Genomic DNA, 288,358 nt, shown 5'->3' on the forward strand with positions numbered 1-288,358 from the left:
GGACACGCTCCGCGCCCGCCCCGGGTGCGAGGACGGGGCGAGCGGCTCGGCGGCCCGCTGCCCGCCCCGCTGCCCCACAGGTGGCGGCGTGCGGCGAGGGCCCCGGCGGCTACCCCGGCGGGCCGACCTTCCCGCGGCCGCACGGCCCGCCCGCCCCGCCACTGGCGCTCGGCGCAGCCAATGGCGCGGCCGCTGTCAGCCTCGGCCCGCCCGCTGCCGGCGGGGGAGGGCTGTGGGCCGGGGCGGGGGTGAGGAGAGTTGAATGATTGAACTTTCTTGTGTAGTTTCTGCGGCGAGGAGGTGCCTGCCCCCAGCGCAGCCCGGCACCAGCCCGCCGAGCAGGAGGGTACCCCGGCGCCTGCCGCCCCCCGCAGCGCCCGGCCGCCCCTCTGCCCTCCTCTCCCGCAGAGCGATGGTGCGGAGGGCGCCCGGCGCGTCCCTCGCCCTGCTCCTCTGGGTAACGGCCGCCTGCGGCAGCCCCGCCGGGCCGGGGGCCGCCGCCCGCAGGCAGGACGAGGCTTTCTCCACTGCCAGATGCACCTCCAGGTGCCTGAGCCTCCAGATCACCCGCATCTCCGCCTTCTTCAAGCATTTCCAGGTAGGGGCATGGCGCCGCGCAGGGGCGCCCCGCCGCCGGCCCGTTGCCGCCGCGCGGCCCGCCAGGCGGCTGGGTGTCCCTCGGCACCGGCGCGGCCGCCGCGGGGAGCGGGCCGGGAGGGGCGGCCGGGGCCGCAGCGCCTCTCGGCAAACTTGGGGTCCGTTTCCCCGAGGGACGGCGGGCTCGCCGCGAGTTCCGCCGCCCGCGCCTGGAGGCGACGGACAGGTGGGCACAGCCCCGCGGCGGCGCCGAGACCCGCCGGTGCGTGTGGGTGCCGGCCGGGCGCCCTGCGGGGCTGGTCGCCGGGAGGAGGTGGCGGATCGCGGGGCTCCCGGCGCGCCGCGTCCCGCCGAACGCCTGTCAGCCGCTCGCTGCCCGGCGGGGCGAGGCGGGGGCACCGCTCTGCCCCGGCTCCTCGCAGGTGCTTGGCGTGCCCGGCCTCTGCCTCCGGCGCGGCGGGACGGCCCCGGCCGCTGCCTCCGGTGATGTCCGCGGCCGCGGGGCGGGCGGAGCGGTCGCGGCGCGGTGCTACCGGGCCGGGGGTGCGCTTGTCCGTCCGAGCGGCGGGCGGTGCTGGGGCGATCCGGCGGGGCCCCGCCTGCCTGCGGGCCGGGCGAGGCGTTCGTTGCGCCCCGCCGCCCGCGGGTGGTTCGCTTCTCCAGCCTGGTGGGAAAGTTTGAGCGGATTTTTTTAAGAGCGACGGTCGGGACCGTGTAATACTTGCTTCCGACCTCCTGGAAGGTGAAGGTGGGGGTGACGCTTTTCTGAAGCAGAGGGGCACATCTCTGGCTAACGGGAGTGGGAAAATGGGGAGGAAATGGGGGGACATCTGCGGCGTATAACATGAAATAAAGGAGAGTGAGCCCCGAAAGCGAGAGCGCTGGAAGCGGCGCGGGAGGGGGTGGAACAGCAGCGGGTGTCTGCCCGTCCTTTCCCGTCTTCCAGTTAGAGACGCACCTTTCCCTTCTCCCATCCCCACCTGTTCTACATTGTGCGAGCCTTAAACCGAGTCGACTCCTTCCGAACGATGGAAACCTTCCTGAACCGCCAGCCCTTCTCCCTCCCAGGCCCCCTTCTGGAGGGGCGGGAGGCGGCCACCTCAACCCTCGGGGACGGCACGGCTCTGCGGCGCGCAGGGTACCTGCGGGGACCGCGCCGCCTGCTCGCCCGGTGCTTTGCTGCCGGTTCGGAGCTGGAGCCGCTCGGGCCGGCGTTTCGGGTACAGCAGCGTTCAGGGCTAAGGCGTTGCCGCAAAAGGCGGGTTTGAGAGATATTTGAGGATAACCCGATTTAAAAAAAAAAAAAAGAGGAAAAAAAAAGGGATCGGTGTGTGGAAGGAAAGCTGTACGTGTTCGTTTCAGCGGCGGCAGGAAGGTGTAGGGTGCCCATAACCGAATTTGTGCTACGGGGCCGGGGGACGCGCCCCGAGGGTGAGGGTGCCCTGCCCGCCCCGGCGCTGCCCGGGGCCCGCGGCGGCGGAGTGCTGGCTGTCAGCGGGGCCTGCGCTTCGCGGGGTGGCTTGGAAGGGGGGTCCCCGTTAAAATAGTTGATTATCTTGGAGAGGGATTACTGTTTTTGATTGCGTTGTCAGGCGGTTGTAATTTACTTGTTTTACAGTTTCAGTGGCTAAAGAGGCAGTTTAGATCAAGCCAATTCCTAGTGAAAGGCTTTTTTTGTGTTTTCTTGGCAAGATTTCTTTTCCCGACCTAAAACTGCTGACAGAATGCACATTGCCAAACAATAGTGATTACATTTTAATTAGCCAGGGTGAAATAAGCGGCAAATTACTCGGTTAGGACTTGATAACTGGCAGTTTTTTTTGTAATCAGTTGAGAATCTCGGAGTTTTAACCCCAACCTACTGAAGCACAAGGTAATTTATCTAAATTACCAGGGATTAAACTCCTGCTAGACATGAAACGACTGTAATGTTTTGAAGATAAAGTGCTGTCGTTTATAAAAGTTAAGCTTTCCATTGTCTTTTAATGAGGGAAAGGAGGAGAGTTTGAGAGTACAGCAAGCCTCCAGTGTTCTCGCAGGAGACTGATAACACAGAGCCGACTGTAGGACATGCAGGTCTGGGTCATATTATGGCCCATGAAGGCATATTGTAGCCCATGAAGGTTAAAGAATACGATGCTACTGTCATCCCCCTCTCTTCTCCCTCCATCTACCCCCCGCCCCCCCCCCCCCCCCCCCCCATCTCAACTGGTAGCAGTTTCTGGAGTTCTTTTCATTTCAGAGATGTCCACTTATCTTGTAATCTGATTCAGCCTTTGAAGCGAACTAAATACTAGCTCATCCCACCCTAGCAGGGAGGAACTCTAGTGTCTCCTCAATAGGACAGGAATTGAAAGAAGACTGACCCACTCATTTCCCAGATGTGCCTTAGGTACAGCTTTAGTGGTGGGGGTCAGGAATACAACAGCTGGATGCTTCATGGGAGGTGGCCTCCACGATGCTTCAGAGAGACTTCATTTCATATAGCGCATGGTACTAAAACCACATCGCTAACAACCTTTTGGAGGGAATGAGTTGGTGTGAACAAGACATCGAGATTACTTGTATATCTGCTGGCTGCCTTGGTTGAATGCCAACTGATATTTTTCAAATTTCTAAAAGCTTACAAGAGACATACATTTTCCCCCACAGAGAATTTTCACCCATTTTTCTTTACTGGCCCTATTTGTGGAAGGGTCAAGAGAGTTTTTTGTTATATAAAAAAATAAATCTATTTGTTAATTTACATTTAGGAAGCAGTTCTAAGCCTATTGTAAAGGTGCATTCTCAGTAGGAAATTATTTGAACTGATGCACAGGTCAAAGATGCACAGGTCAAATAATTCAATCCCCCCCATGTTACCTATTGATGGGGGCTAGAAGAAGAGTTAGTCACCTAAATCAAAAGTCTGTGATCTTCAGAATTCCTGTTGAAGAGGCACAGATGCCTGCTTTTTGCTATAAAATTCCCATGGCCTGGTTTTTTGGTTTTTTTTTTTTTTTTCCAGTTTTGGGAGTAGTGAGGAGTTCTAGGTAGAGGTTACACCAGAAGACATTTGGGATCAATGTAAGTTATTGCATCACATGAATCTTACAGCTCAGTGAAACTTGCACATTTTATATTTATCTGTGGCCTATCTACAGGCTGGGAAATCGCATACAGAACATGCTGGCACAAAGTACTTTAATAAAAAAAGCAAACAAACAAAAAAATGTAAGCAGAGTGGTTCATAGTGGTTTCTTCTTTTATATAACAGCATATTAATTACATAGTCATCCACAGTAGAGAATCATGTTTTAATCTATGAATGGAGTACAATGTGCAGCGTGAGCTTTAGCTTACTTTGGACTTTTGCAGATGAGAGAAAACATTTTTTTTCCCAACTGTGTAACTTGGGGCACTGGAGAGCAGTGAATGAAGCATTCATTGCCCTGTGACCATAAAGAGTAGGGCAAAGAGAACATGTCTCTCTAGCCTCATATTTAGGGTGTTGAGACTGGGGGTTTACAATGTCTGTTGTGTAACATGTATGAGGCAGTAACTGGAGCATTCACTGGAACCCGTCTGTGCTCCTGGGTGACTGCATTGATGAGTAGAGTAGAATTGTTACTGCTGTGCTTTGTTTCTGGCCAAATTCTCTGTAAATCACCTGAACAGGGGAGGATGGTGAGAGTGTTCGTCCAGTAGTGAAGAACATGACAGTCAACTGGCCTGCCTGCAGTGGAGAAGATGTAGATTTGAACCTGACAGTCCTGTATCATAATCAGTGTTGTACCCATTGAGCTGTTGTCTGAAAGAGAATGCTTGTTGTGTTAGTAAGTGGCCCTCATCAGATGGGAAGGACTGTTCCTTGTCTAGTATGGAATAAAAGGAGGGGGTGAGGTGCCTGGCTCCACAGGACTGTGAATCCTGTGTGGAGGAAAGCACGGTGTTTTAGACACTAAGCCTGTAAAGAAGAGTGATGTCGTTGGATACGTTCTTCCATTCTTTCCCTCAATGTTTCCTTATTAAGGCAGTTCCTTTCCCCGTGTTTTAGCTGCTATACAGGAAGGGAAAGTTAGGAATTCTAACGTGATGTATCCAAAGCTTATTTGTGAATCTAGTTTTGTAGTAACCTATTACAGTAGGTAAAACCTTCATGAAGATAAGGTCACAGTTACTGCACAAGTTCTTGTATGCCTGAAAATTTATGGATATAAATAGGGACCTCGTATAGCTAGCTGGAAAAGAGGCTTGAATACTCAGATTAGTTTAGCTAGGGCTTTTCTGTATAACCACCCCGTTCTAGTGGAGTGAGACTAAATTCCTTGCATTGCTCTCTATGGGCATACCCTTTCCCATCTGCGGTATTAGTTGAGGATGAACTTCTTCCATTTTGGGGGAGCAGGCATGGCAGTGACCTTTAGTGTTCTGTTTTCGAGGTGAGTGAAGGTTTGGATTTTAACCTCTACTGCCAGCCGTCTGAGCCGTGTGTAAAGCACATAGGCATAAAAATGTTGTGGGTAGCAAGCAGTGTTTACTCAGTCCTGTGAACTCATGGATCTTTTGTCTTAGTTGCCATCTGTTACAGACCTCTCAAGTGTCTTCCTGCTTAATATGTTAAACTTGACAAGTTAGCTAAGGTAGAGGACGTGTCAATCTTATTCGCTGGGTTAAAAAGCTGAGAGGGTAGTAGAACATTCCACAGGATGGCAGACTGGTGGCAGCAAGAGTTTGGGAGTAGCTGCCAGTCAAACTGACTGGCTGTATTTGTGGTATGGAGTCACAGGAACAGAGGCAGGCCACAGCCACAAGCTCACAGAGCCACAGACTAGTTGAGGCTGGACAGCACCTTTTGGCAACCTGTTGTAGTGTTCAGCCACCCTCAGGCTAAAAGGAAACACTTTCTTAGGTTCCTGTGTTTCAGGTCTTACCCATTGCCTCTTGTCCTGTTACTGGGCACCACTGAGAAAAGTCTGGCTCCCAAGTATTTACAAGCATTGATGAGAACCCCTTGAGCCTTTTCTATTCCAGGCTATACAATCCTAGTTCTCTCAGCCTATTCTCATGTGAAATCCCTTTGCTGGATTCGCTCCACTAAGTCCTTGTCTCTCTGTGTCATGGGGAGCCCAACGCTGGACCTAGCACTCCAAATGTGGAGGAGTGACTAGAACAGAATAGAGGAGTAGTATATTTTAGAAGTGTAGTGCCTGCTAAGTGTCGGTGCTCACTTCTAAATTAATTTTTGCTATTTGTATTTTTTTACGTTTGTAAGAAATACAAATACATTGCACATTTATATATATTTGGAAGACATTTATATATGACTATATATGATGGTTAGTGCATTCAAAACAAAATGCTAATGCTAAATCAAATCAGATTTTCCCCCTATATTTTTAGATATCAGTATCTCTCACCGAAGTTTTAATTTTTTTCTTGTTTGTTTGTCTTCAGTAGTAAATTAAATTTTAGCAAATCCATTTCTTTATTCTTAAGAGGGAAGTCCAGGTGTGTTGGGATGTATACGTGTAGTGTGATCCAGAATTGTGATTGCTGCTTGAATAGGTGTATGAGAGATTGCTTAAACTCATTAAGATAGGTACCATTTAAAAATGTGCCAGCAACAGTGCGGGTGATTTGGTCATATAGGAGTTCTGTATTCATATTCTAACTTATTTGAATAGTGGATGAGTTACAGTTAAGTTTTTGATACAGCACAGACATCCCTCAAGTGGTAAGCCAGTTTGGTGATATATGAAGGGAAATTATTGAGATATTTGCCCTTGTAAGTGTGATTTAAGATAAATCTAAAGGAATGTACTAAGAATTAGTACTTAGGAATTAGTACTAAGCGAGATCAGCTAAGGCAATTGTTTTTCAAGGGATGGAAAAATACTGTTTTAAGCTAATAGATCTATATGTTGTATGATGGTTAATAGCTGAAAGAGGGAACAATAAGGCTTTCAAAGTTTGTTATATTGAATGCCTGATAACTATATGGTGGTAGGAGAATATTTTCACTGTTACAGATGGACAGTTGCCTGTCAGGACAACTTGAATTTCTGATAAAAACTAGGAATTCTTTTAAATAAATAATAAAAGGCTCTTAGATTTTATATCGGCAAACAAATAGTGTGCAAGTGATTACCTCTAGATACCAAATACCTGATTTTACGTACAAGTCAGGCAGCTAGTTGTCTAAATGCCAGCACATCTGCCTTCAGATTGCTTGTAACTCTGAAGTGACTGCACCTGCAAAAATCTACAATTGATTCCAGATGGGAAAGCAGTAGGCCAGGCTGAAAGCCTACGGTGCATCTGCCTCTGTGCTCTGCTGTAGAGAAGATGGAGATCATAAAGAAAGCTTTTATTGCAACTGTCTTGAATAATTCTGAAACTTTAAGTTACTTCTCATAAAATCTTTTGAAAATACATGTACTTTGTAATGAGATGTAGTAGATATGTAGGGTGTTATTCCCAGAATGTTTCAGTTCCATGGATAGGCTGCCCCGGCACTGGGTTTGCTCAGATCTTTTGGGACATGTTCATAATCTTTTCTACATCTTACTACTTAGGAAATGCGTGCCATCTGCTTGTGTTACCATTTTGGTACTCCTCTCCTTTCCAAAAATAGTCCGTGCGTTAAATAATTCTGACTTTCGTGTGTCTCATAAAGCACACTGCTGTTAATTTCTTTCCATAGACAAGTTTGCACATTTGTTATTATTTATGATTTTCTCAAAACTTGTTTAAATTCCCAATCATTCTTCTTTCATTGTTCATGTGGCGTACGATCTGGGTAATTAATCTGACATTTGGTGTGCTGTTATTGAGATTTGCTGTTGTGAGCAAGAGGTGCACAGACCTTCTAACCTGATCTTATGTAAAAACTTTGAAGACAAAAGGTTTGTTTTGAATTGTGATGGTTCTGTTTAGTGAAAACACCTGCATTATTTACTATATTGTGGAACTGAGCCACAGTTAGTCTTTGCAGTTGTATCCTTGTCTGGTATGAACCTCCCTGATTTCAGTGGGAGTTATGTTCACTTTCTTATAAACAAACCCAAATCTCTTTGGCATCAGTGAAGGCTTGCACAGCTGATACGAGTACAGAGGTTACAGAGCCTGGTCATTGCTTTCTAGTGGTTTTGATTACGCGAATTTGGGACCTTAACCTTGACCATTCCTTTCCCAAATTAGAATGTTTGGCAGTACCTCAAATGTAAATTTGTAAATACAGATCAAATTAACTGTATGAAAATAAAAGTGAATGGTGAGAAATTGTATTGAAGAAGAGTTGCCAAGATACTTCTCTCATGTTTTGCTTGTGGATGCTTAAATATTAGAAAAAAATTTCTTTGTTATCTTGTGCTTGTTCATAAATTTAAAATTGCTGTCAATTTGCTAAATGTGCCTGATATCAAATGCAATAAAACTAATAGAAATGTTACTAATATACTTTGAGACAGACATTTTATGTACAGAAAATATTGGCAACACATACTTCTAATGTCACAGGCATGTGTTGGGGAGAGGGAGGACAAGTTACTTTTGAAAAGCATTAGAAAACTTTTGAAAGAAAAACCACTGGGTGTTCTCAGATGTAAATCTTTTTTTCCATTCAAACATATATCCACTTACTACAGAGTGAAAGGTTATAAACTAGGTAGTGTTCATATTAAAAATGTTAAAACATTATTCATTGTCTGCATATGGATTATCTCTGTGATTAACTAGTGCTCTGAACTGTATTTAAATGTGTTTGGTTTAGTAAGTGGCCTATAAGGAAAAAACCCACCCCAGTACATTTCTGAGACAGCTTGAAAACCAGACTGATTTCCCAGATGCCGAACACTTGTAATTTTGCAAAGGGCAAACTTCTTAAGACTTGAGTGCTGATTTTATGTGTGTCTACAAATGAAGATTATTATTCACAAGCTGGTCTACATCTCCATTGACTATTCTGTTTGAATTTTTGCTTTCTGTGATTATCTGGATTTCAGCACATATCCAGCTTCTGTAAATGGAAGAAGAAAGTGCTGTTATTTAGCATCCATATTTTTAAAGATCAAAAATATCATTAATGATAGAGTATCAAGAATATGATACAGAAGAAAGGCACATTCGTGTTGATGTTAAGTAGTCAGTGCCTAGCAAATTTAAACCTTGCACCCAAAAAGCACTTGCCTGGGAGTTTACACCAAGAATCTTCATTTTTTGACCCTTCCCACAACTGAGCCTTATAAGGCCTTATATTTCAAAAACCTTTGAAGTCCATGAAAAGCCTTCTTTTGATTTCAGCTGGATCAGGTCCATGTATGAACACTAGGTCCATGCAGCCTTTGTCAACAAAGAAGAGTGCTGTGAACTTGGTATCCCAACTCCAGTTGTATCTCTTTTATAGTCTTTTAATGGCCAAGGGATCACAGGACATGAAGGTGGAGAACTGGGGGTGTTGAAAGGTAAGAGGACCCTTTAAACTTGGAAGTAGAGTACTGTTCCTTTCATCTGTGTGTAAAAAGAACCACACGTTCATTTCCATCCACTGAAAAGAGTATCAGATATATCCAGGTTTGGGGAACAACCCCAGCCCAAAGTTTTTATCAAATTTCCCTTGACTTCTGTGGACCATATTTTCACCATTGTGTCTTTAGACTGTTAAAGAGGTATGACATCAAAGTTATTTAAAAATATAGTGCAGGAAAATACATACATCTTTCACCAGAAAAAAACACCAACCCTTTATGGACACTGCATGTTTTGTTTTTTCTTGGTCTGTATGTTCATTATGTTCCTTTAAAATAAAAGTGAATTGACTCAGATTTGCAAAGGCATGACTCCCCAGGTAAGCAGCTGAGATTCCTGAGGAAGACGTGCCTCCAGAAAGTGCAGGAGAAGCAAAAGAGGAGATGGAGAGTCTCAGAAGGGAGAAAGCTGGAGATAGGTGAACTCCAGCAGAGGCACACAATGCTGGGAAGAGAAATTAACAAGGAGTAGAGGGGTTCCCAGGTTTTACTGTAACACAATTAATTGAAACAAAGGCTGGAAACAGAGAACAGATACAACTGGTATAGGATGAGTTGTTTGTAAATATTTTTTATTTCTGTGCTTTCTCAGCTGCATGGAGTTTTACTTGGTTTAAAAAGTTTTTTTTTTTTTTCTGTTTTGTAGTTCAGTAAAAATGTGGTTTGAAAATCCTTTTGTCTTCATTGGAAAGTCCAGTTACAGGTAAAACTTCCAAGAAAATTCAGCACAAAATTCTAGCTGATTTGTGGTCCTGTCATTTATACCAGTGTTGGTGAATAAACATTAAGTTTGTTCTAGACCAAGGGTGGTCGAGGGGTCCAGGTAATGATGCTGACCTATGGCTGACTTCTTTTCAGCTAGTTTTCATTCATTTCTTTACTAAAAGTAACTTGGGATTCTGGATGCAGTTTATGGGCTGAGTGTGTCCTTGTTGTGGCAGCTTGTTCTTCACTTCTGTCTTTCCTAAAGACTTTGTCTGCTTTGATGGACTGTGAGAAAAGAGGAAAAGGCTACTTTGGTTTTCTGAATTCTGCGCTCCAAACATTATGAATTTACTCTCTGAAGAGTTTTCAACCAGAAATATGTTCTGTTGATGGCAGCCTGCTCTCTTGAGTCAGTACTGTGATTGACTTACATGTATTCTGAATTAAATAATAATCCCAATTCTTCAGGAAAGGCTTTGAACCTTCTTATGCATGTGTTCTGTGTGTTTTCAGAAGTGCTGGATGTAATGTAGTGCACATATATAGTAGAGATTAGTCATGTGATGAGAGAAGAGTCGTACGTGTGTTTTATTCCCATACAGTAGTGAAAGTGAAGTGGTCTCTCCAGGCAGTATGTATGCTGGGCACCATCTACTACAAGGAACTTGTCTTTCAAGTTGGAAGTTTGATGAAGTGTTGCCGCTGTAATTTCTCAAGTGGTCACAACTCAAACTACAAACCTAGCCGAGGTAGCAAAGACTTTGTCTGTCTTCTGCCTGTGAGGATTGCAATCCAGCTGCCATGGATCCTGTAATAAGATAATATGAGGGAAATAATAAGATTGCTTCAGAACAAATGTCTTCCGTCTGGAAAGCCAGAAATTGGCAATGGTGAAGACTGGGTGAGAATAATGTAGTCATTTAATCCAGTGGAAACACAGTTCAACCTTCCTTGCCGTTCTTACAAGATTTTACGAGCATAGTTCTGGTTTTCTTTTTTATGGATTACACTTTAGGGGAGTTATCTTCCTATTAACTTAAAAAAACCCCATAACACAAGTAATTGCTGTTCGTGTACATGAACATGGTTTCTCATCTCATGATTTAGGCCATAGATCAGAGGCTATACATCATTTATAGTTAATTGATAAAGCTTTCTAACTGTTAATGATTTCTTTGCACTACTGGAATGCTCTAGTCAGACCTCAGGGCATTTTTGGACTTAGACACAATAAATTCATTTCTTAAACTTACTTGCCAGAAGGCTTTGGGTTTTGTTGGAATTTAGCATATGGATGAACAGATATGTGACACAGCAAATAGTTGAATGCTGGGAAGGGGTGATAACAAAAATATTAATAATGTGTTCTAATGTATGAGAGTTTGTCAGGTTTTTTTTCAGAATCGGTGTTTCTACATAGAAACTAATTCAACAGGGTGTTTTTGTGTTGTGGGTTTTTTTTTTCCCCCTTCCAATTACGTGATGTTAATAGCTTCATTGAAAACAATGAAATTGTATTACTGTGTAACAACAGCTAGACAGTAATGAATTGCGTCATTACCTGCCCCCATTTTTCTTAGTCACAAGAAGCGTATAATATGTTGACATTTGATTTGTATCTAGCAATTTTGGGAAGGGAACTGGAACTAGAAGACCTTGAGGCTTTCTTCTGTTTTGAGATTTCTTTCTATGCCACTGTGTACTGAGAGATCATGACTTAGCCAAGCGTTGGTCAATCTGGATCTGCGGTAGATGGAAGGAACGTTTGTGTTTAGACAAACTGACGCAGAGTTAAAAATCGTCCAATTAACGAGGTGTGTGTCATTGTTCATATAGTACTAAGTAGCAGCTATGGAACATGCTTCTCAGAATAAATAAGGAAGGAAGATGTAGATTTTTGCAGCTAGCAGCTTCTTGTTGGATTTTTGAGATAAAAAGCTGAATAAACAGTGTGAAGGTCACTAAGTTTTTGGTAAATTTAATGCATTTTCTGTCCAGTGTATCTTCATTGACCAAGTGGAGTAGGAATGCATGTTGCACATGCAGCAAATTAGCTCATCTTGTAAGAGACTTAGTTTAATCATAGAACTGCACGCATACACATTTGAGCACTGGACAGCACTAAAGCTGTAATTATGGTGGTGACAAATGTGCAACAGCAAATAATAATTATTTCAAGCCTCCCTCCAGTGTTCAAAACCTTCCCTTTCTTAAGTAGAAAAAAAGAGCAACAATGTGGACTAACCTTGCAAGTTAAAACCTAACCTCAGCCATTTTCCACTTTGTAGAAAGGAATGAACATTTAGGCAGTCAGTATATTCTTTAGGAAACTCTTGTTTTGGGAGTAGATGGTGTGACCCACAGGTAGTTTTAAACACTAAAAAGCTTTACACGATAATGTAATGTAAACGCATGTTGTTTCCTTTAGTTGGAGATCTTTCAGCCTTCTGACCAATACTTAACCATTTTTTCCATTTATATGATTAATCATTTAATACAGGATTTTCCTGGAGTGCTCGTTGCTGGCCTGAGTCTTACATCTCTACAGTTGATAGCAATGTATCCAGCGTTCTCAATGGAAATAAACTTAGGGCAGTGTGAATGTACTGGGAACATCTGTTCAGAATTTACAGATTAAAAAAAAAAATCCCAGTATTCTGTCTAAAGACAATTAACTTGGATTTGTTAAATACTCTATTACTGCATCTTAACATCATCCTTTACAATTCAGAGCAGTAGTACATGATACAGGCCATTAGGACAAAGTAAAAGTGGATTGCCAGTTACTTGCCTGGTGCAAAGCACCTTGATTTTAAATTAAGATATTTTTAGAAGGGATTCTTTTAGATGGAAAGGGAAGGTAGAAGCAATTTTTGATGTAACCAGAGCTGAGTGCTACTAAAGACAGTAAATAAATATAGTTTTTTAAAAATGGGATATTGCCTAGTTACTGATTGTTACTCTGTGTATCCAGGTGTCCTCAGGGATTCCAAAGCATCCCTGTAAGTTTCATCAACAGGCATGGCTCTTAATAATAGGTGCAGATGTCAAATTTTCATGCCCCTAAGATGCTTACTCATACCTAGGAGAACCGTCTGGTATAGATCGAGCCTCAGTCAAGTTGTTTTCATCCATGACCTTCCCACTGAGAAAGCAAATCAGAGCTCCTCAGTCCAATGAAAAAGAAACCCCCGTGAATATTATCAACATATTTTTAGTACCATGACCTGCTTCACTGTCTTTTTAAATTGCTTTACAGAGGTGAGAAGGCTGGTAAAATGGAAGGAAACATTATAATTGGGATAGAATTCCTGGAGCATGCCACCAGTATCTGAGACTTTCCAAAGGCGGAACAACTGAAATACCTGTCAGTTGTGCAAAAATAGATGATTTAGGAAAGAGAAACAAAATTTTAATATAAAAAACTTGCTGATGTTACAAAATGTTGACAGCTGGTATTAACATCAGTTGTCCACATTTATGGGTTTAAGGATACATATTATATTTTTCTTTTGTGGCTGGTAATTTAGATCCAAGATACAAAATAAAATGCTAGGCTTCAGAACTGGTGTGATCCTTGCAGTGGAATTCTATGAAAAATCCATATCCAATTGTTTACTGCAGGCTTTTAAAATACTGTAGCTTGGGTAGGGACTTAGGCTGAGCTTTGACATGTCTCATGTTACAAGCCTCTCAATAACTTCAACACAAATTAACCTGTCTTATTTTTAACTCTTTCACCTGATGCCAGAAAGGTCTGAAACATGACGGACCTGTCGGGAAATGATTGCTCTGTGTAACAGGTATATATAACAGATGTGTTAATGACAAATGCTTCAGTTCTGCCTTGAAGAGAGGTTTATTTTCTTTTTATGGCATGTCTTCATTAGCTAGTTATCAGACTGTATTCTAGAGAGCTGGCACATGAAAGGCTTTTATGTTTGTGGAGAGTTTTATGACTATGTGATGAGGTGACGTAAATCTTCCACTGAAGATTGTTACTGTAGAAAGATTCAGTTAATAGACCTATAGCTCAAACTATATAAGTAGTTTTAGTATGTTACATCTTTCTCAAATAATAGGATTTCATGTTGGTTTCCTCTCCCTCTCAGCTGTCCTTTCACAGTCTTGGGTTGATTGAAGGGTGGTCTAGGAGACTGAACTGCAGCAATTGTCCCATGTGATATATGTTTCTTGTGGCATACAATTCTTAACAAACTTGAAAAAGCTCCAAAGAAAACTGGAAGAAATGGGTTGTATCTATTGTAACCTTCATTAAAAGGCTGGCTCTTCTCTCAGAAATATACTGTCAGTGCTGCAGGGCTGAAGGATCCCAGCTAGGATCATGTCAGCAGGCATGTTAAATTTCAAGTGGAAAGGAAAAAAAACCTCACCCACCTTTCTATATGCTTCTTCACTTGATGCCCGTTTTTCATCCATTGTCAACACAATGTCATTGCAATCTTTGCTGTTCTGGGAGCTGTTGCCATTCCTTAAAATAGGATAGGAATAAAAATGTGGTCTGCACACATATATGAACAGGGTTTGCAGGTCTGGGAGCTGGGGAAGGAGATCAGCACTGAGCTGGTCAGAAGGGGATCGTGACTTACCTGACATATCTGACCAATATGCAACTGGCATCTGCTAGTCTTTTTTGGGTTAATATGGCAGTCCTGTGTGTTGGCTGTCTGCAGAAGTGAGAGCTGCGTTGGGAAGGGACAGGCCCAGGGCCAAACTGATAAGAGCAATGGAGAGAAGAGTGTTAATGTTAACTTGCACAATGTGATTTGTTGTTGGATTGTGCTTTAGAGATGAGACGATAAAGTTGTGGGCTAACTAAACTCTGCCCGTTACATCTTGTCTGTCTTTCTGCATTGTCTGCAGTGAAGGCAGATGTATGGAAAAACTGTAGCAATGAAAATACATCTGGGAAATAGGACTTCTTCCTAAAATTCTGCACTATTTAGTGAAAGCTTTTTTTTTTTTTTGTGTGGCTGACATGTTTCTTTGAACTGGTGCTTTCTGAGTGTATGTAAACAATATTGTGTTGTTTTTTTTCTTCAGGCTGAAGAAAGGCAGTTCGATTTTTGAGTTCAAAGGTAATTTTAGTTTGGACAGATTTTTAATTCCTGAATGACCCCAGAACCCTTTTGCAAATGCTTTTAGGAAGTCCCAGTTCTGGTGAGGTGCACTTCATTGACTGAGCCAGGTTCTCTATGGAAAAAGGGAAAAAATCACCAAAGGCTGTTTTAAGTTGCTGGAGTTCCAAGGAGTTAGTTTTGACAGTTGTTACTTTTGAGAGCTTTGCTATGCGTTTCAATAATTCTTCTAAAATAGGATTTTTGTACAGGAAACTTTACTTATAAATATGAATTGATCTGTGGAACTACCAAGGTGTAATTATAGTCAAATTTGACTCTGTGTTTAATCTGTAGGATCATAATTTGTGCTGTTTTTTGCTGCTTACACTTTCTACATGCTTTTACAATATTAAAAGAACTTGGGATAGTGAAATGGAGTATTTATACTGACAGTGATTTTTAATAAGCTTGTTGCCTTTCAGAGATCAAAGAGGAGAAATTTTATAGTGAAATATCAAGGCAGTTGGAATAAGATAGGACATATATGTTGCAAATATTTTCTGTGGAGAAAGGTACTGCCTGGAATTTATTTATTAGTTTGCTTGTTTTTCTTTTAAAGGGAAACGAGACTGTATGTATCCTTCAGCTTGTGGCGATTATGGCTGCTACTACTGCTTGAAACCTTTAGTATCTCGTAAACTAATAATGCATGCCAAAGAGAAAGGAAATCCATTCCTGAAATTTATCATGTAAATTTCATGCAATTATATCGGAAATAATTAGTATGCTAAGTACTAGAGTGTGAGCATGAAGTTTGATGGTGCCTGATACTGAGTCGTAACATGGGTACTGAAGAGCTGTTGAGTTTTAAGGGCAAATGTGTATACATACTCCTGCCAAAGATGCAAGTGTAGTATATAATGATGTCCCTCCCATACATACCAAAACAGAACAGGAGAAAGTACAGTAAAACATCACAAGGCCTGTACGTATTGTAATGCATTTAGGAGTTTTGTGATCAGAAATGACTCCATGACAGTGCAACCTGCATGGAGTATCCTGTGTTCATATAGTTTATAGTTATAATGGACATTTTAGTTGATCTAAAAATGTGTGGTTGTTTGTTTATGGGGTTTGTTTTGTGGTTTTTTTGTGTGTTCCCCCCCCCCCCCCCCCCCCCCTCCCCTTCTCAATGCTTAGTTCTTAAGTACATGAGACACCAGAACTCTTTAAGTATTTAGCAAGTCCAGAAAGGAATGCTGCCCTGGATGTCCCTGTAACACTGTGGCTTCTAAAGAAAATCTAGTCTAGGAGAAAGCACTGAAATACTACTCCTCTGTGTTTGTGGGAGATGTTAGAAGTGTCTGAGGTGTGTCTACACATCAGTGTTTTAACATGGATCAGAGTTTGTTTTTGAAGTGAGTCTCCTGAGCGTTATGATAATCTTTTGTTTCAGATTATGGACCAGTCTGAGAGTTCATGCGGTGGATTTCTTCTGGTTGAACATAACTGGAAGAGATGATCCAGGGGGACCTAATGGGCATTTAGTGACTAAAGGGCATTGTGTCCATTAGACCAGGATAGTACTAGTTGAAGGGAGAGGGGAAGTCGGCATATATATAGTGCAGACATCAAGTCCATCAACACCTGTTGTTTTGCTCAACATATGTGTTCCTGTGGTTCACATGACTTCCTAGTGTTGAGACACCCTGAGGTGTTTGTAGCTGGTTCTGGAATGAAGCTGATAGGCAGTTCAGGGTGAGTATGGGCAAATGCATCCTCTGGTAAATGTACCATATCACATGCTGCTGGGAATCGCAAAACTAACCGATAATTTTATAATTATACAGAATAGTAATGCAGACTATAATTTCCAGTTATAAAGTCAAAGCAGCATTAAAAGCAGCATGCATGCATTTCTGAAACCTGGAATATTACTGTTTTTCTGTAAATCAGTCATATTTTTTCAAGTACACTAAAGTAGGTCATGTATGTCTACATTTATATTGTATTTTGCATAAGTAAACATTACATTTTTAGAATGTATTTTTATTCTTTTTGATGGTAATTTCCTAGTGGACTACCTTTCTGTCACATCCTTGAGTCAACATATACTTCTGTTGTTTCATTATTTCATTTATAGCAAATCTATGACTTGACAAAAAAGACACATTTGCATTTTGGAAGGGTGAGGGTTTTGAAATGGGCTCTACAAACAAATAGTTGACAAGCTGTCTTTTGCTTCTCATATTAGTGCTATTAAATTAGTTTCTCTTCATTTCAACCATGTTACTTAATCCCAAGACATATGTGCAGGATTTGGCCCTAAGTATACACCTGAGCATGAGATTCCGTATTTAATTTTAATCTCTTCAGGTTTGTGTCAATGTATTTAATTCCTCCTTTTGCTTAGTGACATGAAGTTTATTTCATCTGGATTCTTTCACAGATTGATAGAAATGTCTGGTAAGTAGAATAAGACCTCAGTTGAGATCAGTCTTAGATGTGGTAAGAGTGAAGTCTGTGAAACCACAAGAAGGCAGTCATAACTCACAAGTGCAGTGGAGATCCTGTAGCTCATTTGTTTTTACAGCTTGTGTTTATCTAGTATTTTTTCCAATGCATTTGGGAAGACACTGCTGTAAAATGAGAAAAGGTGTTTCATACTTAAGATGCAAATTTAATCCAAGCAATGCATAGTTTGCATTTTGAAAACTACTGATCTCTTGCTGTTTCATTGGTAATGACCTTTGGATTTTGATGGCTGTCTTTCTAGGAACCTGCTAATGATGACAGCCAGAGAACAAATAACTGTTGTCTCATGATTTAGGTGGTGGTTTCTGATTTTGCTTAATTTCTTTTGTAATTACTCTGATCTTTTTTTTTCTGTGTTTGCATTTTGGTGCATGTAAAGTTGTGGCTTTAAATATTTCAATGTAAAGTCTAGTGAAAACAATCTGCAATAGAAACAAAGGTTGAAGACGGCTTTGCGTGAAGTGTTGAGAAATACCAGTTCAAGGCTTAGGTCAGTACGGTTCTATTTGTATCCATTCATCTGCAGGAGGACCCACCATAACATTTCGACAGGAGTCAGCACACTACAGGTGATGTGTAATGTAAATCTAAAAGAAAACCTGATTAAGACTTTCTGAAAATTGTGATATCCATTTTCTGGTGTTAAATCCAGATGTTTAAAATGAGACTGCAGTGTTCATCAAGCTGTTACCCGTGATAATTTAATTTTGGTTTATATTTACAAAATACAGTTACACCACCAGAATGAATTGTTAGGCTGATCAGTTTCGTAACTATTTCTTATGTTCAGTCATTTAACTCTTTAACTCAATTACTTTGGCTCAACCAAGTAACCAACATTTGCTTTTCCACCATTTAAATATCTGTGGTATAAAAATGGCCTCTGCTAAGGGAGATGTACATTTGATTCAGCTGTGAGGGATCATGTGGCTTGTTAGAGTAACAGAACTCTATGTGTATGTTCCAGTATATGTTCTTGCCTTTGGTTTCCTTTTCAGAATACTGTTGGTAAGTTAATTCATTTTTTTAAATTAAAAGAGTTATATGTACTTGTAAGATGCCAGAGGAAATACATAAAAACTTACACAGTTAACCTTAATGCTGTATTTCTACATACATGTAACACATTAATCATAAAGTTTTGCAAGTATTTGATGGTAATATAGTAAACAATGTGACTAATCTGTTAAGTACTGTTTGTTCTCTTACCTTTTCTCACATTAGAATCCTATGTAGTATTTTCTTTTGTTTGTTTTGGTAGGTTTTATATGTTTTGTTTCTTTACCTGATTTGGGTAATCTTTATTTGATTTTGTTGTTGAAATTTTACTTTGTGCATTTGTTAACTACAGCAAAGTCTAAGGACATTTCTTATAAGTCAGGATAAAATGAAGGAGTTATTATAGACCCCAAAGCACAGTCTCCTGCTGGCTGCTCCTAGGGGATGGGGAGCCAGGGGCTGAGGGTGACATCATTGCAGGTTGTGGACTCTCTGAGGGGAGCGGCCCCAAAGGGCCTACACAGAGTGGGCAGAGCTGAGTGCTGGTAATAGGGTCATCAACAGCCTTGGGCACGGCAAGTGATGAGCCAGGGTCATGGTCAGCCAGGGGCAATGGTGACATGAGTGAGTTCATGGTGCACGAGGTGAAGAACTGCCTGAAGGGCAGGGCTGCAAGGGTTCTAGTGAATGGGGCTACATCTGGCTGGTGACCACTCACCAGCAGTGTTCCTCAGGGTTTAATTCTTGGGCCTTTTCTGTTCAGTGTATTTATCGACAATCTGGATGCAGGAGTTGAGTGCATCATTAGCAGGTCAAATGCACCATTAGCAGGTTTGCTGATGATATCAAACTGGGAGGTGCTGCTGACCCTCCTGAGGGACAAGAGGCCTTGCAGAGGTTCTAGATAGATTAGAGCATTGGGAAATGATTAGTGGGATGAAATTTAACAAGACCAAAAGCAAGATTCTGCACCTAGGAAGGAGTAACACCAGACACAAGTATTAATTGGGAGAAGAGTAGCTGGAGAGCTGCCCTACGGAAAGGGATCTGGAGGTGCTGGTCGACAGCAGGATCAATAGGAGTCAGCAGTGGCCCCGGTAGCCAAGAGGGCAACCTGCATCCTGGGGGGCATCAAACACAGTATAACCAGCTACTCAAAAGAAGTGAGTATCCTGTATCAGCGTTGGTGTGGCTTCACCTTGAACATGATGTGCAGTTCTGGGGCCTGCAATTTAAGAAGGATGTGAATGTCCTTGAATGCGTCCAGAGGAGGACAACACAGCTGGTGGAAGGGCTGGGAGGAATGTCCTATGAGGAGCGGCTGAGGACTTTGGGCTTGTCCAGTTTGGAGAGAAGGAGGATGAAGAGTGACCTCGTTGCTCTCTACAGCTTCCTGAGGAGGGGAAGTGGAGAGGGAGGTGCTGAGCTCTTCTCCCTGGGATCCAGTGACAGGACATGTGGGAATGGTTCATAGCTGAGCTGGGGAGGTTTAGACTGGACATCAGGAAGCATTTCTTTACCGAGGGGGTGGTCAAATGTAGAGGGATTTTTAAAGGACCAAGGACATATGTTACCATTGTCTGGGTTGGACAACCCAGGCCTGTTAGTTGAAGCTGCAGAGCAACTTTAAATTGTCCTTGAAACAAGCAGTGTGAGAAAGAAGACAAGCTATGCACAAACAAGAAGCCAGGTGCAGAGCAAGTCCCGGGAACTGCGAAATCAACACACTCTCATCAGCACACTCTGATCAGGCGCCTGCAGCATGCTCACCAGTCAGCGACATGGACACCTGCGTGACCAGAAACATTTATCCAATCATCTGTGTGTAAAGTCGTGTGAGCGGTTGGGTTAAGTTATAAATATAACCTGTTTGTTTAATAAAGTGAGCATGGCATGTAGCCATATTGGTGTGATCCACTCTGAACATTGCATGCTGTTGCTGTCCTTCCATCTCAAAAAGATATAGTAGAAGTAGGAAAATTGGAGAAGAGTAGCAAGAAAGACCAAAAATACTGAGTGACCCTTTAGTTGCTCATCCAGTCCTTACATTTTTGCTTCAGTAACCATTTTTTTGCCACTCTTGGTTACATGACATTGGACTATCTGGAATTTAGTTTGGTTCTCGATGACTGCTATAAAATACTTAGGTATGAACTTTTAGGTTGTGCGATAAAATCTCGTCTGCACACCCGTGAAGAGCTCAGAGAGGCGGTGGCAAGTGGGGGGTGCCAAATCACACCCCGCCGGCTGCTCCCAGGCCCACCACAGGAGCCATCGGGGGCCCATCCCCACAAGGCCAGGGGAGCAGGGTCCCGAAGGCAGACGGGGCCCAGGTTAAGGGCTTGGGGAGGGGCAGCCTGTTGCAGGAGCTTCGGCCCCACTGTCCAGCCGTGGGACCCATCCAGTTGAATCAAAGCCAGATCGCCTTCTAGACCGAGAGGAGACACTGCCTGGGGTATGGGACACATGGGGTGCAGGGGAAGAGCATTTTGGGACTGCACAGGATTGATTATCCCCTCAGCCCTTTACTTCCCCATAAAAAGGGCTGGATGTATGTAAATAGGTGACATGCTTGTCTGGCCATGCCTTGCTCCTGACCAGCACAGTCTGTCCTATCTTACTAAATTACACTTCTAACTCCTTTTCCTGGCTGAAGGGTGTCTGTTCTATGTGTGTGTATGGGGGCTTGAGTGCTGGCAACAAGTCAGACCCTGGGGTGGAGGCCTGTGTGTCCATGGTACCAGTGGCTGGAGCAAGCAAAGATCTGGGTGCCTGTGGCTGGATTGGGACCTTGGGCTGAAGGGTCTGTGTGCTGAGAGCTGGTGGCTGGAGGCACCGGAGCAAGTGAAACCAAATGCCAGCCCTTGGATGGGACTGTGGGTCACAGGGGCCAGTGTATCTGTGGTGCTAGTGGCTGGACTGAGTGTGCACAAGTGTGTGAGCGCTACTGAAGAGCCAGCTGGACAGGTCTGTGGGTAGGTGACGTGTCCTGAGAGCTGGGTGTGAGTGTGTGCCTCCAGGGGCAGGAGGACAACAGTTTGGCTACTGCAGGATCAGGGGAATCTTGACCAGCTCTGGCTGTGTCACAGTGTGTCTCTGAGAGCAAGACTACTGGGGGCCAAAGTAACCCCCAAAACCACAGGAGTTGGCTACTGGAGTCCCAGTATGCTCTGTCAGTGTGTGTGAGGTGGGCCGTACCAGCACCTGGAGTGGGGTCTGTGTTCCTGGGGGCTTGTATCCAGGCGCCAGTAATTGGGAAGACTCGGAATCCAGGGGAACCTACTGGGCAGACTTCCATTTTTCTGCAGTATGTGACATTGTTTTATATTAACTGGAACTTCCTAGTAGTAATTAGGTCAGATGGTTTAATACAGCTTAGAGGTGCTGAAAGCATAACTAACCAAAGTCTAATCATTTTCTATCAGGATGGGATGAAGTATCCCATTTGAATGTTTGTAATGGAAACTGCTGCTGTACATGCAAACACCATTCTTGTTATCTAAGTATCAGAAGCTCAGTAACATTCAATTTATGATTTGTTGATGCTTGTTTTATTTAATTTCATTCCTTATTAGAACCTTTACAAAGCAAAAGAAATCCCTTACTAAGGAATTAATTATTTCCTTAAGACATAATTTACAATGAAATAAGAAGCTTTATAGAAGGAGCAAAATATACGCATTGCAGTTTTTTGTATATCCTTCCTGTCTTCCCTAGATGGAAGCCAAGGAACCAGAGTATTTCTGGGTTTCTGTTGTATTTTATGGTTGGTTTCATCTTGTGTTGATCCTTTTCTATCCATGGCTTCTCCAGTGGATGGTCTTCAGACTTGCTATATATCGGACAAGCATGTAGAAGTGAAGATGCTAAGAATATGTTTGCATAAATTGCTATTGAAGGAGCAGTCTTGTTTCCCAAAGGTGGAGCTTCTCATTGGCCTTTATGATGTTGCTCGTTTAATTTCTAATGCAGTATATCTACTGTTCATATTTACAGAGTGGTTCAGTTTCACTGGTCAGCTTTTAGTCTTCACTCTAGCTTGTTGCTAAGAGTCATTTCAAAGTGCATATGGGCTTAAATTTGCTCTAGCTTGGTGAAGGAAAGACTTTGGTGGCAAGTGTTCAAGCTGTTATATAAAGGGGTATCCTCTCTTCATTCCTTTGCTGTATTTTGAAAGTCAAATGAGTTCTGGTTATTTATATGCAAAAGGATAACTAAATATCAGAGCCCAGTAGAGGTGGGACTGTGGTTCCCCTGATCATACATCTCCTACAAGTTTGTGTTTAATCTCAAGAGAAAGGCTTTGAGAAATACATTTTTCTTTGGCATTTCCTATCTGCTGAGTTTGGTATTTCTCCCCACTAAGTGTGCAGACTTTTCTGAAATTAATTCCTAGGTGCATACTTCGGTATTCGGGAACTGGAAAGCCTAGCTTGAATTTGTTGATTCCATTCAGCACCTTAATTCCACACTTTACAGTTGGGCCTGGGGGTGCATAGCCCCCAGGATATGGATAAATCTGTGTATTAATTTGTGTCTTAGTGAGCATGCAGCCCAGAAGTGTATGTCAGGCACGGTATAAATTATATTTTACCATTACATATAATTTCATGCTGTTGAGATTGTTGAAAGGTTAAGGAAAATGTTGGGAACCTGTCTCTTTAAAGTCATCATTGCAGCAGCTGTTGATTTTTTTACTCAAGTGCTTTGTTTCACATCAGTTGGTATGTTATTTGAAGGGCTTATTTCTATGCTTTTTTGTCATTTTTAAAGAATCAGTGAAGTCATCAGGAGAGGCTACTTTTGAGAGAGAGCGGTTTCACTCAAATGTGAATTGAAGATTGGGCAGGGGAGAAACAACTTCCAAACCTGGTAATAGGTATACAGCTACTCTCATAGCACATTAAGCAGCTAGTTCATTTTGCACAGCTGATCTCTGCCATTTCAAAAGATGGGCTCTATCTCCAAACTTAACTATATGGACAGAGATGCAAATGGAGGAGATTATTTTTTTGCTTGTTTTGTTTTATTGTTTGTTTGTTTTTGCTATTACTCCAGTGAAAAGCCAGTTTTTACCTGCTTGTGAAGGTTATTAATTTTTTTTCCCTGGGGCACACTGTAGGTGAAGATTGATTCTTCATTGCCTCTCTGCATGCATTTTTTCCTTACAGGAGATGCTGCACAACTTTTCTTATTGCAAGGTGTAATGGGGCACAGAACACAGATGTTTCTGTCTTAACTCTTTAGACCCAAGGATATTTGTGTGTTTTACCAGAGGAAAGCAAGTGTTCGGATATACTTGCTGAAGGGAAGTCTAGTAAGACTGATCAGAGATGCCAGTTTATCACTTTCATTGAAAATACTTGTGGCTTGTATTTTCATGAAAAATTTGAATGTTAAATCTTGTAATGCTTGTCTGATGATTTTGTTTTTTTTTTTACAGCCCCCCTCCCATCTTTGCTTTTGTAAACTCTTGCCTTGTACACGTCAAACAGTCCTGGTCTTTGAAAGTCTGATTCTGTTAGTCTGCTGGAAAGGAAACTGTAGGCAGAAAGTGTGTGAAGCTCAGGTGGTGGCCTGAGTTCCTGTTGTCTCCATCTATGATGTGTTGCTGGAGACCGTTTTAGTTTCATATGCCTGACATCTTTCATGTGATGTGTCAGTGCTGAGAAGATAGACTATTTGGAGTTTGCCCCATTGAGGACAGTTTCTTCTCCTCTTCAATATACAGATTAAGATACTTTAAGGTTGCCCTGAAGGTGCAGTGGTGGAAGGCTTATAGATGGATGGAAACAGTGGTATTTAACTCTTCCTCAAGGGTATTTCTGCACAGCACGTTAAGCCACCAATACAGACTAAGTCAGAATTGTCATTGACGTAGATCAGGTTAGGACTGGGTTTGAAGAAAAACAGATGTGAAGGAATTGGAAGACGTAATCTGGGAGCATGTAAAAAGCAACAGATTAAACACAGATTTCTGATAGTTTGGAATTACGGTTTCAGCCAGGTATACTAGATTAAAAGCAGAAAAAAATCACAGCTCTACATTTGTGTAACTTAGATTAACCATTTGCTAAAATGCAGAGTGGTGGAGAGCATTTGATTTAGCATTCCTGCTTCCTCTGATACCCTGTTGTTCGGAGGAAGCCTGTAGATCTTGTTCTTTCATCTTTTAACAACAAAAGATTATTCACATCATGTTAGTTTGTACAAATCTGAAGTTGCTGAACAGTACTTTTTATGTTTTGCTGAACATACTTTTTAATTCAAGTGGTAATGGTTTTCAGTAGAAAAATGAAAACAGTTGTAGATACTGAACTTACAAAGTAGGGGAGCCACACATCTGGACATTTATGGCATTAATGTCTCAACTAACAGGTATAATTCAAAAGCAGGAGTGCTTTCTCTAGTTCAGTGGAAAGCAGCAGCATAAGTGAAACAAAGTGGCAAGCTGCTGCTAATCTGTTATTGCAATCAGCTACCTCTGTCACATTTTATATGAAGAAGAAAGAGGGGATAAATTGAAAATAACACATAAAATATTGTTTTAACATTACTGCTGGCTAGGTCTGTAAATGGAACTAATAAATCCTCATACAGCATTGAGGGTAATACTAAAGTATTGCCAATAGCACATGTTATTTACAGCTGTTCCGAAGTTTTATTTTTCCTATTTACATCTTTCTCTTTTTGAAGGGGTTAGACCTGACATGGTGCTCATAGTAAGCTATTCTTATGCTAGAAAATCCGAGTTTTAGATAAATTCTACAGTAATGGCAGATAAAAATCGTAATATAAAATGAAATAACGATTAATTGTAATATGCTGGGAAGATAAGACAAGTTTTCATAAAATATTGAAATTAGTGTGAACTAAAATTTTTTAAAAATTGCTCCTAAGTAAGCTTGCAAGTGGAAAGGAATGGATATATTTTTAGATTTAACATCCCCAGAGCTCCTTAGGCAATATAGGAATAGAAAGTTTTAGCATTACATCTCATATGAAAAGAAATTGTATATATTAAAGTTTCTGAAGTTCAAATTAAAAGATGAGGTAAAGGCATAGGTATAATTTGCATTAGTTTGTTTCTTAAAGTACAAAACATTCAAATTCAATGCTTTAGTTTCAGTTCCTGAACTTCCAAATACGTCTGGTCCAAGTCTGTGTAACTCACCTTTTCATTGTATCAGATTCAGAATGCTTAATGCTCAAAATGAAGGCAGCAGGGATTTATCTTGTGTGGCTAAAACACCCAAGTTCGTAGACTAATTACCTTTTCCTCCGCGGTTTTGTCTTTCCTGCTAAAAGAAGCTTAAGAAAAACTTGGAAGGTGATTCTAAATTGTCCTTGGAAGTGACTTGCCATTGGCATTTTTACAGAACCATTTTAGTGAGCTGTGCTCGTCTCTTAAGTACCAAAAAGGACATGTCCTCAGATAACTAATCTAACCAAAAATTTGTTTCTCCTAATCTTGGAGTAGATCTGTGGTGGTAGTGTTTCGGTTTTTTTTTTTTTTTTTTTTTTTTTTTTCATTCAGCTCATCCATCAGTGCATAGAAGAGTGCACTTAGTTATTGATATTGCTAGAATAATTTTTGTTTATGTTAAAAGCAGATTTATGTTCCTTACGGTATGAATGCTGTAGTTTCCACAGACTATTTGATGGGAACAAGAGTCAAAATCCGTACTGATTGTGTCTTTTTACTTGCTGGGCTTTCTGATCCTTTTGGTGTACAGCATCTTAAAGAAAAGGGATTCTGGTTCCTTTGGCTATATTTTTGTGTTAGGACCAAGTCCTGTGACATCTGGAAAGATTTTTGGAGCAATATTCGGAGAGCATACTTTGGCTACTTCAAAGACTTGCTTGAAAGAGTCCCGTGGGCTAAGGCCTTGGAGGGAAGGAGGGCCCAAGAAAGCTGGTTAATATTCAGGGATCACCACCTCCAAGCTCAAGAGGAGTCCATGCCAAGGAATAGGAAGTCAGGCAAAAATGCCGGGAGGCCTGCATGGATGAACAAATTGCTTCTAGCAATAGTCAGACCCAGAAAGAAAGCATACGCTGGGTGGAAGCAGGGACCAGTAAACTGGGAGGAGCACAGAAACGCTGTCTGAGCATCCAGGGATGAAGCTAGGACAGCTGAAGTCCAAATGGAATTGAATCTGGCCAGGGACATGAGGGACAAAAAGAGGGGCTTCTATAAGTACAAGGGAGGCAAAAAGAAGACAAGGGAAAATGTGGGCCCGTTGCTTACCGAGACAGGGCACCTGTTTACATCAGACATGGAGAAGGCTGAGGTACTGAATGCCGCCTTTGCTCAGCCGTTATTAGCGTGACTAGCTGTCAGGAATGCCGGGTCGCAGAGAGCAGCGGGAAGGGTTGGAGGAGGGCAGATGTCCCCTTGTTGGAAGAGGATGAGGTCAGGGAATACGTAAGCAAACTAGACATGAGTAAGTCCATGGGCGCTGATGAGATGCACCCCCAAGTGCTGAGGGAGCTGGTCGGTGTCATTGGGACGCTGCTCTGATCTTTGATCGACAATGGCTATTGGGAGACGTGCCCAAAGACTAGAGGGAGCCAAATGTCACTGGAATCTTCAGGAAGGGAAAGAAGGAGGACCCAGGGAACTACAGACCGGTCAGCCTTGCCTCCATCCCTGGGAAGGTGATGGAGCAGCTGATCCAGAAATCAATTTTGAGGTGCATTAAGGACTAGAAAATCATCAGGAGTAGTCAGCATGGCTACACGAAGGGGAAGTCTTGCTTGACCAACTTAGTAACCTTGTGTGATGAAGTGACTGGCCTTGTAGAGGAGGCGAGAGCTGTGGATGTTGTCTGTCCGGACTCCAGTGAGCCTTTGCGCGCTGGCTCCTGTAAGATCCTTACGGACAATCTGTTGATGAACGGGGCAGGATGAGGAGACAGTGAGGTGGACTGAAAAGTGTCTGAATGGCCAGGCCCTGAGGGTGGTGATTAGCAGTGCAAAGTCAAGTTGGAAGCCAGTGACTAATGGTTTATTCCAGAGGTCAATAGTGTGTCCAGTCCTGTTTAACATCTTCCTTAATGGCCTGGTTGATGAGGCAGGGTGTACCCTCATCAAGTTTGCTGCTGACACAAAACAGGGAGGAGAGGCTGATATGCCAGCGGGTCTTGCTGCCGTCCAGAGGGATCTTGACAGGCTGGAGAAATGGGCTGCCAGGAACCTCACGAAGTTCAGCAAGGGGAAGTGCAAAGTCTGCACCTGGGTAGGAACAACCTCATGCAGAAGTATACGCTGGGGGCACCCATCTGGAAAGCAGCTTGTCAGAAAAGGTCCTGGGTGTCTTGGTGGACTTGGAGTTAAACATGAGCCAGCAAGGTGCCCCTGCAGCAAAGAAGGTTGGTTAATGGTGCCTGGGTCTGCATTAGTCAAAGTGTTGCCAGCAGGTTGAGGGAGGTCATCTTTCCCCTGTCCTCAGCATTGGTGGGACCCCAGCTGGATACTGTGTCCAGTTCTGTGGCTCCTCAGTACACAAGAGACAGGAACACATTGGAGAGAGTCCAGTGAAGGGCCAATAAAGTGTTGAAGGTACTGGAGCATGTCTCCTGTGAGGAAGGGCTGAGAGAGCTGAGCCTGTTCAGCCTTCAGAAGAGAAGGCTGAGGGGTGGTCTCATTAATGTACATAAATACGCAAAGGGAGGTTGCAGAGGAGCCAGGCTCTTCTCAGTGGTGCCCAGTGACAGGACCAGAGGCAGTGGGCACAAACTGGAACTCAGTAGATTTCCTTTTGAGCAAAAAAAAAAAAAAAACTTTTTTTTTTTTTTTCCCTTTGAGGGTGAGTGATCACTGACCAGTGATCACTGGTTGCCCAGTGAGGTTTTGGAGTCTCCATCATTGGAGATAATCAGAGGCTGTCTGGATCTGGTCCTGAGCAACTGGCTGTGGGTGTCCCTGCTTGCATAGGGGATTTGGAGCAGATATCTCCAGAGGTCCCTTCCAGTCTCAGTCGTTCTGTGTGTGACTTGAACAATCTTTGGAGTCATAGAATCACAGAATCTCTGAATGGTTGAGTTGAAAGGGACCTTTACCAGTTATCTAGTCTACTCCCCCTGCCCTGTAAAGGGACATCTTTCATGAGATCAGGTTGCTTAAAGCCCTTGACCAACCTGAGTATGAATGCTTCCAATTATGGGGCATCCAGCACTTTTCTGGGTAACACGTTCCAGTATCTCACCACCCTTATTGTAAACTCTTATGTCAAATCTGTGTCTAGCCTCTCAGTTTAAAACTGTTGCCCCTTCTTCTGTCAGTAGAGGCCTTGTTAAAAAGTCTCTCTCCATATTTCTTTTAAGCCCCCTTTTTTAGATTGAAAGATTGTGACAAGGCTACCGCAGAGCCTTCTCTTCTCCCAGCTGAATAGCCCCAACTCTCCACTTCTCTTCATATGAGAGGTATTTTAGCCCCCTGATAATTTTTGTGGCCCTCTCTTGGACTCACTCCCAACAGGTCCAGGTCTTTCTTGTGCTGAGGACCCCAGAGCTGGATGCCGTACTCTAGGTGGGGTATCACTAGAACAGAGTAGAGGGAGATGATCCCTTCCCTTGTCCTACTGGCCGTGTCCTGGGAGCTTGTGTGAAGATGTGACTACATACTTGTATGTAGTTTTCATACAAATGTGATCTCCTCAAACATTCCCTAAGAGATATCCAGCTTCAAGGCATGGGCTTTGTAGTTGTTGTAGCAAGTCACTGTATTCAAGCTTCTAAGCTTTGCTGGGATCAGAACAGAGTATGGCTGCTTTGATAAGCTGGTCTAAGTTGGCTTGGTTGCAATGCATGCTGATGTATATATTTCTGCTTCAGAACTGTAGTTCTTGTACATCCAGAGAATAATTTTGGCTTTATCTGTGTGATTTTTCTATATATAAAAAGTTATGTATTGTCATGGTTTAACCTTAGCTGGCAAGTAAGCACCACAAGAGCCAGTTGTTCACTCGCCCTGCATCAGGATGGGGAAAGAATTGGAAGAGTAAAAGTATGGGTCAAGATAAAGATGATTTAACAGCTAAAGCAAAAGCTGGCATGCAAGCAAAGCAAAGCAAGGAATTCATTCACCACTTCCCATGGGCAGGCAGGTGTTCAGCCATGCCCAGGAAAGCCTGTTGTGATGGTTACTCGGGAAGACAAATGCTGTAACTCTGAACGTCCACACTTCCTTCTTCTTCCCCCAGCTTTACATGCTGAGCATGTCATAGGGTATGGAATATCCCTTTGGTCATTTGGGGTCAGCTGTCCCTGCTGTGCCCCCTCCCAACTTCTTGTGCACCCCCAGCCTGCTCGCTGGTGGGGTGAGGAGCAGAAAAGGCCTTGACTCTGTAAGCCCAGCTCAGCAATAACAAGACAACTCTATTATGAACACTGTTTCCAGCACAAATCCAAACCATAGCCCCACAGTAACTACTATGAAGAAAATTAGCTCTATCCCAGCCCAAACCAGCACATGTATATATATTATTCCATTATTTGCATCTCCCCTTATTTAAAAAAAAAAAAAAAAAAAAAGTGAAAAAAGTACAGTACTGCTAGTTCTTTGCATTCTGGTGCTCTTCCTTGGAGACTGGTTGCCAAATCTATAGTCAATGCCAAAGGGGAAGGTATAGTACAATCGCATTTATTCATTCCTGTGGCAATATATTGCCTAGTTCTTCTGAAAGGATGTCCTTTTACTCCCTTATAGACTCACCATTATAGTTGGATTCTGAACAACAAATTTACCAGAATCTTCATCTGTTCTGTTTCCAGAGTATGAGCTTATAGGTTATGGAAGAAATACATACATGTGCTTAAGTACATGAACGTGCACTCTTGCAGAGTTTCTGTCACATTTCTTGTGTTCAGTCTACAGTCACTCAGGTCTTCCTGATGCTGTTTTTATCTTCCATTACAGAGAAAGTGAATCAGTATTTTGTTTCATCTCAGTCCTGCAAGTCATGCACTTCTTTTCCTGGGCTGGTTTTTTTTTTCCAAAATTGACCTTTCAGAAGCGTCTCTAGTAGAATAGGAGATTGACGTTTGCCCCTGTGCTGGTTTCATATTTATCTATCTGGTCTCATCATGTTCTCTTTTCCTTTAGTTTAAATTATTATTTTGCATGGGATACTGTATTGGCTGTTTCACTGCAGTCAAGATAAATGAGAGCTATAGTGTTTCCTGATCTGGGAAATGCACTTTATTATTAAATTGTAAAATAAAACTGACATGGTTGACTTTTGGTAAACTCATGTTGCATTTAATTAAATTTTCCATTTATTTCAGAGACGTTCATTATCTTTCCTTGACAATTTATTTTAAGTATTGTGCAGTATTTAAATGTGACTAATGGGCTTTCCATTCATGAATCACTACCAATCCCTATGAACTTCTTAAATACAAGCATTACCTTTTGTTTGCTTCCTAGCCCATCTAGATAGTAAGGGTTTACAAAGATGGGCTAAAAGGTGACTTCAGTCAGTTTTCTACCAGCCTTGCCTGAAGAAATGCTTTTCTAACTTTTCTCTGGTCACTTTACACTTGTCTGAGCTTTTTACACAAGGGTGTTGGAATAAGGATTGGTATTAGTGTTGTGACACAACATCATTCTCTAAGCAGAACTGAGTGGTCTATTCTGTTTAAACCTCTTAGAGTGATCATGTCTAGTCTTGAAGAAATACTTATTTTCATGTATTTGTCTTTCAGAACAATGGATCACTTGCTTGGTGCCAGAATCATAAACAGTGTTCAAAGGTACGTCCTTTTTTCCCCCTTCTCATTTAAGTTACCTAATTGCTTTCAGACTCTTGTCTGTAGATTAAGTGCTTTTCATCTCAGCCTGTTTTCGGAAGCATCTGTTTCTATTTTATTTAGAAACCTCAATCTGTAAGAAAATATCCAAAATTCAACCAGAGTGATTTACTCTTTCAGGACAAAGGCATCATGTTTGAGGATACATATCAAGCTTAGTTAAACCGATATAATTTTGTGGTTATTAACAAACTTTTCACTGGCTAAAATCTGGTGTATCATTTCGTTCTTTCAGTATTTTTGGTCATAAGAGAGTAAAACTGTCAATCACTTCAAAATCTTCCTCCAATAGCACTGAGGTATGTCAACATTCAACATTTCAATCAGTTTGGTTATTTAATTTTTAGCCTGACAGTGAATTTCTGTGAAAAAATACTTGATACAAATCCTAGTGGCTTTACTGATGCCCTGTCCTATCCTAGCAGTTTAATCCTGAAAAACTAGAGGGTAGGTGGGCTAATTGTCAACTGATTCTCCTGTGCAAGAGTCTTTCTGTGGTGCCTGGGTAGAATCAACAATGATTTGGCAGCTTTGGTGGGTCAAAGTAGAATTACTGATGCTGACTGTTTGTAAACATCATGAAAGATGCATCCACTGGAAATTTACCTGAAAATGCTGAAGGTAGTATTTTTGTCTAATCTTCCTGGAAATGTATTTCTACAATAAATTTAGCTTTTTAACTTTGATACTTATGTTTTATTCTGTGAAGGTTGTACTGTAAATGGGATTAAATCCAAGTAGCATTGCTCTGTATTGTTTTAATAATGTAATCTATGTAAATGCTGGTGCTAACCCTTGATTTTAACACATGACAATTTCTTACCTACATTTAAAAAGTGAGATATTACTGATGTACTGATTTAGCTTCTGTTGAAATTAATGGGATTGGAAATGGACCAATTTGTTCTTGACTGTTCCATTGTAGGAAAATAAAACAAAGTTGATCGCTTTTGTCAGTAGTAAAACCAAGGTTTAACAACATCAGTATAAGAAGAGAGTGGAACATTTCCTGTTAGGTGTGCCACACTGGGAAGGGTTGCACTTCTGCAATGAAATCTTGTAATTCTTAAAAAAACCCAAACAGGTGCAGAGAATGTGTGTCATCATAACGGAATTGTCTTTTAAGGAAAGCGTGGGAGTCTTGTACCGCAGTGATCCTCATGTAATTTTCTTTTTCATTCACTTATGAAAGCTGCCATGGTATGTAATCTGAAGGGTTTTCCAGTGGTTTGTATCTGCCTAACAAAGAAGGAATCATACAAGAAAGGTTGTCCAGCTTTTAAAGCAGAGCATGCCCAAGTTCACAGAATCCACATAAGATGTATATAAGGTATTGTGAATTTAAGGTTCACCTCAAGATTTTATGTCTCTTTAAATCAGTGTAGGAATGCTACAAATTAATATTATATTGGAATACAAAATGCAACAACTGTTTAAGTTTTACATAACATATACTTTACAGTCATACTATCTTATATTTTCATTCTTTCTTAGGAAGGTAATACATTTTCCTTATGAAAGTAGCTGTGTTATGTTTAGAAAAAGAAATAAATATAAACTTCGTCAAATTGTTAGCAGAGCTGAACATTAGCAGAATGTTTTTGTTTCAGGCAAACTTTGGTGTTCTGTGTTTTCCAATGCAAAGTCAAACAATTGTGTTACCTAACTGCAACTTCCAAAGCAGTGCAGGGGATTGAGCTAACCTTTTAAAAATGCAGATCCCTTTCATTGCTTCTGAGCACCTCAGTGGAGGAGGTTTATATGAGTGTGACTCTGCTAAATATCTCAGATGAAATTTTTTCTGAAGGGTTCTCTCACCTTTATTTTGTGGTTGTAGTGTTTAGTGACACAGCTCTTTGAGGTGATTTGTGGTAAAGTTCAGATGACAGCAAACATCCAGCTACTTTGTTAGCGGAGGGGACTTGGAAGCACAGAAGCATCTCTTGTTTGCAGAAGTACTTGCATCTGATACACAGTGGAGAAATTTTATTTGCAAGTTGGAACAATATATGAGTTCAGGAGAAAAGCAGAAAACATCCACCAATTTTCACAACTGTATTTTTTTCTTATGCATATTAACCCACTGACTATATGCATATAGTGACTCACACAGGTGAAGGGTCTGTTTCACTCTTGTTTATTTTGACCAATAAATCTCCTTTATGTAATCCACTTAGAATCATAGAATAGGTTGGGTTGTAAGGGACCTTTGAAGGTCATCTAGTCCAGCCCCCTTGCAATAAGCAGGGACATATTCAGCCAGATCAGGTTGCTCAGAGCCCTGTTGAACCCAGCCTGAAACATTTCCAGGGATGGGGCATCTTGCCACCTCTCTGGGTAACCTGTTCCAGTGTTTCATTGCCCTCATCATAAAGAATGTCTTCGTTATATGTGGTCTTAATCTACCGTCTTTTGGTTTAAAACCACTACCCCTTGGCCTGTTGCAACAGGCCCTGCTAAAAAGATTCTCCCCATCTTTCTTATAAGTCCCCTTTAAGTACTGAAAGGCTGCTATAAGGTATCCCTGGAGTCTTCTCTTCTCCAGGCTGAAAAATGCCAATTCTTATCCTTTCCTCATAGGAGAGGTGTTCCATTCCAATGATCATTTTTGTGGCCTCCTCTTGACTTGCTACAATAGGTCTATGTCTCTCTTGTGCCGAGTGCTCCAGAGTGTGGTCTCACCAGAGCAGAGTAGAGGGGCAGAATTGTTTCCCTTGGCCTGCTGGCCATAGTGCTTTGGGTACTTTCTGGGCTGCAGACGCACATTGTCAGCTCATGTCCAGCTCTTAATCCAGCAGTATTGCCAAGTCGTTTTTGGCAGGGCTGCTCAGCAACTTCATCCTCCATCTGTATTGATGCTGGGGGTTACCCTGACCTAGGTGCAGGATCTTGCACACATGGGCCCACTTCTCGTTGCTTCCCTAAGTCCCTCTGGATGGCGTCCCTTCTCTCAGCTGTGTCAGCTGCACTACTCAGCTTCGTATTACCTTCAAAGGGCCTTTTGAGGGTGCACTTGATCCCACTGTCTGTGCCATCGATAAAGATATTAAACAGTACTGGTTCCAGTATGAACCTCTGAGGAACACCACTTGTCACTGATCTCCATCTGGACATTGAACCATTGGCCACTATGCTCTGGATGCAAACATCCAACCAATTCCACATCCACTGAACAGTCCATCCAGCAAGTCCATATCTCTCTAATTTAGAGAGGAGGATATTGTGGGGGACTGTATCAAAGGCTTTACAGAAGTCCAGATAGACCATATCCTTAGCTCTTCCCTTGTCCACTGGTGTGATCACTCCATCATAGAAGGCCACTAGGTTGGTCAGGCAAGACTTGCCCTTGCTGAAACCATGCTGGCTGTCTCACATCACATCCTTGTCCTCCATGTGCCTTAGCATAGCTTCTAGGAGGATCTGTTCCGTGATCTTCCCAGAGACAGAGGTGAGGCTGACAGGTTGGTAGTTCCCAGAGTCTTCCTTTCTACCCTTTTAAAAAAATGGGTGCAATGTTTCCCTTTTTCCAGTCACCAGGGTCCTCACCTGACTGCCATGACTTTTCAGATATCATGGAGAGTTCCTTGGAAACTACATCTGCCAATTCCCTCGTGATTCTGGGATGTATCTTGTTAGGTCCCATAGGCTTATGCTTGTTCAGCTTCCTCAGGTGGTCACATACCTGATGTTCTCTTACAGTGGGATGGATGTTGCTCCCCCAGTCCCTGCCCTGAGGTCCATCCACTTGAGATGTGCGGGAAGAGAGGCTGTCAGTGAAGACTGAGGCAAAAAAAGGTTGAGTACCTCAGCCTTATCCTCGTCTGTTGTTACCAGTCTTGTTCATCAGGAGGGTTATGCTTTCTTTGACCTTCCTTTTCTGGCTGACATACCTATAGACATGCTTCTTATTATTCTTTGTGTCCCTTGCCAAGTTCAGCTCCAGCTGTGCCTTAGCCTTCCTGACATCATCCCTACTTAACTGGGCAGCATCCCCATACTTTTCCCAGGATACCTGTCCCTGTTTCCACTGCCGGTGTATTTCCTTCTTGCTCTTTCGTTTTACCAGCAGATCTCTGCTCAGCCATGCCTGTCTCTTGCCTTCCTTTCTTGATTTTACACCTGGGGGTCGAGAGCTCTTGCACTCTATGGAAAATGTCCTTGAAGATCTGCCAGCTCTGTTCTGCTCCCTTGTCCCTGAGGGCAGTTTCCCAGGGGAGTCCTATTGCTTGAACAGCTGAAACTTTGCTTTCCTAAAATTCAGGGTCCTGACTTTACTCTTCACCTGACCTATATCCCTCAGGACTGTGAACTCCACAAGTGCATGATCGCTGCAGCTAGGCTGCCTCCAATCTTGACATCACTGATTAACTCACTCGAACTAAAGCATTACAGTAATCACTGAGTTTGTTGAACAACCTCCCACTAACAGCTGTGTGTGGGTTAAGGTACTACTTGATGTGTGAAGCACTGTCAGAATCTGGCCCAATAAAACAGTCTGCAAGGATGACTTAAGTACTTCCAGGATAACAATGTCACAATGGAGGTTTGATCTCTTTGATCAATGGCAATAAAGTGGTTTATGTTGTATTTTGAATTCCCTCACTGACTTCACCTTTGCTATTGGATTTAGCTTTCAAATCTTTACATAGTTTTTGTTTAAATCCTTGTCTCTCCTTAACTTACCCTCTGAAAATCTTTATGTAGTATTTTTCCACTTTCTCTCCAGTATTGTCACTATTCTGTATGCCCATCTACCTGTTTCTTAGAAGTCTACCAAATAATCAGTGAATTGTTTAGGTTGGAAGGAACCTCGTGAGATCTGCTAGTGCAATGCCTCTACTCAAGCAGGGCCAGCTAGAGCAAGTTATCCAAACTCACGTCCATTTGGGTTTTGAGTATCTCCACAAATGAAGACCACAGTCTCTCTGGGCAACCTATTCTAGTGTTTGACCACCCACACAGGAAAAAAAGGTTTTTGTGTTTCCTGGTTTTTAATTAATGCCCATCACCTCTTGCCTGGTCTGTGGGCATGATTAAGAAGAGCCTGGCTCCCTCTGCTTTTCATCAGTTATTTATAAACATGGGTAAGATCCCCCTGAACCTTCTTTTCTCCAGACTGAACAGTCCCAGCTCTCTGAGCTTCTCTGTATATAGCAGATGCTCCAGTCCCTTAATGGTATTCATAGCCCTATGTTTTCTTCTTTTCTACTTATGCTTTCCAAGCCCAAAATGACTCCTGTCTACTGTCATTCACAAAGCTCCTGTCCTGTCCTTGAAATCCCACTGCCTTCTGTCATCTCATTAACAGCAAGTCTTGCTAAACTGTATGTAAATGCATAGTGTTTGCTGTTCCTGCTCCATTTTGCCAGTTTGCTTTTAGCGTGAGCTCCATAGTGCCGAGGTTGTTCTCAAGTATTTGGAAGTGCTGAGCACATGACAGGTGCTTCCCTGTAAAAACAACACTAAGAGCCGAATGCCAGTGAGAGTAACATGAAATGACAAAGTGCCCTACATTGATGCTGGTTTAGTGAAAAATGTATTATAGCCCTAAGGGGGGGCAAAATGACTGGGAAAGGCATTTCAAGAGAGTTTCTGAAGTAGAGATATTTTTTATTTTTTTTTAACTGCTTCTTAACAGAAGTGGGGTTTTTTTGTAAGCAACTGAAAGTCAAAAGACCAGCAGGCATAATGCAGAGCTATATGTGCAGTGGCATTTACAAGGATTGGAGATAAATGGGGATCATCATAACGCACTGTGAATTGCAATACAACTTTCTTGTTCCCACCAGCCAAGGCAGTGGTCCCAGATCGATTGATTCTACAGAAAGGCTGTTTTTTGAGTTTTCAGAACTGAGAGGAAAATGTGAAAATAAAGATAAATAAGTTTATACAAATGCTGCAGCCAAATAAACAGACTGTTTCAAACACGGGGCTCTAATTTCTGTTTAGAATAATATGCACTCCTGAATTCAGTCTGTGAGCAATTGTTTCAGGTTTCCAGCTGAGCTCTTTCCAAAGATAATGCAGGTGGAAAGATGAGTTAATGGTTTAAACAATTAGAGATTTGATGCACTCTTCCATCTGTCAAAGCCCACTGAAATGAAAGCTCACAGTTTTAATTTGTGCCTCCAGCATCTAACTCAGTCTGAAATGGTGTCAGTGATTTGCCCTGCGCACAGTACTGTCATTCTTATGGTAAGCATTCTGTGCACACATGCTGGGAGACTTTTATCAAACATATTAGTGTGCATTTGAGAGATCATTAGCCTGTGTAGCTGGAACATTCCAGGTTTCTTAGCCTGGAAACTCGCATCTCTGCTGGAAAGTATGTTGAACCGCTGTTATTTACACAAGAAAGCTACAGCAGGATGGGGATAGCTTTGTAAAATTCAAGAGGAATGGTGGTTCTTGGTACTGTCAACCTATCGTGATTTAAGTACCACCCATGAGAGGATGAGATAGTGGGTGTAAAAAAAATGCTCTTCCTTGATCTGCTAGAGAGAGTGTTTTTCTTTCATCTAGTAAAAGATAAGGTAAAACCATTTAATAGAATCAGAGTTCATAAGAATTGGTCAGGTTATTGGTGTGCTAAATAGACAAAATAATCGTGAGCATATAAGAAGTAAGAAGGCAGATGCAATACTTACGGAATATTTGATGTTTTTTTATATTCATCTATAAAAAGGTAAAGGGGGCTGAGAGAACCACAGTGGTTAGAAAATTAAAGCTGAACTAGTCAAGAAATAGGTTGACTGAAGTTTCTGGATATTTGTGTTTGGGGAAATAGAAGAAAGAGCTTTGTGATTCAGTGTTTGTTTATACAGAAGCATTAGTGTATAAATGTGCTGTGATGACAGGAATCCCTTTGTTCTCTAAGGGCCTTGAGAACTGACAAATACAGAGTTACAGTCCAAACAGTGTTTACAGTATTTTGTAATCCTCTGATGTAGTGCTCCATATTTGTGGATATCAAGCTTTATTTTTCGGGTATCAAATAAATAGTTGTATTGGAACATGGAACACTGAAAAAAGTGGAAATGAAGAAGGTTCACATTCTTCACAGCTTCCATGTTGGATCACATCAGTCATCCTTCCAGACTAATACTGTGTTACCAGCTAGGTTCTCCATAGGTAAGTAAACCTATAGGTCTGGGCTAACCTGCTGGTAGAAGAAGCTTACTTAAGCCCTATTACTTATTTTTGTGTGGTACTGTGAAACGTAAGGGTATTTGCTTTTCAAGACACGAGTTTTTGTTTCTCAGCTCTTACTGTTTATTGTTTTGTTCACCTTAAATGTTTTTGTCTTGAAAAACAGACTTCAGACCTTGATGGAAGGTGCTTTGCTGGGCCTTCATTTTGAATGGCCCTGCTGATAACCTTCTGTCTCTAGAATGAATGGTTAGAATCAAGTTATTATTATTTTTCTTCTGGTAAAGGATTTATCACCACTGCTAGAGCCCTTATGATCGGTAGGGAGGAAAGGATCATATTGGTTGTCTGTCCCTGTACCCCAGGTTGCCGTTGATACAGATTTCTGCTGAGTTAGTTTCTCATTGATCTTCATTGTGGGTTTTTAGAAAAGGTTGGCTCTTTGGGAGCTTGTTTTTCTTGCCAGCTGTATTTGGTCTACTTTGTTAACAGAGTTAAGCAGGTCTGATCATTATGCTGTGTGAAATTTGAACTACCGAATACTGAGCAAACTGAGCCAATGCTGAGCATAACTAGCCAAAGATTAAGTAACTCTATTTCATAGTGAAAGGACACAAAATTGTCATTAATGACTGAACTGTGCCAATGGTTCATGGGGATAAAAGCATAGCAGTCTCAATTCTGGTCTCAGAAATACAAATGCTGGATTTAGACCTTAAGTCTGCATACTCTACACTATGTACAGACATACACTACAGCTGAAGGAGAAGTGTGTGCATGGGCGCATGCATGTGCGCACACACACACACACATACCCAAGAGATATTTATTGAAGCTGGCATACTGAAGCACTAAATGCTTCTTTAACTTAGCTTTATCCGCTTCAGTGAATACTGTTCAGAATCCAGGGATATTCAGACTGCAGAACCCTTTATTTAGAGGTATTTGAGCACAAAAATAATCCCTTCCTAGAAACTTTTGAAATGGCAGTGGAGCTATGCAGCCTAATGAACTATAAATTTTTGTCATCTAGAAAGCAGTTTATTAAGTAACATCTAGCAGAAGGCAAATCACTGGAACAACACTGGTCAGACAGTAAAGACAGACAGTACCACTAAGACTAAGGAAAATTAGCAGTAAATCTGCTTGAAAACAAGCGACAGATTTATCCTTCTAAATCTTTAGTTTTCCCAGGTCTGTCACACCACTCAGTTTACTCAAAGCTTGTACATATTTTTTTCTCATCTTTCAGTAACTTCGCACTCTACATGCAGAGGGAAATATATAACATGGAAGTGTATTTGAGATTTTGATTTCCCAAATACAGTCTTAGTTCCCTGAGCTCAGCTGCATGAATTAGTGTTTTGAAATTTTAATAGCTGTCATAAGTCAGAGAATCTATACAAAATCTATAACTTTGCAGTTGAGATCAGAATCTTGATTTTATCTTATTAAATTACATTTCATTAACCTAATTAATTCTAGGTGCAAAGGAGGCTGTAATAGTCTGTTTAAATGTATGGTCCTCTTCTCCTTTTGGGGGAGACAACTGCAGAGTTAGATCAAATACAGCTCTACTTAAGTGACAAAGACAAAATGTACTTGCATTGACCTTTAATGTAGTAATAAAATATATTCAAGCCACTGTAAAGGCACAGAGCCTGAAAACTACGTATATCTGTATCTTAGCCTTGACTTTAAAAGGAGTTTTGCTTGACTAGACCCAGGGCATTAGTCAAAATCCACTGAAGTAAGGAATACTAACTTTAAACAAGCTTTATATCCATCCATAAGGCAAGATTGGGCTTTTTCAGGTGACCTACCTTGGAGTTTTTTCGTTACCATAGTATTAAAAGGGATATAAAAATGTGCTTGGGTAGCTGAGGTTACTGGGATGAGAGGAAGGCAACTGTCTTTGAGGCATGCAGACAAGGATGTAGGCACCTTTTTCTCCACGCACTCACTCATTGAGCTGTAAGGAAAGCATTGAGCTGGAACTGGGACCTGTGATCATTTTCCACTATTGAGTGCCTGCAAAGAATTGGGAAACTATCAGAGCACAGAAGCATGGTCTGTCCTAAAACAGAAATTGTAGGTTTTGTTTTGTAACAAAGTGTGACGTTTGATCAGGCATTGAAGAGTTAATTCCATTTTGGCACTGTCTGTATATTGGAATAACTATACACAACAGACAAAAATATTTCTGAAAGGGTGCGGTGTTAAAGAGCTGGTTTTGCGTCATCATGGATTTTAAGCAGATCTCATTGAATTTCTGTAGAAAATTCTGCATAAAGTCAGTTTGGGGTATAATCTCAGGTTAACAGGTGAAGGCAACTGGTTTTGACAGTTCTTTGTAATAATCACACCTACTATACAGATTACAAACATGCATTCTGATTTTTAGTTAAATCAAGTGGTTTTAGCTATTGCAATGGCCTGAAGAATTTAAACACAGAGTCAGCATAGAACTACACAGATGCAAATCCCCAAAAGTGAGATAGTGACAGGAAAATACTCAGGCCTGTTTTCCAATACTCAGGCCTGTTTTCCAATACTGTATCATTTCTGAAGTCACTTACCCGCAATTGGGTCTAAAGGCTGCTTGCTGTATTCCAATTTAAAATTGGTTTGCTGCTTCATTTTATGCAAGTGAATAGTTATTTGGAGTGTAAAGTGAAGGGGAAAATCATAGCCATATTTCTTGAACGTTGACATACATGCTAAACATGTATAGGAAATGTGAAGAGGTAAGGTATTTCGGTTTCGTGTTCAACCTAAGGAGTTGCCCATGCAGGAATACCAACAGGATCCACTACACTAAAATGAAAGAAAGCAAAGGATAACTATTCAGCATTATACTATTTGATGCTAGTGCAAGTATGCATAAAAGGATTTCCTTTTTCAGGAAGGTGTTTTCAGCTTATGTATTTAGAAATGAAAGGATTGCAATAATTAATTCTGGAAAGGAATTTTTCCTTTGGAGCGTGAACCAGGAGACGGACTTATGAACAAGAATCTTTAACCCAGAATATCTAATGTTGTGCTTCTTATAAGATGTGAAACCTCTGGATTCCAGCAAATGTCAGAGTTCACAGCCTCTGAATTTGGATAAAGAAAACAGGTGCCTATATTTTTTCTCACAGAGGTGATATTGTTGTATTGAAAATATGTTAAATCTAAATATCCACAAATCCAAATATCCACAATAAATCAGGGCATGAATGTAAAAATAAAATTCAGTTATGGGACTTCAGATTTGAACTGCACCCTCTGAAGTTAGTAGAAATTTTCCGGAGTGAGGAATGCAGAATCAGTTTTTAAAGCAGTTTCATATTAGGAATTAAATAACCCAATTTTATGATTTATGTAATATGTTTAGCTTTATTGTTACTGAATTTTGAACTCCTTTGAGAGGGAAGTAGACTTACTTTTGTTTTACAGAAATATGAACACTTTGTTGGCCCCAATAAACAACAAAGATACTGGTTAAACAGTAGTTGCCACTTTGTCATTGTTATCAACTTATGTCCACTTGAACCAGGCATTAGCGTCATGTGGATTCTGATGTGTTGCTTTTCCTAATGTCTGGAATTCTTTCGGTTTGGTCTGAGAATACAATACAGAGCCCGGAACGGATTCCTGGCCTGGTTCGTGCAGCTGTTGTTAGGAGGACAACTAGCTGTGCTTGCTTCTGAGTGGCAGGAGTGCTCATGGGAGGTACGGTCAGACCCAGAAGACAGAGATCAGTCTGGCTACAGTTATTAATTTTTGTTTGGATCTGGACCATATTGTTGAGTGGTATCTGAGGGTATCATTATCCACTCAGCAGGTGGAAGGTAAAGCTCCTAAAGGGCTACAAGCAAGGGATGGAACTGGAGGTTTTTGGGTGAGATTTTTGGAAGGTTAAGAGCTGTAGCTGTAAAAAAGCTCCAAGACAATGAGAACTAACACATAACTATTTAAATCAATGACAACACTACCAAACCTGACTTTGTCACCTTGGAAGACCATTGGCTCAGCAAAAAAACCAGCTGGTGTTTCAGACCATCTTTCTGCTGGAGATCTATTCTGTCCCTATGTTACTTGGGGTTCTGTTTTCCTACCTCTTTATCATTGAAGGTACCTGCGTGACAGAAGTATTGTGTTTCTTTATAGTTCAGCTGTTCCTGCTGCACAATTTCTTCATCCAAAGTCGTCATTCACTTTGCGTCATCTTACACAACTCCTACGATAATCGTAACCTAATTTTTTTTGTGGGGTCATGATACAGAAAATAATCACCTTTTAATTGCTCGTTTTCTTCAAAAGATGAATTAAATCTTTCAGTTTCATAACTGAATATTTTAAAATTAATCTGTAGTTACATAATACATTTGAATAACAAATTAATGTTTAAAAAGTGATGTGGTCAGTAGATTTCTTGCCTTATTTTTTCTTTTTAATTTCTACCCTTTTTGTTAAATAAACTGGAACCAGGAGAACTAAAATAACATAGCTTTATTGTTTGGAAATAGATTTTTTTGTTAAAGGATAATGGTGGTGCTTAAAATCACAATAGTACTTCATTCAAAGTAGTATCTGGCTGTAGAAGAAATCATCAGATTTTCATGTTTTCTGTGTTTAATAAGGGTTTGTCAGTACTGCAGAAAGAAGAATTTAATTCCTTAAATGGCAAGTAAGTAGGTCATCATCATCTTCAGGGAAAGGCTTATTTGTCCTCATTTTTCCTGGGTCCAGCATTATGCAAATTCATTTTATAATGCACTTGAAAGTAGTTATTGTAAGGAAGTGTGTGTATCTATATGCAGTTCTTTAAAGATGTTGTCAACAGGAAAATAGATTTTCAAACACTATTCATATACATGAATTTTTTTAATCACTGAAATGGGAAGATTGAATTAATTAGAAACGCAGCTCTTCTTCCTCCTCCTTACTGGTTCAGTGGTAGAAAGATGGTCAAATGTAATACTGATATAAAAGTGTAAAGTGGTGAAGTGTATGATGCACTTAATGGCTATTTAAACTACTTTTGGCAGATCGTATAAAAATGTTAAATGCATTGGTGCTATTCTGTAAAAGAGTAAGTGGACAGTATGGTGGTGAAGGGGCAGTGAAGAGGCAGCGTAGTGGTGTAGGCAGATCACATACCCACATGCCAACAAATTGCAGGGATCATTCTTGCCCCACCAGCAGGATCATTCTAGTGGAGGCTTGTTGCACCACTGCCATCTGCCTACAAAGTCTTCCCCTTGTCAGTAAATGATCTGTGGATTTACTTCTCTACCTTAGTGTATTAATAAAATGTTTTGTTTGCCATGGATTAAAAAAAGACAGCAGAGTTTATATCATAATAATTTGAAGTGTTTTTCCCTCAAGTTGTCACGATTTTCTGGGTAGATCAGTGCAATTCAAACAGCTGCATGTGTTTTGTGTTTGCACAGAAACTCACTTGATTGATCTGTTAGTTTGGAGTGACATTTTAAGTGCATTACAGTTTGGTTTTTGCTTTTTTTCCTGTGGAAAGTTGTACTTTTTATTCTAGTTTTATTTAATAGTGAATTTAGGTAAAAGCTCTTGAGTATGGTTTATGGTGCTGTCCTGGAAGGGTAGGCATTTTTTCTTTATTGCTAACATTTGTTGGGTGATGGCAGGTTATCAAACAGTACAGAGCTGTTTAACACCTTGGAAGAAGACAATAAAGGAACTTGTGGCACTTACTTAACAAGAAGCACTGTGCTTTGGGAAGTCTGTCAGTGAGAAGACAGGCCTTTAAAGATGTCAGGCCTATTTTGACCTTTCCACCCCTTGTTTCTATTCTACTGTTTCAGCTTTGCAAATTACTCCACATTTGGTACTTGAATTGAAAATAGACATCATGTAAACTGGAAAGAATATGAATAGCATTCAAAAAAATGATTACACTTTCTGTTCATGGCTTTGGAGTATTTTTAAAGGAAAGAAAAATATTTTCTTATTTAAATAAATTATATATGTAGTTATTTTAGGGTGGTCTGTCAAAGTGGTAAATGTTGCATCAAACCTAAGTACTACTGATGTATGGTACTGTATGCCTACAGTAATATGAGCTTCTCTGTAATGATGTATGACATTCACTTTGCAAGCTCCATGCTGTATTTTATTCAGCATTTGGACAGCATGATATTCTGACCTTGTCTGATTGGTGATCTCATGTATTGTGAATGTTGCAAGAACTGTAAACAAAGCCTGGAAGAATTGTCAAGCTGCCAAGTTGTATTGTTCTGTATCTTTTCAAGACAAAACCACAGAAATTTATCTGTCTTGACACCTTTGTGTCTTGTATTAAGAAAGCCTTAACTAACTTCTCTTTAGTTCTGTGGTCTACCATCTAAAAATGCCACATCTTATAAAGAGAACAGGTGGAAAGGCTTTTAAGGAGAGGCCTCGGGGGAGATGGACTAAGTTAGGAAAAAATAACAGCAGCTAAATTGTCTAGTGCATTCCAAGATTGACAAGAGTGCATCATAAGAAGAGTGTATGAAACAAATAATGCTTCTGCATTATAATTTATAAATAACTATGAATTGAGCTAATGTGTAAATACATTGTACAAATATGTTGAGTAGGAGAATACTTTTTTTGCATGAATCCCACAGCAAACAGCAGGAATTCTGAAATTGTTTTGTTTTATTGTGTTTTCTTTTCACCTTCCTCGCTCACTCCCTCAAGAAACCTATAAAAGAGAAGTGTTCCACTCTGTTCAAACCATATGTTTTTTTTGCATCTAACTCCTGTAGGGTCTCTGGAAAATCTGAACTTAAATCTGAACCTAAATCTGTATGTAGTTTAATTTCAATTGAATACTGAGGTTGTTTTATTTGGATTATTTAATTTTTAGGTGTGAAAGATAAACACTGGGATATAGAATCACATCCTGATAATGTGGTTGTACTTTAATGATATTGCTTAAACTTGGTTTTCTAACTACTTTTGCTTTTAATGGGAAGTTGCTATTGACAATGTACATCTTCTGTAGGTATTTATAAACAATGAGAACTTCAAAAGTGAAGGAAGTGGTATAACAAAGTGGCTGTCTGAATAGAAAGTGTGATTATAGCATACATTTACTAGGATTTGTGTGTAAAGTCTTTATTTATAACAAAGTTAATCATCTTCTAGTCGAACAGTTAAATACTGAGGACATCTCTTTTTGAGTTGTCTTGTGCTTCAGCCAATTGATAGAAGATAAGCTTCTGTACGCATCCCTCCCAGCACTTTCAAAGCGCAGTGGAGCTTATTATAAATGAATGACTCATACATAGGGTGGAACAAATGCACCATTGGTAGCCTACAGAGATAATAACACTGACCTCCGGTCATTTTACAACAGAACTCTCTCGTGTAGGTCGACTTCCCACTGCTTTAAACCCAACCTAAATAGACTATTCATGGGGAACTGGATTGACAGATTAGAGATTTATATGCACAAATATAGGCCTTAGCAGCATGGTCTCTGCACTTCAGGACACGAGAAGTTGTTTAAATATCTGACCATTAAAAGCAGAGGGACATTTTTCTTTAAAGAAGTAGGTTTGTAAACTTCTTTGGACTTACTGAAATATGTAGGGTAGTCATAGAAGTCCAACCTTGCAGTCTGTGTTTATGCAGGACTTCCAATAATATGACATTGTTTCTAAATAAGGGTTATGGTAGCACGTCCACTTTCTAGGTGATATTGGGGTGGGTGAAAAGAAGACAAGATTTTAGGTTCTAAGTGTATACTTCAGAATGTATTTTTTGCTTTCTCCCCTTTAATATATATACACATAAAATGAGAAAGCAGGAATGATTTTCTAAAAGTACAAAGTTTAACATTTGTCAAATGCTATCCATTTTAGGAGGATCTTGAGATACTAAATTTAAGCTTTAGAATATGAAAGTGATAATGTACACTGGTTCAAATTTTTACACCACAAGGAATGATCTAAATATGTCAAATATCTTTATCTTCCAACTATAAATCTTAATGCTCATATAATGCAATTTGTTAGTAGAACTCATCCACCCAGTGTGTATTAGAAATTTAATTTGTGCCTTTCTGCAGAAAGAATTACGTTCTTCTGCCTGATTTTAACAAAAGGTTATATTGAAAGGAATGATTTCAAAGCAGATGACAAATTACTGAACAGACATTTTTATTGCACAATAGCATTCCCCACAGAAGAAAGAAAAAAAAAGGGAGGAGACACCCCCCCCCCCCCCCGCCTCCTTCCCTCAATAACATTAATTTAAGGAAAAGCAGGTGAAGAGATAACCTTCTGTTGTTTTCTTCCTTTGCTGTTCTTTTTATTTCTTTTAAAGAATCAAAATCTTAACAGGTTCTTTCCTATTTCCTGTGCCCTTTAGTACAGAACACTATGACATATAGTCGGATCTCTCAAAAAAGGTTGTTTTTTAAAATTATTATTCCAGTTATATTCTACTTGCAGAATACATGGCAAATACATCAGTGATACTGATTTACAGAGTGAAATAGTAAAAATGTTTTGGAAATTTTTATGAAAGAAAATTGTAAAGCACTGAATAGGAATTTCAGTCCAAATGTATAAATACCAGCCTGACCCCCTTAGTCAAATTTATGTGCGATACAAGATTTATTTTTTTTACTAGATCTTATAACATAAGCTACTGTGATATATTTTCAAGGTGTTAATTACCTGAATCTGTTCTGATACTGTAGTTTTTGACTGTTACCGAAAGCACTGAAACTATTTCTTGATTTTTACCTGTTCCTATGCTCTGAACCTGTTCATTATCCTTTGCGAAAAACAATTAATCTGCTTCAGTGAGATTAAAGACTATTTATTTTCAAAGATATAGAGATACATATTTTCTCAATGACATGCAATCATCTGACTTGGGAGGCTTTTTTTGAGACCTGAATCCAGAGATCTCTACTTGGTCACACTCCCACTGGACAAATCCAGCACAGCAATTTCCTGGGGCTTTCCTTTCTTTGTACCCAGGCAAAATTTCAGTGAAAGTCAAGACACTGCAGTGATACAAAGTCTTCTTTCAGCAGTAACTCCCTTCAAGTTGAAGATTTTGCAAGTGGGCTCCAAATTTGCAGTGATTTTCCACTTGGAAGTTGCAGGAGACGGCTGTGAAAAACACACACATACTCATTCTTTGTGACTGGTTAATGATGGAGGCTTTTACTCAGCCACCTTGGGTAGGGAAATGTCTGGTTTTATACAGAATTCATATTTCAAGTCCAGTTGTATTTTCCTATATTGGAGCTTTTAAAAAATAACATAAAGTAGCAGCTGGTGTCTGGGAGAGATAGAAGATTTTTCATTATTATTTCTGCTGCATTATCTATGTAAACCAGCATCTAACTGTGCTGAAATGCACAATTCTCAAATGTGCTTATTTCTCTTTTTAAATTCCACTTAAACTGTTTTTAAACTGCTGTGTGCTTGGAGAGCTTTTTGATTCTTCAAATATGTGGATTGGGTTTAACCTTTGTCATGACTTTTGCTAGCATTTACAAGAATGTAGCTTTGATTGTTAGACAGAGTTGCCATGAAAAGGCAGAAAAAAAGAACACACATTTGGCATCTTCGGCTTCCAGAAGTCCCACACATCATGTCACCTCATCTTTCAGCTTTCATCCTGAACCATTGTTTTCCTGGGAAAACTTATCTTCCTTCCCTTGGGTCCAGAGTCCATTCAGCTAAGTAGACGCATCCTTCCCTCTGTAAGGGAAGAATTGGGGAAGATTTTTTTTGTTTGAAAACTGTACCTTTTAGTTGGATCTAAGTGCAAGTTTAAAATTTTGTATCTGTACCTGTTCTTGTTTTTGCTGCTTCACAAAATGTTGCTTTTACTCTAGCAGGGAACATAGGCTACACCACACTGAGAAAATTGTGGCCTGATACATGCTGAAATGTGTTTGGGACTGCTGCCTTTCTTCGAGCTACTGAAATGGTGAAGATGAGGTGTTGTGAGCTTTTCGGTTGCTGGCTTCTTTAGCGTTACACAGTATTTTAAAACTTTTTTTTTTTTTTCTGTTTGAAAACCACTTTGAGAGAGTCATCCTGATTTTCATTTTTGGTTTAGAGTATATATTTTTATAAATGTCCAGTCAAGCTTATGTTCAAAATGGCCGTGTTTGCTTTTGAATGTAACCAGTCTTCCGCAATAATGACAGCCATCGGGATACTTTGAGAGGCAATTATTTTTAGGCATTTAAAAAGAGACTGTGCAGTGAGAGGTTCCAGTGGAAAGCTAGAAATCTGTTAAAGGAGATTTGTGGTCATCCATCATAAATTTCTCCACTTGGGCCCTGATTTAGAGACACTTGTATATGCTTTCTCTATTATGTTTTTCACGTAAAATCTTGTGCCCAAGGAAGTCGGTGTAATTTTCTCTGAAAGTGTCAGTGTGGTAAGGAACAGCACTGAAGTTCGCTAAATTTGGAGTACCATCATCACAGATAGTGCAGTTATGAAGCTAAACAGTAGTGCTCTACTTATGATAGTTCATATGACTTCAGGATTTGCTTTTCCTCGTTGGTGCAGAAATATTTACAGGTGGTTACAGCCTGACCTCCTAGAACCTATAGAGTGCTATTTACAGGAATGTCTAGATAAAATGTCTATGCATCTACTGTAAACTGTGTCTTACTGTGGGATTATGTCGGTTTAAAATACTAGGACAATACTAAAATTCATGTCACTTTTATAGAATAGATTCAATCTCTGTTAGTGACTGATATGTCTAGTTAGGCTGAACTTACAACAAAAAAATACTAAAACCTTAGTATTTCTTTAGTTGTCTTTTTGTCCTGTAGCTAGTTCATGTCTGAAAGTGCATCCTCAAGTAGTGCCCTGTGCCCAAGCATACCCATGCTGGAGCATACTCACATCTTGCACTTGGCCTACCCTTAAAATGGAGCAGCTGTGTAGCTTGTTATGGCATTATCATTTAATTTATCTCTACTGTTTGCTTCTGTTTGGAAGTTTATGGTGAAACGTATTCTGTGAAGGCTGAGCATATTGGTGAATGCAGTTACCTTTATTATTTATATTGTGGTGTAGTCATTTGTTGAATAGTTTTTATTTGTATGGGAAGCTTAATCAGGCCACAAAATTATTTCTGATAGAGCTTTTGTGCATCTAGTTATATAGGATCCTAATGCAACCAGAGCATGGGCCTACTGCTGTAGTACAAAAGAATTTATAACAACAGCAGCCTTTCTCTCTATGTAGATATTGAGCAACTTGCTTTAGTAGACTCTGCTTTGAGCAGGGGGGATTGGACTAAATGATTTCCAGAGGTCACTTCCAACTTCAGCTATTCTGTGATACAGCTATAGGTAATGAAGTAATATACCAAGAAAAAACTAGACCCTCTGATTGTTTGTAGTATGTGCTTCTTTGGACAGTGTGTTTCTTATGAGCCAAACCAGGTGTTTTAAGATGCAAAATTGAAAAGGGGAGATGGGGAACATGAAACACAAAAGGAAGAGTTGGCAGATACTGTCTTCATTATCCAACATAAAATTGTGTATTTCCTTTGAAATGCAGATTTTGTTTAAAAGAGAAAAAAGAAGAGAAGCAGCATTTAATTCATATTCAGGTTGATGTGATTTTTTTTAAAGGAACAGATAAAATGCCTTGGTGGAGGGATATGTACTAATTTTAGGCTTGCAGAGGCTGTCTTTTGAGCTGCAAGAAAGTATCATTGCTTAATTTTTAGCAATCATTAGAGGAGTATTGCAGCTAGGACTGATGGTTCTTTGGTCACTTTATAATTGCAGCAGACTTTATTCACAAGGGGGACACTGCTTGTACTTCCTGTGTGATTTACAGTTATAAGAGGAATACAGAAAAAAATATGCATTATTCTAAACTGAGTTGTGATAATGACCATATTGTCATTAAATAGAATTATGCCAGGGCTTAATCTGGGACATTAGCTAACTGCCTAAGTAGTTTCCTTGGGTTTTTCATTTACATTCACACTTACTGCTGGTGAGCGTGAGAAATCAGACTTCTGCAAGTCAGTGGATGAGAACTAAATTAACTCCTTTTTCTCCTTTCCTTTGGAGCTTGTAATTTACCTTCAACATCTGTTCTTACTGCTCCTCAAGTTCAGTTGGTTGGGCTTTCTCACTGTGAGCATTCGTTTAACGATCATGCAGAACTCAGGTTAGTGCGGTGCTAACTAGATAAATTCTAGACTAGCGTATCTTTCCTTCAAGCTGGGCTGCAGACTCTGGTGTGTGTACCACACTTGTTTAGGTTTTATACTCTGACTGAAGGGGTTATTGCCCCCAGGTGTTTATCGCTTCTTCCCTCTCCTCAGTATCCCTGTGATATTGTTTCTCCATTCTGTTACTCAAGCAATCACATCCTAACCTGCTTCAGTCAAAACAAGTTAGTTTGGACAAGTTTACATGTTTTGCTAACCAGCCTTATTTTCAGTGGAAAAAGTCAAAAGACCCACCTGCCTGAGGAGATCTCAGGGTGCAGTATTCTGTGCTGCAAAGGAAGCACACAGAACACAGAGGTGCAATACGGGTATCATCATGGCAAAATCTGAACAAGTACTTAATGCTTGGGGGGTATCCATGCTGTCATCCAGGGACAGAAAGTGATTTTAAATAATGAATCGCTTATAGGTGACTGTAACTCAGGTAGGAGCAAGATTCTTTTGGTTTAGCTGGGGTTGAGAGACACATGTTCTTATTGCTGATATACTTCAATTAGTCTTGGTAAATTCTGTGCTCTCTCTCTTCTCTAACTTCCCCATCTGAAAAATGGAATGGTATTTACCTGTCATGGACTTTGCTGGAAATAGTTTTTCAGGGTTAATAAAGTACATAGATACCACTAGGTCTGCTGTTGTAATGAAAAATAATTCTGTTCCATAAGTTTAGCATTACGTACACAGGCTTATCTAAAAATTGAAATTTTTCTCGTGAAGAAAGCTGTTTGACATTAAAATATTATTTGTCTCCTACATCTGTCTTTGTAGAAAGAAGTGTTTCAGTGAATATAGGAAACATTTGTTGTCCAGTGTCTTTGCTAGGAGTCTGCACCAACTCAAATCTGTTACAATGTTACGTAAATCAAGAATGAGAGAAAGAGAAGAAAGAAATACGAGTACATGAGATATAACAGAATAGCAACCAAGGACAGCGCTGGTGGAAGGGAGGCTTGCTTTCTTGTGAAATGTTAGTCCTAGTCTTATATTAAATTTATTTGTAAAACTAAGAAGAAGGTAGGGAAGTTATTTTTAGGATACACATGCAGGCATTTTGGGTGCCTGGTCACTAGTGTCTGCTTGGATAATGCCACTGAAGTCTATAATTTTTCATGACATCTGATCTCAGTACAACAAAGAAAGAGTAGTGAATAACACAATGATGAAAAGGACTCATTATATTATCCTCTGAGGAAATCATGAACCCTTCTCACAGATTCTTCTAGTTATAACTATGTGTTGATTACGTTTCTTTGTGCTAAGCAGGAAGAGGATTATGCTGTATTAGTATAAATGGCTTTGCTGAAGTGGAAGCTTTACTGAGATATTTACAGAATAATCAATGTCATAATGTAATATATATTCCCTTTGTGTAGACTTATTTGGATTAATTTTGATCTTTTTAATTTCTTTTGGATGATAACTGACACAATGATAAACTGATAGGTGTGAAATAATTCTGTCATAGTTTGGCTCCTGATTTCCAGCCCCACAGATAGTTAGAGTTTGATTCTTCTTACACATCAGAAACTACTCCAGTAGATTGTTTTCAGTTAGTGTTCTCTAAATATAATAATGGTTGATGAAATATTTTAACTTTCTTAACATGTACTGGTCTGTCATGAACACTTACTGTGTTGACTGTAGTAAACTCCTACATGGATACCAATACAGAGTAGGCTTTAGCAGTGTATTGGTGTAACGTCTTGTGATAACAGTTGGTGTAATAAAGCAAGAAAATGATAAGGAAATAGGTGGGCTATGTAGTATTTTCCCTAATTCTTGCAGCTCTGTTTAATTCCTTGCTATCCTACTAGGCAGTTTGGTCTTTCCAGAAATGTTCAGAAGTTATTACACGGGGTTAAGCACAAGATCTATTTTATATAATGTATTAATTTTTGAAGTCAGACTGAAAGTTTCTTATTTAAGTAGTGTAGGCAGAGCTGATATATAATGTAGTAAAATGTATTTGCAATATTATAGGGGACTTCAGAATGAAATTATATCTATTGTCTATCCCTAATCAGAAATGCCTGTTTTGTTATATACCTGTATTGTTATATACGTTTCTTGTTATATACATTTGAAAATCTAAATCTGCATGTAACCATTACTTTGGTACTTTAATATAGTCAGGTTCATGCTGATGAGTATTCAGAGCTAGTGTTAGCATAGCCCAGGTGGGTTAATGTACAGCATCTTAACATTTGTCTCAAAGACAGAAAGAAAGAAAAAGGGAGAGATTAATTCTAGTTTCCTCTTCTGAATCAACAGAATTAATAAAATTTAATGCTGGTAAATATTAAGGGTGGTTGTAAAGTAAGATAGATGAGTACTGAATGTGTGTCCTTTTTTTGGAGTCTTTTCCAAGGGACAGGTAACCAGTATGAGGGAGGTAGAGCAACCAAAACCCTCACCAGCTCTCAGTTTGCTGCTGCAAAACCAGCACCATTTGTGACATGACCATCAAAGCAGCATAGCCACAAAAAGAACGTCTCAAAAAGCTTCAGAAATACCAAGCTAATGCATTTATTCATCACACCAGTATTTCTCAATGTTTACATGCAGAATCAAAACAAAAAAGTCAAAAGTCATTTCTCATCCCCTTCTCTACCCACTTACTCTCTCCATTTCATTGGCTAAAGCTGTCACATGCTGCTGTGTAAATCATCTCAGTCTTTTTAGTGATGGTGGTGGAAGTTTGATGGCAGAGATGTGAACTGTTATGAAGGTGTAATATTGATTTCCTGTACTGTGACCCAGAATATGATAGATAATAATCTGGTTCATAGGAGATCAAATGCTTTACCTTCTCTTATTCTGTGAAACTAAAACTTTGAAAATGCTTTATGTTGCTCTTTTTCTTTTTTTTTTTTCCCCCAGCTTCAGTAAAAAAACAGGCTTTCATTGTCTTATGTAAATCATATGTAAGAGACAAAAGAGTGATGGGGTGAGTCTGAAACAGATTTAATTTTCTGTTCTGATTGAATAATTTCATACTGAAGCATCTAGTATGTCAGCTGAGTGTGGGAAACAATCACAACTAACTTTTTTTTGTATATGTGGGGTGTGGAGATGGAGGAAGCATTTGGATAAACCCATAAAGATCATACTTCTAATTTTATTGGAAAGAAATATAGGTCTGGCTGGACATTCCTTAAGCTATCAATCATTCTAATGTGTCTTACAAATACAGTGAGGGAAACAATGCCATCAGAGGCCATCTGTAAGCAGCTCTTTTGCTTTTGGGTTTGGTGTAGAAGGGTGGTTGCATAATGAAATAATCTACAAAGTTGTTTGCCAAGTCTTTGATCTGTGGATCTTGCTTTTTCCTAGATGGCTTGTCTCCTAAAATCATGAAAATATGCAAAACATACTGCATGGCTCATAAAATAAGAAGTGAAATTGGTTATGAATATTGTTTCAATCTCAGATAATTTTTGCTACAGTTGACTTCAAAATTCCTTTACATGATTTCCCATGGTTTTTCACTCAACAGTCTGAATTATCACAGCACTGGTGGTCTAACTAGCAAAAATATGCAAGATGACAAACGAACATGAAGTAAAAGACAGATGCAACTGGTGTGCCCCCTGATGCACAAAAAAAGCTATAGCTGTGATGAACTATAGTTGCATCTTTAAGGTTGCAGGGAGAAGTTCTTACTGTGTCCTAAATCGCCATCAGAAGAATATGTAACATTAATTTGTTCTCATGGCTGAGATAATGCTTGCATCTGTTTCAATGTGATCAGGAACTTATGTGGAACACTTCCACTCTTTAGGGCAAATACTTTACCTGGGAACCATACAGAAAGCAGTCTTCCTCCAGTCTTTTGGAGTCTTATTCCCCATGTGGAATCAGTGCTCTTCTCTAAGAATACAGAGCATCTTTGTAAACACACGTAAGCATGACTGTGTCTAGGCATACGTTTTCCTTGCTGCAGCATGGTTCTGTTGTCTTGAAATGTTAGATTGTCTGCACTACGTAAGTCTTATTAGCAAGTTCTTCCAACTGTCAGATACAGTTGCAGAAGTCGATAGGTGTGCCGGTGTGTCAGACGAGGACATCAAGCCAGAGGGGTAGGCTTGAAGGGAAGGGGGACGGAGAGAGGACTTAGGAGGAAGGCCAAAACAGTGAGCATCTCTTTTGTCACAGTAGACTTGACGGGTCTATTATTTTGTTTCTCTTGGTTCTTCCTCTTCAGTGCAAATAAAGGCAAGACATATATTGCCCAAATCATGAACAGACCTTATAGGGGAAATCACATTTTAAATTATTTGAGAACTATTTCAGAAGTTTCTTACGCACTTGTAAAAGTGTCGTGCAGTGCAGAAATACTAATACTACACATTACTTCCATCATATCATGTCTACGTATTTCAGACTTCCAAAGACAACCAAATATGGGAAAATATAAACTGTTGTGTACGTGCTTTTCTGTTTTTCTAACAGGAAAGTACTGTTCAGTTTTTTTTAAATCTCACGACTTGTTATGTACCATAAATCCTCATAAATGTAATTACGTGTAATTTGTGCACACTCAGTACTAGATGTGGCACACAAATATGTAATTAATCAATGAATCAGTCTGACTCTTTCTGCATCTGTTACTGGAGTAAACATATTGCAGCAGCTATACATATAAGCCACACATATGTATAGACAAACATTTTGTAGAGGAGGCTAGTGTGTTTCAAATTTACATAAGAGATTATTTTTCTCAGCATTTTTGCGTGTTTATTAAACCATTACATCTTTTGGGGTTGAAGAACTGTTGTAAATATAGATTAAGATTTCATCAGATATTAGCAATAAACCTAGTCTAAATTGAATGTCTGGGAATAATTCCAATTTTTATCAAACCATACACCTATTTAATAATGTTTCACTGAAAAATAACAGGAAACAAGAAAATGTAAACTCATAAGTTAAGTTTTCAACAGGTCTTGGAATTTTCAAGTGCCAAACATGTTTTGCATGCTCAGAATCTATTGACCAAGATCCTTCTTGAATTACAAATTATTTTCAGCTTGAAAGCCTGTTGTTAGGGAAATGCAGGCTGTGAATGCTAATTTGGATCTGCTTTAGCAATTAAGAGCTGTAGTTTGAGCTGGACACGTTTTCTTTGAACAATTCTTTATTATAAATGTGTAAATGCAACACCTATAAGCTATGCTAATGAAGTTACTATCGAGTTTAACAGACAACGTTAGTAATTAGACACTATTTTTGAAACTGATTAAAAGCTGTGGAAAAGTAGTACAGTTGCAAATTTGTGTAGGAATTAATGCCTTCTATTTTGTAGAAAAACTTCAGGAGACAAGTTTTGCTGTAAAATCCTGTGCAATAATTTGGTTGCTCTTTCAAAATCATAGACATCTACTAGGAGAGATTAATAAAATCACCACCTTATAGATATGTTTACAGTAAAATGTAAACATTTGCATACAATATTTATTACTGTAACATTGCTGAAGTTCAGTAAACCAGGTTTTAAATGGTTTATGTTTTGACATTGCACTGAAAATGTGCTCAACCATAGAAACAATGATCTGTGATTTTTCTATTGATAAAATGAAAAATAAGTTACACTGGAAGGAAATGGTAGGACAGAATTACAACCTTACGTCAAAAGGCAAGTTGCTTACCATGTTGAGTAAACAGAAAAAGATGCATGAGCAACGTAAAACTTTTAGTTTAGAAGTTAATGGTGGAAAAATCCCTGAATAAATATTTACAAAAAATACAATCATTCCAACTATAGAGATAGTAAACAAGTGGGGGGAAAAAAGACCTTTTGTTATTAGCATTCTCAGTTTTCAACTATATTATTATAATGTACATGATATGATCACAAGTTATCTTTCAAGACTCAGTTAAAGCAATTACGGGCTCATTGAAAGCCTTGCTGAATTAAATGCTTTCAGCATTGATTTCAGCTGACTTTGATTTGAAGCTGTATTGGCTACTTGTGATTATTGTTTTCAGTGTTAAAAATCTTATGATAGAATTTTCAGAATGCAATCCCTTTCCCTTCCTCTGACTATATTTCATTATTATTAATTTGATTAAGATATTAATATCTTAACTTCTTCCGTTTTAAGCTTTCCAGGGTTTGAACAGAAAGATTTGTTCATTTATATTTTTACTATCTATGTAAATATCAGTTTCAGGAAAGGTAAGAAATATTTATCTCTTTCCTCTAGCCTGGATTCTTCAAGTTGTTGAGAAGCATTTTAGAAGCCCCTGTTCATTGTTAAGAAGAATTTCTCCAGAATGTGCACTGCAAAAATGTGCATGAACCCAGGACTCTTGTGAAGATCCAGAGCAAAGAACGTGTAGTTGTGATAGAAGGTGACATATTCTAGAGTGGGAAAAGGCAAGGACAGTTCACAGCTCTGCTGAGGTCTGTGAACACTTGCTGCAGGCAGCTGGGAGCCCAGATCTGAAACCTGGTAAATTCTTCAACTCCCATAACCTGTTGCTTTGACAGGGGGAATGTGAGGTTAGGGAAATAAAACCGACAAAACTTTACTCTTCTTAACACCTGTGCCAGTTTCAGTGAAGTAAGAAGGTCAGAATATATGATTGCAAATAGCATCATCCAGCCTAAAAGTGTATAATCTTTTTGCCGGAATTAGTAGCAAATTATCTCTTATCGGATGCTTAGGTGGCTCAAATTTATGTCTCTGTATGTGAGACCTTGAACAGAAATAGGGCAAATGAGGCTTTATTATTTCAAAGTGCAGTACTCCTTTCTTTGAGGATCATGACAACAGTTTACATCTTCTAAATGCAGAAGTAGAAGAAAAAAATTATCACTTCATTTTTTTAATTTATTGGTCACTTTAAAATCCCTTTTTTTTCAGTTTAGTGAAAGGATGAGGCGAAAGTGTCTTTTCAAAACAGAATACATTTGGGGGTGGGCTGGCCGTAAAGCTGTTCTATATATCAGTTGATATGGCAAGGGGCTGTCTTCCCTTCCCCCAGCTGCTCGTTCCATCCCACTACCTGCACTCAACTGTGCAGTGAGCAAGGTCAGCTCACATGTCTGGCCAAAACCTTGGGGTGGAGGAGGTGAGCAAAGGGAGAGTTCTCAGCATTGCTAGTCTACGAGTGTGTTCATTTTTTTCAGTTGAAGTGCAAAAAAGCAAACGCAGCTTTGGGCAGACTAGAGCGGGAGGGCAGAGCCGGGACATCTGCCTGTAGTTGATTTGGCTTATGCTGTTCTTGGAGCCTCACCTGCTCATCTCTGCAAAGCGCTTGCTCACCCTCGTTATAAAAGGCAATGGGACTTGGGTCTCCTCTCACTTGCATTACTTAACCTAATAGCTCTGCAGGAGGATGCTATTTCTCCACTACATCTTGACTAATACTTTTGTATGCCTTTCCCTTAACCTTCACTGATTGCTTTGTAAAGAGCCATCTCTAATTTCCAAACTGGGTCCAATGAGTTGGAAAACACAGTTGTTCAGTTTTCGTATTGTTTGATCTGTGCTTGGTTTGAATGGCTCTACAAGAACCAATGCACTCAAAGGTAAAGCCCGCTACAGGTCTTGTATTGTGTATAATCTGCATAAAGTTGAATAAAGCTTTTGTAACGCACTAGCATAACTCAGGGACGGGGTGGTGGTGGTGGAACAAAACAAAAAGCACCCTGAAAAGCTTAAGTATGTACAGACCCTCAAGAATATTTATGCGTAGGGAGTGGATTGTGAGTATTTTGGACTGATGAAGTGTTTCTTGTGTAAATTTGGAAAGTAGATGCTATTGTTTAGTCTGCTTCTGCTTTCTTATGTTTTGATCTCACTGTTTCAAACATCAAATATCCCTATCTTCTATACTGTATATTGTGTTATAGTAGTCAAAGTGATCGTTTTACAGCTACATTTCTACTTTTTTTGAAGCAAATCTGACTGTAAGATGACATGCCATTTAGAAAAACCTGTAAAATACTTTGATGGAGGAAATAGCTTCTGGAGACTCATATAGCAAATGCTGTGATTGATTATCCTTCCTGGGGGTAACTGGAGCAGTTTGGATTATTAATGTGGCAAATAACAAACTTCAGAGTATTCTTTCTTTCTTCTGAGATATTACATGGAGGTTTGCAATGTATGTGAAATTCAGTCCTACTTTTGAAATGGGAAACGGCAAAATGTGCCAATACAGTCCATGAAGCAAGTAAAAGAAAGCTTTTAAATGAAAGCTTTAGCTTATGGTATTTGCAGGGCAAGTCACTTATTTGAGAATGGTCAGTGGCAATAAATTAGTTTAAAATGTATTACAGATGGGGCTGGCATGTTATTTCTCTTTCACTGCTTGGGCTGGATTTGTGTCCAAAGAGATATGTGGTGACATCTGTCAAGAACTGTGTTATAATGATTTTTGGGTAGAAGTATTCTTCTATTTTAAATATTTCAATTGTCTTAACACCATACCTTTGTTATGCTGTTGTCAGATACAGGAGAGGAGAAAATTATAAAAATATGTCAGCAGCTAGTTTGGCAGTATAGATTGGAATAGTAGAACTTTTTGATACTCCTTTGTCAAAATACTTACAGGGATGCGATTATAATGGCATAAAAGGGCTTTTACAGGCACAGAATATTTCAGCTTAACTGTGATGGGCTGTGTCTTTAAGAACACGTTTTATGGTACTGTGTCATGTAAATTAGAGTGATTTTGTACGTATCATGTATATTAGTAACCAAAGTAAAGCCTGGGATATGCTCAGAAAGGGTAGATTTTCTTACATGGATGCAGTCCATCTTTGCCTACAGTGATGTACCTTTTCTGAAAAGGCTCTTATAGCTATAGTACCTTGATACAGTCATCTCTGTTAGTCACTTTCAGGCCTGGAAAGGATTTCGGTAGTTAACACTGAACAAGCAAAGAATGCATGGAAAGACTAAGGCAGAAGTAAATCAACTGTAATGGCCATTATTTAGAAGAATATAATTTTCAAGCTACTTTTTAATGCCTGAAGGAAAATTGTATTGATAGAAGAAAAGAACTAAAAAAAAAAATTAAAAAGCTAAGGAACTAAAAATCTGAAATTTGTTTCTTAAAAATGCAGGTACAGATTAATCTAACAGGTTAAAATTAAAAAGAAAAAGATGTATTTGGACAATGAGCTGTGACAGCTGTTGTTGCTGTTTCCTTTTTTAAGAATATGAATGGAAAGATTGTTTGTGTAAGTGGCTTGGCCTAAAAGTTGTTCCAGAATTTGTGCCAAATACGTAAATTATTCTTAAGATACTTTGGGCCAAATTCTGTCTCCTTGGTTGTCTGGGTGGCTTCTGTTGTTTTTAATGAACATTGCATATGTTAATTCCCACACAAGCACAAAATTGCCCCCCTGATACTGAGTCACTGAGGTTAAACCATAAAACAGGTCATTTCTGTATGAATGTGTAAGCAAGTTTTAGGATACTTAAGGAATACGTTTGTCTGATGGATGTGAACTTTTATGGCCATTCCATTAGGTAATTAGGAGACAGTTATTATATTTCTTCATAGTCAGACATTATTGAGATGTTTTTAATAGTCAAATCCTGAAATATTCTTCATTCTGTTCTGTGTAAAAATACCAGTAATCCAAAAATTTTGCACTGTTCCTGAAAAAGGGTGGGTTTTGTGATTTGATTTGTAACAATTGTCATTTACAATAAAGACTATATCTCTATTTTATGTTACAAATAATTCTGTAAACAGTTTCAGTGTACTAGCAGTTTGCCGCTGGGCAGTGGCAATTTTACATGGTGGTAGGAAAATCTAATCTAATGGTCTTGTGGAGGTTAGGGAAAAGGCAATTGTTTTGTTATTATATGGCATCAATTGATGCATTTGTTCAGACAAATATAGGATAGTTACCCTAAGGTGCTTACATACTAATCTCTAGACACTTGCCCAAAGAAATACTGTGGAAAATATAAAATGGCTAAGACAGTTTGTTTGAATAAGCAAAAAATAGTGCCTTGGTGGCTTTGTACATAGACCTAAACATATTTGAAATGTTGCAGCAATTGAAAATTATATAAATTCAAATTGGGTTGAGGGAGTAAAAATGAATAAGATCATGTAACAAATGTGACTAGCAGGGAAACAAAAGAGATTATATCTTGTCTTGTTCAGAAATTTCTTTATGAGTTCTTTTCTATCTATTTTTATAACTGTGTGTTCTTACACTTAAGAAATAGAACATAGCCACAAGACTATAAATGTCTGCCTGAAAGAGTTATTACGGAAGTATTCTATTTCCAGGAATTGGAATATTACAGTTATTGGATAGGAAGTGGTTACTCAATACGATAATCCCACCATGCTAAACAAATTAAAAATACTTTGGCTAACTGTGGGACTTGAGATTTGGACACCTGAATTTTGGATTCTCTACAGTTTATATGTAATGGAGGTATCCAGGCTCCCTTTGTTGTCAGTAGGGATCAAGTTATTACGGTCAGTAACCTCCAGAGAGCCACTTATCTCACTCTGTAGGAGATACCTGTATTTGGTCCACCGAGTGGTTCTCCCCATGCCATTGACTGTATTGACTAGATCTCCATCAGCATGGGAAGTTGAGTCCCTGTCTCCCATGTAGACATGCAGCTTGTATGTCTGAGGCTGAATCCCACGGAAGGGCTGTATTATTTGTTTACACGTGAGCACTTCGTTCCGTTTGAGCTTCTCTAGAGTCCAGGAGGCATCCGTGTAGGCCTGCCAGGTGTGACAGATACCTAAGAAGAAGACGTTTGTCTTTCAGGAGCAACAGCTGGATGCTAGTTGCCATACTGTGCATTTTATTGGATATAGGTACCTGTGAATGGGCAACTGTCTTAAGTACTTTCTTTCCTGACGCTTAGTTTCAAAAGGAGTTTTTAACTCTTTAAAGAAAATCCCTAAAGCATTTCAAAGAGGTAGCTATATAAAAAACAGAAAACTTGGAAATATCTTGACTGAATGAAAAGCTGCAGTATTTGATTACACATTAATACACTCTCAAGGATGTGCTGTGGTCCTTACAGATGGCTTCACACAGAAAGCTTTGCAGGACTATTGTTTCCTCAAACCCCCCCTTTTCTACTTCCCTTATGTGGTGTCATTGTTTTCCTTCTTCCTTTTGCATGGAGTCCTCCAACCTGCCATCTTACCACTACCACCCAACCTAACCCTGTTTGTATTGAGATGGGTGGTAAACTATGACGTCCAGTTAGAGCTGCTGCAACTCCAGAGCGCTCAAGGAAGATTTTTTTCAGGATTGTCAACTTTTGCAGTTTACAATGACAGTAACTGTAGAGTAGCTCACAGGTACATGCTCTCTGGACAAAATCCAACATTCTGGTACTCTTATCTAGACATGCATTACCATGAGATTTAGGATGCCTGTGAGCAATCACAGGGAGTCAGTTCCTGAGATGGGTGGGCACCTGCAATCTGTGCTGATTTAATCCAGAATTCTGACTTTGGGTTGCGACCCTTTGGCTCCACTTCATTAACTAGAGTGCATTTCCTTGCATATATTTGCATAAAAAAGTCAAGATATCCATTTCATCTGTCAGCATACACAGTACTATGCAAAGAGCTGCTTTTCAGATAGTTATTCTTTGGGGACTTAATACCAACATGCTTCCAGAACCTTACTTTCTGATTCTTCTGAGAGTTTGCTCAAGAGTCCCATTAAGATGAATGGAAACTAGATTGAAGCATTACATGTACCAGATTTCTACTTTATAATTTTTGCTGTGCTACAGCATCACCTTTATCACAATTATATTGCATTTCATAGAATCATGGAATCATTTAGGTTGGAAAGGACCCTTAAGACAGACCATCAAGTCCAACTGTTAATGATCATTTCATCATCTTAACATCTGCAAACTATGATAAGTCACTTTAGGATGACTAGGAGTATATTACAGTCAGTCTGTCCTTTTATGTATTGCAGTCCATGACTGGAAGGATCAGTATGTTTTAGTAACGTTAGAAGTCAGTGGATTATTAATTAAAATACTCAGCTTCCAAGCTAAAGTTAAAAAAAGAAAAAGAAAAAAAAGGTACATTTTCAGCCAATTCTTTTAGGAATAATACCTGCCAGCTGAATTTCATATTTAAGAAGAATTTTGCTTACCCAATTAACATTCTAAGTTTATACAGTGAAATAATGCAGTGATGCCTGCTTGAGCTGCAGTCATGGACTATAACATTCATGAATGCTGAAAGCAGATGCCTTCCTGCGGTGCAGTCTGTGACAGTCGGGACAGCCAAGTTGCCTTCCCTTCTGACCTGGAAGTAGAAATGGCTAGTGGTCTGCCCCGCACTATTGCCAGGGAAAATGGATCCAGCTTGATTTTTCCAGCACAAGGCTGAGGTTTGATTTAACAGGTTTTTAAGTTCTATGATAGTTTAATCAGAACAATTTATTTTTAAACTCAGCTGTCAGTTTGTCCCACTTGCTTCTCAACACCATAGTGGTCCTTTATTACTCAGCCTTGGAGGGAAAATGAGATATTAGTTGTTTTTTAGACTGTGGTTTTATGACTCGCTTAAGCTGTTTTAAGTACAGGCTCCCAATTAAAGAGGTGTTTACAGACTCCTCTCTCCATCCCTTTTGTGCATGTCCCTGACCCAGAGAGCTAGTTTTTATGAGGCTACTGAACAAGCTGAATGGAGACATTTACTTGGCTAAGAACTAGTCAATTTTTCATCTAGGTTGCCTGTTTCAGCACATTTGCATCCAAAGGAGGGCTAGTTCCAGTTCAGGACCGCTCCTCTTTTGGTTTATGGATTTGGTGTTAGGGATTTAGATTCACTTAAGCCCATCCTGTAACCATAACCTAAAAAATTATAACAATTGGAGATAGTTATCAAGAAATTTAACATGTAAGTGTAGTCCTTCTTGCTCCTGTGTAGCGTGCATTGAAAAATAATAGGAGGGAAGGCATTTATTTAATAACCTTTGAAAGAATTCCTTTGAAACAAGATAGCTATTTTAGGTTACTTTGAATTTTCTAAGGTGTTCAGACACTTTATTATTTAAATCACAATCTTTTTCTTTTTTTTTAATTCCCAGATAATACATGCAACTATCTTACTTTTCAAGTATTACCCAGCAGTGTTTATTCTATGAATTGTCATGTAAACTGATAGAATTTCACTCATTTTGGTGTTTCAGTAGACTATGTTAAGATACATGAAGAGATTTTGAAAAGGAATCACATTATCTCTTTTTACAAAAGATTCAATGGATACAATAGGGTTTCGAAACATGGGATAGAAAAACATTCTTTGTGTAGCGGGAATATATTTGGAAAAAGCTAGGTTAAGTGTAGAACACTTGAGAGAGTTTCCTGTTAAGTTTTGGCTTTTTGTTCCTTTTGTACTTGGAATTAATGGAATATTAACTTCTATTTTTATAGAACAAAGCAATATTCCTATTACATATGATCCTGGTACTTTTTAGAAACACCCTATTTCTTGTTTGTTATTGCTGATCATCTTCACTGGGGTTTTTTGGCAAATTTGTTTACTCTGAAATTAATAAAAAAGTGAATTTATTTTATTTACATCTGTTTCTTTTCCTTCTTCTCACATAAACAAATTTGTATCATCAGTCTAGTTTAGGTCAATAGATCTTCCATTAAAACAAGTGTAATTCTGAGTACACTGAAAACTTCTAGACGTACTATTAGTAGATTGGTCTGTCAATGAGGTGGACAACAAGAGATATGTAAAAAAATTTAGGCCAAGCAATAGAATGTGAATTGCTTGCTTCAGAGTAGGGGATGAATATTTTTTATCAAGACAACCTCCTTTTCATTTTTCTGTTCTTTTTCTTCCCCATTTGCCACAACTGTGTGAAGAGGCATGCACAGATGCCTGCTGCCAGAGTGTGATGCTTAACCTGACCGTCAAACAAGCCTCACAAAGGAAGGCTTTTCAGGTCCCCCAGTGAAACAACCACTGCATTTTATTATGGCGTGAAATTAGAAGTGAAAAGCCCTATGGCTCTTGCTGTTTAGTAATGCGGAATATGTCGTTTCTGATGGTGATTCTAGTGCTGGGAGGGAAATAGAAAGCCAGGGAAGAGAAACAAAGTAACGATTTAGACAAAGAGGGCCCCCCTTTTTTCATCGTCTCTGATTGTTAGGTGGTCTATAAAACCATAGTACTGTGGTGGAGACAAGGAAAAAGAACATTTAGTTGCGGCTCTTTCATTCAGAAATGTATGTGTGAATTTGCAGGGTGATGTATAAGGAGAGTCATCTGTTATCAGAAGAGTTCACTAGTTTAACTCATAAAACAGCAACAAAAACTTGACTTTGCTTGGAGAGAGCAGTGCTGCTCTGACAGACACTTTAACGTGCATAGCAAGATGGTGTTTATAACAAGACTGTGTGTGGTTATCTGAAGCTGCCTTGTAACAGATTGGAAGGGGAAAGTGCCAGCTTGAAGAGGCTTTCCCCTGTCTGAGATTAAAAGAATCGTATTTTCTCATATATAAGATGTCGAAATATTTATGCTCACTTTTACTTTAAAAGTATTATGTAATCACTAAAGCAAATAGTCAACTGTTAGGAAATGAAAAAATGGAGAGACATGAGAGGCATTTTAGAATGTAAGATGGGCATCTTTTTGTAGAATCATATAATCATTTAGGTTGGAAAAGACCTTTAACATCATCAAGTCCAACCATAAAGTTATCCATCAGCTGATCACTATCACTTCTGCTGGAAATAAATCATGGAAGCCCATCCATGGTTCTAATATCTGGAAGGGAAGAGCTGTTAACATTTTGCAGACCCATATTGTTAGCAGTAAATAGTACTGATATTTTTACTAGTTTACCTTTTTTGGACCCTATATGCATGGAAGGGATGGCAGACAGCAGTGACCTAGAAACAGTAGAGATGTATAAGTGGAAAGTTTCTCCTATGTTGCTTACTCTCTAGGTTATAGATGCGATCTTGAAGAAGCTTTAAAAGCAGAAAGAAAGGGTTGGCATGGCTGATCCATGATAGATGGGTGGAACAGATGCAAACATGACAAGTCAGTTTGTTGGTAAACTGCACTGTGGGACTGCAGCCTAAAGAAAGTAAGTTCAGACAGAGAAGCAGAACTGCTACTGTTTTTTAATTCAGGTGTTTCATTTTGTTATTCATTAATATGGTAGCTACACTACCAAAGAATTCAATACGTAAGCAGTAGCTCAGAAAGAAGCAAGAAGGCATTAAGCAATTAAAGCTATTATCACTATCGGAGAGAAGTCTATTAGAGAACAGCTTCTTAACTTTTTTAGACTGTATCACTCTTCACCACAGTATATGTCTTGTGTGCACACTAGTGCTCCAGGCTTGACTTGCTGCTTCATAGCATTTTGCCAATGCTATGCCTTGTATCTTGACAGGTGAAACCTCAGAATGTGGAGATTTAGAATAAGAGCTAGGAAGAGCTTTGAAAAAAGAGAACTCATTGGCATTTGATGCAGCACATAAAAGCAAAGTAACAGAAGAATAGGAAAATGATCTTTGAGGCAGCAGTTTGAATAGGGATAATTGGAACAACAATTTTAAGGCCACAGTAGGTTGGTAGAGGAAACAAAGATGTGAAGAAAGGAGAGCAAGAAAAAGAATATTGCCTCTGTAGCAAAGCAGTGGTGGAGTAGCTACTCACTGAGACATAAACAAAATACTTGTACCCATTATAAGCATTTCAAAAGAACTTCAGGAGGATCAGAAAGCACTGCTAGGGCATGCCCTTTCAAGGTGAGAGGTTCACGTTTAAGGCTTGAAGAACTTGCTGCTTATACAAGATGAAACAGCTTCGACAGGAGAGAGAAAGCTCCATCAAATACTTCATGTTTAGGGGATTAATCTTGAATTCATGAGGTTTAAGTTCAATTCCGTGTTTCAAAATCAGGCAAAATAAGAACTCAAAGTTGTTTTTTGGTTACTGTGTTAAGCTCTAGGCTATGAAGCAGGGAAAGGGAAGAAAGTACATGTTCCAGTTTTATCTGCTGGTACAAAACCCTGTAAACAAACTTTGAAAAGAACTGGTCAGGAATGAACTAATGTTTGGGAGCCAATTTTCTGTTGACATCGATGGCCATGATTTTGATTTGGTAACAAAGAATAGAAACATGAAAAGCGTCCTAGGATTGTTCTTCTGTCCTTTCAAACAAACACTTCTGCTGGCAAAGTTTGACATGCCAGACAACTAAGCCATACAGATAGATATCAAGCTGTCAGTGTTGAAAGTTATTTTCACTCTAAAAGGATTAGAGTTGAAACTGCTGCATTTGTGCTACAGTATGATGATATGACTTCTCGTCTTTTTTTTTTTTTTTTTATAATAATAATTTACTTTCCAAATATTTTATGTCAAAGCAGTTCCTTCGTTTTCAGCACCTTCAGTGGTTCTCACTTTCAGTACGTGTACAATTTTTCTGGTACCTTTCACTTTCTGTTTATTTCTGGGAATTCAGAGCAAAGGTTATGCAGACTTCCAGAAAATTTGTCCTGAAGTTCTTGGCAAGGGTCTTGGTCTTTCAGGTGCTCTAATGCAAGGTTTTGGAGCATATGGAGATTTGAAATGATGGATTTTCAGAGATTAATGCAGTCAGAAAAGCTTTTTTTTTGGCTAGTTTTTTGAAACAAAGCCTCCATTTTAGGAACAAAGCCTGTAATGCTCCTCTGTATACGCAAAGATCTGGACGGACTTAACTGATGTACTGTGACTAGCCCTTTCCCTATCTCTGTTCCAGGAAATATTGATACTGAACCTAAGTCATAAGGTTTCCTTTATTTGCTTAGGGTATTGAATGCATTCAGTAGCTCACATTGCTAACACTTAAAATTGTATTGGCATCCCTGATGTTGTGTACTGAAATGAACCGGACAATTAAGAAAAGGAAATTATTCTATGAAACTCATGTTTTCGTTAGATATCCAACAATTGCACTTCTGAAAATTTCCTTTACCTTAAGTCCTGATTTGATACTAACAAGTTTGCATAACTGTGGAGAGCAGTAATACCTATCCATGTGTGTGCTTTTGGTCCCTCTGCACCCAAGTGAAATAAATACACATCAAATGCAGGTATTTGCTATAGCAGTTCAAACTATGCTACTCTTCAGCCAGTAAAATTTCTCAGAAATGTTCCATTTTGCTCTGAAATAACCATTTGAATGATGATACCATTCTCCAAAGTGCTGGTAACAGAGGACAATTGCACTTTTAACTGTTGTAGTTTGCTTCAGTAACTGGATGTCTAAGCCTTGTAAGAGGCTGAGTAAACAGCTGAAATGGAGGGTTTGTCCACTTTTCTGCTGAAGTAGCAAAATAGAGCTTCAAAGAAACTTGTCAGTATGCAGTCCTTCTCTTAGTTATCTGGATATTATTTTGAATAATAATATTTTGGTTTTTTCTATGTCCTTCAAAAATTTATAATTGGAAGATGCTGTAGCTGTGTTCTGTGTGGTTTGGTGAAGAGAAAGTTTTAATGGTCTGTTATGAGACACTGACAGTCCTATCTGCAGAAGCAATTTACATTTATTGAGAGCATACTGCTTGGGTGTGAAACCAGGAGTAAAATCTTTTAATGCTGTTTTTGAAATGTAATTTTTAAAAGTATTTCGGTATTTACACCGTTTTGAGGTGAATAAGGGCTGTTCATATCTTTTAAAACTTAGGTTCAAGCTGCCAGATATGGAAGGTCTCACCTTTTAAGTTTGTGTTTAGCATATATTTGGAAGATGTAATTCAACATCTTTTTCTTGAAATATAAAAACAATGAGAAAAATCGAAAGAATCCAATTCCTGGAAAATCATCTAAAGCAAGTGATGTGTCAAAAGTTCCATATTTCATCTGCAGATAGTTTAGATCATCCTACTTAGATAAGAATTATTTTTAAAAAAATATGTTATATATGTAATGATTGTTTTGGATCTCTGTAATACAGCTTTTGTTAGTCTTTTTATAAGGGATATACCAAATTCTGCCAGGAAATACGGCTCTCATTCCTGTTGACTACGACCACTGCTGGATGGCTTATATTCCCCCTTACTTTCTGATGTTAGAACTCAACACAAAGTGCGATTTTCTCATAACTTATCCCTTAGTACTTGAATGCCAAATTGCTCTGGGTGAGGTCATGAGTGAATTAACCAGAAAAGCCTGTCAGGGTGTTAGCCTCAGATTAATCTCAACCCCTGCAGATGCACCTTTGTGTGATGTGATATAATATAATGTGATGGTGGCCGTGTGATTGCTGTTCCCTGTCCCTTTCTGTCCTCACTCCTGTAGAGACACCATATCCTTAGTTTTGGTGCCATCCCCAGGTATTTTGTTTTTACTTTTTTCTTAGCAGTTGACTTCTGAAAAATACAAAGTAGTCATCTGTCCTAAAGCATAAGGATAAACTATCTGAATGTTGATTACAAATGATTTTTCTTTTTCTTTGTAGATACATATATATATACTTTTAATTATAAGAATAAATTGGTACTTGCAGACGATAACAAATTCCACATTAGTAACCTCTTCCTTGTCATGTACTCCATCACAGTACCTGTCAGGATATCATCAGTATAGAACCACAAAAAAATACATTTGAAGAAAGACTAAAAAGTGCTCATTAAAGGATTTTGGAGACCCCAAGCACAACGTTATTTATTAACCATTTAAAATCTAAGACCTGGCTTTCATTCAAAACCAGCTCTACAATTAGCAATACTTTCAGACAATATCAGCTGGGTTCCCAGTGTACACGATAATGTCACAGAATAACCCCAACTGTAACTAATTTAATTAAGACTTGATCCTCGAACACAAAATCACTCCTTTTCACCAAATCATGATGCTCACTGACCTACAGGAGAGAAAACAGGCAACACAGACAGGGAACCTTTCTCTGTCATTTAACCTATTTGTTACAAGGGAAATATATTATAGTGTAATTCTCATGAGAATCTCTTTAACATGAACAAAGGAGTAATTCCAGGTAGCCACACAAAGCTGCTATTTTACATAAAAGAATATGTTTCACAGTTGTTCCTGTTAAACTGTCTAAGTTTTAAAGATACTTAAACCTCTCCCGGTCTACATTAAATGTAACAGTTTTAGGAGCTAAAATGTTACACCAGATTTCTAGAAAGCTGATGATTGGTGCTGTGATGGTTCAGCCTGCTAATGCGGGAGGAGAGGCAGAAGAGGCAGAGAAGCAAGAAACTGTCTCGGCTTAAGAGGGATCTCACAAAATGCTCAGAGGCTTCTTGAACAACATGTATGCTGCAAGCTAATATGACAGCTACTGATTCTGCAGTTGAATACTCCTCTCTGGCTCTTGGATTTTTTTGGCCTGAGGAACGGAGTGATTCATTAGTGCATCTCTACCTCTAATGGTTTGTTTTATACAAGATAGATGTGAACAGTGGGTGCCTGTCCTGATAGGGTGTATGAACATCTGAAGATGCTCATACCTGAAGTGCTCTAGTGCATCATCTTAGGCACTTGATCACTAGGAAGTGTGCCCAGAAGCTTGAGTGCAGTACCGTGATATGATGAACCATTCACATGGAGGGTTACTCAACATGAAGCCTCTGAATCAATCGAAGTATCGAGCATGGTTTCTGGAGAACATAAAAAATGATTCAATGTGGAAATGAGAACAGGTGTTTTTTGCATCATCATTCTGGATTCACTTACCTACCTCTGATTCCTCGCTCTAAGTGCCTGAAATTCTCACTGCATGTAGTTCTATTTATGTGAGCTTTTAATTTTGTAACATACATTATGAAACAGTCACACCTAGTGCATTCTGGGTGGGTAGACAGCTCATACCTTAGTGCTGGTCAAAGATTTAAACTGGAGATTAAAAAAAAAATAAAAATCAAAGGGATCTTTACAAGAGTGTGTCCAATTTAATAACCAACATTTCTTTCATTTTAATATGCAGAAATCAAGTCACCTGCCTTGGCTCTATAGAAGGAATGTGTATGTATATATACCTATGTATATATATGTATGTATAAATACACTTCTGTAAAACAATTTGACAAAAATCAAAGTGGGCATCCAGAGTCCCTCAGACTGATTAATTGGTCTTATCTCAGGATTCTTTTGTTGTTTCACTGCAAATTGTTAGAGTTGGGATTCTTACCTTCTTTTATGCATAATTAATGTTCTGCTGTTCTGCTAAATTATTTCTTTATGGCTTTTAGAATTACACCATGTCCTCCTAAGTGCAAAAATACCAGATCAGACTGATGAGTCAAGTTGGAGAATCTAATTTGGTCTTTGATTCAAACAGTAATGTAAATACTGATATTTCTTTTTGGCATTAATAACTGAGATGTACCTTCTAGGAAGAGAATGTTCGAGGATTGTTTTTGATATGTATGGATCTTTTGGGAAAATGTAATCCAGAACTAATCGTAGATGAGTTTTTAATTGATATGCCATCTTTTAAAACATTATAAATCTTACTGATGCATCTCCTCAGTTTTATCATAAGAAATAGTTTCAGTAAAAACATCCTGCATCTCATGACTCTTATAGTGAAGAAGAAAAGTAGTTGTTCAAACTGTTTGAAAGATATTATGTTCTATGATGTGATATTGCTAATGGCTAATACTGTTCTACCAAGCTAGCATGCTATTAATTTATTTGGACTAGGTAAATATTCAACTGTGCATTTACTTTTCTGAAAGTAAAAAACCGCATTCTTCAGACAACTCACAGTCCAAGTTACAGAAAGTAACCATTTCTATTCCTATTGGTAAACAGCAGATACAGATATAAAAAAAAATATCTCAAAATCGGTTACTTCTTTCTTGCTGCCTGTTTATGTTTTGCGTTGTGTTTACTGTCACTGATCTACAGGTTGAAAATCACTTTTCTCCTGGTTCCTTTGGGTGCAGTCATATATTTAAGTGTACCCTTCACAAAATTATTCTCTCTGAGAGTGATGAACACTATATTCCTCTTTGACTTTGGTTAGATTCTGGACCACAAGAAAGTTCTTTGCTCAGTGCCTGATAGTGCATGCATTTTTCAGGTGCTTCTCTTAGTGACATAGCAAGGTCTTAGGAGACTACTCTGAAATGTGTCTTGTTCCTTTCTTTTCCCCAACCATCTAAGTTACATTTAATTAAATACTTTAGGGCAGCAATACACTTAAATATATGTTGTAAACATAAACCGTTGATTTCTGACCTTGCTGTTGTGAGCAACTGTGATCATGAATGATAATGAAAAGAATAATTACATTTTAGCTACAACACTTTGATTCCATTCTTTTTACGAAAGTTTGCATGTGACCACTTTGGTGAAGGAAGAAGCCTTATTAGAAAAAAATACTGCGGGTAGACTCTTCTCTGAAATAAATATTTGTTTGCACTTAAATAGATACAAATGTGTCATATTCAGCTACTTAATTGAGTAAATGTACAGTATTTGAATAAGTATTTATTTCAATACCTGAATTAATGTTTTGCAATCCATTAGACTTTCAAAATTGCTGGGTCGGTTTAACTCCCTCCTATTCAGGGCAAAGGCAATATGTCCTAAGCAAAAGTGTTGGTAGACTATTTTGAAAATCCCTTTACTAACCAATGTAAATGACATGCATCATACACTAATCTCATAGTTGCTTCATTTATAGTTTAAATATTAGATCGGAAAAGACTTCTCTAACAGGAGCCTTGTTCCTAATCTTTAAAAAATGAAATAAACAAATATAACCCATAATATTTTAAAGCAATAGTGGTTTTTCTTCCTTGAATGAAACAGTTCTTTGCCCTTGTTCCTAATTTTATACAATCTGAATATTAACACATCTATAGTAGTATCTGATATTTATACCTCCGTGTGTGATGTACCCACACACACACATTTTGAAGGATGACAAATGCTGGGGTGCTTTCTATTAGCACTCGTTTTGGCTTTTGATGGAGCTGTTTAGTACTGAGTAATAACTCTGCAGCAGTCTGGATCAAGAAAGCAAGCCTACAACTTTTGGATTTAACCACAGGAGATGATAAAACAAGTGCTTTAGGAGGATCAGTTTAGAAGGCCAGTGGGATTAACAGTCATCATCTTCTGAAGAGTGCCACAGGCCTGTAATGACTAGTTAAATGCTGTGTTTCTTATCTCTTCATGCCCCAGCAAAAGAACAGCCTTTATGGTGATGCTGGGGCAGCAGTCAGTGATGGCTCCAAGGTACTGGTGACATCTACCAAAAGGACTGCCAGGATGCTTCCCATGCTGCTGCCCTCCTGCCTGCTGGTGATCTGCCATGTACATACCTAAACTTAGCTTCTGAGAGGGGGTGGTAATGTCTGCAAGGTATCTTTTATTACATAAAGTAGAGCCAAAACCAGCTGCTGCTTAGCCTAGATTCCTCCTCACCCTGAATAGAGGATTTCAGTATCCTTCTAACAGGCACACACATTTACACTAATCCAGAAAACCTGGATGTGTTTACCTGCTGAGTGGGTTTAGTTTTCTCATGGGTGTTTTAGGTATTTCCTTGAAACCCTTCTTATTGATGAGAAATGCTGTGGGCTTTCCTTTCAGATGTTAAGACTAAGCTAAACACTAGTGAAATAATTCCTGTTGGTCTGGGGGAGCTTTGGGTCAGGCCTTTGCTGAGTTGCATTGAAATTATTATAAATTTATTCTCAGAATTTTAAATTTTAAGATGTATGCTTTTTTTCTTAATATTCTTTGACTGCTTGGATTAAGGAAACTGATATTATTGCCACTAGTCCTGATACACATTTTCTTGATTTTAATTTTTATTATGCATGGAATGATGCCTGTCAGAAAACCTTCAGCCCCTGTCAATGTAAGGCCTGATTCTGCTTTTTCGTTGAGAGAATTTTCAGTTTGGTGCTTGCCTTGGCTAGGTGGTCTAACAATGGGAGAGATCCATAGTGGAGGTAGAAATGTTTTATTACAGTACTGTGCAGGGCACTGCAAAATGTGTGTTCTTCAGTATACGCATCTTGAGGCACATTCCTAGCAAAGCATGCCAAAGATGAAAAAAGAACTACAACGCTTTGCAGATATAAGATACAGCTCAGAGTGACACATGTAAATGGGATGAAAAAGTTTAACAGAACCAGGCAGGCTGAAGTTTATGAGTACAGAGTTTATTAGAAAGCTGAGATGTCTGGAAAAAGGCAAATTTATGTACACAATAGCCCTTCTTCAGAGCTAGTATGTATGCAACATATTGGATCTGGAACACATTTCCCTCTCCATATAAAAAACACCACGATAGACTTCATAGGGAAAAACAGCTATCTCTCTACCTGAGATAATTGCCGTTCAGAGGATAAAGCTCACCAAGCAGTGGTAGGGATCTCAAGATCTCAGCAGATTTACAGTTTAAATCAAGGACTCAAAAGGTGAGACCTCGATCCAAGCTTCCAGCTTTTCCAGCTTCCCACTTGAGGGGAACCTCATAACAGAGTGACTAAGAGGATAAATGCACAAACCTCAGTGTTTGTGAGGTGCTTTCAATCTTTATTAGTGCAAGCTTAAGAACTACCTTTGTAGAAAGATGTCCCAAACTCTTCTAGTGCAAAGTTATTGGCAATATTTCTGCCTGCTAGCAGTTTTTCTCCAACCTGCAGAATGGTACAGCTGCACTAAAGCTAGGCAGTCAGCTCCTGCCAGCAGCCCATGGTGCTAGGCTAAGCCAAATGGTCTGAGGACTCCTCATACAGCAGGAGTAGGATTTGTTTGTTTATGTATGGGTAAGAGCATGTGCTCTAATCAGAGCCTATGAAGCTTATGATGGAGGCCTTATGGCTTTCTATATCGTCTGTTTTCTTTGGAGTCTTCTGAGAGCAGTCAGATTGCAGGATGCTGCTGATCCCTGGTTTATTTTGTCCATCTTTCCTTTGAAGTGTCTGAGTTGAGATGCCCATCATCTTTGCCTGCTCTGATGGCAGGAGGTGCTGGGGCTCAACTGAAAGTAGCCTGGGCTGTCCCGAGTCCTTGTTGAGACAGAGCAGCAGCCAGACAAGTGCTGGAGCATACTTACATTGCAGGTAAAGAGAACCTGGTACAAACACCTTGAACAAACCTTCTGAAGCATACGGTGTCATGGTATTTCCTTTCAGGAATACCAGCTGTTTTGCTTTAGAGCCTGCAAGGAAGGTGGTCTAGTCTGCATGAACTTGGTGCTAGTTGTCATCTCAGGATTGTGGATATGCTGGTTTAAATATGTGTGGCTGAGCAGCAGTAAAGCAAGAATTCAGAGAAGGCAAGGATATGGAAATCCTGATAGCCTTGGGGATCACTGACCAAGTCCCAGTGTGGTCAGAATGTTGCCCATTTTGTCTTTAAACCATCTATTCCTATATAATTTGGGGCTAAATCCATCAGAGAGAAGAGCTGTAAAATTGGTATGACAGTGGAACTGGGCTCAAATGTGCAGTAACTCTACCACAGGAGGAACACCACTCTGGAATTAATTAAACTTACTGACTTCAGTGACATTTTATAATGTATCCCTCTAATTACTCTGTGTACAGCACATTGTGAGTTTTGAAGAGCTAGAAATGGAGTCTAAAATACATATAGAGAAAATGTTTGTGTGGTATTTTTCATTCCTGAAATGTGTAACCTCTGTGACTAACTGTTTTATTATATTTTTTGGGCTTCGTTGCTAGTAAGAAAAATGCTTAACTTTTAAAACATTTTTTTTTTTTTAGTACATTAATGATACAGGTAGACAGCTGAGATACAGCCTATATGTATTCATGTTTGGTTTTGAATAGCGTAAGTGTATATGGATCTGATCTAATACTATGTATAAGAGAAACAAATTATATAAATACAAAATTGCATGTCAGAGGCCTTTCTTTTTGGTGCAATAAGTATCTTTGCATTATTACCAGAAAGAGGAGATGTTACAAACTCCCAATAACGCCAGACCATGTGTCTAACAAAGGAAGAGAAAAGGTTTCTGGATGTGAATCTGAATTCATGTTTCAGCTGCAGTGAATGCTCTTGACAGTGTGATTTTTCTTTATGCTATGCTGTGAAGCTTGACTCTGGTTTGCAGGGTTTGAATCTCAACTCTCCATATAACCATTGCTGTAGAGGTTGAAGGTGAAGAAATTATAATATGGTACTTGAAATAAAGTAAATTTGCGCACAGACCAGTGAACATTGTCTATTTATACAGGAATAGTGGTTAAATCTCTGCTGAGTTTACTCTATAGCTTGATGAAATAGTTTCTCGCTTGGGAAGGCAATGTGCCCGTCCAATCTTTAGGCTGGTGAGCAAGGAGAAGATTTAACTTTCTGTAGTTTAGAGTAGTGCTTTTGACAGTGTCTCTGTGATCCAGGTGACATGGTGTTAAATGGTATTAGGGCCTGGATTCAATGAGGTAGAAAATAGGATGGCGTATAAACAAGTGAGGCAATTGCCTTGTACAGTAAGAAATACTGAAAGTATTTCTTGTAATCTAACCGTGGCTTGGCATGACCTTACTGTGACACGATGACTCAATGACACAATCTTATCCCTAGGAGAAGTGGATTTCTAAAGCTTATTATTAACTTCCTATGGGCCAAACAAACAACTGGAGAAGAAATGGGGTCATTTGTGGTTGTTTCTTTCTTTCTTTCTCTTCCTGACACTTCTCTGCCTCCTGATTCTTCCTAGTGCCTGGAGCCCTGCAAAGAGTCCTGGGACCTGAAGAAAAACCATTGCCAAAGCTTCTGTGAGGTATGTCAGCCCAAGGGCGCTCTTTCTCACTTTGTTCTAGCTGTCTCTTTTGTTTAAATTACTGGCTTAAAGGAAACAGCTAACAAATGGGTTTTTTACAGCAGTTGCCTTCATTTGAATTGATACACATATAATAATGTAGCCATTTTAAGTCTGAGTTTGTTTTTTTTTTAAAAAAAAAACACACCGTATTTCTTTTCCCCTGAAGAAATGAATTATCTCAATTTGAAGTTTTTAGACTTGTTCCAGCCACACTTGCATAGCTTCTCTCAGAAGGTGCTCTTAAGTCCCTCATGTAAGATACTATTTCTACCACATGCCCTTCTGTCTTTTCTGGACATGTGTAAGAAAGAGTATCTTTGCTTAAAAGATGAGATGTCATTGTGTGAAAATCCTTGTGCAAGGTAGCTAGAAAAGATGGCTTTCCTGTATGTGAAAGTCAATCTGATTTCTAAAAGAGTATCTTACTAGAAGTAACTGGATTGTGTACTCCTAATTCAGAAGACTACTATAAAAATACATAATTATTCAGGAAGAAGTATTTGGAAAACTTTGTGTCATGTTTCAGAGTAACTTTGTGAATAAGAAAACCTGGATCTGTTAAACTAGTACAAAAAAGGAGATTGTTTTATTTGATTTAAAACGTGGCTCTGCTGAGTTGGCAGAAGTCAGCTATTACAGTTCTTCAGTGTTTTTAAGTACGAAATGGAAATACCATCTCAATAGAAAGTTGCTTTATTATAACTAAATCAATATAAAGTTGTAACCTGATTCAAGTCTATGAAAATGTACGTTTATGAAGATTTTCAGCTTTTCCTATAAGAAATAGAAATGACCTTAATTTATATAATGGTTTCACTGATATACTGATGTAACTGCACTCTCATCACTGTTGGAACTCTTTCTCGTACAAGAGCATGTCTGATATTTAAATGATTTTAAGCATCATGAAGATGATTAGAAGTAGCTGTAATTTCAACTAAAGAAAAAACGTATATCCAACTGTGTGTAAATAGGGATTACTGGATTACTGATCTATGTAGTTACATCAGAAAACAAAGTAAAAATTTTGCATGAAAACCAGTCCTCGTAAGAGTTCTTTAACCTGGATTAATTGCTGCTTCCTCATATACAAAACTCTGCAGCAGTGTAATAAAGCAGTTATAGTGGATCTAATTTATGTCATTATTATATATCACTTCTCACTTAGGCTGTATGTTTCCAGATATGGCTGAAAATATGTATAAAATTGGTTTAAAAGGAAAACATTTGTAGAACACTGTTCTATTGTAGTTAAAAACAGTGAGCATCCCTCTTTGATTAGTGTTTTGTGGTTGAAGCTAATTTTAGAACTTCAAAGGCCCATAATGAAGAGCAGCACATTTAGCAGCTAACTGAAAAATGAGCTGTGAAATAGGGTGAGGAGGAGAAGCCTTGAGGACGTATTATGCCTCAGGGAGCTATAAAGTTTTTAATTAAGTAGCTGCAAATTTGTGATGTTTTAGGATTTGAAATTAGCTTCACCCACACAAAAGCACAGAACCACTTTCCTTTCTCTCAGACTCTTGTATGCTCCATAGACGACATTTGATTGAATTGAAGGAGGCTGTTCTCCTTTGAGAGTGTTTTCAATCTTTTTGTATTTTGTAAAAAATCTGGAAGCAACAATTTAGCTTTGTGTTTCTCGAGGTCCCTGTTTGGTATATTACTTCTTATCTACTGAGTAAGTGTACTCATGTTAATGGATCCTTATGTGTAAAGAAGAAAAGGAGACAGTTTACTTTTTTTCCATAAATTCAGTTTCCTGCTGGTTTAGCTTAACTGGCTAACCATGTAATCAGGTGCATTCCAATGAGGGGAACAGCAGGACTGTGTGTCCAAGGATCACCGGGGTCAGTAGCAAATGTAAGGACTGTTCATTTTGGCAGCTGTTAGGCTGGTTAAGCTGAAACACCTAAATGCGTCCTTCAAAGCCTGATTCAAAAATTCTGGACTGTTCTGTAGAACAAGATGGGAGATGTAACATAGTGGCACATTCTTGGACCACAGTGACTTTGGAGAATAAACTGACACAATCTGTGAAACACCTACGCCTCCATGATAGTGAAATCTTTCTCATTTTGCCGGAAGTATGAAAACAATAAAAATAAGAACAAGATTCAAAAACATTTGAATATGGAAGGAAGTTGCAGAAGTTACATGAATAGTTGGATGGACGGTGGATTATAATTCCTGTGTATGCTCAGGAATCTGTAAATCAGATCTGTCAGGATGGAAGGGGTTTGGTTGCTCTGAGATAGAAAGGCAGGCTATAGGTACCCCAGTTACATGGGTTGCTCATCCCCAGTTCCAGCAATCACTTTGAAGGGAATCACTTTATCTGTTTTTGCACCAGACTAAATGAAGTACCAGATAAAAGAGTACATGAAATCCCCATGTCACACACAATGCTTTCCCTAGGGTGCTAGATGCTATTTGTAATACAATTTTAAGTGAACCTTGCAAACCTCTGAGTAGTACACATGCTGTAAAAAAATGTCTCTGTGTTGCAGCAACCTCTTGTATATCTCAGAGTTGATTTCTCAGAGAAGTAGAATTTACTTTGATCTATAATCAATGTATGTAGGCCTTACTTTAATTTGTATTTTGTGATCATTTTATCAAAAATTTAGTTCCAGTTGCATGAAGAGTTACACAATTACTAATATGCTGGCAAGGACATAAAGGTGCTGCAAAATCTTCTCTTAGCCAACTCAGTTCAAACAGTATAATGAAACAAGATTTCACTTATTTATCTAGTGTGGCATTACATCAGATATTGTGGGTAAATTGTTATGAAGTACAAAGGGAGGAATTTGGGGTAGTAGAACAAAAAGACTGTCTGACCGCTGCTTTTCCTTTGTTTTCTGAACGCTTTTAATCTGTCATTGAGCAACTTTGTAACCAGCCAATGTGAGGAAAACAAGGGAAAGCTGGCACATATAAACAACTTTATTCCATTAAAAATGGTGGTCTTACTTGAGGGAATTCATCATTCTGTACTTGGAATGCTTTTTTAGAAGTGGCTTGAATATATAAATCTTCAGGGATAGTCTTGCAAAAGCTGAAAATCTGAATTTTTGTATAGGAGGTCTTGGAAAATGTACAACTTTTTTTTTTTTTTTTTTCTTGTTGAAAAATTTACACAGTTCTTTTGCTTTCCCTTTAGCCTCTTTTTCCCAAGAAGAATTACGAATGCCTAACTAGCTGTGAATTCCTTAAGTACATCCTGTCTGTGAAGCAAGGGGACTGCCCAGCACCTGAGAAGGCCAGTGGTTTTGCAGCTGCCTGTGTTGAAAGCTGTGAAGCTGATAGTGAATGTTCTGGAGTGAAGAAATGCTGTTCCAATGGATGTGGTCATACGTGCCAAGTTCCAAAAAATCTGTACAAAGGTAGAGATTATTAATATGTACTCATACTAGCCTAATAACTTCGGGCCATAATAAAGTCTCCTAGAAAACCAGGACTGTCATTTCATAGGGGTTTGTATGGATGTGAAAAAAAAGGAGAGGTGCCTGTAGAAATGTGGCTGGACACTGAAAAGGTGGAAAGCCAGAGAAAAATATTGCTGTTGAATTTTTTTCCCCTTGTGAAGCCCATGTTTAGAAATATGTGGAATGTAAACATGTGGCTATTATGAATCATCTTAAGCAGAACAAACTTGCCAACTTAGGTGAAATCTCACTTAATTTGATGCAGATGAGAGAGAATGCAGCAGAAAAATATTTAATGGTAAATAGTTCAATGTCTATTAATCAGAAATAACATTTATGTTTGTAAGCCAGGCAGGTAGGACTACCAAATAGGAAGTGTGAATAATCTGGTAAAAGAACAAATCAATGCAATATATTTGGCATTGGTGTTCTTAACGACCTAAAAACCTCTAGAGAAAGATTATAATAACCACATATATGTTAAATCATTATTTAAAACTAAGGCAATATTATTCAAAATTTTATAATTTATTTGAGTCCTGATATTCTGTGAAAAAAGGTTTTCCTTCTCATCCCTCAGCAAGAAAATACAGACTAAGAAATGATTTGCTTAGACAAACTCCAGTTTTTAATATGTTGCAATTAAAAAAGCTTTATAATTGGAAATATTCTGAAAATGTGCTCCTAATGCAGAAAAATGAGCATTTATGAAAGGCATTTTCTTGTTCCACAGAGCTGGAATGTTTTGATAGAAATCCATTCTCCTTACTTCAGTGATAAAAAATAAATATTAATCAGTTATTCTGATAGCGTGGGCTTTCTGTGTGGTCTCTAATCAGCATAACTCAGAACTGAGCTCCAGGCTTAGGTCTGATTCCAGACTTACTTCCATCTGTAGATGGAAAAATGGTAAAATATATGGAGATCGTGATTTTATCTTTAAGTTTGTTGTTTTCACTGAAATGTTGGTACATATTTTTGAATCTCCCTAGTGATGAGATGTATGCCAGAAATATTGTGCTGTGACTTCTGAATCCTGTCTTTCAGTGTACAGGGTGGGCTGTCAGGAAGCACTGTCTTATTTATTTACATCAATGGAGAAATTCTGATCTAGAAGTCATATAGGTTGAGTAAGAATAAAACCGATGAAGATAGTGTTCAAGATATTTTGAACAGCAGGCAATACTGTGATCCAAAAATCCAGTGCAGAAGGGAGATTCTCATGCTTCCAAGATACTTCAGAGGATCCCCTTAAAAACTATAAGGAATTAATGCACTCTTATAAACAGCACCTTTCAAAATGAAAATTATTAAAATGGATCACTTAGTTATTTCTTTTGTCTTCTTGAGACAAATGACCGGAGTGATAAAGTGGCATTTGGATTGTATATGTAATGGTTTACATGGTCAGCTTCCATACCAGAACTGCAAAGCATTCCGGTAAATGTAACTGCTGAAAAAGGTAAAAACAAAACAAGCAAGCAAACAAACAAACAAAGGAAACAAGATGACATGCTTTTGGAGAGGACACAGGATATGACACGTTGTACAACTGAACACTGGAAAGTCTACTACTGTTCAGCATGGTTATACAGGAACAGAGCTAACCTTCTCTAACATCTTATCACCTATCTGCAGGACGTGCTTGCTTGTAAGAGCATTTGTCTTGCAGAGGAAGGGTAAGCCCAATACTATACTGCCTTCTCAGCTGATGAATTCAGCTAATTAGGCTCTTCAACCTGTCTTTCTGCAACAAAGGACAAAGAGAAGCGGAGCAGGCTTGCTATTCATTTCCTCCAGGGGTAAATGACCTTCCTGTCACTAAGGAAAGGCAAACTCTGCAAGCCTGACTAAGATCTAGTGAATAAGTTTAGTACTTATTCTTATAATTTTGACAGCACTCACAGCTAGAAAATGAACTCAGATCTAAGAATCTAAGAGTCTGCAGAAGTTACTATAGTTTTACTGTTGATCAAGCTCTGGACATAAGTTACAACAGCAGGTATAATATAAATACTCATCTGATTTGCTGGATTTACAAACTGGATTTCCTCTCTAGTACTGACTGCTAAAGCCCAGTCATAAAAGAATATTAATATAAGTACGCTGCCACGAAAGTCTTGTATTGCAAGTGTTGTTGGATTAACATAACAAGTCCAGTTATTCATTATCATAATTGTTAATTGGCTTGCATTCACTGTAATCTTCAAACTGTCCATTATCATTGTATTTTTTCATCTCTGTTGGGCGTATTACTAATCAGTTCCATAATCTTTCCATTTTTATTTCCCTTTACTGGAGATATCAGATGTTTACTCCTACTCTTTTGTCACCTACCTTATCATCTCCTTTACATTGTCTCAACTAGTGAAGGACTTCAGAAAGTGTCCCTTCTCCATGGCCTACCTAATTATTTTTTTTCTATACGGACATAATAATGTTACAAGTAATAGTAAGTGCCTAATGTAGATTTAATACTTTAGAGATAGAAATGGGAGCAGTATCTCTACTTTGAAATAAAACAGTTTGAAAACGCAGAAGAAAAAGGAAGGAAGAGAAAGGGAAATGCGTGGTCAAGTTCACTTTGTCTGATGTGCGCATGTGCACACCTAAGTAAGGACAAGGACATGTATATTTTTCTACAGTCAGCTGGTAACACATGAAAAAATGACCTATCACCTTTTTTCCTGTTCAGAAGTTAGTGGTCTGTCAGATGTGATGATACACCTACTTGTGTGAACTTTCCAGGACCTCTTTCTAACAAGGATTCAGAACTCATGCTGGCTCTACCAGCCTAACTAGTTTTGTCTGAAACGTGTAAGGGAGCAATCCATGCAGCAGACCAAACTGCAGATCTGGGCACAGTAAATTATGAAGAGATGATTATGACATTTAAAGTGTACGATAGTATTGAAAATATCATAATAGGATAGTGGGAGCCTGATGGTCACCCACAGTTTAAAGGCTCATCTCATGCTTAGAGAAAAACAGTTTTCTATTAAATAGTGTACAGTTTTGCACATCTCTGAGTCTTTGAACAACTGTGTTTACAATTGTACTGATGCCATGAATATACCCTTTACTGTCAGAAATCGTTCCATGGAAGTTTTTTGAATTCCTAGAGAATCAACATTTAAGATCAGATTCTTATGGTGGTTCAATGTGCAATTTGTGTTTTCACGGCATGGAGATGCATGTACTGTTTGAAAGATACCTTTAGAAACATTTTTCCTGGGCTGGGGTATTGATAACATGCAGCAATCAGTGATTTGAATTCTTCAGTTAAGCACCACAGACTTCAGAGGACTAATTTGTTCCAGCATGATGAAAGGGCTGACCATTTACATAATAAAAAGCACATTGAAGAGTAATTGAATCTACACATCTGGATATTAAATTGATGGTGCTGGTTCTATAAAAGTATTTTAAAATGCACTTGTGCTGTGCTCTCGCTGTTTGTGCTGCTGTGCTCCATCTGCACACAATTACGTAACACTGGAGAGGCCGAGATACTTGCAATCAAGTGAATCCAACTGCCCCTAATACGAAGCAGATGGAAGTTTTCTTAACATGCAAATTGTAGGATTATTGTACGTCTTAATTAAAGAAGGATTTTCAAATGTGGAAATCTGAACTGACATGTTCTGTGATGTTTGTTATATTAGACTAAGACTGCAGGCTGCTGAAGGGTATCTAGAGTTTAAACTGCTGTGATAACCAGATTTAAATACTGGATTTTCCACAGGTTGATTTTAGGTTTGTTCAAGGGCTACAAGTTAGTTTTTATTTACCTGTAGCTAATTGGATAATCAGATTTAGGAGAAGACCTCTTAAAATCGAAAAGCGGTTTGTTCACCTAAGGAAATTTTGATACTCTGTTATCTGTGGCAGACTGAGTAGGAAACAACTTACCAAACCAACACATTATGCTGGACTCATGTGGACAGTCACTGAAATGACAAAATAACTAGAGTGCATATGATAACTTGCTAAGAAGGTTTATATATCAGCATAGAAATCTTGTGACATATCCTGAAGCGGCAAGATGCAGTGCACTCAAATATTTGATTTCCTAAAGTCTGTCTAGAGAAATGTATCTAACACTTGATTTGTCAATTTAATCAAAAGGTGCCAAATTTGAAGAGCTGTTTTTTTCCTTTAAGCTACTGCAGATGATTTCAAAACAGTGATATTACCAGCAGTAGGAACAACAGAAATAACTGTCCTTCAGTATCATTGTATAACGAGAAATTACTGTAAAATTTTAGAAAGATGTCTTTGTTTCTGAAATGTAACGGTTGGACAGTATATGTTAGATATACCTATTCCAAGATGCCTTGAAAATACCTTTCCTATTTCTTTAGGGAAGAGTGTAGCATGACACATCATAAAATACAGCTGCATGTGAATCAATAAGATCATGTTGCCAAGGAGAAGGCAAACAGCTTTCTTAAGTGTATCAATTTAATGTAAGATGTGTGAAATAATCCTGCTTCTCTAGTCTACACTGTAAGAGTTTAGACACAGTCTCTGTCCAGTTTTAGGCTTGATTCTGAAGAAGGGCTGTGGGTCAATAGAGTTTCTAGACACAAGTGCAAGAATGATCAGAGGTCTAGAAACACTGATTTAAAAGAAAAGAAGAATGATCTTTGGTTACTAGAGTGGAGAAGAAAACATTCAGAGGTATGATGACAGTCTTGTGGTACATGAAAGGCTCCTCCATAGATGAAAAAGAATCTGTTCTCCATGATCCGTGAACATCGTGGACAGTTATCGAGTACAAGATGCGGTGGAGGAGACTAAACAGGGTTGTGAGAAAGCTTTCTAATGGTAAGGATGGAGAAGTGGTGTAATGGATCACTATGTGGTGTAGAAGTTCTGTCATTCTGTCATAAATTAGGTGAAAAACTGAACTAGTATGACTGATTCCGCTTGGGATCAAAGGTGTCTTTCTCCAAGTTATCAAAGCATATTTGGAAGGTGTTTTCTGTGAGATCAGTTTTAGCTTAAAACTTACATATCATTTAGTTTTTAAGTGAAATAAATAATTCTGAAGATTTTTTTAAAAATAACTTTGCCGTTAACAGAGATAGGTCAGTTATGAGCACTTCTGAAACTCCTATGCTCACCAGCCTATCCATTCCCCTCTTTTTTCCTTTTGTCTCATCTAGTTGTTTCGGGGGGGGGGGGTGTTTAAATTATTTTTTAATACAGCTTCATCTACATATGGTTTAATTGCATCTTGCAAATTACTCATATATTTTGTCTGCACTTTCCTATTCAGGTGTTCCACTGAAACCCCGGAAAGAATTAAAATTCATAGAACTTCAGTCAGGAGACCTGGAGGTGAAGTGGTCTTCAAAATTCAATATTTCCATTGAGCCTGTGATCTATGTTGTTCAGAGGAGGTGGAATCAAGGAATCCATCCAAGTGAGGATGATGCTACTAACTGGCAAACTGTGGCACAGGTCAGTTCTTTGTGAAGCAATATGGATCCCTAGCTTCCAGACCATGAGCTAAATAAAGGTCCTCTTCAGATCAGAGTTAGATCACTTACAGGTGGGGGAGGCTTATGAAGAGGGAGCCCTTTGTAGGGTTTCTCTCCAGGTCGCAACAGAGCTGCAAACAGAACCCAGATCTCCAGGGCTTTGCTTACTGCTCAGTGAAGTGTTTGCTAGATTTACTGAGGTGAAATGAACTTGTATTTTCACTTCCAGTTTTTCAGTTATAGAAACATCAAATGCTTTTGGTATGTATTGACAATGATTTCATAAAAAAATGCATGAATATATCAGTAAAAAGGTAAATAATGGTTTTCTTGTCCCCAAAAGAAAAACTACTCAGAGGTTTATGTTTTCAAAATGAGTTTATTTTGTGGGTTTGCTCATTGTAGATAAAAATTGATAGAACTGAAGGCTTGATTTCCATGAGGCCAGTAAAGTGGCAATTACTTGTAAGCACGTACTTACGATCTATTCAGATGTGAATTCCAAAGTCTCTGAAAGCCACAAATCTCTTGAAAAATGCAGAATTAGATACCAAAATCCGTTAAAGGAAGCACGTAAGAGACATAGCTCTTTTGAGGTCAGTGGGACTCAGTGCGCAGTTCCAGTGCATGGCTTGGGTCTTATAGGAAAGATAAGAAATTACATTTGTGAAACAGCTATTTAATTTTTGAAATAAAACACAGAGTGAAAAAAGACTAAAAGCTGTCTTCTTGTAAAGTTTTTTTTTTTTCTCATGTGACCCTCCCAAGGCGGAAAAGCCTATGATGTCATGCTCTTATCACTCACTGCAATCCAGACTGAAAATGTAAGATTCATGAGCAAATGTTTCTTAATGAGAAGCAGCCAACAGAGCATAAATTTTCACTTAGTTCCTTCCCAGTTTCAATCTGTTTTTTAACATGCTGACAGTCCACCTGGATGGCAGAATTCCAATCATTTATCTTAACTGCTTCACCCTCATCCCTGCTGACAAGAAAAGTAAAATGCTGATTTTGAAAAGATCTGCAAAATGTCGTTATGGCTAGGGAAAAAAGGAAAGAGAGAATAAATAGAACCATCCACAAAATAAAGGGGTTTAAATTCTGTGACAATCTGTATTCATTCTCAATTCAGATTGTGTAGGAAATCTATCTTAAAATAATGTCAAGCTTGTGAAACTGAGCACTCAAGTAGAAGTGCAGCTCTTAACCTCAATGTGGTGCTACAGGGGGCTGTCAATATGTTAGAGTCTTGCTCAGAAAAAGTCGCAGGCAGCAGAGCCTGGCATGAAACCCTACTTGTGCAAGCCCAAGGGAACATGCACACCTCCAAACCTGGTAAAATTACAGCGACTTACTTATTATCTTTCAGCAGAGGTACAGGTCTTCAGTCTGCATTCTCTGTATTCAGCAAACAACCTCCAGCCTTTGCTACCAGGGAAATACCATGTAGCAAAAACGAGCCAGATCTGAATTACTTCTCTTTGTTTTCGTACCATGTATATGTGCTAGACTGTAGAAGCCCAACTCTTTTGGCTGGTGGATCCAGACTGCAGAGGTAGCACGCTGCTGTGGTTTTTCTCATCCCAGAAAGAGACACGCACGTTTCGGGAAGCATGCACTATATGTACTTCACTATACGAACCTGTGCCTTCTTGCAGTGGATAGGAGTGTTTCGGAAATGTGTTCCTGTGCAAGAGTAATAAGAACCTTGACAGCTGCCTTTCCTGGGGGTCTGTTACATGTGGGCAGAAGGGGCTGAGTTAATCACTGTGGCAGGAGAAGCCTTCTCCAACTGACACCTTTCTGAGAACTTCGCTGTCCCTTCTGCATCACAAGAGATGGGTGTTTGGTTGTGTGATGGGACCCTACTGGGGACATCAGTTTGGAACAAGCTTCAGGATGCCTGACTGGCTTCGTGAACTGTGTATACCTTATGGGACATACGGGCTGGGCACCCTTGAGGGGTGCTAGTAATCAGAATTTCTGTCTCTGTTGAGTAATGGACCTTCATGGTGTTGGTAGTTTTAGACATCCCACCAGGCAGTCAAATTAGTTAAGTGTGGCTGCATGCAAATAGAATTTATTCTGCAATATCAGCAGCAAGGATGGATATCCAGTTTGACTAAAGTGACTGTGTGCACAGCCGCTGGGATTTTCTTGTCTGTATAATGGAGATTTTTTCTTGTATGATTCCAAAACATTGGGGTATGGGACCTTAATTATAGGCAAAGGCTGCAAAGAGCTCAGCCATTCAGCTGAGAACTCCTGGGGCGTTTCAGCCCAGGGATGAAGCTGGCTTTTTCATTACTCTGCAACTTAAGCTAAAGAGCGTGCAGAAAACAGCTGAGGAAAGGCTGAGGGTGAAGACGTGAATTTCACTGTGCCTATGCTCGTATGTAGTGTAATCATGCAAAGTTATTGTTTGCATCTTCTTAGAAGAAATTTCATAATATTTTACGAGAGTTCCTCATCCGATATTCTATTTTTATTATCCGTCCAAGAAGAAATGGGGTTATAATTTTCAATAACTTTAAGGTGTTTACTTTTCAAAAAAAATGTTTTCTGTTTCCTTTAAATGAGCTCATTTTCAAGTATTTTCTCATGTCTCACGTAAATTTTTACTTGGTATTGAAAAAATAATTTTGAAAACGTTTGTTTCCTTTGGATTGTGTGTGTCATCAGGTCTTTCTTGATGTTTCCTTTTTAAGGAGGAAAGCTCAATCTATTGAGAATTAAATAACTAAGTTATTTATTTACCTCTCTAAGTATATAAAGAAAGCAAACACTTTGAAAACTATTGTAGTTATTTTTCACTTCAGGAAGAAGGGATTTTGTTAACTTTAGTTGTTTACTGCACATTTTTGGGAAAACTTGACATAATTAACTATTTGACTAATTTCCATTGGTTAATATAAAAACTATGGGAACTAAGATACTAATTAGTCTAGTTAGCCATGATGTACCGTGTCCTAAGCAGTTACGCCAAGTTTCTTACACTACTGTTTTGTAAGGTGTAACCAGCTGAGCAGGACCTGCTGCACTATCCCATGAGAATACTGTGTATCTTGTGAAAAAAACCTTATCATTCTCTTTGGTATTAATGCTTTCTAAAAATCATAGTATTACTGTTTACATTGGAAATTTAGATATTTAATCTTGTTAAGCTAATTAATGAAGTTAATTTAAAGCTGCCAGATCAGTTATTTTCAGACAGGACACATCTGTATTCTCTGAATGGATGTCAAGTATGTGTGTGTGTGTTTGCGCACATGTGCATGTATGTTTATACACACACGCATAAATATGTATGTATGCATATGGGCAGACAACAGTGAAGTTTACTTATTAGTTTATTCCTTTCTTAAAAAAAAATAAGGGGCAGAAAGAAGGAAGGGACTAGTTTGACTGTGACAGACCATTGCTTCACCTTGGAATTGTCTAAATTGTGTGGACAAAAGTTTGTGAGACACCTAAAGGTCTGGTTCTGAGGATGACAAGAAGTTTCTCAGCCTGTGGCAAATGACAAATCCCTGCTGGAGCTAAACACCAATCCTATACACTAAAGGTTTCTTTCTTATCCCCCAGGAAGGGCTTGCTTTGTTAAGCATTCTTAGAAGGTGACGAGCTTGTGTGGGATCGCATTCACATGAAATATGGGAGGTCTGCTGTCCTTTGGTTGAGCAGTGGATGCAGCACTGTCAGGTTTCTTCGGTATCAGAGGAAGCATAAACTGAGCTCTTCTAATATCCTGGATGGTATCCCTTCACTGTCTGAACTGTAAATTCTTTTATCACTGTGTGTTCTTTCAAAAGAAGGTATAAAGCTATGAACTCAACAGAGTGATGCTGTCCTCTCCTGTTTCCACTGATTAGTGTAATCCTTGGACGGGGGGGAAGCCGTCTGTACCATTTTTTGCTACAAAGACCTTCATTTTTTACATATATACAAAGGTATAGATATATGAGACAGAAAAAAACCCAACACCTTGGAGTGGCAACACAAGAATCAAATCTTGAGTGGCCTAACTGCTATGCTGCTGGATCGTATATTCTCTTATCTTCTCTTTCCACATCCTAACTAATGCCACCTTTCCCTTACAAGAAGTTGTAACTTTCAGCCTTCCTGTCTCTGAGGAACAATTTTGCCTGTGAATGTAGGACATGGTCTAATTCAAACTAGCATGCAGTAACCAAGATGCTAGGGAGTATTTGCTCCCAGCCTCTCAGATGGGATTGAAGATAGGTCATCCGCACTCTGGGTAAGTACTTTAATCATTAGTCAGTTGTATGAGAAACAGGGGGATATTTCTGTAGGTACATTGAAGACAATAGCAGATAATCACTTTTTGAAAGACAGGATGAGGGAACTACTTTTACTTTCAACAGAGGGCTCAGGGCTTAAACAGTTAAGGGCTGCTGGGAGAGGAGTAGAACTATCAGTGCATCCTAAATGGGGCAGCTCTGGGCAAATCTCATCCTAATTCTCCCCAGAAAACCCAACCACCTTCTTCTTTCTGTCCATTGGAGATGGCCTGTTGTCCCTTGGACCTGAAATGCACCCCTGAGGAGTGTCAGGTTGTTCTCTGTATTCTCCAGGTTATGTCATTGCGATTATGTACTGCTTTTATATAAAGTTGTATCCTAATGTAATTAATGGGGACTTTCCCTTATCTTCATTGAACTTTGGATGGTGCTGAAGGTTGACCAGTGATTTTATCTGAGGACTCATTTTATTCCAGCTGAAACACCTATTACGTTTGGAGGTTAGCTTCAAAACATTGTTCTTTTAAGTAAACGGGTAATACATAGACAAAATAAACAGTAATTATGATCCTGTAATGATTTGAGAGGTGATCTTTTTGATTTGCCTTTTATTTATGATTGTTAAAAAATACACTAGAATTCTAAGAAATCAATAAAAATGTGGTTTAATTTTTCTCATAATCAGGCAGAATTTTAGGTGTGTGATGAAATTCAACCATTAGTTACTTAATACCGCTCAGCATACCATTTAGTGGGCTTGCATTAATATATAAAACAGATATTGAAAGGACTGTACTTATTACGATCTTAGCTCCAAATATAAGTAGTGAGAACTAACTAAACTAAAGCAATTAAACAAAAAATTCCATTTACCATTGAGGTAGTATAAGATATCTCAGTAGTATTTAACTCTATTGAAATGAATTAAATCTGTGTAAAGGTTGCTTAGAGGTGCCAAAGTAGTTCGTAAATGCAGGAGTTACAGATACACCTCCTGCATGCCATTGAGTTTAAGAGGAGGTTTGCCAACAAAATGAATGATGAAAGTAATAGGCCCAAGGCATGTTCCTAAATTAAAATAATGTTGGTGATATGGATTGTCAGATTATTTGATCTTACAGTAGATTGCCATGGAAGACTGACACAACTGAAATCCTTTCTTTTAATCAGTCCTAGCAGAATAGCTGAGCTGATGCAAATGTCATACAAGATTCCTTAGCTGAGGAATTTGGGGTCAAGTCTATTCAGATTATTCTTTCCTTGTAACTAAATTAATCAAATCTGTTTTTGAAAACACACAGTGTTGCAACTAATTAATTACCATTAGATACTGGTCCTGACCTTGATTTCGGTTGCAGAAGTAGCCTGTAATTAATTATTTCTGTTAATCTAGCAACAGGTTATATTCCTCTAGTTCACTGTCTTGTCCTGTCTGTAAATTCTTGAATATGTGGGTCTGCATGCTGGAGAAAAGTAGCACATTTGAGTGCTCTATAAAATGAAAATTATTATAGAAGTTGGTTCAGATAGGTGTTTTGTTCCCTAGGGGAACCCCTTTACTGGATGAGATAATTCACTCTACAGGTAACATAAAAGCTAAAAAACAGGAAAGAAGAAGATGAGGTGGGTAATGAAAGTGTTGGGACTGTTACCCCTGGTTAAGCTAAAAAGACAAATATAGTGGTCTGAATGGAGAAGGACTCTTAGTAGCAGCGATATGTGAGGGGCTCAAAGTCTGCAACACCAGTCCGAGAGCAGTTACTAGTGCAGTTTAGAAAGGCTGTCTTTACATGCACACACAAACGAGATACCTTTCCCTAAATTTTACTTGTCACCAGATGAAGAGATTAAGTGCAGGATAACACCTACAAATTTTGTCAGGGCTCTAAAAATACCATTGCTGAAGAGCTGAAGCAACATCCTCAATTTCTGGCTATCTGAGTTAGGTTGGCAGCAGCTACTTTCTTACACAAATCAGAAAGGGAGCAAAAAGCAGGAATTATGCTGTACCTTTTTTAGGAACTACTTGGCATCACTGCAAGTTACACTGAATCCTATACGGGGAAGGTAGGGGTTTGAAGCTATAGAAAACGGAGCTTGTAAAAATAAACTGATGTCACTACATTTTTAATGAGCTTGCATGTTTGGTCAGCAATGATTGTATAGTATATTTAGACATATTCAGGACATTTGGTTTAGGTCCATGTGTTATTTTGATTAAAGAATTAAATTAAAATGCAATAAACATGACATATTAAAATAAATTGAAAACTAGATAATTGAGAGGTAATTGAAAAAGTAAAATGCACAAGTAGATGAGTTTCTGATGAGTTTACAAAAATGTTACATCTTCAGTACTTGGCAGTGATTCAGTGGTTACTGGGAGACTGGGTTCAGTTCTGGTGTTTATACCTTAGGAAAAATAAAAAACAGCAGAGAAGACAGCTCTTTAAAAGTTTAAAGGGGGAAAAAAAACCATAGAGGAAAGCAGGGCTCAGAATAAGATCACATAAAGCACCTCCTACTGAAGGTTCAGAGTGCATCCATGCTTATTCATGCTTAACTGCAAATTTCAGCAGTTAAGGCACTCTCCACAGAAGTTGGAAGTTGAACTCATGACACTGGCAGTCTCAGTGGGTGTTGTTGGAGAAAAGGTCATCTCCTATGACCTGAGAAACGTCTGCAGGCAAGAGTTAAGGCTGCGAGTGTCTTTTTGACATAAGTGCCAAAGATCTGAAGGAAGCTTACATTCATTACCTGAGGGTTTTGTGTTTCCTATGAGCCAGAAAAGGTGGCTTCTCACAGCGCAGGATTTCATGAAGCCATTTTGGATCCCTGATTCCCTTCAGAACTGAGAATTGGAGAAATCAGTCCTGTGACCTGGGGCAATGAGTTTCCTGAAATGTCAACACCTGAACAGCTAGGCCCTATACACTGCTGAAGGTTGTGATAAACGGAAAATTAATTTTGTGAATTTTAACACTTCCCCAGTTCTAAATGTTACTTTTTCCAGAAGAGACCTGCAATGCACTGTAAAATTGGGTGGTTATATGATTTTGTTCACAGCTGTAAATGCTTTGCAGTGCAATGATGGTCAGTCAGGTGAGGCCGTTGCGTGCAGCCTCCTGACACTGTTGCATATTCAGCCTGACTCACTGGTGTTGCTTGGGAGGTGACAGCATGACACGCCGTGTCAGAATGAGTGTAAGCATGACATTTTCCCCACCAGACTACAGATGAGCGGGTTCGGCTGCCGGACATCCGAGCAAGCAGGTGGTACCAGTTCCGTGTGGCAGCTGTGAACGTGCACGGGACGAGAGGCTTCACGGCCCCCAGCAAGCACTTCCGATCCTCAAAAGGTGAGTTCTCATTCACTGTCTGGTGCTCACCTTCTGCTCACTCGCACGTGGACTGCAACCTGACCTGCCGACTTCTGTGCAGAAGGTTTTTAACAGGTGGGGTTTTGGGTCGTTTTGCCACCAGCTTCAGAAATGGTGTGAGATTTGTTTGAAGTTGTCAAAGGGATTAAAGGTTAAAGATGTCATTATTCTTGTATCAGTAAGGGGTCTCAACGAATAAACTTCCTTTTAAACATTTTCTGCTCAGTTGGTATCAAAAAACATGACCCTGACCATGAAACACGAAGGAACTGGCGTTTTGGTGTGTTATTCTGAGAGGTTTCTCTTATTTTTCTTTTTAGTATGAGAGATATGTTGCTTCCATATGTTTAGCAGAAATATATTGTTGCCTGTATTTAAGTAATTGTAGCAAGCAGCATTGTTTTGATGGAATTGCAGGCTCTCTTAATATAACTTTCCCCTTGCTAGCACTAATTGTAAGGGCTTAAGAATAAAAAGAGTATAAAGACTAAGTAGCATGTTTCTGTTCATTAGAAAGGTGTGCCAGACAATCTACAAAGTATTGTAGGAATTTTTGTTACCATTTCTGGTTTTGCAAGGGTTTGGGTAATAAAATAACTTTGAAAATTATTTCTGTACCAGTAAGTGGTACTTGGGGAATGGAGGAGATAGAAATGGATCTTCTGTCCTGTGAAGTTGCTGGCATTATCCCTGGTGTGCCTTTGACCCATGCGAAGCAAAATTATCCCAGATGACTCTCAGGCATAATATAGGAGTTAGCACAGGCTGAATCTATTCCCATCAGATAAATGGTCTGGACGTGGTCACCCTCTCTCAAAGGCAGTCCATAATGTGGGCACAGCCAGACCGTACCAGTTGACTTCAGTGCCAAAGAATGAGAGCTGACACTCTTCATTCTACTAATAGAGACAGTTTCTAATAAAAAGATTTGTCTTTGTTTTAGTAGTGACAGAATCTTTTCATTGGTATAATGCATACTTTGAGGAATGCATTTCCTCCTCTTTCTGCAGACACAGAATTACTCTTGCAATACAGGCAGCTGCCATCTATGGCTTCCTGTGCTAGCCTGGAGCTCGCTGTTTGGCCCTAGTCAGTCCTAGAAGAAATCCTGCTGTAGATGCAGTTGCAGAGGCATGCAAGTGCTTTTACTGGTATGGATGGTTTAATTACTTACTGAGTAAGTATACGTTAGACTTAATTTTTTGGTGCTATAACCACATTTGTGGTAGGAAGGTTGACTGGCATAGCTATCCCATTACTGCTGTGACCACAAACCTTTTCAAGTATAAAAGAAGTATTATTTTGGGAATTTATTATACTTAAGTAGCATACCATTTCAGTCACATCAAAAATACAGTTCCTTCAAGCTGTGCTGAGCTTACTGCAAGGACTCAGTAGCAGCAGTAGCTTTCTCTTTGCTTTTCTTCATGAGCAGCACTTCAGCAGATACAGCATTTTGTTGCTGAAGCTGGCACTAACTTTTGTTTAAACTGAGATCATTGTCAGTTGTTTTACTAAGTTTGTAAAGATTTTCCAACTGTTCTGCTTGGAACAACTATAATTGCAATTACACAAAGGTATATCATGATAACACTGAGGTTTTGGCTTCAGCGTGACATTTTCAGGCAGGATTTGCATTACTTTCAAAAAACTTAATCTCCTACTGAGTGTGCTAGCCACAGGAGTATATTGTTCAAAATATCTACATTGGTAAGGAGCATGAGAATATCCATGGTAAATCATACTGAAGGTCTCTTTAGCCCAGTATCTGACTCCAGCTGAAAGTGGGTTTCTGGAGAACACTGTGAGAGCAGGACAAGCACATAGGGAAATTTCTTCAGAATAGTCTCCCAGCTGGCAGTGATTTGTGTTTCAGGAGCTTGTGGTTTTGAAATGATTGCATGTTAGATACCGGAGTCCTCTTTTTCTGTGGTCTCTGCAGCTGCCCCTGAAGCACTTGCTCTCCTTGAGAACTACTGACGGCTGTCTGGCTGGTGGAGGTGGAGGGTGCATTTAGGACTTTGTGACAAGGAGAGTGGGAGCCAGCAGTACCTCTGCATGCACTTACCTAATAAACAAAAATAATGGGATCTTGATAGTGGCAGAAAGTATACAGCCAGTGTTTTCAAAAGGCTTCTCTATCAATCAAAGTTACTATTTTCAAATCTAAACTCCAGTCCTTGGCAGAGAATCATGAATTGCCAGACAAACAAGAGGGAGTTCAGTTAGCTATCAGCTTTGTAGCCAAAATCATCCTACTCTGGCAGCTCAGTTGACTGTTAGAAGCTTTGGTATTATCAGTGGTTATTATAAAGATACCGCGTTCACCAGACAAAATGTAGATGCGCTAGGTGACTCACACGAAGACACTGCTAGGTGGTAATCGTTGGGAATGATACTCGGATGCTTCAATCAGTATCTCTTGGCCTCTGTGTCCCCAAGTAGGTACTCATAGTGGTAACAGACATTTCGTTACTACTTTGGAGCTCAGTGAGAAGTGGTGGCCCCTGCCTGGCAAAGAGGCAAGAAACTGCTGCTCAGATGTGCCTCGTTTTTGGAGTGCCAGCATCTCCTGGCCCCTGCTGAGCCCCTGCAGGCACATTTAACCTCTAATTTGGAAGAGGAAAGTGGACTTTGGCACGTCACCTTTGGAAGGTTGCTGACTGACTGTGCTTCATTTGTGTGAAGTGTGGACGGAAATTCACATCAGTTCGCATACTGTCACTTCACCCTGTTGTGCCAAGACCGAGAAAATATTATCTTTGTCAGACTTAACAGAAATTTTCTTCAAAAGGAAACCCTTTGTTCAGGAAACATGACAGCAATTCCTAAGACAGTTTTTCATGGAAGATGCTGAACTTTTACCAATTGCTAATAAGTTATGATGACTAGCAAATTATTTGAGTTTGTATTTTCTCTCAAGGAGGACAAACATGATATATAATCTGAATCCAGGGAAGAGTATGGCACCGCAAAGTCTCTGTCACTAAATATTTTAAGCAGTTAGAGCATTCAAAACCATTGGTACTGCAATTACTTGGAGAGAGACTTTTTGTCTGGTTACCACAGTACTGTTTAATACTATTTTGTGTGTTTTTGCAAATGCAAAAAGTATGATCTCTTGAGTAGGCACAGAAAAGTGAAGTTTTATTTTATTCAAAATAATGTTGTCTTCTGAGGTATGTAATTTCCATTAACTTTTCTTTCACTAAATAAAGCTCCTTATTATCCAAATTCATTTAATTTCCAAGTCATGAAAAAGACAAAAACAGGAAAACAAGTATTTCATAAAGCATTTCAGCTTACAGTTCTTCATCTAGTTGTGTCTTGAGGTTTTATCTACTGCAGCTTTTGAAGCTCTGATACTGTAAACGTTTGAGGTAAAGGTTTATTAACTTTTTTGTACTGCCTTATGTGTTCATTTATGGTATTCATCTGTAAATAATAAATAATCAGAGTGACAGCTGAGATAATTTATGAAATACAGCCTAAGCAGAAAGATACATATTTTTTTTTTACTGTTTCTTTCTTTTTTATAAAGGAAATGAAAGGTTTGCATGTGCTTGCCTGGCATGGCATGACCCTTCACAGTGTCATCAAAATGATGCTTCATTTTGCGAAAATGTGATTCTGAAATTTCAAGAAACACAGTTTAGTCTATTCCTGTCCGTTTGGAGCAGACTGGCTAGAAGATGAAGTGAATACTGCACCTACTAGAGTGACTTCTGTCCTAGAAGTAGGACTCTGTGCATGGATTTTCAGATTGATACTGTTAGTTAAAATTGATTGAAACTTTCTGCTATATTGACAGTGGTTTCCACTTCACTTTTCAGGATTTAAAATTTGTGTGTGCTTTCCTTTTCATCTTTAACTGAGTGGCAACAATTTGCAATAACAGCAATAAATAAAGCTAACAGAATGCCTGGCAGAACATTTTTGATCCCTAAAGGTACAAATTTATTTCTCTTAATATTTCAATTGGCTTTCTCCAAGCTGCTTCATTTTCTCTGGAAGCGGGAGAGAACTTTTTCTATGGTCCATAAATGGGTCTCCTTGGATGAAAAGCTACCTGTGCTTTTCTTGCATTATGTGGGACCAGATAGCCTAACCCAACTGGTCAGAAGCTGTTTGGCACTGATCATAGAATTTTTAATTTGTTGCATTTGGGTAAGAGTTTTTAGGCTATTTTTTTCTAGCTTTTTATGATTTATGAGGAGAATGAACTCAGTAACAGAGACTGCAGTTAACTAGAGGGATCAGCGTTGGGCTTTTCCATATAAAATATTATCTTGCTGCTCTGTAGTTAGGTACCGTGCCAGTTTCTGAGACAAGAAGAGGCTGTAAGATCAACACAATGAGCCCAAACCATTCCATCCTTCTACCTCTGCTAAAGGTTTTTATCTTCAACATGAAGGCAGTTGCTAGCACACACAGGATAAATTGTTAAGCAAAAGGAAGCAGACAACACTGTTTTCACAGCACATAAGTACTACGCTGGATGTGATTTCATGCATACATTACTGAGCGTTAGAAAAACCAGAACAGACACCCACTCCCGGTAATAAAATTCTTTCTGTTGCTCCTGTGGGACCAATGATTTTTTTATATTGTTGCACAGCTGGTTTATGTGTGCCATTTCCATTGGGCAAAGCCAGTCCTCCCGCTTATGCCTTGGAACTGTTTAATGGTTGGAAACTTGTCTGTAGAGCAGCTTCAGCAGATTTTTAGAGTTGGAAGGGCTAATGTTTAAAAGATAGCAATGGGAGATCCATTTTAAGTTAGAAAAAAAGCTCCATAAAAAAGGGATTTAAATTAGAGTCAAACTTGCTATCACTTTTACAGCTCAGAATGAGATTTATGGTTCCAATGTCATTATTTCCTTCTCTGACATATATTCCAAGTCATTTACTGTTTTCACTACAGTTGCCACATTTGTAGCCAAAGTGGATGCATTGCAGCAGTGTATGATGTGATCTTTGTGTATAGCTTGCCCATACTGTTTTGTTAACGTTGCAGAAGTGCTTCCAGATCCTATTGATTGAAATAATTTTGTAAAATGTAAATTGCCTTTCACTATATATTCACTTTACAAATACGAGTGTGGGAAGATGTGCATTCTGAAATGGTGATGATGTGAGGTTTTCTTTTTTTCTTTTATTTGCAGCAAGGAATCCTCCCTTTTGGGGACCGGAGAGAGAGTTTTGCTTGTGATGGCTGAGTAGCCAGTAAGACAAAAATTTAAGTCCTTTGGGTATACTCAAGCCAGATACAATCCAGACAAATGCAGTACTTACTCCGTGTGCTGGAACAGCAGCTTCAGCCTTGACCTAATGAAGCTATCATTTCTAGCAGCGAGAAGTGATTTACTTGTCAGGCTGCTGAGACCAGATTTTTTTCGGATTTGAGGACAGCTGCCTTTGCCAAATTCTAGTATATATATAACAACTTTATTTTATTTGAGTTGTAGTATAAACTGCAAAGGAAAGCTGCAACTAGTATCTGCAAACCAAAGAATTTGATTTACTACTCAGATAAATTTGTCTATATAAAATTTCAGAACTTTACATTTGAAAAACTGGCAATAGTTTCCATTCCAGTAATTTAATGTTCATGTATCTGAATAACACATGTGGGCAGTCAGTCAAAGGGATCACAGATACATGAAGACTAAGATCAGAATGGCTATTAGCTTTATAAGTTAGCAGAATGGCAGTTGAGCTTCGTAGTCAGGTTAACAAACACCTTATGTATATAAGCTTTATAATCCAGTATCAGTTACTAGATCTTGAAGTATTTCAGCTCTAGTTGTATACTGATTTCAGTGTCTGAATAGGCATAAGCATAACAAAGCACCTTGTACAAGCATGACTTTTCCATTCAATAATGCAGGAAAAAACCCAACTAATCTCTTACCTGTTAACTGGCAGGCATGCATTATTCAGGAGCATGCTCTTAACGGTTTTTTTTGGATTTTGTTTTTTTATCAGGTTTTGTTTTTTTGAGGGGGGGCTTTGGAAAGGGTAGTGGGGGTTGTTGGTTTGTTTTTTTTTTTTTTTTTTTTTTTCCTGAGGGTGGGGTTTGCATCATTTGTGGGGTTTTTTTGTGTTAATAACAGAGATTACAGTATCTTGCCTTGCTGCTATTCCTTCTCACCTGTTTGTTTTGCTGGTGAAACTCAATCCTTTCAAATGAAAGCTAAGATTAATGTTCTTGGGGTTTTGGCTTACAAAATGATAGTTCTGTCAGTTGTAATAGTGAGGTGTCACAGAAGTATATAGAAATAGATGAATAAATTATATAGTGGTGGTGAAATTCTTAATATGGGAATAGATTCTCAGCTGGTATAAAATGCTCACCAAGTAGCTTCACATTTCAGGTAGTACACCCCAAATCCAAGAAATGTTTTATTGTTGTCTCTACAACTAGACAGGTTGCTTTTCAGATGGTTAAATGCAAAACTTTAATAAATTAAGTTTTGTTCACCTTTGTCATCTTACATTCTTCTAGTTTATTATTTTCTCCAGCTTCGTCTACTAGCTTTTTTAAAACTATAAAATGGGGCACTTTCAAGTGTGTCACTTCTTCATGTCTGTCAAGTTCAGATCTCCTTCCTTTCTATCTCCTACTGCTACCACCACCACTCTTCCTCCTGTTGAAAGGCTTTTTTGGATATTTGTGAGGCTTGCAAAAGAGAAACTTTGAAGAAAGGGGGCACTCGGGAAAACGTTTCTGTTATTGCTGTATTATTTCACATATATTTTCCTTTTAAGAGGATGTTTTTTCTTTCCTTAAATGTAATTACCCAATGATTTTTAATACAATATTTAAATTCTGCCATAGCAAAGGAGAAACACTACTAAGTTTTCTCTTAAGTATGGATCGGCATTTTGTCTGCTGACTGGACTGTTTCTAGTGAACACAGAAGAAATGCTACTGATAAAGTAATGTTTTCAATAAACTGTGCAATTATAGAAAGTACAGGGTGAAATGCTGGTGCTCTAGGAAACTTACCTACTGGTTTCAGTATGCACATAGTTCTTCCTTACTGTTTTCTTTTTCTGCTTATGTTGCTGGGAAGAACAGGGATGTTAGAAGTTACCTTAAAAAATCCCAAATTCCTGTCATTCTGAGACATATAAAAGCTCCATTCTGGTTAATTGGTAACTTTCTAGAAGGAAAAATTAAACACTGTCTTGCATTCTTATGGGGACAGAAATATTTGAAAAGTAGAGCATAAATTCGGTCACTTGCTTTTAGACCTATGAAAAATTGGTGAATAGAACTTCAAAATATTTTTAATCCTGTAAGACACTTTATCCAGAAGAGCTGTTTCATTGAACTTTTAGATTACTTTTAATGTCTCTCAGAGTCTTTTATAGATACAGAATGAAGGCAAACATGTATTATGGTTAGAATTGTTTTTGCTTATATCTGTCCATTTGTGAAGACATATTTTCTGAAACACTTTAATTCTATCCCATATGTTATGCATACATAATACATGACACATAGTACTTCTGGGAGATAACCTGAATAATTCACCTACAGTAATACGATCATGTTGCACTTCAGGTTATAAATGTTTTATTGCCATAATATGTTGTCACATAACATTAAAAAAACCCCAAACTAACATTTTAAAACAGTGAAGATGAATACTTAATAAAGAATTTCAATGTATGAATCATGATCCTGTTTAAATTTACTGTACCTAAATTTTATTTTATGTCTACTTATTTTATTAACTGGTACAAGTTGTGTTAGAGAACAGTACAAACCATTTAATTAAATGAATCTGTGAAATGTATCCCTTCCAATATAAATAGCTTTGTATACTTTAGGATGGAGTTGTTGGCTGCTTCACAGGTGAGGAAATAAGTGTAAGACCAGTGCTTTGCCAAAGCCAGAAAAAAATAAAGGGAACTGGCTTGCAAGCTGATTTAAAAAAATAATTGAGAAGAAATAAGGGATTCTTATTATTTTGAAAATTAAGTTAAATTTCCAGAAATTAAACTGAAGTATGCTTTGTAACTTTTATGGCCAAAAGTTAGTTTGAATTATATGTTTGAGGAACAGGGGCATCCATTACTATTTAACTAAAATGGCATGTGTGAGGAAACAGGAGCATCCACTGTTATTTAACTGAGTCCCGTTAAATAACAGGAATAAGCCATTATTTCACATCTGCTGATCTTTAAAGGGGAAATGCTGTCTTTATTAATTCTGAATGTGTCTGTCTGCATGAACTAAATGATGGAATTTTTCAGTGAGACCATTTGTCATAGGGGTTATCTGATGATCTTAGTATGCCTGGAAAGTTTATTTAACAGCTCATTTACCATTATAAAAAGATGCAGGTGAACCATGCAGTAAATGAATGCCTGGTATCCTCTCTGCACACCTCCGGTTTTACTTTTTGGCAAATAAGTGGTGGCTCATTTGGCGAAAAGGTTATATGAAAATGTTTTTTTCAATCAGATTGGTTTTTCTTGGCTACGGGTTCATAACATGCATTAATTACTGTGTTTCCTTTATTCTGCCTGATACACTTCCAGGTCAAGTCACACTATTTACTTTCACTTAAATTTTGGTTTTTAAGTTTCCTTATTTTTTTGTCACCAGTGTTTGGCTACCACAGGCATGTAAAAAAAAAGTAGGATTAAAAAGTAGGCAGTTAGTAAATAGACAGTTGGACTTTCAGAGCTTAGTTGTAGAGTTTCCATTGAATCACATTAATTGAGGCCAGGATATTATATATAGTAGGTCCACAAGGAGGATCTATCATTCAATATTGGAAAAGGTTCAATATTGGAACCTCTGACTGTCAGGTGTCCTTTCTGACTCTAGGGTCAGCAGAAAGGCAACTGAAGGAATAATATCTCAGTTGATAGTGACCAGAAATTAAACCAGAATAGCAAAATAATCACTGGGGTGGCTGATTAGGAAGAATTTCTTCACTGAAAGGGTGGTGAAGGATTGGAACAGGCTGCCCAGGGAGGTGATGGAATCACCATCCCTGGAGGTATTTAGAAGACATGTAGACGTGGTGCTTGGCGACATGTTTAGTAATGGACTTGGCAGTCCTGGGTTAATGGTTGGACTTGATGATCTCAAACATCTTTTCCAACCTAAATGGTTCTACGATTCAATGATTCAAATTGCTTTTTGTTGTCCTAAAAAAACCCTGTAGACTTCTATGACAACACAATATATCATTACATCTTAGTTTTATTTATTCTAAGGAAGTGTTTATGTCCCATGGTGGTGGATATCAATACCAGAATTTTGAAGAAAGGTTCAAGGTGTAGAAACATAATTTTGTCATCTGAGAACTGTCTGGCAACACTGAAAAAACATTCAGTTTTTCCACCATACAATTCTGTGATGACTGTACAAGGTCACTTGTAGAACATGAGTCTTTTACACTCAACATGTTTTTAAAGTGGTGAATGACAGAAGTAAAACTGGTAGTCTAGTACATTTTGATAAAGCTTCATAATGTTTATGAACTACCAACAACACAGAATGATGACAAAATTAGATGCTAACCCATGATTTTTATTTCAGTTGAGTGTGAATTTCTAGAATTTACAAGAAACCATATCACTTATTGAGAATTTTTGCCTGAATTTTCTTCAGTATGTTGAGTGTTTAATCCAGCTTGTGTATGCCTGGTGAATGCATAAGACCAAGGTGATCTTCATCTTACTGAAGATGATCTTTTAATTTAACATCTTTTTGTTTATTTAAAATTCCAGATCCGTCTGCTCCACCAGCTCCATCTAATATCAGAATTGCCAATATCAGTGCAAACAATGATGGGACTGTAAATGTAATGATTACTTGGGATCTTCCAGAAGAGCCTGATATCCCAGTGCATCACTATAAAGTCTTCTGGAGCTGGACATACAGCAAATATGTAATCCCAGCTAAAAAAAAGAGAAGGAAGATTACTGATGGGGTAAGAAAGAAAATAGAAAATGAGATGGAAATATGGCTTATTTCTGGCACAAAATAGAGTATAAGTATAAAGTATGTGATAAATTGCAATGATTTCTGCAGCTGGTAAAGTAGTGGTCTTAGTTTTTAATATCACCAACCCCATAGACAATTTTGATCTCTCAATCCCTATCCTTCACTGAACTCAGGGAGAGAAACAGAATTCTGTCTTAAAATGCAGGTAAATGCTGTAAGATTTTTCAGGAGAGATTAATGGAAAGTTAAACGCTGTCCTTTAAATTCAGGCTTCTTAAAGATACACTGCTTGTTTTATTTGAAGAGCCTAACATCATCTATCACATTGTTCTTTCACTATGCAAATAAAACTTGTGACACTATCATGGAGAGTAACCATTAAGTAGTGGAATAAGTCCAAGGGAAAAAACAAACCCAGAACTCTTTAAACAAGCTGCTGTACCAAAGATCTGATACATTTGCATAGCAGCAAGCTCCTATGAATTTCTTGACTGATGTATCAAATATTGCTTTACTGGAAAACTACCTGTTGTGATATCCTTAAGCATATTGCATATTATTTTAAAGTAGTTAATATATATCCATTACAGATGACAGGCTGAACTTAGTTTCCAGTGCTTTTAATAAATGAGTTGTGAGAATTTGGTCCCACGTCTACGTTAACATTGTGTTTTGGCTCTGGCTGTTCTCTTGCACTGTGATGAATGACAGCTAAAGTTCTCTCTCTGTCCCTCAGTCACCAAACAGTGACAGAAATAAAGGCAGTGAAAGCTGTGTGCTGAATTCATGCAATTAAATGTGCACAGAAAAGAAAATTGTATCTTTGGTCACAGAGAAGAAAATTGTATCTTTGGTGTACTTTTAAGAAATCACTTTGGCAAGATAGGAGTGGGGTTGGACTGTACTACATGGAAAAGTTTGTGTCTCTGAGGAAAGCTGCACTTGTCTAGAGACCTTCAGGACAGAGGCTACAGCTTAAAGATGCAGGGGATCTTTCTCTCCACAGGCTGGTCCTCAAATCACAGAACTTAGAGAACTTTAAAATTGAGCTGGGTCCTTAATGTTGTGGTGGCATTTTGCATAGGGTACATCCTACATATAAATATTTTTAAACAGATCCAATACACAACATTACAGTAATGGGGACCAAGTTCTGACCTCAAATATAGGGAAATCCAGAAGAGTGAAGGCATATTTTAGAGAAAAGGCAGGCTCTTACAACATCTTTCATATTACTCCTGGATCATTGTACTTCTGCAGCACGTCACATGGAACTACAGCAATGCCAGTGAGATTCAGACTTCCCTACAGGACACTCCAGATGCTATTGCTAATCAATGATCTCTCAAATACTATAGCACTCTTTGTTCTAAAAAGGAAAATGCAGAAAACAAAAAAAAAAAAAAAAGAAAGAAAAAAAAGAAAGGTGAAAAATCTTATTTTGTAAGGATAATTGAAGATTTTTTGGTCCAGTTTTTACCTTTATAAGTAGTCTAGTCCACATAACTTTATAATGATTTCCATATGAAATCATTTCAGGTAGACATTCAAATAATTTGACTACAATATTAACACAAGTTTACCAAGACTTACAGTGAATGTTATAAATATCTCAGGACAAATCAAATAAAGCTAATTAATATTAAATGCTTTTGAAAATTCCTGAAGTGTTACATATGGCAGTACCTGGTTATCTTTTTCACTGTGGATTGACTGTCAAACTTCAGAGGCACAAAGAATTCTAATGGAAATGTGGAGTAATGTTTTCTGTTCGAGAAATGGGCTAGAAAGATATTTTTATAAATACATTTTAAAATATTTAGAAAAGTAATACTACTAAGAAACCTTGAGTCTTCTTTGCAATATCATGTTGCTTGCCTTAATTTATGGATTATTAGTGAGAATGATAATCCTACTCTGTTGTTTCCCCATTTAAGACACTTCCATGAAAATTTTTTCATTTTCTATTTGTTTCAACTGTTGAAAACAAAAAAATTGACAAATGTACTGAATGTTGGATTTTAGCTGTCTTCACGCTGGCTGGCTGTAGAAAAGGGTTTCAATTGCTTTCCCAACAAAGAAATTGGGAAATAAAAAGTTTAAATTCATTTGGCTAAAATAATTTTGGCATAAGAAAAGAACTTGTTATATAGAAAAAAACCTTTTAGTTTTGGCCTAAACAATAGGTGTATATTTGCCAAGGAATTGCCAAAATTATGTAAATATCAAGAAGGTTAGTATTTTAAAAATTACACACAAACCCCAGATTCCAATAAAATAAATATTTTAAAGAAAGAAAATTTTGCTCTGTTGAAATTTATACATGGGTTTTCTAATTTCAAAAAAAGTAGTGTGCCTAAGATAACAGGCCTGCTTTTAATAAGGGCCTGTGTTTCAGTAAGACTGTAACTGCTTTGTATATTTATTCTATTCTAGGCACAAAATTACGTGGTCCTGGAAGGACTCCAACCCAACAGCAACTACAATGTAGAACTGCAGGCAGTAACACGTTGGGGTCAGATACGCCTGAAGAGTGCTAAGGTTTCTCTCCATTTTAGCACGACTCAGGACACCAGGAATAATAGTGAGTAATTGTATTCAAACACCTGAATGCTTTCTCTCTTATTTATCTGAAATTTGTATGTTTTATATAATGATTTCTCAAATTTAAAAAAATAATTTTCTTAAAATGGACTGTTTGATAGCATAGTGATCCTGTCTCACTCAACTTGAGTAACATTTTAATGATTAATTTCTTATCTAAAAATTGATGATGGTTTTGCTTAATTGTTTGTCTTAGATCCTAGAAACCTAAAATAAAGAATTGCAATGAAAATGGAAGCATTTGCATAACCACGGTGTTAATATTTTTAAAATGCAGTACAGGTATAAATATTGATTATATTTGTCAGTGGCTGGAATAAAACCATTTCTGTGTCTTTGTCTTAACCGGACAGTTTTAGCGTTCAGTGCTTTTCAAAATCCTGACTATTCTGAGTAGCCCATTAATTCAGATTCTTGGACCACACAAATATCTACCATTAATTGATACAAAACATCGACTGTTAGGGAATCTAAAACGTCCCATGCCTGACAAGCAATGCATTATCAAAATACTGCACACATAGGACCCACATTCAAATTAAAATCTTGAGATCTTTAGATGTCAGGTTATGTCTTCTTAAGGTCTTCACAAGCTCACATCTGAATCTGATAATGGAAAGCCATGGTAAATGGTAAACCATGATTCTTATTCTTAGTTAAATATGATTTCTACAATTGCATGATACTGAGTTATTGCCCCAACTGCTGATGTGCCTCTGATTAACTAATACAGCAACATTCTGATAATAAGATGTTAAAGAATATAGTTTTAAATATCCTGCCCTGACTCCATTTCATTTTCCATCCATTTACGTTCTCTTGTTAAAGTACACCCCAAGTTTAAACTTTGTCACCATTTTCATAACGTAACTAGTTACTTTCACCCTAACTAATCAATTGGTATTGCTGTTGGACCCTTCTGCAAGCATATTCAGTCTGGATACGCAGAGTGGTTGTTAGCTGTGACAGATCTTCATATCTACAGTTGCTTCCCATATTAATGCACCAATAAGAAGAAATAGACCTAATTATCCTTCTTTTTACCATATGAAAATAATTTTTACTACTTTTTTGGGCCATCTTAAGAGACAGCAGAAGGCCAAGTTTTCATCTTTTCAACACACTGAGTCTTTACTTGAAATCCATACCAAAATACGAGCTTGAATCTTCACAGTGTGTACATAAGGCAAATTTGTGTTAAATCCGCTGTGAAGCCCAATGTGAGTAAGAGTTTCTGCCCTTTCCATACTGGCTTTCCTAGAGATTGTATGTGTGTGTTCTGTCATCCCCTAGAATAGTGGCCAAGGCTGCAGGACTGTGCATGATATCAAAAGCTTCTTTGAGTTACTGCATTTAGTTTTCCTTTCTTTTTTATATGTACACAGGAGATGTAACGGAAGAAACACTATGGTGGGAACTGGGTGTTTCAATTCCAGTACACTTAGCCACTGAGCTCAACTAGAAGGGTGTCACTGGGATTTATGAGAGATGTTCTAATTTTGCGGATCTTTTGGGTTTTGTTTTTGGTTTTGCTTTTTTTTTCTTTTCTTTTTTCCTTTTTTTTTTTTTTTTTTTTCCTGCAAAGCACACTTTGCTGGATAAGCAAAAATTTCAGGGTTTTTTTTTACATGTATCCCACCCCTTGGTTGTCTTCTCTCTTATAATTAGAAGTTTCTATGAAGTTCTGGTTCTCAGTACTAAACTTCAAGATGTTTAGTTTCCAGTCCAGTCATCTTGACTGGCATTTCATGAGATTACGTTGCAACTCTGAGAAAAAACATGTAACTGAGTTTACATCAGATTGGCAGAAGGAATAATCAACCAAATGATGTTTATCAGGCTTTTTTGCTAGTCCTAATGTTAGGTCAGATCATCATAGTCTTTAAACATGATAGTAAATAAAGGCTTTCTATAACAAAACCCCTCTAAACTGGATCTGAGTAATGGGAATTGGACTGTATTGGTTTTGGTGCCATTCTGTGCTTACTCTGAGAAACCTTCAGTGGTACTGCTGTATCAACGCTCCATGGCCTCTCTAATGGTTTGTCTCTCATGGTCTATATCACCAATAGGTTTGTGGTGGCAGAGGACGGGTTTTGTTTCATTTTTCCCTCTACAAAACATTGTGTTTTTCAGAATCTGATGCAGATCACATCTGACTTCTTATTTACAAATCCTCTACCAACTGGAGTTCATTTACCTTATAACTCACGTGTGACTGCTGGTTTTATCATTTTCTGTCCATTCCAGTGGCACCCTTTTCCTACCATTGTCATAGCTAGATCTAAATTCCTTCCACAATTTTGCTTGGATAATATGTCCTCTCCTTGAATTTTTTACTTCAGAAAACAGTCCATCAGTAGTTTCAGTGAAGGTCTGCTATCTATTAATTTGTAATCTGTCTGCTGTCTGTCTAATCTGTATAGACTTTCTAATGCTTGTGCTTCATTTCGCTTTATTGTGGTGACCTTTTTAGGACTAAAGGGTTCATTAATTGTATTGTTTTTTAAACCAGAGTAATACTGTACTAAAAGCAATATTTTTATTTACTCATATACTTCAAGTATTTGACTGTTAAGTTCAAGTTATAAACATCCATTTAGTTAACAAACAGTATTTTCTTTTTGATTGTAAATCAGTGCCTGCAAGAACTGGAATACATATTTGGTTTACAGTAGAGTACTTCAATAATTTTATAGATGAATCTGAACATCCTTTCTGTTAAAGCCATAAAGTAAAGGATTCAAGATTTTTTTGAGCCTAAATCACTGATACCATGCATTTTAGTGGATAAAGAACTCTGCTGAGAAGTGTGTTTGGGCCTTTTTGGACATTTTGTTAAAAAAATAGCTTACATTGAAAAGCAAATGGAAACTACTCCTGGAGGAGATGCAAATTCATCTTCTGATTCTCACTGAAGTTAGGTACAGAGCCAGCCAGTCCTGCTTGAGGTACTTTGAGAATACTTAGAAGCAGATGGAGAAGTACGAAAAATAAAAATAAAAAAAAATATTGCCTGAAATATTATCTAGGACATGACACTCATGGCCTGTCTTTATTTGGGGAGTTCCATGGCCTTGGGGAAGTAGGTCCAGAAGCAACATGCCAATTTTGCTGAAGTCGCACTGTCAGTTGCTCTGCTCTCGGTGGAATTAAGCTCTGTTTCGTTCGGTGGCTGCTCCTATTGTCAGAATAGAGAGTAGTCTGTAACCCACTGAAGTAATTTAGTCCTACAGACCTCTGTGAGCTTTGACCCTGGCTCTCTGGCGTTAAATTTCCCTATACTCAGAAATATGTTGCCTCACTATATTTGTATGCTGCACTTCTAGGAAATACAACAAAACTCTCTCTCTCGATCTTTATATAGAAATATTCTGAATTGGTGTCCTGTTTTTTCTGGAAGTGAAGCAGACAGAGGACAGCAAAGCAGAGATTTAGTAAAATTAAAATACTTTAACTTGAGGTACACCTAATAGATTTAAGCTTGTAGTTCTCTCTATCACTTTTTTATTTCCTTTTAAGTGGTATAAACATTATGGTTACCTTGAGAAAGAATTTGCTTAAGTTTGGTAGTTTTACTGTGATTTAAAACAAGCAAATAAAATGTAAAATTGAGCATTTTCATATTGAAATATATTTATCTTTTTCTGTCTTTGTCTAATTTTTTTTTCCTAATTGATTTTCAGGCAAATTATATGCTTTTCAACCATTATGAAGTTTGTTCTTTATATTAATTTAATTTAGGTAAGACATTGAAATTAGATAATTTGGATTAACGATTTCAGCACTATTAACATAGTCATTATACATTGCAGAGGAACGGGCATCTTCTGCTGGGAAACCCCAGAAAGGACTGGTAGATCCTTACCCAACTTTTCAAAGAAGAAAAACGACTCGTTTTCTTAAAATCGGAACGCCTTTCTATCAGGACAATCAACTTCAGGTCAAAGTCTACTGGAAGAAGACTGGTTTGTCAAATTTTTTGCTATTTTTTCTAAGGAGGAACTCTCATCAATGCCTTAGATTTGTAGAACGTTAATATGATGAACCTTACACAATAATTTGAATTTAAATCCTATGCCCATGCTTCCACACCTTTACCTTCATGTTACAGTGAAACATTGCCTCTCCTCTTTGTGTTATATCTGTGTAAATGCCTTGCAGAAGGAAATGACGTGAATTAGCTATCCAAAAATTACAGTCAGTGGTGCTGGGACACTGAATCCTCCCAGAGCTAAGATAATTTTTTGGGTAGAAATTGCTTCTGTGAAGTTTTAAATAGGGACACATAATTTGGCCTTAGGTTCCACAGAGCTTTTGCTGCTGTGAATGTTTGTCTCCCTGGAGTGTGGTTAAAGGGTCTCAAGCCCATGCAGTTCCCGGGCAGATATTCTGCTGATGCCACTGTACTATCACTTGTTGGACTTTGACAGCTGAGAAATGAGTAAGGAAATGAGTGTATATGGAAATCATGCAATGAAGTCACAAAAACTAAACTAGTTTGAACCACAAAATTTAGAGCTGTACTGATTCAATGTTAGAACCACAGTTAGGCTTTATGCAAAACTTTATCAGTCACCTTGAATTAGAACAGGATGAATAGTTGGCCAAAACCACTGGAAAAGTCTTGAAGTTGGTTTTCTGCTAGGCTGCATGCACTTCGGTTTTTAAGAAAAATCTAACAATTTTATGTTTAAGTCTTCCAGTCTAAAGGAAAATGACATAAATTTAGTGTTCAATCAGATTCAGAAATCAAAAAATTTTCTGGTCTTGCCCTCTAGGAGCATAGAGGTTATTATGCACTGCTCCAGCTTAGCCATAACAGGTTCATATGCTGTTATTTGAAAATGTGCTAACGTTTTTAGTGTTTTAACTTGGAGCAATCTACATGCATAGCACATACATTTTATGTATATGTATCTCACATATATAAAATCTGTTCAATTTTTGTGTTTCATATGAAGGGCTACAAAATGAAATTTTCTTCTGGAATTTTTCAAAGAGCTTTAGAAATATTTAAGGTCTTTTGGGTTTAGGTGTATGCAGCACCACCCAGAACAAGGAAAGGCTATATAATCATTCAGTTATGCTATGTAACAAAAGACTATGTCACACTGGATGGTGTGGATCGTGAGGGGTGTCCTTTGCTTCCTAAAAGTGGCTGCCTGTTTGAATGTTTACCTTTCTAGCCCTGCTATATCAAGTATTTTCAAATCAAATGCTTGTGTCTCCATGAAATCTGCAAGCTTTGGCTCAGCCTGACTACATACACATCTTAAATATCTGTTCCTATCTTGGCTATGTTAGTTTTCTTTTTTCTAGCTTTCCCCATTATATTTCATTTTGGCCTAGCTTCATGGAAAGCTGCAATAATTTAAAGTTTAAATAAAAGTTGAGGCATTTTTAAATGTGTATACTAAGGTCACCTAAAAATATATCTTTTTATCCAAAGTGAGATTTATATATTCTGAGCTTAGGACTGATCACCTTAAGCTTTAGCCTTCTGCCAACACGGTGTCAACTTATGGTCCAAGCTTTTTTTATTTTGTAGTCAAAAAAGAAAAGCAGGTGACTTCTGAAGCAATTACTACCACACAGCAGCAGAATCATTCTCTGGAGATACCTCTTTTCCTTAGTGAGTACAGAAGGGAGCCTAAACAATTCATTTGTAGAAGGCTTAGAGATGCCTAATGTCTCTGTGAGCTGAGGTTCAATTCTCAGCAGTCGGAAATAAAAAACCTGAGGGACAGGATTCAGTGATTAGACTATGATGTCTGCCACAGGGGTAAGGGAGAGCTGTGCAACCTACAGTTGGCAAACAAGATTCAGCCCAGTGGAACAATCGATCCAGCTGCAGCTGTTTTTTGGTCAGCCTGTTTCCAGTCCTGTGACCAAAATGCTAACATCATTAGTGAAACTCAGCTTATGAATAGTTTTCCGAAGTCACTGTTATAACTTAATGGAGGAAAAAGTCATGACCAGTACAGCAATATTCTTCTTGTTCCAAAGTAGATATCTTGAACTACATGTTTACTAATTACAACGGTAACTTAAGATACTGAGCTTATAAGTAGACATTGCATCATAGATACCTAAACATCTAAATGTGACATCTAAATCAGGAGCTGAATCCATATGCGTTGCATACCTGGAGGTAATATTTCTCTTAAAGGCTACAGATGCCTATAAAATGAAACAAGGTAGTCAGAATTCTCATGGTGGCTCATAGTTTGGAAATAACAGAGTTTGGAAGTGGTGTAATCTCCACAATTGGAGATCTTCCAAGGCAGATATGGCACAGACCTGTTAGAAATGAGAGGGATTTACATGTGGTCACCTTGTGCCAGGGGTGGACTAATTGAGTTGCTGAGTAGCTGACTCATCTTGTGTGAATCTGTGTACACCCAGTTAAATAAGGTGGACAGACACCCAGAGGTCGATTTTGGTTGCATGCTGGGAGCAAGCTCTATCCCATGCACTAGGGTGTTTAGGATATGCCCCAGCCATGCGGTGGAAAATGCCTTCATTTTTCTCACAAAAAAAACAGTGTTAGCAAAGGTGTTGAAGAGGGGCAGAATATGGAAGTCTGTCACGCTTTTTTCTTTTCTTTTTTTAAAAGAAAATGTCTGTGTTCTGAGTGACAGCACTTGCAGTAACTCAGCAGGAGCCGTTGCCTCTTGTGGAACTGAAATATAGCCAGTTACCTGCTCCTGAGAAGCCAGCAGCTTCTATAAACTCTTACAGGAGTTTGGAGGTTATGTAGTACATGGATGAGGAACTGACTGTAAATTTACTACTGACAATTTACTGCGGAGCAAGTCTGTTTCACCGTGCGAGGAGCACAGCAGGAGAAGCATATTGGCTGTGTGCTGTCTTTATGAAAGGCAGCAGTTACTGGAGCCAGCTGCGTTGGAAACTGTACCCACACATCTTTCTCCTTTACGAACTGCACGGTCTCAAGTTGTGTTCAGGGAGTTGTAGGAGGTGTAGCAGTGCAGCATCTATAATAGGAAATACCGAGAGAGAATTTACCTTAGCCTGCTCTATGGCCTCACACCTGGGCTATGTTCATTGCAGACAGGTAGGCAATCAGAGTTCAAAACCTTCCCGACAGGGAATTTATCCCTTTGTCTCCTACATGGTTGGTGAAAACAGGAGTCCCTGTTAATTGCTCTAATATTCTCATTATTTTGTAGTTTTCTATTTAAAACAACACTTTTTTGGTGGAGGAACACAGCTATTCTGTAGTCCTAAATTAGGATGTCTGACTTCAAACAAACGAACAAACAAACAAATTTAAGAAACTATCATGAAACCATGTGAAATAAGTATATTGATAATGATAAGAGTTCCCATGATATAGAAAAGATTTCAGGAAATAAAAACCTCAAATTGGAACACGTTGGACATTTGCAAATTAAGCAAAATTTCAGTTGGTTGTGGCAATTTTTGCTTTGTCTGGTTTGGTTGTCAAAGTTTTTTGTGCTTTTTGTGATAGACTTCATGGTCCTAACAAGAGATGGTTACAGTGGTGATGAAATTAATACATTATTTAGATCCTGGATTTTTTTTTAGGATAAAGATGTTTAAACCAATATGTTATGTTGACATAGTTTCTTTTAGCTGTAATGAAAACTTTTAACAGTTACTGCAACAGCAATCTTTCTTTTAGTAAGAATAATGTTACTAATTTTCTGTTTTCTGCTCAGAATTTTTGTTGTATTTCTGATTTCAGTGGTTGTACAATTCTATGCAAACCTCAGATTTTTTTATTTTCTCCAAAACTAAGATGTCTCTACAGATGTGTTTTTTACTGCCTCACATCACAGCACACCACAGATTACAGAAACAAGAAGAAGGAAAGACCTGTGTGGATTTCTTATACCACTTAAGGAAAGGCAAAGATGTTACACAAATATGTTCCTAAGGTTGTTTTAGATTATCAGTCCCTTTGTTAGCTGAAAAATTGTTTTGCTTTTGAATTTGAACCATTTCACTCTGTCTAAAAAGGACAAAATAGATCAGAATCGTAGAATAATTTAAATGGGTTAGAAGGGACGTCTGGAAGTCAGATGGTCCCACCATCTGCTCGAAGTAAAAGTAACTCTGAAGTTAAATTGCTCAGTCCTATCTTTAAGGCCCTATAACACATGTTGTTATTGTTTTCTGAATGACAGGGAATTCGTCCTCTATGAATACCAGGCTGCAGGGGCCACCTAGGTTTATTGCAGTGTACCTTAGGATTTCCAGAAGGCACGGTGAAGTCTCTTGACATTCAAAGATAGTTCTTCCATCACTACAGAGATGTATTCCTCAGTGTCATTTGCAGATGTGCCTCTAGGAAAGCCAGTGAAAGAACACAATGATGACATCAGGGCTGAAGCTCTTGTCTTTGTATCATCTCTCTGAATAGAATTCATCAGACCTCAGTCCTGTGCAGGATCTGCAATAGGGCGGGTGTTGCAAACTACTACTGAACTGGCTTTATTATACAGTAGAGAAGTGAGCACTTATCAGTACTCAGAAACTGAACAGTGTTTGAGTTAAATCCTGAGTAAGTGGATGGAAGATCCTATTTCCATATATATGCTCATAATGTGCCACAGTTGGGTAGGAGGAAAGAGTTATCTAGACCTGGTTTTCAAGTGTAATTTCTTAAGTCCCATTAGCTTCAGTAAGCATGAGGTATGAATGGAATGTAGGATCTGGACTTTACATTAAAATAAAGCTCTTTCTGAAATCTTTCAGTTTGAATGCTTTGGTATGATGGCAATAATAACTTTACTTCAGGATGTATGCTAGCGAAATACCTCCACACGTCAAGCAGTACAAGGTGCTTAGCAAATGCACATAATTTTGCTAGGCAAAGTCATCACAAAAGCATATTGCAATTATATGAATACAATAGCTTCTTTCTGAAAGAAGAAAATGTCTTTCACTTGCTGCCTCTGACTTAGGCCTGGGATTAGAGAAACACAGTACATTCCTTAAACAGCATGAATCCCACTTTTGTAAATGGAAAGAAAAACTTGCTTGTGGCCAGTTTTTTTGGCCATCTCGACTGTGAAATTAGAAATTATGTGCTATTTATGTCAAATAGTGAAGTCGATATAAACAAGTCACTTTTAACTCCTCGGTGCTGGAGTCACAGAGTACCATCCATTAACAAGAATGGATGCACTCTGAACTCCCTACTTAAAAGGATTAGTTACTTAGGATAAATAAGGTCCTCAGTATCTTATACAGTAATCAAGACTGAAAGTGTGAAAATAAAAAGATCCTTGTGTTTCCTCTGCTCCTCAGTGGATTAGCAACTAGAAAGCTGAGGTTTTGGACTTCAGCTGAAAAGCCTTCAAGCTGCTGCAAATTAGTGTATGAAAATAAGATACTTCCCACAGATGGAAAAAAAGTTATTCTTTATGAACTCACTGCATTAATTCTCATCACTTGCTGCAATAATACATGAAAATATTGGTATGTAGTTTAGTATGATGATTTCTTTCCAATGCAACATGTCACAATATTGTCTAACCTATTACTGTGCCTCCACTACTATTTTCTTAGTGCCTGTTATTTGAGGATAATGTAACTCTCCTTGTTCAGGTAAAGCTTTAGTATACTTCACATTTCTTTGAATGAAGTCTTTGTACATTTATATCCTACTGTTTAAATTAAACATTTAAAGTACTGCTAGATATTTAAAATCAATATATCTGCCTCTTGGTTTTGCTTAAAAAGGCAAATATTTAAAATACATTAAGACTTGGCTTCAGCCTTCTTTCTTTGTGTTTCTGGTAAATGCTAAAGCAGAAAAAAAAAAAGAACACTTAAGGCAGGGAGTGGTAAAGAATCCTCCATTGTCTGATAAATCAACCAAACAAGAATAATGAATTAAATTACAGGGAAGAATAAAATGCAAGGCAAGGCAAAGCAAACAGAAAGCTGCCATGAATGCTTTTAAAACCAGATCTTAGGAAAACAAAATTAACTTTCACTTAGTTCAGGGAGATAAATGAAGTGACTGTATGTGCTGACTCTTTGTTTGCAATAAGGTATTTCATACGCAGGTTTTAAAATAATTGAAAGCTTTCCCCATGTTGTCCAATGGTCCTTTCTTGTGCAACTAAAGCCATTGAAGTTAATGAAACCCTTCAATGCCAGCTGGAATTCCTAGATGTTATTGTAAAGAATTCAGCAGTTGTAGCTTAACACTAATGAATTATTTAGTTCAGTGTTAACTGTTGCGCTAGGAAGATCAGTGTTTGAGCAGCTGGCCTTTTTCTAATTATCAATATTTAAGCAGTAAAATATTTGTACTTGAAGGTATCACTATGGTCCAGGTGGTTTTCTTTGAACAAGACCTTGCTGTTAGTTGTAGTGAAGTATACACCAATATATGTATTGCCCTCATACTTCCATGTGAATAAAGAGATACTGGTATGTATAATGTGCATTTGTATTTAGGGATTTAATTAGTAAAGCTGGCCTCAAGCACAGGAATCTTTGACTAGATCACCTTTTTAGAAATTCACCAGTAAACATCGTATAATTTGCCTTTCCACATGTGCTACAGCTGACTCCAATGCCTGTAACCTGTGGGCTTCCCCAGCATCCTGCCTGGGGAGGTAGGTAATGTTATCAGCTTTAACTGTTGGGAGAAATTATTCCAGAGTTAAAAGAATATCCTTTCAGAAGCATCCTCTCTATGTGATTCCTACTCCTCCCTGACTTTGTCTTACATAGCCCTAGTGTAGTTCCACGAAAAAGCTCTTTGCCTTTTTGCTGCTTGGAGAGAATGAAAAGGGGAGCATCTGACCATCTCCAGTTATGTTTGTTGTTCTTTATAAACTGGCTACAGGACTCTATTTGGTTTACATTTGGTTTATGTCCAAATGTGAATTGTAATCAATACTTAAAATGTTGCTGGTGGGAGTCATGAAAAACATCAACAAGTACTACGATTTGGTAGAGCAGATAGTGTGCAACTTCTCAAATAGTATGCAGTTGTTCAGTGGGACAAATAATAAAGTTTTAAAATCACATTTACAATAGTAGCAGCCTCAGTGGCACCTCCCCTGCGAATGGGACAGTATCGGGGATTCTTTTCAAGGTCACAGTTTACTGTATTTCTTTGTTTCTGCAGGCAAAACAGAAAATCATTACTGGTTGCCTCTCACTTGCTTCCAAACCTCCATACCTTCCAGGGTAGGTGGTTAAAGCTGTTAGTATGAAAGACTTAGGGGCAAGTCTGCCCAATGTTTAGTCCCAGGAATGTATTTGGAACTGATGCAAAGTGAGCCAGGAGATTGAGTATCACAAGCCAAATCAGAGCTACACACTGTGGTCCCAGAGCTCAGACAGCACAGAAGACTGATTTTGCTTAACAGGTCCCCACTGATGTCAGCTGAAGGCAGATAGCGGCTGTGCTGGAGTAGTTTGGTCCAGAACATTCATCAGACTAGATCTAACACTTTGTATGGTTGATGCACTTAATGCTTCATTTTAAAATTTAAATAGTGTGTGCTGTTCACAAGCCTGAATCGTACTCCAGGATGCCTTTAGTAATTGTGAAAGCATATTTAATTTGGCTTAATTTATACATTTTAAAAAAGTCATCCTTTTTTTCTGAAATACAAATTTAATCTTGATTTCTTTTGAATTTTGTTAAAAGATTAAGTAGAAATGTAATTGCAAATTCCCTTGTCTATAAGTGCAGTCTAAAGATTGATCATCGTTATGTGGGATGAGTACCTACAGTCAAACTGCAGATACACATTTAATATTCCATTACAAAGTAATTTATCAAGACTTAACTCACTGCAAGGCATTAAAAAAAATTAATTGGTCAACTAATAAACTCTTACCTGATTTTTAATTCTTCAGGGAAAATTTTTTTTTCAACAACACCATCTTTATGTACCTTCAGTAATACCTGTCTACCCATTACACAATTTTCTACATTTCTTATTACTTCTTGAGTATTACCACAACCTGTAAGGTTAATAATTTTAATAACAGATGCAGAACTTTATATATATATATAGTGTCTGTAAAATTGTGAGTGGAAATGTCTGTTATTAGGCAGTCTAAATAACTGAGGGATAAAATGGCAGGCTTTTTACCGTCCAGTTCTTCCCCTCCTTTCCCTAAACTGTATCACTAGGTCACATTCTGTCAAAGCTTTGTCTTAAATGCTCACACTATCATACCTGGAACAATCCTGCCATTACTAGTGTGAGTAAAAAGATCCTGAGGTACTGCAATTTAGCAAGATATTTTTCATTAGCTGTGGACTAATAACTGCTCATGAGTACTCTCTTAGCTTGCCTAAATTCTGAAGTAAAATATGTAGCTTATGATCCAGGGGAGGTTAAGCTATCAGCAGGTAGTCATCATGCTTATAGTGAAGGTGGTTTAAACTAACGAGTGTCCTCTTGTAAATTGGGTCAGTTTTCCTCCACATGCCTCTTTTTAACCTGTATTGTTTAACTAGCCTAGTTTATAAGGTGTCTACAAAACCAGTTCCATAAACACCTCGGACAGGGAACGAGACTGGACTGTTTGAGTGAGTAACTAGAGTTGGAGGAAAAGACACCAAAAAGGGTATCTGACATTGAAGTTATAATCTCAATGTAAAGATGTCACGTGTGCAATTGATGAATAATGAGTTCTTAAACACCAGTTCCTTTTACTCCTGTGACCATAAACTGAATATAAAAATATCCATAGCAGTCTAGACCAAAGGTCCATCCCAACAGGTTCTTGTCAGTGGCCAAAAGCAAATCCAAGGGAACGTAAGAATAGGCCAAGTATATAATGATACTTCTGCAGGTTATTGTCCCAGCTTCAAACAGCTTCTAGCTCATGGTATTTCCTGAGCCCAGTGTGATTTCACTGTATTTATTAACTTTGGATTCAATTCTCCTTCATGATAATATCCAGTGTCTCACCAGGGTCACATAAAATTTGGGCATCTGAAACGTCCCACGTTATGGAGTTGCAGAGTTTTAAGTGCTTGTTCTGTGAAGAACCATTTTTTTTTTCCTCCTCTGAAGCCACTTCCTTTAGCTTCATTTGAGTACTAATTCTTACACTGGAGACACAGAAAACAGTCAAACTCTGTTCACCCTATCTGTATGCACATGATTTTATAGATATTTGACCTGGGCTTGCTGTGTTCTTTTTCTTGTAGACTCAGTAGTCTTAGAATCTGCATATTAATGACATTATCTTTATGAATAAAAATTCAGCAGAGCAAGATGCTGGTATGGCATGGCATGATGCATACCATGAAAGTCCAGTTTTGGAACTTGACGGAGCATTTTTCATGCATGCAAACTCACCTGTACGGCTTTTGCATAGGGTATGAGAGAGAAGGCAGTAGCAAGTGCACCTCTGCGTCTCCTCCCACTGCAGATTTAGGGGTAAGATGGGTCTGTACCTTAATTCTGGAACTGGGAAGTTCCAGATTACCTACCATCAATATAGCCTCCCCACCTAAATGAGCATTCAGGTTTGTCAAAGTTACACAGAAGGCTAAAGTTAATGATAGAGTACCTAGTGACATTTTCAATAGATGTATAATCATAGTAAGCCTTGGACTTGTTTGCTTGTGTTTTTTGCTTTTTCATTAAATTCAAGTTTTGGATGCTTAGATACCTTTGAAAATCTGGCTGTGACGGAGTAACGTGGGAAGCTTCTGTTCATGCTACAAGCAGCTATTGTGAGACTGGGAGCTTACAAGAGGCAAATTTCCTTGTAATAGAAACCCAGAATGAGATACTGTTGAACTCACTTTGTATAGGATGTTGTGTGAGGGTAGAGGTAATCCGTCTTAGAGATGATCCCAAACTTAAATCCCTCAATATAAACATCTTTAAACCTTGAGGGTTTCTAGGTCTAGATATTGATACAAATACTGTGGCCCAGGCCTGTCTTTAAATCGTACACTAATTGTTAATATACTTTTTGGAAAGGCTTATCATTGTACTATACAAAGAATGTGTTCTATAGAAAGGAAGTTTGTTTTAAATGGCATAATGTGGGAAACCAAATCTTTGTGATTTAATCGATACTGCTTATATTCCATGTAAGAGCAGGAAACAGTATAGTTTGCCTTGTTAGGTGCTGTTTATTGAGTTAAGTTGAAATGTTAACTGAGGGTTTTGGTGTTTATTTTAATCATACTGCTTGAATAGGCGATTATTAAAAAGTTCTTTTCCTCAGAGGTGTCATGAATACCATGAATTTCATAACCAAACATTTGACACTTTGGATTTTTTTTTCTCTTTTTTTTTTTTTTACCACTGGGTGAATCAATGCACAGGCAGCTTAAGAGCCAGAGCTGTTTTCATTTCATTTTTTTAAGAGAAACTTAACTAAAATGCATGAGACAGAACACATTGACAACATAGTTTGTACATGGAAAAGAGGAGTGCAGAGGCTCACAATGCATTAGTGCATCAATGCAGCATTTTATCATTAGTTGAAGGTAAATTGTGTTTACCTATGTATCCTAGGACTGATAACTCTACATTTGCTGAACTGAAATAAGTAAAATAACACTTGTTATTCTATCACTATTTCTTGTCCTGTCATAAGCTTCAGATTGCAAATGTTGGCAAGAAATGCTGTGATTCAGAGAGGCATAGAATGGCTCGTGAGCCAATATGTGAAGAAATAGATAAGTGTAATGATCAAGTATTGACTGAGATCATGTTTCGCTTCTCTGCTGTAAGCTGAAGTATTACTTCCTAACCCGTTTTTCAGTCATGCTAGTATTACGGTGCAATAAATACCATGTGGATCACTTTATACTAATCGTGTCTTCAAAACTGAAGCAACTATTAGTAAATAACACTGCTTTGTTTATTCACTTGGATTTTGCCCATATTTAAGCCTTCCCTGCATATTTTTCAGAACCTTTCCAGCAACTGAGTTTTAGCAGAAAAAGTGTTTATGGAAACTTGCATATTGTAGAACTCTGTGTTGACATGGAAGAGAATGTTGGCCTGATAAACAGATGAGCACAAGCCTGACAGAGAAGAAGACACTTCTTCGTAGTCTGTCTCAACTATTTGCATAATAGTTCTTGGTATGGAAATACAGGCAGGTTATGCTGCAGAGCAAGCGCTGCTGCTCATCCTTCTGCCAGGATGGCGGGTTGGAAGCAGTGCTGTCTTGTATTAGATCCACAGTTTTAAATGTGTATCAGGGGTTACGTACTGGGAGAAGATAGAGCAGGAACGTTTCTTCAAGAAGCCTTTGACTTGTACACAGCTTTGGGCACTTCAGAGATGATAAAATGTTTTTCTTTATGCAAGGCATCATATATTTCACTGTTTACCATTGTGACTTCTATATTTACCGTATCACAGTTTCACCATTCAATACAGTGAGATTTTTTTTTTCCTGAATGGTGTGGTGTTTGACATAGGATTTATACAGAGCTCCTCAAAATCATACTATAACTTTGTTGTAGAAAAATTTAATCAAGCTTATAGATGCTGACACATGTACTTTGTGTGCGTGAGCAGATTCTGTCCTGTGCTGTGATATTAAATATAAAATCTTTACCCCTTGCTATAACCTATTTTTAGAGCAATAGTGCTGCAAGACACATGATCCAGAAAGGAAATAGCTTAATTTTGCTGTATTTCCTTCTTCCTATTAGTCTAAGACAATCAAAGACATGTTCAATATTGTCTTTTGCCTATAGTTTGTATGTCATTAGTGTCTTGATCTTGGTGGATACTAAACTTTCTGGCCTGATCCATTAGCTACCCTTAACTGTCGGAGTCAACATGACTGTTCATATGCTTAAGCACTTTGAATCCGGGCCAGAGTGCTCAGCAGCTTGTAAGATCATACCCCAGTATGAGAAGAAAAATAAAAACCATGTGGCCAGTCACAAATACTCATTGCAGTTTGCTGTATAGAAATATCAGATTTAACAATACATAATAAATCCAGATTTGGGTTTAGCTACGTGCAGAACAAATTCTTTCAGTAATTTTCTTACTGAATACCTTCACAGAAATCTGTCTCCTTATGGCATTGTGTTTGAAGAAAGGTTAGGTTTGAATGAAGACAGCAGGTTTACATATGGCTAATTATCTTCTAAACTTTGATAACTCCTTTTGACACACAGCATATTAATTATATGTATATATTATGGAGGGAGTCAGTTTGCTGAGGTAATGACAAAAAATACAGAACGCCATTTCCTTTTTTACTGAAATACTCATTTGACATGTGCTTGTTATTTATATTAAATAAATACTTTCATGCTGCCAGGTAAAGGTTTTCATATATGTCTTATCCTATAATCTTTGCTTTTTCACCATATTTTATTCTAATTGGAAAATCTATCAGAGACTGCTTGTTAATTACTTCAGATCCTGTCATGATACAGAAATCAGCTTGATGTTACTGTGTTTATTGATGCCAGACATTTTTATTGTAATTAAGCCTTAATTTGAGCTGCTGTTGTTGAACATGTCTGCTCTGAAATCTTGTTTTCCAGCAAATAATATTTGATTTTTCTTTCTAATAAGTTATTGTAATTTGTTTGCCTGCATAGTAGTGCTGTCACAGCTAACATTAATCGGCATTTTTATACCAAATTGTAGCAACCCATCATCCAACAAGCACCCATCAAACAGAATAATACACAGCTCTAGAGCTGATATACTTTTACAGCAGAGACTGTTATTATCGTGACTTGACAGGGATGGAACAGAGGTAACGAGTCGTGAAGTGCTTTGCTTAAAGACCTGCAGCAAACTAGTGGCAGAACTAGCCCCAGTTCCCAAAACAGTCTGCGGCAGTTTTCTTGCTGTGGGTCACAGGAATGCAAAGAAATACATACCTCTTGAATCTGCTGATCTGCTTACCTGGTCTCCTGAAGTGACAGGAGGTTGCTGTCTTATTGGTGGTGTTGGGTTGTGTGAACAAATTTCACTGCTGTTCCTGCCCATGCTATGCCAATTTTCTAGCTACAAAGCAGACTCCAGTTCCTCATGATTGTCCTGTTGGCACCCTTCTGCAACAGTAATTGTAATATAAAGCAGAGAAAAGTATTTGAGGCAAAGAAAGGAGCTGTCTGCTGTAACATGGTAGAAAAAAGGAACCACACTAGATGAAATTATTCACGTGGCTGGCAGTAATGGAAATGTACAGCAGAACAGAAATGTGGAAAACATTGGCAAAGATGAGAAAGATCACTTTTTATTTAGTTTATTTTTAATAAACTGTAGAGCCATTTAAACCAGAAGTTCCAGCTGGAAAAACTGCAGTTACCTGGCATTGTGTTGAGTGATTTTTCTGAATGGGTCTCAGAGCTTCAGATGCTGCGGGGAGATCACGAGATTTAGCAACTGTAGAATATAGGCATAAGGTATTCCTATTAACCATCATGCAGCCATGGCTTAGGATGGGTAGCAGTACTTTTAGGCAAAACTATACAATCTGAGATGCTTAAATCATGCATATGAACTTGAACTTTTCAAAATGGCAAACAGATGTATTTGGCACTGGTATTTATAGGATTTTGAGCTGCTTGTGCAGCTTGTAGCTACAGAATAGGTGCGCATTTCCCCCAGAAAAATCTGAAATATATTTATTTATTTGTATTAAAATGGAACTAAAAGGTTTGCGTTGGGAAGAGGGAGAAAGAAGATAAATCTGGCGAAAAATGTCTTCCTAAACACAATCAGTAGAGAAACAGCTTTGTGGAGATACTCGTATGAAATTAAAGGTGTTTTGGGATGAAAGATAAGAGGGAGGAAATAAAAACAGATATCTTTTCAACATGATTTAGAGCATCCCCTGATCAATAAATTTCTAGTTAGAGATTTAAGATATCTGTCTCATAAAGTTAGCTGCATACCTTTGTTCAGCAAAATAGCTGAGCATAGGTGGAGTTTTAAGAACATGCTCATGTGGTGTCTGTGTGGGAATGTTTTCTTAAGTCCAGGAACTCATTCTGTACTTCAGAAAATTTACTTCAAAGTTCATAGCCAAAATAATTAATGTTAGCTATTAGTTTATTTGAAAATATTAGTTATGTGCAACTGCCTGAAAGATACAAAAACCTATAGCTTGGGCAGCTGGAGGTCATTTCCATGTAGTAACTTAAAGATTTTTTTAAAGTAATTTTCATGCTTTGCCCTTTTGTTTCTTTTTTTTTTCTCCTTTTTTTTTTTATTTAAAGAAACTTGAAAATAAAAGTAATTGTTTGAATAACCTGTCTACTGTAACAGTCCTTTAAGGAGTTCTTCTTACTTAAATGTCTATTCTGTTGACTAATTTCACAAGCCTAGAGCTGTTGAAATGAGTGCTAGCACTTAGTATGTCCTTCAAGTTCAGTGTTTCTGTACAAATATTTTGTGCTCTGGGAAATATGAATGCTCGCTGTTTGTACAAGCATTAGTCTTTTTAGTGTTAAATGGTATACCTTCTAACCGTGAGAACAATGAAGTTATAAAGCTTTATAAAGACTCCTAATTAGAAGTACAGAATCAAGACAACTCCAAACTATTAAGAGGACATTGATTATATACAAAAAAGGCTTTTTACTATGACATCTGAAATATCAGGGAACCATATTGAAGGAGTCTGGCTGTTTCTTTTCATTGTTATGTACCTATTCTAGAACAGATAGCAGAACTTTTTGATAAAAGTGACCGAATCAGTCCCATTAGATACAGAATATTCTGTTAATATTAACTACTCAAATGACTTTTCAGAAAAATACGTGGCTGTGGGTTACGATATATTAACCTTAGCTGAGCTTAGTTCAGGACACATTAGCTCTGGTGGTAGTGGCTGACATTCAGCAAGACTGCAGCTTGGACAGCTTGTCCAGTATCTACCACTGAGTTTGCAATAGACAGCTGAAAGCAAAAATCCAAATAAAATTATTGTAGTGATCTGACTAGGAGAGTGTATATTTCTGAAAGGAAATCCAGGAGAAGCTTTTCTTCTGCATGTGCTGTAAAGACAAAATCAGATGTGTAATGTTGCATAAAAGTGAAACTCTAGACCCATAAACTTTAAAAGCAACTTTATAAACCAAATACACTTTTTTGTTTGTTTGTTTCCAGTCTTTTATGTGGCTTTTTAGATCATTCCACGCATCTTTTCTCCTTTTACTTTTAAAAACATTGAAGATAATTTCTAAACCAGTCTTGTTATTTAATATGCATACTTCATGCATGCACATACACTTTGAGTTTTTCATGCTTCTGTCTTCATTTAATCACAAAATGTCTCACCTTTCCCTATATTTGTAAAAGTTTCTGTCTCAAGTAGGAGCTATTTCCCTATTATATTTCAGTTTTGCAATGAAATTGCTCTGGATTTAGACCCTGACAGGACAGATATTTTAGAAGGATTAAATTTTTGTTATTGTTGTTGTTTTTACATTCTTTTTAACAAAAAGCAATTAACATACTTATGTTCAGATCTTTTAGATTACAACAATGACAAAGGTGGAGATGAGAAGACGTTTTAGTCTTGAAAATAGAAGTTTAGGGAATTCAGAAAGGCCTTTTGTAATGATAAGGTTTTGATAAAACTTAGCTGGTTCTGTTATGATGCATTCCAGTGTATAGCAGTTGATGTGTTTGTATATATGCATGCAAAAACCTTTTTGAAATAACTTAATTACATAATCACTAAAAAGAAAGTCCTGTCCTTTCAATATAGGTTGTTGTCAGAATACTAGATGTGAGCACTATCAAATGATTGATTTGTTAATTTTGTTTAAATAAAAAAATGAAAATGTTTATTAAAAACCATCATCCTACATTTAATGTCCAAGTTGATAGGAATGAAATAAATTTTTAACCTGTTTCTGATTTTCTAGCTCAAATAGAGAGGTTATCAGAAACCACAGCTGTTTACAGATTGGTCACTGAGGGTTTGCTAGTGCAGGAGAGGAGTAGGAAGGGAGAACAGCCTGAGAGCAGAAGCTCACATAAGGAATGGAGGTGGAGTGGCAATAAAATCCAAACAGAATTCTGCTGTGCCAGGAGCTGGAAATACCAAATATCTTGGGTTTACAACATGTTTAATTACATTTTTGAATGCAGTCTTGGTAAACCTCTACACTGGTATATCTGGATGCTGAGCTGTATAGTCTCTTGATGCTTGGGATTTAGCTTTCCCCAGTTGCCCATGTAGTGATATTCAGTGACCTACCTGAGGTATATGTCTTACCCAGTTCTTGATGGCTGGATAATGGCAAGGCTTAATTGGCTTGGATAATCTCTGCCAAAGAGAGAGTGATTTATGTATGGATTGCAAGTGAAAGTTACTATAAGGAAATAGCCATTTTGTAGCTTTACGAAGAGCCTTCCATCTTATATACAGATAATTTAAAATAACAAGTTGATAATATACAATAACAGATTCACTGTGGTTAATTGGCACAGAGTGTACATCGTTAATATAGCATGATTAATATAGCAGCACAAAGTTTTCAGGTCCCAGGAAGCTAGATGATTTGTTTGTCCATCCCAGGAGAGGGGCGCAAGTAGGTGATAGGCAATAATTGACTGAGCTGGAAGAGATGGAATCAGATGAAACCTACTTATAAATGCACTGTGAGTTTGTGTCTTCATCCAATAGCACATCAAGTGGCAAAGCCCAGCAACTCAGAGGCAAGGGAAAGCACATCCATTTCTTTATTTTTCGATGAGAAGGAGCAATCACAAGGCAGCAAGTTATTTATTTATAGATTTCTTTTTGAAAAAAGTAAAGTTGGGTTTCCAGATAAATCACACAAATAATTGGTATACATATTATGAAGATAGTTGCTGCAAAAATTTATTTCAAGGAGCTTCTAGTCAGTCTTTTTACCAGAATACCATTTGATCTAGTTTCAGACACTACTTATTTACTCATTAGTTTCCAAATCTTCCCTTGTGCGTCCAAGCTGTTCACAGCAGTCCAAAGCCAGATCAGCCTTTAAGGCATCAAAGGTGCTAGTCTTCCCTCCTGAAACCCACAATCAGGCACCTGACATGAATGGCTACGTTGTACCAAGCTAATTAGTAATAACAGACAGTAATTTGCATCCCCTGTATAAAGATAGAGGATAACCAAATCCAGAAATATCACAGCATGTATGTATTCTACCTGATGATTTTTCCTTGTTTTTTCTAATTCTTTCTTGCCCTTTGTTTTGCTTCTTTATGCAATCAGTATTAGACAAGAATCTAGAAGAGCTGGAAATTGGTTGGAAGCTTATTCTATTGATACTGCAGCAAGTTTTGTCATTGATTCTAATGGGAGCAAACACAAGCCTTTGGTATTACTACTGTGTCAAGACTAGCATTTTATTTGGACAGATAACGAACAGGTCTTATGGTATATTCTGGAAGGAGAAAGCTCAGGGATTTACAGTGTTCTTCACATATCTTCAGGCACAGATTTCTCAAGCAGTGCCAGGCAGCAGTATTGCAATGCCCTGACAATACACACAGTCACAGGCGGCTGACACAAAGTCATTCCTGTCATTTTCAGGATGTTTAGAAGTAGCAGCATTGAGATTTTTTTTTTTAATGCTCAATTTAAATCCTTAATTTGTTAAAAAATGTAAGCAGCATATGCTTACATATCTGAAAATGCCAATTCACTATTTTTAAATTTATCTCCATTAGCTGATATAAGGTTTAAGTTACGTAAGTGTGTAATATTTTCTCCATTCTATTAAAGGATGCTTAGGAACAAGTGAGGAACTACCAGCTCCTTCTATTTTTATCTAGAGAAGCCATAAAAGTTGCAAAGGTGAAAGCATAATTATGATACATGTCTTTTCCTCTCTTTTTATACCATTTAGATATCAGCATGAATCAATTCCAGGTCCACTGGTTACTGGAGTCTTGTGCACACAATGACACGAAGGGACTTGGGAAAGTAACAGAGATGACTTATGTAAGTCTCCATGCAGCCTGCTGCCTGACTCTGAATAGCTTCTAAGCAGCAAGAGGAAAGGATGGTTCTGTAACATAACACAGCATGCTTTATACCGTGTTTCATAAAGAACTAAGAATATTTCTTTTCGATGTTCCTCTTCAGCAAAAGATAAAAATGATGCATCTGGACTGTTTTGGGTTTGGGGTTTTTTGGTTTGGTTTGTTTTTTGGTTGGTTTTTTTTTTTTTTTCAAATTTACACTAGGCTAAAATGTTTTCTTTTTTGGGTTCTTTTTTTTTGGTGGTGGTGTCATTCAGAAAACAAGAGCAGTCAAGCTTCTTAGCTAGCTACTTATCTATTTCTACAGCATATAGGACATGGAGCTTTAGCTATAATTAGTGCTGTAGGACTCTAGCACAGGGCATATACTGAACACTAATAATAGTAATTAATAAACTAGGTTTTCTTTTAGACATGCAGGTGGGTTTCACAACCCTGAGGAGAATAATGGAATAAGAAAAAAGGACCATAGGTGAAAAATACTAGACATTAAATCTGGAAGTCAGACACTTATCAGATAAGGAGAAAAGCTCTATGTAAGTACATGTCAGCCCGAATATATATTGCAGTGGCAGTTCTTCACACTCAATTTGTTGGCAATCTAATGTCATCTGTCTCTGTAACATTTTTTGAACAACACAGTAATGTGGTTTGTGCATCACAATTGATTTAGTGTGTTACAGAGAATGGAAGAAGTTGCAATTCACCTGTCCTTCTGACCCTGACCTATATTACCAGATCAGTTCAGTGGAGTTAATGGCATGTAGAAGTAGAGTAAATCAAAACACATCATTTCTTATACAAAAGGCTGTTATCTTGTAAGATTTACTGATTCATGGGGTCAGCAAAGCAAATATTAGAGGTGGATTAAAAAAATATTGTGACATAATTTTATGAGCAGTCCCAATATTTCAAGTTATGCACATTGAAGGCAGGAGAAAGTTAATATTTAAGAAGTTTATTTCCACCAGAGGTCAGGAAAGACTTTTTGTACGTCAGCCCAAAAGCATTGTGGGATTAGTTCATGTATTTCCTCTCAGTCATTTTACAGTAATTGGTCCAATTGACTTTGGGAAACTGTGTTTCTTTTGAGGAAGAAAATAATTGCAAACAAACAGAAGAAGTTGCATGCTACAAAAGGTTTGGTACTGGATTTGATAGGTCAAGGTGGATAAAGGCCTGATGTTTCCAGTGTTGAGCATTTAGGTCCTGTCACAACAAATATAAACAGTCCTGTCACAATTTTAAGGAGGCGTCAAGCCTATTAGAGCACTGTCCCAGCAGGTGGAAGGCAAGAAGTCCGTTCTCAGCCCAATCTCTATGTCCCATCAAAAATGACCTTCCAAGTGAAGGTTGCACTAATCCAGTTTGGGATTAGAAAAAAGAGGGAGTTATGCAGAAGAACACTGGAAAGCAGTGATTCTGATGGGAAGTAAAGATCTAAAAGGCAGTGTAAGACTTTTTCCTTAGCCAGTAAATTTTGTTGGACATAATCACAGAAAAAACCCCAAACACACAAATATTTTTTTCGTCATAGATGATTTGTGCTAAAGCTTTCGGGGGGTGATTTTCAAAAGTACTTTAGATGACAGTAAGAATTTAGCAGGACACTTAATTTTGTGTAGTTTTCTTCTCCAGTCATTGTCTTTAAAGAAAGATTTGCACTTTGTAGTTCAGCTGTGGAGCTTTTCTTCCTGATAGGAAGGTAAAAGTAATTAACATACTAAAGCAGAAAAAAATGGATCCATAATATCATGCTGGACTTTGAATGTGCTTTTAAAAAGTTAAATGTATATGAAACCTGTCATTTACAGCAGCTTAACTCAGCTTTCTTACATTTATTTAATTTGATTACCATTTACGTCCTTACATTGCTACCCCCACTGCCATCACGTCAGAGAGACTGTTCTGAGTGTTAGAAGCCAGTTGCTTTGATGCATCATGTCAAAGAAACTGTGTAAATTGAAGGACATATCCGAATACCATGCTAATATATTTTAGTACCAAAAATAATCATAACATAGGTGATGTTTGCTTTTTCCTCTGAGTAAAAGCCATGTTGGCATGTGTTAAGCATATCAGGATAATATTTTATTGGCGAAAGCTTTTCATCTTCTGCCAACCTTATTTTTAATTTTTTTTCTTTTTTTTTTTTTTCTAGACGTCTATTTGCAGCATGTGATCTTTTTGCTTTTCTTGTTTTAGGAAAACTACATGATTCTGAGGGACCTGTTGTTTTCATGCAAATATAAAGTAACTGTTATGCCTGCAAAATCTAAAGGCCGTTTTAAGGCTGAGAGTATTTTCTTTGTTACCCCACCTTGCTCTGCATTTAAAGAAAAAATCCACAAGCACATTAATTGTCCTGCTGAAGGAGGTAAGTTATGATCTAGAAAACTAGCCATATAGTTTCAAATGCATTTATAATCACAAAAAACCCCACTCTTTAAAAGCAATTCTAAGTTGGGAAATGAAAGATCCAGAAGAAATGACTAATACTTATGTGAAAAATCAACTAAAATACAGAGCAGTGTAGATTTTGGCTAGCATATTATCGTTTTGTCAATTAGGTGATAATTTTAGTGAATGTTTCTAAACATACAACGATGTTTGTTATTACACAGGTTTTATTTTTGTAAGGAGGGACAGTTTCCCAGTTATATGGAAGCAAACATTATAATGATGGATGGTAACTGTAAACATAATTATGCTGGCATGATCTTTTGAGTGTTTTGCTACTAATGCAAGCTGCTTTTTCAGCTTGATTTTGTTTGGGTTAATTCTGCTCTCAGATAACAAATAAAGGCACTCATGCCTTTTACAGTGTTTCCACAATGGTAGGTATAGCTAGAGGCTTATGGAAATCACGCAATTATGGAGATACTGGTTGGAAAAGACCTCTGGGGTCCAGCCATCCGCTCGAAGCAGGACTGTTGCCAGCACTAGGTCAGGTCAGCCATGGCTTTGCACAGCCAAGTCTGGAAACCTGTCTCTTCATTTAGAGGGTGGCCCTGTCACTTTGAGTGCCTGCTGTCCCCAAGAGTACTCCCATGCTCCACGGGTCACCTCAGAGTCCTGCTGGCCACCCTTGCCATTTCCTCACTGCCCCTCCTGACAGTTTTCCAGCTTTACAGCCTCCCTGGGAAACTGCAACTCAGGTGTGTGTTTCCCCTGATCAGAGTGCCCCTATTAACTTGTACTACAGTTTTAGAACGTTAATTTTACATTTTGCCTGCATCATGGAATTCTGTGCTATCCTGTGGGTTTTCTTGTGATCCTAAAACTGAAAATAGAAGCTCAGGTATTCGGAAATACAGGGGAGCAGCAGGATGGCTGCCTGTGAATGAGGCAGTTATATCTTTACATGCTATAGGCTTTCCTTTCTATGACCTGCGGCTGACAGCATTTGATCTGAAGTCTGAATTTGGCCCAAAATGCCAATGGAGTATTTCAAAGATAGGCTTTGGTTAATACAGAAAGCTGGCAGGGTCCTGGGTAACACCAGAAAGACAGCTTTATCTGACCTTGATTTGTGGAATTAAATGAACGTTATTGAACATTACCTCAAAGTTTAGCTTATCTTTTTGCTTTCCAAATTTATAGTGCCAGTTCTACCCAAAGTGTTGGCCAAACCCGAGAATCTATCTGCGTCTTTCATTGTTCAGGAAGGTAACATCACTGGTCATTTTTCCTGGAAGATATCTAAGGCAGACCTTCACCAGCCCATGACAGGGTTTCAAGTCACTTGGGCAGAAGTAACCACAGAAAGCCGGCAGAACAGCTTACCCAACAGCATCATTTCTCAGTCGCAGATACTGCCAGCAGTAAGTTGTTTGTTGCTTTCATATGCTAGCAGCTTCACAAGTGTCTGGGTGCATAGCCTATTTTTAATGTTTAGTGGTGATGTCACACTTAGTGTTCTCTGGGTCTGCAGGCAAGCTGGAGTAAGAAGTGCTTCATTTTTCCTCCTTGCTGGAGATATAAAGCACAGCTACTCTTGTTGATGACACATTAAACATTTTAATGTGCAAAATTGTCAAATTAGCAACCATTTGTCTGAGAAATGCCTGAAGGGAGGAAAAGATCATTTGTGGGGCAATAGATAGTTTTTATTTTCTTTTGATGATCAAGCTGTTCAACTTAGTGGTTACTGTAGTTTTAATAATTATTTGGTATCCAAGTCGATGGATTTAAGAGAATTTTCTCTTCGAGTCTGTCATTGCTCTAAGAAAAATAAAAATCACCTCTGTGCCAATACACACTATTGTCTGATGGACAGATAATTTAAAGGAGAACTAGGTTTCACTGTTTATTGAAAGTGTGAGAATTAACAGTTTTAATTCTTCTCCCTATTTGCTTTAAGATGGCTTTTGCTATTTCAGTTCCTCATCTGGCAGAGGCAGGTGAAGAGCTTGTCATTCAGACTCTGCTGCCAGATCCACCAGTGTCAGCAAAAGGGCTTAAGCAGCTGGCCTTGATCTAATATCTTAACAACACTGGGAGTCTCCATTCACTTCAGGGAACTGGATGAAGGCGATTATGTCTAAAGCAGAACTGGCTGAAAATCTTTTCACATTCTTTCTTCAAAGAATGTGTAAAATGTTTTGTTGGACACACGTGGCATTCAAAGCATTTTCCACAAATCAAAGACAAGGTTCTTAGCATTCTGTCTTAATTTCTAGCAGACTGCCCTAGGGCTGGGGCAGCTGTGTTTCAAAGCCTGTTCTTCTGGAGGAGAGCGACAAAGTTGACCATGGATGCTCTAAAACTATGGGGCAAGCTACCATGCAAGCTACTTTTTTGCAGTTTAGTACAGACTTGGTGTGATCTGCCTCAATTCATCCAAAGGTCAACCTACAGTCCAGAGCAGAAGCACAGTGCAGGTAAAGCCTTGGTCTCTTCACCAAGGGTTACCTCGAAGTGGTTACTCAGTCATAGACCCTTGGCTGCATTTTTTTTTTTTTTTTTTTTTTAAGAAGCTGGCATATGATTTTATTTGGCATTTGTATTCCTGTTTTTTAAGCTTTTGATCCAGTTAGGTCTGAAATATATATAAAGCTTTATTTAACATTCCTTTGCATTGTGTTATGCTTCAGTTTTTTATCATTTTTTCCCCTCTGGTTTCACTGTTGTAGAGCCTGGAGATTCCTTTTATTTAATTATCACTATATGTATCTGTCTATCTATGGCAACTGGTTAACTTGCAGAAAACACTGATTTAAGTTGAAACAGTACCTCCTACCTCTCAGAAACTACCAGAATGCAGGGTATTTTACAGTGAGGATCATTCGCTCAGTCTTGTTGGTAGCCTCTGACTGATAAAAATTTAAAATATACACAACCAGGGCTGAAATGCACATGTCCCAACTGCCGGAACAGTGCCTGAGTGAGCAGAGTGAGTGCGTGAATGTGTTGTATGCACTACTCTCCCTCTCCTGATCTTCAGTATTTTATAGGAGGTGGAACAGCTTCAGCAAGGTCTATTAAGAGCAGCCCCATACTCAGAATATGTGCTAATTTGGCAGTAAAAGTACGTTTCCCTCCACCTTTTCTCTCTTTTTTTTTTTCCCTTTGCTGTCTGCTGCAATAACAGCAAATGATCAGTTATTCCCACAGCTTGTCTAGGTCCCCCTGTATGGCGCTAGGCACAGTGCCAGCCAGAAGCACTTACCCTGCTAATAATGGGCCAGCCCAGCTGGTTGCAGGAGCACACCATGCCTGCACTGCCTGGCATCGCTGCCCCGCTGCCCCCTTTCTGGGACTGGGCCTTTTCAGTTTGGAATAAGATGAATCAGGATTTTTGATTCCTTAATACACTTTAGTCTGTAGCCAGATATATTCCCATTTGGGAACATGTATAAACTTACTCTGAAATTTTTTTGCACAGGTGTAACTGACCACAAAAGGTATGGAGCAGTGAAAAGTGAGTCTGTCATGCCAGCAATGGGATTAAGAACACAAAGCAAATTCATATGGTGTAATTGGGACAAATCTGCTGAAATCAGTGTAGCCACACTTACTGTCTATATCTGCAGCAGAGGCCCCAGGCCTGCCATTAATTAATTTACTGATTAGTAGAATTCACAGGCAGATCCAAATAAAAACAAGTTTATATAACGCACGTTTGTTAAAAAGAACGATTAGGAAGTTACATTTTTGTTTTTCTTTTAGAGATAAGCACATCATCCATTTCCCAGAACACTAAGGAACAACTTGGACCTCTTGTGCCTGAAACCATAACATGGTAAAAAAGTCTGCTCAAACGGGAATGGCAAGCAAAACATTCAAAACAAACCCTCTTGACAAAGTGACACATACGTTACATCATTTTAACAGAATTCTAAGAAAGTAATTTGTGGCTTCAGAGAGTGACAGAACCTGTTTAAACCACTGATTTGTCTGAGTAGAGCAACCGTGTTTTATTTTTAGATGAGCTGCAAATTGATGCAATTTATTTATTTTCAGGATCATTATGTACTTACTGTGCCCAATCTGAGGCCATCAATGCTGTACCGCTTGGAAGTTCAAGTGCTAACAACTGGTGGGGAAGGGCCAGCTACGATAAAATCATTCCGAACACCTGACCTTCCTCCGTTCTCACCCCACAGTAAGTATGCACTGTTTTGACATGTGTTCACATGTTACAAAACTTCAGTCCTCCACATCTAAAGAGTTTGCTTGAGCCTTAGAGGCTTTGTTGGTTCCAGTATCATTCCATAAACTTAAGATGTGTGAAAATACCGGGTTTCTCCCCCACCCCCGTAAGTGTCCATCAGCAATGATAGACGCAAATGCAGTCTTTCTCTCACTCAGTTTATGTGGTCTGATATTTGCCATTCATTCCATCACAGCTCTTTGGCTTATTTGTGCCTATAGCACTTGGGATTCAAAGCTGGTCTGTCCTCCAGGTACTACCTAGGACTGGGATTCCTTAGCTTTCAAGACTAGATTTTTCTGGGTGCACTCAGTCCAGCATGGCTAAAGCCTGATCGTATTTCTAAAGCAGTGCAGACCTCTTAATGGCCATTTCCTGCATTTTATATGTTTCTGAAAAGTACAGGTCAGTGTAGCGAAGCCCAGTAAAAAATATAATCAGTTAGTCCAAGATTCAGTTGCTTGAATCTTTTTGTCCTTTCACAGTCCCAATAAAGTTGTGGACTGAACATGCACATACTTGTCAGCTCAGGTAGTTCACTTACAAGCTGAAGGATTGCAAGCTGAAAGCCTCACAAAGCCTTTTCAGTACGGACAATTGTTGGTATTATGTACTTAGGGTTTGATATGTACATATTTTCCTATTATTTTGTTTAGGACCTCATCTAAAGCAACATCATCCACATCACTACAAGCCACCCCCAGAGAAATATTAGACTGTTTCAGATGATTACACAAATGACTGAGAGAAAAACTGAGCTCCCAAATGAGGGCTGGAAAAAGGCACATCTGTAGGAGCAATTAACCCAGTTTTCCGGTGGAAGTTACCATCCTGTACGATCTGTATCCACTTCTCTGTAGTTTAACCATGAAGAATTGTGTTTGAACCAAGATCTGGATGAAACATACAGCAAGTATTTTGGTACCACCACTGTTCAACAAGCTGAAAATCACGTCCAACTCTACACCTGTAAGAAAATGAGAAGTGTGTTCATGATAATGTTTTTGTATTCCTGTGTTTAAAGTAGATTGAAATGGTGCAGTGTATACAGCTTTTTCTCTTAGTGACTTCAATGTTAATATTTGCAAGATTGTCCTGTGATGTATACATACTTTGAATACTGGAGGCCATGTTCTCAGTGTGTTTAAATGATCTATTTTACTTAAAGCTCTGCTTGTCACCAGTTTTAAGTCCTAGTGTATTTTGCTATTAAAGATCTCCATATGTCTCAAATAAGGACATAAGTAAAATAATTACCAGTAGCGGAAACCCTAAAATAGTCAGTGTTTATAATTGCAGTATCACAGAGGAAGATGATGATACATTTATATCACCCATCTGTTCTGAAGTGGTAACGTTTTAGCATGTACATCTTCTATTAATGTAGTTATTAGCTAAAAAATATATGGGGTAGATGTACCATTGTAAAGAAACAAACGGCAGTTAATAGAATTGTTGACAGTTAATGGCAATTAATACAATTAATTGATAGATCCTGGAAGAATTACTTTTAAAATCCCACTTACAATTTTTTGGTATATAATATTTCAAACTATAATAATATCTTGGAAAACCCACCAATTTCCTAGTTAAAAATCTGAATAGTTAACATTTTAGAAAATGAAATTCTGAGGTACATTTATTATTCAACTAGCCATAGAGCTACTTTTTGGCTTTGGATTTTGATGCACATATTTCTTTTCCCCGTGGAACTTCTGAACAGAAGGATGGATGTATTGGCTCTATTCTGCTGTTCTGCTTACAGAAAGAATTATGTGACAATATTCTGGCATCTGGAAAACATTGGCTTATAGTTTATTTGAATGCATTTTTCAAATTTAGACAGAAGGGTGCCCTTTTTAACCATAAGGGAATTCATGTTGCCTTATTGTGCAATATAAACTGTCTAGAATAATTTACCACACAGAGAGACATACCTCAATAGTAAACAGAAACTGCTTGGATTTATTATCGAGAGGGTGGAAAGTATCTGCCAATAAATGTCCATACAAATACTCATAATCAGCTTCTAATGTTCAAGATGTTCAAAGTGCTGCTGCAGTCTTTGGCAGCGTTTCCATTGCTCCCTGAATCATCATATGAGGCTCACGTACTTCAAACACTGAGGAGTCAAACATGACGAGGCGGCCCCTTTTTCTGCCAGCAGATGCTATGGGCTCACCTGTACTTTGTGTTTGCCTGCGATACGCAGTGAGAGGAGCTCAAAAAAGCAAATATGAAGAAAAGAAATATTTACCTGAAAATGAGTATCAGAGTTATGTTTATCATAGTAGAGCGTTCACAAAATATTCAAATACAGTTTGTCTGTACTGAAGTTTATAGCTTTTTGGTTTGTGTGAGTTAATACCGCAGAGGGTGAAGAAAACAGTTTATTTCTGATCGCTTGCTCATTCCAGATTCCCTGCATTTCTACTTTTGGTTTTAAAGGGCTCTTTTCCCCCACTCTCTTTCTACTTTGCTTGATGTCTTTTTTGATATGCACGCGGTGACCAAGAACTTTTCCAGACATTTTCCGTTGCGGCATGGTCTGGGCCTTTAATAGTAGTTTTAAAAATATTAAAGGCTCTGGTGCTTTTAATTCCTTCCTCTATCATTCTGTCATCTCCCCTTTTCCAAAATGCATCAGCAAATAAACAGGGGAACTTTTTCTTAAAATGTGTGGTTTAAAGGTTTATTTTTCAATTTTTGCAGAAGGCCAGAGTCTCAGAGTTTTTTGTTAGGATGGAAATGTTTCACTTGTACAAGTCTTTACAAAGAAAACACAATTTGAATCGTATCGGTGTGCAGCACTGCTCGACATTTAGATTGCACAGTGTGTAGGTTAAGACTAGAAGTGATCTTCGTTGTGTTTGCTGAGAGCAGGAGTCAGTGGGATCAAGAAAAACAATTGCCTCAGACTTCTCTGAAAAATTCTGTCCAAACCTTTCAATCACAGTCTGTTCTAGTTATGCTGGAGTAAATCTGTAGTGACTTGATTAATGTTAATAAAATTATGTTTCATTCATAGTGACATGGGAAAGCATAGAACATGGATGTCGGTCTTTATTACAATGATGCCAGGTCTGGCTTGGAGATAAATTGGAAGTTAGTAGTCCTGAGTGGTCGTACCCTTAGTCTTTATTGCTGAGGGGAAGCCTCATTCTTCTGAAATGAATCAAAATGGTTACTGTTTGCTGATGCCAGTCTGTTTGAAGCAATCAATGTTTAAAAATAACAATGTACTTTTGAAAATCATGGAGGGGTTTTCCGTTTTAAAGTAGATTCTGGAAATAAATGAAAAAGTTGATAAGTAGAGTTGTATTAAACAAGTGTATTTATAGAGTCCACTAAGATGTACATTATTTTTTCCTTCTGCAAATCAGCTTATCAGCTAACCTTTCAAGTCATCCTTCAAATAAAAAATGAAAAATACAAGGTCAACAAGGCTTATGCATGGATGTTAAATTCCTGACTATGAGTGATTTCCTGATATTTTTTGAATTTAGCGGTACAGGTTTGAAGTTGTTACTGCCCGATTCATAAAGCTTTGTTTGCTGAATTGTACAGGATATTGTCCTAATTTACTAGCCTAAGTCAAATTAAACATTTAATTCAGCAGTAGAGTTGTAATTCACTATCTGATTCACTAGTTAAAGATTTATTTTCTCAAATGGTGTGTAATACAGAATTAATATAGCTATTAGGATGTTTTTAGATACTCTGCACCTTTACACTAATATATTATTTGCAATGTACGATTCTGATGGATTTGTCAGTTGACTTCAGGATGCATTTTGTTTATCTTTATTTCTTAAAGCAGAATTATAAGAGTATGCCGTTTTTGCTAACTGCTTTGTGAAGTGGATTTTTTTTGGTTGTTCATTGATGATTTTTGTTTAAGAAGAGAATGGTTTGTTCTTGTTAACTTTTTTGGTCATTTTTGAGTTGTTTATAGAGCAGGAGAAATTCAAATAAGATAGAGCTTGTGCTGTATCATCTATGTGTATCATCTTGAATATTCATTAAGAATATAGCACATAGACAATAAATAAAAGGTCTGACTTGTGAAATGCTGAACATCCTCAACTTAGTGGGTCCAGCAAGAGTTGAGGACATGGTCCGACAATGCTAACATTGACATTAACTTTTGTCATGATCACGCACAAAGTCAAAAAAATATTCATTGCTAATGTGAATGGGAATTTTACTGTTGGTATTGGCAAAACTGTATAGAAACCTTAATACTGAGTCAATCTATTCCACATACTTCCATCTCCATACTCCCAACTGGAGTCAGGAAGAGTTTTAGATAAGCAGGCCCTGATTCAGGAAGGTATGCAGAAAAGGAAACTTCCATATGCACAAAAGAAGTCAGTGGGATGGAAGAAAACAGGTGCAGTTAAGAATGAACTTTAGTGATGCCTCAAAAAACATGGATGTCAAAATCTGCTTGAATACTGTCTTAAATCAGGGCCTTATAGAACAAAGTGTGGGACCCATAAATTCCATGTACAACACCTTTTTTTTTTTAATTTTTGTCTTGTGTATATGTAAATGTCATTGTGATATTATTTATTAATTCATTTTTTTACACTATGTGCCAAGTATATTCCTACCCTTTTGATCAGTACTTGTGAACATCAATTACTAAAAATAATGTTATGCAGACTTGTGCATTGTAACCAGGAATATGATGCTAATAAGCTGTTGCATGTAGTTTTAAATAATAAAGAAACCCCTTTATTTAAGAAATGTAAATGAATATCTGCAGATGTTGATGATTATGTATGGTTTTGCATGCCAAAACTCATTGTTCAGTTGTGGGCATGAATTGTAATGACTGTGTTACCTCTACTGAATATATTAGTAAGGTACAATTTACAAAGTAATTAACAGAGCTCTATATGTAAAATTTTTCCTTTTTACTTAATTATATTGTAGTAGAGGTAACAGAACTGCTTATCTGTTACCCAGATTGGCTGTAGAAATTATGTTCCTATAACACTCATTTAAAGTCAATATTTATTTATGTATGTAATACAAAAAGATTGGTCTTACATGTTTGTCCTGTTATTTAGAGAAAAAAATACACTTGTAAAAACAGTTTGTAAAAAAAAAAAGTAAATGTAAATATAGCCTGATTTCTTTTACTCACCGTTTTCATATTTAGAATTTGTACATACTGTTTAGGTAATAAACTATCCTACATCAAAATCTTGCTACATTATCTCCTCCATACAGAATTTATGGGTTTGGTTTTTTTAAAGTTGAATCATCTAAGAAAAATCAGTGTCACACCAAGTTCTTTGTGAACATCTAAATCTCATTGTTTGTAAAGTCATACCATTTCATCCTCAGTGTACTACAACATTGTTTTCTTTAGAAAGTGAACAAAACAATATGAAAATAAATTTAGATATCATTTGAGTCTCAAGCAATCCTTGACGTAAAAAAACAGACTCAAGAACTTGCCATCCCTTTCTCTGTCCTAATGGGATAGTTCACAGTGAAAAATTGTTCACCCTTTGCAATAATAACTGAAATGAATTAAAATGTTGCTAGATCTATGTCAGTGGTCTCATGCTGCAAGTCAAGATTTTCATGATGGAAACTCATGCTGAAATCCATGTATACACCAGATTTGGAATATTTTCTATTTTAAAGTGCAGTAACCCATGATTTAAATTCTACATTTTTAATAAATATTAATATCTGTCTTAGTACAAACATTTAACTGTTTCAAATTGTCAGAGATGTGCTGTCATTCTCAGATGCATTGTCTTTAGTTTGGGGATGCGTCTTTGACTTACTCTTGACTGACCTAATAAACATTTAGATTTTGTTAACTTGAACATAAACTCCAAAATTTCCTGGTATTGCTTTGTCATTAGAATACTTGATTACATTTTTTGTTGTGGTTTTCCTTTTACATAAATGGCTAATACTTAGCAAAACCCATACAGTTAAATTTCTCTGCAAGTTGGACCATTTCACTGGTACTTGCTATTATGGTTTGTAAACCCTGGCAAGAATGATACATCGCTGTGGATAGGTAAGTTGTCATAATCAATAGTTGAAGCATTCTATACACTGTAATTCAAAATGGCCATTCATTTTTTCTTTCCATAAATTCAAATAAATGTTTTATTCAATATTGAACTAAAGGGATGATGACTGGATGATGTGAATCATATGAAATAAAGCAAATTTGCTATATATTGAACAGTATTGATCATTTTGGGTTTGGGTTTTGTGCCGTGTGCTTCTGTACCACTTGGGGTTTGTGCATTTAAAACCAGAATGCACTCAAAAGTTTCCATTTCATAAAAAAATTAATACAAGGAAAGCTTTTTATAGTACAGAAGAAATCCCCCTCTATACTTCTGTTTTCTTATTACAGGTGTTGTATTGTCATCGTCTGAATGTACACCAGCCTCTCTGAGGAAGGCCTTGAGCCAAAACACTGGCTGTCAGCCTGTCGGTGGCAATGCAGCTCCTGCAGGGGGAAAGAAATCACTGGGGAGAGCACTGAGCACGTGAGCTTTGAACTGGAGCCAATGTGCGAGACTTCTGCAGGTCTGAAGGGGATGTGGTTCAGCCGAAGCGAATTGTTGTGTCCCCTTTGGATCGTGCTCAGTAGCCTTCCTGCTTCTGCTCAAGGTACTGGCAGGAGCGTAGATTAATATTTAATACATGCCCTGCGGTAAGCAGTTACTGGGAGTGCCGTGTGGCACAGAAACGAAAGAATTTATGAATGCTTTCTGTACCCAGTTCCCCCACCTGTGATGGTGACTTACATTACTTAATAATAAACTACATTCAGGACATCTGTTTCTTCTCAATGGAAGATCAACTTTGGAAATAACGGGTTGTCATTTTTCAGGAGAGTTAGGCAAATATGCCACATACAAGTATCCCTTTATATTTGTGTGCAAATATATTTATACACAAAAAAAAAAAAAGCTCGCTTGCCTTTTTCACAAGCTGACCAGTGATATCTATGTGCAATAGTTTCAGATCTCTCAATGTTTAGAAGTAACTTTGGGTTTGTTGATTAGTACTGATTAGGCAACATATTTTTATCATTTTATTTATAAAACATTGCTTGATTTAAGTGGTTCAGACTGCATAGTAGATGCAGAGTAATAGGCTGTAATTTCCATGCTGTCATTTCTATATAAGTGAAAGGTAGAGGAGGCAGATTGCAGACAGAAGAGTGAAGGCAGCACAAAAAGAAGCTAATCATCTGATGTATTTGTTTCTTTGCAGACATCCAATTTCCAGTATTAGAAGTTACCTGCAAACATGCAAAATAATACTTTAAATTTCTTTTCTGAGATGTACTGCAACATGACCTTGAAATACAAATATTTCAGACTTTAGTGAACAGACCTGCAAGCCAAAATCAATTAGACTATAACTCATAAAACAGGAGTATACAAGACAAATATAAGCTGGTAGATGCTATTTGTTCTTTCAGAGCACTTGGGGACAACTGTTCTTTTTGCTTGGTGTTTATTGAATCATACTGAAGACAAGATCCAGATGCATTTTTCTTGCTTTGAGTGAAATACTTCTTATCACAAAGGATCCCATTTAATGGGCTAAAGGTGCTTCATGAATGGCTGAGTTACCAGAGGTATACAGTAGCTTAACACTGTAATGATGCACTAGTGAATGAACATTGTATTTTTTCATTTATCTGAAGACTGTATTAATTTGTCTCATCTTGTTGCCTGAACTTCAGGGGTTTTGTTTCGTTTTGTTTTGTAATGGTCACTGTTCATTGCTTTTGTTGTATATTCACTGTGAGAACTTGTCTCATTTAATAATCTTAGTCATACATGACGCACTCAAAACATGTTTCTCTTCACTGCTCATTGCTATAAAGATTAAGGTTTATGACACCTTTCCAATAAAGCCTTTAAGATAATATGTATGTATGTATATATATTTATGTATTTAGATCTGATTTTGATAAAGGGCTCCTTGTCAACAAAGTAGTATCTGCAGCTGTATCTCTTTTAAATTATTGTGTACATAATATAGTTTTACAGAAAAGAAAACGCTACTATCTTTTTAAACAACAGCTGTGCTAGCTACAGGAAATTGTAGCAAGGACACACAAGTATACTAAACTGATAGATACTGCTCATATGTGCAGCCTAATAAATGCTTTTAAGGCAATAAGTTATGTTCAGGTTGACTAAAGAAATCACTTAGACTGAGCTAAACTGATCCAAAATTATCTGCAAAACAGAAGATTGGATGAAAATGAGAAGTCTGGAGAGAGATGTAGCAGGAACAATATAAACTTCTGTGCCTGAATAGTATCAAAAGGCACAAAGCTGAAACAGCTTAAATTGTGTTTACATGTTTTTTTCCCAGTCACTAATAGACAATACTCAATACTTTAATAAAACCCTAAAATAATCCCACATTTATTTTATGGGCATTTTAATAGCTTTTGTTAGTAACTTTATAAAATATGTAGAACCAGTAACAATAAATTAATCCTTTTACTTCATTGAATTTTAAAAAAATAATATTTACCTAACATTGTTCTCAGACTCAGCAGAAAACCTGCATAGAACAGTGTCACTCAGTTGAATGAACAGTTCAGTTTGGGATTTACTTCCTGAAACTTAACCTTTGACCAAAAAAAATCTTACTATTTTTAAAAATTATATATACAGTTATTAGGAAACTGAGTTGAATAATGTAGTTAGTGGTTTTGGTAGCTGTTGTCAGACTTTGTCTAGGAAATATGTTCTCCTATCTTTTCTAACCTCAAAGTCTCTATCATTGCATGCTATCATTCATAGATAGGTTGCTCGGGGCCTTGCCCTTTCATTTTTTGGACATAATCAAGGGTAGGAATTCCATATCCTCTCTTACTAGTTACTTGTGAAACAACAGTAAGGCAAATACTGACATCTTAACTATCGAGGAATTTGTGTGAGAAAAAACACATGGCATAAACAATTTCAATTGCATGATAGGCCCATCAAATTACAAAGAAATTGAATAATATTCTTTTGAAGCTCAACCTTAAAGGTTTTTATTCTCAGTAGGTTTGTGATGCAACCCTTCTTACACTGGCCCTGGGAATTGAAAGCTTGCAGAAAATGAAACCTGCAGCCCCTCAACATATTTTTATTTTATTAGACGTTAGTTACCTCACAAGCTTTGGGAAATGGGAAGTTGATATTTCTAGAAAATTCATTCTGGTTGCTTAGCTTGCAAAAGTGAAAGAATTAGGACTCGTGATAGTTTGCCATATTGACATACTAACATTTGAAAAATTATTAAATATTAAATTGACAATGGCAATGGCTCATTTGTGTTGCCTCTTTTGTATGCTGTGGGTTGGTTTGAGGAGCTACAGCTACCAAAATTATCAGTGTTCCTTGGTGAGGTAGTACTTTGCTCTTAGCAGGTCAGGAGCTTCTGAGGAGACCACCAAGGGCTCTGGAGAGCAGAGCCGAGCTCCCAGGGCAGGCTGCTGTGGCTGTGGTGGTGTACCTGCACCCAGCTGGCTCTGTGGTGCCGCAGCTGCTGAAAGCCCCATGCTTGGGGATGGCATGGTGGGAGGAGGTAGCTCTCTGGGAGTGGAAAGAAAGGAGTGCTTTCCGTGAAAATGCTGTGGAAAGGCCTCTCATCCACTGCTGAACTTTAGGGTGAGTAGGGAAGAAATGTTCAGCACAGAGGTACCCACTGATCCAAGCTGGAAGAGAAATGGAACTTCTATCGCATGAGTGGAGCCTTGACAAAAGAAGAAGCAAACTGGGCAGAGAGCGAGTGCCATGCCGGGCAGGGGCAGGTGCCCCTGCTCCTGAAGCAGAATGGTCCTGAGCTCTTGTGTCTGCAGCAACAGGAGAGAGGAGCACATCACACCTTCAGCAAGCTGCCTTTCTGAGGGGACTAGGTGAGGGTCAGTAGGGTGGACAAGATGCAAGGGAAACTGGCACAAAGACTGCCATGCTGGATTCCATACAGACCTTCCATTGGACTTTGGATTGCAGAAGACTCATAGAAAAACCTCCATTTGTGGTTAGCTCAGACAGCTGCAGGTGCAGAGAAGAAATTCTGGGACCTTGGTGCAAAGTACCACGCTGGGGTACTGTCTGGGATTAGACACTGCCTGCTACTCTGACAGGGGTTTGTGTTCACTGCTGGCACTGCGCAGGGAGCTCATCTCCTCCCAGATGGAGAGTATTTGAGCAAAACTTTGAGATGTGGGATTTGGACCTGTATGGGAGCACACCTCTGGCCTCCACTAGCCCTCACTGGTTCACCGCTGTGTTGAACACAAGTATTACTGTCCTTTCTCTTCCTTTTTTCCCTTGGGTTGCCATGCACTCAGGGAAATTCAGACCAACCTCTCTTAAGCAAGTCTCCACCTGCACATAGTCCTCACATCCATGGGTCTACCCATCTCGGACAGTCACCCACATACCACCTGTTGTCAGAGGGACAGCTGTGTGAGTTTCATTACTGTCAAACACTGTCACTGGAAGGAGAGGGACTAGTTGAATCGTAAGAAAAGCCGAGTAAATCAAGGCCCTACAAGCTAGAAAAGGCAGACCCTGGCCCTGCATACGAAAGGGCTGGAGCTCTTGAGCTGGGTGGAAGAAGGGAGCCTCCAGGGAGGAAACCACCAGCAGGATTCCCCTTGTGGTGTTTCAGCAGCGACTACAAATGAGTGAACTCTGCTTTTATGTGCCATGAGAGCACCTATAGTAATGAGGCCCTGAGCTGCCAAAAGCAGGAGCTACACTGGGTGTCAGTCGAAAGAAAGAACTTTTCTCCTAAAGGCAGGGTTTGAGCCCATTGGGAAGCTCGTCAGACTTCACAGCTGAGATCCAGACCCTCATGTGCTCAGTCCTTCTGGCAAGGCATTAGGTCTCGAGCCACAATTTTTTCTCTCTCTGTAGAAGTCCTGCTATAGACAGAATAGTGAGAATCAAACATTAAAAAATAAGAGGTAATTTGCATACAAAAGAAGACAGAAAATGAAGAGACTTTATGCTAATTCCTCAACTGTCCTGACTATGGGGAAACTGATGCAGGCAAAGCACTTCTGCATAACCGTCAGTCTTCAGTTTTGCATAATGAACAAGTTACTTTCGGATGAAAGAAAGGGGTGCTGCTCTGGTTGTTAGCAGCTTACAGTGAGGCTTTAGCAACAGTTACTGTGAAGTATTCTGAAGCTTAGACTTCTGAAATCAACAGGTTTCCTTTACATTTTAAAAAAACAAGTCTAAATGTATGACTTGCTGCATTGCAATTGAAAGAAAGCCATTTTTGGGAATTGTGAAGCATGTTGCAAACATCTTGAATGGGGGAAAATTGAAATACTTATAGATCAAGTAAATGTTTCTCTTCCTCCCTAGATAGTTCATGATTACTCAGAAACAAGAAAAAAGGGTCACCATGTAAATGAACCCACAGCCACAGATAAGAAAATAAAACATACAGAATTTCTTAAGGACTTGTGCGGGAGAGGATGAAGATCAGCAAGCATAGCCCACTAGAGCTTTGATGCCAGGAATAAAAGAAGGCCAGATGTGAACACTGGTCTCCCTGCACATGTCTTTGCTGTGAATCTTGGCTGCTTGGCAGCTCCAGGTGTGGTTAGTGTACCAGCAAATACAACAGCTGTGCCACTGCCATGGAACCAGCACAGTGTAAAGAACAACAGAACAAAAGAAGCTTCTTCTGGTCTCTGACAGGCTGCTATCATTATCCTAGTAAACTTTCCCATGGTAGGAGAACACTTAGCTTTCCCTTAAATGAACAGATCCATAGCTCCAAAAAAGATAATTTGATAAGCCACTGTCCGAAGAAAAACATTAAATTAAAAAAAAAAGAAAAAAAGGGGGGGGGGGGGGGGGAAGGGGGGGGGGGGGCTTAGCGGGGGAACAAGAAAGATTTTCCTGAAGTAGAAAAGTGACAAAATATTAATATATACGATTCAAAAATCCTTTGATTTCTCTTAAATATCACATAGACATTCTTAGAAGTCATATATCAAAAATGAAGTGACTAAATCAGTCAGAAACATGGAGAGCACATTTCTACAAATTCTGTAACATCCGTCTGTGGAATATGTTTCTGATGTGTCATAGGCATCAACACACACACACACCCCCCCATGCAATGCTGGGAAGCTTTTAGCTGCAGCATTTCAGTGAGGCTGGACATCTTGGAATAGTGCATTTAGTTATTAACATTTTCTTACTCTTAACACATGCTAATGCCATTAAAAATATATGTATGGCTTTGCTAAGTGACAACTAGCATCAGCCCTGTAAGGACACAACACATGGTCAGTTTAATGATGACTTTGTTTTTTGCCATGTTCTATAGCCATATGAGCAGCAAGAATGGCAAAAACCTGTGAGCGAAAGGCACAAAATAAGGTCTCTTGTTTCAGTAAATTCTACACTGATTTTAGGCCATTGTTGCCAAATTTAGGCCAAGCTTCTTCCAGTTGCTTTTAATCTCCTTCTCAATGACTGTGATTTAGTTAGGCATTTCAGTGTTTGGAATCCCATTAATGCCAAGTTTGTTGAACACACACACCTTCCTCATGTCACTAATGTAGACTTTGTGCTAAACAAGGCAACTTTTATGTCCCCAGGGCTATTGAGCACTATCTGCAACTGCTCCATCTGGTTCCAAGGATCATCTCTTGTAAAGTCTCTTTACAAATCACAGTCACCTCTGCCCTTAAATCCATTTTAAATTTAATAGTACTGCCGGATTTGAGATTAGCAAACCCAACCTGCTCATCATCGTTGACTTTGAAAACAGATCCTAGGTTATGTGAAGCACTTACCCTTGATTAGGTGATTTCCCTAATTCTTTCTTTTTGACACATTTTCCTTCTGACTTCTCCTTTACACATCCTGGATATAGTATACACATCTGCTGTCTGAGCCTCTCTCCTCTCTGCTGTGTTCTGCCTTGTCCCTAACAGCCATCACTCTGCCATGGGAAATCCACTCTTCTAAAAAGCATTTTTATGGGCTTCCTTGTGTCTCTAGGGATTTTGCCTTTGCTTGTTCTTGGCCACTGTCCCCCTAATTTTTCATTGGATATCTTGAATTTTGCCTGAGTCAGACAGTGATGCTTCTCTGTCACTCATTTAAGAGGAAATTAAATTATTAGCTGCAAGATGTTTTTTAAAATTCCAATTGCACATACAGAATTAAACAAATTCTTTATGTGTTCCTCAGTCTTAATACTGCAACTTCTTGTTTATATGTCAATTTTTCAAAGTTTTTATCTTCTCCTCATCACTATTTTGTGGCAAAAGTCTTGCCTTGTTTAGGTATAATATACACATTTTAGGTTGCTTACTTTTTTTAAAGAATAACATCACCATCACTTTTTATAGAGATGATTCAGCAATATTATTTCATTCCTCTTTGTATACATTATGAGATGCTTTGTGCTTCACAGATTTGTGTGAAGTTTCCTTTTTCCAATATTTAGTATCTTATTCTTTCCTCCCACATGATTCAATAAGTGAGTTATGAGAAATCTTTTAAAAGGCTAGATTGGAGCTGATGTCTGTCTTAGCTAGGCTCCTTCAAATTGAGTTTATTTCTCCCATAAGGGATCTAAAAATTACCAAAAAAAGTTAAAGTATATAATGATAAGCATTTTATTTTCTTAATGGGTCACTATTTGCGCCAGAGAATGTTTATGCCTTTGGCTTCATTTCAGAGATTTTCCCTATAATTTTCTTATCCCCATCTGCTTTCTTGTTATTAATTTAAAGAAAGGGAAGGATGCATCCTCACAGCAACTAATCATGATGTCACAAAAAGATGGATTTGATATTATATTAGGTGTCCCTTAAAATATTTCAGAAGTATAGATGTCTATGGCAGTGGACGCTGTGTGTATAGTTTCATTCCACTGTAAAGTTGCAGTTTACAAAAGTGTATTTTAGGAAGTATTTCAAGAATGCAGTCACAGGTTTAGCTAAGGCAAAAGCTTATTACTGAAGACATTTATCTTCTCTTCAGCCACTTACCCCTAAGGATGCATGTTTGTATTCTTTCATTCTACTGTACTTTTAATTGTGGTTGGCAAAATAATCCCTGGAATTACCAAACTCATATATGCTTGAAAAGTCATGGGCTTCCTTAAAGAGAAAAAAAAATAATATGTGGCTTTTGTTTTGTTTCATTTTAATTTACATTCTGGTTTCTTACCAGTCAGGACTTATGTTTTTGAGCTTTTCCCTGTAAACAGAAAAGTTAAAATTTTACAAGACTGACAGTAACAGAGGGGGAGAGGCTGGAGAAGAAGAATGTGAAATTCTCGTGAACTTAAGAATTTAAAGGATTAGGTTGCATGAAAAAACACTAAGTAATACCACTTTTGTGACAACAAGATTATAAAATTTGTCAATGACAGTGGTGATGAAAGTGACAGTGGGACCCTTCTGTTGACAAGACTTGACATTCTGGGAGGCATGCTGCCTCTGAGGAACCCAAATCCTTGTTACCGAAATGTTGCCAAGGCTCCTCCAGCCCTCTGAACACTACCCCATGCTTATGTTCCACATGGGTGTTAATAACACTACTGGGAATGAGTTTACGTAGATTAAAAGCTACTGTAAGGCTCTGGGAATGGGGAGGTGAAGGGGTCAGGAGCTCAGGTGGCTTTTTTGTCAGTTTTGCTGATCAAAGGTCAAGGCTTAGGGACAGATGTGACATGGAAATAAATATGTGAGTGAGCAGATGGTGCTGCCAGCAGAACGTCAGCTGCCTTGACCATGGAATAATGTTCCATAAACCCTATGGCACAAGGAAGAACTGCACCTCTCTCACACCAAGTTACTGATTTATTGAGACAGGTTCACAAAGTCCACCCAGATCAGTATGAACTATTCTGCCCTTAACAAAAGTCCAAATATTGGCAAAAAAAGAAGTATTTACCGTAAGGTCAGAGGAAAGAGAAAAACGAGAATGGTGGGTTGGTCCACCAAACATATTAGATAATGTAAGGATTAAGTAGGAGGGACTGGAGGTTTTATTACATGGCCAACATTTTGCTATAAATGACATTTGGTTGATTAAAAATTTGTCAGATGATTCATGTGTCTCACAGCATTAATATTGAAGGGTATAGCTTCCTTAGAAAAGGCAAACAGGAGACTAATGAAGAAGGCAAGTAAATATTCTTAAATGTGAAGGGCGTTTACGTCTGCTCTGAGATACAGATTACAGAGAGGAATACATTTCTGTAGGTGTTCAGCACTTACTTTATACTGCTTGGATTTCAAGGAGAAAGAAGATGGCCATTATTATGGTGATGGTCCTGGAGATGAAAATGAGACTAATCCAAGCATAGGACTCAGTAGTAGTATAGTAATCATTTGGTAGCCACTGATCACTACTCAAACATAATCTATGGAAAGAATGCAGCAAGACATGGAGGTAGGCTCTCCCCTGACTAAGGGTAGACTTCTGCAGAGAGGACATCTGTATCTGTGCTGGCTACTCTGTAGTCAATAGAGGCCCTTAAAAGGTACTCAGATGGGAGTGACTGTGCATTTAAAATGTCTGGGTTTTTTACATTGTCGAAAAGATCTTTGAATGAAAACCTAAGATACAGATTTCTATGCAGATGATACTTAAAGTAAGATAATATGAATCCTGTCCAGGCAGTCCAACAAGTTTTTGGAACACAGTGGTGTTAACACCTGATAGACTCAGAAGGCAAAATCCTGCAGAGGAGGATGTTATAAAGAAGCTGGAGTCTGTTAGAGAAATGATACCAATCTGTGCTTACAACTTGACTAACTTGCAAGGTATTGATGTCATATACTAGAAAGCATGCTGCCTGGTGGCCGGTCAGTAAAGATGGATGGGGGAACGAAAATAAGTAAGAAAAAGTATAAAGGACATTCATCTAACAAAGGATGGCAAAAAATAACAAGGCCCAACCTATGAAAACTTACAAGATAATATAAGCAACACGATAATGGCAATATGCATTTGTAAAGACCAAACACTAACAGTAGCGTAATTTCTTCATATAACATAGCAACAAGACTTCAAGGTAGAAAAGAAGAGCATTTCTGCATGTCTTGATTTTAGCAGAGATTTTGGCTTTGTCTTCTACTCTTAGCATCAGATTTGAAAAATGTTATACAGATGAAAGTATTAAAGTATATGCAAGCTTTGTTTCAAAAAAAGTGTTTAAAGAGTAGTTACTAATGGTACATGCCAATTTTGAAGAATGTATACGCTAATGTACTGCCGGGACTCCTGCTCTGTCCAGAGTTATGTAGTGTTTTCGTTGACATTTTGGAGGATGAAATAAGGAGTTATTATTAAAATTGCAGGCTTAATAAGGGAAGAACATCTTAAAGAAAGTTTAGAATTTGAAGTAATCTCAAGTTAATAACATGGTCTATTTTAAAACGCTAGCTATAATAAGGATAAGCAAAAAGTACTTTGCTAGATCTAGAATAACCTACTAGACACTACAGGTTGGGGAACAATAAGCTAAGTAGTCATCTAATAGACAAGAATTCATGGGTTGATGAAAAATTGTCCATAAGCCAGGAATATTGTATCTTTGCAAAAAAGAAAATGAGGCAAACTATACTTAATTATGTAGACAGAAATGTGACAATCAACATCAAAATAATTTTTCCTTCTACTTCGCACTACTATGGCTTCTGTGGTAGTATTACTCCAGGAATTATCTCACTTTAGGAAAGACTTAGGAAAAATTACAGACCAAAAAGAATGATCAGAGTCATGGTCTATGGTAATAAGAATGAAGGACTTCTGAAGTATGGTAAGAATCTATTAGAGAATAGAAAGAGCAAGGAAATGTTATTTACTTCCAACTATGTAGGAATGTGCTGTGATGAAGAGTAGGATGATGAATACCTAATGGGCTCAAACTTAAGCACTTGGGAAATACTCTGTATTAGTGAGAACAATAAAGTACTACAGAACCTTGCCTGAAGAGATTTTATGTGGTTTCCAGGGCCTAAAAGTCATTGAAATAAAATTCTGTCCTAAACACAATTTGTTTTACTCTCAGGCACATGGAATTTTAAAGGTCTCAGCCAGCTGTGAATATGTGGGCTGCTCCCTCATTCCTGCAGGAGAAGGCTTTCTCTGCAAAAAGGAGAGCTGGGTATCGGGGTACAGCACAAGCGGAGTGGACAGTAAGAAAATCCTCAATAAGTGCCACCAGGTACGCTGAGCTCCAGGGTGCATATTGCTGCTAGTTATAGTGCTGGAAGAAAGATTCCAAAGAAAGCTCTTTCCTCCTAATTAGTTGCTGAAGTGGTGATGGCAGAATTCATGTCAAGAAACAGTGAGGTAGACAGTCTCCCATCTTATGTACAATGCCCTGTAATGTCATCATGAACAAAAATTTTTTAAAAATAATCATTCCTAGATTTATTCAGAGGTTTATTAGATTCTTAGAGATTTTTACTTATCTGTGACAGCCTTTGAAAGTTATGAAGTTACTTTGTTAATTTCCTTTTAACCGTGTAAAGTTCACGAACAGTAGTCATGATGGGGTTTTTTTTTTGTATTTGAAAAGAGTGCATCCTACTAACACTTCATAAAATGCTTTAAAGCATTAAATGAAAGAGGAAACATAAGAAAAAAGTGTAAGTTATTGCAATTTCAACAAAAGGAAATTCAGATTTCATATACTTCTGTGTTGTTATAGCCTATGAAATGATGAATTCTTGTAATATAGAAGTAATTTATTTCTCAGTAGAAGTTCTGTTAAGGCATTCCATGGCACGTACAGTAATTATAGAATTATTAGCAAATGCAATGCTTCACAAGAGTAAATAATTTTCAGTAAGAATCTGCTACTGTAGAGTTACCACTTGATTTTAACTTAGAGGGCCTATGTGCAATGTATGTTGTAATACAGGACTAGGATAATTATTAGAAAGATCATAAAAGCAGAATGCCAGTGGTATCTCAATGAGTGTGAGTAGCCATACTGGCAATTTATGTCAGCTTCTTTAGTAAGGGCAATAGATGTTCAGAAAACGCTGGAGGAAGATTATGGGATGAGACAAAGCTTGGTTTGGGCAAACAGCCAGAATAACTAGCTTGGATGTAAACAAGTGGGTAGACATCATTTCACCTCATCTGCCAGCCTGTTGCTGTTTCTTTAACATTCATGCAGTGGTTGCTGTGTGTTGACATTCCAATAAGGTCCTGGCAAGATCAAAAGTGTAGGAAAGCCTTTCTGATGTATTATTTTTTTAATTATGTCTGGGTTTGCTTTACTTTTGCTGCATTTCACATTCAGTTTTAGTTTTCATTGTGAAGCAGTGAGGTTATCAGTTGCACACATTTTGTATTGTTGAAATGCATGCATTTTCTATGTCCTATCTATGACACATTCTTCTTCATTCAACCGAGCTAGATGTTTAAAACTTTAAGAAAAAATATTTTTCTTTCTCACTATTGAAACTTAGTGATTTTGAAGAGCATTCCCAGAACTGTTCTGGTTCCCAGTTGAAGCCTGTGTGGCACTATTATCTATTTTAATTAGTTCAGGATACTAGATTTCAAGGAAAGTTTCATTATGAATTATCTGTGCTACCATGTCCTTAGGAAATCAGGTGGGTAAGCTCATCATATATGTGTAGTCAAGTCTCAGCAAATGCTTCTGAAACACTTTCAGAAGAAGCTGGCATAGGGCAAGATGCCACAGAACAGAGCATAGGCTTTATTTAGTCAGGGACACCAGCAGCTGGTGTTCCACGGCAATAGAGCGCTATTTCTCAGTTTGGTACTCAAGCAAATCACCATCTCCACTTAGAAGAGAAAGTGAATACAGCTTAACACCCTGCCTGAAAGAAACCTTCCCCTTTCTTCTTATTATTAATGCGTCTATATCTTGTGTTTCAGTGCATCCTTCAAGAAACCAGGAAGTTATTCTCGTTGGTTCCCAAATAACCTGATAGGGAAATGGTGGGATGTTAAGTACAATTTGTCAAATTTGGAATTACAACAATCATTTGATTGAAAATGGTGATGACTTTATATGGAATTTAACATGGGCAGGATTGGACCACAATGTAAGAACATTTCTGAAAATTGTCATCTTTAAGACGAATACCAAATGCTCTGGAAAAAAAAATATAATTCAAATATATTTCTAAACTGGATCAAGATAACTGCAGAACTTGCCCTTCTTTAAGGAGTTAAATCAATTACTTTCTTCAGTTTTTCAACATTATGTATTATCTTTTGTTGGGATAATATCTGAAACAAAGAAGCTGTTAATGGTTAAATCAAAAACTGCTGACTTCCAACATGAGCTGCTTATATTTTTGTTCTATATAGAACTTGAACTCAAGCTCTGGATACACTGTCATACTTCTCCAGAAAATATGAGAAGCAATATACAATTCAAACAATACTGTATTGCTAATGCGGGAATGCTTCTAACTGCTTTTATAAAGAGGTTTTTGGTTGGTTTTTTGTTGTTTTTTTTTTTTCCTAAAAGAGGGCTCCTGTTAAGATTGAAAAGGGTAATGGTATCACATTACTTATAAGAGGAGTTCCTCTGCCTTCAGTGAATATAGAGTACTTACATAAAAAGAGTTTATAGTATGAAATGGAGATCTCAAGAATCTGCCATATATATGGTACCTTTTAAATTGAATTTTGTCTGCATTATTAATGCATTGACGTTATACAAGTGTAATAGTACAAGGCTAAAGGCTTGTTTGGCATTTCTCGTAAGATCCAAAGATCATTTTTGCATATGCAAACCCAACATCCAAGCATACTTCTTATGTCCATGCATAATCCAATTAATAAATGAATAAATCCTATTTAAAAAATCACTAGTAAAATTAATATAGATTATTGGCCACTGAACCAAAGCCTCAAAATAGCAGAACAGTGACAGATACCTTTATCATTTATAGGAAACTTGTCAAAAGTAAAGTCGTTAGTTGTCATCTGAAAGTGAAGGAAAAGAAACAATTTTTTCTTATATTTTAATTATATAGGAATTCTTGTTCCAGGATATACACCTACTGTGGAGAGGAGAAAAAAAGAAAGAAAACACTACCATAGATCAATTCACTATTATTTCAATCATATTATCAATTACATCCCATTTATGTCTAAATTGATGGATTTTTTTTGACTGCTCCTTATGTCTGGAGTCTAAAGATATCATTTGGTCCTTCCTCATGCCTCTGCAGCCTTGGATTACAGAAGGTAGCTTGGACCTGCAGAGCAGAGGGGAACTGCAGAGAGGTGTGAAAACGTTCCCAGTCTCCTCTTTGGAGGGCAGGACCAGGAAAATACTGCAGGGTGTCACCCTTCCTACAGCCTCAGCACAAGCTCTGAGTTTTCCAGTCATGCACAACCCACCAGTACATTCATATAGCAAGACAATAAACACTACTTTTCTGTATCATTTCCAGTTATAGAATGCAAGAAACATAGCTAGCTATTTATAGAATAAATTCCCATTCAAATGAAAACATGGATTGTAAACGTGGTGTGCTCCCTGTTAATTTAACAGTCAGACATTAGTGCAGCAGTTCTCCACTAGTTCAAGGGTATTTTTGGGAATGTTTTTAGTTCATGAGATAAAAATTGCAGTATTAAACACTTGCAGCTGGTACAAGTATGTAATGTGATTTACTTGGACTTGTAGCCAAAACTGTCAGTAAACTTTTGTGTAATTAGAAAATGGTTCAATGGCAGTTCTGTTCTGCTGCCCTTAGTCAACTCTGAGCTATACTTTACTCTTCCAGGGGTGTCACTGAAGCTGGTTGTAATATATTCTCACTGTTCTGAAGCACATTTATGACTGAGAGATGAAAGATACCAGGTGTGTTTTAAAATCTGTTTGTCACTTCAGGATGTAAAGCTGCCATTGCAGAAGGTCATACATTAACATTTGCTTTAGATAAAAAATGTCTTGAAATTGCAAATAAAATAAGTAAAGCTTTGGAAAAAAATGTTAGACTGCTTTCATTTATTAGCTTTTAATAGACAAATACAGTAGAGGAACAATAAATATTAGTTAAATAGTCAAAGATTCAGAAAGGTATATATGAACTGTGTGTATGTCTGCAATTATTCATCACCTAGAAATATTGCCACTTGAGTAAAGATCAGTATTGACTAGAAGTTTCCACTATTACTAAATAATTCTCCATGCTTCATCACTTTTGTGCAATTTATCTCTGTCGGCTCTGCATAAGACATTTGCCTTGATGCTGTTTAGAGTGTGAGGGGAAAGGAATGGCCAAGTGGCTGTGCATTGCGCTATCTTTTAGGGTACGCCAACAGAACTGGGTACAGTCAAAGCAGCTTAAGTCCTGACAGAGTCCAGAGGTAGTCTTACTGCAGAGGCCTAAATACAGATGCTGCTGGACACCTGCCCTGCCAGCAGGGCAAGCTAACCTCTTTCTCAGGCCTAGAAGACAGAAGAATTGGGCCTGAATTCAAAGCAACATAATTTGCTGTATAACCTTTGGCAAATCACTGAATTTTGCTGTGTCCTGATTTTTGTTCCAGTGCAATATAGATAACGACAATTCCTTCATTATCTGTTTAGGTAATAAATTCTTCTGGCTACAGATTTATTTCTTACCTAACTTCCTATAATGAATAGATAAATATAACCTCAACCTTCTAGGTGTTTCTTTGGTAGAAATTAAGTGAAGACAGGGAATTTCAAAAGAAAAATACTCACTCTGTACTTTCTGACTTTATTGGATATTTAAAACAAAACAAAAAAAAACAACCCAAATGTAGTTAGTCTAGTAAGGTAATTAAAGCCTGCTGCTAGGACAAGCCAGTGGTATTGCAAGATAAATAATTTCTTTCTGGACTTCTTTTCTCTCTCTTCTGCTTGCTGCCTCCCCTTCCAACTTCCCTTCACCAGCACTACTACTATGGATACGGTATGGCTGGTGTCCTCCCACATATGCTACTATCCAGTTCCATACCTTCAGGGGGAGAAAGAAGTAGATGTGCTGACAAAGTTTTGGGTGTATGAAGTAAATGTACTATCTTAAGATGCTTTCTCTGAACAAGCAACAGCTAGAAAATCAATACAGAGAGGACGTGGCATGTGTAACGACGTTGGATTGACTAGCTTTTTATGTAGCATAATCGTGTTTGAAACAAAAAAGTAAAAATGAGGGCAGCATTGTTTGTTCAGATCTTTAATAGATGCGTGGCTAGTTGCAAAATTTTGATCTGAGTCTTGATTTAACTTTTGCATAATGTCACAGGTAGTTACAGCTCTGTCAGTCCTGGTGCTCCATGTGGGAGTCCAATGTCTGAGATGCCGACAGTTTTAATAACCTCCTTACAGCTACTACAGCATGACACAATTTGTGTAGAACAAGTCCTTTTAATAATGCTCAGTATTCACTTTCACTTACAGTAATGTCATTAAGATAGAATTGTATTTTATATCAGAGATTTGCATGAACTGGGTTGTTTCTGTACAGCCAAAGAGGAATGCAAGTATACCTGGGCTAAACATCTAAAACTATAGCTAGAATGACTGCTAAAGGTAGAAAAAGGCACATCCTTCCTGCCGGTCAGGAAAGAGTTTGTACTCTTGTTAGAAATAAGAAAGGCAAAAGGGGGACAATGTCTTTATGACAGTTATCCCTTGAGGTCAAGAGCAAATTAACAAGCTTCTTTTTCTTTCCACAAGGCAGGAACACTGAAGTTAAATCCTTAAAGTTGAGCTTGCAGTCAGAAAATACAGTGCAGTTTCCTTTTGGTCAGTAGCATCAAAGATGCAATCAATAAATTCACCCTGTAGCAACATCCCCATACTGGGAAACTGTCTTGGGGGAAATAATATTACTTCAGTCCTATATGATTCAGAGCTCCCTGAGTTGGAGTTCTTTGAAGATAAAAGGCTACATTCTCAGCTACTATAAATCAACATAACTATTTTGACTTTAAGATGCTACCAATTAAAGTGTATTTTTGCAAGACTCCATTATATCCTTGCCCAATAGTGACTTTAATAACAGTTTATTTATTCTCTACTGGTTTATGCTATCCAGTCACACCATAAACAGTGAGGCAGTTCTTTTCCTCCCAGGTGTTACTTGGTGAAGGTCTTCAGCCACAAATTAATTTTATTGTAAGGTTGTCTTATAGGAACTGATTCTCACAAATCCTTACTAGGATTGAACTGTTAAGCTGCAGTTATATCATTTCAGTCTTAGCAGAGCTATTTTGCAGTTGGCTCTGTCGTGCTGAATTACATTGCCTTAATTGGTAAGCATTCTTAGTTTTTCTCTTTCCATGCTGAAAGAACTGGCATACCACCACATTCCTCATAAACCAAATTTTTCCACAGCAGGCAGTTTCGCTGAATATATTTTTAAAATCTTTTCTAAGACTGAAATCAACATAATGAGAAGGAATGCGAAGGAGGTTAATAAAGGTTCATTAAACAAGAACCTTTGACTACTTCATGTCCATCTTTCATTTCAGTTCTCTCAGTGTCCCAGGGTAGCTCAGTTTCATTAGCGCCTACAGACAACTTAGTAGGTCAAAGGAAAAAAAAAGTAAAAGATGCTGACAGATGGTTAGAACAACAACAACAACAAAAATTCTCCATTTTTCTTCATAGTCAATGTACACATGTTGTAAAAGCATTAACTTCTTGTGTATATTTTTGAGGAAGTCAATTATTTCCACATTACAGATTCTTGGGGTAAACTGACTGTTCCTTGTGTAGCACCCAAGTAGGTAACAACATCTGAATTTTCATTTAAAAAAAAAAAAAGTTAAATTTTTCAGGAAAGGTCATATTAAGGAAAAAGCTCAGAATATTGGACTTGAAGATGTATATTCATTTATAATAGACATATTGTAAAAGAGTGATCATAGTGATCATATAGAGTTCAAATTTTTTGTATAAAAGTCGTGCACATCTAGCATCACAAGATGTCAATAATAACCAAAAATGTTGAAGCCTCCACATATTTTAAGATATCTAATAATCTAATAATTATAATATGATGTACTGAAGGTATCACATATTCTAAGATACTTAATATTCAAATAAATCTACCAAATGCAAAGTAGAATTAATTTCTATTCATAGAATGATCATAGACAACATTTGCCAAGATACTATAGATATCTCTTTGCAAAAAGAATTAATGAATTTCTAGCTTGAGTTTTACTAATGTAAATTCAAAGGATGAAATTAGTCTAAGCAGTGCAGTTTTGGAGTTCTATGTACATAATCATGACTAAAATCTGTTGTGATGATAATGCTTTATTTGGCTTGTAGTTTTATTGGTTTCATTTATTTAATTGATTTGAGGGGTATGCAAATATTAATAGCATTCCATATAATCTTAGCATTATATATTTATCCCAGAACTGCAACAGATTCACTTCTAACTCAGATCCTGCAGCTGTTAACATGAAAACCTAATACGAAGCAAAGTAAGGAACTATGAAACCCTTTTATAGCTGTTCCTCCTAAATATAGTTCTTTGTGTCAGTTAATAAATACATATACAAAAGTTGTTCATCACCAACAGCAGACTTGATTCTACATTTCTGCACAAGACTAATTTACATTTCCCACCCTGCAAAATGGAGACTGAGAGGAAGTATCACTTCAGGTAATTTTTCCCTTTTGTTTGGTAGTAAATTAACTTATCAACAAACCAACAAAAAGAGCTCTCCGTCTGCAACCCCTGTGAACATAGACAGGTTTTTAAGTGACATGTAAATGTGCAGCAAGCAGATGGCAACAGCAAGCACATGGCAACAGTTAGAGAAAAGGGCTGAAAAAAGGCAATAAATAGAGAGCTGGCACTGGTAACAGTGCAAACAGTTTGAAGGAGATTGTGAAGGAGTATGTTCAAGGCGCAAGTCACAGTAATGCTGAGCAAACAAAACAACAAGCAAAGAAGGTATTAACTTCCAATCATCAGGAATTAACTAGAGGAAGCAACTCTGAAGTAACACTGAAAGGAGAGGTAAAGGTAGCATGAGCAGGGACATGCGTATTAGACAATCTGAAATGAAGGGAGATGGTTATGATGCATATGCTTTATCTATGAGAGAGTCCTCTCCCATAATACATGATGTATGTAATTTTAAAATAAATGTCACTGTTAGGTGTGAGACAAATCAAGTATCTGTATTGCCCTGGCCTTGAGGTAGATGATTCAATGGCATAAAAAGAGTCAATATTGTCATTATACAGCAAAATAGCAAAGATGTGTCCAAATAATAGATTTTTTGTTCTCTTATCTTCAAAGAAATTGAAACCTTGCTTGTTCAAAACAGCAGTAATGTGAAAGGAGAAGACTGCTTTTCACTTACTGCCAAAGGCTCAAAAAGATGTGCAAAAAAGCCCCAAAACAAAACCAACCAAAAACCAGCAAAAAGTTCTGACTGCTGTTGGTCTCACATTGCTGGGAAAGTAGCATTCTGATGTTATCATGAAATGAGAACAGGAGGTGTGTAACTATGATCACATCTTATTTGTAACAAACAAAAGGTGATGAAAGGTGGAAGCAGAACAGCACCAAAAGCAGGGCTGAGGAGGTGGGGATTCAAACAGTAGTGGGTAAACAGGATATCGAGAAGGGAGGGCACAAAAAGGAACACAAACCATGAAGGCAGATAATTTAATCCCTGCTGTATAAAACCTCTGCTTTTCAAATCTTTGACTATTAAACCAACCAAGCAAAGAGCACAAATTTTTTAAAAAACCAATCAAATTACTCCATTAGTAATGCCTAGGTGAAACAAATGTACAACTTTGACAGTCATAATCCCTGTGTTGGTACTGCGGTCTTTCAGACAGAACCTCCAAAAAAGCTTTTTTCCATCCAACCACCTGGTAAAAAATCAGATGCCAGGACCTTAGTGGCATTCCAACACTGGCTTCACTGGAATGCAGAGAAAATAGTGAGCTGTTCCTACAGAGAACTTCACTTCTTAGCACAAGTATATGGTGCATAGCACTGGCTTTTTTGTGTGCATGAGGGAGAATTCAGAAGCTTTGCGGTCCTGAGAAAACAAAGGTATCCCAGACTACGGTTAGACCTCCCAAGAATTTCCAGAAAAATCATCATTAACCCAAAACATTAACATCCTTAATTTCTTAAATGCAACTCTTACTTCCCTAGCATGTGTTTACATTATCCTACTGAGTTGCTTCTGCGGTTGACAATGATACTGAGAGTTTGGTCCTACATGCTTAAAAGCTCCAGCCTAAGCTTTTACTAATCACAACATAAAAAGCTTTCCCTTTTTGCCCCAAACACAGGCAGAACTTTCATCCTTCAAGAGTTTTTTACTTGTATGTGTGAAATAGAGCAACCTTTAGTAAGGGCAAACAGGGCCTTAGAATTTGAGAAACACCAGTGATAATTTAATGCTTATGGAAAGACCAAAGAATTTGGCTCTCCTCTGATCTTTCCATTCTAGCTGGAGGGAAGGTATCTCTCTGAGTGTATACCCTTCATACGGATATAATTAATGAAGATGGTTAAACTGATTGATTTGTTACACCCCACACCCCCACACCCCACCAATCTTTGTGAAAACCCAGTAAGCAAACCTTCTGCAACCACAGATGACTCCAGGTACCTCAGACTTCACTTGCAAATTTTAGCATGAGCATTAGTATTAATTACCACATTAGCATTTCAGGCATTTCAAGGTGACTGCGTATTGATCCCATTCCAGCTGGAGGGGCTGCCTACTCCCAGAACTGTCGCACATCAGCTCTGTCTACATGTTGGATAAGGAGCTTCCCCATCTTTGCTAAGGCTTTTGAAGAGTTTCTTCTGAAAAGTTGGTTTCATGCTGCAGGAGTCTCCATAGCTGAAACCAAAACTATCTAGGACCCCAAACACAAAGGTCTTTTTGCTCAAGATGACCTTGATGAGTTCCCTTTTTCCTTACTGCTTGGTCTTTAACTATCACCTCTCTACCAGAACCACAGTTAGGTATGGTTAAGAGGTTTTCTAGCTGTGACTGGGAATGGTGTATGAGAAGCATATGAAAATAAGGACGTCTCCATTATTTTCCTTTCATCCTGAAGGAACGAAGATTAATTTTTACCCTGAAGGTTCTAGTAGCAGCTTACATATAGTTTAATTTTCAGTGCTCTTCTTACTTCCTTTATATTTGTCACTGCAACTCCCACAGATAACAAACTCCATCAAGAAAGAAGCCCTTCTTTCTGTTGTCCCTTCTCACAAGTAGCTGAGGAGCCGACAGAGACACTGACAGTCTGCTACTGTTAATGAGGGCAACATGGGTCACTGCAGGTATGTCAGGTTCAAGAATATAAATTTTATAATTATCCACAAAGTCACTGGAACTGCTAAAATATCTCTTTTTTTAATCACTTGATCCTCATTCAATTTTCTCCTTCCATTTCCTATAATTATTTCACCCACTTCAGAACAATTTGGAGAATTAGCACTATTACTTTTGCCGAGCATATAAGTAAACTGTCTTCTACTGGTGAAGGCATGGCTCTTCTTGTAAAAGATAAACAAGTATTTTTTCATAGCAAAATAAGGACCACAAAATTCTTCAATGTCTGTATCTAAGATAATTCTGTGGATGATTTAAAGAATTCTTACTTTAAAGAAGTGATTCTGTTATCTATAGCATAAAGTAAGCCTAAAGCAATACATTCTCTGCAATTAATGAAAACATGAACAGAACAAGCCTAGAGATATATACATTTGCCTATAGCTTTGAATGCAGGACGTTGCCAAACTCACCTCCACAGTCTCTAATGGCAAAAAAAATAGGGCTTTGATGTAAATGCTTTGAACTACTCCAATCTAAAGTAAGCTTCCAGACACATGAGACTATCCCCCCACCCCCGTCAGGCTTTCTAAGCATGCATACTGAATGATTCTGGTGAACTAAAGACTGACTGAATTTGCTTAAAACCACACATCACAATATAAATGCTGTGTTCCTCTCAGCTAATAGGAAACTTGCCTTCTGTAGGCAAATTAACTGTAGAAGCGAGAAACAGCCATTTCTAGTTAAAGTTGTATGTTAAGTGTATATTCAGCAATAGCTAAGCAAAAGCTGTGTGCTACATGCTAAAAGTGTGCTCATTGATTAGGTCAAACTAACAAGGCTGGAAGTGAGTCTTGCTACTATAAAAATGGTATTCAGATGGCTGCAAAAATTAACATGTTTGCAGAACTGCAGATGCTGATTTTGAGCAGTTATCACTACACTGATCACAAAACAGTATTTTAACAGCAAAAAGTCATTCTAGAATGACAAACAGCATTGAGTGTAGTAGCATTTCAGTATGTTCCTATAGCATAACTGGTTAAGTACATCTAAATGTCATTACTATACTTTATAACCTCTTTTACAGGATACTACCACAGGATGAGCAGTGACATTCATTCCATAATGGATTAATATATTAATCATCTAATGAAACATTCATGCAAATTGCTGCTACTACTTCAGAAGAAATGTGTAACATAACTATTTCTGATTGTTAACAATATGATGGTACTTCAGAGCTATTACACTTGGTGATCTGGATAATTTCCAGAGCAGTTTAATAAGTTTCTGTTATAATTTGTTGCTTTGCATAACCCCAAACAAGGACAAAAGGAAAACAAAACAAGAAAGCACTAATTGATCATTGGTTTCCCCAGAATCCTTCAAGCAGCTTCTAGACTGCATCAGCCTGTGGTGGAATCCAGGAATTTTATGATGCAAGGGAAAATATGTGGAGTGATTGGGGAACAGGACACATTTTCTCCCTGAATATTTCCCAGGTTATTCATAAAGAGTCCTCTACACTAGGAGGACTGGCTAACTCTCAGGTTTTGTATGCGCAGCTGAGAGGCTAATGAAGTTTTCTAGTTCCACTTCACAAACTGGTAAAAGAGGGCCATACAGGGGTTAGGATTTAGTGCTCTAAAAGGCATTGAAGTTGTTTCAGAGTTCTAATAAAATGCTGATATTTCTGCACCAGCTAATATATTCAGAAAAAGAAATGAATAAGAAAAGAAGTGATAAATAATTTGATTTTAAAGATAAAGATTTACCTTTATTCTTCTAGCTTTTTGGCTTAAATACCTAGGGAAAATATACTAAGTTTCTGACTAAGACCAATGAAAATTTTATCACACTTAAGGTGGATGGCCACATATGAAAAGCATGAAGACTCAACTAATAGATGAAAGGTTTAGTAGAAGATTTTTATAGAGACTTGAGTTCATGCCTGACATGAAAGCTAAACCTTTCTGGTGTTCATGAAGTACTGCCTGCACTACAAGGACCACACTGCCAAATACGGTTCCATCAGATATAAAATATTAAGGAGTTTTGAAAAGGCCACCAAGGGTCTTTTAACTCCAGGGTCACTTAATCTACAAACAAATAAACAAGGATACTGCTGATGCTTCAGTGTGCTTTTGAGGAGTCTGTTGTGTTTTACAGTAGGAAAAGGAAGTATCCAGCTATACAGTAATACAATAATGCAATGGGATTATCCACCAAAACATAAAAAAAAAGTCAGTTTATAATAATAAACCCAGAAAAGTTACTCATTATGAGATCTATGTGATACACTCAGCCTCAGAGTTTGTGTGATATGAATACAACTTCAAAAAATCTCCTGTAAATTTCAATTTCTAGGTATTTCTATCAAAAGCAAGGTATTGGTAGTGAAGAGATCCACCAGAAATTCTCTGCAAGACATGACCTCTGGATTCAAACAGCAACATACTAATGTATTAGCATTAATCAGTACAGAGCAATTGCTGCACTGTATGATATAATTACTATAGTTGCATCCCTTGACTGTTGGTGTTGTAGTAAAAAAGCTAAACAGAATTAAATGTGCACTCCTGGAGGGTGGGTGTTAAGGCTTTTTGGTCTAGCACAGAAGAAACAAGTTAACTTTACAAAAATGTGCTTTGATTAGTTTAGTTTCTTAAATGCCTATCTTTCCCCCCTTTTTCCCTACATATTTATTTATTTATTAATCCAAGGACTGGAGATACAGTGCTTTGGAATACTTCTGGAAGAAATGAACTGATCACATTATAGAAAAAATCACTAACATTAGCCAAATCATATTACCTTATAGTCAATGGAAAACTATGATTTATTTCTTTTTTGGAAAGGCAACCAAGATTAAGGAGATACTGAGTGATTTAATTAATATTAGTTCAAGATACAAAAAACAGTTTGGTCTAGAGGAGAACTGAATACTTTTCCAAAATCGGCTCCTTCTTATCAGGTACTTGAATATTTGATCTGGAAAATGTTTTGGTCCATCAGTTGTTACAGTCTACAGTATTTTCTATCTTCCTTTACATCTGAAAGACATTTATTCAATTTTTTGGCCTGGAAAACCTGCAGAGGTGGGAGTATGATCCTTTCTTCACCTCTTTCCCCCAGGTAAATAGCTGTTTAGCTCACACGTGTCATTTGGGAGTAATTAGCATTTACTTTTCATCCAGAAGTGGGTAGATTGGCATAAAATCTCAGAAACACCTGAGATTTTGTCTGTTTCACACTAAAATATGTGATGGATTTTTATTACAGGTTTGTAAAGCATTAAATTTTATTAGTGCCATGCACATCATTTGCAACAGATGAGAAAGCTTTAACTACTAACTATATTACTCTTCACAGACCTTGGTACCTCTGATGTTATCAGCACTGTAATGAAAGCAGAAAATATGTGGTTTCTGACACCTTTGAAACTCGCAAGTGCAGCTAAAGCTTGGGTTGGTACTACTCTCAGAACAAAGCATGGTTGGGACTATGTCCTTAATATCTTTTGTAATTAACCTAGTAGCTGGAAGACTTACTACCTCTTATAATTCAGTGAGTCAGGGCTCAGTGAATCAATGGGACTGCAGTGGAGATGTTCCTGCTAGCACAGCCCATATTCTATCATGTCTGGGTTTTGTAAAACTCTAGCTCTGAGTCTGTAAAGGCAACATATTTACATATAAAAATTAACATCAAGATGAATGGAATATTATACTGTAATATTAAAAAAATATATTTTTTTGAGGACCAGCACAACTGAAGCAGTACAGTATTGTTTCTCTGCCATTGAAAAAGAGGCAAAATCAACTGTGACTAAATGTTAATAGAGTCAGTGTTTGTGTAAATAACTGAATAGGGAACATTATTTTCTTGTGATGCCCTCCTAGCAGAAAAAGAAAAAGGAAAAGCTTTGAAAAGGAAATTGCTCTATCTTCCCAAAATAATTCTGATGTTTAAAAGTTGGAAGTGCTGATTCTTTCTCAGTTAAAATGTTAAGTACACACACTATGTGCAAAGAGAAATATGAACCTTTTTAATGATGATAATTAATTAGGTGCTTTTGGCCTTTCATTCTGTCATCAAGGTTGTGCTTTCTGTCACTAAAGCTAACACCTAAAACAAGAAGCTGGGACATCAAATGAAAGAAAAGATTGTGTTTCTAAAGATCTATAGTGACACATGTACTGTGTTCTCATTTTAAATTATTAAAAAAAATATAGGCAGACTGCTCATATACTTTAATGATACTTCCCATTACAATTGTGTGTAACTCATGAGAATTTCAAGAGAGAAATAACAATCTTTTATTCTTTTCTCAAGTTGATGGGAAGAATAATAATGTTTTTCATAATGCAAAGTTGGAAAAAAAGAAAAGACTATCTGTAAACATCTTTTACAATGATAAAGATCAGAATTCATAATGCCACCAGCTATGTTTAGAAAATTTATTTTCTCCCTACTCCTGACTGAGCTATGGCTAACAAATACCACAAGGTTAAAAAATTACTCCCATTCATGGGGAAAAATGCATGGAGCAAATGGTAGTTTTTAAAGATGTAGTTAACCAAGGTCAAAAGGTCCAAAGAGGTCAATAATCCTGCTGCAATAGTCTTTGCAATAAAACATGGGCAAGGACTGTTATAAGCCACTTTGTCTCTCTCCCCATGTTTTGAGAAGGACATTATTTTTTACTTCAGTGTAGCTAGTAAAGTACAGCCCAAACTGAAGATCCCACAGGGAACACAATGTCTCTCTCTTCTTCTCCTTACCAAATCCTCTGCCTAAAAACAGAGGGACTGTTCAGACAACCTCCATGCTTTATTCTACATGGGAATAAACCTGGACATGGAAAAGCAGACATCCACCTCATAAAAAGTAACATTTTATAGTTCAAATATCTCCTTGCAATGGTAGAGATGCAGCTGCAAGTTTGCTCTGTGAGACAGTCCTTTGTGTTCCTCCTGCTCTTACTGGCAATTGTATTCTGGTTTTCATAAACTAAACTTTTTCATAATAGATACAAAGATACTCAAGCCTTTTTAATGCAAAAATGTTAGTTTAGATTAACTGGTATTTTCAGGTGCAGAAATGTTGGGAAAAGTGTCCTTTTTAGGCAAAATATATTCCCTAAATTTCCATTGAGAGTGGTTGCTGAGGTACAGAAGAAAGAAAATCAGAGTTGCGTGGATATAGAAGTGTTTTGTGAGGCTTTTTCATGGTTCTGCTTTATTTTTGTTTGTGCACTAGATGTTTGCATATAGATGAGAAACTGTATGAGAGCTAAGCCAAGCACAAGTTTGTTCTGCTCTGAAAAAATGTGTCTTGCAGTCTAATTTGTTGTATTATAAAAATCCAAAGCCTGAAGCCTGCTTCAGTTGAAGTATAATCTTACCCTCTTAGAAACACTACTCTACTCTTTCTTGTGGACACAGCTGTTAAGGGATGCTAATGTCACGGATGTAAAGTCAGTCACTTTCCTAAAGTGATGAAGAACTAGATTCTCTTTTTCAAAGAAGCAATAGCTTATCTTGTGAGCCCTTACTGTGGCCAGCGCCCTATGCTGTTTAGAGGAACAGAACTGCTCCAAAGCTTAACAAAGCTTGGGGATTCAGATTTCTTTCAGGTACCTACACACAACCCCTCTTCTTCTTTTACACTAGAGGCGCCATCTATTCACCTGCTCTGAACTTTTTCTTCTCACTTTTCATTTTCCAGGTCTGAGGCCATAAGTCGCAGTTACTGAAGTATACAACCATCAGCAGAGTACACGTGCTTGTAACCAGGGCTCTTCTTCAATGTGAAAGAAGGAAGCATATTTCTAACTGGTGTCTTACACAACAGCTGGTCTTGCTTCCAGCAGACAGGTCCTGGACTAGGAACCCACTCACTAGGAAAGATGATGTCCAGGTTGCCTGGATCCTGAGCAGAAGCAGGGACAGCTGCAGAGGCTGGAGGCTACTGTTCAAGGGTCATAATGTCTTGATACGGGGAGAAAGGCTGCATGCAAAAGTGTTCTGCTGGTAGCATCTGTGCATCTAAATATACAGAGTGATGAATTTTGTAGCAGTAATTATGTCACTTTAAGATTTCATAGTTAATTTAATATTGAAGCCAGGATATCACAAATGTCCTTGTAGCTTAAACCATAGCGGCTAACAGAGGTGCAATTTTCTGATCAAGCCAGACCAGAATTAAAAATCATGCCCCTGAATGCTTGGCAGCTGTACTTCTGTGTGTACCCAGCTACAGTGTGGCTAAAGTCCAAAAGTGGTCTATGGTATTCAGAGCCAATTTAACACTCTAAGGTCATTTGTCACCCTAAGTGGAACATGAAAATTCAGAAGAGGCAAATCTTTCAAAATATTCCCACTTTTCCAGTTCCCATGTCTTGTTTTTTCCTCCTCTTTGCCTAAGAGGGAAATGAGATTTTCTTAACCAATGGGAATGAGTAGAGAAAGAAATAAAACAAATCTTCTGAGCCTAGTTCAGTGAAAAACCCTTTGTAGTCTGCTTGCTCCGAAATATTTATAAATGTTGGAATTATGAGCATATATATCTATACTCTCTGAAGTAAAATCAAGATACTGATGAATGTTGGAAAAGTAGACAGATTAGCCGTAAAAAACTAGTTATGGTGCCAGATTGAATGAATTTATAATTCATACATCAATAATATGTATTTATTTGAAGTTCATTACCTGTTAATGATTTTAAAGACTACCCATATTTTTCTCACCAGTTACCATTCTTGCCATTTGTTGACTTCATCGCTTTTTGGATAAGGGCCTATAGCTATTCCTTTAATGAAGCGGTAGTGTGCTTACGCCTCATTCTGAAGCCTTGAAGGAAGGTTCATCTGACTAATAACAGTACTTTGGCCATCATGCTGATTTATTGCTTATAAACTGAAATTTATTTAGTTAAGAGTATTTTTAAGTATTATTTTCTACCATCTTACAGATCATAGACTGTAGTAGTATACTGTAAGTTTCATTCATAACTACTTCAATGTCTAAAAGCTAATAGAAACACAATTAATCCACTCTGGCACATCTAAAACAGTAATTACTTAACGTCATTCACATGGTGTGGGGTTGATTGAAAGAGGTCTTGACCTTCATGACCTATCAGTTTTGCCTCATCAGCTTGACCTAGGTCAGAGATTCTCCCTGATAACTTCTTCTTATCAATAAAACCTCACTGTATCTAGAAACAGCATGTATATATAGAAGTTTATGCATGCATATCATAAGGGTGTATATGTATCACGATAATTCAGTAATAGGAATACTAAATATTTGTGCCACTGATTTTTATCTTTTATTTTTTCAAGTAAAACAGGAATTGTGTAAATTGCAAAGTGAAGACTGTTACTTTTCAGTTTGTAGCTTGAACATGGTACCAAAGTTGATTTTGCAGGTGATACTAGAACAAAATCGTTGTTTATGTTATCACAAATGTTTTTGAGATGAGAATTTGGCTGACACAAGGTTTTCAACTGGTAATATTTATTAAAATAAGTTCTCTTTAATGTAAAGATTTTGGTTAAACATAGTGCTTAGTGACCGATGCACCTGACTCTGTTAGGTGAGCACAAAACCTGAGATACTGGTTGAATCTTATGTTGTGCTGTAACTGGAGTGGAATGCATGTTCCATTACATCCCTCAAACTTATTAAACTATACTTAAGTTGAAAAGTTAAGTACTTGAAAATTAGGAAATACCAGAATTTAAATTACTTCTGGAGTTACAAAATGAAGTCAATTGTTTTGTCCTGAACCTCATGCTGCATCTTTTATTTGTTATCACAGAAAAGATCACAGCCTCTCCTCCCTTCCTAAGCCCAAAGCCACAGTAGGTACAAATGTATTCAAATACCTGGAAGGTGAGTGTAAAGAAGATGGAGCTAGGTTCATTTCAATGGTGTCCAGTGACAGGACAAGAGGCAATGGGTGCAAATGGAAACACAGGAGGTTCCCTCTGAACATCAGGAAACACCTTTTCACTATGAGGGTGACTAAGCACTGGAACACGTTGCTGAGGGAGATTGCGAAGTCTCCATCCTTGGAGGTATTTAAAAGCTGTCTGGACATAGATTTGGGCAACAGGCTCCAGGTGGTCCTACTTGAGCAGGGGCTTGGGCCAGATGACCTCTAGAGGTCCTTTCCAACCTCAGCCATCCTGTGATAGGTAAAGGAGAGTTAGGTAAAGCATCATAAATTCTCAGGCAGGACACACTCAGTTGCCTTATGTAATTAAGGCGCATGGCCTGTCTCCATGAATCTGTGTGAAAGTGGTCCAGGTAGCTAGTGAGCTTCAGGACCAGATGCCTGACCAGCCACATTGCTTAATTCTTGGTTTGTTTCCTGCCCTAGATAGGGCTGCTCCAAGTAACAGGGCCCAGGATGAAGCCTAGAGTTTGAATAAGTTTCTCTTGGCAGTACTCTCCAGAGGCAATGAGGAAAAGATGGAACCAGAGTATTCTGTTAAACCACATAGTTTGGGTCCTTGTGCCTGATCACCCTAGCACCCCTTCATGTCGCAGGTCAGGCAGTGTCACTTATCCTCTAGTTTCATTTTGTAGCAAAACCACTCCAGTGTGCTACAGCACACTCCTCTTATTATTCCAGAGTTTAGTGTTACATTTAGTGTTATATTAGAGTTTAGTGTACAAAAACCACATGGTAGTAATGGTGATGCAGGAAGCAGGGAGAACAAGGGCCATGACAGTCCCTCGGCACCATGGTCATGAGCCAGCCACCCAGGGGGCTGACATGGGGTCCTGGGCCTTGGGCAGAGTAGGGGGAGCCCCTGCGGGCTGGTGGTGCCCTTCGGTCCCACAGGCAGCCGGTAGGATCACCCAGGCTGTGTGGGGCTGTATGTCTCATCACAGCCATCAAGTCCTCCATTAGCTTACCTACATCCAATTCTGTATTAATCAGACTTTAAAGATGCAGTTCTTGATGTGAAAGGTGTAATACTTCTAAGATGAACCATAATGCAAACAGAATTAATAATGCATTTTCAGCAAAGATTTGCTAGTAGGTTACTCTGACTTCAGAGAAAAAGAGCATATCCAGCAAACTGACCTGGCAGAGACCCTGCGCATACTTAACCCTCAGTTCTTTATGCATCACATGCACTGTAATCTTGTTTTCTTTGACATTTCTGAGATGCACTAATCCTTTCATCCTGTGAGATCAAATCTGAACCCTCATTGATTTTATTCTAAGGCAATCCATGGGCCCTTAGTAACTTCTGTGCCCTGCCTGTAATAGGTCAGTTGTGTTTTCTGACTATTGCTTCAGCGTAAAAGTACATTGTACTGGTTAGTTCACCTACTGAACCTGCCCCAGACCTGCTGATTTACATCTGTTTCAACCTATTGGCCTACATGTAGTTATTCTCAATGTACGTTAAACTAAATCTCATAACTAAAGGGACATACTTTCTCCCATCAAAGTGTTAAAGGGAAGACCGTGCTGCTAATCCTTGCAGCGGAGGATATATCCCCATAGGTACTTCACGAACTAGATAAGAGAACAAGAGACTGTTGTTGATAATGTTAGCATGTTGTGGCTGTCCATCACTCATGAAGGCAAAATACCTTCCAGTTCCAGCAAGGGCTAAGATTCTTCATAGGCTAAATGTATTAGTCCACAGGATCATAGAAACTATTGGCAAGGTACTAACAAAATCTTTCTCATCAAATACAACTGATGCAGCCTCCAGTATCCTTTTTTCTTTGTACACAGCAATGTTCCCTCTGTTAACTAGGATGGAAAAACTTTAGAAGAAGGTACAACGATTATTAAGGAGTTTAAGGGAAGCAAGTTTCTGTCAGTAATACTTATTTATGAAAAGAATTGTTATGAAATTGATTCCGTTGATTTTCCTCAAATTGTACGACACAAGATTGTCCCTGGAAAGTAGGTTGTGCTTCCGAGACATCCTGGTCTTGATTTCTAACATATTATCGGCTGTGTTAATTTTATTTTATAATAACTGCATATTACATTGAATTTGTAGAAATGGGGTATTTTGTTATTGATGGCTTCTTTATATCCCAGCTGTTCTGAAAATTTTCATTTGTCTTTTTTCTGCAGCTTTCTCTTCTCAGTTCATCACAGTCCTCTCTTTTTCTATTCACATGTTTTATCTCCATCATATTTTTGAACTGTGATGCATTAAATATAAAAATTATCTGAAACTGTCAGCAGCTGAAATAAAATATCTTATGAATATCAGAATATGATGTTCATTGGTGTGGATTTGTACTCCCCACTTAGTCAATGAGATACATGTGTCTCTGGTGTTTGGGTACTTTCTGAACATGTAGTAACTATTATTCCTGGCACGTGTGTGACTGATTGTTTCCAGAATGAACAAAATGTAAGGCAGCATCATTATGCCTGGTAGATGCAGGCCACACTCAACAGTGGTCTTGTTTTTATAAATTAGTTAAATGGTTTCCAGAGAATGATGTGCTGAACTATTTGGGACACATTTCTTTTAAGCAAATGATGAAAGGATTTCCAAGTAGTTCCAAATGGTCCATATTTGCTTTGTTTAACAGTCAGGCATACTAGTCACCTGGAAAGTATCTATAAAAGATTGAGGTTGTGACAGAGTCATTTACTTTCATTTAACCTTTACTTTGATTCTAAGCACTACGTTTATTCTTAATGGGAAATTACCATATTAATGAGAAGTTAATAGAAAATCATAAATAGAAAAATTTTGTTTATGGCTTAAATTTGTAGAGCATTTCTTTACATATATTTGCATTTAAAAAAAAAAACAAACCTGCATCACCTAACGTTCACAGATAAAATTGTTGCCTCATTCTTAACACAGAATACAGCATTTCTGGTGAAATAGTAAATCTCAGGCTTAACTGCATATTAGTAAAAAGTAAAGTCCTCTAAGGAATGTTAATTTTTGGTGTAATTAGGAGTTGATGATATAAAGTAGCTAACAGAAGATGTCTGCTCACTCAGAATTACTTTACTTTCCACCAGCTTATAAAAGGAATAAGAATAAAGTGATTTAGAAATAATATAAAATTAGCAAGGTTCCCAAGATTGCCTAGGGCAACATATCAAATAGAGAAAAACATATCCCTTGTTTTCATCCTCCATTTTGTACCCTGGAAATAATTTATTTAAAAGATACCTTCAGAATAAAGGTTTCTTGCCCCAGAGGAAACTGGTTTTCATTGCACTTGTAATATCTGATTAGATGAGACTGAGATCTAACATTATTTCAGATTATGATAATGGTCCCTATTGGAATCTGAAGAATAAACTGAAGAGAGATTTCTTTGAGCAGCATGACTTGCTTTGTGTTTAAGCAGAACAGTTAAAAAAAAAAAAAGCCACAAACAATACAGTTCTCAATTATTTTAACTTCTGTCTAAATGCTCTTTAAAGAAAAAAAGTTTATTTCTGCCTTGTTGGATTACCCAATCTTCTTTGCGTCCTATTCCCTTGTAGTAGTATAACTGATAACAATATTTAAGTAACAGTAAAAGTTTTCAAAGAAAAGTATTGTTAAAAGTGCTTTCCAAAGCATTCCGCCCTGCGTAAAAAGAAAAGCAGAGAAGTTACTGCAAAGATTTTAAATGGCTCTCAGACTTCAGAAGCTTTCATTTGTGGGTTCTGCAACAAGACAAGACAGACATTGAGGTGCTGAACTGTGTCCAGAGGATGATGAGGCTGGTGAAGGGTCTATAGCACAAGTCTTAAGACAAGCGAATGAGGGAACTGGGGTTGTTTAGTCTGGAGAGGAGGAGACTCAGGGGGGACTTTATTGGTTTCTACAACTACCTGATAGGAGGTTGTAGGCAGGTGGGTGTAGGTGTCCCAGACAAGTGACAAGACAAGAGGAAATGGCCTCAAGTTACACCAGGGGAGGTTTAGATTGGATATTAGGAAAATTTCTTCACTGAGAGGGTAGTCAAGCATTGGAACAGGCTGCCCAGGGACATAGTGGAATCACCATCCCTGAAGTGCTCAAAACTGTGTAGATAATGGTGCTCAGAGGCATGGTTTAGTGATGGACTTGGCAGTCCTGGCTTAACAGTTGGACTTGATGATCTTAAAGGTCTTTTCCAACCTAAATAATTCTATGATTCTATAATAATAAAGCAATCACCTTTTCTTAAATTGAGCTTACAAGCTTCTCTGCTGGTAAGGTTGGTTTGATTATATTATGTTAGCTGAGGCTCTGGAGATCATTTTCATTCAGGTCAGTATGCTTGGATCTGCTTAAGTGCTGTATAAGTCAATGGAACTGAAGGACACAGCAAAAGTTGAGCAGCATTTCACTATGTCCAAATAGAAATGGATTTTTGGAAATCTAAGTCATGCTACCATTTGTGCTTACAGGAAGCGGTAAGATTTCCTGTAGAAGAAAAAATGAATACTCTGAAAATTGCCTATTTGCTTTAATCTGACCAGATGGAATGAGGCAATGACAAACATACTTTTCTAATGTTTAGTCCCTCATTTCTGATGATCCAGTATTTCTTATTATCCTCAAGGTAGGGATTCCCTAACATTCCCTAGGTATGCAGTGAATATATAGCAATGTATTTCCTGTGAATTACTGCATCACATCTAAATTCAGAAATTGCTTTATGCAAGCTTAATTCAATTTCAATATCTAATTTTTCAATATGTATTTGTGCTTAGACAGCTGCATAAAATGTTAACAGAAAAAAAACAGAAAACAGGAGCAAAAAATGGTTGATTCTGCTTGTGATTCACTCACATTGTCCTCATAAAATGCTACACAAATATTAATAGTTATTGCCATGATAAAATCTGTATCTGATAACTCAGACCTTGTGCTCTGAGAGGCTTGCTGATAACAAATATTTCCTATACATCTAAACTAAAAAGTGACAAAATTTAAAATTCCATTTTTGATGAGGAGAGGAGAAAGTCAAAAGTTCATTCAAACTCCAAAGAGAAAAATTATAAGAGAATCAGGAAATGGATTGGGACACATCTCCAGGAATCAACACACTCTTTTGAAACTCCCTTTCAAGAGAAAAATGCCAGATTTCTCAGAGCTACATTTTGAACCTGCTTCAGGTTTGTTTTGTTCTGTTTCTTTTGCAAAGGAAAAGATTCAGCTGTTTCCCAAGATCACAGATGATCTAGCTGTTGCTCAAAGTTATACTTTCAGGTAAAAGCTCAGCATAAAACATATCCAGCAATTTGTATTACCAGAGGTATATTCCTTTTGTTGCCCTTGCCACCAACATGGACTTTAATTATAAATCTGCTTCATAACATAAACCTTCTTTTCCAAACTACTAACCCAATAGGCTTTCATTACCCCCCCCCCTTTTAAAAATACAACACTGAAATAATAATGATCAGAAATGCCAGAGGCTGACTTAATCTCTAAACAGTGCCAGCAGCTTTCAGAAGAGCTCAATGTGCTAGTTACTTCATACATTTTTCACAATATAGCCTTTCATTTCTGATTTTTTTTTTGACAGTAAAATCCTATCATTTTAGTTTGCAATGACTATTTCTTTCCTCTTTATGTAGTAGAGTTTTAAAAGAACTGAAGAACTTGCAAGCTGAGAAAAGTAAAATTGTTGAAATTAAGCCCATAAAAGGGTTTTGTTTTGTTTTATCATGCCAGTAATTGTTAATGAAAAACAGTCTTTTCCATCAGGAAATGTCTTTTTTAGCCTATGCATTTCCTAAAGGAGAAAAAAAATAACTGAAACGTGTTCAAGTTTTAAAAACAACTATTGTTTTAAAAAAATAAAATTAAAAGGAAGCTTCACTTCATTTGTCATGTGGGAAGAGTTACTTTGTTGATGATTGAGGATCAAGTAGCTGATATGAAACTTGCATGTACTGCCAGAACCATCTTGGATGTCCAGCTTAGTTATTCCACCTTGTTTTATGCTCAAGGAGACAATTAGCCTTCTGACTGCTTGGGGTTGAAAAACAGCTTTGCTACCTTATCATGTTTACCCAGAAACTTTTATGTCTCTGGTCATATGTTAGAGTCCTAGAAGCTAGCCTGCTTGCGCCCAACTTTCAAAATTATTGGATTAAAGCCCCTTTAAGAACTTTTTCTGGGTCCTGTATGAACTCTTGACTAACCTAAGAACAGATTCTGGTTTTCCCATTTCCCTGCAGTCCACCCTGAAGCAGACTGGATAAAGTGGCAACCTGCCACAGAGGATGGATGACTCCATACAATTTGCTATGCTTCATGTAGCCACAGAAATTATACACACAGAGAGAAATGATATTGTCGTTAACACTGCTGAGCCAGTGCTTTTAATACTGACAGCAGAGAGCCATCTCAGCCACCTGACCCATGTAGCCTGTAAGATGGATCCCAGCACCGAGATCTGATTTTAACCTAAAAAAGCTGGATTACTCAGAATACATAAAGTTGGATTGTCTAGTCTCCCGGGATTGCCTAGTCCATTTTCCCTGCTCAAGCAGGGTGAACTACAGCAGGTTGCTTAAGGTGGTGTCCATTCAGGTTTCGAATATTCTCCAAGGATAGAGACTCTACAAACTCCCCGGACAATGTGTTCCAGTGCTGAGTCATCCTGACAGTAAAAAAGTGTTTCCTGATGTTCAAATATAGTTTCATGTTTGTGCCCTTGTCCTGTCAGTAGGCACTACTGAGAAGTGTCTGCTCATTCTTCTTTATTCCCCCCATCATAAATTTACACTCCTGGATAAGATCCCCCCAAACCCTCTTTTCTCCAGGCTGAACAGTCCCAGCTCTCTCAGCCCTTCCTTGTGTTGAAGTTGCTCCAGACCCTTAATCACCTTTGTGGTTCTTTACTGCACTCACTCCACTATGTCCATGCCTCTTTTGTACTGGGGAGCCCAGAAATGGACCCAGCACTCAGATGTGTCTCATGAATGCTGAGCAAAGAGGAAGGATCACTTTCCTTGACCTGCTGACAATCTTCATCCTAAAGCAGCCTAGGATGCTCTTGGCCTTCATCGCCATGAGAGCACACTGCAGGTTCGTGCTTAACACAGTGCCCACACAGACCCAGAGGTCCATCTCTGTCAAGCTGCTTTCCAGCCCAATGGCCCCCAGCATGTACAGGTACAGGCCTCATTCTCCCTCAAGTGGAGGACTTTGCTTTTCTCTTTGCTCAGCTTTGTGCATTTTCCTCTGCTCATTTGTCCAGCCTTTTAAGGTTCCTCTGAATGGTGGCACAGCCATTTGGTGTATGAACCACTCTGCCTAGTTTTGTATCATCTGCAAATTTTCTGAGGGTGAAGTCTGTCCCATCGTCTAGGTTATCCATGAGGATGTTGAACAGTGCAGGAGCCAGTAGCAATCCCAGAGGCACACCCCTAATGACAGGATTTTTCAATTCTAGACAACAGATGGTTCTTCCATTAAAAAGAAAAAAAATATATCTTTTTTTTTGATCTGACATGGAGATGGATAAAGTTGGCTGTGCACTTTTGAAGTACTTGGTGTTTATTTATGTAATTTGTAGCGAATATATTTCCTGCAGAACATCTTAATTCTTTACTCTTGTAGATGCCTATGAGACTAGAGATTCATTTGAGAAAGACAGTCTTTCTGTTATTTTTCTTAAGGGTTTTCATCAGATAAAATTTACACTGCATCTAATTCAGAGGTGGAAACAGGGAACATTAGCAGAGAACTGTCATGGAATGGATTTAGCTGGGAACCTGTAAATCTGTCCTTTCTCAGATGTTTCTGTTCCTACATGCTCACAGCTTTTCCATCAGAGTAAAGGAGTTTCCTAATTAGGTTATAATCATTCTTATAACAGAACAATAGGAAGAAAAAATTAGGGATTTTAAAACAAACCACCACTGTTTGGGACATTAAAAACTGAGCTGGAAAGCAACTTTTGTAGAAGATTATATAACTAAAGAAAATTTTCTTTAATGGATTTTCCTCATTCCATGACATTAAGGAGTTGTTCAATACCCAAACTTAATAAATTTTCAAATTACATTGAGTGGGGTATCTTGAGTACCTACAAGCACTTCTCAGACCTACTGATCTTTTGTCATACCATGGTGGTATGTTACATGGCACATGTTACAATGACCCCGTCTCTTGAGTCTCCTACCTGTGCTATCCCACCATCCCACCCCTGTGCTTTAGATTAATTAGAATGAGGTTTAGGAGCTGAACAAAGAGGGAACTTCAGTATATTCAGCAGAACTCCTTGTCTGGAACAGTCAGGGTACCAGTGTTACAGGTGTTGCTATAGAGGATGACTGGATAAATTCTAGTTTTTAAGAGATTTAGGAAAATAATTCACCTGCAGAAATAAGGCTGGAGACTCAATTTACGCTCTGCAGCACTGCAATTTGCAGTCCATAAATACATCTGGGAACATAACTTCCAAACACTCAGGCTAAAAAAGGGCAAGCTCTCCTCATGTAAAATCCTAGGGACCTTCGAGGTTTATCAGTCTTATTACAGTGAAGGCGATGGAATGTATTATGCACTTTTTGCAGTAGAAAGAAGCAAAGAAAAAGTGGTGGTCAAATATAGGAAAGAAAAGCTTAGCAATTATCAGATAAGCAGGAAGAGCTAATGACTCAATTAGGATGCTTTAGATAACTAGTAAGACTTACAGTTGGCAAAGGCTCAGCAGAAAATTGTTTTACAAATTTTGCAGTAGAAGAGTTATATACTGTGTTTATAGCAGAAGCATGTTGGACCTTATCCTGGGTATTCCTTTTTGCTTACCAGTATTGTTCCTTGATTTTAATGTGACTTCACGTCCTTAGCAAGTGAGAACTATTAACTGGCAGTAGATGTACTGAACAGAATGAAGCATGATTGCCATTCTTACTGAGCTTACTTAATATACTATTAAAAAGAGCTTGTATCTGACCAGATTGTCACAGAGCATACCCAGGTGGTGTAAAGCTGTGAAAACAAGTACCATTTGCTTAATTGTACACACACATATAGACACTGGTAGGTAGGTAGGGAGAGGTGAGCAACAAGAGTGTCAAAGGAACTTTGTGTGCTCCCACAGCAGAACACTTTCTCAATTGGACTATGATTCTGAAGCAACCAAAATAGGTGGAATGACATACTATTTTCATTTAAGGAACATCCTCAACTAACCAACCCACTTCCCCCTCACCCCCCAAAAAAACAAATGACCAAAACCAAACAAACCCTCAAGGGTGGAAATACTATGTTGTTGTCCTGGTTTCAGCTGGGATAGAGTAAATTTTCTTCTTAGTAGTTAGTACAGTGCTGTGTCTTGGCTATGATGTAAGAACAATGTTATAGCACACTGATGGTTTTGGTTGTTGCTGGGTGACGTTTACACTAAGTCAAGGACTTTTCAGTTCCTTGGGCCCTGCCAGTGAGAGGGCTGGAGGGGCACGGGGAATTGGGAGGGGACACAGCCAGGACAGGTGACCTGAACTAGCCAGAGGGATATTACATACCATGGGGTGTCATGCTGAGTATATAAACTGGGGGAAGAAGAAGGAAGCGGAGGACACTTGGCATTATGGCGTTTGTCTTCCCGAGTAACTGTAACGTGTGATGGAGCCCGGCTTTCCTGGGCATGGCTGAACACCTGCCTGCCCACGGGAAGTGGTGAATGAATTCCTTGCTTTGCTTTGCTTGAGTGAGTGGCTTTTGCCTTACCAGTTAAATTGTTCTTATCTCAACCCCTGAGTTTTACATCCCTTTCTGATCCTCATTCCCATCCCTCTGGGTGGGGAGGAGTGAGCGAGTGGCTGCGTGGGGCTTGGTTGCCGGCTGGGGTTAAATCACGACAGTTGTTCACAGCAGAGTTCCAGGCAAGCTTGAGAGATAAAGACAGATCTGTGAGGCTTTGTCTAGATTCTATGGGGACTTACCATGACATCCTTTCAGTGACCTGGATTGTAAAAACTCTAAGAAGAAATGTTTTATTCAGGGATCTAAAATCACTGTATAAGCAGATATAAATATTATTGTCAGAGATGGATAAATAGGAAGATGTTTTCTTTCCAAGCTTTTACAGTGGGGTTTCCCACCAGTGGGTATTCCAAATGGGTGTAAGTCCATAAGCCAAGGGGACGATAAAAACACTGAACACATACAGCATTAGCATGCAACAGACAAGTGAGCTGGTGTTTTTAGCAGGCTACATCAAAATGAAGCATGAAGCTTGATCATATTCAGTCTGGAAAAGGTCAGCATTTTAGTATTATCAATTGTACTGTCCTGAGCGCTTTTAGTTTTGGCCTCCGTAAGAATGCTTGCAAAGATATTGTAATCACAGGGCTGTGAGCAGGCCAGTTCATTAAATTGCCAGCTCTGCAGCTTGCAGATGTTTAAGGCAGGTGTTCTGTACAGAGCAGGGAGTTTGCTTTCTTCTGCTGCATGTTGCACTGGAGGTCAGAGGTTACACCTCAATGGCAAAGTCTCAACTGCATGGCAAGTCTCAGAGGTCTTTGTTAAGGGAGAAAAAGAATTCAGCCTCCTTAAAATTTATGTACTGCAAAAGATAACTGCACCTGCAGACTGCTGCTCTTATTGAAAACACATGGCGGCTGTTGGAAGAAATATAAAATTCTACTCTATAGTTCCTGTTGAGAACATGCAGGGACTCCAAATGATCAGTGGTAGACCACAGATACCCAAATGATTCATGATCCAATAGGACACAGTTCTGGTACAAAGTGCATGCTTTTGTCATACACTTAGGCATTTGTGCAAATCCACACGTATTTAAAAATTGACTCTGGGCAGTGTTGTATTGCCATCAAACAGTTGCCCCACATAATCTAATGAGTGCCAGTAGGCATTCCCAATGACCCAGCTAGTTCATAATTGGAAAAGGTTAGTCCAGTCTTTCCTGACCACCTGTATGTTGGCTTTGTAGCTTCCCAAATGGAAAGAGCAAATATAGATCCTTCTAGATGCAGGAAATCCTATAAAATCGGCCACCCTTATTAGAGAATCTTCTGTCTTAAAAAGACCACTGTAAGTTTACAGGTTAAAAATCTGCTTTGTTTTTTCTAGAAATAACCTTCAGCAAAAACTAAGGTTTTGTCAGTTCATGTTAGGCTAGTCAGGTATAAATAGTATGCTTACAGAAGAGGATGTAAATATCTTTGTGTTTCTTAACTTCTACTGACATCTGTGGCCATAGTACTGCTGAAAGAGCTTCCAGCAATGAATGTTGGCATTGTAACGCTAATAATCACTGAAAGTTCATAAAAAATCAAGACAAATGATAGAACAGCATCACTTACTGGAATCTCTAAGGCTTTGAATTTCAATAACACTTATTCATCAGAAGGAGATGTTAATAGATTAATTTTTCACTATTATCATGTAGAAAATGTCAGCATTCAGTCCTGTGTTCATATGATGTTCAGAGTGTTCTTCATGAAAGTTTCAAGTGAAATAATGATGCAGGTTATGATGCAAAAAGAAGTTTATTATGCCATTGTATTACATATGCCCCATACAGTATACACAATGGTGTAATCTGTGTACATTAAAAAGTAAAGAATATATATGAAGGCAATCTAAATATATATTTTAATTCTGAAAAATCTGTATATATCACAAACATCTGTGTAGTTCCCTAACATCCATATTGTTCATGGCTTGAGAGAACAAACATGTGACATAGAACATTTAATTTCATCATTTGCAATATTTCTAAAATTCTAACAACATAAGAATTTTCCCGTTAATTTCAGAGGTGCAGCATTTTAATCTATTTTCTGTTTTCCTTTCTTTTTCTCCTGAATAGTGAACCTACGTAGTCACACTCAGAAATCCATTTTAAATAATGGTCACGAGATAAGTATTTTCAACTAGAGATTAATAGGGCCAATGTTGCAGGCTGGAAAATATTGCAAGAACAACAGCAAAGAGTATATATAATTTGAATCATGTTTTTCAGAACACTTAATATTGCTTCAGTTGCATTCTGCTCGCACAAGTTACGACTTACTGTCAACCTCTAAGCCCTGATGGAGAAACAACACTGAATGGTGTTTCACCCATTTCTGATAAAACATTTAGATACATATCATACAGTGTACTGTTAAACGTTATGAACAATTCTATAGTCATATTTACTGTGAGGCAACAAGGACTTTACACTGCTTTACATTATCTACAAAGCTCTGATGGAGGATAAAATCCTGCACAAATATTGTCTCGAAGAATGAGGGTGGCGCAGTGCAGAACTGGGTTCAGAACTGACAGCCAGCACGCCGAGTGGGGAGCCACCTAAACTAAGCTGACAGCAAACCTTAGGAACAGGGGGGTGTTTCTTAACCCTAATTCTTTCAATAACTTCTGCTTTGAATTTATGGCAATGAACCTTCTCCAGACTGAGACAGCTTTTAAAAATCACCCAATATTGGGGGGTTTGTAAATAGCAGTTTTTAAAACTTTCTGACAAGACTAGAGGAGAGGAGTTTGTGTGGGTTTTACTGGATCTATATTTGTAGCATTCATCTAGGATTTGGGAAGTCCAGTTCTATTACTTTTTCTGCCTGAAAAGATTCACACCCAGATTTTTCACCATCATTCTCATTTGCATTAGGTTTTAAAACAAGATGCTTTATAAATCTGAGAGATTTCAAAGACCATGAATGACACTTTTTCTGGTCACTTTTCTACTTTTCCTCTGGTGAATGTCTCTCTCCACTGTGTTAACAGTGGTGAACATACCAAATTTCAGCTTTGACAAACCAGCATTTTCTGTTGAAACTCTGTTTTATCAAAGCAATTACAGCCACCGGTTTCCCCAAATCCTCTGCTACATGTAAGCCTGATATGGAATCTGAGCGGAGTGGAAAATCACTTTTTTAGGTTTACAATCTGAGACAGTCAGAATGGACAAACAGGACAAGAAAGAGACAAACCAGAGTGTTCTGCCACTAAGGTGAGACAGCTAATGCACACTTACAGCACATTTGTATTGCTTGCATTAAAAACTAGGGTAGTAAGTCATCCTTTTAAAAGGCAAAGCAGTAAAATTGTGTTCACAATTTCAAAATTAGACATGTGGGACACACTTGCAAGCATGAATTCTTCAGTTAGCTTACTAGGCTTTGCTTATTATTGTTATTACGATGCTTATGTTAATTTTATGTTTTTACTGCGGATCCCATACAGTCTGTCTTAGGGAACATCTTTTCATATTGCCCATCTTGTATGTTTTCCTCAGATTGCTCAAATTTTTGAGTGTCATTTTAGGACATACATAAAGAAATGCTAGTATAAATCTGTCACCACTTGCAGTATGAATCTGAATGTTTTCAAGGATTTTTTTATGTCTTGGCTGCTTTAATTTGAATTGGGATATACAGCATTTCAAGCATTAAGAAACTTTTTGGGTTTGCAATTTCCTTATGTACAGAAGTATCATTTAGGGGTTTTCAAACCTTACATTAATATGATGCTGTTTCTTCCTTTTTTAAAAGAAAATCCAGTTGGACAATGCAACAATGAAAAATATTCCCAATGTTATTGTATTGTTTTAATCACACCTTCTGCAGGTGGCTTTGAGTAATCTGCACTTCTAAACAGGATGAGAGATTTCCCTATAGATTGGATTTGGTGTTAAAGTAGGGCTTTTTTCCTCCTAGATAAATGCAAAGGGAAAAAGAAAATGGAAGTTTTTCAAATAAAAAAGAAATGTTCAATAAGCAGAAAAATTCAAATTATAATCTTTTTTTAGAAAACAGCATAGGTGACCTCTGTCACTTAGTCTGGTGAATCACATCCTTGACTATTTTGAGAACGACAGTGTGATTTGTACTTTTCAGTTTTCTTTCTCAGGACTCAACTGCTTCTTTATAAATTGTTCAAGATCTACGAAAGGTAGTGTTCTTCATCAACATTGCAAATAACAGCAAGGTCTATATAGAGTATCCCATCCTGTAGATTAATTCTGACATGTGCAGAGCCCCATTTGCATGAACTACTCCTTCTAAAATATTATGGAAGATGCCCAGGCCAGTCAGTCAACAATCTTCCCTTTGATTCTGTCAGTACTCTTGAAAAAGTAGTTCCTTTTAAAATTTCTCTGGATATCTGGGCAGCCTCAGGCCTGCAGGGTGAACTTGTGTCGTGTCAATACAGTTCTCCCTCCCACTGTGCCTCATTTCTTCATTGTACTTGTCATCAGTTCTTTATGCGAAAAAGACCTTGGATATGTGCCTACTGTTTTTACTTCTTTTCCTGACACCACAAAATAATGGCACCTCTGAGCAAAAGTAACAAATAGAAATACCTGCCAGGTGCTGACGAAAATTGAGCCACATCTTAGATCTTCTGATGAAGGCCATGGTGTGTGACAAACTGCAGTCACCTTCCCAGATATTGCATTTGAAAAGACAGATTGTTTATTATTTGCCACAGTCTACTGCTAGTTAGCAGGAACCCAGTCGTGCTAAACTGAGCACCACACCCCAATCACTAGCAGCAAGAGAGGTGTATCTGGCAAGTCAAAGGAGCTACCCATGGTGGAGTAGAGTCAGCGGGGAAGAGACCCCCATCAGGCATCTTCCTCAGTTCTAAGACTGCACACAAAATTCCCACACTCTTCTCTATTATTCAGTGGCAGAGTCCACAGGAAAGGCATGTCTCAGCTGTCTGGTCATCTAGATTTCCACTGATTTGTTTGCTATATTGGAAGTTAAGTTCTGCAAAAAAAACGGATGTCTGTATGGATGTGTTCCCATGCTGGGAAAAAATTTTATCTGGCAGAACACGGCCCATTCTCCTAATTTCTATGTGCGATTTTTCCCACCTGCAGCTCTACATCTCCTTCCCATCTTTATTAGTGTCCAGGCCCTGACTAACCTGAGAGGTCAGTGTCAAAGGCTCTTCATTTACCACAGCCAGCTACTTATGCCAAACCAGCCACAGACCAATGTAATTTCTGTCTCTCTTTGCTGGACAATGCACTTCCCATGCATGTGTCACTCGTAACTCACCAGACCCAGGCTTTCAGCAACATAACATCTCTTACCAGCAGTGGGAGGGAAGGAGGTAGTCTCTCTTGTGTCTGGGTTGTGGAGTGTGAAAGATCCCCTATCTCCTGTCTCTGGAAGTTCTCCTGGTAAGCAGGTCCAAGACTACCACTAGAACTAATACCATGATCTATGTGTAATTTCTAAAATGTCTTACTAGCACAGTTTGGATCTCTTTATCTAATGCCCAGGGAATGCTCATATGCTGTGATAAATCCCGTTCTTTCTAGCTTTGAAATACCACAAGAAAGTCTGGTTTACCGGGTGACATCTGGGTTGACTAGCTGCACATGCAAAGCTAATCAAAGCCATGCTCAGATATACTGCTTCTCACAAAGCTGTACAATGTACCTGAAACAAAATGGCAATCTCCATCATGCTATCATAAACAGATTTCCAGCCTACATGAAGTTGCTTATACATTGGCACAAAATTCACACTCAGCCAAAAGACTGGGGAGATTAGATGGAGATATCTTCCCATATAGCTAGCCCCATGTATTGGGTTTGAGTTGCAATTTGAGTTAAGATGGACAATAAATATTGCAATACACCCATACTGATCAGCTGTCAATGGCTCACCTCTCACAGTGTCTGTCATGGGTCGCAGGTTCTCCCACTTGTCTCAGCTACATTGGGCACTAGCTGTAGTCGGAGTCCAACTCAGCCTCACATGGACACCAATTGTTGCAGCACAAACAAACTAGTAGGCTGCAACAAGGCTTTTACCAAGTATATAAAAACAAAAAGGGGGAAATTGTAGAGGAATGAAAGCATTGGGTTGATTAGCATTGATAACATGCAGCTGTGGCCTTGCCTGGAAGGCAGTGGGTTGATTGACATGGATGATGTGCAGCTGTAGCTCATTCCTGATAAGTAGTTAAATAGCCCTGAGGATGGTGGGATGAAGTGGTGTGGTCTGACCACTGGGGGAAGAAGAAACAGCACAGACAGTAGAATCTGACTGATGGCAAAAGCCTTGTTGCAGCTTACTAGTTTGTTTGTGCTGCAACAGGTTTGTATGGCAAGGTTTTGGTAGTAGGTGTGGGCTATTAAGGTGGCTTCTGTGTGAATCTGCTAGAAGCTTCCATGTTCAACAGAGACAACACCAGCCAGCTCCAAGAGGGACATGCCATTGGCCAAGCCCATTAGCCACAGTGGCAGCACCTTTAAGATAGTGTATTTAAGAAGGGGAAAAAAATACTGCACAACACAAACCGCAGCAGAAGCGAGGAGTGAGAATGTGTGAAAGAAAGAAGTCTGCAGACACCAAGACCCATAAAGGAGGGAGAGGAGAAGGCACTGGAGCTGAGATTCCCCTGCAGCCTGTGGTGAAGCCCACAGTAAGGTAGGCTGTTTCCCCTCAGCCCGTGGAGGTCCACAGTAGAGCTGATACCCACCTGCAGCTCATGGAGGACCTCACACTGGAGCAGGTGGATGCACCCGAAGGATGCTGTGACCCTGTGGTGGCCTGTGCTGGAGCAGGCTCCTGGCAGGGCCTGTGGCCCTGGGGTCAGAGGAACCCAGGTTGGAGCAGGTTTTCTGGCAGGACTTGTAACCCCATGGAAGGGACCCATGCTGGAGCAGTTTGTGAACTGCAGCCTGTGGGAAGGACTTATGTTGGAGAAGCTCATGGAGGACTGTCTTCTGTGGGTGGGACCCCACAGAATCGGGGGAAGAGTGTGAGGGGGAAGGAGTGGCAGAAACGATGTGTGATGAACTACTGCAACCCCCATTCCCCATCCCCCTGAGCTGCTTGGGGGAAGGGCTAGAAGAGGTAGAGCAATAGGGAATTGTTAAGCCTGGGAAAAAGGGAGGGGTGGGGGGGGTCAGTCTTCTTAAGTTTTGATTTTAGCTCTCATTACCCTGCTTTGATTTTAATGGTGATAAATTCAACTATTTTCCCCAGGTCGAGTCTGTTTTGCCTGTGACAGTAATTGCTGAGTGATCTCCCTGTCCTTATCTTGACCCATGAGCCTTTTGTTATATCTTCTCTCCCCTGTCCAGCTGAGAAGGGCAGTGACAGTGTGGCTTTGGTGGGCACCTGGTGCCCAGCCATGGCCAACCCATCACACCCCAAAACTTACTTTTCAGGTTGCAAAGGGTGGGAACAGTCATGAGAAGGACCCTGAAGGGAAGAGATTAATACTGACAGCTCAGTAGCAGTACACACTTTCTTTCTGATTGGCCTTAAGGAACGATTGGAAATACTTTTGGATGGCAAGAGTTCAGATCTGATAGCAGCTGGCACAGTTGCTAGATGCTGGGAGTAAGATTGTGGTTCAAAAGAAAACTTTGAAGATACCTTAGAATGAAGATGCCACAGACACCTGACCTGAGGGGCTCAGGGATCAGTGATGTGGCATAACCTGGTAATTAAGAGCTGTTTCCATATCTGAGATAAACAGCTGACTTTCTCAAGCAGAAGTGATGACTGGGCTACCAGAGCCAACCATCTAATTCTTCAAGACAAAACCCCAAAGCAAATATGAAGCAAGGACCACAGGCCTACTATTTTTCTCATGTTTTGTATCTGTTTTTCTCACAGTAGCAGCACAAATGTGTTTTCCCAGCACAGTAAAAAATTGGTCAAAACCAGTTTGGGCCCAAAAAGATTAGTATCTTTTCACCACCACCTTGGCGCTATCATGCACATGCTGAAGGAATGTCTGCTTATAAGTCACACACTAGAAAATGGTGTCTGTGTCAGCATACAAAAGAAAGGTCACAATAGCTTATCCTTCAGGAGAGCAATTGTCCAGGAAATGACATTGCAGTGACTGTTTCTTGCTTTCTTTTTTACCTTTAGGGTAAAAAAACCCCACAAAGTAAAACAGGACAGCTGTTCAAAGCTATCTCATGTCTGATCTATGTCCTCTCCCAAAGCAGCCTTTCCACTTTCCTGGGGCAAATGATATTCTATCACGAGCATGCATGCAGAATAGGTATTCTGGGGGACACTTTTATTTTTTTGGATTCCCTCCAGTTTCTCTAACTGGATATATGCCATTGCATTACTCAATAAATGTGCTGGCTCATTGATTAATCATATCTCTGGCTTTAGCAGCTCATTTTGCATTGCCTTGTCTGTGTAGTAACTCTTACCTCCTTTCCTTAGCTTGGCCCCTGCCAGTTTTTGAATATTCATCAGTTACTATATATGTTGCCTGACCGTTATTCCTAGCTTAGCTTCCAGGCAACAAATTATTCCTGAATTCACTTGGAGCATGATCTATTTTCCATTTAAATCAATGGTAGTTTGGGGAGACTATTGATGAGAGCAATATCCTAAAGATACAACAATTTTAGTTTTTTTTCCTAACACCTCTTAATTTCTTTTCAAAATTGGATAGCTTTCAGCACCAACTGAGCAAGACATCTGGACCAAAATAAATGCACACAGATATGACCAAGTGACTTCTACTCGAACCTCTAAGTTGTTGGGTTTCTGCAGCTGAAGGGCAGAATTCAGGTTTGATAAATTAGAAACTGTTAGTTTAGTTCACACAGCAGTCCAGTGATCTTTTGTGAAATGTAAATGTGCTTGATCTGAATGCAGCTCACAGCAGTCAGGGCTTGATTTACTGTATAAAGATGATAAGAATGGACATTGGCACTTTAAGAAACTGAGCCATGGATAGTTGATGGTTGCAAACTAGTAGTCCTTATATGGAAATAAGACCTGCATTTAAAAGATAATCATAATTAAGGCTCATCAGGTATCACAAACAGTATGGTAATTTGCTGGAATAACCTTCTGATATAACTAACTGTCTTACTATTTAAGTCTACATAGCATTATAAAAAAAGCAGCTGCTATTAACATTAGTATTTTATCCCAAATCACAACAGGATTTCCAACATACCCCACTTCCCAGCAGCAGCCATTAGGGAATGTAACCTATGATTAATTTCAACAATATGTCAATCTGTGATAAAAGAAAGTGAGCCCCCAAACCCAACAAGCTTATACATTATGAATGAGTATGTGTTTAAAACCTGCTGAGACACATGATTTAAAAGAACTGACACATGGGTGTGCCAGCCAACTAGGAATTGCAGTGTAGGAGGTCTTTCTGAGAGGTTTCAGCAAATGTTATTGTAATACTGTTGTGCTGCCTTGGGGGCTTGGAAAAAGCTTAACATACATTTGCAGAGCGAAAACAATGATAAGATGAATGGGGTATAACAGAATCTTAAGAAGGAAAGCTTTCTCGTGTTTGTTTCATAACTCAGAGAGGGTGGATGGGGTCTTTCTGCAGCAAGATTTAGGCCAGAGGTCAAATGTACAAAATGCTAACGAAAGACAATAAGATCTAGAGATGGGGTAAAGAAGTTTTGTTTGCATGCTTAGGGCCACGGGATGTCCCAGGCTGTATGAGCTGCATATAGCCATTTTGGTATTTCTGTTCAGGATTAAAATATGTAACTTCAGTAACTCTGAAATATGAAACTCCAGAAACTCTGCAAATCCATACATATGGCAAATGCATTAATATTTAGATGCATTGCTACATTTATATGAGGTATCTGCTTTGCTAAAACAAGCCCAGGAAATCATAACATGTTTTCCTAGGTTATCAACCTTTTCTTCACAAACTAAAACATCTTCCTCTGCTCCATTCTCATTCGGCCCTCACCCTCTGTATATTCTTGGTTTATGGTGGCCTGATAGCTTTATCAGCAAGGCAAAAGACAAATAGAAGGAGAAAAATAAGGAGTTTTGATGATATGCACCCCCTCATTCCCCAACCCTCCCAACCAAAACCAAACCTCCAAACCAACCAATAAAGAAACAGAAATCATTACAATATATAAAGAAAACTGAGAAAAATTCTTGGCTTATTTTAATAAAAGTGGTTATGTGCCACTATGAGTGAAGAATGCTTTAAAAAAATTGTAAGTAAAAACCACAATTTACAAACCTGAAAATGTTTTAGCAACCTGAGCTCTGGATTTCTAAATGTGACATATTTTCTTACATGTAGAAGCTGCATGTCGCTGGCTTCGTGCTGTGAGGATAATTGTTCCGACTGTTACAGTATATTACAGAAGGGCTGAAACTAACCGCAGCTACAGCCTCACTTCCTGCTATCACCAGAATCTTTCTCTGTCCCCTTGAATGGTTTGAAAAAACAATGGTACTGGATTGGGCTACACAGAGACACCCCAGGACAAACTTCAGTGCTCTTTCTGTAAGATGACATTTGTCTTGCAAAGCTAAAATGAGTCATTGCTCTATCTTGATCGAAAGCAGAAACATTCACCTAAGGAACATTTTGAACCTGCTTATCTCATACATTTGCTGCTTTGGTAGAGTTCCAAGACCAGTAATAATGTATATGTTCTCTGGTTTGGTCTTGACTGAATACCAGGCATTTCGGTATCTGTTACTTTGAGGTAGCATACGTGTGATTACTTTTTGTGTGCTCAATATAGGCAGCTTGATTCATCAGTATCTCTACATTTCTTGGGAACTTTTTTGCTCTTTGGAAAGTTTGGATTTCTTGCTATATCTGCCTTAAACTTTTCTGATGGTCTTCTTTCCAGAAGGGATTGTAATTTCTATCTGATCAGCTGGACTGAAGCAAATTGCTGTGCCTTTGCAGTTTGAGATGATAGTGTAGATACACTGTGCTTATGTCTTTTTGACTTAGTGCCTTGGGTAAATAAAACATTTCTGTTAAGGTTACTTTCCGTAACATTGCATATCATATTCTAAAATCCTTACCAGACTGCAAGTTGTACCTAAAGCCAGATATTCTCAGAAACTAAAATCTGTGCTGCTGCTTGTCCATCCAGTTAGGCAAGAAAAACACATCCAGCGAGATGACCAATGTTTCATATTTTTATGTCCTGACTTATCAACTTTCATTTGAATAAGTTATGAACAATTTCTGAAGTATGTATACACAATGCTATTTTTACTAGATTCTGGGCATGCAAAATCCAATATTTAGCTCCTTATTCCTCTAGCAGCAATTTTTTTGGTAACACTCTGCTAACAAGCCTATTACTATTAGCTGAATTACATAATGATGTCTTTGACAATTGTTGATAGACATATTTGACGTCAATATTATATCTTTCATGATTGGTATACTTCTGCCAATGTACAAGTAATCTTACTCAAGTCAATAAATTAAGGGAAATTAATGTCATCAGCCACACATCATAGCCATAAAACCACTCTCCTTGTGTTAGGGAAATCTGTTTTATTTAATCTACCATAATTACATGTATCACATTCCAAAATTGCTCAAGAATAATCTCTGATGATTTTTCAGAGCTACTGTTGCCATTATGTCATTTTGAATGGCAAGAATTTATCTCGGCCTTCTTTCACTCAATTTGAAGTACCTTAAACATGTTATCCTGCCTACAAACCAATCGGTTAAATGAACTGGTAGCTGAGTCTCCCGCTTACTGAGATATTTTCAGTTTAAGATAACATCTTGCAGTTCAAGTCCTTTCTTAGCAACGTGATGTATACTACTTAGTGCATGCACTAAAAATCCCTTTTTTCTTGTTTTATTTTTTCTTTTCTGACAGCAGTAATTTGGTGTGGTTTCTTTCTTTTTTCTTTTTTCTTTTTTTTTTCTTAGAAACATATCAGCTATTTCTTGGTAGACTCGCTGCTCTTCACACTATCTTTCTAATTACAATCAGACCAAGAGGATATTTTGCACATGTCCTTAGTAAAATATAATTTATATCCAAAACTACAGCAGAATTTATTAGCGAATTTCAGAACTGCACAGTTTAGAAAACAATTGTATGTAGAGAGGAGCTCCATTTTCAGTGTCCGGCACAAGAAAAAAATGAAGTTATTTGAGAATTTCTAACAGGCTGAGACAGCTAATATATGATTATTGGAAATATCTTGAAGGAAATTATGTTGCATCTCATTAGGACATTCAGAGGAAGTTGATCTACTTGTTTTGGAATTATTTTCCTTCTCATTGTTTAGCTGTGTTTTAAGTGCTTCAAATCACTACAAGAATGTAAACATTTATTCTGTCCTTCAGTTGGTCATTATCTATTTGATGCGACTAAACTGGAACTATAGAATGCAACACACACAACATTCAATAAACTGAAACATTTTTCTGGTGCCGTGATCCAATTTAGGCCTTTGGGAGACAGTCAATAAAAAATCAGGAAGAAAAAAAACCAATGTACTTGATGTTGCTATAAAACTTCTGATTTTAGGTTTGGGTTATGAAAAACCCTGTAATAGAGAGTGGACTACTTAAAACCTGAAACAGTCCTTTTCAAAGTCCTTATTTTGCAAGGATTTCAGGAGTTCTGTGAAACCAGAGGCAGGGGAATGATAGCCTATTTTAGCTGTAGAAAGAGGGGCTGACAAATCCATGTGTAGAGTTAAAAAGATTTCACAACTTTTGTAATAGAAGAGAGATCATGAAGAGAAAAAGTAGGGGAAGGAGAGATGTGATCTTTAGCAAGGCACCTCGCAAAGGGAGATTAATTTTCTGAACTATTTCCCAACCATGGAAGCTGAAGTCCCATCTATGTTGCTAAATAGAAGTCCAGGGATTGATCTTTTGCTGAAAGGCTGAGTGCTGCCAGCTGGCTGTGGTCCACAGTGTTTAGGGCTAACCACCTCTGTAAGAAATTTGTCTTGGAGAGAGCAAGCTGGAGTATTCCAAAAAAGAGCCAGGAAGTGCTGTTAACAATTAGGCAGTAAGATGCTGTGGTCCAGTGCTGACCTCAGTCTGTGGCCCTTTTTTAATACAGGACAGAGGTAACCAGAGAGATGTTTATCCTGGCCTTATTCACTGCGAGCCACCTGACTCTCCAGTTGAAAGATATTTTAGCAAAAATCAGTATCAGTAGTATATAACTAGCTCTAGTTTAAGTGTCTGTGTCCAAACTACGTTAATTAACGTCAAAATGAAAATTGTGTATTCTTTTGTTTTAATCTAATCTCAGAAATCTTTCTTATGTCCTTCCTGATTTACCATGTTCTGGATTTCTGTGTTCTTGTTTTCGCTATAATAACATAGATAATGTTGAAAGCCTTGAGCTGACTCGATGCTTAGGAATATGTTTGATTTTCAATTCTGCTGAATGTAATGAGGATATCAAGAAATATTAAGAGCTTTGCTGGATTGGGGCTAAGATTAACATTGCTAGATAGACTAAGCTATGTTTTATATAAGCTTTGACTGAATGTTCATAGTCTTCCTCTTTAATGTTGAAAATGGACTAGATTAAGAGAAAACCAAAATAACAGGTATCCAGAAATCAGCCCCAGCTAAGGAGACTACAAATGTTACGCAGTGTACCACAGCAGAAAGGGTAAATTGGAGGTTGTCAGTTTGCCTAATGCTGAACAAAAACAAAAGATTGCTCCTAAATGATTGAAATAATAGAACCACCATGGATCTCAAATCCAGATTAATCCTCTTTGGCAGCATAATATGTTTCTAAAGCCATATAACCACCAAAGGGTGCAGAAGAAAATGATCATGTTTAATGTATAGACTAGAATTTGGACATCTGTATGAAATTTATGTGTGTTATACATATATTAATAGACACATTTTTCTTATACATCTTCTTATATATAAGAAAATACATATTTATTGAAGACTTTCCTTTGATTCAGTCATTTCTTTCTCTTCTGTTTTTTTTTATTTGCCTACAAAGCACCTTCTTTTACCATCATTTTCATCCTAATGAAACAATCTTTCCAGTGTTTCTCCTGAAGGGTTGTGTTTTATAGTATTAGCTATATCAAGCTGATTGTAAGCATGTATCGCAAAGCTAGAACTTTGAAAAAGAGGATTTTATTTCCCAATCTTGAAAATAATACATTTATTAAATTTTTACTAAGAATGACAATTTTTATTATTCATTCCTTAACAGAAGCAAAACAAACTGAAAGATTAGAACTGTGGCAGATGACACCATGCTGGGGGTATAATTTCAGGAAGGAAAATTGTAGGTAGTGATTAGCCAAATGCTTAAATAATGTATAAGGAGAAGAAGGGCATGCAAATTAATAAAGTGGTAGCGGAAAGAAATAGGTCAGAAAGGGACTGCTGGATTGAAGCCAAACCAAAGGTACTCTAACAAGAGAGGCCGGGGGGAACCGAAGCACCGAGCAGAGCAGTCCTTACTAGATCCACAACCTTTCTCTGCTTTAGGTGATTGCATGCTCCTTCTCCTAAATCAAATTGGGAAAGAAATAGTTCTGTAACTGTTCAGCTTTTGAATCTCCTATGTGTGAACTCTCATTTTCATATGTCTTTGTATTAGAAGGGACATCATTGAGGTCAATACTCCATAATGTTAATTAACTTTCTGTTTAGTCATCAACAGTTCCAGTATTGAAAAACATACTTGCCATCAGTGTGTGGACTTGGTTCATTTGCAGGGTTGCAAATTAAGGACTTCATATACACATTGACATGGTTCCTGTTGTAGTTTATTTTGCCAGTGATCCGCGTGAGTTACGTCTCCATAAGCATGAAGTGATATGATCATTAATAATTTTTGTACACTTTGTAAATGATCCATGAGTAAGGATGATTTATTATGTATTTTGATTTGATCAGCAGTGGTAATAAATTTAAGAAATACACAAATTTCACTTAAATGTTTCTGTGTTTTAATTATGTTATGACATGGAAAAAAAGTAATAAAATCTACATGAAAGAAAGCTCATTCCAAACCATACAATTTATAACTTCACCAGAAATATTCAGTGTCTGTCCTTCTTTTCATGATATTTGTTGCAAGAATTTGGAAATGGCTATTTGGTTTTATATCTTCACTACCTAAGTTATTATCATTGTCATCAAAGCAAATTCATGCAAAATCTTTTTCTAGATTCATTGTGGTGAATTTGGTAGCAGAAAAATATGTAGAGACTCACACATTTGTGTTACATACAATGTATAAACTAATGGCCATTTTGACTTCCAGTGGGAAATACTTCTTAGGTGAGATAGTTACTTTTGAAAATGGGTCATATTTTACTGAGGAATTTCAGAACTTTTGATAACTCTACTCAGCAAAATGAAGACCCCAACATACCAATGTAATTTAAATCACAATTTCAAAAGACTAAAGTGTACATACAAAATCTCATGAATGACCAGATCTTGTCTGTGCAGGCCTGTTTTCTAGTGGTAGAGATGTTAGTATGTCATTATGGAGGGCTCTTCAGCTGCATTCAGAAGTGTTGTTTACTGAATTTGATGGTTTTCATAGTTCTTCTCATGCCTCTTCTCACACTTTGACCAGATTTAATTCATCTATAGATTGGATATGCCTGTTAAATTAGTACACAAAGTTTTATTGTTTACCTTACGTAACATGATGTTCATGTCATCTTACTCTAATGGTCTTATTTGGGATTCAAATTGTGTGTGAATTACTCTCATAAAATAAATGGAAAATTCATACATCTGATCCATGGTGTCAATTTAAGGAATCATAGCTTTTGCTGGATTAAATTATCCTTACCTGTTTGTATAGCCTAGTGTGGATTTTGAATTAGAACATGAATCACTAAATCACAGAATAATTTATGTTGCAAGGGACCTCTGGATTTCATTTTAATCCTATTCCCCTCTCAAAGCAGATCAGATTGTTCACATCTGTGTCAAATCTTGAAGACCTCCAAGGAAGCAGACCTCACAACCTCTCTGAGTAACCTGTGCTGATACTTCCCCATTGCTGAGGTAAAAAGATATTTTCCTTTTACCTAATCAAAATCTCCCTGCTGCAAGATGTGTCTGTTGCAAAGTCTGTTTCTGTCTTGGACATTAAATGTTTGGGGGACTGTTCTCTAGTGTGAGGACAGCTGATGTGGAGCAGACCACATTCATAACATTAAAGAATCTTGTCCTGCAGAAATGGGAGGTTACGTCCAAACTTTGTTGTAAATGGCTCCTAGCCCATGTCAACTCCTGTCTAGTCTTAGGAACGCTTTAGGAGTGATGTGAAGGCCAAAAATGTACAAAGGACATGCCAGGGATTCTTCTTGTTTAACAGTACAGATCAAGTTCCAGTGCATGGAACTAGCGTTGTTTAATTTCAGTAGCTGTTCCCTAAGTCCATTTAATTTAATAATCTAGACATGACCTACAATTCTATTAGAAATACGAGCTTGTAGCGCGTAACTGATATGGTGTGTCATATCTACTGATAGATGTATTTGTTTTCTTCTATAATAGCAAAGATCTGGGTATTGGCGTGCCTCAGAATGAGAGGACACTCTTCCAATGGTATAGTCAACAGATATGGCCACACAGTAAACAGTTTCTGAGAATATGTGAAACATGTCTAGAACAAGGGAACGCGATGTTGCTGCTTTGTCCTTGTCTTCATTTACTGGGTCACATCGTTTGTACCATTTAGTAAAACATCCTACAGTTTCACTGGCTTGGAGACAGGGTCTTCACCAAGCAAACTCAAGATCTGTGGAGTAAGATCATGCATTTTCAGCATAGAATCATAGACAAGTTTGGTTTGGGAGGGACCTTTAAAGGTCCAACCCTGCTGCAATAAGCATGGACTTCAACTAGATCAGGTTGCTCAGAGCCCCATCCAGCCTGACCTTGAATGTTTCCAGTGATGGGGAATCTTCCACCTCTCTGGGTAACCTGCTTCAGCGTTTTACCACCCTCATTGTAACAAAAATTTCTTCCTTATATCTAGCCTAAATCTATCCTCTTTCAGTAAAACCAGTACCCTTTGTCCTATCGCAACAAGCCCTACTAAAGTCTGTCCCTATCTTTATTATAAGTCCCTTTTAAGAATTTAAAAGCTACAATAAGGTCTTCCTGGAGCCTTCTCTTCTCCAGTCTTAACAGCCCCAACTTTATCAGCCTTGCTTCATAAGAGTAATGTTCCACCTCTCTGACCACTTTTGTAATCCTCTTCTGGACCTGCTTCAACAGAGCCATGTCTCTCCTGTACTGAGGACCCCAGAGATGGATATTTTAATATAAGGAACTGTCTTTTGGTAATATACTTCATGCTGCTATCCATTTGATGAAATGCAATCTCAGCCTAGCACTCCTTTGAGCATAGGTGCTCCAAATTACTCTGCTGTATGCCTTTTGATTGTGTGCAACTATTCAGGATTTATTTCACATATTTTTATTTAGATAAGTTCATGCAAAATTTCTAACACAATGAATTTGGAAAGGCACCCAAACTGTCCAAAAGTACTCTATGTTTAAACTATTTTTAGTTATTGCTGGAAACATTTTTTTCAGTGGAGCATACATTATTAAATCATATTAATAACTGTCTTGAGTTCATTTGGCATTTTCAACTTTTTAAATTTCTCAAAAGTTTACTACGTACCTCTTCCATTTTCATAACAAACTTGTATCTGTAATAATGGTTCAAAAAGCTTTAAACAATGTAGATACTAAGCCGGGTAGTTTCTACTTTCTAGAAAGTATAGCATAGCTAAATTTAAGCCATTGGTATAATGAAGAAATTACCAGCTGGGTTCTGTAACCTATCCTGTACAAGAGTCGTATTCAATTACTGTATTGTCTCTTCAGAGTTTAAAATCTGTGTACCTGTGGATCATTCCAAAGAGCAGAGTTCAAGGACAGTTTATTTTAGCTTTTTCATGGAATTACAATCAGTTCCATGTTCCAGGTTGGTACATAGCATGCATAAGTGTTCTGGACCTAGAACTGTTCCAGAGCTTTTATTAAAGGAACCCGTATAAAAGCAGAAACCTATATAAAAGGAAGATTTAAATAGCTTAACTTTATTTTTTTTTCTGTTACTGCCCTGTTTAACACAATTACATCTATGTACGTGAGTATGTCTTTGTCTCTGTGCAACTTCCTTATCCATAGCACTGTTTTAATTTCTGATTACATTGTTTCATGTGTTGTCTATGCATATCACCAAGCAAAATGTTATAACATTTGAACATACAGCAAATTTTCTCCAGATTGAGCTGTCACAGATTCTGTTTGCCTTTCTGTCCTACAATCGTCCTCTCAAATGCTCTTAAGTGTGAGGGCTGTACACTTGGTGTGTGTGTAAACCCTTGAAACAGTGACCATTTTGTTGAAATGAAATTTCTTTCTTCCGGCATGATACAAAGTGTTTAAATTTTGTGACTGATGTGTTAATAATATTTGCTGCAATATGTTCGGTGAGTATGCTTAGCATGTTAGTTCCTCTTCTAGGGTATTCTATCTTTTTTTGAAGGCTGGAAAATGTAATTTAGTGTGCCATTGGTAATAACATTAACCTATAATGAACTTTATATCTGTATATTCTGTATGCGTGTAATATATAGGTAGACGAAACAATATCTATATATATAAATATAACTCCCAATACGGACACTCTGCAGTGTTTGGTAAGCTTTTGGTTTTTAACATAGACAAGACATATGACTGAAAACAAGCAGTTCTTCATCCATGTTCTTTTTCTTCACATTCTTTGTGCTTCAAGTGTGGTCATTTGACCTGTAGGTTTTCTTTTTTTTTTAAAGCGCTTTTGATCCTCAGCTGTTCAGCTTCCTCAAATGGAATCCCAAGCAGCTGCTGGCCACCAAGAAGCCTGAAACAAAAATTCCATCCACCTCTGTATGTGTGTTTATACATGTGTGTATATATATCCAAATATATATGCATATGTGTGTACATATGCGTATACCTATATCTATCCCATCAATCAGTGTTTATGTATATGTATGTCTATAAAAAATTGCATTTGTACATACAAAATCTATGCCTTAGGCCCATGTAACTGACACAGGAAGCCATAATTTTAGGGTTGTTAGAGAGAGGAACTTAAAAATTAATCCATATCGTCAATTATACCCCTAATCAGCGCTTCAAGATTTGAAAGCGTTCAGCCATGTGTGAGAGATACAGACACTAGATAAAGGAAGGGTGTTTTATTATTTTTCTCTTATAAAGTGCACCTGACTGTAAAGGATAATTCACAATTTGTTCTAGCTAGTGTGAGCTAGTTATTTGTTCAACAAATACAGTTCTTTCATATGTGTGATTTCACAAGTTCAGTAATCTCTATCTTACTGCCTTCATTTAAAGCCAAATAATTTTGCCTATATATGTCAGGAAGAAGAGAGATTCTATATTTTTGGTAAAGTATGTATAGAAAAGCTATCGTTATTGACGCAATACTGTGTCATTCCTTGTATAGGTGGGTGCTAAAGAACCATCCCACAATATAGAGATATTACAGATAAATCTGGACTGGAATAGATGTGCTACAAAAAAATATAAGGGAGTTGTTATGGTCTTTTAGGCATTGAATTTTGAGTTTACTATGGTTAAAAGACTACTTTGAACACCTGTCATCTTCTCTGTCCAGCCTTCTTGTTTAGTCATTCTGTCAAAACCATTAATTTGATCCTTAAAGTTATTTTCAAAGTGCTGAGTTGTAGGAAGCTTTGGAAATTTTGGGCAAATGCTTAACATTTTGGCACAGACTCAGATCATTTATAGGAGAATTAAAATAAGAGTTAGATGGTAAACTTTTACTATGAGTATTATGATTCCTAGCATACAGCCTGAAATTCCATGATCAGCAGCTGCCTAACCTTTTTCTTTTTTAAGGTTTGCATGTTTCACCTAAAAAATTGTGAGGTGTTCAATCACGTCTCACAGCACCCAACAAAGGGAATTTGAACTCACATGAGTGTGTTGTAACCAACAAGCCATGCTCATGTTTTCATAGATGTTAGTCTCTCTGGCCCAACGAAAATTTAATTTTCTCCATCAAAATGGAACACTTCAACACAAACAGTTTGGTAAGCCCGTCTATTTCAGGTCCCTTCAGACTGGCTTGCTTATTACTAGTGATTCCCTAAGATAATAGTTAATAAGGTGGCTGTACCTCCTTCTTATATGTACGCTATATATGCGTTTGAGAGAGAATTCACAATGGATGTGAATATACTCATACTGCTCATGTGTGTTTGTATTTATAAATATATATATTATTTTCTGCATTTTTTGAAAAAGGACTGCCAGGAGGACGTTGAACAGGACAACACACTGCAGCTAGAGGTACGTCATTTTAATGGAAGAGCTGTAAAGGAGAAGAAGAAAAACTAAAGGCATCCTGTTTTCTATCGACATGTTCTCCTGAGTATTCTAGCTGTTCCCTGTTTAGGACTTACTGTGGGTCCTCTTTATCTCTCTGAATACACTAAAGAAAAGCTTTTGTTACCTAAGTTGACCTTCAGGGTTGTTTTTTTTTAATGTTTCCTCTCACACCTATCTCACATTATCAAAACTAATTTCTTTTAATCAGTTTACTTTTGATTTATACTGGAATAAACAGGAGGAGATTGAAGCTTCTTAAATCTGTTCTTTTTCCTGAAGAATCAGCTTACATTAACTGAGAGATGAGGAAAACAAATACCTCAGTTATTATATGATGTATTGACTAGACTCCAGTTAGCATATTATGAACTGGTACTAACTCCTATCTCATATTGATTTGGGTAATCCAATCTAGAACATGTTTGTCTATATTTTAATGAAAAGATAGGCAAATGGTGGTTTTTCCCAATGATATAAGTTCTGTAAACTGGGCTGAATATTGATACAAACATAGACTTTGCATTTTGTGGATGGCTTCAAGGAAGAGATGGGTCTGTCTGGGCAAAAGAAGGAAATAGGTGCAGAACTGAAGTCAGAAAGGACAGAAGATGTGGAAGCTGAAGATGATTTCTTGCTGCTTCATCATTCATATTGGTGTGCTGAGGAAAAAATAAAAGGACAGCTATTTACTCTTTACTGTCAATATGTAACTTTTTTAGATCTGTTACTGCTCTACAAAGGTGTCTTGTATCCATTGTTCTTTTAGAAGAGGTTCACTTTTGGACAGTCAAGTCAGTTTCTCCTAGAGCTACAAAAGTCCTCATTTTGTGTCCTCTCAAAACTTTTGGAGTACAATTACAACCAAGGTTAGAATATATGTCTGTGTTTCATGATAGTGATGAATGATGGATTTGGAATAATTTTCAGTGTTAGAGATAAATATGATTCATATAAGCTTCTACTAACATAATACATGGTTTGGTTGCAATCCTGCTAGAAAGGAAATACCCAAAGGAGAAAGCACACTGTATTTTGAGTGAGTTTATGATTTTTGAATGGGTTTATAATTTCTTAAATATAATGTGATATTTCTTTTAATAACATTAAGACAAAGTCTAAAATAGTGCATCATATGAAGACTCAGATTATCTTTGAATATACATATATCTGTATTTGAGCTAACTACATTTGTTATGTTGAAGGCTGGGCATCACCACCCAGACAGTCACTTGAAGAGGGTATTTTTCTCCCTACTGAAACATCAAGTTACAGATAGGATTATATATCTTCATTCTCTCTCCCTTGGTCTAATACAAATTCATATTTGCATTATTTTATTTAACATTTTGGCTGCTTCCATTGCAGTTCTGTCACATGTTTTTTCATTATGTTTAGCTCAATTTATATGTAATGGTCAGCTTGGTCTTTTACTTTTTTTGATCATTAAATTATACAAAAAATTATCTGTTCTGCAGTTTGCATGTTTTTATTGAGATAGAAATCTATAAACAATTTTTTTCTGCAGTTTATAATTTCATGAACATTTGTACTACATGCTAACTGAGGTTTTTTAAGTACATGATTTTCAATTTATGGACTCATTAGTCTATTATGTCCATGACTATACAAATCAACATTTTAAACCAGTTTTTTAAGTAAAGACTCAAATCTTTCCAAGTGTACTGACTGCAAAAAAAATTCAAAACAACCCCTCCTCTATTTTATTGCTAAATCAAGTAAGATCAAGAACAAAGACATTGCGATTTAATCACTTATTTTAAAGAGATTTACTAGAAAACTCTGGAATTAATGAAGTAGGGTAAATTTCTTTGCATATTAATTCATTTTGTCAAGGCACCTTGACAAATGTGCTTTGACAGGGGGCCCTGGGCCCTAGGCAGGGTGGGGGGAGCCCCGGGGGGCTGACAGGGAGCTCTGGGCAGAGACAAGCAGGGCTTATGCTACTTTGGGGCCCTGGACAAAAGCATGGATTGACATATTAAGAAATAGTAGTATATTCATGTCATTTTTCAACAGTTTTTTTGATTATGTATTTAATTATATCATTGTATTGACCTCACAGTTTTGCTTCTGTCGTATTTGTTTAGATGAGGTTGCAGTAATAACGTATTTTTAGAAAAGATCTGGAAAATTCTGCGTTTGTTGTATCATTTTGCCTCTTTTTAGCTGAAGCTTGCCTTCCCTTTCTCCTAAATTAGTTAATGAAAAGATTAGTGATTTGGTCAGTAAGAGTAGGATTTCATTAATAATTAGAGCAAGTATGGACATGCCTTGTAGCTGTGACTGTATGAATGTGTATGAATTTAATGTAGCTGTTGTAAAATGAGAATGGCATTTTCTCTGCATTGCTGATTTTGAAGCAAAATCCTAGCTGAGGTCCTGTTCAGTCAGCATTATTTACCGCTTTGGCAACAAAAATATACAAGGAAGTCTAGACACGGTCTTTTCTGAGTTTTTAGGTTTTTCTTACCCATAACAGAAAACCTTCCATTTCTGTTATTACATTAAAACATACAGACTTGGCATGCTCATCAAAGCTGTTAAGCAGGAATTGTCTTTGACAGATTATACTAAGGAAAGATTTGACATGAGAACAAAGTCTTGAACTGAGAGAACAGTTATAAATTAAATGAGCTGAAGACTCGTGGCCAGAGAGTGAATGTGAGGCCACTCTGAAAGAGTCAGAGATCCAGAGAGCCAGGGCTCTGTATAATGCTTTTCAGGATCTCAGAAAACAGATGTCTCCACATTCCTGTGAGGAGGAGTGATGTCTCTGCTCAAATGCCACAACAGAATGGCAGGTGGGATAAATGGATCTTGTTGTAAAATGGTAAGTAGTCAGAGGGATGGCATTTAATGGAAGGGCTACAAAAGATGTGCTAATTACCAGTTTTTACAACAAAAGGGATATATTTTTTGTCCTTCTTAATTTTGCCTTTCCTAAGAATCCAACTGTTTGCTGTGCATGTGGGGGATTGAAATCAAAGCCACCAGTTCTGTTCTAAAGGGATTAATAACTACCTTAGAAAAACTAATGGTCTCGGGCTTTTAGAATATTGTTGTCAGCAGGCTTAATTTGAAGATTTGTCTTTTTCTATATCCTGATGCCCCTGACATGTAAAGTCACATCATATTTGTCTGTAGCTGTCATTTCTAGGGATTTAAAGTCCAGTAATTCTAGCATTTCCACATTAATTACCAGACTTCTCTTTAGTTTATAATATATTTTGTACTAGTTTCCCAATGAATACCTGCAGGAAAAAAGCTAAAAAGATGTTTAGGATATAGAAAAGTTGATATGCTGAATAACTAAAGAATATTGATTAACAATCTTTCCTGCAACTATATTAGATCTTGGGTCTTTCTTTAAAAGCAAGCCTACAAATCAGCTTAAATACAGATGTATCTTCTGTTACAGTCCAGTGTAATTTGAATGTTCTTAAACCTTCAATTTTTTATAGGTAGGATTTTTTGCATTTAAAACCATAGTATTTTAAGGATATATAATCGTTCTAATTTTCTCTATATGAATGCATATAGTTCTTTAAAGACATGTATGTTAATGATATAATAGCCCAATAGGGTGTATTTTGAACAGGAGATCAGAATGCAGAAACCAGTTAAGTGGAAAGTGAAAACAGATTTGCTGTCTTCCTTCTATTTGCTCATATCAAATAAATTTTAAAAGATTAATAGTCATGTAGCTGCTCAAAAGTTGTTTAAAAGTAGCAGGACATGCTAAGAAAACAAGGAATATCCAAAAGCATAGGGGCTACATGTATTACAGTAGGTTTCGTCTGGCTGGGTAAAAGTGTAGTTCACCTCTGCATTTGAACTTGTCATCTATACTCTCTCCACAGTCAGTAAAGAGGAGTAAAGAGGTATATTTAGACACACAAAAGTCTATGGGGCTGGATGGGATCCATCCAAGGGTACTGAAGGAGCTGGCAAAAGTGCTCACTGAGCCAGTTCCAATCATTTATCAGCAGTCCTGGCTAAACCTCGGAGAGGTTCCAGCTGACTGGAGGTCAGCCAATGTGACACCCATCTACAAGCAGGGCTGGAAGGAGGATTGGGGAATCTACAGGCCTCTCAGTCTCACAGATTTTTCATTTCTAGAACTCATTCCATTTGAGCTTTTCAAAGAACACCACGAGCTTTGAGCAAGATCCAAGGAGGAAGCTTAAAAGTTTGGACAGAAAATATAAAAAAATGACACACCTGGCCCTAACAAAGTGACTCAAGGAAATTTAGTCGAACATCTAATCACCACAGATAAAGAGAATTCGGTCCTCAGACAGGTAGCATCTAAAAAGCCAGATCATGAGTAGGAAGCCACTACTGTTGATAGGGAACATTAAATCTAAAGGTGTGTTTGCTGTTCTGGCCACCTCTGAGGCACCAGAAGAAAGAAAAGATCTGTAAAGGAGCAAATAAACACAAATCCAACTCTCACTTTCCTGATTAGACACTCAATTAAACAAGGAGACTTGTGTTTTCAGTTCTCTGTTGCCAAGTTTTGCTTTCTTTGTTTTCTGACTGGAACAAAAAAGTGGAAAATTCTGTGTGAGTTTAGGACACAGAGTCCTACCAGACAACTGACCTGCCACTGCCAACGATCCTTTCCCAGTCCTGTTGGCCTTGTGTTCTTGCCTGATGGTTTACCACATTGACATCTGATTCCTTCCAGATACTTTGTATGCAGGTAAAAGGATTCTCCTGGGAAATAAACCATGTGTATTTCAATATCCTGAGACTGCTTGCAGTCTAGGATCTAGACGTGCTTTTTTCCCAATGCTTCTCTGCCCTCCATCACAATCTTCTGTATTCTCACTTGTTCTGCATTATAAGCAGAAATGCAGAAATGTTTTTCGGTGTTTTTCTTTAAAATCAAAATAATCTAAGTGACCTGGTTTACATTGTGGCCTCATAAGCAATTGTATTAGGGATGACAAATAAAGCATTAGCATGAGAATGAATGCTAAAATAGGGAGGGGGGAGGGGCTTACTTAGCTAACTTCTCTACCAGAGAGAATATATTGTGTAACTGCAACCTTTGTTACAGTAAATTAATATTTACTGAGCCAAGAATTTGAAATATTTGGCTAATAATTGAATTGATTACCTGTCTAAAATAATTAGCTGTGAAAGATATAGAAGGATTATTGTACAAGATATACAGTGCCTAGAATACTAGAATTCCGTACCAGATGTGTTTTTGACACTACGGGGTCTATTTTGACTGGTCTAATGCATCGTTTATGGTCAATCAATTTAATGCAACATGTAAATGGGAAGTGTCTTGTTGGGTTTGATTACCCATTTCAGTTCTATAATAATGGCTATTAGCAGAACTTTATGTGTGTATTTATTACTTTACAATGCAAAGCTCTAAAGCAAGAGTAGACCATGCAAACTCCTTGAAGTGAATGATTTATTCAGTATGTTTAACCTTGTTAAAATTTGTGAAATATCCCTATAAATTTTCTCATGATAGATTGGATCTTTTTTTGCCATGAATATAGTTTAAAACACCATCAACAATTTCCAACAGAAGCAATGAACAATTTTCAATAGATAAGAAAATACTGTGTAATAATTATTACACCTCCACTGGATAGCTAAAACATTTGGAATACAGAGAGAAATTATTAAGAGTTCAAGATTACTGATGCCAGTGAAGCTGCAACACTTGATGTGGTTACTGTGCTATTGATACGATTATTCCATTAGAGTTCTCACAAATAATGTCAACAAAACACACACACACACGCACAAACTCTTATACACACACATACATGTCTATATTCACATTGGTAGTCACAGAAAATTAAAAATGCCTTATAGACCCTAAGGAAGTAAATTCACTCTGGCTGTTTTCACCAATGCTGACAAACGTTCTCCTATATACTCATAAGATCTGCATAAGAAGATGAAACCCAGACTACTCCTTAAGAGCTGATTGCAAATGAGCAGTAAACTGCAGGGTTTCACTGAACCCCAGAAAATCCCATTTTCTAAAAATGATCATAAGGTCAGAGATTTCTCCAAGCACATATTTGCACAACAAATATGAAATAAACATGCCAGGATCCCACTAAGTTTTACATGTAGAACAGTTGCTCCATATAGATATGCAGTGTACTATTTCATGGTGTCCTGTGCATCGAGTATCATATGTGGCCCTATGTGCTTTACCTCTGTGAACTTACTTTTCTTTTGTGAGCATTTTTGTTAAAGTTCAAAGCTACTGATTTGGGGAAAAAAACATTGCTGACTAGGGTGGCTCACAGAGCCCTCGAAGTGTCTCTTCTTTAATGCTGTAGTTTACATACATGCTTTGCCTAGGCATAAATGGCAGTCCTAGTGTTTAATCGGCTGCCTCCTGTGTCCCTGTTACTGGTGCACCGAGGGAGAAATGACCTTAAATTTATTCCAAATTCACATCTGTTTCTCCAGTTGGATAGACTTTTAAGATTAAAATGCAATGGTGCAGCTGTTGGACTTTTGCACATGTTGCCTTCTCCTTTGAGAATCAAGAATTAATTTTCTCTTTTTACAGAACAAAGATACAAATAGTTTTCTTCAGGGGCTAGTCTGCATTAGGCTTTTCAGCACGTGCAGCCTGATGGAAAGGCAATTTGCAGAACACTTTTCTATCCCTGTGCAAGGTTCAGACATTGCTCCCTAGCTTAACTTGTGAAAGAGGGAAAACACCACAGAAGGTCGAAGCCGCAACCATCCTTTCCCATAATTGTGGGGTAGACCAGGTGCACTGGAGGGTAGAAGAGAAGAAAATAGTTTGCATACTCACCTGCACCTAAAGAACTGTGTATTTATGATGTAAACCTGAAGTTTATTTTGCAGATGATACTGTATTAAAATACTGTTGCAAACATTCATGGTCACACAGAAAAATGTGTTTATATGTGCCATTTTTTGTGGAAAGACCCCTTGTATATGTATCTGATCCTTTTAAGTTTTCTTCATTTTCAAATATGTGGTGACTTGTGTGTATGTGGGAGGCTCGAGGAGGCAATTTTCACAGTGAGTCACTGGAAAACTGAAAACATGAGGCAAAGTTAATTACAGTAATTTCTTCATTGAAGTGTTTTAAAGCAACAAAATAATATAAATGATGATTTCACCCTCTTTTAGCTTCCTGATAACGCACAGTAATACCTTTCTATGAAAATTTATTCTAATAGTGCACTTGGAGAGTGAAATACTTTACTGCCCTTAATACTGTTTTATAACATTCCTTTGTGTTTTAGTGTGTATGCCAGGACATTGTTGGAATTAGGAATGGATGATTTCAGCAGCTTGAGAGAACTAATGAAGATTAGTATAAGTAGTTCCATGAGACATGAAAAAAAGTGAGATTTTGGAGAGAAGACAGCAAATCAAGGTTAAATTTTGCATCCACAGAAGTATGCAAAGCATAGTCAGATTATCTAGCAAGGGCCGTAGAATCCTTTTTTTTTTTTTTTTTTTTTTTTCTGGGGGAAAGCTTCTTCATTACATTCCTGTGATTTGTTCTAGTTCTGCTGACACAGACTATTAAAAAGCTTGTTTATGTTTTAGAGACTTTTTTAAAGAGCACTTTGGGGCTTTATAGTGTTTGTAGAATGTTCTTCATAGTTAAAATTACATGCTGAGATGGCAGGCTGCTGAGCTAATATATTGTTACACTGATTAAATTGATTAAAAGCTTCATTTTTGACAGGCAAATTGTAGAGGTTGAGAACTCTTTATTGCACATTTCAGTAATTCAGCTCATGTCTTGTCCTATCTAATAATCACTTCTCTGCCTCCCTGTTTAGGAATCATCTCAGCAGCGGGTACACTTTCAAACAGCATATTAGCTTCACATCAGAATTACGAGTCACAGTGCATTGGCATTACAAAAGACTTATTCAAGGTAACGGCTTATTCAGTGAAACACTTGAAATATATTCCTTCCTTGCTGCCACCACCCCACCCCCACCGCCCACCCCCACCCCCACCCCCCTTCCAGGTTTGATATACTGTGAACAAAGAAAGAGAACTTTGGTTTTTAGATTAGAAAATAAGAGACTGCTCTTACTGTAACTGGATTGACAGGAGAGGTCATACTTCAGAAGCATTTTATGTCCTACTCAGAGCAACATATGCTTACTTACAAATGTGTGACAGAGTGAAGCATAAAACCTTACAAGAAATCAGTGAAGATATAACAGGCAGATAAATAAGAGGATTCAGCAACTTATATCAGCTGCAGAAGTGATATTTTGCAATAAATGTGGTAATAAGGTAAGTTTTTAAAAATACCTCGGGAAATCTAAATTGCTTTGAATAATTGTAGATGCCTACAGACAAATCTGCAGGCTTCTGATGGCTGTGCAAAGTGAAAAGTGTTCACAGGGTGCCAATATGAGACACTGAAGGCTGTCCAGAAATGTGAGTTGTCTGATAGTACTATGCAGATACGGGTAGTCAGTGCCAGCCACAGACTGCAGTTCTGCACTGCACATTCCAGATTTTATACAAGCATTAAGCATATTTTGGTGTGAAAGCAGACTTGTTTAGCCAGAGGTCAGTGCTCAGCCCAGTGACTCTATTAAACGAATACACTACTTGCCTACCTTACAGCATGAAAGGTAAGAAGATGAAGTGTGCCCACCTTGTTCAGACTGAAGCTCCATCAGCTCAGTACCCTGAATTGCTGATTCTGCTCAATGAGCCATACAACACAGCTTCTGGCTATCAGAAGTTTAAAAACTTCTGAAGTGGTCGTGATGTTTCGGCCACCCTATTTGGATGCCACTGATTTTACTTTTTGAAACTATTTACAATAAGGCCACGCAGTATCCTGTGACAGTGAATTCAGTAACTGAATTATGTTCCTGTCATACGTTTAAACCTGTAATTTCATTGGGAGATCTGTTTTTCTTTTATTGTGAGGAATGATAATTAATCACTTCTTATTTTCTTCCTACTATCTATTCTGTGTAGGAAGTGCTTGGATGTCTCCATACCTTATGCTGGTAAAGCACCCCAGATACAGCAGTGTTTCCAAAACTGCTCTAAAACCTCTGGCAGCTGACAGAGAACTTCATGCAGGTGCAAGGCAGTTTATTGTCTTTTTGTTTAATTGTTTATTGTTGGTATCTTTCCCTCTGCAAACAGGAATCTAAAAGGGGAAGCCTACAGGAAAAATAAACAGCTTAGGTTTGGCTTGGAAAGAGGTAAGGAGAGTGTTGAAGGCATACAGGACTTTCAGCCACATAAAAATCTGTGGGACTGCGTCTCCCAGCAGCTAGAAATTGACATCCTTTGGTCTTAACATCTGTAAGTGCCTCTGGAAAGGAGAGGGAGGTGTATGTAGTACCTGACTTGGGAGGGCCTGCTGTGAAGCACAGGTCACTGGGATATGATGTGCTTGCCCGACACTAGTAGAAGAGACGCTCCCCGCAGAAATTAAAGGAAAGGAACTACAAAGCCTTTTGACTTTTTTTTTTTTTCTCCTTTTAAATTGTTTTCTAATGAGTAATAAAAAAATTACAAATACCTGTAAAATGAAGCTGGGAATCCTATATTATAAGTGTGCATTAGATCTGTTACGCAGGTCATAAGGGATACTGTAACGAAAACAATCAGTTTAGATTTCATATAAGGCAGAACTGGGGATGTTTTGACTAGCAGCATTTTGACTAGTACGAACATGTTACCAGTCCCCAGAGATGTATCATGTAAAATCAGTCCTAAACAGTGCTGGGAATTACTTATCCAAAGTTACATTATTTTTCAACCCTGTCTCTAACCTGTACATGTGTGTGAACAAGCACATCAGATATATTTTATCCCATCTATAATAGACAGTTCCCACAAATTTGGAACTTTTTTAATCAGCCCAGCTCTCAGCCCAACAGTGAATTACATGGCTGTCTTTCCTGTATCCCTATGAAAGAACTCGTTTCTTAATCTGTAAAGCAAATAATAGATATTTTGGAATTACTTCATCCAACAGGTCTTCAGCAGGTCATTTTCTGGTAAGTCTGAGCCAGGGTACTGGTGTATCATCTCCTTATATATCTCTCTTTAGTGAAGGACATTTGGGTGTTTCTAATGGATAATCTGACCTGCTATACAGCCCTTGTCAGCAGCTAGGAAAACCCTTACAGCATTTATCTATAGTTAGAAATACAGCACCATATCAGCCTAAGAGAAAAACACAAGGTGCAAAGAAAATTTATGTCCAACAAGGCTAATTCTTCCTTCATCAGTCATTGAAGATTTTTCATTTAAAGAGGTAGAGACTTCACTCATTACACGTGCTGGATCATCCCGTACACTGAGGATTTGTAATCCCTATTGACTCTCCACCCTTCCCCTCCCATAACCCACAGATTTTCTTGACCAAGGGTCTCCTTGTGAATAAGACATGGTGTTTTAGCCAATATTAAAATTTCTACATATTGTGCTGTTACACACCTGTTAAAATAAATTTATTTCATTAAGAAGACTCAAAGGAGAGCCAGGGGAACTTTTAAGCAACAGTTATTAGAAATTCTGTTCTTCTGTAGTCAATTAACCCTTCTCTGCCTTTTTCCACGTGTTGTATTATCATCTGTCAGTCTACCTTCAAATGGGAAAGTTTACAGGAAATGCAGGCACTACAGAATCGGGGTCAGGTTTGCTGTTACAGTTTTCACTAGAAGTTTGGTACAGCAGTCAGTTTTAAGAGCAGAGGCTCATATTAAAACATAAAATTATTCCAGATTATGTGGTTTTTTTCAGTTTCACCCAATCCAACTTTTCTAAAATCAGAAATTTCACCATATTTGTTTTGCATATTCAGGCTGCATTCCTTTTGATTGCTGTGAGGATTCCCCACTGCCTAATTTTAGATGCCTAATTTGACTTTCCCTTGTTTTCTTCCAGATATGCAAGGCAGGAACATATCTGGAATAGTTTACCTATTTTCAGTGTCATGTGTATGGACACTGGTAAGAATGACCTTCGGATTTGAACCTATTAATCAGTTTCCTAAAGACAGGTGATGTAAATATCCCTTTCCACAAAGGACTGGCTTTCTAAAAAAGTGCACAGTTACTCTGGGACTTGGGGACCTACTGGGGATCTCAGTGGCATACAGTAATGTGTTTTGGACTTAGACCTGGGATAAGTGTATGTGAATTGGGTCGATTGCACTTTGCTTTCTGTTGCACCGATGTGTACCTCTAAAAATTTGAAATCTGGACTGAAATGAAAAGATTTCCATAATTCCTATCTGCTCATCTCATTCCTCACTATTTGAGCTCTTGCCATTTTTAACTGATGTTAGCCAAAGCAGAAGAAATACTGCTTTGTCTCAGGATCTTGATGATGGTTAATACTTACAGAATTATGAATATAATTTAACACGTGTATATCCAACTGGCTTGAGACACCTTGAGAAACATCCACAAATACTTTCTGCAGTCTTAACACTGTATCTACAAAGATATTAACTGGTTTTCATTAGCTTAACATATGACAGGTACAGAATTGACAAGGTGGTCAGGACACAAGGTAGAATTATATTTTTATGTGGGTGAAGTGTATCCCTACACAGATCAGGAACTTCATGACAGTGAATGCAATGGTGATATTTCATCAGCAAGTCACGATAACTGACTAAAACATCTTAAAAAAAATTTCAGAATGCATATGGTCATGATTTGCACTGATCAGATGGGTAGCAAGAGCTGCTATAAGGACAACCATATGCAGAAGACTGCAAGATGCAAAATAGCATGTAAACTGGAACAATCATGACTGCAAGCCTAACTTAAATTTCAAGAAAAGGAAAACCAAAAAGAAGCTTTACTGTTTTTTCTAATATGAAGGCAACTGTTCACACAAGAGAATAACAAGTGTTTTCTAAGATTAACTTAAGGATAAAACTGATGTATGAAGCTAAACAAAAATCTTTGTGACTTGGAAGTTATTCTTCAGTGACTGAGAACAGCTTAGATTTCTTGGAACAGTGTTAGAACAAACTTGAGGTTTTTTTCATGATACAGGCCAAAAATCAGAATTGCTTGATCTCATACATGTCAAAGTTTATATCAGAATGCATAAGGGTAAACTACAACAGCAAAAATAAATGAACAGTTAGTGAACAAAAATCTTGTCTAAAACTATCATGGCAAAGATATGGAAAGACATGCCATATATTATTGTTTCTCGTATTCCTGACCTGATACTTTGTTTCAGCAGGCATAATTACTCTAACCAGATTTAGCTGTATCTCTGAAGGAAATGCTAACTTCACAAGAGATCATAAGCACTATTGAAGGGTTGAGTCCTGACAAAAGGCTGGGTATGAATGATTTATATAAATAATATTGTATGCTGAGATGTTATATGTGTGAGTGCATATGCATGTACATGCACTTACATGTTTGTGTGGTTCAGAAATCTTGTACAGGAAATGGAGTACAGATATATGTCCTAATCCAACTTCTCTGAATGTCTTTAAATTTACAGAATTTATTACTTCGAATGCAGCATTGGAAAGAATATTGTATAAACAGACTCATGCAGATTGCAGAAACCTGCTAAATAACAGTTCTGTTAGACTAAGCTTTAAATTAAAATAAATTCAATTATGGTTTTTTTCTTTCTATTGTTATCATTTTGCTTATTTACTTGCAGTTAACAAAATGTGCTGCAGTGAAAAAATATCTTTATGGCACTAATAATTAAGAATAGTTGTTTGAAGCAACTATACATGTGCTGGGTTATAGGAATTAATGTTAAAGAGTATTGAAAAATATTAACTTTGATATTATCTTCAATAAGAAGCTGAAGGTTATGGTAATTGAAGTATATAGTTGATGGAAGCAAAAATGGACACTTATGATACACAACTTTGAACCATACTAAAGGAATGTGTTTTTTTACCTGTAAGGTGCCATTTTATTTAGAATTTTGCCATTTATTATTTTAGTTTCTAATTTGCATTCAAGAAAACATGGTCACACAGCTTCTGGTGAATTCTGAGGTGGAAGCTGACTATCATTTTCTGAAGAGAGTGGTGCACTCTGCTGAGTCATCACAACATGATCTTGATGGGTAAAACACTTCATAACAGTTACCCTGTAGTTGTGTATAGCATCTGTGTATGGCAGAGAAAAGGTGCAAAGAAGCAGGAACCAGACAGCACCTTTCTGATTTACCTATAAAGAGTGATTATGGTGGAGATGTTTTGGAGCCAGTCTCTATAAGAGACCAGGAATGGGATTTAAGCTTCTTGAAGCATGGCAGATATTTGGAATAAACTTTCTAGATCATGTCTTGGGGAAAAAAAACCTTGGGGTAGGAATTTCCCAATATATAAAAGTCTGGTGACTGAGAATAAGAAAAGACTTAAATTAATTGGGTTTTTTCTCAGATCTTGAAGAGAGAAAGGCCATGTCTTTTCTGCAAAATGTGAGAGGCCATGAACTATTCTCTGGCTATGAGGCTAAGTGACAAGCAATGATTCACACCAGCACACCTAAAATCTCTCCCATATATGTGGTAGAAACATTTGAGTTGTCTATCCAGAACAAACCCTGAGTGCACAGGCATTGTCTTGGACATGGTTAGTTGCCAGAGAAGCCAGAAATGTGCCAGAAAGCTAATCCAAAGGCAAGGTAAGATGTGGTGTGTTACAATTCTTCTAAAGTAAGTTGTATGGCTTGTTGCTGTCTAGCTTCAAAGAAATAAAACCTAGGCAGATATTACTCATGAGAAAAATTTCTCACTTTATATCATTTATTCCTTCTTTAAATGAGGAACAAATCTGTTAAATCTGAAAAACATTCTACTTTGGTTTTGTCCTAGCCTGATTCTGCAAGCAGAGCATAGTGACAAAAGAAGTGAATCCAGACTCGCAGTAGGTTCAGATTTCCTTCTTTCTTTGCTAAGTTTATGACATTTTTCATTTTAGTAGCTTACCCTTATGCATTATATCATAATTCATTCTTAAAAATCCCTTCCAGCTAAACATCAAAGGGTGCTTCAGGCTAAAGAATGTGTTTAATGTTGTTGTCCTGGTTTCAGCTGGGACAGAGTTAATTTTCTTGTTAGCAGCTGGTGCAGTGCTGTGTCTTGGATTTGGTGTGAGAACAATGTTATAGCACGCTGATGGTTTTGGTTGTTGCTGGGTGATGTTTATACGAAGTCAAGGACTTTTCAGTTTCTCGGGCCCTGCCAGCAAGAGGGCTGGAGGGGCACGGGGAATTGGGAGGGGACACAGCCAGGACAGGTGACCCGAACTAGCCGGAGGGATATTGCATACCATGGGACATCATGCTGAGTATTTAAAATGTTGAGGTTTGCCAGGGCCTGCCAGTCATCGCTCGAGGACTGTCTGGGCATCAGTCAGTGGGTGGTGAGCAGTTGTACTGTGCATCACTTCTTTGCTCCCTCTGGAATTCCTTTGGCATTCATTCCTCTCCCCTTCTCCCTCCTTTTCATGATAACTTATTGTTGTTATTATTGCTCTTTCATTTTTATTTAATTTCAATTATTATATTGTTCTTATCTCAACCCTTGAGTTTTACATTCCTTTCTGATTCTCCTTCCCACCCAGGTGAGGGGTGAGGGGGAGTGAAAGAGCGGCTGTGTGGGGCTTGGTTACTAGCCAGGGTTAAACCACTACAATCATGTTTAGATCCAATTGCAGTTACTGGGAAGCTCAAAAATAATCTTCTGCTTTGTTTTGTGGACTGATCTCTTGTCTGTATTGACAATGGATTATTGATTCACAGCCTCAAGACAAACTGTGATGTTGTACCCTACTATGGAGGAGTAGTTGTTGGCTAGTTCCTGCAGCAGCAGAATGGTGTTCAATGGGTGGGACCTGAGGCAAGGACTGTGATACAGCATAAGGTAGATAATTTTGCGTGGGACTGGAGAAGACTGAACTCAAGAGACATTTGTGTTTCTACATCAAGACAATAATTAGTAATTGTCTACAAGAAAAAGACAAAACTGCAATTGCAATTGTTATGATGGAAATACCAAGTGTGTTTTTAGAAAGCTTATTTTCATCCAGGCCATTTAGCAATTCAGAACAGTTTGGAGCAAGGCTGTTTTAATACCTGGGATCAGAATAAATAGCAGATACTGGAAGGAAATCTCTCAGTTGACCAAAGCTTTTATTTTATTTAGCTTAGTTTAGTTTCTTGCAGTATCTCATTTGAAGTGCAAGTCAGATGTAATCTCTCCGGGTACATTCCTACTCCTGCCAGCCAGGAAGAAACAAGCAAGATCTCCGTAGCAGCCAGAGCAGTTATTGATAGAGTGTCATTCAGTTGCTATGCTCTCACTTCTGAAAGGTAGGAGGGGAGTCTTTCACAAATCAGACAGTGAGACACCACATTGGAAGAAAAGAAGGGGGAAAAAAGAAAAAGCAGAATAAATAAACTACAAGGAAAAAGGAAAAGAGAATTTGTGAAACTTCTTCAGAAAGTCTAGCTCAGATATATTTGGAAATGGGAGCTCAGGGGACAGGGAATCATCCTCTCTAAGCTGCTGGGAAGCACACAGAGCTCTCAGAGGAAAGTAAGTTACAAAGCTGGGAAATGTCACTAACAATGTATCGGTCTGTTTTCCCTCTCTCACTCCTACTTTCTCCTCATTTCCAATGATTTAAAGTGAGCTGTGATTAGCTCGGTGACCCTGGTGGGTGATTTCCCTGAAGAGAAAGTAAACTACAATATTTAAATGTAGTGTTTGATATAAGCGCGAGCCAAGCTTTACCTTTTTATGGCTGGAAAAGAAGGAAACACAAGAGACTTATGACTTCACTTTAACGATTGTGCTAATAGCCAGATTGGCTGGTGTCAGAGTGTGCCTGAGACAGGCCTCAGCATTTTTCTGGTGTAAAGGAAGAAATCACAAGAGACATTCTTTTTCCCTGTCATAACCAGGTGTTTGTTACTTGATCTTGGTAGTGGATAGAATTGTGTATCCTCTTTTTTCCCTCTCTTGCATGTATTAAGTGCTTGATCTGTATCCACTGAACTGTGTTCTTTAAGTTTTATTCTGGTGCCCATTGCAAGCTAGAAGAAAGCAAAAAAGACTGTTATCTGAATACTAGGTATCCTGGACAAGTTGTGGTTTGGTGCTCCATGAAAATTGTCAACAGTCCTCAATACGCATGTGAATTATGAAAAATTAAGAGAAGTATTCAGAAATGCAGGGCTTGCCATACTGAATGTGGCTTGAGATCCATACTGTCCAGTATTTTGTCTCTGGGAGTGGCCAGAAGCTAATTAAAGTAGTGATTTTACAGAAAATTTAAATGTGTCATTCCCTGCTCCGTTGCCAGTATAACATCAGTTTTGGCAGACGAAATACAGGGCATCTGTTAATAAGCAAGCAAAAGGATCTTTATGGAGGAAACTAAAATAATATGTCTTTGGCTTTGTTTGTGTAAAGTAATTCATGGCTAATTGTAAGCAGATACTACACTTAAATACTGGGTTACATCCTAAGTTGACGTAAATCTTATAGCTCTGTTGTTATCAGCAGTGCTATTCTGAGCAACATATGCTAACGGTGTGATTCACAGTGAGAAAGACTGATGGCGATAACAGAAGTTTCAACTGAGAGTTAACTTTTCTTCACTTTTCCCTTCAAGTCTATTTTAATGTCCTTTTCTCTCTCGATTCAAAAAGTTATATTTTGTTTGCATTTATAAAGGGAGCTAAACGGAAGCTTAATCTTGGTCTGATTCTCTGCTGTCCTGTACCCTTTGTAGCCACTTCAGAATAAATATGAAAGGTTTCCACTCGTATTTAGGGGCATTTGGTATTAATTTCACCCAAGTATAAATGAGGAAAAGAAGGCAACATATGATAGAAGTACAAAGCCCCAGCAGAACCAAGGGAAAGCACTGGCTGTTTCTGTTCATGGTTCTCTGATGGCAGTAGATTCATCACAAAAAATAGATATATGTTTCTATGTGAAAAAGAGGTGCACAGTACATTCCACACTATGTTAGAATGCTCTCTATAGGATTGTTTACAATAGATAACCAAAAGAGGCATAAGACTCTATCAGACTTGCACGTAATATGTCAATGCTAATTACATGTAAATTATGTATACTTCCATTCTAATTATGCATCCAAAAATCAGACTGGCTTCAAAATCCAGAAAAGCAGAATTGTTCATGGTATAACCTCAAGTGGTTTAATACACTTGACAAGACTTTTAGCTGTATTTACATTACATCTGACTTTGAAGATATTTTCTAACAATGCTATTCAGAAAAAAACCACCAAAATACAAATGTTCATGTGGCTGAGGTATCAAGCTAACTTTTGATTTATTGGTGTCTTAAGCAGATTATAGGTTTTATCAAGGTTGAGGATTTCTGTCAAAACCAAGTATTTATCAGCTGTCAGCTTTCAAACCATAATTTTTTATTGCTTTTTGTGTTGTATACCAAGCATATCAGATATTCCACCACATGCTAACATTATGAATTGTTTATTTCAAACCTGTTAAGATATTTATCCTTTGCAGAGGAAGAGACAACACTGTCAGTAAAAGACTCAGCAAATATGGAGAACATTTTTCAAAAGTTCCAAAGAAAAGTTAATTAACAAACCATATGGGAGTAAATAGGGAAGAAAAAAGATGCTGTGCTAGCATGAAGACAGCAGACTGAATAAAGGCAATCATATGTGCATTCCAGAGGACAAATAAAAGCAGTATCTTTTCACACAGAAAACACCTCTGAGTCTGATATAACAACTCTGGTAATAATATCTTAGTGACTTATGATGAAATCCAAAAGAGTGCTGGGCTTTTGCATTGAAAAGTATGATCAACAGAAACTTTCCTTAGTAAGTCCCTGATGTGGGCAGCCTTCTGTCAACTGAATTACCCCTGTACCTGCAACCCAACTCTATACCCATTACCAGGGCTGCCAGGCCTTGAAAGATGGTTTCCTAGCATTCGCCTAAATCTGGCTAGATCTGAACTAAAATGCCTAAATCAAACTCAGTCTGGTCACTTGAAAAAACATTGTCGATATCTATGACATTATGCCTTGCAATTGGAAAGGATTCTTTTTCGCAAATTACAAAAGAGAGGGGAATATATGTTATTGCATAGCTAATACCAGTAAGCTGCTGCTAGAGGATCAGCATGCAAGAAGGGATGTGATGCCCTGTCCAGCCAGAGCGCTCCCACCAGAGCTGGGGCATCAATGGCCTTGTAACAGTGCTGAGCTCAGGTACGAGAGAGTTTGAGTCTGGTTCCTGCTGCCAAGGTTGTGGGAGTTTTGTTGGTGGGTTTTTTTGGGTGTGGTGTTTTGTTTGGTTGTGTGTTTGTTTGTCGTCTTTGTTTGTTTGTTTTTAATTAATGCAATGTTTAATTCGGAAAAAAAGCAGGGAACTGGGAGGTGGGAGATCTGAATATCCTTAGGCTGAAATAGAAACTAAACCCATATTTTTTACCTTCTGGAAGAAAGGTCTACAATCCAAAGCAGTATATAAGAAAGGTTCTGCAAAGCTGCATTTTAAGTGGAGGAGACACTAATAAAGTTTGGTTTGGTTTTTTATTTTTTATTTTTTATTTTTTATTTTTTATTTTTTATTTTTTATTTTTTTTGTAAACGATCCTTCAAATGCCTATCCTCAGGAGTAACTTAGGCATAGTTTCTCTCACCTATGGCTAGGAGCCCAACTACATTTGATTAATTTCCACTAAGTCACTAAATACTTTTCAGGGCTAAAGACTGAAGATCCCAGGCCCTATTAAAAGTCAGTACAACATAGCTTCCTAAATATATATCCGTTCAGTAGAAGGGATTGCTGTTCCCCATTAGAGGCACAGCCAAGCCTTCCATGTGCTCAGTCCTTACAAGTGACAAGTGTACTTCAGCACAAAGATTCACCTAGAAACACAGACAGCATTTGCAGTATTATATTACAGCAATTACTGAAAAGACTTGGTGAGTCATATGGTACTCATTTGTGGTGTTGTTACCTATGTGAATATGGAAAGGAGCTCACATAAATATTTAATGTATACCATTAAGTAAACCTATAGAAACTCTATAAAGCATATATTTTACCTGATTCCACTATAATAATTAGAGTACTGCCTAGCAACCATAAGTGAAATCAGGACTTATTTGTATGAAACAATATGAAAGCATACAATAAGAGATGGTCCTGGCCTTGGAAGAGACGATAGAAGGCATTATGTATCAGCATTCTTGCTATATCTTATAATGTCTTACACAAACTTGCCAAGGGTGTCCTTGAAATTTCAAGAAAGATAGAAGAGAGTACTTCAGAATTTGTAAAACTATTCTATACTATGTCAAACCTTATCTGGGGTATAATTAACATAGGTTATGCTCCATTATATTTATGATTTTTATGTTAACATTCTCTGGCACATTCACACAGCTGTGTCTATGAAATATGTCAGTCAGGTCTCCTTTTCAAGTCTGAAATTGTCTTTGGGGCAGTGCACTGAAATAGCATTTTGGGTAGAGTGGTTAACAATCCATTTGATGTAATCTGTAGCATCTTTGTGGAAATGTTTGCAGTCAGTAGTTTAACATTCCAAATCTGCAGCAAATGTTGGGGTAACTTCAAATTTACTTCCTGAAAACATTACTACAGGAGAAAGTCATCTAATGTTGAAGCAAAAAAAAACATGTCAAATTATTTTTTAAGTTCAAAAACACATCGAATATTTTGCAGTTCCAGATCAGCTCTGAGATTGTATCACAAATTCAGTCCCCCAGAACTTTGATATAAGGAAGATTTGTCTTGGTGTGGTTTGGAAGGGAAATGAAAATTCCTGTTCTTTTCTTTCTTCTTTTTTCCCCCCTTCCTTTTTTTTTTTTTTTTTTTTTTTTTTTTTTACATTCTTACCACCTAATTCAACCATGCATGTTAGAAGGAAATAAATCTTTGCTATTGCAGGATCGAAGAAGAGACAGAAATTGCATGAATGTTAACAATACATATTGAAGGAGTATGATGGAAGCAAGCTTTGAAAAATGAGGGCAGATACCCACTTTGGGAACTGCTTTGAATGTTGCTCCGTCAATGTCTCAACAACAAAAGGTTTAGTTGGGAAGGTGTGTAGAAAGGCCAGAGCAGAAATTGTTCCTTTCCAGAGCAATTGCTGCAAGAGGAGGCATCAGAAGTGCCTGGAGTGCTCTATCCACCCACTGTGCCCATGGGTACAGTACCAGGCTTGGGCAGAAACTAGCACAGCCCAGGGGGAGTGAGAAAAGACAGTTCATTAGGCTAGCAAGGCACTTTATTTCTCATCCAGCCCAGAGACTGCAAGAGGCAGGGTCTAAGCTACTGGCAGACTGGCAACAGAAGCAGATGTATATGCAATTCCTATCCTGGTCAGGTTTTGCTAAGCTATGGGATGGGGAAACACTGTGCTGTACAGCTAGCATTCAAAGGAGTTTATAGCCTGTGTATGTAAAGAGAAAGGACAAGGTACAGCAAGGGTTGTAGCAAGATTACAAATGCCAAACCCTCACCAGCATTTCTCTATACTCGTCTGAAGTGTCTGTGCAGCTGTTCTCTTTGTCCAGCTCCAGTGTTAAGATATCACACACTGCAGCATCAGGAATGGGGCAGAAAACCTACAAGCTACATAATCGGGAAGAATCTGATCATCTTGGGTCTCTGTGTTTCTTCCATCATCTTGGCACCTCATTATTCTTGGAGGCTTGTAGGAAGGCCTTGGGTTTAAAAGACATATGGATATTACCGTGTCTCCTTGATTCTGAACTGCAGCTTTCACAGCAAAACAGAGCTCAGAGGAGAATAATTCATCCTGCTGTAGTGGATTTTTCAGTTTAGGTTGTGCACCAGCTGACTGCCCTGTAATTTGAAGTTTTAATCAAACTAGTTTAAGTATATCTGCGCTTTGCTATGGTAACCACCTGAGAAGGTAATCTGGGAAGGTAAAAGTGTATCAAAATTCTGTAATTCTGTCTCATTTTTACTTAATTTAAGTAAATGCGGATCTAATTCTTCTGAATGATGTAAGTGTTTAAAAATGCTGATTGGCAGAAAAATAGTTTTTAGGGCCTAATTATACATAAGACTTTCACCTCATTTAAAGATCAAAATTCAAACATGATTAATCTTAAATTAAATTTTACTGAATATGGTTGGCTTGCCGCATAGTTATCTAAATGACTTGACTGAGGAGTCAGGTGTTTAATTCCTTCAGATGCTGCAGCATAACTTGTGCTGGCAGCGGTCCTGCCAGACCAGTGCTTTGCTGCTGATGAAGGCGGGAGGCAAGATCCACACCACAGGTACCAATGTGGCATCATTTCAAGATGAGCAGCAGCGACACAACCTAGGAGTGTAGTAGTAGATGGGAATGTCAGGGAACATCAAATGCAGAGAGAACACTTTGATCTTGTCACATTGAAGAGAACAAATGCAGGCTGCTTCTCAGAGTAATAACATTGTATCCAACACGGCAGCACAACTGAAAACTAAGATAGGTCTGGAGACAAGGAATTCACAGGAAATTGTAGTCCAGCAGGTTTGCAAGAAATTATTTCTGGAGGAAGGTAATCTCGTGGAATTTCTGGACCCAGAAGTAAATGGTGAGATGGCTACTGATTGCATCAGGCTGTCTCTGAGAACTTAGGCATAATACTTGCTCAAAATAAACAAAAAAATTCTTAGAAGCTTCTATACCTTAACTGTAGTAGTTAAAAGACCTAACATAATAATAGAAGTATAAACAAGGAAAAAATTCTGAAATTTCGACATCTCTGCCACTGAAATATGACATTTTTTTGTCTTGATAAGTCAGCTTTTTCTACATATTTCTACTAAAATACTGAATAGCAAGAAGAAATTAAGTACAGAAATATAAACGGGATGTCAGTTGATGCTAGTTTATAAATCATGACAGAATTTGTAGGCAACAATAACAACTCAACCACAGCTGTAGAGTTAAAGCTTTATTTAAGATTATAAATTGAGGCAGGAAAAAAAAACAACAACCAGGCATGACAAAGTCCAATCAAACAATATTGCTAAAGAATATAAGAATATTTATTATAAAACCAAAATGTCAGTGTAAGTGGTTCAACTTCACAGAGACTCTTTTCTTATTATTTTTTTCCTTCTGTAAGATTAATTTGTTGCTAGCACTTATTACTTTTCCAGACCCAGATGGATTACTGGTATGCTTTATTAAGCCTTATTTGTATTGTGTTTTCTCATAAAGCTGAAGTAAAACTGAGAAGTGAAGACTGCAGACAAATCTATAAATTGTCGTCCACTGCTGATGTTCTTGGAACTATGGCCTTAATAGTGGCTAGCTACAACAATTATAATTGCTCTTTTTATTAGCTCTGCTATTCTCATTTTGCACCTACGGCACTGCCAGGCCTTCCATGTCATCAGGAAATTGAGGAAGCAATGCACTTTGGAGTCAATTAGAGCTTTTTGGCATGTTTCTACAATGCATATACTTCTTAATCTGGAATTTGGGTTATTTTTTAGGCAAAGAAATACTAAAAAGAAAAAATAATATTAGTGGAACCTCTGTAGAAAAGACAGACTATTCAGTGAGAAAAGTGAGAATAAGTCAATACGTCTCTGAGACGTGAAGTGGGACACAAAAAAAAAAGGGGGAAAAAAGAACATGGAAGGTCACAATAAAAGAAGTTTGAATACCATTGCAATGTGTTAGCAGAGATTTTTAGCAATAATGGCCAGTCCCTCAGCAGCTCAGTAACTGTGAAGCTTATAGGAGATCTCTATGAATTCATTCTTTCAGCTACATGCTGTGTAATCTTGGTGGTTTATTATCCATGAGTTCCAAGACAAACGCTGGAATAACAATGGCAGTTTAAAAGTCCATCTGGTCAAAAGCTAAAAAGGATATGTTATGCCAAGTGTTAGTGTATACTAACCTATTCAGAGACGGTATCTATCGTACTGCTCTGTGTTTACATACTCATTCCTTATTATGGTTGTGGCCAGGCTTTTTCTAGGAAATAAAACATTCTGCCACACTTATGCTTCAAATTTGCTCAGAACAGAGTAACAGGTATCCCAGAACAAACACCACTTTGCTGGTAAGTTCACTCCACTGTAACCATCTATAAATCAGTGCATAAATTTGATTATAATTTATTAACTGTTCAGTTTCCATAACAGCCCTTAACAGAGGTCTGATAAATGACTTTTGGGCACGTAAGTAGGCTATATCAGCTGGGTTTTCCTTTTAAGCACTAATGTTGGCTTCTTTGAAGAATGACAATATATTTTTGAGGTAGAACTGTCATAAACACAAAATTATATTTTTCTATGTCCATGTTTTCTAATTTTACTACAGAATTCCATATTTGCATTGGAACTTGCTGAACTTCTTCATAGTTCTTTTTTATTAATATTATTTAATACCATTTCTGTTTAGTAGGCATCCAGTAAAAATTTGCTTCTAGATTTCAGTTGTAATGTAGGAGGATATATTTTAGGATAAATGTCCATATTTTTCTTTGTATGTATATAATTTTCATGATAATAGCACCATCTTACTGTGTTTTAATAAAGAATTCTGAATAATGCAATATCAATTTCTATTGTGTTTTTCCAACAATAGGAATATAGTTTTGACCCTAACCAAAACATTGTTTACAGCATTTAAGTAACGCCAGTTGACACACTTGTCATCATTATTTCTGTTAACGAATGTAAGGATTATAACTCCTGTTACAATCATACCAATTTAACAAACTACAGCTAAAGCCTAAAGCTTGCAAAAAGAGTATGTACCATAATTTAACTTAAGGTTTAGTCATGAAACATGTGATATGCAATGACCCGTTAATTGCGACTGGTTTTTTTTTCCTTGAACAGTTTAGTTAATTTTTTTTTTTTAAAAAAATGCCTTTTTTTTAAAACTAAATTTTGACAGTTTAAAATGACACTTTCGTAGCACGTTTGGAAGCTGCTACTGAATTTTTTAAGGTCATTGTCATAGGGATGTTCCATATTTTCCAATTCTTGATAATACTATTAATAATGTGAATACTGTGGTATTTGTGTATTTTAGTACAGTGTTACCTTAACATATGAGAGGAAGATATTTATAACCTCTTTGTCATTCATAGAAAGACTATCCTGCATTTTTCCATTTCTGTTTCTTAACATTTTTCATCAAGGCATCCTGAAGTGATAAAACTCTCAGGTTCTTTATGAACACCAAATGTTTATATCATACAATTCCAGTAAGAATAGATCTAACAAAACCAGATTTGATGAACAGCCAGCTTCCTTTTCACAAAAATGAGATCTGAGATTTTTGTGCACTCTTTGGAAAAAGTGAAAGCGTAGGTGTTCCAACCCTATAGTGCGCTATGAATACAAGAGCAATGCATTTACCATGGTGTATCTCCTCATGGCTGAGAACAGATGTAAATATTTAAAATACATTAATCAAATATTTCCTTGCACATACCTTTCAACCCATGGTTTATTTGAAAATCTTCGCTATAATAATTAGTGGCAATATTTCATATTTTCAGTTCATCCTGAATCTTATTCTTGAAGCTTGGCAAAGTGATGTGTCTTCAGTGAGGATGGCCTCGAAACCTTTCCGTGACAGATGTCAGTGACACAGCTCAGCCTCTGACTATGTGAATTCTGAAATCATAAAATGACTTCTAGGTTGTCAGCAGTGTAATTGCCATGGGAGAAATGGTGTGCATTCAGATTATCCTAATTTGAAGAAGAACAGGGCAGATAATCTCTCAAAAACTTTTTTGGCTTTCTTTTTGTGATTCTAAGAAGCTATCTATGCAAACAGCGTACCTAAATACACATTCACACAAATATCACTGTTTCTAATTTTTTTTCTGTTCTTGGGGAAGAAGAAAAAATAAACAAAGAGAAAATGTTAAACAAATATTTGTTCAGCCTTAGAATGTGAATAATGTTTTGTGCATATTCCAGATTCATATTGCAGTCAAACAAATTCACTATCTTTAAATAGGAGATATTATTTTAGCTCTGTTTCTTCACTTCTGAAATTTATTTCTTTAAGACTTTGACACTCCCTGCTTGTCATCTTTTGAACTGTGACTAACTGTTTGATGACATTCTGTGTTGACAAATGCAATATTTAGACTTACCCAAAACAGCTTTTCAGAACATCAGGGTCCGAAAAGCACATACACCACTTCACTTGAACATTAATAAACATTGACTTTATTTAATTAAAATTTACTGACAAGATGGTTTATGTTGGTCTACTGCTTTGAAGAACATAATAAACATTTTTGAAAAATATGTCACAACCAACAGGATAGCTTGTTCATCACATGCAGTTCCAAAAAGATGTGTTTTAATGAAAGCATGTGTCTTGTTTCTTTCACCTACTAAAATGTCATATTTGAGTCTGCAATAAATATGTCATTAGAAAAGTCACAGCGTTGTGAAGAATTAGAAGAATGATGGTTGAAATTCTGAGCTACTTTATGCCAGCAAGAAATCATCCCCTGACTTTGATGTAGTGGGCCATATAATTGATGGAACAGTTTGATAATACATCATATGTGCTTTTTCCAAGTGTCTCTTTATATTTATATGAAATAAGTCCTAATAAAAACTTAAATGGATCACCACCCTCCACCACCACCCCACACCATGACCCCCACCCCCCCACCCCCTGAAAAGAGGCCTAATCTAAGGTAGTTTCATGAGCACCATCACTTTGAATAGAAACATCAATGATAGCTGTCGTAGGTATTACACAAATTAAACTATTACAAATCTGGAAAGGTCCTGTGAGCGTTTCAAAGAAAAAGAAAGGGCTACATTATTTTCCTAACAATAACCGAATACTGAGAAATTAAATTTAATTTATATACAAGTTATTGCTTTAAAATGTGAAGTTTAACTGCTCCATATTTTTCAGAAACAAAAACTGCCTTCAAATAAGGTGAAACTGAATGACATATTCCAAGTACTTAATCTCAAGGGCATGAGATAAGAGCAGAAAATAAGATACTGTATTGTAAAGACAGCAAGTGAGATGCCATTTAGAGAAAACAAGTATCAAAGCAGTATACTGTTATAAATAGTGACCACAGTATCATATTTTTCTAATTTTTATTGCATCTTCTAATTTGCCCATCTAAATTGCAGGATTAGTTTAATGTACTTTTATTTCAAGTGCTGTGAACATCGGAACCAAGTATTTTTTATTATCCAGATACTTCTAATTGTAGAATTTAATTTACTGCTAATAGTTAAAGTTTCTGAAAATATTGTTATTATAGTGCTGGAACAAAGAGAGGGATTCATATTCTTCTTACTGATTCTTTTTTACACAAGTTCTCTTATAATGATAAGATTGAAGATATTATTCTTGTACTTGAGTACTTATTACACAGAATTTCTAGGTCTAGCTGAAATTTCTGAAGGTGATAATCTGAAACTGAGCTGTCTGATTTCACTAGTCACTTCTGCGAGGGAAAGAAACTTGGCTAAGGTGCAGGATTTACTGTCTCTGAGAGAGGAATTTGAAAGACCACTTGATACCTTTGCTGCAGCCCGCACATTTATCACCAAAGATTGGAGAGAATATTAGCATAGATTCTCCCACCTGCTCTTTCTCTTTGAACTGCAAAAACGATTCATGACCATGTTGTCCCAGAGCTTTATAGCTCCTTGCATAAGCCTGAACTTCTTGATTTCCCACATTTCCCACTGGATCAGTAATTTTCCAGGCAAGGAAACTCTCTAAAAAGATGGTACTGGCTCACACTCAAGGTCAGGTAGTATGGACTTCACAGGGTAAACAGAAGCGATGCTGAGGACTGAAGCTCACCCTCCACATGGCTAACAAAGACAGCCACAGCAGAGCCGAGATGAGGCTGTTCATAGATCCCCTAACATATCCGTGTATAGTAGTTATATTAAGGATGCAAACTGGTGCATTAACTCCCTCCCAACACGTGTCTGCTAACTTGTCTGGGAGGAGGATTAAAGACATACAAAAGACAGCACCCTGGGCCGGTGAGTTCAATGCAACATTGCAGCAAAGAGCTGCAGGTCCGTTGAGGAAGAGACTCCTGCTCTTGGCAGAGCACCAAATCCTGTGACCTTCATTCTTGTAAATGTTTCCATTAACATCAGTGCCCTCTGACCTCTGGTGATAAATCAGTGTTAGTCTTTACCCTGCAAAATCATTATTGCTTGCATATGTATGGCCCTGAAAAAAAGAGCACTGATGAATCAATATATACCCAGCCATGGGATTATTTTTAATTTTGACAGCAAACAACACATTTTTGCTATTTTTTCTTGCTAGCACTAATAATTGAAAAAATACTTTCAATGACAAGAAGGGATTTCTCTCTACTAATAATAGTCACCATTTACTTTATTTACCTACTTTCACTGTAGTGAAAATTTTCCATTTTTCTCAAGTGAGACTTCTATTCTGGGTTCTTAAATATATTCCAGTTATGTGCTATTATATAGCTCCCCAGGGACTGAATTCACATACACAAGTGGCACTGATGGCACCATCCAGGGTCTTTCTCATTTTAACTGTATCCTGCAAGTGCTGATGTTGTGTCAGCATTTTCACAGTTAGCTCAATTACCAGCTATTTATAACTGAGTGCCAAAATCTCAGAAGATTCAGAACTGAATGGAAGAGCTTCGTGGTAGGGTTAACTGTGAGAAGTGCCAATGAAATAATGCAGCATCTTAAACTGTTTTGAGGGAATGCGCAGTGTATGTGAATGTGTATGTGTGTAATTTGCAGTTGCAGCCATTTTCTGGTATAGTTTTGTTCCTGGAATGAAATATATGTAGTTTGGAAGTTTATGGTTGTTTATAAGTTAAAACTATAGTTTAAAGATTTTGTATATTTTAGTTGGGTATTTAAATATTCTGTGTTCATCTACAGTCTTGACTTCGAGCGACCTAAGTGAATGAAGCTGGACTCACAGAAATTGAGGCAACTTCTAAAAGGATTTTTCTAAATTCTTTCCTAAATCCTAAGGAAAGGTAAGATTCAGCTTCCTCAAGAGAATATTTTTGATCAACAGAAAATATGTGCTCCAGAGGAAGGTCCCCATGGAAGTGGGACTGGAGCACTTCCCCTATGAGGAGAGGCTGGGGGAGCTGGGCTGGGTCATCCTAGAGAACGGATGGCTTTGGAGGCACCTAACTGCCTTCCAGCTTCTATGAGCGGTCATCAAGGAGCTGCAGCTGGGCTCCTCACAACAGTGCAGCGTGTGAGGGTCAGAGACAACAGGTACAAGTTGCAACAGGCTCAGGCTGGGTATAAGTAGAAACTGTTTCTGCATGAGGATGGCAGACAGTGGAGCAGATCAGCCCAAGAGGCTGTGGCATCTCCATCCTTGCAGGGTTTCAAGCCCTGACTGGTCCAAGACCTGAGCAGCCTTGTCTGACCCCAGAGCCAGCCCTGCTTCGGGTAGGGGATTGGACTACAGATCTTCTGAGGTCACTTCCAGCCTGACTGGTTCCATGATCTTTTGTGATCTTTCAGGATAAACCGATGAGTTTGTCTGTAAACAGTCATTTGGTAACTGCTGAAGATCAAAGCTTCTTGCTTTCTTCAGACTTTTTTTTTTTTTAAAGAACAGGTGTCATCAAGAGAAAATGTAATGGCTTCTCTATGCTTGTTTCCCCAGACTATATTGGCAAGCTTGAAGTGAGGTGAAGAACATGAAGTAAGAACTTTAAGATGATTGGCATGTCAAAACAACCCTCCCCACACCCCCACTCCCCACCCTCCCACCCCCAATTTGTAATCCTGTGTAACACATCCTTTTCAGGATAATAACCTAATATTTTATCTTCCAGTGAAAATAGACAAGACTTTTAAATTAAGTAAATAGCTGTAGTACTATTCAAATTTATAAAACTATGCCAATTTATGCAGGCAGAAGATTAGCTGAGATTAATCCAGGGCTCTTAGCTGTAATGGTTCAGCACTAATTGTAAAGTAGTATGCAAAAAGGCACAAAAAATGCTGTTACATGATTTTTTTGCAACTCAAATATATCCAAACATCTGATAAAAATGGTACAAAATACTGCCCTGATAACTTTTCTTAGATTTTTCCCATCTTTTGTTTTCTTAACTTGCTGATAGTGTATCTACGTGTTCATTCAGAGAAAGCAGCACCCTTTTGTCGTTTGTCTGTCATTTCTATGTAGTTTGTCTTAGGACCAGAACCATTTGGACTGAAGGCTCTTATGACTGAAACAAAGGTTTATTGAAGTAAATGTGAATACACTTTAATAATTCAATGCCTCTAAAATGAAATATTGACTGTAAAAGTGAATGACCAGACAGAAGATGAACCAAGTCAGGCCAGTATAAGCCCTGGTTACTGCATGGGTATGTGTCACTTGGTCTGGAATTAAATACAGTGATTGTTTGTGCTGCTTCTGTGATATATTTCTTTCTTTTCTCAGTTCCCTATCCTATGAGAAGTGTGTAAGGTTCTTGTTCATGACGTTTGTTTCTGCCCCGAGGAAGAACAAAATTTTCAAAAATGTGGGAGTTCATGCACACCTGTGCCTGATTTAGTTACCAGTATTTCACCTAGAGCTGATGAGTGCAGAGACAGCAGCCACATAGTATTCTGCTATAATGGGAAGACTGGTAAAAAATGAAATAATTTTATTTGTAGGTATCGTAAGAAGCAATGAGAAAAGGTCTAGAGGATTTTCACCTTAATACTACATAACAAGGACATGAATATTTTGGTGGGGAGTATGTGCCTAAAATGTGTGTATATGGATAAACCCATGTAATCTTTTCAGTGTTTCAAAGTTTTGTGTGAATTACCTAGCCATAGTGAAATATCTAACATTTGTTTTTCATTTACTTCTTAGATACAATTTAAAAATTTTTAGGGGTTTTTGAATTGCATGATACAAGACCCTGTGCCCCAGGTATAGGTGACTGAATTAGAATCAGAACTTAATAGAACTTTTTTCACTCGAGTTGCATTACTTTTCCCTGGTTATCTATTTGATAGTAAGAATGCCTTATGAGTTTTGCAGTCATGGAAAAATACCCAGTATAAATACTGTAAATAATGTAATGCATACAGGATCCTAGTTACTGCTCGTTCGCTTGGCTTCATAGCCCAAGCAGAGGTGCAATTGTTATCATTTGGCTGGTCTATCTAGTCACTGTTGGAGTGGTTATTAGGAAAAGCAAAGAGCAGTTTAATTCATCCAGGATTTGAGTTATGCTAGCTGCCACTAGGAAAAATACCAAATCACTGTCAATCCTTGCAGTATGCTTTGACAGCCAGCTTTTAACATTTTTTAATCTTCTCTTTATTCTTCAAGGGTTGTTAAACAGGCAATGACGAGGGGGAGGTTTTCCCATACACAAGCACTGATCTACAGGTCTTGATCCCTGATCCACAAGGACACAGCCATGAAAATAACAGCAATATTACCTCTGATTTCAATATTTCAGTAAAATTTGGATTAATCTTAGGATAAACTGAAGATTTATTCCTTATCCCATGTTGTGCTAAAACCAGTGGGTAAGGATGGGAGTTTGGATCGGAACGGGAACACATTCTCCTATGGGACAGCAGTTTTGCTAACTTCTTTCTTTCCCTTTTCTTGTTATAACTCTGTTGTTTGAATCACCCTGAGAGAAAATAATTTGTGACATCTCGCAATGAAATCGTTGGTCAGTATTACATTTTTCAAATATTTCTGAATTGGACACTGCTATCAATTTATTACAGTAAACCACTTCCCTTATGAAATCTGTCCTGACTGACCTATGACTTATATCCTTGTTCAGGGACAACATTTTAAGTGAACTTGGACTCTGATCAAGGTTGTGGTCTTCAGATTCTACTGTAGAACTAGGTCTTTGATACCTAGGCATTTTAATATACCCCTGCCTGTGAAATCTAATGAGGTAGCTGTAACCACTAATGCCTGCGCCTTTCCAGCCTCCCAAGAAGGAAGAAAGCTCCCTTATTGTTTTGCATAGCCAGCATTACAAAGTGACCATTGCTTAATTTATCTTTTTAGGAAGAGGGGTAAAACTCTCATGGGCAATACAAATAGTGAAATTCCTCACTTTAGGAGAGATCGCTGAGAAATGTTTCTGCTGCTACTGTTTGTCATTCTGCTAACGTGACCAGCAGGAAGACATAATTACTGAATCATCAAAATGTAATACAAATGCCTCTGTATGTGCTTTTCTTACTTGTGACTGAAACAGCAAATAAAAATTCATTTTCTCCTAGAAGAGTTTCAGGCTCTCTGTTCACAGCATCACTTCTAGGACTGTCAGTGAGAGATTCGGATTGCTGAGAAAGTTTAAAACTACCCAAAAATGTCCCAGAGTGAGAACAATCAGAATAAAGATTGTCTTCAAAGAAAAATTTGCTTTAGGCTATCAGAAACACAGAGAGTGGAATGGTATTGTAAAGGTCAGTTTTTCATAGCAACTGAAGGCCCAGATGATTTACATCTTTGTAATCTGTTCTGATTTTGTGAAAGTTTATTTGATCCTTCTCAGAAAATTTCTGTAGAAGAATCGGCATAGTTGACAACTGTCATTCTTGATCAATGAGCTTGCACCTGATGTTTTGGGCCACATAAGGTGGCATTTGTCTGGCCTAAACCTGGCTCTAAATTTGAATGAGTCATCAAAGAAACCGTCAACAGAGTGAAGCTCTCAGGAGACAATGTGTCTAAACTCAGTGTCTTCTTGAAGGAGGTTTACATTGGTTGCTTTAGGGGTGCACAGTTTTGATGGATCATGTCCTGAAACTCTTTTTCTCTGCATCGGTTTTGAAGAAGTCCTGAAGGGACTAGCCTAGATGATTAGATGAGTGTCATTCAGCACTGCCCTTTCAAGGGAAAACACATTCACAGAATTTTTCATAGGGATTTTTATCAGATAGCATTTATTTTTTCTGAAACTCAGATATTGAGTTCTGCCTTTCTGAGACAAGCTTGTTAATGTCTTATTGGAGGAAGCCCCAGAGTACTGCAGGATGATGCAGAAAGGTGTTAATGATACAGAGTTACGTATAGCTGCCATTTGGAGTCTGATCTCAAATGCAGAATAGATTTTACATCATGTGCCAAAGAGTGTCATTCCTACAATATGTACAAACAAAATTTTGCTGTCTTCTTTTTGGTTGCTGACAGCTGCATTTAAATATTTGAAAATTGCTCACCTATTTTGATATTAAAACTTTCAAATATCTGTTCTAAGTGTGTGAATATGTGCAGACCATTTCCTGCAACATGCTGAGAATCACCTGCTGTAAACATGTATTTGTATTTTTCTGTGGATTGAACTATAAATGTATCCCATTCCACATTTTTTGAAGATTAAAGAGACCAAAAAAATTCTTTTAATAAGAAGTGATATTTGCACACTACTTCCAAGCAAAATATGGTTTGTTTGTCCTTTTAAGAAACCACTGAATAAGCACATTTGCCTTTTGCTCTACTGATTGAATTATTTTTTTCATGGTCTTTTAGCTCATGCCCAGATTGCATCAGCTTCTGAACATAGCTCTAATGAAATACAGTATTGTGAAAGTGTTCTACATAGCTGTCTGTAATACATTTCCTAAATAAATACAAATTAAAATCATAAGAGTAGACTGTGCATCAAAAGCCTTCTTTCTCAGTTCTTGGCATCTGTGGGACTTGGCCGGTATTCTGTTTTGCCAGTCGAACCAAGTAAGAGTTGGTATAATGATCCTACTCAGTCTGACCAACATCTTTTGTGTATCTTTGGAGGTTTTTCTCATTGCTTATGACTTACAGTTGAACAGGGAAGAATGTTACTCTTTGCAGCCCTCAGACACTGTGAAACACAGTGCTTGGATGAATAGTTCTCTGTAATAAAAAAGATCAGGGCAATTTTTTTTCTTCATATTCATATCTCCCACATGAAAGCAAGAGCTTTCACTGTAACTTAATGCTGTTTCTGAGCATAATAACTCCTCTCACTGATCAAAGGATTTATCCTATTTATTCTTCCTTACAAACACAACTTCTTAATGGGAAAGTTAAGTCTATATTGTGTCCTGTCATCATGTAAAATGGTAATTTACATTGCAGGAATTAAACAAGTAGCTAGATATAGCAGAATGCAGCTCATAGGTTATAAACATCCAAATTAAAGCTCTTCAACAGGTTTTTACAGAAAAAAATAATGGCTAAGTCATAACTATTTTGTCTAAGTAGCTCCAAGAAATGTAAAGTTATAGATATAATTTATCAACTCTAATCACAATGATTTTCAAGTATCCCCATTCTCTATTTATTTTTTCCCCAAACTTAATTCCCTCTCTTCTTGAACAGAAATGAGCAAAGTTCACTTCATTGCTGACTGTGGCAGTGTGTTACTCATTTCAACTCTGCATATGGCTCACGGACTCAGCAACTCAGCACCACGTCCCTTCCTGAGACAGGGTGAACTCCTGCTGATCATGTTGCAATGTCCTGATGGGCCAAACTTTCCTCTTCTGGATTCCGATAAATGTGGTATTTCATTCACTGACACTGGCATTGTTTAACAACACAGCAGGGGTTCATGGAGAAGTTTCTATGAAGCATGAATATTGAGGAAGGGGGCTAAAAGGGGTCAAGTTTCAGTAAGGGAGGAGGATAGAGATAGAGATAATATCTAAGTGGACCAAGGGATAAAGCAAGAAACAGTGCCTTTCTGGAACTATTTCTTCTGAATTTTATTTAAACTGAGAATCATGAGGATAATTTTTATCAGCTCTGAAAAATATGGTTGGATTTGCATTTAAATTCTTTTAATATTTAAGCAGGGAGTTGGACTCAAGGATCGTTATGGGTTCCTTCCAACTTGAGATATTCTATGATTCTGTGTTATGGGCTTTAGGGGCATATTGTAGAAGCTGAAACTGTATGTGTATGTTAACAGATGCTGAAGCATAATGAAAAGGAGTGCTCTCTGGTCTTTCAGAAGAGGATGTCCTGAGCAAATGATCTCACCTGCCCTACCCTAGATGCAAAAAGTAAGAAAAAAAAAGGTAAAGCAAATATGAAGAACTGTCATTAGGCCAAAAAATGCCATTAGGTCAAAAAAAGAGCAGGATCAGAATGTGTCTAATTTTGCCTGTGAATTCAAGATGGACTATTCAGGGTCTAAGCAGTTATAAGTGCTCAAACCTGTGCTCTGCCCTCTCAAAGTCCAATGTTTATCTCTGTGCCCAGGCACAACTGGAAGTTTGTATAGTCCAACAGTTATGTTATTAGGGGCAGGGCAAGCAGAACCAGCATAGTATGACAGCTGGGCTGCAGAAAGACCTGGCATTAGGAATGGTGAAGTGGACCATGGATTGTGCAAGAAGGATCAGTAATTGAGCAAGGTGGGAACTGGTATAGCTCATTTTTAAGGTGGGCTATTCAGAAATTAAGTTCAGAATGGAGAACAAGGAATTAAATGGAGGACTCTTTTTTAAACTATTAAGCCCAAGTGGAGTATGAGACTCTTATGGAGAACAGCTGATGATGGGTGCTGTCAAATAATGCAGACAACTTTTACAAAAATTAGCTTCTTAAAAATATAATGGTCAATATACCTGCAGAGGAAGAAAGTGTCTTGTAAAAGTGAAGACATCTCCAGGTGGAGTGGATGATATTGTTTCTATGGGCTTGACTTAGGAACATAGTTAAACTAGATGAGTAGATAAATCTAGTCTGGTGGAATAACTGCATGCAACTTTGTACATGACAGTTCTTGAGCAAGTGACCTGGAGTCAAATGTATCCTTGTGCTGGAAGGTTGGGAGTTCAATCCCCAGCTGGGGTTAAGGCTCAGCCTTGGCCCCTGACATGAATTTAATTGAAATCTGCTCTGTCTTCAAGGAGCTAAAAAAACCTTGTCAGTTCGAGTAAATAATGGAAGATCAAAGCTAGCTACCTTTCTGTGCTAAGGTTGCAGGGGAAGACTGATCATCATTTAACATTATCTGACCTTTAGACTGGATTTTCATACACAATCTGATATCACTTCAGATAAAAGGACATTTTAATTCCCTCTACTTAATAGCAATTTTGAACTGTAAAATACAATGCATTTCACTGGTATTTTACACAGAATTTAAATACGTTCACACTTTTGTGTGATGCACAAATCAGTAAGTGGAAAAATTCCTCCCTCCATTCCTTCCTAGTCTACTATATACTTTTATTGCAACAAATGTGGTATTTCTGGAATCTAAAGCTGCGTTCTGGAATACATCTTGTTTCATTATGATTGTAGAGTTAAAATGCCTCTTCCAATTTCTGTCTGAATCTTTGAAACTAGAGAAAAGCTTTGGATTTTTGATCCACTGATAAAACAGTTTTAATGGGTGAAGAGTCAGAGAAATACATAACAATTATGTAATTTCCCAGAGAGATTAAAAGACTTTGCTGTGCGATACTCACACCCAAAACATTGGAAACAAATCTGGACCAAGTCACAAATTATTCTTCCTTCTTTTTTTTCCCCCTCTTTGCCCACACCAACATTCCTGGTACAGTTCAGCAGTGCATTTGAGAATTCAGATCTAATTTAGATGGCTTCTACAGTTTTGTTTTTGTTATTTCAAGAGAACTTCTGGCTGAGGCATTCATGGACACCTCTGGAATGCAAGCTATCCTGTTTACTGAGTGCAAGACAGCACCTTGTCAACATACTAAATGTTAAAATAGTGCAGGTCCTTTAGCCTTGCACAGCATAACAAACTTCACAGTGCACTGGTTAATACAATTCATTTAGGATAGTCTTGAATCCTAATCCTGGATCCCAGGACAGTTCAAATATTTTGAAGTTAAAAAGTACAACTGCTGTACAAGTTGGATAGCTACATGCTTCTACCTTCTTTTCCATCTATTTGATGAACAATGAATCTTTCATTTGTTTCTATGCAACATTACAGACTCGAGAACTTTCTTGAGATGCTTTTCTTCCATCATCAGGAGAGGTAAGAGCTTGAATCATCATAAACAGGGACTTCAGTGCTTCTCTGCAGTTACCCATGAGTGGTAGGAAGGACCTTTATCTGCAACATCAACTCTCACTCTGGGTGTGTTTTCAAAGTGTGAGACTTGATCATTTTAAACTAAGCAGTGTAGAGCTACCTTGCCGAAGCAATTACCAGGATACCTATGCCAAGGCAATGAGCGTGCTTTCCAGCTGCTCGGCAGGGGGGAGCAGAGCAGGAGGGAGCCTGGTCCTTCCCCAGGGACCAGCCTGCACCACACTGAACAGCAAATTCTCAGCCCGGGCTCTTTCATTCTGAGTATTCTGTCTGAGCAACATAAGCTGCTTACTTGCTCAATGTTGATAGACTGGAAGGCTTTAGTAATTATTTGTCAGTTCTTCTTCTATCTTGAAAATGCCAATGATTTTTTTTTTTTTTTTACCCTGTGCTTCTCTTTTTAAAAACTTTTCACTGCTTCCCAGCCGAGGCTTTTTCCCAGCTAGCTGAATCTCATATCTTTCCTTCATCACTTAGCTTATGACTCCATGGAGAGCACTTCTTGGCTGCCACATTTTGAATAGTTTCATGTGCAACAGCACATTCATGTGCAATATTGCTCAAAATCTCAACAATGTTTAATGAACACTGTTAAATGAACTGGCCTGTGTACACCCTGCTAGGTTTTTGGAGATAGGGAAAGCAAATAAGTGAAATAATATGGAAAAGAAAATCTCCCAAGCACAGATAATGGAAGCCAGCTCCAATATATTCAATAGCAAAATAGTTGGTTTCACACTGTATCTGCCCAGCCAAAAACTTTGTTTATGAGCATGCCTGTAGCACTTCAGGGTTTGTGATTTGGAGTTAGGTCTGAACTCTGCGGTATGAAAAAAACAACATAAAGCCCTAAAGAGAAACAATTTTTTTTCTTTTAATTATTTTCACATTTTAAAGCTGTCAGGTAATTGAAAAATGCATTATACTTTTTTCTTAGCATAAAAAAGCAAGAAAATACAGCCCCCAAACAAGGCAGAAGGCTGCAAAGTATGTATGTATGATATAACATCTTTGATCAATCTAATTCCTGGAATATTTTTTAAAAAACATCCTTAATATGATGCATTAAATAATAGAACACATTTTATCATTTATTACTGGTTTTATTTTCTATTTCTAAACAGGTAGTTGAATAATCTTGAAAGGAAAACTCATATCATTCCTTGGTCTTGATTGTTCTGGCTTACTAGGATAAAATACAATAAACAAATCTGTTTTAAAAACAATTTCCCAATTTCCCCTTCTTTTCCCCCAAAAACCCTCTTATAGCTTAATGAGAATAAAATTAGATCCATTCTGAAAAAATCATATACACATGCTTAATGTTCTGCACATGACTAGTTTCAATAAAGTTAATGGATTTTAGTTGTTATTGGAGGTAAGTGAGAATTCATTATATGAAAAGGCTTCCTCTGTTTAGAGGAAATAAAATTTAAACTACACAGTCTAGAAATAATGGGCTTACTATAAATCAGCTATTTTATTGTAATGCTATGGTTGAACAATTAAATTAAAACCAAGACCCAGAATCCACAGGAAATCAAATCTGATGATTCAGATCTTCAGCTAGTGCTAAGTCATACAGACTAAAGGAAGTGAAAGATGTGGTGCCTAAACCATATGACTCTTCAGTGAAATATTCCTACACCAAAACAAGCTAACCTTTCCTGTTTCTTGACTATTTAGCAATTAGTACGCAGTTGCATGACTGTGATGTCCCATTATTTATGCCTATTTTTAACATCCAGGTGACAATCGATAGAATTACTTGATCTGGAGCCCATGCATGCCTTTCTTTTGTATTCCGTTTACTAATCTTTCCTCAAAGAGATGATTCTAATATAAAAGATCCTAAGTGACTCCAAATAGCTACAGTCATTTTGAAAAGGCTATGAAATATATTATCTTTGTTCACAATAGAAGTCTATTAATTTCTAAACAGAATAAATCCCATCTTAAAGCCTCAGAGATTTTAAATTCATGGACAGTGACAAATATGGCCTTGCAGACTTCTTAATTACCTAGAAACCTATACTTCCATGAATAATTCTCCTTCAGACCTGCCAATGAACTTTGCCTATGTCCCACCAAATCCATACACTTTAGGGTTGCCTATTACAAAATGCTTAGTGGATCCATGTCCCCATCTAATTTCTATGATTTTTTTTTTCACACTTCAGAAATATGAAACAGCTTGTCAGCAAGTTTGATCATGTACAAGTAATTCTTGGTAACGACACATATTAATAATAATATTGGATTCCTGAAACCAAAACCTCTAAGAATTTTACTTAAAAAAGGGTACTTGGCTCGTTCCATTAATCTATAGTGATTTTAGGATAAAATACAAACATGATTTTAAAAATATTGATGGCTTCTAACGTTATAAACTCAAGTGAAAGCACCCAACATGGAGTTATACTGTAGGCAGAGGGTTATCAGAAATATTTGGCTTTGAAGTACACCATGTGGTTATCACCTCTGGAAGTGAGGTGTGGATATATATGTGCATGACCACACACAGTTATTTGCAGACTCCAGACCTCAGCCAGATATTGTTATTGTTGGTTACAGAGAATGTTTGTGAATCAAACACTTAAAATAACCACGCTTTCTGAGGTTGACCACAGCATAAAAAGGAAAGATTGATTTTCAGAGCATTAACACTTCTTTAGAGAAAAGCTGCAAAATACTGAGGAAGTAAAATGGTTTATAAAGAACGTATGTATTTAGGCAGCCTGGACATTGCCAAAGATTAGGGATCTTTGACAGCTGCTGTTTGCTCATTTATTGATGAGAAACTGAAGTAAGCTTTGCCAGAGGAATGACAGCTACATGCAATGAAGACCCTGTGTGGTGCTAAGAGTACTCCACTGTTATGGCTCCATGAGGAGAGAGAGAAGGGAAGGGGAGGGAAGGGGAGGGGAGGGGAGGGGAGGGGAGGGAAGGGGAGGGGAGGTGGGGGGGGGGAGGGGAGGGGAGGGGAGGGGAGGGAAGGGAAGGGAAGGGAAGGGAAGGGAAGGGAAGGAGAGGGGAGGAGAGGGAAGGGAAGGGGAGGGGAGGGGAGGGGAGGGAAGGGAAGGGAAGGGAAGGGAAGGGAAGGGCAGGGCAGGGCAGGGCAGGGCAGGGAAGGGAAGGGAAGGGAAGGGAAGGGAAGGGAAGGGAAGGGAAGGGAAGGGAAGGGCAGGGCAGGGCAGGGAAGGGAAGGGAAGGGAAGGGAAGGGAAGGGAAGGGCAGGGCAGGGCAGGGCAGGGCAGGGCAGGGCAGGGCAGGGAAGGGCAGGGAAGGGGAGGGGAGGGGAGGGGAGGGGAGGGGAGGGGAGGGGAGGGGAGGGGAGGGAAGGGAAGGGGAGGGGAGGGGAGGGAAGGGAAGGGAAGGGAAGGGAAGGGAAGGGAAGGGAAGGGAAGGGAAGGGAAGGGAAGGGAAGGGAAGGGGAGGAGAGGGGAGGGGAGGGGAGGGGAGGGGAGGGGAGGGGAGGGGAGGGGAGGGGAGGGAAGGGAAGGGAAGGGAAGGGAAGGGGAGGGGAGGGGAGGGGAGGGGAGGGGAGGGGAGGGGAAAGGGGAAGGGGAAGGGAAAGGGGAAGGGGAAGGGGAAGGGGAAGGGGAAAGGGAAGGATGTGTCTCCAGGTAAAATTTAAAGTTAAATTTTCTGACCTTGTATGAGGATTTATAGAAAAGTGAGACATCTCCCTCTGTTTCTCTCTGCAAAATAACAATCATATCCAAGGAAGTATAGGGTGACCAGTGGCACTTATTGCTCCTAAACGTAGCCATGATTGTCCATGAGAACAGATCCCCTAAAACCCACGTGATGTCTTCACTGGTGTGGTAGACAAGGGTAGGTCACAAAAAGCTACCTCGGGGGTGACACAGTTGGAAGTTTCAGGTTCAAACAGACATGTATCCAAAAAGAATGATTCCATAGACATATCCTTTCTTTGCTGGTCGTTTGAAGGATTCAGTCATTTTTTGGTACCTTCAATAAATACAAATGACATCATGCCTGGTCTGGTAATTTTGGATAGTGTTGCACGGTTATAGAGGTTCTGTAATTAAAACACTGGGGCAAGCCCGATGAAGGCATGAAGTGAAGACTTCCAATGGATGAATCATTTTCTTGTGCCACATCTAGCTGTTAATAACAAAATCTACATCATTATTAATAGTTGTAAACAACAAAAATATCCTGTATTTTATTTTAGTTGTTGATTATACAAGCTAATCTCTTGGGTATGGTTTCTTATTTATTTATTCTTATATAAATGAAATCAAGTGAAGAGGGTAAATAGTGGTTAGTCCCTTTTGTATACAACTGTACCAGGTTTGTGTGGCAAGATTTTGGTAGCAGGGGGGCTATGGAGGTGGCTTCTATGGGAAGCTGCTAGAAGCTTCCCCCATGTCTGACAGAGCCAATGCCAGCCGGCTCCAAGATGGACCCACCACTGGACAGGGCCACGCCCATTGGTGATGATGGTAGCACCTCTGGGATAAAATTTAAGAAAGGCAAAAAGCCCTGGGCCACAGTAACTGCATCTGGAGAGAGGAGTGAGAATACGTGAGAGGAACAGCCCTGCAGCCCCCCAGGTCAGTGCAGAAGGGGCAGGAGGGGCTCCAGGCGCTGGAGCAGAGATTCCCCCCCAGCCCATGGTGAAGCCCACGGTGAGGCAGGCTGTGCCACTCAGCCCATGGAGGTTGATGGTGGAGCAGATACCCACCTGCAGCCCGTGGATGATCCCATGCTGGTGCAGGTGGGTGCCTGAAGTGACCTTGTATGAAGCCTATGTTGGGACAGGCTCCTGGCAGGACTTGTGACCCCATGCAGGACCCACAATGGAGCAGTCTGATCTTGAGGGGCTGCACCCCGTGAAAAGGACCCGCACTGGAGTAGTTTGTGAAGAACTGTAGCGTGTGGGAAGGACTCACATTGGAGAAGTTCATGGAGGACTCTCTCCCATGGGAGGGACCCCAGGCTGGAACAGGACAGGAATGTGAGGAGCCATCCCCCTGAGAAGGAGGGAGCAGCAGAGACAGCGTGTGATGGACTGACCACAGCCCCCATTCCCTGTCCCGCTGTGCCGCTGGCAGGGAGGAGGCAGAGAACACTGGGAGTGACGTTGAGCCTGGGAAGAAGGGAGGGGTGGGGGGAAAGTGTTTTAAGTTTTGGGTTTATTTCTCATTATCCTGCTCTGATTTGATTGGTAATAAACTAATTTCCCCAAGTTGGTTTTTTTTTTGCCCATGATGGTAACTGCAGAATGATCTCCCTGTCCTTATCTCGACCCAGGAGCCCTTTGTTGTATCTTCTCTCCCCTGTCCAGCTGAGGGGGGCAGTGACAGTGCGGCTCTGGTGGGCACCCAGCATCCAGCCAGGGTCAGCCCACCTCAATCACAATAGCTAGGCTTGGTCTTTATAATCATATTTATACTTTTGATAAGTGGAGAATTCTATCTTTACTTTACTGAATGCCACTGTACACTAATTCTTTATTCAGAACTTTTTTCACTTCCAAAAGCAAAAGTTTTTGGTTTGTTTTTGGTTGTGGTTTTTTTTTGTTGTTGTTTTTTTAACCATATAGAAAATAACATATGTAACTACATAAACATAGTCCTTGATTTGTTTCAGAGAAATGACCAGGTGCTGGCCACGCAGGACTTTGTAACAGAGGCATCATGGTGCTAAAATGTCTATATGTTGTGCAGCTTGTCTTCTTCACCTTGGTTGATGCCACTTCTCCCACCTCAAAAAGACACTGGGAACTTTCTCCCAGAAAGATAAGAGGCCCACCCTTGCAAGCCTTTCACTATGTCCCTTTTGGTTTAGTTAGGAGGCACTTAGTGTTTATGCTTGATAGCTGCCTTTGAAGACCTTTCCTGACCTACATTCCAGTGAACCCAACATTTACTCAGATATCACAGAATAGTTACTTAAAACCTGTGGAGTTCATGTCCTTTAAATTTAATTTCTGTGGGGATTCATTTAAAACATATTTAGCACTATAATTCATTTGATGTTGCTGCTTTGTATCTATTTTTTTTTCCTCACTTTATCTGTTGTGGCACAGTTGAAGCACTCATGAAACAGCAGGAAAAAAATATTTGGTTTATGTGACAGGCTACACGTCCTGCATCTGTGCTATCTGTGATGGGGTGTAAAGGAGATTTAAGGATTTTCCAGAGCAATGGATTAAGCCAGCCCCACCAGTGAGGTCCATCCATTGCCCAGGAAGACAGGCAGGCAGGCAGGGAGGCAGCTGGTGCTGGAGCCATCTCAGCTGGTTTCAGGATTAGCTGAGCAGGAGGAGACAGAACATGCATGTTTAGCCTATGAGCACAGATTATATGACCACATTTCTAAATCTGATGCCGCAGCGGTGGTCACTGACACACCATGCCATTTAGAGTTATGACCTTTTTAATGACTTATTGCTTGCAATAAATTATGAGAAAGTTTTATCTCACACTCCTACCTTAATTTGAACTGATTTTTCTTTGCCTTTAAAGAAATTACCACTTGAAAAGACCTCCGTCAGGAGAGTGGAATGCATGTCAGTTTAGCAGAAACCGAAGGAAATAAAAAACATGTCTATCTGCATGTTGTAGGAGTTTGGCACTGAACACAATAGTATCACTCCTGAGTAGTTAGTCACAAGGGTATCCAGCTGTAAAAAAAAAAAAAAAAAAAAAAAAAATTGGATTTGGCTTTAAGTCAGAACCTACTGTTTTTCAGCAGGACTGGAAATGTACAAAGCATAAAATGTTTTTGATGGTGCCAGAAAGGATTTAATTTACACAGAACTCGGCGCTATCGGTATGAGACACACACCCTGACCCCAAGTTTTGAGAGAAGATGCAGTTGTGCAGACTGACAGTCTCGATGTTTGCAAAAGGTAAAAAAAGTAATTGGCTTCAACAACCAATGGGAATACTCCTATTTTTATTTTGCATTATTCATTTAGCATGAAATGAGAATATGCTCAAATAAAGCATATTGGAAGCAATATTCTCTCCATGAATGAGGTTGTTATTGTGGAGTAGGAATTTTTTTCCCTGAAGCAGGGAAAAAACCCACATTTTTTTCATGCTTTTTTCATGTCTTTCTCCTTTTTATTATGTCTCCTCCTAAGACTACATAATAGTTTGCTATCGGCTTTATTTCTGTTTGTTTTCAAAGCTAATAATAATCTTGCTGTAAAAAAGCTTACTGCTTTGTTTCTCTAAACTAGTTTATTCGATACGTACAAAAGAAGTCCCTATGCATTTATTTCCAAGAGACAGAGGAAATTTTATTATACTTGTTGCTACTGCTGGTTTTAGATGGACAGATATATTTCCAAAACTAAAAATAAATCAGCATTTGGTCTGATAAATTTAACTTTTGGAGACTGTTTTAAGACAGAAAACTACTAAATAAAACTGCGCATGAACAGCTCACTGACATGTTCAGATATAAACCTTTATGCTCCACTGACAGGTATCATGCCTCCCTCCTTAGTTGTCTCTTTAGTCAGAAATTTTCTCTCAAGGCTTCCAGCCACGCAGTCCTAGCTGGCTAGCTCGTTCCCACGTTATAACCCAGTAACTCCACTTCTTGGTAACTGCCATTTCTCCTTCTGCAGGTCAGTTTGTTGCTACCACTGTTCTCTCTAGTGCTCATTGCTGCTACTCTTGTGTGAAGTCAGTCATAGGATATGTAGTCCCCTGGCCCTTTTTCTTACACTTTCTAAATTTACTGTCAGATTTGGTAGTGGTCATTCAAAAAAATGTATCTTGTTCTTGATTTCTGCTTTTAATGACAGTATTTATATATCAGTCATACAAAATCTTTCTCCCTTTTCATGAAGTCTTGCTTTCAGTTTGACTTTGCTTGTGAGAAAGGGCTGACTACACATGTACAGGTCATTTGAGTGTATTCATGTGGGAGCTTATTCTGCAAATGTTCTTTGTCTGATGGCAACCCACCTGTCTCACCCACTGGTGAGTATGAGTTTCCATGGCCCAGTGCAAATTTACTCATTGTTCTGATCATGTACTTTAATGTCTGCTTATCATATCTGGGTGTGCTTGAGAGACACTTAAATTTTCCACTTTGGAGTTATGTATTTCCCACAATCAGTAACTGTCATGCTTGGCTGGAACACGAGAAGTATTCAGGTAAGACAGGAATTCAGTGGGACAGCAGCAGCTTACAGTACATAGGATAGCAGAGATTTTGAGTAGGGTTAGGAACTATCATACAGCCCTGAGGCTATGGTGGATAAAGTAGAGCCATGTCACAGTCCCCCAAACTTGCTGGATTGGCTTAAGGTTCAGTGCAGATTTGCTGTCAGAGCCCTTACCTAGCTTTTCAGGCAGGTCTGGCAGCACGGTGAGCTCTGTGCTTTCCTAACTATATTACTTGCAACATCCATCATTCCTATTTTAAAGTTAGGGTGTGTATGTGATAGGTAATGACAGCTTTTCAGCTACCTCAGGTTGAAAATGGGAGAGCAACAGAGAGACAATACAGGTAGGATGATGCCTTTATTTTTATTTGGGTCCCGTACCTATAGGTTCCAAACCTGAAAATGCATACCTCATGACTGGGTGTCCTTGTGCTTACTCAAGGCTGAGAAATTTAAGTGCCAGGGTCACAGATTGTGAGGCAGACCCAGAGGAAATCCACTATGCAAGAAAACCCCGTAAAAAAATAGCGTTCCAAAGACTTTTCCTGTGACAGCTCTACTGCCCAAGATGGGGACAACTGGTCTCCATTTCTGCAGCCCATAACATAATGAAATCTGACCTTCCCCTTTTCTAGGTGTAGCACTGTCTGGCTCAGACCTGCTTAGACAGTCTTGAGATAACATGGGAATAGTTCACACCAGACATCTAGTGATAACTTCCCTTCCACTGACTCCCTCTGCAACTCAGACCAGCAACTAAAGAATCAAAACCATAACTGGAACATAACCTGAAGGTGTCTATTAAAAAAAAAAAAAAAACAAAAAAAACCAAACCAAAAAACTGGTTTGATATTCATATAGTTTATAGGCAAGCAATTTCCATATAAAGAAAATCTTCCTGTTAATAAGTCTGTGTGTTTGCCTCCAAATTGTTGCTGAAAAATTAAAGGAAAAGAATGAAAATGTTCAAGAAATATGATAGGGACATGACAAAGTGGCATGGGTTTAGCTAAACACATGGTGTCTTTTCTGTTTCTATCATTCATAGTACAGATTGACAGACAATGACCTGTGCTTACCTCTTGCTTTCTCATCATGGCAATAATTTTTATTTCTTTCCTGCCATTCCTTTCTTGCAGATTACTTTTCTCTCCAGATATTACCTCTAGTGGTATGTCTCTTAGGTTTCTCTTTCTCTAACATCTACATTCCCTCTGTAAGTATAGTAATACCAAAGGTATTACTCAATTTTTACACTAAATTTATGATTATTGCCCACTGGAAGCTTTTTTTAAGGTAAAAAACTGTATAAAAAATAATGGGTTTTGGAACACTTTTCACTTGAAAGCCATAGTGTCCTAAAGAAGCAATATGCTCATGATATGGAGATGTGCACTGCACTTTTAGGAAAGTCTCTCTTCTAAAACCTTTCTCCAGTTTCATCTCTCTAGGCAGCAGAACTACGTTTTTCTCCTTTCTACACCTGTTTTCATTATCCTTTTCCTCCTTTTGCTCTCTCCACTTCTTTCTTCCAGTTAGGTTTTGCCTTCTACAATACTGCTAAGCAAAGTGCAGTGCTTTGCATCATTTAGCCAGAAACCAGTTTAAAACGTAATAATTAAAATCAAACACTATGCTTGCTCCAGCTGCCAGGGAGAATATGTGATAACACCTTTACTCAAGGAATATCTTATTTTCCTACTGCAGCCCACACAATGAGCTACCATGGGAGGGAGGTCAAAACAAAGGCTAGAAGATGTCCTTGAGCTTCTTCACCAGGCAGTTGTTATCTTCCTGTGAAACACTTCTTAACCACTTATTTTTTTGAGCACTGGATATAATGATTTCTTTTCAACTGGGTTTCTGACCCTCTTCTTTGTTTGGTCCTTCTTCTCTCTGCTTAGATCACATAAATTTATTCCACCAGTGAAACATACCACATTTTCCTGCTTCTCAGTTCCTTGCCTCAGACTACTATTGCAAATGATACTTATCCAATTTACAGTCATTTTCACTTCCCTGTTATTTCCTCCTTTTCTCCTCACCTGAAAAATTTTGGTCAGAGTGAATTGCTGATGAGATAGCTTTAGCAAGTTCTGAAGATCACGCACATCACAGATTTCCAGTGAAACCTTCAGAATTTCAAAGCAGGTTTAAAATCCCGCCCAAAATTGTTGACTCTCTCCTTGGCAAAGGAGGAGGTATACAAGCGACATTTGTGCCTATAATTGCAGGCGTATAAAACACTTACTAGTTTCAACATATATTAAAAAATTAGGAAAAGGGAAGAATAAATGTGAGGACAATCTTACTGACTGGTAAGTGAAGCAGACTTCTGCTTTTCTTTATTAACTGTGGCTAAAGATCTTTTTAAGCTGATGATATTATAATAATATTTTCTGATTCCTTTATGTTATTAATAAAGAAAATACAGACTTTTAATTATTTACTTTGATACTAGAACCATGAGGAATCAATGACATTGCTGGGGATATAATGTTAAACAGAAGGTAATACTTGTTTCAGCCAGTTTGAAGAGTGAGATTCAGCAGAGTAGTGCAACAGGTACCATCTCCTGCAGAATGATCATCCTCCTAAATTTGATCAAAATTTTTATTGAAAACAGCAGTGTCTCTATGGTTGCAAAGATGGGGCCAGATTAGGTCTCATTGCCAGATGAATGCACAAAAATGGTTTAGTATTCCCTCTCTTAATGCCCCATCTTAATGTGTTTCTGAAGCACAAACTCATCAGACTAATGAACTCTACAAATAAGAAATACCTACTTACATGAGCTTCTATTCATTTGGGTTAACCTCTTATTGCAATAACCTGAAACAAATGACAGATTGATAGGAATATGAAAAGCTTCTTTAAGCATCTCTTGCAACTTAGTACAATCTAGACCTTCAGGCTACTGACATATAAATCCCTTTTACATCCTCTGAACAATTACAGTGGATTTGTGATTGATAACTGACTGCTGCAGATTAATATCTTAGTTTGTAATGTGGTCAGACTCAGGTTTTATGGTTGAGAAGTCTGTTATATGTCACCACACCAATTACTCTTGTCTTTCAAGGCAAGGCTTTTAATTTTCAAGTCACAAAACAAGTTGACATCTTTTGGGTACCAAAATGTCAATGAGTGTATGTGTTCTCTTACAGTGACAAAAAAATCACACTTTCTCTGAGTTTCTTGTTTACTGAGATTTAGTTAATCCAACCAGACAATTTACCTTTAGCCCATTTGTCTTAACCAGTGGAGTTCTGCAATGTAAGTTGGGAAAGGTAAGTTCTTTGGGTTGTTTTTTTTTTTTTTGCTGACTGGAGATTGAACGTCACTCTTGTTTGGAATAAAAGGATATCGTCCCAAATACATCTTCCGGTATCTCAAGTCGCATCTCACATTGTTATTTGGAAAGCACAGAGATCCAAGCATGGTGTTTAATCTGATAAATATATTACCATTACTTGAGTGCTCCTGATTGGCATCGCTTCTAAGTCAGGCTTAATGCACACTGGGTCTGCATCCATACTGGCTGCTCTGAAAAACTTTAACAAAACTATCAAAACTATTTTGTGAACATCAAAGTGGCTATATAAGTGGCTATAAAGTGGTTGCAATAAATAGTGGAAAAGAAAGAGCAAACACCTCTCATGGCTGATACAGCTGCATGGTTCTTTCTATTCAGGAAGGAATGCACAATTTAACCTTTCAATTCCTTCTGCAGCCAGACTAAAAGGGAAGCCACAAAACCCAGAAAGATATAATCTTCTTTAGAAGTGAACCTTGGATACACTTCTCTGAAGAAGGGTGGCTTAAAATTTCTTGAAGTGCTCAAGAACTCTGGAAATCAGGGTTGGAGCTTGTCTTTCAAAATAATTGTGTTTTGTGCTAACAATTTTTTTACCAAAATAATTCTAGATGGTTGAACGATGAGTCAGTTTGAAGGGTGAGTGAGACAGGCACGTCTGAATTACTGTCAGTCTGATCTGCTGAACTGAAAACGGCACACTCAGCTGAGGGCAATATTGTTCCTGGCCAAAACAGAATCCTGGGTGTACTTCGAGAACAAAACAAAATGAGAAGCCAACAAACAAACAGAAATTATGGGATTGCTCCCAATTTCTTTGTATTCAATCTAAATTAATTGGAACGTTCAAAGAAGAGGAGAAATGTATTACATATGTTCTGTGGGATGTGCAGCATTAGCAGCAGGAGAACGTGGCTGTGCTATCAGACCTAAGAAATTTGTGGGTGAGGCTTATGCTTAAAACACAAGAGATGCAAGTTTTCCAAGTTTTGTTTGTTTGGTGGTTTGTTTTTTGTATTTGGAGGATTTTTTGCCCTCTTTCTTCTCATCTAGTAACATGGCACTTTTTGAGACAAATGGTCGTTTTCTGAAGAAACTAACATCAATGGGGCTGCAGTGGTGATTTGTCTTAACATTAGAGCTCCCCACAACACAGTCACTTTAGAGTGTCTTTTTTACAATGCCTTCCCAGCAGATTTAGTCTTGCATTAAGAAGCAGAACATGTATTAAATCCACAATTTAAATATGTACTTAACTGTGGTGGGCTGACCCTGGCTGGATGCTGGGTGCCCACCAGAGACACTCTGTCACTGCCCTCCTAAGCTGGACAGGGGAGAGAAGATATAACAAAGGGCTCCTGGGTCGAGATAAGGACGGGGAGATCACCCACCAATTACCAAACACAACTTGGGGAAATTGATTTCCTTTATTACCAATCAAATCAGAGCAGGATAATGAGAAATAAACCCAAATCTTAAAACACTTTCCCCCCACCCCTCCCTTCTTCCCAGGCTCAACGTCACTCCCAGTGTTCTCTGCCTCCTCCCTGCCAGCGGCACAGCGGGACAGGGAATGGGGGCTGTGGTCAGTCCATCACACGCTGTCTCTGCTGCTCCCTCCTTCTCAGGGGGATGGCTCCTCACATTCCTGTCCTGTTCCAGCCTGGGGTCCCTCCCATGGGAGAGAGTCCTCCATGAACTTCTCCAATGTGAGTCCTTCCCACACGCTACAGTTCTTCACAAACTACTCCAGTGCGGGTCCTTTTCACGGGGTGCAGCCCCTCAAGATCAGACTGCTCCATTGTGGGTCCTGCATGGGGTCACAAGTCCTGCCAGGAGCCTGTCCCAACATAGGCTTCATACAAGGTCACTTCAGGCACCCACCTGCACCAGCATGGGATCATCCACGGGCTGCAGGTGGGTATCTGCTCCACCATCAACCTCCATGGGCTGAGTGGCACAGCCTGCCTCACCGTGGGCTTCACCATGGGCTGGGGGGGAATCTCTGCTCCAGCGCCTGGAGCCCCTCCTGCCCCTTCTGCACTGACCTGGGGGGCTGCAGGGCTGTTCCTCTCACATATTCTCACTCCTCTCTTCTGACTGCTCCTGTGCAGGTTATTTTTCCCCTTCTTAAATATATTGTCCCAGAGGTGGTACCATCATTGCTGAAGAATTAATGCTGTCAATTAAACTTCTACTTAAACTGAGGCATGTATTTTGATTTGTAGGTCATTGATCCTAGGCTGAAAAACCCAGCTTCATAAGACCGCGTTAATTTCTAAAGGTGTCCAAACATCTATGTGTAAATAGAATTTCAAACCACCTGCATTCTACTAAATAAATTAAAAAAAATCAAAACAAGAAAAACCCACAAGTACAAAAAAGCTCACCGAATGTTTGAATCACTTGCAAAGAGAACTTTGTGTCTGAGCATATATGCATGCAATCGTGACTTCTGCAGCTTTATTTCTGTCAGCATCACCCCCTACTTTGCTGTCATTCACCTTCCTACTCTGTAGTAGGGAAAGATTTCTTGGTAGAATGACAAGTAATTGTCATTGCTGATGAGGTGATGTGGTAGGTGATTTATGTTGCAGCATAAACCAAATACATGTTTCCCATTTTTGAATCCAGAACCTAATCAGTTTTCATTGATGGGTAAATAAAATCTCTGGGCTCCTGAAACCTCACTTAGAAAAGGGCAGTGATACTTCTGGTCTAAGTGTCAAACTAGCAAGAACTTTTTTCAGGTGACATTATTAAATATATTAGAAAATTAGAAATATATTAGAAAATAGGAAATATGTTTTTTTTAAAAGAAATAGTTACTGAAAGATACTGTCCTGGGCTCAGGAAACTTTCACATTTGGTATAACTGTGAAGGAAAAAACTGTTTTCCTTTCCTTCTATTGTTGAAGAACAACATGGTCTCAATTATGTTTTATTTACAAAACTCCATTTCCAGAGATCAAAACTACACTCTAGGAGAAATATGGCTTCAATTTTTCCCTTGGATGGAGTGGCTTTATCAACACAGAGAATTTCTTGTAAAATATATCCTAGGCAGAATAAAAAAAATAAAAGTTCAATGTTTTTTTTTAAGCTCTCCATCTGATTGATGTATTCCCAGCAGAGCGATTTAACTACTTCATTGTTGTGACCTATGTGCTCATGCTGATAGTAGAAATTTTACACATTAGAAAAGTGAAATGGGAAATTTAGAGTGAAGAAGTTGACATTTGGTACTAAAAACCAAAGGAAAATTCTATCCCCTCTAGAGCCATTGCCAGTTGGACATTTGATAAAGCCAATTGGATATTTGACAAAAACACAGTGAGTAATTCTATATTTTACTGTGTACTGGAGTACATTGTGTTCATTTTGTTCCTGCAGTGGTTGACTATTCATTTCTTCTTTATCAATATGAAACTGTTTATAACTAATTGGCCTTGAGATTTATATTTTGAGTTGATTAAATCTGTTCATTACACACTTTAGGGACTTAATTCAGTCTCAGAGTTGCTGTAATAGCTCCTTATGGACTTATGGAAATCCTCAGATAAATTAAATTGTCCTAGCTTTACTGGATTAAATGAAAATATGTTAATTTACAACTGAAGATCTGTACCCCAGTAACTTAACTTTAGCACATGAAGACCAAAATCACTAAGAAAATAGCCATTGCTGTCACAACTAGATCTGAAAAACAAAGTCGACTGGCATCTGCAGTTTTTTAAGGTTACTAATTTCACATCCATTTATGTAAGTGTTTGAAGATAACAGATTTGGGGAACATATATACATACCATAAAGCCTGAAAAAGTTATGCTTTAGAGGTTCAATACATTTTTTAGTTATTTGGATTCTTACATGGTGCATTCCTGTTTTCTGAGTCTTCTTTTCCATTAATAATGTAGGTTTAGCTGATAATGTCTCTATTTCTTGACAAATGACCTTAAGTTTAATTTCTGGTTTTTTTGTTATTTCTCATTTTCTTAAAATAGAATAAATTTGAAATGTAAATATGTGAGTTGTTTCTGGTGTATGGAAAACTAGACCAAGTGAGATGAATCTGATCAGGTATGCAAACACATTCCAACTTTGAATAAAACAGAACTTGATTTTATGGCATATAGGTTAAATATTGTTCCATCAAAAGCAGTCTTTCAGATTTTCTTTCCATACTCATATTTCATCACACCAAGCCACAATATTCCTGGAGAGCCAGACAGAAAATTATAATGGAGTCTTAAACATGTGATTAAATAATGGCTGGTTTTCTTAGCAGTGAAAACCTAATTTGTTAGATCATATACATGTAATCTGAAGCAGCAAAGAACAATAATATAGTACCATTTTGATGTGATATCACAGTGTAAAAGGGAAATATGACATTTTTTGCCTTGCTACAAACTTGTTACAAAAATCACAGCATAAAATAGTGGAATTAGAGTTCTATTTATCTGCTTCGGGATTTGTCTCTCTGACACTGTAGTTTCTGATATATTCACAAAGAAGTAGAAGAAACACCAAACTATTTTGAAAACTAGTTTTTATGAGAGAGATGTTATTATACTTGGAAAGTCCATTTTCTGTTGCAAGATACATAAGTCACTGTATGGAGTTTTTCAAACTTTGGGTGCTATGTTATTCATTGCAGCCCTTCAGAAAGTAACTGGGGCCAATGCTGGGCCCCACTCTGCGATGTGGGACACTGCACAATGATATCTTGTAATGAATTGCCTGTGTCATAAGCTTCAGTGGCAACTGCTCAGCTGATTCAGATACTACTCTTTTCTAAAGTTTCTTCAGTACTGATGGATTTTCTGTAACTCTGCATAGGTTTTGACCTGATAATGGATAAACTGGCAAAAACTTGCATGTCTCCTAAAGTCTGCAGGTAGCTACATGGTGGGACATCCGTGTTGCCTAGTGTGCTGTTGAGCTTCTGATGTGCTGTGTATCTCTTTACTGTCCTCTTCTTGGGCTTTTGTCGAGCGTGAGGAAAAACCTGCATCAAGGTTGTGCACATGTCCTGAGTTTGTCAGACAAGTGCCTGGACACCCAGGCTGGGCTGCTGGGAGCAAGGCAGGGGCATCTGCCACGTGCGTTGCACAGACCTCGTGAGCTGTGGGAGGGCGATATGAGCTATGGTGGATGAATAGGAACTAGTTCAGGAGGTATGATGGAAAGATAGATATAGTACGGTAGGAAAGGATAAAGCAGAATTACATCCTGAGAGGTGTGGGGAGGAAGAGTTTTCAGCTTTATTTTGGAATACAGTGAACATATTACATGCCTTGAAGATTGATGCAAAATGTTCTTTATCAAAATCCTTTGCTAAAGCAATGCTGAAGATGGTCTTGCCCTCCATGTTTTGAAGCAACTCATTTAGTGAGCAAAATGAAAAGTGATTATTACATCATCAGCAACAAAAATTTGAAAATGTACACAAATAATTGAAATCAGAACTTTTTGACCATTCTTACTTTCTCTGGCAGAAAGAAAATAAGGAAAAGAATCAATATTGGAGTAGGGATAGATATTTTGGTTGTACATTAAATTGATGTAATGTAATAGGTAACCTAACTAAAGACAGTGACTACATCTCTGCTGCTAAATAAAAAATGCTAGGAACTGGTTCTTTGCCTTAAAGTCAGCTAACACCTATTCTTTTACCTCACACCATTTAGTTCTTCCTCTCTAAAACAGAGTAGGCTCGCTATTTTTTTTTCCTGGACTCTATAGGATGTTGTGTGCAAGGTGCTTTAATTTTCCATATGCTTTTTTCTTTTTTAATGTCTAAAATAATGGGAGCATTATATAGCTGTTTATCAGAGTGGCATTTTTTGGTCATGTGAAGCATGGCATGTGTCACGAAGCTGGGGTGCAGTAAAACACCATTTGAAAGACAAAGCCTTTCTTGGGTAGTGTTGTAGGGACTTTGGAGGGCAGAAGAACTAAATCTAAAACACAGCTGTTGAAAAAAGAAAACCTTTTAGGAGCAGTTCCAAAAAGAAACAATATGTTAACTGACGTGAAAAGGTTGCTCCTGGGCTCTCTTTTGCTTAGCAGTGCAGACATACCTGATGAGAAAATTTGTTAAGTAAAACAGTGAGTGGGATTTATTGCACCTAACCATATATGAAATGGTTCTTTAGACCTGTTATGTCAATGGAGGAAAACCTCTTGGAATATATTATTAAAATCATTTGAACACACAGAGCTAAATTAAGCCAGATAAATCATCCCTTATAAATAAGAGTTTCTCTCAGCTGGCTTTCAAGTCAGCTAGATTTGAAGCTTGGGCCTAGGCAACTATATTGTGGATGTCTAAAACAAGGCTGGATGAATCGTACCACATCAGAGAAGTGTATCAAAAGTTTTCCTTCTGTAGCATCAGTTTACAGTACTGTGTGGATTATTTTTCTCCTGTTATATCATGGGTTATTACTACTACAAGTAGTATGTCACAAAGTGATTACCAAAGTATTAAATATTCATTGCCATTTACAGCAGATCACCAGTACCTCAAAAAGCACAACTTGAACATCAGTGGTTGCCTCAGCCCATTAACTTGACAACTGGTAAGGTCCCCCTGCATTCCAAGCAGAGGATGTGTTTCAGCATGACGCAAAATAAATTAACCAAGATTAAAAAAAAAAAAAAAAAGCAAAAAAATCAAACATATAAAAATAATTTAAAATGTAAACATCATCTATGGGACGATAGCTGTGAGAGAACAGATGAAATTTGGTTGCTCACTCATATGCTACTTGCCTATAGAGAGTGGAAGAACAAAAGCTGTCAGAAAATGTCAGTATTTGGAAAAATGCATGCACAAAGATGCAGGCCAGGCTGTTTCAGAACTGGAGTTTTTATCTTTGACCACTCTATTATGATACGGAAGTCCTATCTTCTTTTACTGTTATACTACTGCTATAATTAAGTTTTGTATTATTCTGATCCCACAGGCATTTATTCCTTGTGATATGATTCACTTTGCAGATGTAAGTTGGTTGGCCTTTTCAGTTAACTTCCTTTAAGGAAGAATTTTAATCCTTTATCAGCATATTTAAAAATCGTATTGATCACAGTTTACCTTTGTAGTTTTTTAGCATGCATATTGCAACCAGATGCTTGAACTATAATTAAGGAAATTATTCTGCTGATTATTTGCATGCAGGTAAAGAAATTCCCCAAAGTACTTTTCAAGCCTTGAGACATTTTGGGTATTTATGATTATATTGTAAGTTAGAATGAAAATGGAATTTGCCTTGTTCTCAGCTGTAAAATACTGAATCCTCATTGCACAGATTGTGGGATTTTGATTATTTTTTTTAGATATAAAACTGTGTTCATTATCACTGACTATAGCTCATTGAAAATAGATGTTTCTGAATGGTTTTCAGAAGTATCATCTGTAAAAAATTGAGATTAAGTAGAATGCAAGATCAAAACAAACTCCCCCATATAAATTCCACAGTTTGGAAAGTCCCTCTCTGCTTTCCTCTTCCCACACAGTGGATTTGAGAGAGCGACAAAAAATTCCTCAGCATTTTCTGTTGTTTCTGTTCTTAATCCCTTGCAGATTTCTCATTGTCATTCAGAGTAGAGTCCCATTTCCAGAATTTTATAATTTTGCTCACTGTTAATTGATGCAATGTTAGCTAAATATTATTGCACTTTATATATACTTGGAAGTCATATGGTTAATACAAGTACTCATCTAGAAATGACTTTCAGTCTTTCACAGTACTCGTTAAACCACAAAAAGGGAATGTTTCTTCCTTTTTAATTAGTTTCAGAGATGTTTTAGCAACAAGCTATTTAAAATCACTACAGTTAGTAATACAATTAAAAGTAACTGTAGTGTCATAATATTACACCTAATTTTATACACAATAAACAAGTTCTATTTACTCAAATTAATGACAATATGATTACAGCATCATTCATTTTAAGAAGATAAAAAAGACAAAAAATGCCAACCAATTGAAAAAAATTACCAAGTATTTTTTCTTTTGTTCATGTCAAAAGTTTTCTAGGATGCTTGGTTGAGCCTTGCAACTATTTTGCCTGTGAAAGTCTACCGACCACAAGAAAATGAGGGTGCTTATGGTGTCAGGTTCAAGCCCATTGCAACTTGTTGGGCAGTGAGAAGACACTCAGCAGTAGGCAAATGAATTGGTTATGAGTTCTCAAGACCAGCAGTTCCCCATACAGGGGAAGTGTCTGGCCTGCATAAATGACCATCCCTCCATGTTATAAAACTGGAGTTTTCACCAGCATAAGAGTCTGAACCCTCCTTCTCCAGGAATAGTAACAATAGCAGTGCATTTGCCGTGTCTGTATGTAAATGTCCCTTTTCACCCCTGCTCATCAAACCACTGAACAGGTACACAACGGAGGCTTCCACCACCCGAATGGAGGACAATAACTGTGTGACATACAAGGGGAGCATGAAGACTCCTCACTGAGGAGGGAGACCGAAGTACACGCTTTCACCTTATGATGCTCCACTTTAGCAGTTACCTACCTGCTCTGCTGCTCTGCAGCCCTCATGCATAATCTTTAGAGCTCCCAGAAACACTTCCATGGTCATACAGTAAAAGTTTTATTGAAAGTTTTAAATTTACAATTATTTGTTTACAAATTGTATTGTGTTTATTTGCTATTATTGACTTTGCCTCCTTGATAACACTGACTCAGTGGTCCAGTATATGTAATTGCTTTGCGTGGATGTTCTTTGAATTTACAGACCATGGCCTTTTCCTTACTGCGGCATTTGACTGTAGTCCCAGTTCCAAGAGACTGCAATCCCACCTCCCAAGGCATCGATCTTCCTTTGTTTGTGGTGCAAAAGACAGAATTGCGCTCAGCCGTCTACAGGAGTTCAGCTGGAAAACTTAGCAACAAGACCATCAGTGAATGTCAGCTAATGCCTCCCCTATGCACATGAGTGCTTTGGGAAGAAAGATGCTTCAGGAAGAGAGGTTCCTGCAGCCTGTGTGAAGTCTGTGTGAAGGTGCTTCTGAATGCATTTTCCCTGACCCATTAAATATCTATGAACATACACTGTCTGTGTAAGATTTGAATTGAAATGTAGGTTCAATAGTGTTGTTTGAGCATCCTGCTACTCGGGACTTGACATTCTCTGCCCATTGCATTCTCTGAGAGATGCCTCTAAACTTTGTGCTGATTCTGTATATTTTGGGTAGCTTTATATTAACTAGTCCTAGAGGATTAGTTATCTATACAAACTTCTGTGTTAACGGAGGGTGGCTTCGTCCACATTATGACAGACTCTCAACCTGACTTTCATAATTTTCATGTTGAGCTCTTATGTTGAGTTTAGATGAACTCGTTTTGCACTGTGGTTTATTGTTGTTGTTTGTGGATTTTTTTTTAATAACCCTTTTTTATTCATATAACAGACATTTAGGATTTGTGATGGGACAGGAGACTAACTTTATAATTCAGCTTTGAAGAATCTCATAATAGATGACCTGATTGTTAAATATGTAACTGGGCGTTTCTGTACTTTTGTTTGTAAAATAAGGAAGTGATTAGATGATTTCTACATAGCTCTGTGATTTAAGTCTGTGGAATATCAATGGGGTGTATAAAACTGTTTGTTTACTTGCTTGTATCAATTCCTGAAGCAACAAATATTTCCTGACAGGAACTGAGTGGATCCTGCAGAAACCTGTCAGTCAAAAGACTGGTGATGCGTATCCTTAGTTAAAGTATGTGTGCACTTATACGTCTAGTTATGATCTTTATAGACTATGCAATATAATTTGCCAAGTTGATGTGAATATGGTTTACAATAGAAAATATTCATACTCAACTGATGCAGAGAATCTTTTGGCTTTCTCAAAACATAATCTGGATAGTTTACAAGAATCTGCTTTATAATTACCTCTTAATACTAGCAAACTCAGGTCCACTGGATGTCCAAACGTCCAGATTGCTTTTAGTCCACACTATGCACAGCAATGCAGATGCAGTAACTTCTTCCTGACCAAAGAAAGGACAAGATTTTATACCATGAATATTTTTCATTCCAGCTCTTCCCTTTAAAGACAGATATTAGTGAGAAATTAATTCTTTAAAAATCTAGTCTTTTTAATGTATTCTTAGAGAACAGGTAGAGATTACAAAAAGGGCTTAGTAAATACCATCACATCAACTCATCAAAGAAATATGTACCTTTCTTGTCTGGTCTGTGCACAGTCTGAGTGATCCCTTGAACTTTTTACTCCTGCAAAATTTCTTCTGTAGAGAACAAGATTAATTAAAGAGCCAAACCACATAAACCAGATGATTTTTTGGCTGTGGTGATCCAGTCATTCAAATTCCCATCTGGATTTCTGTAATTCCTCATAGCTTGTGTCTGAACACACAATCATTGCAAATGTTTCTCTAAGGACATAGATGTTGTTTTCCATGTAGTGTACTTGCCATTAATGTCTGGACCTTCAGCAGAGCGGCATTAAACATGCTGGAGATTCATTAAGTTTCACAGTGCAACCAGATCTTCTGAAAATTGTGTTCCACGTGAGCCAGGTGAACTTTGGAGTATCATACATTTTAAAGTTGAAATTGTAACTGTGTGGGACAAGGCTATCTGGCCAACAAATCCTAGGCTCTGAAGCACCACAAGAGGGAAAATAACTGGATATTTTCAGACTCCTCAGTCTCAAAATGAATATAAAATTCACTGTTTTGCTTCATCACTTCTGTAGGTACACCTGGGAGTGGTGAGGAAGAAAATACATGAAAAAAAAAGAGGAAAGAAGATTAAAGAGAGATTAAAATAAAAGTTTAAGAAAAATGAAGGGAGCAAGGGTGAATGTAAGCAGAAATGTAAGCACATGAGCTCTGTTGGCTATAGACCAGTGGAGAAGAAAATGAGGCATCCTGGCCTACTTTTGTTATGAAGACATACTGATGTGTGAATTAAAGATATAGACAAATTAAGAGGTGAGGAAAGGGCGTGAAAAAATCTTCCTTGTGGTCCCATGATCCACCCTGTACACAAGATTTGTAGTTAATTCTGATATTTAAACTGTCCTCCCTATGTCAGAGTTGCTGCACAAATACTTTAAGCTGGTAGCAAGTGTATGACAAAAACAATTGCCTCTTTGAATAGCCAGGATACAGAAGATGGAAGGAGTACATAGAAACAAGAAAAAAAAAGTGCAATTTGCAAATTGTTGAGATAGGAAACCTAAAGTTTGCAACTTGCCCCACCTTTATTCAAATAAATATGAATTGCAGGGTCATTATTCAGGTTTGTTGTATTGGTTCCCCGATGGATTTTTTCCCACAGCATCTTTTCAACTAGAGCAACCCATTCATGCTATCAGTTCTATAAATAAGGCATAAATAGAGTAGTTTTAGCTCACTGATGACACACAAAAGACTGTAGATTCATAGATGGGTCTGTTGCAAAAACAATTTGGTAAGCAAACAAACTAACAAGCACACTCTTTAACTATCACAGTGTTCTGCAAGAAAAGTAATTGCCAGTGCCCACACTTTAGGGAAAGTACATTAAGAAAATGCACAACAATTAAGTTACTTTCGCAGGGGTGAAGATGGAGTAAACTTTACCTGATCAATACATAAAATTAAGAAATTTTGGCTTCCAATTCCATTTTCCAGTTCCATCATGAGATAAATCTAGTGCCTTGTATTCTGTGTAGATAACAACATGAAGAAATATTATATATTTACTGCTAAAAGACTTTTTTCAATGTCATCTTTCCAGAAAAATAGTAGAATATCATCAGTTTCCTTAACAATTTTAATACATTCCAGAAACAGAAGGTTTAGTCTTCAAAGGTGAAAATACACTAACTATAGTCTGAACAGCCCAAGGGATGATATAGGTTCACAGAAAAATAAACTGTGATTTAACAGCCTTGTCTGATCTTCTGTGAAAGCTACAGTATTTGGATATGTCTGGGCAAGATGCTGCCTTATAACTATGCATGAGAAACTCACGTATTTCTGCATAATCCATGCAGCACTAATACCTCCTTTTACAATGTTTGAATTTTTCACTGCATTAAAATGTTCGTTTCTGGAGGTAAAACAGAGAAATACAAATGCTTTTTTATCATAGGCAAAGTAATGGTATGTGCTTAGTTCCAGCTGTTGTAAGTCATGAAGGTTCTCTGAATCAAGGGGCAAAGAGGTAAATAAGGCCTTAAAAGATGAAATACCTAAATGAACATGACAGAAGCCTAAGCTGTGTGATCCTGTAATGTGCTTAAGTCATATACAGGTTTTGTGCCATTTGAAAAAGCTGTCACTTTCAGGAAGGAAATAAAGGTACTTTTTCCCCACTTCTGAATTCTGTAGCGCTTGCAGGCGGTAACATAAAAAATGGAAATCTAATCATGTTCTGACTTGAGATATTCTGTAACTTTGCTGGGACATATTTTATCCTGGCAAGATAAACTGTTAATGGCCACTGGTATTGGAGTATGTAATGGAGTTAAACTCATCACTAATTCAAAGCTACCCGAGTTGGGGACACAGTCTCTCATCACACAAGATAAGTGATTCATTTGCCAAAGATGTGGGATGAGATTTCATGGGTGAAGTATCAGACATGAGAAATAGTGTCAGAAAGAGATTGTGAGATATCTGTAACTGTGTATTTGTTATACCGTGATAAGTAAATATCCACCATACAGAAGTAAGATCAGCAGCGTTGCTAATACTTGCTGGAGATCATATTGCATCTGCAGGTGGCAAATATTCACAAGATAAGAGGTTCAACCAGTATTCCACAGATCTTTGCAACTGTGAGAAGGAAGAGTGAGAATTTAATTTGTAAACTCCAGTGACAGCAGCATGTTTACTGGCATAGGTGAACAAATATACCAATACTGGCATAGGTGAACAAATATACCAACTATTATTTATTCTAGCATCATTGAATTAATCTGTATTAATGAGGAGTTAGATGGATGTGCACACTTGCAGAGCTGTACCCCTGTGCTCAAACCCATCCCTTAATCTTTGGTTTGACTAATAATGAGCAAAAGTCAAGAAAAAATTTTACGCTGAAGACAAGTGACAGAACAAGTGGTATGCACACAGATTACACCTCATATCTATTTTCATTCTTCGATTAACATGTCCATGAATTGATCTAAGTATCAGAATATTAAAAAGAAAGTCCTGTGACCTGTATTATAGGAGGTCAAACAAGGATTATCACTGTGATCCATTCCGTCTTTACAATTCATGATTTTATTAACATTGCTGTAGAGAAGTTTGAAAAGTTTCAGTTTCTTTGAAAACATCTGATCTTTAAAGAAAAATTGAAAATTGTATGAATGCATTAATGTTAATTTTATGAATATTTGACTGGTAAATGGTTCGGAGAAAATAAAATGGTTATTATAAAACTAATAGACATTAAATATAATTGTATTTATATATCTATTTGTATATTAATTACAAATACACATTGTATTAAACGGCTATTAACCAATGTTCAAACTTCTTGGCGATTCTCATTCAAAGTGGAAAGGTACTTCCATAGTTTTGCCTCTTTTTCTGTGCCTCTTAAGTGCATCAAGAAATCTTTCAGAGATGCCGCCATAATCGTACTTTGCCTGATTCTAGTGCCCTTCCTGTTTCTCTTCTTTACCTGTATTCTTAAACCTAAATTTATTTTTCTGTATTTTTTTATATACTTCATCTATTGTGATTGTTCAATTCCATCCATTTCTCATTTTCTCTGAAACTTCCTATCACCTAACAGCAAAAATATAGTAGTATGAATTGTGTTAAGGGTAATCCACAGTGTATCTAGCTCTTTGTCATCACTGTGTGTGTACAACTAACACATCAACATGATCCCTTCTTCATTCTTCCCTTCTTCTAAGTTAAATTGTATAGGGAAGTGTATTACATTGTATGAGAAGTGGGTAAGGAATTTCATTCTCTGAGGTATATGCAATTCCATGGATGTGAACCAAAATATATTTTTAATCATATTCAGTGGACTGGAAAATACATTTAAGGGGAAAAAAAATTAAGCTGACATATTATATTTGATTCCCAAGGTTGTTAACAGTATGTTTCAGAAACAGCAAAAGCCTTTATGGAAAAAGTTCTCTGTATTTGGGCATGTATTGATTTGTTCAATAAAATTTGCACTCGCTGTTAGGCCAGTTTTACTTTTTATCCTGTACTGATCTTTGTGCAGTGGTCTCAGATTCTCAGATTTTCCCTCTTTATTCCTTCATTGCTGAAGCTACCACTAATGTCTACTTCTTCATTTATGTACTTTTTTGTTGCTTATAGTAAAGTGGAAGTATTAGATTATACAATCGTGTTATTCATAATTAATGGGGAGGTATTGATTCATACTCAATGCTTTATAGACTGATAAATGCTGCATTAGATATTTATTGAGGAATTGAGACATTTGTCTAAATATAATAGGAATAAATCATATGTCCTTCAAAATCAGTTAAGGAAAGATCTGTGTTTGAAATAGGAGTGAAAAATATTACCAGTACAAAGAACTATAGAAATTCAAAATGAATGTAAAATGTATTTTCTTGTTCAAGGGAACAATTGCTGTGCTTTTATTATGATTTGATATAGAATATATAATACAGAATATAGAATAAAAAAATGTAATATTTATTGAAATGCTATATAATTGCAATGAGGAGAACTCACCCTAAACACCCTCTTTGGCCTGAGTTTTTGAAGCTTAGAAGAATACCCAAAGCCAATGGCACCACCAGCAGCAAGACTCCAGCCCAAGGTGCAGAAAAAGTAGATCCAGCCTTGGAAGACAATGGAAAATTAAATAGATGACGTTGGTCAAAATGTAACATGAGGTACTGTAGAGTCAGATCTCCAAAAGAAATGAACATGTAAGAAGGTAGTTCATATCTCCAGGCTGTCTGAAAATCTCTATATGGCACATCTCTTATCAGTGACAACTGGGACCCCTCTGAGACATCTTCAAAGAGGAGGAGGAGGAGTTTAGTAATTTACTGAAAACATGGTTTGTTTATCTTCTTAATGACATAGCTGGATCACATATGCAATATTCAACCCATGAAAATTTAGCCTTGAGTTATGACTTGCTAAGCTTCTAATTTACTTGTCAAATTGAAAGCATGTCAGAATTGCTATTTTTTCCCTATAAACAGTCACATATAAAAGTTCCAGCTGGGAGTTATGCTTGCACAGAACACAAATGGCAAAGTACAAGCTGATTACTCTTATCAGTAAAAGCTAATTCAACAAAAAAGAAATCATGTCCTACAGGGTGAAAAAAAAATATTTCAGTGTCATCTTGGAAGAGAGCTCTGCAAAGGTGCTCTTCAATAAGTTAATAATCTAATAATTTAATATTATCAAATCTAATATTTAATTCATTAACTATATATGTAATTCATGACCCCCCACAATAACCTGGGGAATTATATTCTATAGCTTTAATAGTTTATTTATATTTAAGACATAAATCCCACATATATATTGTATTAAGTAACGTAAAGTTTTAAAACTAACATATTCCAAGTGTTATTATAATACTTCTACTTTAACAATACCTAAATATTCTTCATGTCAAAGGTAAATTATTCTCCCCTTATTTGTGATAGTATGTTCTGATAGATTGGGTCTCAATCAAATAGTTCCCTTATTTGTCTAAAGAAGACTACTAAAGAGAAGATATTTTTACACAGACAGTAGTTAAAGTGTTCCTTATAATGACTTCAGAAGTGAAAAGTGCTATTGTTTAATTAATAATTAATTAATAATTATTAAAGATTTTGGATAGCTGCTGTATTGATGTTTTTCATCATTCTCCATGAACAGTAGCTTTCTTCTTTATTTTGAACTTTGCTAAGAATACTCTAGGAATTCTTAATTTTTTTAGACATTACACTTTATTCTGAGGTTATGACAGTTATTTCTTTTAATTATTTACTAAGTAGTGAAACTGATGACTTTGATGTCATAACATAGCTATCATTTTATCGGTAGTTGTTTGCAGAAAATTTAAAGCCTCAAACTAAAATATTTTATAGGATCAAATTCATTAGACTATACAAATTAGAGTGCTTCCAGTATTTGATGTAATAATTTTTTTCATGAAGAATAGTGACAAAGAGCCTGTAGAGATATTGAGTCATTAGGAGCGGTGTTTATACATGTCATCTGAAAGATCACTACTCTACTACCATGAATCACTGGATGTTCACTCCATTCATGAGTTAAGATCTTTTTTTGGAAAAAAAAAAAATAGATTCTCCTAATGCATGACATTTCTCTACTGTCATTACCCATGTATTGACAAGATCTAAATTTAATTTATTAATATGAAAAGATCTAAAAGATAGAGGAGCAGCTACAGACCAACAGATATAGGCAGAAAAGTTATTAAACTGCCCATCTGCCCATTGTGTTTGATACTTGAAAAGATGGAATCAGAAATAAAAGATGTTTTCAGGATTCTAAAGTAGATGTTACCCCAGGGGAAACCATCTGGCAAGCTCAGGCTGCAGGAAGCAGTATAAAGCAAAATGTATATAACTGACTTCTTTTGACCTTGAAGGCATAAATACATATTGCATTAATGAACTTACAGTTAATATGTTGATTGACAGTAAAGAGGGTCTTTAATTGGTGTTGTGGCATCCAGTTGAGTCAACGTATGATTATGTGATTCCATAAAAAAATGTTAGTGTTCTTATGCAGTATAAAAAAAGAATATAGATAGTTGAAAGATAGGGTTGAAAATAATTATGTTATTTCAATATGATGGTACATTTGTTCTGTATCCCTGCTTCAAAGATTTTGCTTTACTGTCATAACAGTTAAATAACAGTGAAATAACCTTAAGATAATGCAGTCTAGTGATTCTCATGTAATTAGAAAAAATGAATAATTATAATTCTTTAATTTAAAAAAATGACTAAACATGTTTAATTTAAAAAATTTTCTTACCCGATTTTTCATTCAAAATCTTATGAAATAAATGTTGAGTCCAATATCCATCAAAATAAATGAAATGTTTCAGTTTGATCTCAAACAACTTTGGATCGGGTTTAGTATACTCCATTTTGGAAACTAAGGCATAGTCAGAATAAGCAATCTGAAGCTGAAAACAATACAATGGAGATACCTATAAAGTCACCATTTAGTTGAAGTATCAATTTTAAAGCAGAACTATGAAACAAAATTAATCCGCTAGTACCAGATTTTTAAGCCCAGAGGATATGAAAAATTTCTTAAAGTAGGAAAAACATTATCCAGAGAATGTTACTTATTAACATATTTTTTTTTAATATATAAAGTCACCATGGAAAGTAAAATTACATATTAACATGACTTGGTATTTAATACACAGATATAAAATATACAATCATACTAAACCAAAATACTTATCAGATTAACTGTCACCTATAATCCTTCTGTGCTTTTATCTCTGGAGTCAGAGGTCTTACAGAATAAGTACACTGGAGATTTAAAATGGAATCTCTGGATGCACCACAACTTGGCTGTAAGAGGCTTTGAATATCCAGAGATGTATCAGTCAGATTAGTGAGGTAATTTATCTGAGATGACAGAAAGTGCTTGGTACTGAGTCAAAATTAAATGGTGCTCAAAAAAGAAAAAAAGTAATTTTTTAGAACAATGAAGACATTACCAAGTACTGAAAAACTGTCTGCAGGCACTGTTTTCATAACACAACTATGATTTGTGATTGATCAGAAGTTTGAATTAAAGAAATCTGAATTATTCATCAAAACCAAAATTTTTAGTCCTTTGAAGTTTGTCCAACTGAAGTTCTAACAATTTTTCTGTTTCTAATACTGTCTACAGTACTCAGTGCAGGAATAGAATTTCTTAAAAGTCAGCCATTCCATCTGGTCCAGCTAATATTAGTACCTTCTATGGCTGTTCTTAGATATGCTGTTTCTCCACTGTAACCATACATGTATCTACAATAGAAGAAGGATTGCATGGAAGACCGTGATTTGATATTTTTTTTCACAAGCGGTGTCAGCCATTATCCGTATGCAGTGCATTGTGTAGCACATCATGTAAAAGTAAACTTCAGCATTACTTTTACAGCTTTTTGAAACAGTACAAATATTCATTGGACTAAATTTCTGGTCTTTTAGCCTGTCTTACAACTACCATTGCCAGTGGAAATGCTTTCAAAGCATTTCTAGTCTTTACAACAAGAATCCGCTTTCTCTAAACTTCTAAAAATGCACTTATGGAATATTGTAATTTGCCATATTTACTTATGCAAAATATTTTTTTAAACAAAATTAATTTTAAAATAAAATTTACCTATTTTATCAATTGCAAATAATTTATAAAAGATAATAGAACTCTAAGGCATTTATAGACAATATGTTTCGTCCTTAAACTATGTTAATCTTTCAAAAGTAAGAATTTCCATGGGAAGTGAAGTGAAATTCAAAGCTATACAATGAAATTTTTCATGAAAATTAGAACAAAAGGGAGGGTAAGGCAAGGCAAGGAAATTATTTAGAACAAAGGAACATTCAGATTTGGAGAACTGAATGAAACTGCTGATCTGATGTTCAGATATGCTATATATTGTGACTCCTGGAAAGAAAAAAAATACATCAGCCTTCTAAATGATGCTGTTTTTCTTAGTGGATAATGGGAATATTTTATAAGTCTCTACTATTTTCTTGGTGCATTTCCTAAGAGTTTTATATGTACTATAAACCGTTCAAAGCAATATTTGCCCAAGGCTGTCTGCAATATATGTCTTTCATCATTTAGTATTCATAAAGAGAAACGATACTTTCAGAAACAGACAAAAATTCCCTTCAGATGTCAGGATACTAAAGAATTAAATCTGCACAGAATTTAGTGTGTGAATAAATATCCTAAATGAGCAATTTATATTTTTGTGATTCTCTCATAAGAACAATTATAGTAGCATACTTGCATGCAGAAAAAGTTAACTTGTAAACTATAGAAACAATTTCATTTATCTTGAAAATAGAAATATGTGAAACTTTAAATCCTGAACATGCACAACCTCATCCTTTCCTCTAAATTGAAAGCCATCATCATAGCTTCTTTGTACTGCAACCACACTTCATTCCCAGATTTTCATCTTGACCACTAATAGATGTGAATGCTGAAATAGTATTTGGCTGTGTCAACAAAAGTTTATTTATAGGCAGGCAATTAAAGGGCATGTGATAAAAAATGTTATTTCTGATAGAAGTAATAATATAGTTTTGGTACACAGTCTACAGTACATGGCAAGTACCTCAAACGCAAAGCGTGTATCTCTAGTCCAAGAGGAAAGAATGAACTGCTGTATGACTTAACTTTTCAAATTTATTTTTTTTTTAAATATACCTGTCTGATAAGCATCGTTTGAAATACAGTACTTAAACTGTTTTACAATTACAGATTTTGGTGTTTCACCTCTTTTTAGATACATGCATTGTCTGCATCTGAGTTGCAGAGGCTTTTAGGGTACAACTAATCTGACCTATTCTAGACATTTTAGGGTAAATATCTTTGTCTTGACTGAAACAAGTCAAACTAACAAAGGTGAGTAATACATCCATATAGTAAATCACTGACTCATTGCTGACTGTTCTCAGATTAATCCCATTCTTGATAATTTTACTGTTCTTGGCTTTCTGTGTGTACATATGTGTTATTTTTGTTGATGTACGTATGGGTGTGGATAGGGGGACAGTTACTTTTCCTGGTAGAAACTGATTTATTTGTCAGTCATGACACCATCCCTATAGCAAGTGAAAATCTGATAGCACTGTGTAATTCCTGATGGAGAAGAATTTATCTACTTTCCAGTCAATCTATCAGGGCCACTTTAGTTCTACCATATTACTGAGATAACGCTTGCACCTGGCACCAGTCTATCAGGATTACCTGAATACATCTATCCTATGCAAGAGCACAGTGTGTTTGTAACCGGTTATCACATGAACCCCAAATGGCTTTATATCCAATGTGAAAGCAGTAATTCCCTTCTGTACTAGTTTTCCTCAAGGATCACTTCAGTACTGAGAATTTTTTTCTAGAAAAATTAAAATACACACAAAAAAAAATAGAAAACACTATTTTCTTGAAGGTAAAAGTAATTGTTGTAAGATTTATTTGCTTATACAATTTCTAGTAATAATAAAAAACCCTTAAATATCTGAATAGAGTACTTTATTTAAAGGCTTTGTTATAGTAAACTTACAATTCAAGTAGCAAATGAATACTTAAAGTCATTATAAAATTCAGTGCTTATATAATTTTAAATTTGAAAAATCTAAAAGACAAAATAATTACGGAATGAACATTCTGATTTTATTTCACTTTGCTCAGTAAAGTAGCAAGTTAAGTTTTTACTAGTTATTATGATTCATGAAAGTTGCAATTCCATTAAAATGATCTCAAATCAGACCTCAATAGTCAGGTACCATGCTGGCCTGTGTTCTTCATCGTCTAATGACAACATTCTTCTACTGTTCTACTTAAACACATCTGTGGCAGTTTACCCTAGATCTTTTTTTCTGCATGAAACACATTTGTGGATGCTATTGCTTTTTTGCAACAAAATAAATTCCCAGTATTGTGTTTTTCCTCGGCTCATAGTAAGGCTGGTGAGACTAGCTGGTGCACCAGAAGATAACCCTTAGGCTGGAATTGGTGCATCCTCCAGATAAATGTTATTTAATGTAAGCAATGAGAAAGAAACAGTTTTGAGATCTTGAGCTTGGATGTTATTAATTCAGGACCTCAAGCTGACTCTGACTGATCTTGGGCTTGAAGCTTTTCAGGCTTAGGAGAATGCTATTTTGGTCTGAAGGATAATTTTTTTAAAAAGATTCTTTTATTGTAATTACCTTTATCATTTGATCAGAGTACAGTTCTAATGGTCTTTAATGTCAATCTGAAATCGAGTTAGTTTAGGGGAATAAGATATATTTTTAAAATAAAATCAGTAGTAGCCAGTGGTTTGCCTGAGCCAAAGCAATGTCAAAGGGTCTACTGACAGTAACGGAGCTGGCAGTGCTGAACAGTAAAAACTGAATACTTGAAGAAGTTGAAGGTGACTAAAACTGGTACTGATTACTGCCATTAGAAACTTTAAAAGTAGCTGGAGGAAGGAACATATTTTTGGTCCTTACTTTTTTATGCTAACTTACATAATAAAAACTTAAAATACCCAACAATTTCAGGCAAGGGGCTATGGGTAAAAACATACCATATTTTTCTGGGGAAAATAATCCTTTTCCCTTTTTGATTTATTTCTAGTTCTTCAGATTTCTATTTCCTTGCAAGTAAAAGAGAATGTCTTCTTTAAAACTGAGATTTTGTTAATTTATTTTAAGATGCCACCTATCAACAGGCCATCAAAGTTTATCTTTTACATTCAAAGGAAAGAATTAATGGGTAGTGCTCATATGAAATGATGAAATATGGGCATCAGTCCATTTGTTATTCAATTATACATTCCTGTTAATAGAAGTATTCACCCACTGTGTGTTTACATATGTACCTTGAGTTTCCATTCATTGCATCATTGTTATTACCAAACGCCTTTAAAGTCTGTTTAAACTAATCAAAATATATATTAAAGAGTGTGCAGACAGTATGCAACAGCAGCAGAGGTGAGTAGGTATGGTTCCCTACATAGTTCAGCCAACACATTTGCAGGAAGACCATGGAACATGCATGTTGGAAGATGAAAATGCTCTCATAGAATTGCATGCAATTCCATATAGACAAGCCAAATTTATAAAGGAAATAACATTCTCTGGGTAGTTCATATGAAGAAGAAATAAGTTCTGAAAAAGAATGCCAGCAACATACTAGTTCTATACCATCATATTACCATGGAAAGTGTAGTAAGATTCTGAAAGAAAATGGCTGGAGTGGGAAATTCCTGCACTGGTTGCATAAATATTACAAATTCAGTATGGTCTTGACTTCTAATATAATAACAATGGCAAAATCTAAGCACATACTATGCCTCAATTTAATTTCAAATGTCTATGTAAAAGTTTGTATTAAATATAAATATATATATATTTAGTAATGTAAGTCAAACTATATGACAACACCTAAGCAATATCAAATTGAGACAACTGTAAATGAGAGCAGAACCTGATCACTTGAATTTGAGGGTAGAGATTCTTTAGAAATTCAATGTTGATTGTTATTTTATAGCCACTTTTAGCTGTATTAGATGAAGATAAAATGACTAAATACTTCTAATTTCTTTTCCTGTGACAGTATATCAAGACAGCTTAAATTTTCTGATACTATAAATGACTAGACATCCTGGAGTGTTCATATGAGTCAAGTTCCAGTTTTCATCCTTACATACTATGAATATTAGCAATAACTCATGACCTAGCTACCTAAGGAATTATATAAGGAATAGGAATGATAATTTGTTGCGTAAGCAACACTCTATGGGTGGAAAACATTTTGAAATAAAGATGAAGAAGTTTGGAGAATCTTATACAAAACACTTACAAAATAATAGATGTGACAAATGTGAGCAAATGGATTACCGTTATTCATTGAACTGAACAAAAACCTGGGAAAAAAACCTTCCATACACCTTTGATAGCTGCATCATTCAGCTGATATTAAGTATTATTTTTCTCCTTGCCATAAAAAGATTCTGCTAGAATTGTTGCTGTGTGGACTCAGCCTTTTAGACGACAACATGGAGAACACAAAACTGAATGAAAGTAGAAATTCTCAAAAATCAGAAGAAATATATACAAACAGAAGGGGAAAAAAAAACCCCAATATGTAAAGAGGAAACATTTTTTGGGGACAGAAAGGGGAAGATGTCAAAAATGAGGGGGAAAATATTTCACCTACAGTAACTTTGAAATAGGATTTAATAAAATGCACAGCCAAAACATAGAGATTCTTGTTTTACTCAGTGATGTGCAGTTTTTCTAGTGCACTAATTCTTAGCGGTCTTTTGGGAAATACTTTAGTCACCAGCCAGTCTGTTAGACTCTGCTGTATGAAACCAGACTTTTATTAAAAAACGTATTTGCCTGAAATTAAGTTTTGAATCTCAAATAAATCTCAAGAAGTGCCAGGGATCCAAAATATTATTGAAGTCATTATGAACTGTGTGTATTCAGCAGATTTTTGCTAGCTTGTGGATTTAACATACTGACTTTAGAGACAAGCCCAAAATATTTGGCTGAAGTATTTTCTCTCTTTAACTGTACTATAAAACTAGAGAAGATGGGATTTTCTGAATTTAGTACAAACCTATCATCCCAAGAGAGTTGTATACATTGGCAACAGCAAATTGCCAATTGCAGCACTTGCTAGTACACTGCTGAGAGAATTACCAGCATCTGGTGCCTCCAAAGATTAGCAGTCAAATTGCCTAATCAATTTGACTAGGAGAGAATCATTAAAGGGGGGAAAGGTAATCTGGTGTGCAGATATGTTCTGAGGGAAAGGAAGGAAAATATACAACCTCAAGGTCGATTTATTTAATATATGGAAATATTCTGATGCTGATCCACCCACACAAAAGTAACAATGAGTGATATTTACAAGGCACACACAGTAGCACTAATACTGACATATTTGATAAACTATTTTTGGTTATTTATTTTGTTCATAAAGTTGTCTAGTAAAATTAATATCACTTTTTTTTTTCTTTCTTCAGCAAATACATTAATTCTGTAATTCTGGGAGAGCAAGGAAGAGCAACTGATGAATTTTATGATTGTCAGGTTGATTGGTAAATAATAAAGAAAACATTCATAAGAATTAAGAATAAATGTTAGAAGACAGCTTTCCAAAAAAAAAAAAAAAAAAAAAAAAGAAGGAAAAAGGAACCAACCTTCCTTTGCCATAGGCGTTGCTAATACTGAACATATACATTTCATATTTAACCCAATAGTAGAAAAGAAAAGCAAGTGACAGTATGCCAGTAGACCAAGCAAAGGCAACATAAACAGGTTATTGATTTTCTCCTTCTGTATCTTCACCCTAAAGTAGACAAGGTAAATCTCATATTATTTGCCCTGTGAACCGTGCAAATAATATGGGATTTTGCCTGTCACTTCAACAACTGACCAAGAGGCCTTTGACTTTTTGCCTGTCACTTCAACAACTGACCAAGAGGCCTTTGACTTTTTCCATGTCTGCCTCGACTTTTTCCTGGACTGTCAGAGAGGACTTTAACCACCAGCGGTTGCAAGGCAGCTTTTCTTCTTATACTAGAATAAACATCTAAAATTGATCAAATAAGTAACAACAGAGATGTATCTCTTTCTCTCCACTGACTGCAAGCAGGTCATTGGTAGCATGGATTAAAGTCATCCAAGGATCTTGGGGTTTGGAAATAACAAAGCAAGTAATTCCTGCACTTTATTACTTAAACTTAGGATGAGCAAATTCTCCTTAAGAATAAAGTTATCTGTGCTGCACCACAATCTAAGACAGCAAAGCAAGAATATGTCCTGTAAGTCATGGAGTTGGGAGCTTCATACCATCATCTAGGCTACAACTTTCTTCTTTATTCTTTTCATCCCTCTGCTGCTGCTAAAAAATACCATCTTTGTGCTTCTTCTGGCACACATTATAGAGACTGCTAGTATAGACCTAAAAAGTGAGAAGCCTTTTATCTCTTTTTAACACATAGTCATGACAGACCAAACTCAGTTCTGGCCTGCAGAATTCTCTAATTTCTATATATGATTCAGAAAATATCCTGTTTAGCTTTAGTCACCATTAGCTCTGGACACTGACATTTGTGGAAAGAAAGCAACGAAAGACCTTTCTGTCAAGCTCAGGTAATCTGTGACACTGTTTTCTGCTAAGTCTTTAGCTTCTCCTCCATCCAGGCCAGCTTCAACATGACTAGAATTGGCAGAGTGTCTAAAGACAAAGGGAATAATGGTAACCTTTTTAAGAGTATGGTTATAACAAAATCCCTTAAAACCTACTTTTGTTAATTATCAATGAAAATCACACATTGGTGACTAAGCTTTTATTTTATTGGCAAAACACCTTTGATTTTATAGCATTCACATCAGTAAGTAAAGCTATGTATTATAAAAAAATAGACAGTTTAGACTATAATAATTCTACTGAATTTAATAATGAATCTGCTTTTGTTACTGTCATTATTTGAATGTTTTGATTTTAGACCTCTCCCAGAATTACAGCATGCCATGACATAACACAAGATGCAGATTATATCTAAACTGCTCCAGGAAGAATTCAAACTATCAACATGGGACCACAGCTGCAGAAGATGGCCACTATGCTTATCTACTGTCCCACTCTGAAAACTCAGTCTTTTTCACTTCCTTTGGTTGGACTCTACAGTCCAAGCATTTGTAATGTACAATTATTTTTAGCTTTCCTAGCAGTTTTGACTTTGGTTTGGGACTTTTGGGGTTTTGTTTTTCTTTTTTATTTTCTTCCCAGTTTAGCCTCAACTAACTTCAAAACATGAGCAGCAATATAGTCATTCTGAAAGTTTTAAAATTCTTAATTCTTTAACAAAACTTTCTTTATCTTCTAGTTATTCATCAAATAATGCCAGGATTCAAGTATGAAAGAGACAAAATGAGAGGCTTGGAAGGTAGGAAACTGAAGCACATCTTTATATCACTAAGAATTAACTCCAATAAAAACCATTTAAGTAGTCTTTGGGTAAGCTTAATCATGAGAGGTGTAGCCAGAGTGTGTATCTGTGACTGAGACCTTATATTTGGGTTTGAATTAGTCAAATGACGACTATGGGACAACATTTTTCTGCTGAAATCTTCATTTTCTTCTCATTTACAAGCTATGGTTATTCTACATTACCTAAGTAGCTATGTAAACAGTTAATATCAGTCTTACTTCAGTCCCTGGGAAAGCTATGGAATGAATCCTCCTGGGTGCTATCACAGGTCAAATGAAGCACAGGACTAGGAAAAGACAGCACAGATTCACCAAGGGCAAATCCTGCTTGACAAACCTGATTGTCAAGCTTGACTTCTATGACAAAATAACCTTTCTCAGCTGATGTGTAGCCTTTTGATATGGTATTCCCACAGCCTTCTTACAGTGAAAACAATGTGTTGTGGTGTAGACTAGTGATCTGTAGAGTGGGTGGGGAACTGGCTGACAGGCCACACACAGAGTGTGGTGGTAAATAGCTCCTTTTCCAGTTGGCAACTTGTCATGAGTGGGGTCCCCCAAGGATTGATAATGGGCTCAGCACTTTTTAATATCTTCGTCAGCAATCTGGATGATGGGATCAAGTGTAGCCTGATGAACTTTGCTGATGATACCAAACTGAGTAGGGAAATGGATGCTTTGGAAGGAAGAGCCATCTTGTAGGAAGACCTGGAATAGGCTGGAAAAGCGGGCTAACAAGAACCTTATGAAGTTTGACAAGGACAAGTATAAGGTCTTGCACCTGGGAAAACATAATCCAGGAGTGCAGCACAGCCTGGGACTACCCAGCTGGAAAAACTTTCACTCTGCGGAAAGTGACCTGGGGATCCTGGTGGGCAACAAGCTCAATATGAGGGAACAGTGTGCTGCTGTGGCAAAGCCAGCCAACAAGATGCTGGGATGCATAAACAAGGGCATCACCAGCAGAGATAAAGGAGTCATCATCCCACTCTAATCAGTGCTTGTCAGGCTACACCTGGAATACTGTGTTGAGTTTTGGTTCTTGCTATGCAAAGAAGTTGTAGACAGGGTGGAGGGAGTCCAGAGAAGGGCCAAAAAGATGATCAAAGGACTGGGAAGCCTGCCATGTGAGGAAAAGCTGAGAGAACTGGGTTTGTTCTCTTTGAGAAAAGAAGGATTAGGGGAGACCTTATTGCTGTGTTCCAATATTTAAAGGGCGGCTACAAAGAAGATGGAGATTCACTCTTTACAAGGTGTCACATGGAAAAGACAAGACGTAATGGGTACAGGTTACTCCTTGGGAGATTGCGATTGGACACACAAGGAAAACTTTTTGCAATGAGAACAATCCTCCATTGGAATAATCTCCCCAGGGAAGTGGTGTGTTCCCCCAACACTGGACACTTTTAAGATTCAGCTGAACAGGGTGCTGGGCCATCTTGTCTAGACCATGCGTTTGCCAAGCAAGGTTGGACCAGATGGTCCTTGAGGCCCCTTCCAACCTGGTATTCCATGATTCTATGATTCCATGAATATACCATGTTATATATTATTGTGCTTTCCAAATTTCAATGAAATAATTTTAACAAAACTATTTTTTATTGTTTCACATTTTAATACATACCTTTTTATAAATCAACATTCAATATTGCTGGATAACTACATACCATTTTAGAGGATTTTCTTTCAATACATAGACCGAGGTATTTCCAGTTATTTAAGTTGAACTGTTATCAGACAGAAGCAAACTTTTAATAGATTAGGTCAAGAGTACAATTTTTACCTTAAATGCTAAACTAAATCATTTAATGATATATATGTATATACATAAAAATGTATACATGCCTACACATGTAAGTTACATTTTTCTCCCTGATTTATGTGTACAATATATATGGCATACAAGACATGAAGTTTTTCCTTAGTTACTGTCTGTTAGGAGTTAAAAATTAGAAAGTTTGGGTGGTTTGGTTTTTTTTCCATAATTATGTACCAGAACCTATAAAATATGCTTAAAATTGATTTGTGATGAGAAGATATGAAATGAGATCCAGATTCTATTTTTAATCTCTTTTGTTATATGCTGTTCTCTCATGGTCTGTTAATAATTTTTCTTGAGTAAGCAGATTTTTATCTTTGTGCCCAACGGTTGCATTTCAGAACAGCCTGACATCCACCATAAATTTATCACTGAATTTCTAAAGAAGGAGATAAAACCCACTATTCATTTCCCTGTCAAATCAACTTTTAATGGAAGTTTGAGGCTTTGTCCTGTGTGAGGTAAAATAGAAAAAAAATCCCAAACCAGCAAATTAAGAGCAGTCTGGGATTTTATTATTCTGGAGAAAACTTCTTAAAACAAGACCAATGAGACTATAACCAGAATGAAAAATTAATAAGGCATTTTAAATAGAATCCATTTAAATGGCTTATATTCAAGAAAATATATTATCGTATCTGAAGAACAATTTATAGTTAAAACCATATGGACACTTCTTTTACAGTTCTTTAGGCATTGGCATGATGCATAATTCTTTCCTACAGTAAAAAACATAGAAAGGTGATATGTTCTCATCAGTAAAGCCTTTCAAGACCATCCTCCTGGTTATGTAGAATGAAGAGTATTCCCATGTCTGAATAGGTACCAAACAGCATAACCGTCCAAATGCAGTTCTTAGAGGTGTGATAGTTATAAAAATTGATAACAATTCTACCTGTCCTTTTTCTTACAAAAGCAACTCTGAGGAACAGCAATGTAAAATCAAACATGTTTTAGCTAAAGACTGAATCATTCTCACTAGATTAATACAACCCAGTGATCTAGATAAGAACATTTGGATAATTAGAACAATGGAACAATGGATAAATATAGAAATAACAGCAATTGAGTATTCCAACATGTGATACTATTCCCATTTCACTACATTTATTCTACTTAAAAGGATTACCTTGTCATTCTGTGTGTTTTGCTGTACCATGAAATTATAATTGTCAGACCTGTGGCAACAGTATAAAGTTACAAATTAAGGTTAATAATTTAAATTTAAGATCAGATGCTAACTGGTGAAGGCAGACTACTTTTATGAAATTTTGCTATTAAAATTATATTGAAGGAAATAACATGATGGCTTTTTCTAAAAATGTTCAGTTACTTCACATGGCTTTAGGTAAGAATATATTTTCACTGGCATATAACTTTTGACACTTCCAACCTCATAGGTGTCACCTAGAACTCTAATTTAGAATTAATTTCATGATGTTCTATAGGACAAAGTTGATTCTATCATATTTATATGAGTCTAAAACTATAATGTGGCCCAAGTTCACATTTATTGCATACTAAAAATTTATACTCACAAAAAGAGGATGTATATTCCTGATTTGGGGTTTTTGGCTTAGCTGGATACTGTGACATAAATGTTACTCATTTCTAGTAGAGTCCAGAATTTAAGCAGCAAATTAATCTGCTGCCACTGTGTCAGAGCACTTTACAGCAGCTGTTTTTTGTACAAAACACTTCCATTTAGAGAGAATTGCTTGGACATTACTGATGTTCAAAAATAGTGCTTCAATTTTTAAAAACGTTTTAAAATCCTTTTGACTCCTTTGAACATATGCACAAACTTACACAGTTCACTAGGTAGGCAAACATACAGACATACAGATTTGTGAAAATCAACATGGCTCATTTTGGCACTGTTTTAATGTCGTAGTCTTTATCTTTATTTGACATAGCCAAAGAGAAGATCATAAAATGGACGCAGCTTGTTAAGCTAATTCATTGATTTTCATACTAAAATTAATGATAATGGCTTTGAAGTTGATAGCATCTTTTATATAATTTGGTACTACTTGGATAAAATCTGGGCAGAGGCTTCAATGGCAACAAGCTTTCTTGTGAAAGCTGAATAGAATTTTACTGATGGTTAATAACAATGTCGTGAAGGAAGGTGCTAATGTTTCAATATGATGTTGTACAATAAATATAACTAATATATATCAGGAAATTGTATATCACTGCATTTATGATGATATTTTCCCTACTGCAATGTGTTTCAAGCATAACTGAATGAATGTATTCCTTTTTGGAAAGCTATATATTGTATATGTAGTAGACAAAAAAAATTTTTTCAAGGTCTTGTGAGATACTAAAGTGTCATATCAAAAGTCAAAAAATCAAATAGAATTTGTATACTGAGCATCACATCAGTCAACCTCAAGTTAAAAAACCTGTCATACATGTATGTACACACCACAATGTCTAGCACAACCTAATTGTCTTTTTCATCTGTAATTTCAGGTAGCCTGTACAAGTTTTACATCCAGTTGCTGTAATATTCTATTGTGATTATGAAATTGTCAATAAATTTCAAAAAATCTCTTTGAAGATTGAAGGTTAATTTAATGTCATTTCTGCACTACTTCCAGCATTGTGCCCTAAGCAGAAAAATAGTAGAGCTGATTTTATACCCACAGTAAATAAAAATGCCAATATTAACTAATTTTAGTGGAAAAAAATAATTATTCTGACTTATATTTCTTTCCTCCTGACATCCTCATGGTCATCGCATTTTCTGTAAACTTGTCATTGTCCGTGCTATGTCCCAAACCTGCAAGAGGGAAGATAAAAGCCCAGGAAGTAGATTTTAAAATTCTTTGTTCTATAAAGTGTATGTATAAGGATTACCAAATTGCTTCATACTTACTGTTGTTCTTAATATCACATGTCTTTAATTTTAAAATATATTTGACCAGTGTCTGGTACAGTGGTACAGGAACCAGTTCTGTGTGACTGGGCTGCTGTTCCACTGCAATGGGTGATGCCTCTTGCAAGCATTCTGCTTGCACGGCAGTGTGGGACGTTATGGCAAAGTTTCTGGCATGGCTATTTATGCACAGCTAACAGCTACATAATATACTTAGTTCTGTGTGAATAACTGATTCTGTAGACAAAGTGAAAGACTGGAAAATAATTTTTTTTGAGTCATATTGAAACAAGCGGCCCTCCTTTTTATTGCTGAACCAAAATACTGCAAATATTTTAGTTTATATCAAATTAGTATTCAGTTATTTTCTGGAATTCTTTTTTCTGCTGTTGTTTGCATTTCTGTTCTCTTTGCTTTGCTCCTTGAGAAGACATTAGTTTTCTTATGAGCAATACACAATGGAAGCTGAATTTACTGTATGGTTGGGTCCAGTGTCCGCCTCTTCTGCTCTGCAACAGACCCTGCCCCTTCCGAAGTGTCCGTAACACCTCCACTGAGCAAGAGTCAGACATGCTGTGATCAGTGGGGAATTCTGCTTATGATGATTCGTAAGTTCATTGGTGATGACTACTCATCTGAAGGTGGCTGAGCTCAGCCCACTTCTTCCTCATTTCTCCTTCAGCCTCAATGTTTTTGATCACAGTACTTTCTCTATCAAGCTGTTCTTTTTCTTAATCTGTAGGAACTTCATAATGCTTGAGACATCAATGTTAAATTTGATTGAAATCTATCTTGTGGGTACAAAAGGCTATCAAAGATGAGCTAAAAAAGGGGGTTTTGTATGACCAGTTTCATTTTAAGTAGATTGTCACACAGTCATCTTGACATGAAAGATGTTTTGTTTCCAAATTTTGGGATGAACATTTTGTTTAAATGTTCCTTTTTCAAATTAAATATTCACTGGCTACCTGATGGCAATAATTCATTAATTATTTTGAAGCAAAATCTGGATGTTGGTTGAATCAGATTTTTCAGGTTTAACTTTCTATATCTTTTCAGCATCTAGTCTGTTGTAAAGAGCTTCTCATCTGTACATCTTGAAAGAAGACTAGAAGTATAGTAAGCACACTCAACAGAATCATTTAAGGTAGTATTTCATGTCAGCTGAAAAGAAGTCCAAGGAAAAAGAATATAACTGATTGCTTGATATAAAACATTTGATGGCTCTTTAGAAGCAGTGACAAATACTCCATCTTTAAGTAAGTAAGCTTGAGGGAAATAACTGAAATTTTTCCTCTCTCTCAACATTCAGACCTTGTGCACCTCCAGGGACTATTTAATACATGCACTAAGATACCTTAAGTACACAAAATGCAAGAAATGGGACATACCAAGGTGTGTGTCCTGTACAGCAGCAGATCCAGAGCCTGAGCTGTTGTGGGCCTCTTTTTAGGGCAGTCAGGGTTAATGAACTGACTGGCTGTTCTGTCAGACTCTCTCTGCTATGGTCCTGCCACTTGTGACAAGGCTGGGGTGACTTATCAGCTTCCTTCTTCATGGTGGTGTATTTCTACTTGTCATATAATTGTGGATGGGATGCATGTCCCTACTATCAAACTACCTAGTGTTTGGCAGAAGGGGCTATTAATATTAAGTTTACTAGCAAGATAAAGAACAAAGAGAGAGGAATATCTAAGGTTCTTGTACTGATGGCAGAAACCAACATTGTGCCTTGCTTTAGTGTTATTGTTGGTGCACTGGCTACCTTTAACTTTTTAGCAAAGCCTGCAGATTAATTTAAAGCCTAAGTTCAGCAGGGAAGGGAACGCTCACAATGGTAAATAGAAGGTATGGCTCACTTGGAGGGTTAGGTGAATGTTAAGGGTCTATTGGATCCTTTGTAGAAAAAAAGCAGAAAGATTAACGCACCTAGCATTTGTCTTCTGTATTGTATATTAGGCAAATTACCTGAGGAAACCTAAAAATAGGATATACAAGCACTCAAAAATGTCTTTATTGTGAGTGTTATAAATTAGCTAAATTTCATGTAGTCAGCTTTCTCTTTCACCCTTTTCCTCATATTTGGAGTACAATATTGCCAGGCCAGACAGTCACCTTCCTTCTATGTACACTATCTTTCAGCTTGCCACGAGTGGCTGGGCAGCCTTAGGCATGCAAGATGCTCGCTAATACTTGCTCACTGCAGGTCTGCCCGTGTTCTCCCCTGAACACCTTTTTCTTTTATTCCTGAGCAAAATATCACATAAATTGAAACTCTCACAACCTCATCTTGCAGAAAGGCTCTGAATACACAACTTTTTTGTAACATGGTGCCCACAACACATTGTTCTGGGAAACACTGAGGACAGACAGCAATTAGAAATTCCTAGTAGCCTGTGGTGAGTGCCAGATGTATATTTACCTTTAGGTACTACCAACTGCGTGAAGTCCTTTGTGCAAAGGGAAGATTATACAGGTTTTTCAGGTTCATGAAGAAGCTTGTAAGTAATTTTCTATATTATTCAAAAGCATTTGTGCATTTCTTTGGCATTTGAAACTTATTAAATAGCTAAATCTGATGAGAAATGCAAACAGAAAAGAGCTGGTGGAGGTGAAGACCATACTGATGAGGAGAACATTAACAGATGACTGAGGAAAGTTATCTACGTGGGAATATCCTTTGGAATCACCCTTTCCCAAAGAAATCAGTCTCCATGGTAAGTGCAAGGAAACTGAGTCACAGTTTGAAAGATTTCATATCTTATGGCCTTTTGGCCTCATGCTTGTCAAGAATTAGTTGGTGTAAGTATGAAAGCTTGATAGCTAAACCCCAAGGCTTGGGCAAGTGTTATCGACATTTGGGCAGAGTTAAAATGGTGGCAGAGAAAAATATCAATTGGATTTGGGCAGGGTTTACAAAGTTTTTTTGGCTGAAGTGGCCAAATGAGCTTGTGTGCCTGTATAAAGTAAGCCATTTAGACACCTTGTGATTTTACATGTCTAAACCTGGACAGCTAGCGGATTAGGATGTTAAGTGGCTGCTGATACCATGTGGAGGTTGCTGAGATAAATTTCAAACCCAGATTTAGTTGTGTAGTTCCACCTGGACAACTGATTTAGTGAAGGCAAATCTAGATATAAATATATATCTGGTGGTGATGCAATAACTCTGAAAAAAACCCAAAAGTTGGTATGCTTTTAGAAATCAGGATTTTCCAATCTGTTGTCTTCAATTGTGAAAAGCCATAGTAAAAACAAAAAGAAAAAGACTTGTATATGTAGGAAGTGCAATAAAATTTAATATTCACATTTAAGCTAATATGACAATACATCTGTTAAATACCATGGTTGTAGTCTGTGACAGGGTTTTTCCAAATCAGTTTTCCATGAAATCTTAGTCATTAGTTTCTACTGTTACTCCCTTGAAGACTGTTTTTTGTTTGTTGTTGATGTGGCTTTTGATTGTTTATAAATGGTAAAAAAGGTGTTAGCCTTCAGCTAGAAGTCATTTTCCTTCTGGCTGATGATCTGGATTCCTACCACTATACTGAACATCTCCAGAAAGGATTTAATTGTTTTAAAAGCAAAATGCCTGTGCATCCTGCTTCTCCAATATCGTAACAGTATTTCTGTAATTCTGTCTGTAACTCCAAATGTTTAGAGCAACTTCCTTATGTGATAGTATCTCATCAGTAGCTCACACTAATGCTGTGTGGCTAAATAAAGCACCCAAAAGCTGAGATCTGTAAGAATAGACATGGAAATAGTTTTCCCAAAACCGATTTGTTCTTCACAGTGTTTGAAATACTAATAAAGTTTTTCATCAGCATGTCCAATGGCAACATCTGCAATAAGATCACTGGCTGATTTTGTGCAGATTTCAAAATAGGTTTATTATACTTTGTAAAAAACTTTGAGGCTGAATGGGAGGAAGAGGAATGAATGCCCTCAGGAAATATCTGTTTTTTGTTGATCCTAAAATATTTGAAAGGTTGGCATATTTTCTTTCAAAATAAATTTTGAAAAATTATGGACAGCTATTATGTAAAAACTGGTGGAAATCTTGCTTCACTAAGAAATGATTAAGATTCCTTAAACTTAAGTGTTTGTTGTGATAGGTAAAAAGATACATAACATGGAATGCATTAGATGAAAGGATAAATCACACAATCAAACCAGCATTGTGTTTGATATAGAAGATAGTCTCTTTCATTATAAAACCATCTCCTATGAAAAACCAAACTATAAAACTGCAATCTTTTCACATTCCTACTTTGGCCTCAGGGCTTAGGCATACAACTCAGGATATCTGTGATGCTAGCTGCCATAAAGCAAGAAACAGACCCATGCAAGTAGATGCAGTAAGATCATGACTCACGCGTGGTGCACACACACCTCACAAAAATGACTGATTTCCCAACTGCTGTCACTTTGGGACACTCAATTGAAACCAGATTCATGGCTACTTACCAAAATTGTAGAACCATAATAGTTGACTAAATCAATCAGAAGGTTAGGAACAAATGCTTCAGGGCAGAGGAAACTCTATTAGTTTTAACTCTTCTGGTGTTAATAGAGGGAAAAAAATACCACTGGTCTTAAAAAGTAGCTGGAAAAAATTCTCTCTCCATCTTCTTACAACAGTCTCCTGTTGTTTGTTACTGTTTTGTGAAGTAGTAACTTGTATTTGAGAGCCTTGTTGGTAAGTTTTAAGATGCAGAGAAACTTAGTGTTGTGGGTTCATGGAAACCATCTATAGGGGATTCGTCTGACAGTTTATGTAATTTGTTCGCAGGAATATTATGAAAGTCCTAGAAGAAAGTGGTCCAAGAGCATGCAAGGAAAGTTTTTTTCATTCTGGATTTTAGAACCACATGGGGAGTATATGTGGGGGGTTCTTCACAGACAGCCATTCTTAGAAGCCTAATTGAAGCTTAAAATGGAAAACATGCTCCCCAGGTCCTTGTCCACTAATGCACAAGAAGAAAAACAAACAAAAAAAAAAAAAAAGAAAAAAAAAAAAAGAGGAAAAAAAGCAAATGGGGAAAAGGTTTCAGTAGTACCACATCTTCTTAAAACAAAAACTTGTTCCCTTCACAATTTCCAGCATCATTTATAACACATTCCTTGTGACTGCACTGAGGATAAGATTATTCTATAAATAAAAAATATATATTATACTTACGTACAGGAAGTAATTTAAGATTTTCCTACTAATGTGATAAAGTTAAAACAAACAAACAAAAATAAGATTCCAGAAAAGGTAAAAAAGGTAGAATATGTTGGTAACTATTATGTGTCATCTTACCTGTATGGTAAGAATGCATTTCTGGGAAAATAGAAGGAGGTTACAAATTAGCTTAACCAACACATCCATTTGCTTTTAGCTTCTAGACCAAGTGCTTGGCTTGTAAAACAGCAAAGTTATATTATTATAAACCATTTAAAAAACCCAATTTGAATAAAGTACTCTATTTTCAAATGGATTTTGCCATTAAAAAAAGGAAAGCTTCACAGCAATAGGAACACCAATTTAGAATTGATAATATGTAGGAAAAAACAAGGTTTTTGTCTAAGTAAATTATTTCTGCTTAAACATCACCCTATGAAACTATTTCTTTCAGCCATTTTGTGTTTCATTTTGTCTTTTATTCTTTGTGTTGAACTCACTGAGGATTCACAGAAAATCATTACACCTCTTTGAAGACAGAACTGTAAGCCTGGGATCTATTTATTCTTCCATAATGATAAAGGAATCATTAATGCAACTGCTGTTTTTGGATTTCACATGAAGTCATAGCTTAGATGTAGAGCTCTTGTATATGCTCACTTGGAAAAAAAAATATTTCAGGAACTCAGTTTTGAGAAGTTGTTTTGAGAAACAGAAACAACTGATCAAATAAAATATATCAGCCAATGTAGCAGGTTATTATGTGGCAGCAAGAGGGTAAAGTTTATATAACTATCAAATGGAAACTGAAGTTTCTTTTCTCTTGTGAGGCCTTTAGATCAGATGCCTCTGCATCAATGGGCTATCGCAACAGGAGTTCCTGCATATATGACTATATAGACAGCATTTCCTGAAAGTGATAGAATACTTATGCCTTGTAAATTTATTGAGATATTACTATAGCTGTTATGCTTTGATCATGTTTTCTAGGCTACATAAGCAATCATAATAATGAGTTTATTTTTAAAAAACCTTGCAGAGAATCAAAGAGCCAGAAAGACATGATGGTAACATTGTTGTATATCAACTGAACTCAGAATTTGAAAAGGCTTGCGCCTTTGTTTTGTTTGGTTTATTTTCTGATTAGCTGTGGAAAACTAAAGACATTCATCACAGAAAGATACAACACACTGGAATTCAATGTCTTACCTATCCATATATTGACTTGGGTTTATCCATCTTGTTTTGGAATAACTCTAAGCCTAATTGTGTTTTACACTGGGAGGGAAAAAAAAAAAAAAGCTAGGAATGTGTGTCCTTTTGTCTTAACTTCCTAATTCTTTAGAGAATAATTAATTTTTAAATATAGGAGGAAAAAAGAGGAAAAAATTATATTCTCTTATTTTGGAGCCAAATCAAAGGGATTAGCTATGTCTGCAAATCAAGCACACACTTTAAAACAATCCTTGATGGTCAGTAAATTAACTTGTAACCAGTTCCCCTTAAAGTTGCGAGGGACATTTCACTTGAGTGCCCAGTCCTACAGCTGTAAATCCAAACTGCTGGATGAACAGAGAATTCAAGAAATGGCCACATTCCATCTGATCTCTCTCAAAAAGGCAAGAAACTTAAAACTGCCAAAGAAACGTCTATGATCATAATCCAAACATTAATTCTTCAGGATACATCAGAAATTTCTGGACTAAAGTCTACAGTTTTCCCTAATTTGTGGCTGTCTCAGTGTGCAATTTTGGATCGAGATTACTCTTATCAAGTTCATTGCAAACTGGAGATGATTAAAACTTCGGTTGAAAATCTAAAAATTAATGTCTGTATATATATAACTAAATATTTTGTCTTTGTTCAAATACAAATTAACATCCATTTGGGTAGTTATTTTTTCCTGTTCCCAAGGAACAGAAATGTACTGGGTAGTTAGACCTTGGAGTTCCTTGTAGATATATTTGGCAGTTTCCTCAGAAATTCCTTACATCTCTATTGAGAGATGGATCCACGTATGTATCAAATGCCAGTAAAATTAGTCTGGGAAAAACATGCATACTTGAGTGACTGGTTCTTACATGGGGATATATTGATCTGTGGGGATGCATTTTAGAATAAAACTATAAAAGGACTTAAGAGAACATTTTAATTATATTTTTCATTAATATGGAATGGTATTATTTATACTTTTTTTTCCAAAGCAGAAGAAAATTATACTTTCATTTGCCAAGGACATTGCAGCCATGGATATAAGGAGCTGAGTTTAAAACACAGATTCTTTTGTTGCTGGACTTCTTGTCCCCTTAAAAGAAAAAAACAAGGCATATTTTTAACTTAATTCTGGTATCAGGCTATATTAATAGACTGCTTCATAAACAGTAAGTCCTATGTAGTAAATTGAAATTATCTCAAAGGTTTTGAAATACTTTTATTTGGGAATAAGGATAATAAATAAGTTTTGGAAAAGTCTTCAGTATCTGGACACTTTTTGTTATGGGCTATTTCTGTCATCATAAATGGATGTATGTATATGAAAGTACACAGAATCACTAAGAATAAGAAAAGGAAGTGTATTCCCTTTCTGTGGGCACTTTGCACAGGGAAGAGTTTGGAAGGATGTCTCTGGAGCTTCTACCTTAGTTCCTTACCCTGTCTACTCTACCCAAAGAGGTTTTCTTCTGTGTGCTTTCTGTCTGGCACCCACTCTAGCCCTGGCTGAACATCTCTCCATTAGAGGCAAGAGATGAAAAAAATGCTCTTTATTGGGAGCCCATGCAGTTTTGTAGTTATGGCAGCTCTTGGGGGCATGGAAACGTAATCCCCTTTAGTGGGACTGCAACCTAGAGCTTGCCTCCCTCACCTTCTGAGTGATTATTCTGGACATTAGACTCCTGCTGAAAAACCACTAGTACCATACCTTAGTTTTCAGTCTTCCTTGAGCAGGGTCACAACACAGAAGTATTCACCAGACTTTAAACATTATATGAAGACTTATACATATGGATAGTGTGGGAAAACAGACATGGAGCACTGTCTAAATTTTAATATCCTTTAAGCTTCTATGGCTTCTCTTAGGTAGGTTCTCAGTGTGCTGACTGCCATTTATGTATTTATATATTATTTTATATTTATATGTTTTATATATATGAAACTATTATTTTTAGATCTGAAATTTTCCATGACTGAGCTCTGGGACACAGAAAATTCTACCTGACATTTTGAGTAAAGACAGTCCATATGAACAGGTGTAAAAAAATATGTTTGATAAATTATGGAAGTGTTCTTGTAACTTGGAATTATGTGAGAGCAAAGAAAGTGCTTTCAGTGAGATATGTTCAAATTATGACTTAATGGATATCACATGCAGGACATGGTTAGTGTATTCCTCACCAGATTTTTAACTTAGCACCTGAAATATTCAAACAAGCAATGTTGCATTGGGCATCTGTGACTAATGTAGAAGTCTAACAAAAAAAAATATTGCCAGTGGTGTGCATAAGTTATCTGCAATGCTTCGCTCTCATTACCTGCAGCTGTTCCTCAGTGTTCACACTTGTGAAGTTTTATACAGTTTTACAGTCATAAGGGAGGGTTTCACTTGACCTTTTGCAGATGGTCCCAATCCAAAGCAGACCATTTTCTGTGACTCCAAGGTTAGGATGCACCTGATCTAATTTCAGATATCTGCAATGAGATTCACATGAGTCATTAGGATGAGGTAAATCCCACCCTAAAAATGCTGCTTTCATTCTGTTGACTATAAAGGGTGTCTAATATAAGTTGGTTCAGTGATAAATGTTTACTTATGAAAGATGAAAGATGTCATTGCTACTGACATTAATACACTTGCATCAAGGACAAATGTCCACTATAAATGTCCATGTCCGTTTTCTTCAAAACAATGGAATATATCATATGCAATAAGTAGGAGCTTGATGTGGGTGTCCTATAAGCTATGACCAGACAGATATGAACTTCTTCATCAGAACGATAATGTGCTTATAGGGTCAGATTCTTTTCTTATTCTAACTAATGTAAAATAGAAGTAATCTTGCAAAAGTCAGTAGAGGAAAACTGCTATAAAACATGCACAACAAAATGACAGGTCAGGTCTCTTGTAGTTCTGAGGCACGTAATAAATTTCTCCCAGGTCAAATTGCCTGTTAAGATAAATAACTTATTTTTAATGCAGTATTATATTTAAAAAATAAAAACTAAAGTGAGACTTTTCCATTTAAATCAGGCATTATATCTAAGGATTCAGAAGTCTGTGGCTTCTCAAATATTCTGCTTTTCGCAATCTATTCATACAACCTTATAAATAAAAGGAACCTTTTTTTTCCAGTCATATATCAGTCTCATTTAAAGTTATGTTTTGTATACCATTTTTCTCAGGTCTTTAAATGTTTTAGGGTCTAATTCCTATTGTTCCCAATGTCTTTCAGCATCTGGAATTTGCTGGATGTGTTCAGGTTTGCCCATAGTTTTCTTCAACCATCAAATTCACTAGTCAGTTAACAGATAAGTCAGTATGTGCATTTTTTAATTATACAGATAAGTAACTTTCTCATCTTCTCAGACCCATGAAAACCAAAGGGAGTTCCATTTTAGTGTTGCAAAACCTGATTAAGTAAAAAGAAAAGTAGATGATGGTTGTCCTCTTTCCTAGGTTTCCTCCAAACTTGCCCATCTCTGCTTTGTTTTCACAACTACATTAAAAGTACAGTTAAAACGGAGTATAAACCAAAAAAAATCTATTTATAATTCACTATTAGGAAACAGGATTTTGAGAAAATGGAAGCAGTCTAATTAAGAGGATTAGATAAGTTGTCTCTCAGTTTTATGAAAATTTAGAAAATCTCATAAAATTGGGAAATCAATGAAATTTAGCAGTTACATGGATAGTCCAGAACCTGGAATAGTTTAGAATAAATAGCAATTCATACTAACCTCTGTATGCAAATGTTATGTTACATTATAAAGTAGGGGTTACATTTCAAAATACCCTCAAGCTTAGCTACACAGATGTCTTCCAAGTGAAGAAGACAATACAGGGTGTGTCAGTGAAGAAGGATCAAGAAGAACATACATCTACAAACCACAGACGCCACAGTACACCCAGCCACGAGTACATTTACCCAGCTGGCAGAAAGCAAACTTCAAATCAAGACCAAAACTGCCAAACAAAATTATCCTGGTTCAAGTAGATAGTTCCAGACCTGAAGCTGTCCCCAAACTGTTCCCACATGTCCTAACACTAGTCAAACATTTCATTGTGGAGCCATGCTGTGAGCCTTCTTGGGCTTGTTTATTCAGGGCTCCAGCAGGGGAGATGAATTCCAGCAGCTTGGAAGGGTATGTCTGGAGAGGCAGATGAGGCACTGAGCTGCTCCAGGATTTTCCAGTTTAGATTTCACTAGAATGAAGGCAAGTTTTTAGGGTAAGATAATAATACTTAAGCATGCTTCCAC

At 37.8% G+C, this 288,358-nt stretch overlaps 1 protein-coding gene across 1 annotated transcript; it reads left to right on the forward strand.

Annotated features, from left to right (window-relative positions):
• The first annotated feature begins 243 nt into the window (after positions 1-243).
• On the forward strand, positions 244-140,429 carry ANOS1 (anosmin 1). The gene is made up of 14 exons (XM_055702810.1): positions 244-598; positions 31,135-31,182; positions 76,328-76,390; positions 79,599-79,821; positions 85,148-85,332; positions 92,844-92,973; positions 102,753-102,955; positions 105,406-105,553; positions 109,389-109,541; positions 127,421-127,515; positions 129,762-129,933; positions 131,160-131,380; positions 134,022-134,163; positions 134,868-140,429. The coding sequence occupies exons 1-14, from the start codon at positions 263-265 to the stop codon at positions 134,924-134,926; spliced, it is 2,178 nt and encodes a 725-aa protein (XP_055558785.1). The 5' UTR covers positions 244-262; the 3' UTR covers positions 134,927-140,429.
• The last annotated feature ends 147,929 nt before the right edge of the window (positions 140,430-288,358 follow it).

The sequence above is a fragment of the Falco cherrug genome, chromosome 2 (genome assembly GCF_023634085.1).
Source record: "Falco cherrug isolate bFalChe1 chromosome 2, bFalChe1.pri, whole genome shotgun sequence".
In the NCBI taxonomy this organism is placed as follows: domain Eukaryota; kingdom Metazoa; phylum Chordata; class Aves; order Falconiformes; family Falconidae; genus Falco; species Falco cherrug.

Bases quoted from the DNA above. Each gene is read 5' to 3' on its own strand.
- ANOS1 (XM_055702810.1), top strand. From the start codon at position 263: ATGATTGAACTTTCTTGTGTAGTTTCTGCGGCGAGGAGGTGCCTGCCC. The intron at 31,183-76,327 runs GTACGTCCTTTT...GATTCTTCCTAG, and splicing joins ATCATAAACAGTGTTCAAAG to TGCCTGGAGCCCTGCAAAGA. The intron at 127,516-129,761 runs GTAAGTCTCCAT...TTCTTGTTTTAG, and splicing joins AAGTAACAGAGATGACTTAT to GAAAACTACATGATTCTGAG.